The sequence below is a fragment of the Enhydra lutris genome, unplaced genomic scaffold, assembly GCF_002288905.1.
Source record: "Enhydra lutris kenyoni isolate GAN:26980312 unplaced genomic scaffold, ASM228890v2 scaffoldscaffold40, whole genome shotgun sequence".
NCBI classification, from domain to species: domain Eukaryota; kingdom Metazoa; phylum Chordata; class Mammalia; order Carnivora; family Mustelidae; genus Enhydra; species Enhydra lutris.
This window is the reverse complement of record NW_019154124.1, coordinates 18,305,152-18,583,548: the sequence shown is the minus strand read 5'-3', so window position 1 is coordinate 18,583,548 and position 278,397 is coordinate 18,305,152. Positions and strand designations below refer to the sequence as shown.

The 278,397-nt window shown below is 41.3% G+C and overlaps 3 protein-coding genes across 6 annotated transcripts; 1 reads left to right on the top strand and 2 right to left on the bottom strand.

The window, feature by feature from the left end:
• Nucleotides 1–41,740: 41,740 nt before the first annotated feature.
• Nucleotides 41,741–85,178, bottom strand: LOC111155285 (pentatricopeptide repeat domain 2). Of its 3 annotated transcripts, none has more exons than XM_022515419.1 (10): nt 84,899–85,028; nt 83,519–83,611; nt 80,125–80,254; nt 75,831–75,948; nt 73,096–73,174; nt 72,539–72,630; nt 69,753–69,866; nt 63,733–63,807; nt 56,410–56,523; nt 41,741–41,901 (listed from the first exon to the last, which is right to left on the bottom strand). In XM_022515419.1, the coding sequence occupies exons 1-10, from the start codon at nt 85,008–85,010 to the stop codon at nt 41,896–41,898; spliced, it is 933 nt and encodes a 310-aa protein (XP_022371127.1). In that variant the 5' UTR covers nt 85,011–85,028; the 3' UTR covers nt 41,741–41,895. The 3 variants fall into 3 exon arrangements, with proteins under 3 accessions (XP_022371127.1, XP_022371128.1, XP_022371126.1); XM_022515418.1 differs by lacking the exon at nt 41,741–41,901 and adding an exon at nt 51,099–51,916 and having other exon boundaries at nt 84,899–85,178; XM_022515420.1 differs by lacking the exons at nt 41,741–41,901; nt 73,096–73,174; nt 75,831–75,948; nt 80,125–80,254 and adding an exon at nt 51,076–51,916.
• Nucleotides 85,138–172,693, top strand: LOC111155284 (mitochondrial ribosomal protein S27). 2 transcript variants are annotated; one of them, XM_022515417.1, is made up of 13 exons: nt 85,138–85,201; nt 93,189–93,266; nt 104,693–104,763; nt 106,713–106,771; nt 130,960–130,973; nt 144,464–144,491; nt 154,027–154,141; nt 158,434–158,512; nt 161,759–161,874; nt 165,662–165,764; nt 168,026–168,168; nt 168,888–169,058; nt 171,449–172,693. In XM_022515417.1, the coding sequence occupies exons 3-13, from the start codon at nt 104,710–104,712 to the stop codon at nt 171,686–171,688; spliced, it is 1,122 nt and encodes a 373-aa protein (XP_022371125.1). In that variant the 5' UTR covers nt 85,138–85,201; nt 93,189–93,266; nt 104,693–104,709; the 3' UTR covers nt 171,689–172,693. The 2 variants fall into 2 exon arrangements, with proteins under 2 accessions (XP_022371125.1, XP_022371124.1); XM_022515416.1 differs by lacking the exons at nt 130,960–130,973; nt 144,464–144,491 and having other exon boundaries at nt 85,139–85,201.
• Nucleotides 172,694–181,326: 8,633 nt separating this feature from the next.
• On the bottom strand, nt 181,327–273,270 carry LOC111155314 (microtubule associated protein 1B). The gene is given in 8 exon segments (XM_022515458.1): nt 181,327–182,985; nt 184,211–184,402; nt 184,404–184,450; nt 187,691–194,201; nt 200,187–200,327; nt 202,712–202,794; nt 264,335–264,436; nt 272,826–273,270. Coding segments are annotated over 8 exon segments (7,416 nt in total). The 5' UTR covers nt 273,010–273,270; the 3' UTR covers nt 181,327–182,829.
• Nucleotides 273,271–278,397: the final 5,127 nt, after the last annotated feature.

Here is a 278,397-nt window from a genome sequence, read left to right as displayed (position 1 = left end):
CAGCTTCTGTCCCATCTCCTGTTTCCACTGATAGCAAGTCTTTGCCCATTTTTTCTGCATCACTCTCTCTCTTTTCTCTTGAGTTGCCTCCCTACACTCCACCAAGGCCACCACTGTCAGTGTCACCTGTCACATCCACACTGCTCCTTCCTCTGGCCTCCTCCAGCTCCTTCTCACTTGTCTCCAGCAGACCCCTCCCTCTCCTCTCTTGTCCCCTTCATTGACAGCTCCTCCTCCCTGTCCCCTGCTGAGACCTCCTCATCTCCCTGACCTCAGATACCCACATTAGTATCTCCCCTAAATCCCTGACCTTTAGAGTTAGCTGCTTTTTCTACTTGAATATCTAAAAGGTATCTCACACGAAAACACCTAAAACTCTGGATTTCCTTCCACTGCTTCCAAGCTATTCATCCTCTACCCTCATATCTATTAGCACATCTTGAAAGCTCTGCCTTCACAATATCTCACGGATCTGACCATGTCTCAACCATGTCTACCCCCACTGCCTCAATCCAAGCCACAACATCAATTTCTGGGTAGATGTCTGGCAAAAGTCTCCAGTGTTCAGCATGTCCCAGGCACCCTGACCTTCTTGTTGCTTCTTGAATAAGCCACCATCACTCTGAACTCCCACCTTTGGATTTGCTATTGCCTCTGCCTAGGATGTTCTTTCTCCATACATCCCCTGGCTCTTTTTCCCACTTTCTTTTGGTTTCTGCTCAAATGTCCTTTATCAGAGAGGTCTTTCCTGGCTGCCCTATTTAAAATAGCACAGCTCCATCCCACCTCCATCTCCTTGTGTCTTGCCTCATTCTGCCCTCCTTGGTCCACAGTTCTTAATGGTCTCTCCCCGCAGATCATAAGCCCCATGAGTGCAGGGATGTGTCTGGTTTGCTGCTGCACTACCAGCACCAAGATGAACAAAACCCGAGCCAGGATAAGTACTCAATAAATATTTGTAGAAAGAATGACATGCCTGAACTAAGACTTTTTTTTTTCCTTTGTAAAAAGGACCACTTCTACATTCTCAGAAATGTTCAATGTCTTTGGGGTGAATGGATGAAGCGGTGATCGAGCAAGGCAGAACAAGGGGAAGGAGTTGTAGGCCCTTCTTCTGGGAGTCTCAGCCAACTGCAGAGAGGCTAGAGTGACAGGAGGAGGAGCACAAAGCAATGGAAACTGCTAGAAATGTTCCAGAACTTCTAGTCTGTGTGGGGACTTTTTGGCCTTGGCCTTGATCCCTGATGTTTCCCGTTGAACATCTCAGCTTAAAAATGGAAGGAAGGATTACTTTTGAGCAGCAGCTAGATCATAAAAGAAAATGAGCTCACTGCCATGAAAACTCCAGACAAGAAGAGCCAAGGATGTCTCGTCCTCTTTCCTCTCCTCCTCTTCGGGGGCACCTACGCTTCTGCAACCACTGTGTCCTGATTCTAGTTCCCTTTGTCCAACCTTGTTCACCTGAATCCCCTACACAGTACCTGGTTTAACCCTAACAAAAGAAAGCACCCTTCCTCCTCCTTCCTTGGTAGCTCACAACCTTGTCTGACACGACACTCAGACTTTGGCAGACTTTGTCTGTCTCTTTTGGAAAACAAATGTCTGGAAATTATTTCAAGGGCTCAACAAAGTTGCAAAATGCCTCATATCCCTTACAGGGCCCGTGGGGGCTTTCTGTCATCACTTCAGTAATGTGGGGAAATAAAATACAAAGCAGAGTCCAGTGACGGGGACTTAAAGGCAGGCTCTGCCTTTGATTTGCCTGAGTCTCTAATATTGTGAGTGGAGGGCCAGGGGCCAGGGACACAGTGCTGTCTCTGCCTCAGTTATCTGTAAATGAACGTGAACGAATGGCTTCCTCTCTTTCCGCAGATCCTGCAGGCTTTTATTTACTCAAGGCAGCATTGTCTTTTGGTCTGAGTCTTGGATGTGTTCATATAATGCTTTCTTTGATAATCTGTTTGGGCACAGACCTAGGGAAGAAGCTGCCCTACCTGAGGAATAGTAAACTCTAGCGCTTCGGGCATATTCCAGAGCCTGAGAGGAGCCTCCTCCATTTCTGAGAATACTGCCGGGGTGGTGACTGTATTATGCTATTCTGTGAGAATATGACTCCCTGTCTTACTTTTGAGTATATGTAACGCTGACGGTGCTGATGTGGTTAATTTCCAAGAGAGTACTCATGTACTCTTCTGTTACCGGTAAATACACACACACACACACACACACACACACACACACACACAGAACACCTACTACAAGCCTCACACTGGGCTGGATTTGGGGATACAAAGCTGACAAGAAAAGGCCTGATGAATGATTGCCATCCAGTGAGAGATCAACTATTAAACTGGGGGACCAGAAGGCAGAATCGGTGGGATTTCTGGCTGGATTTTTTAGTTGCATAATGCTGGGCTGCAAGTTCAAGAATTCAGGAGAACAAATGTTCAGAAAAATGCTTCCCACAGCAGCAAGCCAGGAACACCAAGGATTACTGGCCACCACTGGAAGCTACAGGAGGCGAAGAAGGATTCTTTCCCAGAGCCTTGAGAGGGCGCATGTGCCTGCCAACACAAGCATTTGGGACTTGGGGCTTCAGAATAGTGAGAGAATACATTTCTGTCATTTTAAGCTACCCAGTTTGTGGTAATTTGTTTAGTATTCCAAGAATAAATGTTTAAGAAGAGCTAAGTGCCATAAATATATAACATAAAACAATATACATACATATATGTATACACACACACACAAATAATATAAGTAACAAAAAAATCGCAAAAAATTTGATGAGGGAACTTATTGAAAATGCACATTTCTGGGTCCTAGATAGTCTGATGCAGTAAGTCTGGCTTAGCAGCCAGTAATATGTTCCAGAAACCTTAGCCATCATCAGCTGATGGGCTGCTCAGCAACTCCTGACTGGAGTCAATCGTAGTTGGTCCTTAATTTTGTTCCCTGAGATATAATTCGAATTTTTGAGAGACAGAGAGAGTCCACTTTTCTTGGTTTCCACTCTTAAGTAGTCTCAAACTTCAGTGGAGCCTGAATTTCTAGCTAATTAACCTGTCAGTCTTACTTAGAAGAAGTTAGTTTCCTTTGATCAGAATTGGGAAGATGTCATTGAAGCCTAGAGAGGTGTTTGCCAGCTTTCTGGAAGTCTTAGATTAGGCCCTTCTGATCCCAAATTATAGAAATCAAGCCTAGCCAACCCAAACATCAGTAAGTAAGTAACAAACAAATAAGGAAATCCCAGGAAGAGCTGAACAACCAGCCTGCAGGACCCAAGGCAGATCCAGTCATTAGCATTAGCGGCAGTTCCCAACCAGTCCCCTCACTCAACACCAGGAACTCCTGGTACCTGCACTTCTCAGTTCAAACTTCCAAATCCTTCAGAGAGAAATCTTTTTGGCTCCATTTTGCTTAGAGGTCCCCTGTACTGATCAACTTTGCCTAACAAAGAATAGGGTCATGCAGCTCAAACACAGGGGTTGGGAGCCCAACAACATGATAGAGGCCAGTTCCCTGAGAAGGGAGACAAGAGAGTAAAAACTGCCCCCAAGAAGCTGATACTCTCCTGACTCCCTTTTCCAGCTCCTACCCTGAGTTCCTCTGTGAGAACAGATCTCAAACCTTCTCCTAGGATAGACCATTTCTATCTTCCTTGCTTAATCACACTCCATTCCAAACCAACCTATCTCTGAAATGTCTCTCAGGTCCTCTTTTTCACAGTCCTCATCCATGTTAAATTTGGATTCTTGTTCATCTTGCACACTTAGGCCCCTCTCTGGAGATTTCTATAGGATCAATGAGATGATATTGCTCTTCAGATAAATGACACCAGGAAATCAGAGCCTGTAGATCTTGGTTTGGGATATTTTTCTAGTGGCAGTGATGGGTTGTGCTGAGTCATCTACACTCGTCCCCCATGTGACCACTCTCACACACTGGAGAGCAAACCAGCTGACTAACGACAAAATGGTTTCTCCCAGTGGAAAGGCTGGATGGCAGGGAGTGAAAAGTTAATCTAAGCACAATAGCACCTAAATGAGATCAGTTATCAGTTTTAAAAATGACATATCTAAACAAAGTTAACTCTCTTCTGCCCAGTATTGCGTTCAAGGATGAGCCAACCACACTGTTAAAGATCAAAGCAGCTTCCTTGTGTACTTCATACTCTGTTCTTTCCCTGTGGACAATACCCTAGTTATCACATACTGAAACAGTAGCTGTAACAATCAGCTCCTCAGACTCATGTTTGGTAAAGCATCTGACTCTTGCTTTCAGCTCTGGTCATGAGGTCGGGGTCATGGGAACGAGTCCCACATAGCATCAGACTCCATGCTCCATGGGGAGTCTGCTTGGGATTCTCTCTCCTGCTCCCTCTGCTCCTTCCCCCGCTCATGTTCTCTTCCTCTCTAAAATAAATAAGTTAGGGGTGCCTACGTGTTTCAGTCCATTAAGTGTCGGCTTTTTGCTCAGGTCATGATCCCAGGGTCCTGGGATCAAGCCCCACGTCAGGCTATCTGCTCAGCGGGAGCCTTCTCCCTCTCCCTCTGCCCATGCCTGCTTGTGCTTGCTCTCTCGCTCTTGCTCTCTTTGTCTCTCTCAAATAAATGAATAAATAAAATCTTTTAAAAAGTTTAATTAACTAATTTTTTTTAAAACATGTCAAGGTCTCACAAAACAGAATTTTTAGAAAAAACATAATGGAAATGCTTAGCTTACACTGACTGTGGGCCTTTGGGGGCAGTTATATAACCTCTCTGTGACTGTTTTCTTATCAGTGAGATGGTATAATAATAGTCCCTCCCTCAGGGTATTGTTGAGATGATTAAATAAGTATAAAAAAAATTACAGCAGTTCCTGGCATGTGGTAAGTGCTCAATAAATGTTAGCCATTATAACCATTTCCTGACATCCTCAGGTAAAGTTTTATATGCCTAGTCTCTCTGAAAGCATCCTGCACAGTAAATATTAGCTTGTATCTTTCTTCACCCATCGATGAGAACATCAGGTGGGAGCCCCTTCATGCTTGCATGTCTAGCACCCAAGGAACCAATGATGTTGGGTGGATGTGTGAATGGCTGCTGGAGAACCAGGGTGAGATCATCAGGACTGGGATGCAATAAGAAGAATTGTGACCCCCAAGTTTCTTCAGCCTACAAGAAGAGTGAATGTATTCATTGGATGGTTTATCCAAAGGTCATAAAAAGAGAGTGGAGAGGACTAGATGGAGTTTTGTGTGATCTTGGGCATGTTGTGTAACCAAGCTCAGGCTCAGTTTCTGATCCAGAAGTGTGGAATGGGGCCCAAGCATTCACATTTCTAACAAGTTCACAGGATGATGCTAAAGATATTGTTCTGGAAGTCACACTTTGAGGACCTGTTATTTGTATCTTTCCTCTTCTAAAATCCTAGGAGAAAGGATCCGTATCTATTAGTGATCTATCTAGATCGATCAATCTATCTATCTATCTATCTATCTATCTATCTATTAGTGAATTAATTTTGCCACAGTGGGACGAGCCTGGGCTTTGGAGGCAGGCCCACAAACCCTGCCCTTTGAGGCTGAACCAGAATCTTCCCTTCTCTCAGCCTCCATTCCTCATCTGTAAAAGGGGAATCATAATCCCCATCTCATATAATTAAATAATGTGGGTAATAGGCCTAGACCATATTGGATATTCAATGGATATCAATTTCTTTAACTCCATTCCCTTTCCTGATATGTAATAGGCTGATTACCATTCAAAGTGTTAACCATTCCAGGAATGCCCAGGATGACAAGAACAATTGCTAACTCTTATACAAGTCTTTACATTTATAAAAATAAGTAAATGAACATTATCTTCTGAAGGAAGACCAAAATCTACATTTTTAACCAAAACACAAGATAACTTCCTTATGCACCAAAATTTGACAATAGCTAATATCTCATTTAATCTTCACAGCCTAAAAGACAGCATTATTAATCCAATTGCATAGATGAGAAATGGGATCCAAGAGGTTAAGTGACTTGCCACAATAACCCAAAGACACAATCCCAAACTTCTGGCTTATAAACCCAGTTCTTTAATACAGCAATAAAAATCTTTACTGGTGGTATTTTAGGCATCAGGGACTGGAAAGTGGGGCAGATGTTTTTGCCCAGAAAAAGTATTTTTGGCCTCACCTGATGCCTGATGTGTGATTTGCAGTGAGATTTGGGAGGCTGCTTGGTCAGTTCATGTTTGATATTGTCCCAAGTATGTGGCAACTGTACCCTTAAGATAAGGAAGGAAACACCTGATCCAGGTGTTCTGTGGCCTTTCAACTCTGAATGGCTGAGCAAGTGCCAGTTGGCTTTCTGGAATGAAATATTTAGTGACCTTGTTAACAGAGAAGCTTCCTCCTTTTCCATTCCTCCTTTGATTGCTCAAGCCTTCAGAAGGGAAGAATGCAATTGCTCCTAAATGTGGAAAAAATCTTAAAAAATCTGGAAAAATCTCAACCCAGGAAAGAACAAATCTTGGCTTGGAGCTTCATGAACGGGTATGGCCATCAGCCAACACACCACCAGTTGGGTTATTTATACAGCAGAAGGAAATCATTTACTTATAAGCTACCTCCTTCAGCTTTTCCTAATCCAAAATGTCCCAGAAACCAAAAAGTGGAGTTGAAATTAATGAAACAAAATATTTAGTAGACATCTACATGGCTCCATAAAAGCAAAATTCCTTGCACTTACCCCTATTAGAGTCTTACTGTTTAAGTGGCTATTTTTAATTGAGACTGACCTGCTTCTCTCTTTGACCTTCCCATCCCAGAACATCACTTGCTTCTTGGAAACTCCTCTTATGCTTATCTGTAAGGAATGTCCCTCAGGCTACTATGGAGATTTTTTTTGGGTACTTACTTATATTGAGTAAATGATGCTTGAGAGTGAAACCTAACTATGGACAAGGGCACTGAAACTAGCTGTGACAGAAATTAATACTCAAGCACAGAATTTGAAACAGTTTCTTATACTTAAGAACATTCTGACCTCCGTGGTTGTGGCAACAAAATCAAGTAAGCCAAAAATTTCCCCATGAGCTTTGGGAGGGAAATCCCACTTTCTCATTTAAAAAAAAAATGCAGTTTATCTCTTTTTGCTTCTAATTAGAAACAGAACAGGATTCTTCTTGATGTTGAAATCCCAAGAATTCACAATAAGCCCTACTGGGACTATGACACCTGTAAGTCAGCAGTACAATCTGCTGCTTACAGAAAAGAGCTTGAATAGTGTTATTTATACTAGGCTGTGAAATACTTTAGGGTTCAAATTAACTTTATACCCTCTTTTTACAGGTGAGTATGAGCCTTGATTATGGGCAGTAACAACTCTCAGGGCAGCCAGGAACTGTAAAAATAAAACTGTAATTTTTGCATTAAAGACAAAGCTAATGTGTAGTGTTCACAGACTATGCTGCAGTCAAATCAGAAGTATTAAAACCGATTTCTACAATCTAGCGAAAGAAGCAAAACAAGAGTTTTTATAAGCCTGGTGAGAAAATGAACACAGAGGTGCCTCCAGGGAATAATCTTAAAATCACAAAAATACAAATCACAAACCATTATTTTCTTTACACACCATGAATTTCTCTGGTTGGGAATGGAAGTTTCGAGAGGAGTACCAACCAGTTCAGTCATTTGATATCCAAAGTAAACCTTGGCTTCTGGAAGTGGATAAAGCCACTGGTCTTGAGCCATCTCCCTACATGTGTCCTCTTTCTTTGCCAGCTGGAATTCTGAGTCAGGGAATCCAAGAGGTGAGTAGGTGTCTTTCTCTATTGGTTTCAGCACAATTTTACGTAGTGCTAGACCTGTCCTGAATTGCACTGTAAAATTACTGGGCTTGAACCCCAAACACAAGTAAATCTGATGCATGCCATGATGAGGAAGACAACAGTGGGAAGACCAGGTGCTGGGAGAATACAAACAATTGATGTATAATCCTGAAGTGTGAGCAACAGATTCATTTATCCACCCATTCATCTATTCAAGGAGTACTTACTGAGCTTCTGGTCAGAGGGGCACTGCATAACCCCAGGGCATGCCATTCACAGAGGTTTCCAGAGGGTAAAGCTCTAGGGGAACAAAGGACAGTCTCTGCCTTCAAGGAGTTCTCAGTGCAGTGGAAGAAAGGCAAAGTGGGCAGGGAAATATAATACAGAGTGGAAAGCCATAAGACAGAACAGTTAGCATGGGTGGACCTGGAAGGTGGGCCATTTACCCAGCCTCAGGGGATCGAAGGCAGCTGCTTGGAGAAGGCTGCACCTGAGAACACTCTGAAGAGGCAGACAGGATCCAACCAAGCTACGAAGAGAAGGGACAACTGTCCAGGGTGAAGACGCAGCACATGCAAAAGTGAAGGGTTGAGGGAAAGAAGGTGGGCTATCCAGAAGAAGTAATTTTGGGTCAGCTGAGTAGATAGAGGAAAGAATAAAGCTGCCAAGAAAAGAAGAGGAGAGAAGGGGAAGGGAAAGGGGGGAAAGAAGGAGGAGGGAAAGGATGAGGAGAACAGGAAAGGAGAGGGGAGAACATAGCCAGTGTCCAAAGCTGACTTGGTTCTCACCTTTCCCATGGCCGGCTGATCAGCTTCCCTGGATCTCAGCATGTGGAATTTTTTTTTTTTTTTTTCCCATTAGCACATGACCACATTGTGCCTTACAATCAAAGGAATTCTACCCATATCCGGGGTTCTTGATATTCAACTTACTTAAATGCAATTAGGATTTTCTTTCTTTTTAAAAATCATGTGGCTAAGTATGTGATTTCTAAGGGGGTAAATCAGTGACTGCCATTTTGAGGCTCTGGGTTTGGACAGCTACTCAGGACTGGAGGTAGAAACAGTTAGTGTTACTCCTTTATTCACTGCCACGCTATTAAACACTCCCTCTGCTACTCACTGGCTGGGGTCTGCTCCGTTGAAGAAATGCTTGCTCTATAGTCCTCCGTTCTGGTCTTGAGGCTCAACAGTTAGGCATCCGTCTACTCAATAATTAGGGGAAATTGGGTTGCAAAGCCAGATTTCAACCTAATGATCAACATACTCTAGTGGGAAAAGTGCTACAAAGGCGGTTTTAAAAAATAAGTAACGAGGCAAGCCTTATGTCTTCCTGGACAACAACTCTCTTATCTTAATAACTCCTATACCTAAAAAAAAAACCTAGCTCAATGAATAATAAGTGTTTAATAATAATAATAATAACATAGTTTAACCCTACGTTGGAGAATTCATTCATTTCCCTCCACTTTATAACTTCCTGTTCAATCACTGTCTATTAATTTTTTTTTATACCACACTCAGAAACCGATAACTCACAGTTACCAAGCATAAACATCTCTAGCCTACCTCTTTCTTGCAGTTTTGTTCCTCATTTTTCTTCCCACTTCCCCTTAGGGAGGATTTTTCTCTCTTTCCTAAATGGGCTCAAGCCCACAATTAGCCCTCTGAAAGCTTGTGCGGGATCTTATTTTCAAATGTTTTCTCACGCAAAATGCCCTTAGGGGTCTAATCTCAACACAGTGATCTCCAAAAACATGGTGACTATTTTGGGGAGAAAAAAGAAATTCTAAGTCTGGTTATGAATCAGCAGCGGGCTCTATAAGCAGTCATAGCCATAAACAAAAAACAGAAAGATTTTCACTTGTACCCTACTTGGTACTAAATATCACTCTTTAGTTTCTTAGCCACACTTCCTAATTATAAATCTTCTGTTAAAAATGTCAATATACCACTGGGGCTGTTAATGTCAGACTGTTGTCTGCTTAATATTTTCTTATTACCAGCCCTGTTTTGTCCATTCCATCATCCCTTTGCCTCTATGCCAAATGGGTTGTGCCCAAGGCCTTAAAACTGAGTGTCTAGCAATCAGATGTTGTCTCCTCTGTTCATCTTACTGAAAGACCTGAGGGACCCTGTCATGCTTCGGCTGGAGCCCTCCACATTCCCTTGAGTGAGCTGTTTCCCATGATCTGTGAACCACACTCTATCTCTACTTCTCCCTGGAAGTTTCAATTCTTAAAACTTGGTAAAACTGAATCTCTTCTTCATTTCCCTCCAACAAACTGAATTCCTGTCTAGGGGTACACTTTTCTCCCAGAATGTTGTGGGGTTTTGTTTTGTTTTGTTTTTTTTAGCCTTGTCTCTTAGTCTTTTTGCTTCCCCCTTTGTAGGCTTTGTTCTCACCTTGAGCCTATTTTGTGTATGGACAAGATACAAGCTAATTCTCTTTCTCTGACTTTTTTTTTCATATCTTAAAAACATCTTAAGATAATGTGTTCTGCTTATTCAGGCATTTTCAAAATATGTTTAAGCAATGGTCATCCCTGAGTATGGAATGGAGGTGGTTTGGGGGTAAGGATTGGGAGGGGAATGGGACACATTTACATTTTTATTTGTTTTTGCTTAAGGTGTTCATAGTGATGTATTATTTTTTAAAAAGATTTTATTTATTTGACACACAGAGAGTGAGAGAGCATAAAGAGGGGGAAGGGCAAAGGGAGAGGGAGAAGCAGGCTCCCCGCTGAGCACGAAGCCTGACGCATGTGGGACTTGATCCCAGAAGGCAGATGATTAACTGACTGAGCCACCCAGGTGTCCCAGTGATGTACTATTTTTGAAATTAAAAAATATTTCTTTTACTCAAAAATACCTTTACATTGTTCAGAAGGAAAAAATACCATAAGATTATGGTTAGCAAGGTTGCCATAATTAAGTGGTTATTCATTGAAAAGAGGAGAATAGCGATAATGAGAGAGGGTGTATCTCAGGGAGACAGTATTGTTCAAAGTCAGCATTCCCTTCACTTGTGTTTCAGCTTTGAGCATAAGACTAAGTTCTGTGAGTACCACAGTATAAAGGTTGAGAATAGAGACAGTGTAGAAAATTATGAAATAAAACTACATAGGTTATTTGGATGTACTTTTAGGAACTTCTGATTTAAAAGGAAAAGATGCCTCTCAATTTTTCCTCTACATAGTTTGATATATACAGAAATTTTTCAAAATCAGCATATGTTGCTATTGTAGTTAAACACATACACACATGCACACACGCACACTCACCCACACAAAATCCCCATTCTCCTGAGGTTGATAAACTTAATCAGGTTTCTTCCCCAACACCCAGCACTGGGGTATGGTATTTGCCAGGGTCCCCGCAGGGACCTAGGAGGCAAAGGGCCCTGTGACGCAGTCCAAACAAAGAGCAGAGCGGTGAAGAGTGAAGAAAAGACACAGAGGGAAGAATGAGAACTCTTCAGCACAGGTGTGAGGACTAGGTTATTTTAGTAGTTATATTTTTATAGAACATCATATTTAAGTGTTGAAGCATATATTTTAAAACTCTGTCACAGCCATTATATATGACACAAATAAATCTGCCTGGTGGGTCTAAGTGGCTGGGTGCTGGCAACCAGATTTGCCCACCTAGAGAATTAGGGGCAAATTGCCAGTCTCTGGAAATACTCTTTTCAATGTCGATCTATTTAATTGTGACATATGTGGGCCACGATATTCCTTCAAGCCCAGGTGCAGGTCTAGGCCCTTTAAATGAGCTGTCTCTCAATTGTCTTCCTGATTCACATAAGCCATTTGCAAATCTCCAGGCCTTTCCAAATTTAATTGCTATGTCTAACATTGCAATCTGAAAGTTACCCATCCCCAGAGTCACATTCCAAAATATCAACTTTTCCTAAATTTTTATACAAAAAAGATTCTACATATGGAATTATATTTGGCCTCAGTGTTTTCTATATAGTAATTTTTAAATGTTGGCATGTGTCTTAAGGTAGAAATTCTTTATTTCTGCTTTCTTGTTTTACTCAGAATCCATTCCCTCTTTAGGGAAATTTTTGGGCAACTCTATCTTATCAATCACCTTAAAATCTCTCTGGAAACTCTCCTGCTGGTAAGTACAGTCTTGCTTCTCTGCAAAGCTTTTCATCATGATAGAATCATAAACAAGAAATAGTCTCAGAGGTTAGCTACACCAACCCCTTCATTTAACTGATGAGAAAATTTCTTCCTGCTTTTTTTCTTTTTCAATGACAGTGCTTTGATTTCAACTAATCTCTTCCCCTCCCATTTGTTCTCCAGTATCATTTATCTTTCAATTAGAGTCTAAGATCTGCTATACCTCTAATAACTTGAGATAAAAACAACAAAAACTATAGGGTTTCTTTCTCCCAGAGAGCCTTTTCTATATTCCGCTCCTCGAATCAGATTACTGAAGGCACCGGAATTCTTGCTCTTAGTGTCTCAGTACACTGATAGCAGGAGTGCAGACTTTTGCCTCAAAGAGTTGTTTTATTCTCTGACCTTCCAGGACCTAATGCCAGCACACTTCCCACACCAAAGTATACTTTGCCCCAGAACTTCTCTGGGTCCTTGTGGTAGAGTCTACTGGGGTCCTACTATGCTGCAGGCACATTCAGAAGCACTCCCCCACCCCCAACACACATCCTTGATCCTCACACCCCTCTGTGATGTGGAATTATTGTTCCCATTTTACAGGGGAAGAAACTAACACTCTGAGATCAAGTATCTGGCCTGACGTGACTTAGTTAGCTGAGGGCAAAGCCAGGATACAAGACTGAGTTTTCCAACTCCAACATTTCCACGTCATTATTTTCTATGTATGTTACTGGCTGAGTGCACTGTTCTCTCTCCTCTCTTTGACACTCTCCTAACTCATTCAATCTACATCACCAGAAGAGAGATAAGAGAATGATGGAGAGGAAGCCATCACCAGCCCCTCCCATGGTCCACCTTGAGTCAAGTTCCCCCCAGAGGCCTCTGCTTTTCCTTTTATAATCGCCGGAAAGAATCAATAGTGTTAAATGGTAGCCACTTGTTCCCTCCTGTTTTCCACCCTATTGTGAATATTAATTTAATGTTGGGTTTACTGCACCATTTGTCTAATTGTAACTTCCATGCTGTGTTTTAGGTTCTATTCCCACTTCATCTCATGCAGGCTCATTTTTCTCCATTCTTTATACAATCTTTTAGAGATTGTAACAATCTGAAAACTTTTCTCTATCGTTATTTTCCTACAGTAGACTACTCCTGCACAACTTTAGGGATATAGCAAAGGGAACTGAGGAGAATATATGTTCCCATGAAGCAGTTTATAGTAGAATGCCCCCCACTCCAAAGAAAGAAAGAAAAGGAAGAAAAAGCCAATCACACCAAAAGATGATCCACAAAATAAAACTACTGGTACATTGGACTTTATCAAAATTAAAAACTTTTGTTCTTCAAAAGACCCTACCAAGAAAACAAAAAACAAGTCACAGACTAGGAGAAAATAATTGCAAATCATATCTATAAAAAAAGACTTATATCCAAAATATATTAAGAACTCTCACAACTCAATAATAAGACAAATAACCCAATAAAATATAAACAAAATATTTAAATGAATATTTCACCAAAGAAAATATAGCAACATTTAAAAACATATGAAAAGGTGTTCATGTCATTACTCATTAGAGAAATGCAAATTAAAAGAACAATGACTTACCTCTTCATGCTCACCAGAATGGCTAAAATCAAGACAGACAATAAGAAGTGTTGGAGGGGACATGGAGAAATAACCTTCATACTTTGCTCATGGGCATGTAAAGTGGCAAAGCCACTTTGGAAAATGGTTTGGTAGCTTCTTAAAAAGTTAAACATAACCTTACCACATAATTAGCAATCCTACTCTGAAGCATCTACCCAAGAGATAGAAAAATCAAATATCTACAGAGATTTGTACAGAATGTTCATCACAGTGTTGTTCCTAACAGCCAAACATCAGGCTGACTGAAAGAAGCCAAATGTACAAAAGAGTACATATTGTATTCCATTTATACGAAATCTATAAAGACAGAAATTAGGTTGGTGTCTTAGCCTGAGGCTAGAGTGAAGATTTACTGCAAATTGGCATAAGAGAACTTTCTGAGGCAATAGAAAAATTCCAAAACTGGGTATGATAATGGTTGTACAACTGCCATTTGGTGAAAAATAATTGAACACTCCCAATGGGTGAATTTTATGGTATGTAAATTAGAGAATTGTTCTTTATTTCCACTTTGCTAAGTTTCTATCTTTAGCTTTATTGACTTTTAAACCTATAAACCCACCCTACTTTGCTATGCATTTGTTCATTTCTGGTAAAATTCTAGAATCACATAGGAGAGGGGGTCCAAACACATTACATTGTCCCTTGCTCGGCAACTGAGCAGTCTAAACCACAATTAGACTTTAAAGAGTGTGTTGATTTCCTTTAGGGGGTATACCAAATTTTGATAATGTAGTCAACATCTTCAAAAATCTAACATTAAACAAACAGACTTCTCTGAAATGCTGACTCTTATGCCTGAAAGAATGGTTTCATTTTGTTTAGTCAATTACACGATTTACAGACAAGTGGTGAAAAGAGGGCACATTTTTTGCTTTTATCAGGGTCAACTTTTCTCATCAAAATCTGGATTCTCTGTGACCCATCAGATTTGGTTTCTTCCTGCAAAGAAGACATTAACCTACTCTGGTTTCACATTGGTAGAAGGTCAGGAATGTTTGCCACAGGTCCTCACCCCATCAAAACATCATGTGGCCTGCTTGCTTTGGAGCTGTTCTATTTTAGTAATGAGAATTATCCTGCTTGGGAAAAGGGCCAGAGTGGCTGAAGAAGCCGACAAGGGGTAGCTAATGGATATACTCTCCTTGATCTGGCTTTCAGTACCTGGGAAGAAAGTACATTTCCTTGTCAGACTATTTACACAATTGTTATTTCCACCTCGATTATAGCTGGTCTCTGTGCTGAACACCTGAGGCAGTTTACCTATCATATGCCAAATGCTTGAATACATTAAAGTAAGAAGTTGTAAGACTGCTTGGCAAACATTTTCAGCAACAAAACAGTCATGAACAGTAGAGGAAATTAGATTGTGATTCATTAAACAACTCCAGCTTAAATGCCATGATCTGCATGGATTCCTAGAGGGCTCACAAGCTTGAGTTCTCCCTCTGTTTATGTAGACCTTTGGTACGTTTGAAAATGGAAAAGCAGTTTCCAGAAGTACAGCAAGCTAGCTGCCAAGAGATTCACAATAAAGTATTTATCTTGATAATTTACTAGTATGTGGGTATCAGATTTAAAACTAGAAATTTTATCAATCTATTGCTTGACCAGTTGATTGATATTTGGTAGACACCGAGAAAAAACTCCTCCTGCAGGGACAGACTCACATTAACCAAACTCACTGGGACTGATATACACAAACCAGAATGACAATCCATGAATTTACCATGAATTATCAAGTCATCCAGAAGACTCAAAAACTTGTGTTAGCAAGTCGGTACATCCTGCTCTTGGACCCAGCCATGGGAAGCCCAAGTATAATCAGAATTACCAGTGTGTCTACTGTGTACATTTTTAATGAGAAATACAACTGTAAGGCTGAAATAATCTTAGGCTTCCCCCACTGTACCATCTCTCTTCCTCCTTACCCCAACACTCCCCTCAACCCCTAGCATTTTCTCTCTCTCTCAACTTGTTACATCGTGAGCTGATTTACCCAAAGATGATGATGGAATCACAATTGTAATTAATCAACCCTAAGGAGCATCTCTCTATTTAGAAAGATGGATGCCCTCTCACCCACTAAAGGGACTGTTTGCTATGGAAATGGAAACATTTCAGGCAGTTAGGCCAACAGTCCCATCCCTTGTGCTGGACTTGGATAGGTTTCAACACCTCAGCCTGCTCTCCTACTCTCTTTGTCTTTGTTTCCATGGTGAGCTGATCCAGCTCTGACTGGTACACTCGGCCAGGTACAGTCCTTTCTAAGAGGCCTGTAGTCATTCTGTCTCCTTAAGGATATGTAGGTTATCTTGACTATGAACCCTTATGTATTGGTTTCTGAGGCTAATTTATAATCAATATGTTGAACAAGAACTATTCTTCGGATGGACTCATCAAACAGCTTTTTTTTCTGTCCCAACTGTCTCCTTAAATTCAGTCTTCAGGCTATTTCTTCTCTAGTCCCTAGAAAAAAACCTGAAACAACCCCATGATGTTTCTGTTCACTCTGGGAATATGTAACAAGTTGTGGTTTCAGTTAAACAAGCAAAAAGCCCAGCTCTATATAATTACTGAAATTCCAAACTCATTTTAAAGTTGAGAGTGTTCCTCTAGCTTGTAGGTTACAATTAGATGGAGAAAGGGCTTGGTTGGCTGCTCACTGTGTTAGTGTGTTCAGGCTACCCCCAACAAAACACTGTTGATTAGATAGTTTCTAGAACAGAAATCTATTTCTCACAGTTCTGGAGGTGAAGAAGTCCAAGATCAAAGAACTGGCCATTTCAGTTCCTTGTGAGGACTGACTTCCTGGCTTGCAGACAATTGCCTTCTAGCTGTGTCCTAATGAGGTGGACAGAGAGATCTCTCTGGTGTCTCTTCTGATAAGGGCACTAATCCTATTGGATCAGGGCTTCATTTAACCTCAGTTACTTCCTTAATGGCCCTGTCTTAAATTCAACTACACTGGGGGTTAGGGCTTCGGCCTTCAACATTGGAATTGAAGACGAGGAGATGCAATTCAGTCCATTTCTCCACTTTCACCACCTTGCGGTTCCTCCTCCTCCCTTTCCCGTACTTGGTTTCTGACCCATGAATATAGGGAGAGAGGAGATTCAAGGCAGCAGGACCATTTGTACTTGTCTGAAGCTGATTTGAGCCTTCAACACACCCAGCAGGGCTGGCAGAGTATAAAACCCGGTTCCTTTCCTTAGGGCGAAAGTCTGTCATTTCTTGGGAGTCCTTCTTAATAGGGTTGTTCCAATCTCCTCCTGCTCCATGCTTACAGCTCTTTGCTTAACTCCTAAGAATTCAGAGCCCATCTCCACTCTCTTCCTGCTACACAGCCTCTCCTCCACTTCAGACAACGACTTGCACAGACTGGAGTCATTCCACACCACCTCTTTCTTGAGTGGAGGCCATTATATGTCCATTGGAAATCTTCGTGCTTCCTTTTACTTTCTTCCTTTCGAATCCCCAGCTCTGAGAGAAGAGGCCAGTCACAATGTAGCTCCAAATCACCTCAGCCTCTGCAGTCAGAGCACCTGTCAATCTTAGGTTCCCCAGGCGGGGGTCAGAATCCCTCCCATCCCCCGCTCCTAAACTGCAAAATGTGGAGGACACATTGCTAGCTCTCCAAGTGGTGTCTCTGAAGCTCATCTCCCTGGACCTGAAGAAATGGGAGTCACGCCCCTGATGCCACTCCCACCCTAGTCCTCCCTTCTATAGCAGATATGGTGAACTGGTCCCTAGCATCGACTCCAATTTCTTGTCTTCTCTACTTTTCTACACTGCAAAATTGAAAATCATCACATTCAGATTCTCCTGCAGTTAGGGTTCTGAATACAAATCGGGTTCTGTCAACTGAAGGCACTTGAACAAGACTCAGAAGGCAGAATGGAGCAGGCAGGTGGGGCAAGGGACCTTCTCCCTGCCAACAAGGCCACAGAGATAGACATAGTACTTTTCGGCATCCATGATCCAGCGTCCACTCATTAGCTTCATGGACACTAAGAAGCAGCTGTATCAGTCCATGGCAGATGTCTTCTTCTCTCTGGATCACAGCTCCAGTGGTATGAGCCTGACGTCATGGTTCCAAGTTCTAGGTTTAGCTTCCTGACTCCGCATCTCTGGAGAGTGGCCAGAGTGACAGCTTGCCTGGGGCACATTCAGTGGGTCTGCCCCAAATGTCAGCCTCTGTAGGCCAAGCCCAAAGTCTGCTCCTCCAGCCCTTCTAAAACTTTCAAACCACCAAATCCCTTGAAATGAACCTCATTTTGATTAAAATATCTAGAGTAGTTTCTGTTTCCTACAAACAGTCTCTGGTTAATCTGCCTCCTCCCCTTAAGAAAGGCAGTAAGGAATGAAATTCCCTGGAACATCAACCACTAGGTTAAAACTTCCACTTTAACATCCTCTTATGAACTCCCTGAGGGCAACCCTTGTATTCAGCCCGTGCAGAACTCTTCACCAGAGCCCTGTCCTTATCAGGCTTGAGCCTAGGAAAAGGGCCCAGTGTATTTAAAATAGCACATTTCACTCACAATGAAGATATCTTCATTCATATATCTTAACATACTTGAGAATCTACCCAATATTTTATTTATTTGACCAATGATAGCGTAGTTTCTCCTTATCCTAAAAGCATCAGCTGAATCCCTGGACTGTCATTTCACCTTGTCTTGGGAGCAGACGGAGAGGTAGACAAACATCAGGAGGCTGTGAGGACCAACTTCTCTTCCAGAATACTCCACCAACTAACATGCACCCCAAATAGATGGACTCTTTGGGTTAAGTCTTGTTCCCTGACTCATGCGATAGGCCCAGTCGTTGCAGCAGCTGAGCTTACAATCCAGAAGTGCCTTATCTGAGCTCATCCCCACTGGTCCTCAGAGCAGATTTTGAAAAGGAGGAAGCAGAGAGAACATGAGGACCATGGCCAACAGTACAAAGGATTAGTGTGTGGCCTGGGCAGGATTTCACTTTCTCCAATCCCCCAAAACACCTCCTATAAAGTAAGAGAAATATTGTTTGAGATGACCAATTAACTTGCTCTTCATATAATGTAGACCATGGATAAACACATCTTTTGGAAACTTTGCTATTTGTCTTGCTTTATAGCATTCTTAAATCGCTGCCGCTAAGCTCGCCCCCACACTATAGAAATTGGGGAGCTGCCACAGTGACTCAGGGCACCAGAAGGGGGAGGATGCCATCCAAGGTGGGAGAAAGTTGAGGATGAGGGAGTGGGGACCCAGACAGGGTTGGCAGCTCCACTGCAATTTTGCCTAGAGGCAACATACGTCGTTTTTATGACCTTCATCACTGGTATGCATGAGCCCCAAAATAACTGCATGAAAACCATTCCCCTCCTCAAGCTTGCATCATGCTTTTTATTCCAATCTGAGTCACAGCAATGTTCTTTGAGTCATCTGCCAGGACTTAATCAAAATTTCACAATGTCCTTCCTATGTGAATGCTTTCTGGCTTCTCCCTTAAATTTTATTTTGGCAACAGAATATCCTTTGAAAAAAATGGCTCCAAGGATCTCCACACAGTTCCTTAGTCCCTCCTGTGGTCTCTCTTTTCTCTTTGAGGGCGGCTGGCAAGGTCACCGACTCCCTTTGTCCTTCCTCCTTCCCTTGCCCGTTGTGTCACTTTCCTGCCTCCTTTCCTTGTATTATTTTCTCTGCGGAAAGCTTATTCCCCCTCTCGGTGCCCTTCCAGTCCCCCAGGGGACAGTGGCTTCACTGGCTCAAAAAGAAAGACCCCAGGCTGAGAAGAAGGCAGACCGCTCAGTGCCCTCCAACCTTGGATGAGTTCCGTAAAGCCTCAGGGCCTGTTTTCAGTAAATTCAAATGGTTCTCAGTTCATATCCATAGGTGGTTTATAAGCATTTAGATAAAAATCATCCCACAGCATAGGTACATTCCATCCTCACACAGAAAGAATCTTACCATTACACAGAAAACTTCTTAACTGAAAGTAACTTTCTAAATGTTTGCCAATTGGAGACTGGCAAAATAATAAGCATCCATTAAAAAGCATGACGCAGCTCTTTAAGTACAGTGTCTAGCGAGTAAAAAGGCAATTTACAGAATAGTATGTGTAGTAGAATCCCTGCTTGAAAAAAATATGCGCTTCCTGCTTTGTGTTAGTACTATGTTACCTATTACACATAAATTTGTGTGTGCTTGGAAACAATCTGAAAGGACGTGGACCCCATGTAACAGTGGTTGCTTTGAGAGGAGGGGCTGTAAGAAGGGAGAAAAGAAATTTTGATTTTTTTCCATGCTTCTGAAATTGTGAAACTTTTACCAGCGTTTCCTCAACAATTAACACCAATTTTGAATAATTTTGGTGGAGGGGGGAGCGTCTTCTATATCCTGGACTAGAGCCTTATTGATATGTTTAAAATCTCGCAAAACAAATTACCTTACAGTTCAGTCATTAATATATAAATATATATAAACTATAGTTTATGTATTACTTATTTTCCCTTCATTCCCCTCTCACAAAACTTCATGTGTTTGTTAGTAAGTAAACAAACACATTGACTGCTTTGCCCTGTGGAAAAATGAGAGCTGAGCTGAGCTGACCCCAGATTTTTGTTCTGGTCTCAGGTAGCACTCCCCCTTGCCCTCCTCCGCCAACATTTCAACCAGCCAAGCAAGCCCCAGCGTGTAGCCTTTGGAGAGGATATGGGATTAAAGCCTGAGGTGAAGCAGAGTACTGGGTCTCCCTTTCCCTTATGAGGTTCATATCAAAGAATGCTGTATTATGTGATAAATTCATCACCCAGAGTACAGGCCCAGATTCTGCCTTATAGACTATAGCTTCTGTAGAGTGAGTTTACCAAGTTATTTATGTCAAACCTGTCTTATTGGCTGCCAGGCAATGTAGATGCATATAAAGTTTGCTATGACAGAGGGAGGTACTTATGTCACCACATGAAACCATTTCACTCAAAACTTTTTCACTGATGGAATTTCTGTGGGCTTGTTTTGTTTGTAGTTAGCTATGGTGATGTATGGGTTATTAAAGTCGTGAGATACACACATGTACACACAGAATCCATTCACTACAGCCTCCCAGGATAAGCTGACACATCTTTGATAATAGATCCCCATGCACCCAATGTCCCCAAAAGGAAATTAGTAAGAACAACTTGGGAATATGATTTCCACCTTTCCCCTCCTTCTACCGTCCAGCCTATTTTAAGACAACTGTATATAAACAGGCTTGTTGCCTGCGTGACTCAGCCTCTGCTAATCACAGAGAACAGGAGTTTGCTTGGCAGAAGAATCAGTCACTGTTTCAAAGCTCCTACAGTTATGGCTGGTGTAGGTGTTCTCTTCTGCCTAGGCATGAGAATTCAATAAAAAAATACATAAAAATTATGTGTCAGTTCTATGCATTTATGTGGAAATTGGGCATTATTTTTTCCATAACATTAGTGCCTTTCTTAGGGGCAACATCAACATTAAAATGCTCAATTCTTGGGGCACCTGGGTGGTTCAGTTTGTTAGGCAACTGCCTTCAGCTCAGGTCATGATCCCGGAGTCCCAGGATAGAGCCCTGCATCAGGCTCCCTGCTCAGTAAAGAATCTGTTTCTCCTGAGGCCCCTCAACCAGCTCATGCTCTCTCTCTCTCTTGTTCTCTTTCTCAAATAAATAAAAAAAATCTTTAAAAAAAATAAAGAAAATCCTCAATTCTCATTATTTTTTAAAAAAAACATGTATTTAACTCTGAGATATATTAATTTGTCCATTTTCAGGGCCCAATGGCCAATCAACCTTACAGAAGCCCCATGATCTCTCACTCACTGTTACAATGCCTCCAACTGGTCTCATTCCTTCTGTTCTGGACCCACGACAACTGGTTCTCCTCACATAATGCAAAGCAATCACTTTAAAATGCAATGAAATGAGTCAGTCAGAGAAGGACAAATACCATATGATTTCACTCATATGTGGCATTTAAGAAGCAAAACAAAGGAGCAAAGGGGGAAAAAAAAAACTAGAGGAAGAGAGGCAAACCAAGGAACGGACGCTTAACTCTAGAGAACACTCTGATGGTTACCGGAGGGAAGGTGAGCAGGGGAGCGGGGGAAAGAGGTGATGGAGGTGGTGTGCCCTGGTCATGATGAGCACTGGGTGATGTACGGACGGGATTGCTGAATCGCTATATTGCACACCCGAAACTCATATTACATTGTATGTTAACTAACTGGAAATTGAATAAAAACTTTTTTTTAAAGATTTTATTTATTTATTTAATAGACAGAGATACAAGTAGGCAGAGAGGCAGGCAGAGAGAGAGGAGGAAGCAGGTTCCCCACTGAGCAGGGAGCCTGATGCGGGGCTCGATCCCAGGACCCTGAGATCATGACCCAAGCCGAAGGCAGAGGCTTTAACCCACTGAGCCACCCAGGTGCCCCTGAATAAAAACTTTAAAAAAAACTAAAAAATTAAAACCAAGAATGAAAAAAAAAAAAAGAATGATAGAATCTGCCTATTAACCCATCTGATCCTAGCGGTTTTTTTTTTTTAGTTTTTTTTTTTTTTTTTTTTTTTTTGATGAGGGACATCTTATAACCTCTATTTATATGGGAAGATAAATAAATAAAATGCAAATCAGGTCCAATCCCAACCTGGTCCAATTCCCACAAGCCCTTCACTGGTTTACCAGTGTATGTTGAACAAAACATGGTCAGGCCTGGCTCCCTCTCCACCTTAGCATTCGGCATTGTCTCTACTGCACACGAGGGACACAGGCTCTCTGTTGCTCCAGAAACGACACCAGGCTCATCCTGCCTCAATGCCAAAGCAGTGCCCACACCTCTCTCTTCTGCCTGGGGACTCATCCCTCTGCTTGTTCCCTGGACCAGCACCTTCTCTTTCTTCTACTCAAAGCCTCCTCAAAATGCCTCCCCTGATGGATTTACCAAAGGGGTCCTGTCTTATTTTCCTTCACAGTTTCCTATTTGTGCCCTTTTAAAACTTATTATATTCTTTAATTCCTTGTTTACTGTCTCCCTGTTCAGGTGACTGAAAACCCCATGTGGGGATGGGCCATTAGAGCTTGCAATGTGAATGCTTCATTCAGGGACCCATCAGAGCCCCTAGAGGCTGGGGAACTGACAAAGACTCTTTTTTCACCAAACTTGGGTCAGGTTGCTTATCCTTATTCTAGAACCATCTGAGCACATCCTTGCAAAATCCAGCCTTAACAAGAACCCTGCCTAGTCAGTTTAATCAGAACCTCCCACCTTCAATATCTGATGGTCCTTGGCCATCCCCCAGGCAAATGTCCCATCACCCTAGCCTATCTTCAGTAAGAACGCTGTTAGGTTAATTTAACCAAACACCCCAATTCCAGATGTTTCCTCTAAGTAATCTTCCCTGCATTGATTCCCACCTTATTCTTTAGCTATAAATTCCTATGTGCCCATGCTGCATTCAAAGTTGAATCCAATCTCTCTCCCCACCCACATCAGAATTCCATCAAAGTAGTCCCCAAATCTATCATGGTGGTCCTAAATAAAATCTGCCTTACCATATTTAACAACTGTCATTGGATTTTTTTTAATGGATCCAGTTTATGAATTCCTACCATATCATCAGTGTGAGTCATCATTAGCAAAAATTGCATTAACGTTCTTGTTAACGTTGTCAACTTTATTTCATTGGACAATTTGTCAATAGTAGTCTAAATCTATTAACTCTTTTACTGTCAAAATCTGTAAACAAAGATTTCAGGTCAACATCAAGGGAGCAGAATATAGGAAATGGCCAGTTTTGAGACAGAGGTGTTGTTTAGGTTCCCTTTCCAACAGTTTGAGGGGTGCAATTGCCAATTTTTCTAATGGGTAAAGACCAGGGAGCAGTTTGATAGGACAGGATACAGAAGTATGACTCAGCTCTCCCAAACCAAATCTTTTCACAATGACCTCACTTTATTTGAAACAATGGGAATTCCAGGATCATTGGCACATCTGTACTTAAAAATAATAAGGAAAATATTTTAACCTTCTCTTAAAAGTTTCTGTATCACTGTCTCCTTCCATTCATGTTTATAACCAGTATGATTTTTGTATGTATTCATACAAATTAAAGTATAAGACAATTTCTTTAGTTTTCAACAATAAAATTATTTGCATATTTGTAAAGATTTAATCATAGTCACACATAGGAATCACTGTTATTTTATGAGAACCTAGATTCAAAATATAGAAAATTAAGCATAGGGCGCCTGGGTGGCTCAGTTGGTTAAGCGACTGCCTTCAGCTCAGGTCATGATCCTGGAGTCCCGGGATCGAGTCCTGCATTGGGCTCCCAGCTCCACGGGGAGTCTGCTTCTCCCTCTGACCTTCTCCTCGCTCATGCTCTCTCTCACTGTCTCTCTCTTCTCTCAAATAAATAAATAAAATGTTTAAAAAAAAAAAGAAAGAAAATTAAGCATAAAGCTATTGCAAGTCATACTTTATATTAGCTACATAATTCCATAGTTTTGAAACAAAATAGTCATGATTGTTGCTACTGGCAAAAGGCTAATTATGATAAGGATCTATTGTATCATGTAACTAATCAGTTGAAATGACAGACATTTAGTGAGCTTCTACTATGCCCTTAGGAAGAAGAGTCATGGTCCCTCCCTTCAAGAAGGTTAAGTTTAGGGGAGAAAAGGTAGCACATAGGTTATTGTATTTTACATATCTTACATTATTGAGTGCCTATTTACATGTATTAAGTGCTCACTACTTCTAAGCTCTCTATTCACTTATTTTGCTCATATTTATATTTATATTTATATTCATATTCATATTTTATTTAACCCTCTCCACAACCCTTCAGGTACTTTAACTACATAACAATTTAACATTTAAGACCACTGAGGCTCAGAGCAGTTAATTGGTTTGTCTACCAACACACAAAGCTAGGGCTCCAGATCTTTTTGATTCAAAGGCTCAGAGCTTTTCCATCATAAAAAAATGTGCTGTGGTCAGATACTATTCAGGGTCTTCCCAGGAATGCAAAATAAGACCTGATAATAAGATTAGAATGCAAATTTCATGAAGGATGGACTATGTCCATTCTGTTCCCCATTTTACCCTCAAAACTCAGGATAGTGACTGGCACATAGTCTTGATAATTTTTTAAGTTTATTAATTAAGCTTTGAAAGCAACAGATTCTAGCTCAGAGCAGGACATACAGAGGGAGATTGAGAAGATGACTCTTGGGTGGCTACAGAAGCCTCCTGATAGCTTACAAAGATCTGATGTACATGTAGTTTTCTGGACAGGGAGAACACAGCCTTCATCAGACTTTCAAGGGATGATGACCTAAAGATATTTATAAACCACTGATATAATCTCTCCCCTCAATTTAAAATATGGGAAGATTATTATATTGTTTCACTTACCTGTGGAACATAAGGAATAACATGGAGGACATTAGGGGAAGGAAAGGAAAAGTGAGGTAAATTGGAGGGGGAGACGAACCATGAGAATCTATAGACTCTGAGAAACAAACCGAGGGTTTTGGAAGGGAGGAGGGTGGGGTGTTGGGTGAGCCTGGTGGTGGGTATTAAGGAGGGCACGTATTGCGTGGAGCACTGGGTGTGGTGCATAAACAATGAATCTTGGAACACTGAAAAGAAATAAAATAAAATAAAATGAATATGTTATAAAAAGCCATAAACAAAAAAATAATAAAATAAAATAAAATAAAATATGGGAAGAAGAGGCTCAGGAAGCCAAGCGATTGGTCCAGGGTTATGCAGCTACACAGGCCTGGGTCTGAATGTAGAACACAGATACACACAGATACATTATGCAATCTTTGAACTTCCAAAATGCCACCCATGAAAAGACAGTGTGGTGGTGTAGGCATCAGCCACACGCAAATCAGGCTTTCCTCTGAAATGGACAGTCAGCTCTCCGAAGGATGATAGAGGACTATTTAATTAGTATAGACTCACTGCTGAAACAAACAAACACTTAACACAACTAAAGATTTATTTATTGCTCCCATCACATCTGATACAGATTGTGAGGCTTTCCTTCAAGCGACAATTCAGGCATCCTGGTTTCTTTCATGGAATGGCCCCATCTTGGAGTCTTTTACTTTCAGGCACACAGGTAAGAAGGAAAGAGAGCATGGAGGGTCATGGAAACTATGACGGGGTCTTGCTGACACCCACATTCCATGGTTTCAACTACCTTTAGAAGAGACTGAGAAACCCAATCTTCCTGAGTGCCCAGTAGGGTAAGCCATCACGCCGGTTTGCCTGGGACTGTCCCAGTTTTACCTCTTGAAGTTCCATATCCCAGGCCAACTAGGAGAGTTGATCAGTCTAGTGCTACAAGAAGTGGTAGTGGCTTTAATGAACATCTAACAGCCACAGGATGTTTGATATGGCCTAATAAACAGCATTATGTATGCCCTGCTCAACTTCTGAAACAACTGAGAAATAAAAAAAGAAAGCTAGATGGGTCAACATAGTCACATTTTTCGATGAGAAACCTAGATCAGGGAATAAGGCTTTTATCAATGGGAGAGGTTACCTATTTCTAAGCCTCAGAATGAGGTAGATTTCCCACCTCGAGTAGTGGAGGACCTCTCACATAGGAGGCATGATGGGTAGAGAACAGGAGAAGTCCCATTCTCTGTGAGCAGGTCAACTGCCAAAACGAAAGGAGCGGACCTTGCACACTCATTTTCCCCCCAAATTTACCAACTAGAGAAGCCACTCCATCTTCTTGAGGGATGAGGAGGGGGAGGGTGTAAGTGAAGGGGTGGGGGGATTAAAAGGACGTCCAGGCCATTACAATAAACTATCTTCCCTCAGAAAAAAGGAAACATGAGCCAAGGGAAAAAAGGCATTCCCATGTAGTGAGGAGTAGACCCTGGAGTCTAACTGTGTGACTTGAGTCTGAGGGCACCCAGGACTTCCGCCTGGGAGAACTCAAGGTGGCAGGACTGGAATGTTACTGTACTTTAGTTGGAGAAAGATGCATGGAGAGGATAGACTAGAAAATAGAAAGTGCAATCTAGGGGGCGCCTGGGTGGCTCAGTTGGTTGGGGATCCGCGTTCAGCTCATGTCATGATCTCAAGGTCCTGGGGTGGAGCCCCACCTCGGGCTCTCTGCTCAGCGGAGAATCTGCTTCTCCCTCTTCCTTTGTGTTCTCTCTCTTGCTCTCTCTTAACTAACTAAAACCAATAAATCTAGCAAGAAAGAAAGAAAGAAAGAGAGAGAGGGAAGAGAAAGAAAGAAAGAAAGGAATCTAGAACATGAAAAACTGGATGTGGCCACCTTAGCACACTCTAGCTGTGAGATAGGGTGGGAGGAAGTTTTTGGGCCTCCTAAAAATTGACACTGTGGAGCCAATCTCTCTTGTTTTATACCTCTAATAAATGGTTCCTCCTCTTCCTCCTCCACCACCCCCACTACCACCACCACCACTGGAATATTTTTACTGTAAGTTCAAGAATCAGCATTCTGGTTTGTATGTTTCTATCTCTGTGACTTCAGTTAACACAGAGTCCCAGAGAAGAAGACCCTCCATCAGTATAGGACAAATCAGGTTCTGTATCTGGAAGGCTGAAGATGAGGGCTTGAGCCCTCATGAATTCCCATGGGATAAATGCCACTTTGAAATTGCCCTTGAGGTGCCTCTGTGGGTCAGTCACTTAAGCATCCAATTCTTGATTCTGGCTCATGTCATGATCTCAGGGTCATGAGATTGAGCCCATTTCAGGCTTCGTGATGGGTATGGACCCTGCTTAAGGCTCTCTCTCTCTCCCTCTTCTTCTGCCCCTCTCCCCCTCCCAGCCCCACTTGTGCATGCTCTCACTAAAAAAAGAAAAAAGAAAAAAGAAAAGCCCCTTGACAGTCACCCAACAGCTCTCTGAGAAGATACCCCACTGGACCACGCAGGGACTAAGTGTTTCCTTTGAACTGACATTATCACAGAGTATATAACTGTAAGAAAATGAATTCCAGTTCTGGACCAAAACTAACTCAACCAAATTAACATTCACTGGGCACCTGACTTGTTTTGCCAAGTCCTACATACTTATTTTAAATGAAAAGAATAACCAGATATCAGGTGTGGGGATGTTAAGTAAATCGACCAGACTCATATAACTAGTAGCCCTGAAAGATGGTATTCAACCCCAGGCCCATTCAGTTTGAAGAGTAATAATAACAATAAAAGGAGATACTCAGTATAAGTATAGGTAAAAAGTGCTCTTGTAATAAGACTTAGAAATTAGAATGCATAGTTACCTAAGAAAGACTCTCTCTTCAAGTTCTTTTTCAAACATTCAGTAGATACACGCTGTTTGGAATCATTTTTCAATCCTGCATGTAGGCAAAGAGATAATGAGCTCAGTGAGAAACTCTGGGATAAAGGGAGTCTATGGAGCATACTTCCTTATCCTGTCTGTGAACCACCGTGCATAGGAACAAGCGCTGTGAGAAGTGAGAGAGATTCATTATTTACATGACTTCGTCTTGCCTTTGCTTGCTCTTGGATTTTGAAAACAGATTAAATTCTACATTAAAATGGCCACACTTCTGCTTAATATTCACTTTTTATAAACTGACGACAGGAAAGATTCTATATTTGCATTGCTTTTTTGAAAGAGCCCTTCGATGGAGCCTGTGACCAGAATCTTTTTCCGGGGCCAGAGGATGAAATGAAAAGAGTCTGTGTGTGTGTGTGTGTGTGTGTGTGTGTGTGTGTGTGTGTACAGATACTGAGAGCAGTGGCTTAACTGGGCTAGGGAGCCACCTTGGTTAATGCCAAATTCCAGGTTGCACCCTGACTTTCTGTCCTCTGACTTTCTGTCACCCGTGTTTCCCTTCAGTTTCTTGGAGTCAATTGGGCGCCTTTCAATTTTTATTAAAATTGCAGGGCATATAATTTCTTTTATAACTAGCTATATTTGTTTCTGATCTTTTTCTTTTGACCTGTACCTTCTTGGTCCCAAAATTCTTAATCTCTACCAATTTAATCTTTGAAAGAAGAAATTTTAAAAGGCCTCATGGAATGCTTTGGGCTCAACACTTTCATTTGCTATTTATGGATTTAAGATTTTCTGGGAAGGAGACACATCTCTCCTTTTGAAGATGGTCTGTCTTCCTATTTAGATTTCACAGTTCTCAATCAGCAACCAGGAGAATTTGTGCCACTAGAAATCCAAATTAGTTCACATGTCTGTTCCAATGAGCTTTGGACTGAAAAACACCAGATTTCCCCCCAACCTTCTTTATACTTAGTCTGTAGCTGGACCAACTGAAATAGTAAGTGTTCCTAAGAATTTTATCCCAGGCTGCTTTCTGGATCATCAGGGATAAGGAACAAAAACAAGGTAAGGAATTTTAAATACAAATGTAAGGGGGCATTGAAGTCACAGATTTGAGATGTTTAGAGATCACAGAATCATGGGATTTGGAGCGAAAATGCCCTTTTGATAATGCACAGACCAGCTCCTTTGATGGAAGGGTCATGTGTGCTGCCTGAGCTTGCCCAGCAAAGGAGTAACGGAACAGAGCTCCAGGTTTCCTGACTCCTGGTCCAGAATCTTTCTTTTTCTTCTAGGCTGTCTCTTTTACTTATCTAACTGGAGGAAGAATTTTACTTAGAAGATTCACATACTGGGGCGCCTGGGTGGATCAGTTGGTTAAGCATCTGCCTTCAGCTCAGGTCATGATCTTGGAGTCCCAGGATCGAGCCCCACATCGGGATCCCTGCTCAGTGGGGAGTCTGCTTCCCCCTCTCCCCCTCCTCCTGCTCCTTCTCTCTCTGTTTCTCTCTCAAATAAATAAAATCTTTTTTTTAAGATTTTATTTATTTATTTGACAGACAGAGATCACAAGTAGGCAGAGAGGCAGACAGAGAGAGAGAGAGGGAAGCAGGCTCCCTGCTGAGCAGAGAGTCCGATGTGGGGCTCGATCCCAGGACTCTGAGATCATGACCTGAGCCGAAGGCAGAGGCTTAACCCACTGAGCCACCCAGGCGTCCCAATAAATAAAATCTTAAAAGAAAAAAGATTCATATATTATTAATTCCAGAAGTCACTTTAGTGATCATATGTCACAAGGGAAGGAAACTGAGACAGAGATGAAGTGACTTGCTCAGGGTCACTAATCACATGGCACAGATGACAGGCTTTGTCATTGCCAAAGATGGCTCTCTCTTCCAAATCACCCCGGCATCCTGAACCAGGGATGGTCCTAGTCCTCAGCAGGTGGGGACGTTTTTCAGTGTCAGATTGTGGTGGTTTCTCTCAGAAGTGAAGTGATAAGAGACTGCTTGCTGCCAGTGCTCTGAGAAGATGTTACTCTCTGCCCCTTAAGGTAATGTAACCCTCCACCTTGTCTTATTGAAAATAAATCATCCTCACCGGTCCTACTGGTCCTTTTTCCTTATGGAATAGTGTGAATATTCAGAGTAGGTGTATTTATTTTCTTCAAGTAGTAAAATATTTCACTGCTTTCTTACTGTTTAAGCTAGGTTCTTTTGTTTGTAAGGAATATTGGTGTAAGCTAGCTTGAGGTGGGGGTTTTATTGTAGGAACTGAGACAACCCCAAAGACTGCAATAGCCTGAGGAACTGGTCAGCTCCAGGGACCCATGGCTCTCTCCAACCCTTTCTTATGGCTTCTTGCTTCTTCTTGTGCTTGTGCTCAGTTCTCCTCTCTCTCTGCTAAATTGGCTGATTCTGCTTATCAGAGTTTCTGAACTTTCTTAACTCTGGCTCGCTCGTGGCTTTTGCTTACCATGTCCCTGACTTGCTTCCAGGACATCCTCACCATTTCTTCTCTTGTTGACATAGTCCCATTCCCCCTGTTTCCTAGTTCCAGTTCCTGAAAGATATGGGATCTGAGTGGCTTAGCTCATCTTGTTGCACTAGAACATAAATTGTATACCCTCCAGATTATGGGATTGGCTGCCCATTGGTCAGGTTGCCCATCCCAGTGCCAATGGATTGTGGATAAAGAAAGGTGCCATCCATGGCATTGCCTGTCAAATTTAGGGTCTGTTAGTGGGTCAATTTCTTTCAAAGGGGCTGAGGAATCTAATGCCTCTGCTTTTTTCTTCTTTTTAGTGAAGATTCATGTATCGTGGAAGTGAATGTTAATTGATGTTTTTTGTCAGTTTGGGGGGAATTATAAAAATGTGTTATTCAGAAATTCTTTCAGCTACCTAACAGTGAGTTCTGTCAATACTTATAATTCCCCAACTATGGTCTGGTTGGCTCTTTTCCAAGTACTTGTATTGGGTTCCACTCCCTTGGAACTGAAATTTCCATGTGTCTTTGCCAGAAAATGAACCCATGCACCTTGGCTTCTGAGCTTTGTCCTGAGAGTGTCTTGGGATTTTTACATTCCTGACCTGGCCCATTCTTAAATAAATTAACTGTACCCAAACCTTATTCTCATATATCAACCATATTTTATGGCTCACTTGATAGGAATTAAGACCTTGGGAGGGTGCCTGGAGGTGGGTAGATATGCAGAAAAAAGGAATTAGTCTTCACTGAATTTCTACCATGAACCTGGTAGGAACATTCTCATTTTGTAGTTGAAGAAGCAGAGATTCAGAGAGGATCAGACACTTGCCCAACGACACACAGCAAGCAGGTAATAGGGCTAGAATTTAGCCCAAATCTACTTAATTCTAAGTCTTTGGAATCTCTTTGTTAAAGATTTTATTTATTTATTTATTTAACAGAGAGAGAGAAATCACAGACAAGCAGAGAGGCAGGCAGATAGAGAGGGGGAAGCAGGCTCCCCGCTGAGCATAAAGCCCGATTCGGGGCTCAATCCCAAGACCCCGAGATCATGACCTGAGCCGAAGGCAGAGGTTTTATCCCACTGAGCCACCCAGGCACCCCTGGAATCTCTTTGTAATAGACCTTGAAGCTGGGTGTTTAGAAGGGGCAGGAAAAAGAGGCTATTCTAGGTGAAGAGAATAGAGACCATCACAAGTTAAGGTATAGAGGCAGGCAAATAGGAAGTGATGCAGAGACTCTCACCAGGAGTGGCAGATTCCTGTAGGAGAGAGATGGAGATTAAATGTCAGAGGCAGCCAGATTCTTGCACAATATAAAGGCTAGCCTAGGGTGTAACTGATATTTTTGGAGGCCTTGGGGAGTCACTAACGGTGAAGCATGACGTGACCAAGACAGCTGTTTAGATTAGAAGGATTAGTCTGGAGACTGGTGTCAGAAGGATTGGAATAGGAAAAGACTCGAGGTGATTTAGGCATGCATAGCTACGGTGGGCCCCTGTAATCTTAGGCCATGACTCACAGCTGGCCTCATCGTCTCAAGCAGGGTCCCCTTTCAAGTCCTCTACCTCCTCCTCTTCTCTGTGACAATCACAAGCTTGCAAATGTTAGTCCTCTGGGAACTGAGATCTCCTATAAAGCATCACCTTTGATGGGGAGAAATGCTGTTCATCTCTCATAATATATCTAATCAGAAGCTTCCAAGTGTTGCATTTTTTAAATTATTATTTTTAAAAACAGAACTACTCCAAAGGGTAGTGAGCACTGGGAAGCTGAGGCTGTGGTCTAAATTTCCCCTGAAAGTCTTAACCACTGGTGAGATTTTGTATATGTATCAATCATACCATTTCCATCCTTGTTCTCTGTTCCTGTCACTCCAAGTGTGAGAAGAGATGGACGACTAAGACAAAGGAGAAGTTCCTAGGACTTTACCTTCTATTTCTCCTTTTTCTTTTCTATAGTAAAATTACCATGAAATTATTTACAAGAAGTTGCAGGCAATCTGGCTAAGCTACTCGTGGATTTGTCTTGGGAAGAGTGAAAATCAGTACATTTTATTTTCTTCCCCGCCTTTTACAGCTATCGAGGCTATTTATAAAGTTGGGGCATGCCAACAACACAATGTTGGCAATGAAATGAGTCTTTCTGTCCCTAGATATTAAGCAATAAGTTTGGAGGTGAGTTTGTTTGTCAGTTTTCCCGCTGAGAAGACTGAAGGAGAGGGAGTTTAACCCCTAGACCCCAAGGGGTCCTGTAATAATATAGGTGGAAGCCCAGTGGATAAAAATGGTGACAGGTTGACCTGCCTTTTCCTTTGTCCCAGGCTAGGCTTGGAGCCTCTCTTCCCTGAAATAGCTCAAGTCATAAAACAAACTTAAAACCTTAACAAAACAGAGGAAGAAGTCCTCTGTGCAAAAGTTAAACTGGTGATTCCTCCCACTCAATGAAATATTAGTGAAACCAAATCAAAAACCTTAACTGGCCACCCTCGATGCGTAAAGCACTATGCTAGAAGCCAACACCGAATACTTTTTCCTAAAGTTTAGGGACTGAGAATTTTTATCCTGTCATAGTAGCAGTCAGTATTAAAGCAGAGGTGAGTTGTTAAAATTTTAAGTTCTATTTAACAACTCCAAGGACACACTCTTCACCCAGTGGTTTCTCTGCCAAGTGCTGAAGTCAACTCATGCCTTCTCTGGTGCTTAAAGCATAGGCCATTTGATGTTTCAGACAATACAAAACCCGTGGATTACTTAAAAAAGCTGCATTTTCAGGAGACTCTCTGGATGTGAAAGCAGGCGCTGGCCATCCAGTCATAGGGCTTTGCTGTCAGACATGGAAGAAGGCCAGATGCTGGGTGATCCTTAAACCAACTCTTTAGGGTGGTCTGGAGGCTAGCATCACCATTTTCTCCTCTTGATCCCATCACAGATAGATTGGGTAGATGGAAGGGTTAAAAGAGTTTTAGGTAGGATCTGTAAAAAATAGGATCTATTCAACATAATGAGTTAGTCCAGATAAGCTTTGTGCACAGTTCTGTTGGTATCTGGTTCTAATCCAGGGGAGTTGTGATGGTCGTATCTATGATTCGTATCTTTAGGAATTCCAGGATCCAGGGCAGACTGGCCACAGTAGGTTGGTTGATGATAGGTGTTTAAACTCCCTGAGAAACAGTGGGAATTTGGGGATTCTTGAACAAAGAGAGGAGATTGTGTCTGTGCCAAACTCTTGGCAAGAAGAGGAACTCCAAGAAGGCAAAAAATTCTCTGAGGTGAAGGAGGGCCATAGCTCATATTCCCCATCTTGAGACATGCATTCTTCATACTCAAGGAATGCTTTTGAGTACAACAGAGAGCTGTGTCTTCCTGTCCAGGAACCTAGTAAATTCCTGCACAGTGATGGCCTCAGAGGGCCTTCGAGTCTATGGTCACTCAAGGGTCACACAATTCAAAATTATCTGGAAAAGTTTTGTTTGTTGTTTTTTGTTTTTGCTTGGGGTAGGGATTAGGATACAAACCTCTAGTTTCAGGAGTAACTGAGCAGTCAGGGACTACAGGAGAATTGGGGACAGCAGTAAAGAATGAAAGCATTTACTGAGAAATGGAACAGTGTAATAGCAATGGCAAATCCTCGAGGAAGATACTGGAGATAACTAGGGAAGGGAGGCACTTGAAGTTTAGAGTTACGGTAACTCAACCATATGAAAGCTCAGAGCCAAATATCTTTATGACCATCAACCAAGCTTTAAGTATTGACAAGGCCTGTGTAGACTGAAAAAATGAGTGTTTCTCAATATTCAGTGAAATGTTGCTCCTTTAAAGTCATCGCCATTTTCATCAAAGTTTTGTGGTATAAAAGACTGGGGAAGGAAAACACAAGAAAGGGACAAGTCTGGGTGGTATGCTACAGGGTTGGGGTGGAGGAGAGAAAACAGAGTTTAAGATTAGCTCTTGGGGTCAGCATTGTCCCACTATTTAGAGAGATGATCTACATGCCTGTCACAATTAAATAACATTAGAATATCTGATTCAGTATCTAGTGATATTCTCCAGATGTTTGTTTAATGTGGCAAATAGCACCAAGAGGACCTTCATACTTGCCTCAGGTGAGTTGCTGAGAATGTCTATCTTGGTTACCTTTTCAGTATGGGGTAAGGACAAGGCCTAATTTGGTTAAAACCAGCCTTCCTTACCCATTAGCTCTTGTGACCTCAGGCTGATCGAGAACCAGAATTGACTGTGTGGCACTTCTCTCTTTATTGATACTCATACAGCAATTTACAATGATAGTATATTATTTACTTATTGCTCTGTAACAAACTAGCCCAAAACTTACCAGCTTAAAAAAACAATGAGCATTTATTTCACACAATTTCTGTAGGTCAGGATCCAGGAGCTGCTTAATCAGGGGGTTCTGGCTCAAGGTCTCTCTTGAGGTTGCAGTCAAGATGTTGGCCAGGGCTACATCATCCGAAGGCTTGACTGGAGCTGAAGGATCAGTGTCCAAGATGGCATGTTCATATGGATGGTGACTTGATGCTGGCTGTTGGTAGGAAGCCTAATTCTTCATCACATGTATTTCTCCATAGGGCTGCTTAAAGTGTCCTCATGATATGATGTCTTGCTCCCCCCAGGGCAGGTGATCCAAGAGAGAACAAGGTGGAAGTCTCAATAATTTTTGTGACCCAGACTCATAAGCCACTCTGTCAATCCTCTGATGTCCTACTGGTCACATAGTCAGCCCTATTTACTGTGAGAAGGAATTAGGACACTAGGATACTAGGAGGTGAAAGTCACTGGGGGCCATCTTGGAGGCTGGCTACCACAAAGAGCTACCATGTACCGAGAGCTTGCTGTGAAACAGGCTCCCTGCCAAGCGTTTTATAAACAACAATTCTTGAGGGTTATTGTTTTCTTATTATCCTCATTTTACGGATGAAGAAACTGAGGTTTTGAGAGGGTAAATGACTTTTGCAAGGTTTTTTTCGGGCGCAGCTTGCCCTTTATCTGCACTTCTAAAGAAGAAAGTCCATGCCATGCCTTTCTTTTAGCATATAAGCATTGCATGCCTCCTATGAAACGGGCCCTGTAGTAGGCTCTAGGAATCCAAGAACAGCAAGACCAGGCCCCAAGGCACATGAAAGTTACATGCCAAAGATAGCACTGTATTTAAGGTATGGCAGGACTCAACCAAGGAAGGAATAGGTAGGGTGGGAATACCCTACTGTGGGTAGGAATGCCCTTCTTGTAGGCTTGATGCTTGAGATGCATCTTGAAAGGAATCAGGCACTTTCTCAACTGTGGATGCATTACTACCTTCAGGTGGGGGGGAGGATGGGGGTGAGGACTTCCACTGATTCCTACAGAGGGTAACCATCTTTAACTCCTGCTTTTGGTCTATGTTTGGTAAAGCTGGATGACATTTTACAATATGGTCTACCAAATGGAGCCCTGGGGTCCAGAATCAGGAGACAGGTTTTACACCTTATTTTTCCACTAATCCCCCTATGCAACCCCGGGGAAATTCTTTTTTTTTTTTTTTTAATTTAAGATTTTATTTATTTATTTGACAGAGACGCAGTGAGAGAGGGAACACAGGCAGGGGAGTGGGAGAGGGAGAAGCAGGCTTCCTGCTGAGCAGGGAGCCTGATGTGGGGCTCCATCCCAGGACCCAGGGATCATGACCTGAGCCGAAGGCAGATGCCCTTACAACTGAGCTATCCAGGCGCCCCCCTCTGGGGAATTCTTAATGGACATATGCCTTTGTTCTAGTTTCTGTTAAATGGGCATAAAGTAATACTTCCTTACATCATGAGGGAGGGAGAGTAATGGTGATGATCAAATAAGTTAAAAGATATAAAATAAAAAAAGTTCAAAGCTCTGCTTTTAAGAAGACTGAAGTCATGAGCCAGTTCTTCCGCAATGTATTTCTTACCTGTGTCACTGTCCTATCCTCACCCTACACACACAGAACAGCTGTCATTTTTTACTTCATCTTCACAGTTATATTTAGCCAAGGGGAAAAAGAGGATGTTTGGTGTACAAGTCTACCTCTGAAACCATTTAGAGACACTGCAATTGTCCCTCTGAAGTCATGTTGCTGCAAATGGATGATGATGGGCAAAGAGAAAGAAGTATAATATTTGTGACTGTGACATCATCTGTGCTTTGTGTCACTTTCAGGATGAATATCAGGCAGATGACCCTCTCCGATTCTCACTGTTGCCATGCATTTCATTCTCTGAGAAGTCAAGCACATTCATTTCTGATGTGATAGTCCTGTGGTCTACTATTACGATTACATAAGCACATGTGCAACATTTTCTTGTGAACAGTCCTTTCATATGTAGGTAAACCACAGCCCGCAGTCCCCCTGAAAGAGAGGCATGCTGAATATCCTTACCCCAACCTGGATGCTCATGGGGCAGATTCTAGATTAGGGTCACTACTATCTTCCCATATATACCCTGGGCCCCATCATCATAGATGAACAGACTCCATATTTCAGGTGAGTACAGAATTCTTCAGAAATGATGATTATTTCATGTACACATGAGTCTTGTGTCATTATTCATATGAATAATAAAACAGGATATTGATCTCTTTGAGAATCAAGTCACTTTCATTTCATTATGTTCTCTGTTCCTTCTCTCACCTGGAGCCTTGGAAAGCGAACCCCATACTCTCTTGGGCTCTCTTTTATCACTACACAATACTGTCATGTTGCTACAATATTATACACCTCAAAGGACGCTGGTAAGCCTGTTCTCATATACATCACGTTTTGAAGTATTTTCTCTCTTCTGCCTAGGGAGGCTCAAGCAATTCTAGGGTGAAATTTGGCAACTCTGGATTGGGAAGTGAAGATCACCTTGTTCTATGGAAAGTGAAAGAGGAATTGAAGCAAGGAAGCTAAAGCTCATCGTTTGGTTCCAGATTATCTGCTTGCCCTTCTCCCCTGGAACGCTCCCATTACTGGTGGTCAAGGCCGTGTTGCCCGATATTTAAATGGTTTATGGCTTTAAAATATGGCTTTGAAGGCTTCATTGTGGTTAGAAGAAGACATGTATTAAGTATTAAAAGCCTGTCATTCTTCAGCCACTACTCTTTCATTTTTTTTCATTAACATACACTAAAAAAACTCTCATGTTGTCCCTTTGTGGTCACACACTCTCCCCACCCCAACCTCTGGTAACCACTAATCTGTGCTCCTGATAGTTTTGCCTTTTCCAGAAAGTCTTATCTATGAAATCAGAAAGTACATAAGCTTTGGAGGCTGTCTCCTTTCCCTCAGTGCCAGGCCTTTGAGGCTCATCCGTGTCGCTGCATTTACCAAAGCTCATTCCTTTTTACTGCTGAGTAGGGTTCTATTGTTCTCCCACCCAAGTACTAACTGGGCCTGACCCTGCTCAGCTTCCGAGGTCAGACAAATCGGGTGCATTCAGAGTGGCATGGGCGTAGGTGGGTTCTATTGTCCAACTGCATATTTAACTTGGCCTGTTTCAGCATAGCCCAGACCCCACGACTCCGTAGACAATATGGCACGAGGGTAACCAAGTGAAGAAGTAGCTAGTGTTTATCTTTCTAATTCTATAGTTACTTGTCATGACCATGTTGGGTGATCATCTGGAGACAAAAAAGAACAGGCAGTTTTTATTCCAGAGGCTCGAGTGCCTTGGGCTTTAAAAATCCCCCTGCATCCAGTATTTATAATTTACACAAATTTACAAAAATTAACACATTTTATCTTTAGGTTGTCCAGTGTGTGTGACTGGCACTATCTAATGCAGTGGTTACCAAGAGGGTGATATTGCCCCCCTCTCCCCTCAGGGGACATTTAGTGATCTCTGGGGACAGTTTTGATTATCACACTGTGAGAGTACTACTGATATCTAGTGTGTAGAGGTCAGGGATGACATGAAATGTCCTACATGCACAGGACACCTCCACAACAACACAGTTATTGGTCCAAATGTCAATAGTGGCAAGGTGAGCTATCTTGATATAACGTATCTGAGACATCTCTTCAAAAAACACATTTTACATGTTTTGGGTTGGGCCAAAAACATCTGCAGGAAAATGGTAGCCTTTTTGAAGAGAATCATTATGTTCCCCCAAATTTTAAATGGCAACCAAGGGAATAAGAGTCAGGAAGAGGAAGAGAATGATTATTCACACCCATAAAGAAATTGTTCAAACCCCCTTCAAACAACTGTCATATACCCCACAAACTATTGATCCCTCAGACTACTACTACTATCATTTAAATGCCTGTTGCTGGACCATTACATTTCTAACCTTTGTATGCAATGTCTTTCACACTTCTCTTAGCTTGGAGAACTCGTTTTATGGGATCACTGTCTTTAGATGCCTTGGCCAGTTATCTTTCTTTATGGCTCCTGTAATAACTGTTGTGAAGAATGTGCCATTCCTCCTAGCACCATTTAATTTACTGGTCTCTCATCTAGTATCCTCTGCATGGAGTCCAATACCTGGCACAAGTTGGTGCTCAATAATTGCTGAATTAAGAACATCATTTTCCAGATATATTTGGATACTCATTCATCCATATGCCTAATCATTTAATAAAATTTATCAGGTACCTACTGAGTGCCAAGCAATATGAATGTTGGAGAGACAGGAGTGAACAAAAGACATCAATCCCCTGTCCTCATAGGGTTTACATTCTAAAGTGAGGGTTGGCAAGATAATAAATATTTTTGGCTTTGTGGACTATGCAGTCTCCATTGTAACCACACAACTCTACAGCTGTAGTGTGAAAATAGTCAAAGACAATATGTAAATGAATGAGAGTAGCTATATACCAATAAAACTTTACTTAAAAAAATATGTAGCAAGTATGATTTGGCCTTCAGACTAGTTTTTCAACCTCTGTTTTGGAGAGAAGTCAAATAATAAATAAATAAATATATAATTCAAATAGTAAGTGCTTAAAAAAAAAAAAAGAAGGAAAAGGAATAGAGAGGAAAGAAGGTGGAAAGTTAGTCAGGGAAGGACTGTCTGAGAAGATGACTTGACAGACATCTGAATGAAGTGAGGGAGCAAGGCAGAGGACCAGCCAGTGCAAAGGCTCTGAGGTACGAATGTGCTGGGGTCTCCTGGGCCAGTAAGAAGGCCTGTATGGCATGAAAGAGGCAAGCAAGGGAAGTAAGAGAGCTGAGGTTGCAGAGGTAAAAGGGACCAGACTGTGTTACCATGTGGACCTGGAGTTGATTCTGTGTGATGAGAAGCTTGTAGAGGTTTTGAGAGAGGGAGTAACCAATAAGGGGTCAGGGTGACTTGACATCCACCCCTCACTTGTCCAATGGTGGATTTGGGTGAATTACGAAAAGGTGCTTCCTATAGGATGAAGCAGCCTTAGATTTTAGTCTCCAGTCAGTCCCTCTGTCAGGCATCTGTGGTTGGGATAAAGTTTGGACTTCACGGTCCATGGTCTTAAGTGCTGCTTAAGTTACCTAAGAAACTCCAAACCAAATGTTATCAAATGGTATTCTTGAGCCCTTCTAGGACTTTGACATCTTTGGTATACAAAGTATTGTCATTAAGACAATGGTTTCTGGGGCTCCAGCTCAGTGTTTTGGGGCAAATGCGAGGGTACTGAATCTTAGGGGTATTCCTTCCTTTTCCCCAGGGGTCAGAGTCAATTCCCAAGACCTTTCACCCCTCAAACAAGCACTTCCTTTTCTTCATGTTGAGGTAAGGTAGAGGAGTACAGATGAAGGAAACAGGGCAGAGAGTAAGCAGCAAGGTGCCTCTCTAAGTTATGAAAACTTGTGTAAAAGAAACCTTGTGGTGATAATGACAGTTTCACTTCCTGTTCTTTGTTGAACTACAGGTTGTCAGGAAAGCCCTGTCACACATTTACATGCAGGTTAAATTTCTCAAAATCTGAGCCACAACAGCCTAGTAACTGTGGGGAATATGATACAAATGCTGCTGTGCTATTGTCATTGTCAGTGGGTAAATCTCTTTAGCAACTTGATGTGGTTGGTTTTTTTGGATCTGATGGGAACAAATCCAGCTACGGGCTCCCTCTTTGTTAGCTGGTCTTCCTTCCTTTTTACTGATTGTTTTGGACAGGGATTCTGATAGACAAGATGAAGAAATGAAATGCATTTTCATTTTCATTAAATACTGCAGGGCTTTCCAAAACAACCCTCGACAAACTTATCATAGGCCAGCATTTTTTACTTTTCTATGTGCTTTTGGAGGTTTTGATACCAGGGATGAAAATGTGCTTTCCAAACAGTATGGACTTTACCTAAAAGTGTTGTCAACTGAGTCATAATGAGCATCGTGGTTCATTCTTTTCCCATTGTTGTCTTCATTAGGTGTACGATTTCCCCTAATCTCATGCACAGACAGTCTGACTTTCTACCCACAGGTCTGATTGAGCATCTTCTATTCATTTATCACTTTCTAAGAATGAGCAAATCAGACCAACTCCTAGTTGCCATGGATGAATGCAATTTGAGTACCTCAGCTTAAACAATAAAGATGAAAGTGATGGAATAATATTAATTTTGTGCTAATAAGCATCTTCCAAGCTGTAACAGAGGATGGAGGATGTAGTCCCAGAGTTGGACTTTACACTTGGATCTGAATTTCAGAGTTGTTAGTAGGTATCTGAATATCAGGTTTGGAAATGTTGAACTGGCACACACATTGTGTTACTTCTAATCCATCCTGTTTTCCAGGAAAATGGACACTTGCCAAATATTCTCTGTTGAACAAACTGAGAAAGTTGTAATGTACCTTGGGTTAAAGAAAATTTTAGCTGGTGAATCTTGCCGATGCCCTACTTTGAGGGACTTAACTCACGTTGAAGGCTGCATAAGACTCCAGGCATGGGAGTTGTATTTGGGGAGCAAATGGGCAGCTTCGGATGGTTTTGTTGCCTTTCTACAGAATATAGCCCAGGAGGAGTTGGTGAAGAGCATGAGTTTTTAGGCTTGTTGCTTGCTTTTCTCAATATGGCCCATTCAGAACTTCTCCCTTGAAATTAGAACTTTATGTTAGGGAGAAAGCAGGACTGAAAATGAACCTGAGGTTTCTCCTAAGTTCCAGTAAAGCAGCCTCCACTCTGAGTCAGTGAGTGAAAGAGTGAGGACACAGGAAGCTAGACTCTGTCACCAAAGAGCCCAAAAAAAGGGATCTAAAATATTTTTTTCAAAGGAGAAGCATGAATTAAATGATGGGGAAGACACAAAATAGAAGAACAGAGAAAGAAGAAAGAGGAAGTAGAATTCAGGAGGAAAAAAAAAAATCATAAGGCATTAGTCCATTGAAATGTGAGAAAGGCAAAATCACACCCAACCTGCTCTAGCTGGGTTTACCTATCAAAACTTTAACTCAGAGACATGGGGACTCCTCTTACCTGTTTATCTCAGAATCTTCAATACGGAGTCAGGAGATATGCTAGTTAAAGTAGCAATGGTGTGCTGGTTATCTTTGTTTCCTCCTATCTTTCCAGATGTTTTACACCTGAAAGTATGAAATAATAACTTAAAAGTATGAAATAATCAATAACTTATAAGCCATGCCCACAAATGGAAAGTGAAATGTAAAACTGAGATGGTTTGGAGGAGAAAAAAGGATTTTAAAAATAAACCCAAATGATCCACATGAATAAAAGATTTATACTTTTGGTCCAGATCCATGGTCCACTGAGGTTAGGATTTTGACTCAAAGGGGATAATAAAGGTTATGGAAGGTCAGGGATATAGAAGTCCAGAGCTGCCACTCATACCAGTTGGTTCACTGGTTAACTGCTTAGCTCTCAACCTTGTCAAAAACAGATCTTGCCTGAGTGAGCTTCATACTACCAATTCTTTTTTTTAAAAAGATTTTATTTATTTATTTGATAGAGATCACAAGTAGGCAGAGAGGCAGGCAGAGAGAGAGGAGGAAGCAGGATCCTCACTGAGCAGAGAGCCTGATGCGGGCTCGATCCCAGGACCCTGAGACCATGACGTGAGCCGAAAGCAGAGGCTTTAACCCACTGAGCCACCCAGGTGCCCCCATACTACCGATTCTTTATCAGCAGTGCAGGCCTTATGTCACGGTGAGATCACCTCCACCCTGGGCAATGTAGTGGGACACTACCTTCATATGGTCTTCCCTCTGCCTGCAACACCTGATGGGATCAAAGCCTGCTAACACAGAGTGTAAATACTTATTCCTGGCCACGTCCACTCCAGACTCCTAGAGGACAAAATGCCCATCCAGCAGGTGCTTCAGGAGTGTTTCATTTCATAAGTGAGAAAAATCAAAGACAGTATGTGTGGGATAGCACAGACTATAGGATTCTTACCCATGCCTTTTATTTTTCAGTACCTATGTCCCTGAGCTGTTGTGCCCAAGCCATGCCAACTCCATGGGCCACATTCAGAATCATTCAAACTTTCTTTGTTTTATCCTCATCAGTTGTTATAGGATGTTCAGTTGCACAGAAGCTCCTCTAGATACTTTTTTTTTAAAGATTTTATTTATTTATTTGTCAGAGAGAGACACACACAGCGAGAGAGGGAACACAGCAGAGGAAGTAGGAGAGGGAGAAGCAGGTTCCCCGTGGAGCAGGGAGCCCGATGCGGGGCTTGATCCCAGGACTCTGGGATCATGATCTGAGCTGAAGACAGACTCTTAACGACTGAGCCAGCCAGGCGACCCTCCTCTAGGTACTTTTGGTGGTAACCTGAGAGTTATCTATTGTATACTCATGAACAAGTCATCTTGAGCAAGAACATCTGCACTCCCCTCCTCCCAGGCTTGGGTGTCTGTCAGGGACATCCTTCACCAGAATTCCCTATCCCACCGTAATAATTAGTATTCTGTGAATTCCCAATGCATATTAAAGGTTTGTGATAATGAAAAGGTGATCTTTGACCTATTCCTAGAAATGGGCAGTGATAAATACACCAGGATACTGAAGTTTCCCTTATTTTCAAGGAGAAAGCTCCAAGACTTAGTAACTCCATGATGATGGCTGGAGGAGATCGGTTGCTGTGATTTGATGGATTTGAGTAGGGTAGAAAGACAGAACAAATAATTTAAACAATTTAGAGCCTAATTCCTTTTCACTTCTCTCACAGATCAGTATGATTTTAGTAATTAATAGCGAACAATTCATTCTGGGTTCTTTATTCTTAATTTAGGAGGAAACTTTCGCAGGTGAGACAAAGGCTCATTCTTTTTCTTTCATAAGGAGCTGAGGATATTTTTTCCATGAAACATCTAGCATATGCTCCCCACCCCCACACACACATGCATCAGAATGCTATCTACAGAGGGTCATCCTGTTTTCTCTCTTCTAAAAACACCCTTTCAACACGGTAATTCTCCAGTTTGAGTGAAGGCAGCATTCTATATCTTCCCTTAAGTCTATCTACCTTTCCCACCTTGACTGCACCGTGGACCTCTGTTCTCTCTGAATTCCAGAAATGGAAGATGCTTTCAAAAACTAACACTTTTTTTAAAAATAGTGACTCTGGGCGCCCTCTGCTGTCTACTTAAGTTCTTCAGCTGCATACCAGTGATAAGAGCAAGGCATGAAGGCAGGCGGGGCGGGGCGGGGGGGGATTACTGAAAAAATCCAAACATACACCATACACAAACATTAAGTATGTATATGTGTTTCTTTGTACTTGTAACATATGCATATTATATGTATGTCTGTGTGCATGCATATATACCTTAACTGTTTTTACTGCGCGGCCCCTTCAAGGTTCTGCTGAATCAACAGCACAAACTTTCCTGAAAAGTGCACCTATGAGCATGTACACGCACACACACACACACACAGAGCCACCATCTGGGCACAACAATACACAGACAGAGTTAACAATGTGAGCTTTGGCATCAGACCATCTGTGGGTGCCTACTCCTTGCTATTACATCTATGGCCAAGAACTTAACCTCTCAGAGTTTGTTTCCTCATCTGTGAAATGGGGTTTTCCTGAGGGTTAAATGAGATACTGTATACAAAGTGCTTTGTATAGAGCCTGACAATAGTTAAGTCTCATCAAGTGTTAGCAGGGTTTTTGCCTTTATCTTTTAAACCCTACCATACCGAGCCCTGTTGTTGTTAAATTCCTTGTTACTTCAGCATCAGTGTGTCAAAGAAACGCTGTGCTCATCTAAATTGGAGATGACATTTCCTCTGCTCTCCACAGTTTTACACAGGGAGATAAACCCTGTGGCCCAAAAGCCTCATGTGGAGTTGCTTCATCTGTCCTGGCTTCTCAGTGAGCAGCATTCATGTTGAATTATCTTCGGACGTGCATGTGGCCATCCTGCCACCAGCGACAGAACATACTCTTTAAACTGGTATTAATTCAGTAATTTCCAGCCATGAAAGTGAAGGCCTCCTTAATCCTCTTGAACTTAATGGTGATACAATGTGTCCCCGTAGAGTGCCGTGGGACATACCAGGAGGTTCTGCTGGGTTGCCAGATGTGTGACTTGGATTCGTGAATTCAAAATCGATTCGAGTTGTAAGACAGTCACTTTGCGAGGGTTACGCCTTCTTTTGTGATGTACTTCAACAAGATGATCCTGCTGCCTGGAAATGAGGGAGATCTGGGGAATTAAGTGACATGGGGATGCTGGGCTCTTTTGGGTGAGGAGCTTGGCCTGAGTAAGGGCAAGGAAAAGGAATCAGGAAAGATGAGGGATACTAATTGAGCAATGAATGGGGGCTCCAGGTGCCTTTTCCTCTCAGGGCCTAATTAAATGAGGCCTTTGTCTATCCTAAGCACCCAGCTTTGGAGTATTTCAGCTGCAGGACAGTGATTACCAGCCAGATGTGGGGTTTTCTTCCCTCCGGGCCTTTTTTCCCAGATGTTGCCTTTAATCACTGTGGTCAAGTTGCCCCTGATGCTCTTGGAGGCCGCAGTCCTTGGAAGATCAACTCAGTAGGGCAGGCAAGTGGGTAGGTGTGCTGTTTTGCAGTGTTCTGGTCTTGTTCCACCAGTAGCTGGGAAGTTTCATGTAAAATCGTATGTTCTCCCCCTACTCTCCCTCCTTTCCAAATCAATTCTGTCTCAGATTAACCAAGAGCCTAGAAACACTGGGGGAAAACCCCATGGAGAAAAACTAAGAAAGAGAGCTCTGGCCAGGGTGTTAATGTACTCATCACCTACACGCCCTTCTCTGCCATCTTGCTTCTTAAGGGCTTGGCTCTGGCTCATGTAAAACTAAGATAGAAAGAGCAGCCGGTTTATGAGAAAGTTGTGAAATATTGAAAGCAGAGCATACCAGGCTATACATATTAACTAAAACTTGCCATTAATTAATTCACCCTTTCAAAAAATATTAAGGCCACATTTTAGTATTGTGGTATAGTATTATACTACATAGGAACTTTGGGGTCATGTAAAACAGAGGTAGGATAGTTTGTCCTTCAGAAGACACTAGATATACTTGGAAAAAGTTCTTTAACAACACAAGGCAATGTACTTTACATGTCAAAATGAATGACAGACTATTGGGTGCTATCGAAGATCAGAAAAGCACATGTGTGTGTGCACATGCGAACAGGCACATGCCACTTACTATCTATGGGATGATAGAAGTATTACGCCAGATTTACCCCAATCATTAACAATGTGGCCATTTCCACAGATGCTCATTTAATGTCTGTTCCTCTTGCAGAATGCAAGCTCATGGTAACAGAGGGCATTTTTTTAATCCCGTTTTGACTCCATGCATGTTAACAAAAATATTTTAATCAGGATTACTCCAATTTTTGCTCAAGGTACTTTTGAGGTAATGCCATTTAAACCAATGTAATTCCTTAATTCATTTTTTTAATCTTGTCAAGTTGAAAGTATACATTCTCTTTTTAAAATTTTTATTAACATATAATTATCATTTGCCCCAGGGATACAGTTCTGTGAATCATCAGGCTTACACATTTCACAGCACTCACCATAGCACATACCCTCCCCAATATCCGTAAGTAGTATAAACCATATCCCTTAAAAAAATCTTTTTTATCAAAACAAGATGGGATCAGGAGGGAGACAAACCATAAGAGACTCTTAATCCCACAAAACAAACTGAGGGTTGTTGGAGGTTGGGCGGTAGGGAGAGGGTGGTTGGGTTATGGACATTGGGGAGGGTATGTGATTATGGTGAGTGCTGTGAAGTGTGTAAGCCCGTACCCCCTGGGGCACATAATACGTTATATGTTAATAAAAATAATTTTAAAAAATCTTTTTTACTTTTCTGAAATATTTCCACCAGGGGATTAATTCACAATGATTTGGTTCACCCCCATTTTTTTACACATAATGTATGTCAAATTTGTAAACAGAAATATTATTAAGTAAATTTGAATCTTGAGTTATTTTTGTCAAGCTCCGTTCTATTCTGCTGTGTTGCCTTAGTTTACATGGATATGTATGCACATGTGTATATATGTATACATGTGTCTCTGTGTGTGTATATATATATGATTTGAAAACACTAAAGAGATACACTTTTTACTAATCTTAAATCATAATGACCTGGGACTCCTGAATCATTGATTCCAGGGGAGAGGGTTTGGGATAGAGGTGGGTCATCAGAGTGAGGATCCTCAGGAGTAGAGGCAAAAGGCACACATACACACCTCATCGGGTACTTGCTCAGGAGTCCAGGCACAAGGCCATTCTTACCTGCTCTTCCCTCTTTGTGACAGCAAAGACCAGAGGATCCAGAGATAGTATCTGAAATCCTGTGCACATAAAACAAATATAAGCTTCCTCACAAAATAGTGGTTTATAATGTAGTCCCCAGAATAGCAACATCAGCACCTGAGAATTTATTAGGAAGTCACATTTTTTGGACCCTGCTCCAGATCAGTGGAATCAGAAACTCTAGAGATAGGGCCTAGCACTCTGGGTTTGAACAAGCTCTCTAGATAACTCTGATGCTTGCTAAAGTTTGAGGACCACTGCCTTATACTCAGCTGTCATCATGGCTATGAAAACAAGAGGTAAAAGGAACATATCCAGAAAGACCAAAGATTTGCCTAAAAAAACAAAACAAAACAAAACAAAAAAAAAATCAAAGCTTAAAATATCCTTTAAGCAAGATCAAGTTGCCCAAGAATTTCTCTCTGAGGTTCTCAACAGGAGTAGAGAGTGCCTAGTAAGTTTTTATTTGCTTGCAAAGAAATAGAGAAAGCTGTAATTTTGCCTGCTTGAATTGTAGCAGATAAATCCTTACCTCTCCATTACATTTTCTCAGTAATAGTCATTAGGAATTAGTTCAATTTTGTATTAATTCCTTGGATCACTGTCAACAAAAATGTCAGCCCAAATTGGCCAGGATCTGTCTATTTCACCACTGAGTCTATTCTTCAGGAGGATTTTGATCACTCTGTAAGGAGTACTATCTATAGAAGCAAAGAGCAAATGACTAGGCCAAAGTTCTTTAAGTTCAACACGGCAGGCTAAAAGTGTTCTGCTTTAGGAAAGGGAGGTCTTCTCCCTGTGGCATCTTGAGAGCCTTTCATAGTGCCCTGTCCTTTGTAGCTGCTTAATACTGATTTGGTGAAGGAGTGGAGAAACCATAGGAGTTCTACAGCTTGAAATGCCAAGAGGTGACACATGATTTAGATCTTGAAAAATGGGCAGAAAAGGATGGATAAAGAGGGAGGGCATTTTATTTTATTTTATTTTTTTAAAAGATTTTATTTACTTATTTGACAGACAGAGATCACAAGTAGGCAGAGAGGCAGGCAGAGAGAGAGGGGGAAGCAGGCTCCCCGCTGAGCAGAGAGCCCGTGCGGGGATCGATCCCAGGACCCCGGGACCATGACCCGAGCTGAAGGCAAAGGTTTTAACCCACTCAGCCACCCAGGCGCCCCAAGGGAGGGCATTTTAGGTGGGAGGAGAAAAGGATACATAACAAGCTGAGCAAAAGCTTGGAATCAAGTCTAAATGTTTGGGACTGAGTGGAAGACATCGGAAAGAAAACACTCTTCACAGGGGGCTTATGATGACACCAACAGCTAACAAAATGAATTAGTGAGTTAAATGAGTACTCATCCTCTCCTATGATCCCTACCGGGCTAGGTACGGGGCTGACAGTGGAGAACAAGACAGACACGACACCTAAATCTAGTGAAGAACAGAGAGTGGTAGGAGGATGGTCAGTGTGTGGATACGTGAAGTACAAGAGCATGTAAGTAGCTCACCTAACCCGAAGGTAAGCAAGCAGGTGGTTCAAGAAAGCCTTTTCAGATGACAAGATGCCTCAGTTATGACCTGAGGAGGGAAGAAGTGTGGAGTAGCAAGGGATGGGGTGGGCTAGGCAAACCTGGGCCAGGTTATGAAGAACCTTCTAAACTACGTTAAAGAGACAGTTTTATCCAGAGGGGTGTGAAGAGCCCTCAGGAGGTTTTAAACAGAAAAGGACAAGTTTGTTTTGGAAATCTCACCGGTTGTAGTAAAGACAGCTGAAAGGACTGAGGATAGTGGCTTTAATTAGAGAAGTAGCAATGGGAAAGAAGTTCAGAGAGCTTGCTGGAAAAAAGTCTCTGATAGTTTAAAGCATGTCAGTATTTCCTTGACATTTCCACCAATGGAAGCCGGAATGAATGCTCCCTCCCTTTGAATCTGGACAGGCCTGTGATTTGAGTGGAAGTGCTGCCATGGAACCTCTGAAACCAGGTCATAAAAGGTGACAACAGCTTCTGCCTGGTCCTCTTGAGACACTCCCTAGTACTGAGCCACTGTGCTGTCAGGGAGCGACACGTAAATGTTCTGGCCCCAGTCTCAGCTGAGGGCCCAGCATCAGCTGCCATAAATATTAAGTGAGGAAGCCTCTGCGGTGACTCTAATCCCAGCCATCAAGTGACTAAGAACCACCTGAGACACTGAGTAAGCACTGCCTGGCCGAGCCAGTCAATTCTAACCATAATGAAAAAACGATTGGTGTTTTAACTGGCATGTTTCAGACATAACAAGAGAGAACTAGAACACTCTCCTGGTAACACCTAACAAAGGAGGTATCTTTTTGTCTCCTTCTCATACTGGGCTGGACTCAATCAGGGTGACTTTTGGACCTGAAGCAGCAGACATTTTTATAATAAATGAAACAATCTACAAAGGCATGTAATAGAGTTGGGGAATAAGATGTTCTGTCCAAATATTCTCATTAACAGAATAAGTACATGCTTTAGGCAAATTATCGATTGCAAAAAAACACCATTTTTCAAAGAAATTATGAAATTTTGAAGAATGAAATGCTCACTATAGACTAAGCAAACTTTTTCTTTGATGGTTCTTTAGCCTTCAGAATCATCTATTAATTTTTGGAGTAAACATGAGGCTCATTAGCTCCTTCTGTACTCTTGCCCTTCAGCGTAACTTGTGGGAAGAGGTCTAAGAGCCCAGCTTTTACCAGCAGCAGAGCCACCATAGTCGCTGGCTGTTCAGAGAAGCAGGGCTTTGGAAGCTCATGACTGCTATTTATTGTTCACATTTTTTTTTTTTTTTAAACTAATGAATGGTTGTTAGCTAACAACCAGGGCCACAGTCATACAGGGCATAACAGCCATTCGACTGCTCTTTGCGAACATCAGAGAAGATAAAAGATAAGTTGGAGGACAGGAAGCACACCCTATTATTCCCTAAGACTTTGAAGGTAGAGAAATCCAAATGCCTTTTTCTGCAAACACCGGACACACAAAAAAAATACAATTAAGATTCTCTAAAGACACAGAATGTTCCTTAGAAGGGGCTAAGTCTTCACAGAGCATAAGCAGAAGGAAGAACGCATTTATTATATGATTCTTCAACTAGGTACTCACATTCTGAATGCTACCGACAATAATAACAATAGTTAGCATTTAGTAGCACTTACTCTGTGCCACCCATGGTTCTGCTTGCTTTACATTTATTATCTCATTCCCTTCTCCAGCAGGTCTATGAGGTGGGTCTGATTACCCCATTCAACAAATGAGGAGAGTGAATGAAGTGAGCCGGTGGCCACACACTAAGCCACCCAATAAGTGGGAGCCCTTTCCTAGTATTTTCTTTCTGAAGAGACAGAACATGCTCTCTTGGGAAGGGTACTGGACTAGGAAGCTGGATTTTCATCTCAGCTTCACCTCTAACTAGTTCTACCAATTTGCACCAGTCATTTCCTTCACCTGAAAGATGATGGAATTCAATGAGGAGATTCAGACCATTCCTCCTACTCTAAAATTGCTGATTCTGTGAACAATTCTTGACTCCAAAAAACAATCAAGTTAAAAGAAAACCTTAGTTTTTGAAACAGCACTGAAGAAAGAGTGTACAGAACACTAGGATGACAGATGGGAGGGTTGGACATCAGGTGGGCCTTTAGAAACAAAAGGCACAATTCACCAGTGCTGTGTTTCAAACCATCATTTGACAGACCAAGATGAGGAAGCTTTAACCTGCTGTCACAACACAGTTTCTTTTTACAAACAAAATAAAGTATCCCAAGAGAAAAGAGAAGATCATTAACATGACAATTGTAGAACCAAACATTTATGATCCACATAAAAAACAAAACAATACAGACAGCATTATGGGGTTTTTATTGGCACTTATTTTGAAAAGCACATGACCTGTCCATAACCACAGTGGTAACCATCTAAATTTTAGTTTACCTATCAGTTCTCGGTTAGTTTGTGCTGCAGAGAAAACAAAACAACCTCAAGATGTTTTCTCAAGAACATTTTATTTCTCTCGTTTTTGAGAAAATTTGACATTACTGAACCTTAAGTGAAAATTTCAAGTCCATAAAAGTATCTTATTTTAGTTCACAGATAAAGGATGACAGAAGCCATGAGAAAATCCTGGGTTATTGCCCAGCATAGCATGATAGGTTTTAGACCTCCTGAACTCATCAAGGGTATAATCTGCAAGTAATTACTCCCCTGAAAATTCACTGAAGCTGACCACCTAGGGTGAATTCCTTCCCACTGAGGCTTACTGGGTTCTACTCTGGTACCAGAGCTGGATTGCAGACCACAGCCATGTTCCTTCACAGATCCTCAGAGGTTTACACAGGGGAAGTGTCCTTCCTGAAGGAACAGAGCTTTCCGCTTGATAGTATTCAGATCTTCACAGCAACACAACATTAACTTCTTTAGTCAGTATGCCAGTCCTCAACACACTCGGAAATTTAAGAAGACCAAGTGTTTGTTAATATGCCATCCACTGGAGTACAATGCCTGATTTCTTAGGAAGCCATTGACTCACTAAAAGCAGGCCCCTTCCAGCTCAGACCCATGGGAGGTTTGAACCAAGGGTTACTCTGCCCACAGGGACTGATTGAGCGGCTGGAAGGTCCGATGGCCGACTGTCCTCTTGTTTAACAGCATCATGTGGGATTTCCTGTCCCCAGGGGTGTGGCAGAGCAGAGTATCCAATGTGTAAGTGGTGACCTGGCCATTTATGTGCAGTTTCCCATAGATCTCATCAAATCTGGCTAGAAGGGCAGGCACATCCTTCACTTTTTCCCTCGCTTTGGCCAGCTGGGAAAAAGAAAAGCAGATCATTATATGTCTGCAAGGTTTCTTCTTTGTTCTTCTTATCCTCCAAGAAGCAGAGATACAAATGCATAAAAATGTACGGTGTATACCTATATGATGAAAACCAGGGTACCAGGGCACACAGAAGTATGAACGGATTCCACAAGCTATACACAAAATTCAGAATTAGTACCTGAAAATCATTCCTAATATCTCATAAAAAGGGTGTTCAAATGGTACATAATATACAATGAAACATAACAGGATAAAGAGTCAAATAGCAGTGGAAACAAAGTTTGCCCAATTTAACAATCAGAGAGGGAGGTGGGGCCAAATTATGTGAAGGTTTATAGCACATGGTATAACTTTTCTGGAATTCATTCTAGAAGCCACCAGAAGGTCCAAATTGGGACATGATCTGACTTAGGTTTAAACGGCTGTGTAGTGACATGGAGGGTGAAGGCTAATTGGGAGGCCAGTATCATATCCAGATGAGAGAGGATGACAGTCTAGACTGGAAAATGTATACATAAGACGGAGAAATAGATATATAACAAGTATATTTGGGAGGTTCAACTGAAAGGATTTATTGTTGAAGATGTCAGGAAAAGGGAACAATCAAAGATATCTTCCCAATTTGGCTTTAACAACTTGGTGATGGGTGAGGTCATTAATGAAGACAGGGAAGATGGGAGGACCAGATTTGGAGGGGGAACAAATCAAGAGTTCTGTTTTGGACATGGGTGAGATGCCTGTGAAAGGTCTAAATAGGTAAGTCAAGGGACTGTTAGATATATACCAATATAATGCAAGGAGGAGACCAAAAGTATAAAAAGTATAAATATTTAGACCAAAAGTATAAATATCAGAGTCACAAGTGTATAAATGCTATTTAATTCTATAAAAATAGGTGAGGTCTAAATTATAATGCAGAGCTACTTTGTAAACAAAATCAACATTTACTTAGTTCAATCCTTATTAATGATACAACCCATGGTACCTGGGTGGCTCAGTTGGTTAAGCATCCTACTCTTGATTTTGGCTCAGGTCATCATCTCTGGGAAGTGAGATGGAGCCCTGCATCAGGCTCCCTACTCAGGGTGAGTCAGCTCTCTCTCTCTCTCTCTCTCCCTCTCTGCTTTTGTCCCTCCCCCAACTTGTGCACATGCACACACATTCTCTCCCTCTAAAAAATAAATAAATCTAAAAAACAAAAAAACCAAAAAACTTCCCTTTAAAAAGAAATGATAAAACCTAACATTTCTTTGTTTCTTTCCTTCTTTTTTTTTTTTTTTTTTTTTTAAGATTTATTTATTTGACAGAGAGAGCGAGACAGCAAGAAGGGAAACATAAGCAGGAGGAGTGGGAGAGGGAGAAGCAGGCTTCCCAGTGAGCAGGGAGCCCAATGTGAGGCTCAATCTCAGGACCCTGGGATCATGACCTGAGCCAAAGGCAGACGCTTAACGAGTAAGTCACCCAGGCGCCCCCAAGTAAACATTTTCTGATGAAATTTACTTGTATTCCAGGTCCCTAAGAAATCCTCTGGTCATCTTCTAAATATATCATAACCTTATTTGCTGCTGGCATACCTTTCTTTCAAACAAGGGCTCCCCATTGAACCTTTAGGTAAGAAGTTCTATAGCACTTTATTATGTTCTTAAAAAGAATAGCTTCTTTACTCCCTACCTCATATCGTAGGTAAAATGACTTGAGGTGAAGCATATGGTTTCCCAAAGCAGCCAAGCAAATATACCAAGCTGGAGATAACTTTGCTCTAAATGCATAGACCACATCAGTTTTCTCTCACAAATATCAAATGGTGTCATTAGAACCATTCTATGGTTTAAGCAGAAAAGAGCTTGTACTCCATTGTTAATTTAGTTTCAAAAAAGAAATCAATGAAGCAACAGTTGATGTTTGGAGTGGTTTTAGTCATAGTAATTAAGAATATCAATAACTTTCCAAATTCCTCTGGTGGTATACCAGCACCTGATCTCCACACACGAGACATCTCTAACAACTGCTGGTATCAACACCCCATAGCGCATCTGTACGACACAAGTGTTACAGGGGACCCTCTGCACCTACTGTCTGGCAGGCATACTCTGAGCTGGCTCAAAGGCTGCTGGAGTCAGAGCAGTCCCTTATTTCTCGATAGCAGTTCCCTGCACGGCCCCACAACAGCCAGCAAACACACGCAATGACAGGCAGAGCTTTTGAAGTAGATCAGTCTTATAGACTTTGGGGGAAAAAATACCAGATAAAAACCCATATTTTTCAATATGGAGTTTGGATGCTTAAGTCATGTAATTGGGACAACATATGGCTGGACCAGGTCTAAGTAGAGTGACTCACATCAGTGCTATTGAGAAAAACTGAGGTTGTGTCAGTAATGGATGTACACAATTGTGCACTTTAAAACCTGTTTATTTTTTTATTTTTTTAAAGATTTTATTTATTTATTTGACTGAGAGATCACAAGTAGGCAGAGAGGCAGGCAGAGAGAGAGGGGGAAGCAGGCTCCCCACTGAGCAGAGCCCGATGTGGGGCTCGATCCCAGGACCCTGGGATCATGACCTGAGCTGAAGGCAGAGGCTTTCACCCACTGAGCCACCCAGGTGCCCCTAAAACCTGTTTATATTTCCAGTTCCCCTATCTTTTTAAAACATACTCCAAAAGGGCTTGGGTGGACCACCACCTACAGAAAGCTAAGATTTATAATAGAAAGGAGCTTTAAATTAACTGAACCCTGTCAGTTTCCTGACAAGCAACCTTTGCCAGCAGGAAGAAGTGTTTGGGTGGAAGTGTGGAAACGGAAAGAGGCTGGGAGGGCAACAGTGTGGCAGAGGGGGAGAAAGGAGCCAGCTGCGCTCTACCACCAACCCTGCTATCTCAGACTCGAGCCGGGACCTGTACTATCAAAAGCCAAGGGAGGGAGGAAGAAGCTAGCAACAGGCCCCTTCATAAGTCAAAATGACAACACCAATATCATTACTAACAAACTGATTGCTGCCAGTAATTTATGATTTCTTTACAGTTTTTTCCCTTTAGCTATAGATGTACAAATTACTAAATTTCAAATGACTTACAGTAACTCTTCTTTGTGTCCCCCCTTTTTAAAAAAGATTTATCAGAGAGGAGAGTGAACGAACGCACAAGCAGGGGGAGCAGCAGGCAGAGGAAGAGGGAGAAGTGGACTCCTTGCTCAGGAGCCCCAATGTGGGGCTTGATCCCAGGACTCTGGGATCATGACCTGAGCTGAAGGCAGACGCTTAACCCACTGAGTCACCCAGGCATCCCGTCCTCTTTGTGTGCTTAAGCCATCAGTGTGAGACATGGGTTCATTCACTTCCCTTTGCTTTCAATTTTTAGAAATTGCTTACCATTTTTATTTAATTTTATTTTACAGTTTTGCAGAAACATTTATACAGTTCCATTAGCTTGCCTATTTAGTACCTAAAACCACAGTTCTAATTATACAAACTTTAATATGGTTTTATATCTGGCAGGTCTAGTACCTCTTCCTGCTCTTCTTTCACAGGGTTTTCCCAGCTATTCTTGTTAGTTTGTTCTTTCTAGTAAACCTTAACTAGAGAAAAAAACCTAATGGCACTTTTATTAGGAGGTTACATAATCACTTGGGAAGAACTGATTTGATGGGGTTGAGTCTTCCTATCTCAACACACAGCATGTCTTGTCATTTGTTTAAATAGGGAAGACTTTTTTGTTAATGACTTTTTTATTTGAGAGAGAGCGAGTGAGAGAGCACAAACAGTGGGAGGGGCAGAGGCCAAGGGAGAAGCAGGCTCCCTGAGGAGTGAGGAGCCCAACGATCTGAGCCAAAGGCAGACATTTAACCGACTGAGCAGCCCAGGCCCCCAAGACCTTTTTTTTTAGGATGAGAAATACTGTAGCTGATTGTTTGCTGATAAGAAAGATCCACAGGGAAGGGGATATTAATGATGCTCAAAAGAGAGTAAGACATCTTTTGAACTGATGCCCTGCAGTGGTTCAGAGGGATGGGCTCCAGGGCTCAATGGGGAGGCCTGCTCTAGAGAGGTGTGGATGGTCACCATGGGCTCAGCAGGATGGGAAGAGGTTGTCTCTGCAGCAGCATTCTCTGTGGATTGCTTCCATTTCCTCCATGAAACAGGAAGCAGGGGTAGGGGAGTGGGGAGAAGGCACCAGAGGCTTGAGGAGAAAGGAAAGCAAAAAGGGGAGCAGGATCCAAGAAAACAGTGTGTGGGGGGGGGAGTGGGGAGCAGGATGGTGAGAAAAAAGTAAAAGGACAAAGTTTTCCTAGAATTTCAGAGGGTATTTTCTGTTGCAAGAAAAAGATTGTTGCACCCAAACTCAGAAGTCTTATAACAGGAAGAGAGGTGTTGCCATATTTGACACTCTTTAAGGTGGCAGCCTGGAGAATGAAGACAGTAAGTGCACATTTTAATGAGAGCCCTTTCACCTTTAAATGATTTCTGTAGCAATCACATACTCACCACTTCTTCTGAGAACTCTTGTCTTCTCACAAATTTTGATAAACTTCCTTCTGTTGCATCCTTTAGTATCTCTATGAGGGTTTTCAACATATTTGCCTGGATATGAATCAAAATCTGAATACAAAAAACAAAACCAAGACTGAGCCAGGGCTCAACAATGAGGTAAGTACTCTGCTACACCAGCCTACATTTATAGGCATCTACCTGCTTTCATGCTATTTCCTAATTCATTCTCTTGCGTAAGTTGAAAAATACCTCAAATATATGTCTACCAGCCAAAACTTATTTTCCAATAGTTAATCAAAACATCTCAACTTCAAAGCTTGCTTAAAGGTAGAAATGCAGAAAATAGGGATTGTGGAGTCTGGTACATTTGGGCTTGAATCCTGGCATGAATAGTCATATATTTAATCTCTTACAACTTCTGTATTTGTAAAATGAGGAAAATAGGTTTATATCTCACATTTGAGTTACTGTGAACGTCAAATAAAATGCCAGCACACAGGAGGTACTCAAACATTATTAACAGTTTCTTCCTCCCTAGTCCTTCTAGATTCAGAGGAGAAGACAATCACACAATATTTTAAGACTGACTCTGGGGCAAAAGAAACCTTTACCTTTGTTTATTTATTTACATTAGGAAGTTGTAGGCAAATCAGTTGCTGGAGGTATAAAGTGGAAGCTGGTTCAAGGCTTAATGAGGTACTCCTATTTACACTGCAGCCATTAAGAAACTTTCAAAACTGGGTACTGTACTTGGCTTTTAAAATGATACCACTAACTACCTTCCATCAGATAGACACAATTAAGAAAAGAAAAATTTCCCAGGCGCCTGGGTGGCCCAGATGGTTAAGTGTCTGCCTTCAGCTCAGGTCATGATCCTGGAGTCTCAGGATAGAGTCCCACATCAGGCTCCCTGCTCAAGAGGGGGTCTGTTTCTCCCTCTGACCCTCACCCACCTCGTGCTTTCTCTAATGTTCTCTCTCTCTCTAAAATAAGTGAATAAAATCTTAAAAAAAAACAAAACATATTTCCCCTTTTCTTTACCAACGTTCTCTAGTACAATTTGAAAAATACAGAAAGGGTTAAAGAAAACAAGAATAAGCCAGAATTCCCCAACTAATGTTATCTGCTGTTTAATATATTTGGACATGAAATTATAATTTCATGTTTAATATATTTGGACATGAAATTATAATTTTCCTCTGATCTGATGCTGCTTCTTGTCAATTGTTATACAATTATTATTTTCTCATTAGCAAATTATAGAATACCTCATTTTTAATAATGAATGCATAGCAATCCATCATATACATACAATGATTCATTAAGCAATACCATTCTTCAATATATTGATAAATGTGCATATATTAAAAAAAAATCTTGTTAACTTCTAAGACTTGATTTTCCCAGAAGTGAAATTACAAAGTCAAAGGATGTAACCATTTTAAAGGCTCTTGATCCTTTGGAAAAGTAGTGTTTTGGAAGAGCTATTCCTTTTTTTTATAGCAAACCAGCTAAGTTCTTTCTATAGTCCATTTTATAACAATTTAAGTTTGATTATCTTTGGTCCCAAGGAACAGAATGAAAAGATTCCAAGTAGACTAAATCCAAAGAACCCAATGTAAGCCCAGTGTTCTAAAGCAAAGGCAAAATCATGAGCACACCTTTCATAAGGAGGCAACACTCCACAGATTTCTCACATTCAAGCAGAAGCTTTTGTTCCAGACTATTTTTTCCAATACTGCCTTTGTTCCAGGCTATTTTTTCAAGGATATGCATACAACCAACACCTTGGAAAGACATACACGGTGCCACATGCAGACAAAAGGGCAGGCATGCTTACTGCCCATTTTGAGAGATCTGAGTTCTCCAAATTCAAGACTCCTCTCTTAAACTATAACCTCCTGTACGTATAAAAGGAATACAGACCTCATGTCACCCTATGGGAATTGGACTTAAGAAACTAATGCAAAATGCAAATGTTGTAGCTACTACCACTGCTCTAATTAATAAACTGCACTTCACCTCTCCATGACTTGTGAACTCTACTGTATCACAAACTATGGAAGATTAACTCATTAGCTTAAAAGTAGGGTAAAATCTCTTACTAATAGTACTTCAAAGTCTTGTTAATAAAAACCAGATGACTGGGTTGGCAACTATCCTATTGAGGGCAAGGAGAAGTTGACCTTGTTACATCTTATGTCTCTAGTGCCTGGCACCAAGTAGACCCTCAACAATAATGAATGAGAAGAGCTGAGGTCCCCCAGCAATTTACACAGACAAGTCTCCTAGAGCTCCATGCTAGAAACTATTAATGATGTGCTCCTGGAAGATTTCAACATCTCTTCTTAAGTTTTCCCAATTTCTCTCCCTCCCTCCAGCAACTATCTCTGCTTCTGAAGGGATTTCAAGAGTCAAGTTCAATTCCTCGAAATATACTGATGAAGGGCAATAGAGATGAGGCAGTTACTGATAAAAAACCAAGCAACAATGCAAAGCTAGAGAGCTTGTCTCAAATGAAACCTTTGGTTATGGTTAAGGTAAACTAGATCAAGGTACAGCACACTGCTTTAATCTTACAAATTCCAAACAAAAGGCTGGGAAAATTAGCAAGGAATAGGGGGGAATTTAGTTAGGAAAAACTATTCAAACAACTATGGAAGGACACTTCCTGCCCCTCTGATTTTCTGAAACCCTAAGAAATGTTCATAAATCATTGGATGTCTTTGACCAAAAAAAGGAAGAGAGGCCCTGACCATGCAGTAATTTGCATTTCATCTTTTCCTTTTCAAGTTTGCTATATTTGAAGTAGAATACCATAGTGGAGTAGGGATTGCTAGTTTTCTAAATAATATCCATCCCCCCTCCTTTTTTTGATTAACAGAACTCCCTAACTTCAGCTGATGCTGCCATGTACCAAACTCAAAGACTGTATTTCTCAGGTTTCTTTGCTACTAGGTATGGTCACAGGATTATGTTCTTGCCAATAACATGTAAGTACAAGTGTCTGGGTGAGACATCCATTGTCTCCACGGATGACATGGAGACATGAATGGAAAAGACATCCATCCATTCATGGAGACATCCATTCTTCCTACTTCTTGCTGGAATAGGTGTCATGGATGGAAATCATATGCTCAGGACGATGCTGTGAAAATACAGAAAGAGGCTGGGTTCCTGATGTTACCCTAAAATGTCACACCAAACCCAAAATGACCATCTCTGGTTTTCTACATGGAAGAAAAACAAAGCTGTTCATTTGTATAGACTCTTATTTTTCTCAAGTCTACACTGCTCTCAACTAAAATGCAATTCTTAACTTCCAGGCGAGAAGCTGCCACAAAGGGATTTATGAGAAATGAGTTCTGTCTCCTTGCCTACCCCATGCAGCCTAGGAGACTTCCTAGCATGTGCTCTCACTTTAGGGTGACCTTAGTGACTGGAGAAAGGGGCATTAAAACATTTATCTGTGTTGACAAATAATGATAAAAGCAGCAAAACTAACCAACTGCCTATTCCTCTGCAAGGTAATTCAATTCCAAAACGGGTGTCCATTTGGAGACATGCCTTATTTCTAGAGACATGATTAGAATTCAAATAGCACTAGTGGAAAGCTACCCCATGTTGTCTTGGCTACTTTCAAACATATTTAGAAGTGAAAATTAATCCTTTGATATTGATCAACACTGCTAAAGAGGGGACTATAGTTATTTTGAGATTGATGGGTTTACATTCAGACAGCAGAGCCAAAATGCATGTGCCTCAATGAGATCATCTGCTAAATCAATTCAGTGTGTAGCAAGTATTAGCTGGGAAAATGGAAAATCAGGCCCTCTGGGTCATATTGGCAGCAGAAGCAATTTTGATGAAAAGAAAATTAAGTTGAGGGGGGAAAAATGAGGTGAGTTCAAATTCCAAATGGCAGCAGGAAAAAATTTTAGTATAAGACATTAATTTTTAAAGTAGATCAGAAAAAAAACTTCATTTATTTCTGTTACTACTGACAGACTTTCTACTCAGCCTATTTGTCAGGTTTCTGTTTCTTAATAATTAACAAAGTGCCCTTAAGGATTCCAAGTAGATGACTCAGCCTTAGAGAAGCGAGGGCCCATTAAATCAGTTTTTTAAAACCTGCTCTAATAACAGAGATCTGAATCTGAAAGATTATTAAGCCTTAGAATGGCAGCCACCTCTTTTTCAATATCCCTAAGGAAGCCAAAACAGATTTACACTGAAATATGACCAACTTAGACTGGACATTTGGAAAAAGTTCCTGAGTGAGCATTTTTAAACAATAAAATGGTCTTTAATTAAGTTTCTGAACAACATATACTTCTGTGACCCAATTCATGGAGGGGATGATTCATATTCAAGATCAGTTCAAGGTTCCTTACATAGCGCTTGCCCAAAACATGCTCATTCCACCAAGTTTAACTGGCTACATTTCCTTTCTAGCTCTCAGAGAACAGGAGCTACTCCTGCTGCTTGGGCTCATTAGCATATTCCCACCATGCTCTGGATTTCTCCTCCTATACGAACAGATAGCTTCACTCTCAGCAGCCTATGTTTTATTTCCAACAAAGCACTCTCTCATATGAAAAAAAATTATTACTAGATTCTCATAACCACTGTGACATAGCCAAGGATTGCAAGAGTTGAAGCATCTAAACTGAGGGACAAGGAGTGCGTGTCGTACCGGCAAGTTGGCTTTTTGACATCCACTCCTATATCCTTTTCATCATTCAGGAGGTGCAGCTAATCCCAGTCCTGGATTAGAAAAAGACACACCCTTGTCTCTGTAGGTCTCGAGTGATGGGGAAACCCTTGACTTTGTAGTCAAACATTTTTGTGTTAAAACTCTGACTCTGCTACATAATTAGCTTCAAGAACTTAGGTGATTAATTACTCTTTGAATCTCCATTTTCCACATGTATGATATGGCCAAATATTGTTTTTACAGTATCATATAAAACAAACCAATGAATACTAAGTAGCTAAATTAAAATAAAACTGCTGATCTGTAGCTCTTCAATTTCTCACCACCAACCCTTTTTGATCCCTCCAAGCTCACTTCAACTCTAAGAAAAGCTACCAGTGACCCATACAACACTCCTCTCACCACACTCCCGTGTACGTCTTTCCCGCAGGATGCTATGAACCACCTAAAATGCTAACAATTCTACTTCTGTCCCAATCACGAAATGAGTTCATTTGCAGGCCTCTCTCTTTCTCTGAAGCAATGATACACTTGGATACCCAGAGCTGTCCAAATCCAGTAGGAAGCAGAGAAGAAGGTACAACACATATGGCACCTGCTGTGAGGCCAGGCTTTCTAACGTGTTTGGCTTACTGATATAGTTGGCTTGAATGACGTGAACTTCTGGACTTTGGACCTTTACCACTTTGACTTCCCAAATCTGCTCATGCCTGTGAGCTTTTCAGGCTGACCCATCTGTTCTGACCTGCAGTTTCTCCAGAGACATGCAGTCTTGGGATAGGGGCTGTCTGCAGCAGGCTCTGACAGGGAGGGCTGTCAGCTCTCTTAGATTTCTATACACTGGTGCTATTTCTTCCCTGTCTTTTTCTGATGATTCCTCTGCCTCACCACTGATGTCTTACTAACTCATTTTGGGGTCTTCTTACCTTTTTTTGTGGCACTTGTCAGTTCCTATCAGACCCACTGCTAGTTTTATATAGATGAGCTCTTAACTGACAGCTCTGACATTCATCCCCCCCTTGAGGCTCATGTACTTTAAAAACTGCAAGATCTCTTTTTGGATACTTTTCTAGTATTTAGTCTCTTCCCTTTCAAAACCATCCTTTTTTCAGGGTCTCCACTATCACTGTGTCCACCTTTCTGGTTGCCCAGGCTCATCCTTCGCACACATGAAAGGAGTTTGAAAAGTCAACTTGAGATCAAATATAAAGTAGTCTTATCTCAGACATCTTGGCAACCTTATTGTCCAAAGTTTACTATAAAGGCTCAACTAGTCTTTCTCTTGAAAGTCATCTAGGCACTGTTCTGGGGGTGACATCTGAGGATAATCACTGTAGAAGAAATGAAAACCATGGAACCTTGGAGTTATGCTGAATTCCTATTCACTAGGTTATAGGATTTGTTACATATAAATATTCTTTTTTATGTAACACACTTCATTTCAAACAAATAAAACTGGTATCACCAAGCATTCACTGAACACTGATTATATGCCAGGTACTATGTTAACTACTTTAAATGCATTATTCTTTCAATTTTCTTAAGGAAAAGACAGTAATGTATTCATTACTACTGCTATTTCAGATAAAAGGAAAATGGGGATCATAGAGTTTAAGTAAGTTGCTTAAGGATGAGCTCAAGGCTAGTAAGAAGTGGTTATGATTAAAAGTTCACAAACTTTTAAATGGAACCCTCAGCAAAACTCATCTCCCAACACAGAATGCCCTTTCACCCTCATCCCTCTAATCCCATGGCCCTGTCCTCCCTCAGACTGCTCAGCAATTCCTCCCTGAGATATGCTCAGTCTGTTCCCACTGGTAAGCCCTTCACTCCCCATGCTGCAACACTGCACTGGCTGTGAGCCCTTATCCTAGTTTATACTAGGACAGTTTATACTAGAACACATTTCTGTTCTTTTGACAATGTTTTCCTCACCTTGACCACTTAACATTTTGAGACTAAGTTCTTGAAAGTTAGGGGCTTTTTTTCAATGCCCCATAACAGAAGTATACTCAGCATAAACAGGGCCTCAGTAGGGGGTGGCTGAGTGAGGTCAGTGGTCATTGATGTCTCTAATGACCAAAGAGGCTCCCAGTCTTTTTCATTGCTCCAGGAAGGTGTGGATAACTCACTGCTTACTGGGGCAGATGGGCTGTGGCAGGCTGGCAACATTGAATGAAAATAGCTACCATATACCAAGTGTTTACCATGCCAAGCACTATTTTAATGCACCATAGGTATACTAAATCCCTATGTTTGGTAAAATGAATCAGATGCAATTAGCACAAAGATTTTTCTCAAGTCTTAGTCAAGAGAAAATAGAGTCCTTCCTCTCTGTATCTACAGCCTTCTGTAGTCATGTGTTAAACCTGCAGCATTTAGCTACATCTTATATCTGAGCATATCTACATTTTCCACTGATTCATAAATGCCTGTATTAACTCCTATTACAGGGCCGATACTGTGACACAGAACTCAATAAATCACTCAACTGAATCAAGATCTTAGGAGATCAAAATTCAACATACATATATAAAAAAATCACGATATCATTTTACCACCTTCCAAGCTTTACTTTAAACAATAAAGAAGTCACTTACATTTAAATTAGTGCACAGTATGTTTTCTTGCTTCATGATTTGGGAAAAAATGGATATCGCTTTCGTCACCTGGTTCTAGAAGAAAGAAAAACAAGTTATACTCCAAGTCATATGAACATTCCACTGCTATCATAAAGATTGTTTATTTTTTTTAAGACTTTATTTATTTATTTGACAAAGAGAGCATGCACAAGCGGGGTAGCGGCAGGCAGAGGGAGAAGTAGGCCCCCCCCATTGAGCAGGGAGCCCAATGCAGGACTTGATCCTAGGATCCCAGGATCATGACCTGAGCTAAAGGCAGACATTTAACCGACCGAGCCACCCAGGTGTCCCACATAAAGACTGTTTAAAGATAGCAGGATATTCCACAGGGCGCCTGGGTGGCTCAGTCTATTAAGCGTCTGCCTTCGGTTCAGGTTATGATTCCAACGTCCTTGGATCGAGCCCCAAATTGGGCTCCCTGCTTAGAAGGGAGTCTGCTTTTCCCTTTCCCTCTGCCCCTCTCCTGCTTGTGCATGTGGTCTCTATCAAATAAATAAAATTTTTAAAAATTAAAAAAAAAATGATAGTAGGATATTCCTGTTCATGGTGCCCCAGGGGTTTTCAAGTCCACAAAGAAAAGGTTTTTCTGGTAATCGAAAATGAACTTTCTTATATCAAATGTTTCTTACAGTTGCATCTTACTGAATTTTTTTTTAAAGATTTTATTTATTTATTTGACACAGAGAGAGAGATCACAAGTAGGCAGAGAGGCAGGCAGAGAGAGAGGGAGGAAGCAGGCTTCCCTGCTGAGCAGAGAGCCCCATGTGGGGCTTGATCCCAGGACCCTGAGATCATTACCTGAGCTGAAGGCAGAGGCTTTAACCCACTGAGTCACCCAGGTACCCTGCTGAACTTTAAAAATGCCTCCAAAACATAATTTTTATTGAAGTAGAGTTGACACACAATGTTGTAATAGTTTCAAGTGTACAACATAGTGATTCAACAACTCTATACATCATGCTATGTTCACAAGGGTAGCTGCCACCTGTCACCATACAGCGCTAGCACAATGCCATCAACTATATTCCCAAGGCTCTGCCTTTCATCCCGTGACCTATGCATTCCAAAGCTGAAGATTACTGAATGTTTTAATAATCTGCCTGCATTCCAGTTTTTAAGATGGAGGCATAAAGTTGGCATTTCTCCATATCTCAATGGAAGATTTAAAAAAAGAGAGAGAGAAGGAAAACAAGATGGAGAAGCAGAAATGCAAACTCCAGCTATGAAAATGCAAACTCCAACTATGACATCACGAGAAGAGAGCAGAAAGTTCAAACCACAGAAGAAATGGACGCACTGCCAACAACACAGGAGACAGAGCACAGGGGTAAGTTCTGGACAAAGTGGTACACTTTTGTCTTAGCAAGAGCCCACCAAGTGGTTCTCAAAGGTGAGGGGCATTCCCTGAAGGACGAAACCTGAATCTCATTTATAGTGATGGTAATGGAATTTAGGACTAGTAATGAGAAGTCCTTTGGACGCTTCTTGTGGCAAAGGTGAGGCTAACCAAAAATTTAAACAAATGAGCTGTATTTGCAGGAAACAATCTGTTGCCACGGTAGTGTCAGAGAATGAGATTTTTTCATTGAAAACTGCCTCCGTGCCTATTCCCATTAGCCAGGGAGAAATAAAGCCTATGCATTACATAAAAATTCCTACTAGTCTAGAGCATGGCAACATGGCTCTGGTCTCTTTCTGACATGAATCTTCTGTAAGTGGTTGGTCCAAGAAACTTGTTTCTAATGACGAGTACTCAAAAATGCACCAGCACAGGATCTATATAAAGACACTAGGAGGAACAAAAGAGTGAGAAAAGGGATATAAAAATGAGAAAGAAACAAAATCAGAAAATAACTGGCAGATGAAGAAACCCCAATAGAGCAATGTTTCCATGGATACAGAGGACAGTAATGAGAAAAACAAACAAGATCAAGTGACTCAAAAGCAGGGAAACAAAACCAGGCATGCCTCAGATTTCTCCACAGCAATATTCTCTACTAGAAGATAGAAGAGCAATGCACAGAAAAACCTCAAGAATACCAAGTGTCACCTCAAAATTTTATATCTGGTCAAAATGTAGTTCAAGACAAAAAAAAAAAAACCAGGCAAATAATTTTAAATACCAAGAACTTGGGGAGCACTCTCCCTCTGAAGAAGGAAGACACTTTACTAGAAGACACATTTCAATCAACAAAGGGATGACTGGAAAACCAATAGTAAATGAATATTTTTCAATATATGAATATATTTAAATATATGTAAGAATATATATTTAAATATATATAAGACTACAACAAATGTGGGGAATATGGTTACAGAATGGAGCACAAGTGTTATAGTCTTGGATAATGAAGACAAAGGGAGAAAATGTAAGAGAAAGTATGCCTACTGCCTTGTCTTTATTAGATGGGGTCAGAAAAATAGCATTTAAAGCTGACAAATCAAGCACATTTAAGAGAAAAATGAGTACCATGAAAGGTAATGTATCAACCAGAATTGGATAGTGGAGAAGAAGGAAAATGAGAGAAAAAAGGAAATACACTAGATTCAGCATTACTTACAGTAGGGCATTAACAGGTGAAGTGAAGGTAATCGGAGGACTAAGTATATTAAATCAAGTTATGGTTTTAAAGTAACCATTAAAGCAAAAATACAAACCAAAACAAAGAAAACCACTACATGCTGTAAGTAATTTTAAATGTTATAAAAACAAAGCATAACTGAAACCTAAGATGAAATACGTTCTGTCTACCTAGATAGGTTAAGTTAAAAGAAAGATTAGCAGTTTATCATGAAACAAAGTTCACATCTATGCAGTGTACCAGAGATACACAAAAACAAACCAATTCAGAAAGACTGCAAATAAAAGGATAGGAAAATGTGTACAGGAGGTAAATACAAACCTAAATACACCAAAGAGGCAAACAAAAACCGGGGGCGGGGGGAGATATTAACATTAGGCAAGGGAAATTCAGAGTTGAAGCCTGAAACAAGACCATGAGAGTCACTTTATAATGCTACAGTGACAGATTCACAAGGATAAATGCATCAGTGTTATATCATAACTGTACATATCAATGCACCAAATGGCGTAACTTAAACACATGTAAAGGAAAAAACTACAGGAGCTACAAAAGAAACAAGCATTCTTTTTTTTTTTTTTTTTTTTAAAGATTTTATGTATTTATTTGACAGAGATCACAAGTAGGCAGAGAGAGAGAGAGGAGGAAGCAGGCTCCCTGCTGAGCAGAGAGCCTGATGCGGGGCTCGATCCCAGGACCCTGAGATCATGACCTGAGCCAAAGGCAGAGGCTTTAACCACTGAGCCACCCAGGTGCCCCAGAAACAAGCATTCTTAAAAAGAGACTTTAATTCATCTCCTTCAGCTCATGACAAATTCAGACAAAGCAATACCCCTGGCCAGACAGGCCAGGGAAGCCAGGAAGCCAGGGAAGCTTAGAAAGTTGGAGCAGTAGAAACTAGCAACTGTGCTTCCTCTTCAGTCTTTGTCCTTCAATGACTTCCCCAGCAGTAGATGCAAATAGATTGCCCTGATATTTTATTTCTAATTAATGATAAACAAGGGTTCTCCAGCCATACTTTAACAGCTGGATAAATAAACTGTCTTGGTTATTTTTGCTGTCCTAAAATCTCCTTTACCACATAAGAAACGTTTAATTTCACATTTTTTAAGCCTTGGAATAGGACCTCTTGGGAAGGGCATTTTAAGGAGTGGTGGAGTATTCCAGAGTTCCAGCTTGAACTGTCCTTTACTGCTTGGGACAGCAGGCAGGTCCTCTCTTCTCTCTGATCCCTGCTGCCTCCATTTATTTGTCCAGAGACGGGTGAGGTAAAAGATCACTGGAACCTCTTCCAAAGGAGAGTATTTGGGTTGAACTAAGAAATGTTAAGATGACCCCACTTAAACAATGAGCTGACTCAGGGAGGATTCCTCATTTATGTGAGGTAAATTTCACTGTGAAGAGCATGAAGTTAAACTGTTCTGAAAACATTACATAGTAAATCGATCATTTGAAATTTTCATGTGCATTATTTGAGAAATTTCTCTCAGAGTAGAGCTTCCCTCACTAAGTCTCCACAGAATCCTGGCCAGCACCTTCTAAGTAGCAATGCATGGTAGGTCCTCAACTGTAAACAAAAACATCCTTTGGAGGCACAGGTACGCATGCAGGTTGCCATGGCCCCAAAGGCACTGGTCTTTTTTTTTTTTTTTAATTTTTTATTTCTTTTATTTTTTATTTCTATTTATTTCTATTTCTTTTATTTTTTATTTCTTTTTTCTATTTTCTTTTTTAAATTTTTATTTCTTAAATATTTTCTCTTTTTAATTTTTTAATTTATTTCTTTAATTTTAATTAAAAATTAATTTTAATTTTTTATTTCTTTATTTTTATTAAGTATTCATTGTTTTTGCACCACACCCAGTGCTTCATGCAATCCGTGCCCTCCCTAATACCCACCACCTGGTTCTCCCAACCTCCCACCCTCCGCCCCTTCAAAACCCTCAGATTGTTTTTCAGAGTCCATAGTCTCTCATCGTTCACCTCCCCTTCCAATTTCCCTCAACTCCCTTCTCCTCTCCATCTCCCCTTGTCCTCTATGTTATTTGTTATGCTCCACAAATAACTGAAGCCATATGATAATTGACTCTCTCCGCTTGACTTATTTCACTCAGCATAATCTCTTCCAGTCCCATCCATGTTGCTACAAAAGTTGGGTATTCATCCTTTCTGATGGAGGCATAATACTCCATAGTGTATATGGACCACAACTTCCTTATCCATTCATCCGTTGAAGGGCATCTTGGTTCTTTCCACAGTTTGGTGACCGTGGCCATTGCTGCTATAAACATTGGGGTACAGATGGCCCTTCTTTTCACTACATCTGTATCTTTCGGGTAAATACCCAGTAGTGCAATGGCAGGGTCATAGGGAAGTTCTATTTTTAATTTCTTGAGGAATCTCCACACTGTTCTCCAAAGTGGCTGCACCAACTTGCTTTCCTGCCAACAGTGTAAGAGGGTTCCCCTTTCTCCACATCCTCTCCAACACATGTTGTTTCCTGTCTTGCTAATCACGTTACCTGATTTCAAGCTTTACTACAAAGCTGTGATCACCAAGACAGCATGGTACTGGCATAAAAACAGACACATAGACCGGTGGAACAGAGTAGAGACCCCAGATATGGACCCTCAACTCTATGGTCAATTAATCTTCGACAAAACAGGAAAAAATATACAGTGGAAAAAAGACAGTCTCTTCAATTAACGGTGCTGGGAAAACTGGACAGCTATATGTAGAAGAATGAAACTCGACCATTCTCTTACACCGTACACAAAGATAAACTCAAAATGGATAAAAGACCTCAACATGAGACAGGAATCCATCAGAATCCTAGAGGAGAACAAAGGCAGCAAACCTCTTCGATAACAGCCACAGCAACTTCTTTCAAGATATGTCTCCAAAGGCAAAGGAAACAAAAGCGAAGATGAACTTTTGGGACTTCATCAAGATCAAAAGCTTCTGCACAGCAAAGGAAACAGTCAACAAAACAAAGAGGCAACCCACGGAATGGGAGAAGATATTTGCAAATGACAGTACAGACAAAAGGTTGATATCCAGGATCTATAAAGAACTCCTCAAACTCAACACACACAAAACAGACAATCATATAAAAAAATGGGCAGAAGATACGAATAGACACTTCTCCAATGAAGACCTACAAATGGCTATCAGACACATGAAAAAATGTTCATCATCACTAGCCATCAGGGAGAGTCAAATTAAAACCACATTGAGATACCACCTTACACCAGTTAGAATGGCGTTGGTCTTTTTACGGAACCTTTTCCTTTAGGATACAGTCAGAAGGAAAAATAAATAAATAAAAACAAGAACAAATGAAAGCAGTCAAGTCTCTCCACTCTCTATTCACTAATGTGCTCCCCAAAGCCTTACCTGATTAAGAGCTAATGCCACAGCAAAACAGGATGCTCTCCTGGAGAGGACTTCTCCTTTGATCAGGGCTTCTTCTCTTAATGTAGTACAGATTTTTAAAGATTCAGGGCTGTTCTGGCAGGAGACAGGATTGCTCAGTAAATAATGTCATGTACCTTTAAATTTAATAAAATGATTAATAGTGCTCAGCATTTGGATTTCCTTTTGTAAGAATTTCCTATCTCAAGCCACTTAACAGGTGAAGCCCCATATAGAGACTACTTGCAGACAGACCTAATTATCTACACATTAGCACTTCAAATCTACATTAACTTCATTTGTAAAGCTCTTTGTCAATTTTCCGAACTAGGGCCTTTTACCACCAAGTGTGTAGGTCTCTTTGTATCCGGGCAGACTGGTTTCTAGACATAAGTAATGTAATGTAATAATATGTAAAGGTGTAAATAATAATGTAAAGGTGTAAAAATCTCACTTTGTTACTATATTAAGTAATAGTATAAAGCTCAGCAACACTAAAATGTTTTCCTGAGGGGATTTCCAGTCTGAAAATATCCATGTAAGCCAAATTCTTGAAAACGTGAACACTTATGTGAATGTAAGTCATGAGAGAATCCCATGAAAATAGAAACCTTAAAAACAAATCCAAGAACATGAACGACACACAAACCAGCAGAGAGCAATGGTAAAACTGAATCTTCTTCCTCTGTACATGCTAGAGGTGGATTAGGTTTATGAGAACAGTATTAGCTTTGCATCTATGTCGATCTGTTATGACATGATTCACAACTCAAAGCCTAAAGTAAAAACTGAATCTGATGAGCGAAGGCAGTTCCCAGAATTGACCTGGAATTTGTAATGGCTGACTAGTTCAATTTTTCAACTCTCCTCTCCACTGAGTAAAACAAGTTATTTTTAGATACAATATAGAGGAGAAATGTCATCTGGCCTTCCTAAATAGCAGAATTAAATTCTCTCCACTTTATTATACACTCAAGGAGGCATCTCTAAAAATGTCAGAAAGCTCAGTATTACAGTGCTGAATAAGCTGATGCTTAAGTGTTGTGTATTCGGTTGTCCTTCTGTTTCACAGACAAAGAAAATGGTATGACTAGAAAGGATAACACAAGGGTACCCCGGTGGCTCAGTCAGTTAAGTGTCTGACTTTTGGTTTCGGCTCAGGTCATGATCTCAGGGTCATGAGATCGAGCCCTGTGTCCAGTTCTGCACTCAGAGTGGAGTTTGCTTGTCCCTCTCCCTCCCCTTCTGCTTCCCGTCCCAGCTCTGGCTCACGTGTGCACATGCACACACATACACACACTCTCTCTCTCAAATAAATAAATAAAATCTTTAAAAAATAGAGAAAGGATTACTTAATAATCTAGCAATGAGCAAACTAAGACTCTCAGGCCAAGTCTAGCCTATTGCTAAAAATGGTTTTCACATTTTTAAAGGTTTGTAAAAACAAAAGCAAATTACAATATATGAGAGAGACCATATGTGGTAGAGGCCATACATGGCCTCTAAAAGCATTTACTAACTGGCCTTTTATAGTAAAAGCTTGCGGCTCTTGAATTCAACCCTTTTATTTCACAAATAAATTAAGTGACCACTTCAAAGCCAGTTAATGCTAAAGCTGAGACTAGACTCTAAGTTTCTCAATTTCCAGGATGGTTTTCTTTCCACTATAACCCCACTGCCTCTCTTTTTTTGGAAAATTGGTATTGCTACACTTTTCAGGGAAGTGTTTTATTTTATTTTATTTATTTATTTATTTTTATTAACGTATAATGTATTATTTGCCCCAGGGGTACAGGTCTGTGAATCATCAGTCTTACACAATTCATAGCACTCACCACAGCACATACCCTCCCCAGTGTCCATCAGGGAAGTGTTTTAATGGCCCATCTTCATTCACCTTGCCTGGTGTTCCTTCACTTTTGCCATAATAAGCTTTTGTTAAGTTTCCAAAGTTTAAATGACATGAGTGTCTACAGTAATGCACAGAACCTTGGCCGCTGCACTCTTTCAGTTATTCTTTATTTACTGATTCATTCCATCAGTGAGGGAGAAATAGTTTCTAAGTACAAAAAACAATCCTGATACAGTAATGACATATTGACTTGTAAGTCATGTTTTCCGTCATCAAAGAGTTCACTTCAATGTCACATACATTTATTAAAGATCAATCGTATACCGGGGCTGTTCGGTGCTGGCATACAAAAATGCCTCAAGCCTTACCTCTAGAGGGGAGGATGAAACATTCACCTACTCAGAATAATATCAGGCAGTGCTAAGTGTCACATAAGTGATACTAACAGAACACAGTTAGAGAATGTTGGGTGACAGACATTACTTCCAACTTCGAACCACTAAAAATTTTACAGATAACAATAAAGTAGCCCTTGAGTTCACTGATTAAGGATGGTCAGATTTCCATGGGCGAGAACTACAGAAAAGACTTGTCTAGTGGAGTCCAGCTTGAGCTGAATAACAAGAGGACTGGCTCTACAGCAGAGCTTGAATCCAGCATACCTCTTGCTCTCCCTATCTACACAACTGCCAGAGAAGGGTGAAAGATGGTAAAATTGCTTTTCCCGTGATAAAACTGTATGATGTGGCTAACTTGAATCTTCTAAAAAAGAACATATTTAAAATGGAAATATCTGTACCAGATGGAAAAAAGACTTCAGAGGAACTAAATTTTTCTTTGTAGAGAAAAAAAAATCATAAATTCTCTCTCAAACACTACCCACAGTGCTCTAAAAGTTAAGGGAAGACAGGCTTACCAGTTTGTAGCAAATTGCAAAAGCAAGGACATAGGTATCTTTGTTGAACTTCACATCTTGGTTTTTCATCTCTATCAGTACTTCCAATGCACCTACGAAAAGTGACAAGTGGGTGGGCAGTGTTAAATGTATCGGAAGGAGTTCAGAGTTCTTGGCTATTGATCCCCAGAGTTCTAATCCGTTCAGCACCACCCACTGAAAATTGTATTCCAGAACCACAATAAAAGCTATCTGTCAAAGTCATTTAGCAATTAACTAAATTAAAAAAAAAAAAATATATATATATATATATATATATATATGAAGTCATACAGCAAGAACTAATATTTTAAAACCTATTATATTTTCAAGGTAAGTAAACTCTGTGTGTTTAGCTTAAGGCAAGACATAAGATGTAATAAAGTTGTTTTTCAGACCTCAAAGAATGAAATCTCCATAATTTTGCCACTCATCAGGAATATAAACATCATTTTTGCATGGTCCATTGTTTTTCCCAACTGCTATACTTATACCAGCAAAGACAGAATTTTTCAGGCAACATAAACTCCAATACTTACTTGAATATTTGCCTTTGATAAATAACATATCCATCAAAATATTAAATGATGTGGAGTCTGAGAAGAAACCTCGTAAATGCTAATGAAAAAAAAAAAAAACAACACCAGTTTGGTTAAAAGCTGTAACTATTTAGTGAATATTTACTCTTATACTCCATCTTCTCTATCTAGGACTTATTTTTGTGTATACTTTATCCATTTGGTCCCCTGAATTCTCTAATAAATTTCTGATATATCAGGATTTATTCTTCAAAAAAATTCAGATGCTGCCCACTCTTTTGGCTGTCATGTCTTTGGCAATGGACACACCAAACAAGAGACAGGAGGTATGGCAAGAGTTCTCAGAGTTTCGAAAATACACTGAAGAACATGTTCATTAAACATGGCTCACCTGCTTAGGGGAAAAGAAACAAGCCAATTAACCCTGATGGGGTGGTCCTGCAACGTGGGTGGCAGCATATTAATATGAAATGGTAGGTGTCAGTATGCTTGAAAACTGTGCAAGGACAGTCTTACACAGCTATGATTCTCTTTTGGCAAATGAATAATAAACAGTAATTCACTTTTTGCAATAATTCACTAAAATTGGTTCTTGACATTTTTTTTCTCAACATTTTTACTCATGATAACGCAACACATGTTACTGAAATATGTCATTAAATGCCCCACTCAAGTTTGTTCTTATTTTGAGAATCTACTAGCAAACCCTATTCTAAGGATTGAAAATAAAGAAATGATGAACAAGACACATAACCCTGCCCTAACTCTAGTGGGGCTTATGGTCTAGTAGAGCTTAAATTCTGGCATGGGAAAAAATGAAAATGGGAGTAAAACCTATAAAAAAAAAAGTTAAAATGTAATTTCAAGTTATCAGTAAGGGCTATAAAGAACAATGAAGCCGGAAAAAGGGACAGAGAAGATGGTAGGAGGTTGTCAGAAAAGGCTTTCTGGGAAAAGACCTCAGTAAAGTAAAGGAGAGCCTCAATAATGAGAATGTAGACCACTTTGGTCTGAGGACATGGGTATGGCATGTCTTAAAAAGCATAAGAAGGTCCAGAGTGGAATGGGCAAGAGGGATGGCAGGCAATGAGATACTACAAGGTGCTTCTAAGTCATGATCAGGGATCTGAGTTTGACTCTAAGCAAGATGGAGAGTCCCCAGAGCAGCCCTGTCCACAGTGTACGCCATCTATGTGGTTCTATATTTTCAGGTAGCTTCATTAAGAAAATTAAAAATACATGCAATCAGTTTTAATAATGTTACCTAGACCTCTAAACCCAAAATATAATTTCAACATGTAATCAATAAAAAAATGAATAAAGTACTTCATTTCTTCTTTTTTATACCAAGATTTGAAATGCATCATGCATTCCCTTATAGCACATGTGATTTGAACGAGCCACAGTCCAGGGGCTCCAGAGATATACATAGCTAGTGGCTACCGCACTGGCGGCACCACAGGATTCTGGGTAGGGGACACACTAAATTGAGAGTGGTGTTACACAGGATTAGGCTTTAGGTCACTGGACTCAAATTCAGTTTATTTTGCTACTCCAGGAAACTTGGTTGTATATGAGTATTTCAGGCATGAGTCTAAGTTTAAAAAAAAAAAAAGGAAAGTTGCATTTTCTTTTTGTTTTTATCATTACACTCATGGCTATCATTACAGTAAAATTTTCATTTCCCTCTAATTACAACACATGATTACTAAATAGTCAAACAATACAAAAAGGTATAGAGTAAAAAGTAAGAATTTCCTGTACCCCTAAAGATAAGCAGTAGGGGTTTCATTAGATTCTTACAGAATTTTAATATATACTAAAATGTAAATGTGTATATTTGTCTTTTAGGGGAAAATCCTAATCCACACCGTTGCAAATCCACTTTTTCTTTGGTTACTAATATATTATAGTAATTTTTCTAAGCCATGGGTGTCCTTAAAAGGGGCAAGCCAAGAGTTAACAGTTCCACCATACACAGAACACTTTAGATGAAGAGTACAAGACAGAAAGAAAACTTAGGAGGGTTCTAAAAAATACAAAAGTATCCCAGGTGGCCAGCCCTGGCTCCAAAATAAATGTTTCTGACCATGCATGAGTTTATCATGTCTCTAAGACCCAGTTTCCTCATCTATACAATGGATAGGTTAACAGTATCTACCTCAGCAGAGTCCGTGGGAAACAAATCAAACAGATAAAATGCTTAAGCACAGTAGTGAGGACATAGCAAATATTCCATAAATAATTACAAAAATAATTGTTATCTTTGTTTTAGGAAAAGAAAATCAGAAGATGTGAAAGGATTCTGAAAACAGAAAAGCACTTTATAATGTGGCCATCAACCAGAAGTAAAAAATATAACCATACAGGAGAAGCACATGAGAAGGTTAGGAAAGGCAATCTTAAGATGGCAGCCAGCCTTAAACTATCACCCACGAAAAACTTCTCAGAGAGGAGGTCAGTACCAGGTCACACCCAAAGCAATATGTACATACAGCTTTTCTGTACCTGTCCTATACCTCTGTATAAAAAGACTTCAGCCTTTTCATAACAAGAACTCCAGGACACCTTAAAATGCAGATAAACAGTGATTCCTTCAGCCCAGCAGCCTTACTCTGAAAATCTCACCCAGGAATAATGTGTGTAAGAGAGATGCCTTTGCTAACATCACTAAAAACACCCCAAGATCAGCACAAGGAAATCACGAACAGGGAAAGCAATCAGAAAACAATAACCTGGTCTTTGATGAGTTCCACTGCAGATTCCTCAAGATCCAACTCATAGCACACTCTCATAAAAAGTGGTCCAAATTTATACGCTCCGAAAGTCACATTTCTGTTCTCTGCATGGTACCTGGTAATCAAAATGATTCAATGAGCCAAACAGTGGGATGCAGGGAAAAGAAAAGAAAGATTGTGGAATATACTCTGCTAAACACTGGAAACACAATAAAGCCTGAAGTACTCTCAGTCTGAAGGGCGAAAAGTACAGAAATGAGGATAAACACCGGAATTCTGGAGTGCAGAAGTGTGCCAGGCATTTAAATAACAGGGTTTTTTAGAGGCCCACATACATAATCATGTGAAATAAAATAATGGAAAAATGTACATTGTAATTGTCTTCTCAATCTGTTAACAACCCACTAGGACTAACTATTAGCATACATAGGGAATAATAGGAACCTTGCATCAGCCAGCCCATGACAATGGCACTGTTTCTGTGTGGACCTCATCTAGAGAAAGCAGTGAAGTGATGCCACGTTCCATTCCTCAAATCTGACTTCTCCATATAGGATGGCAGACAACCTACAGATGTACTTTATGACTTAGACCCATCTCTCTTTATCTCTGCTTAGGCAAAGGCATTATGTGAGCTACCATCAATTAACAATTAAACAAATAAAACACCATTCTGAAGTTTCATTTTAGGAAAAGGCTAATTTCAAAGACAGCGACATCTTATATGTGGCTTGAGATTTCTATAAGCAGTCAGTCAACCAGTGGGAACTGCAGAACTGAAAACTGCCAGCATAAATTGACTTTCAATAACCAACTCTTTCTGTTTTAGACACCAAGACAATCTGGTGACAAAATAAGTATCTCATGATTACATGTAAACCAGATTTTAGTAAGACTCATTATGTACATAAATCACCCACACCACAGGGAGATGCTGACTTTAAAGACAGAATACTTTTGACCATTCTGTTGAAATCACAGAGGAAAGTCACAGTAACATTATGGATCGTGTATCCTAAACATATATACTGCCAAACAGAATAACAGTATATACTGTTATTTATTTTTTCTTAAAGATTTTATTTATTTGACAGAGAAAGAGATCACAAGTAGGCAGAGAGGCAGGCAGAGAGAGAGGGAGGAAGCAGGCTCCCTGCTGAGCAGAGAGCCCAATGTGGGGCTCGATCCCAGGACCTTGAGACCATGACCTCAGCCAAAGGCAGAGGCTTAACCCACTGAGCCACCCAGGTGCCCCCTCTTTTCTTTTTTTTTTTGTTGAAGATTTTATTTATTTATTTGAGAGAGAGCAAGAGAGAGACCACAAGCGAGAGAGTGAGAGAACAATCAGGGGGAGGCTGGGGGGTGGGGAGAGGACAGAGGCAGAGAGAGAAGCAGACACCCTGCTGAGCAGGGAGCTCAACACGGGGCTGGATCCCAGGACCATGGGATCATGACCTAAGCTGAAGGCAGATGCTTAACTGACTGAGCCACCCAGGCGCCTCAAGAATATATACTTTTATTTTTTTTATTTTTATTTTTTTTTAAAGATTTAATTTATTTATTTAACAAAGAGAGAGAGAGATTACAAGTAGGCAGAGCAGCAGGCAGAGAGGGGAGGAAGCAGGCTCCCTGCTGAGCAGAGAGCCCAATGCGGGGCTCGATCCCTGGACCCTGAGATCATGACCTGAGCCGAAGGCAGAGGCCTAACCCACTGAGCCACCCAGGCGCCCCCTCTTTTTTTGTTGTTGTTGAAGATTTTATTTATTTATTTGAGAGAGAAAGAGCAAGAGAGAGACCACAAGCGAGAGAGTGAGAGAACAATCAGGGGGAGGCTGGGGGGTGGGGAGAGGACAGAGGCAGAGAGAGAAGCAGACACCCTGCTGAGCAGGATGCCCAACACAGGGCTGGATCCCAGGACCATGGGATCACGACCTAAGCTGAAGGCAGATGCTTAACTGACTGAGCCACCCAGGCACCTCAAGAATATGTACTTTTAAAGATACATTTCATAAACGAATTGTAGAAGAAACAAAATATATTCATTGCTTCATTACAAGTTATGAATTAAATTATATCAAAACTTCAGTTGTATACCTTAAATACACATGACTTTTAGTTATCAATTATACCTCAATAATACTGGAGGGAAAAAAGAATTAAGTTATTAAAAGGCAACACAGTACAGTGATTAAGGATTTTTAGACTCTGATTCCAAACTGACAATTGAAATCCCAGCTCTTTTACTAACTGTATAATGAGGAGCAAATTAATTAACCACCCTATGCCTCAATTTCTTCACCTATAAATGAAGATAAAAGTTCAATTCAAAGAGTTTTTGTGAGGATTAAGTGAGATGGCATGCCTAGCACACAGAAAACCTTCCATATATGTTAGCTCTTAAGAAATGTAAGGAATGCCATGGAAAATACCTTTAAAAATCAAAATATTCTGGGGCACCTGTGTGGCTCAGTGGGTTAAAGCCTCTGCCTTCGGCTCAGGTCATGATCCCAGGGTCCTGGAATCAAGCCCCTGCATCATCATCGGGCTCTCTGCTCAGCAGGGAGCCTGCCTCCTCCTCTCTCTCTGCCTGCCTCTCTGCCTACTTGTGATCTCTGTCTGTCAAATAAATAAATAAAATCTTAAAAAAAAAAAAACCACACGATCTTTGCACATAAAAAAATCGGTGAGAAAATGTATAAAAATATCAACAGTGGTTGATCCATTCAGAGGTGGAACTCTTGCTTCTCCCCCTCCATGTGGGGTGGCCAGCTAACTTGCCTTGAACAAGAGGATGTGACAGAAGTGAAGCTGTGCCAGTTCTGGGCAGCTTTACAAGGCCTGCAGCTTCTGCTTGTGTTGAGTGCAAGTGCAGCCCAGCTAGACTCATGAATGGTGAGACATTCCAAGGCGAAAGAAGGGCCACATGGACTCAGGCATCAGAAATACAAGTGAAGTTTCCTGGACCTTCTAGCTCAGCCTAGCCAGCAGCTGACTATGGATCAGCAAGTGACTTTAGCTGACACCAATAAAGAACTGCCCAGCTAACCAGCTTCAATTCCTGACCCACGGTAATGATAGAGAAAAGACAGTAATAGATGACAGAGAAATAATAAACAGTTGTCTTGTTAAGCCATTAAGTTCTGGTGTGCAAAAAGAGACAACTGAAATACCAGAATTTATGACACATTTCTTCTACTTTTTTGGAGTTTTCAAACTTTCAATGAATTTAGTGTAATATTGTGTTTTTTTCCTTTTTAAAAATAACATTAATTTTTTCACATTATAAAACTGATAATGCCCATAACAGACAAGTTTGAGAAATCAAAAAAGTACATATTTAGACCAAAAAAAATGTGTAATTGCCAGAGAACTACAGTTAACTTTTGGTACATATCCTTCCAGTATTCTATATATGAACACCTAGTAGTTCTCTCTACAGGTGTACAATATAAACGCAGGTCCATGTATAGCAATATCTTTCAAGAATGGTTAAGAAAAAAGGGGGGGGGTGACGGAGTTGCTAAATGATGGACAATGGGGGGCACTGGGTGTTATGCAAAACTGATGAACCACAGACCTGTACCCTTGAAATAAATAATACCTTATAAGTTGATTAAAAAAAAAAGCATGAACTTGATTTCAGAAATGAAGCCTGTTGATTTTGGGTCATACACTTCCTGAGAAAGCAAAACCTTTGCTGGTTTTCCCAACCGCAGGCTATTACCCCTGAGTTCCCCTGACATGGGAAACTGACAATGAAACATAACAAGCATAGGCCAGGAGGAGGGAGCTGAGCCAGAAGTCTCCTGAAGTGATCCAAGTGAGATAAAATGAGGCCTGAACTAAGGCACTGGTAATGAGGACAGAGAGAGGAAGGATAGAGATGAGAAATACCAGGGAAGTGGAAGCAGTGGAATTTGTTATCTTGTCAGGGAGGAGAGCAAATGAGATTAGGGGAAAGAGGTTCCCTGGTGTCTCCTGAGTGGCAATTTGTAAAAGTTGAATGTGAAGACCTAGGGGACACAGAAGCAGAGTTCATCAGGCTGGTGATTTCTTGAGGCATGAATTCTGGTTTTCTATCCTCAGTACCTGGCATATAGAAGGAATCCAGTAAGCGTCTGATAAATGGATATAAAGGTCTGGAGCTCAGTGCAGGCATGTGGACAAGAGATCTGAAAGTCATCAATGCACAAGTGATAGCTGAAACCTGGTTAAATGGATGAGATTGTTCAGGCAAAAGAACAGAGTGAGAAGAGACCACAGCTGGCAGAATTCTAAGGAAATGCCTCACCTGTAAATAACATTTTTAACCAGTTCCATATCATCCCTGGAATCGCACAAATGAAGCAAGGTTTTCAACTCCTCCTTCAAGATGAGCTTGTTCTGAGTCAATTTCTCTTCCATGTTTCTCAGATAGGTTGCTGGAAGAAAGCATGGTTTAATGTCATCATTCAGGCTGACTGGGACTATCAGGAATCTGACCTCAAGAAGAAGGGGAAGCTGGATCCTGGTACACTGCAAAGGGGCACTTAGAGGGGCTTATGGCCATGTTGCTCCCATCACTGGCTAGTCTTCTCAAGAACAGTGTCACAGAAGGTCTGTGAAGCAAATTCTCTGTGCTATAGGCTGAAAGCTCACTCAGAACTTTGTAACATACAATTTCTGGGAGTACGAACACAAGAATATGCAATTTTGACTACCTTGGTGATTCACACATTAAAGTTTAAAAACTCATGTCCCAGAGACTTACCTCAAAGAACTGCCCCTATAGGTGACCCATTAGGAGACTTAAAAAAAAAAAAAAAAAAAAGTAATCAAGATATCCAAACTATCAACTGGTAGGGTACCTAGCAGGAGGAGTGAAAGGAAAATATGCAATGAAGGTGGGTTTGCCCCAGTGGTTGACCCACACCATTCAGGAATATTTCACGTCTCTTTCATTTGGTTCAACTCTACTGCTCATTTCTCTTGGTCTCCCTACTCAGTTGTCAGAAAGCATGCCACAGTACTACAGAATGCACAGGGGGTTAAAAACAAAACAAAACAAAACAAAACAAAACTACCCTCTAAACAGCCGCAAACACTCTCTGTAACAGAATCAGATCAAGGTGATTATACTCAATCTCTGTTCCCTGCCTTGTATTTAGTTGACTATGGAAACAAATACCAAAAGGAAACACTGCTTCTTGGCATTAGGAAAGGACCAGATTCTCAGCAAAATGCGGGGTGAGATATGGCAGCACCAAAGAAGCATGTGAGCTGCCAAGAGAAGTCTACAGGGTTTGCTCCAAGACGCAGAGCTTTGAAGGAAGGCTGCTTAAAGGAATGGCACAATACACATTAAAACACAAGGAAGCTGAGGCAGACACTGTTCTCAGTTTACAAGAAAGGAAGGCCCACCTGGTTTAGGTTAATGCTATGGACTCTCCAACCTTTATTTGCAGAACAATATCACAGTTAAAGGTTTCCATACAGATGGAAGGACCTGGGCTCTCTGCCCCTGATATGCTATGGGGAGATGCTTGCTTGTGAGACTTGATTTCTCATGAGTAAAGTGAGGATCATGAAAGCTACCTCATGGGATATCCTGAGATAATATATGTTAAGCATTTAGCACAGGACCTAGCATATAGTAACTGCCAGTAAATCATACACACTGTTCGCATTTTCATTCTGTCCCCTGTCAGATTTAAGTGAATTTATTCTATTAACTGTTTCTAAACAGTTTCTAGTACAAAAAATTTTAATGAGATGACTTTATATCTTATACTTTTTAATAACCCTTAAGAATCCAAAATTTCAATAGATGTTAATTCACATTTTAAAACAAATAATCAAGATTTAAGTGCTTGTAACACAGAGAAAGCTTAGTTATGGTTCCTGCCCTGAAAGAACTTAGTCTTTTTGAGAAAATAAGATACATTTATACAAAGCTATCTGAAAATGATGGGGTAGTGACAAGTGACCAACTATATACATGATACAGAAAAAATGAAATTAGGGTGGCAGAAACAGACCAGATCTGAGTGGAGAAGTACCAGAGAGAAAGGAAGGGGCTGGACAGGACTCGGAGAAACTCATAAGAGGGGAGCATTCTTGGTATGACAATCAGCATAAATAATATCACAGAATGGGGGTGAGGGGTGATGAGGGGAGAACTGTGACTAGATTAACAGGAAATCATACTGGACTCCAGAAAGGGTAAGGTCCACTATGGAGGAGCAAGGAAGCCAGGGAGTTGTGTACACAATGTGATGTATGACAGAGGACGATTGTGGGTTCTCATAATGAAGAAATGTTGACAGGATTTTATAAATATCAATCTGACCATGGAGTAAATTGGCACTCATTATATTAATTGCCTTTCAGAACATATGCACAACTGTCACAGCCTTAGAATGACTATGACAATTGGATTTAACTAGAAAATGACACGAACCCCTAATTCTGCCAACTTCACAAAGCTCCAAAAGGTAAAGAGGTAAAAAGAAGAGTGAGGTAAAATACAGACTGAGTCTCCCACACTGAAGATGAACATATTCTCCCTCACTTTTAAAGCTTATGTTCTCATTCCACACGTGGTATAATGTAACAATACGATTAGTGGAGAGGTGAGGAAAGACTGATTTCTGGAGGGCTAGAAGCAATAAGTATTAAGTGCTCATAAACATCTGAAAGGGAGAATAAGGAGATTTGAAGAAGTCAGCAGGGACAAACTAAACTGTTACTGAAAGAGACGAGAATATCCAGAATATCGTTACGTTTTAAAGGAATTTAAAGTACTGGAAAAAATGTGCAGGAGAGAGGGAATAAATTCAACAAGATTTCCCAGATGCTGAAAGGAGTAAGACCTAGTGTGGTGGTGTGTTTTCAGCTTTTTGTAAAAAATATTCAAACATAGCCCAAAACAGGGATAGAACGTTATGCTCTCCTGTGTCCATCACCCAGGCTCAATAATGACTAATATTTTGATAATTAAAAAAAAAAAAATCTTTGTTTTAGTCCATTGAATTTTTTAGCTGAGGAGCAAAATATGAAAATGCATCACAGGGGGCACGTGGGTGGCTCAGTCTGCTGAGCTTCCAACTCTTAATTTCAGCTAAGGTCATGATCTCAGGGTCACTGGATCAAGTGTGCTCCCCCCTACCCCTCACTCTCTCTCAAATAAATATTAAAAAAAAAAAGAAAGAAAGAAAGTGCATCACACATGGGACGGTTTTGTTTCACTGTATTTCACTTGTGTTTGAAGATGCATGTGTATACTGGAGATACTATGTAAAATGTACTTTTTACTCAGAGGTGCATCAAAAATGTGAAAGCAAATCATCTTGAGCAGTTCTCTGACTTTACTGTGCATATTAACAGTCTGGGGCTTCAAGTTTCATATTTCTATGAAACTCCCAGATGCTGCTGACCCTTGATCCTTAGTCTGGGTCCTCTAGAGAGGACTGGTTCCAACACTAATTTTAGCATTTCTCTGCGATCCTGGGAAAAGTGACAAGAGGAGATGGTAGACTATAGGAGTAGAAAATGAGATGAAAAGTACATTTAGGGATAGACTAGGAAATTAAAGAATCCATGTCAATTTTTTCTCAAAGATCACTGAAGGAGACTGAACAGCGATAAAGACAGAAAAAACCTGAATGACACATCACTGAAAGAATTAACAAAATAGATTCAATTACCTTTGGTGCCAGGAAGATGATATGCAATAGCCACCTTCTTGTGCTGAAATTCTTCCAATTTCACAATACTATCTGTAAGTAGGTATCTTTTAGCTAAAAAACAATGAAAAAAGTAAAATGATTTTCACTACCTTGTACTAAGCAAAAACATGCATAGAACTTGATTGCCTCTAATAACTGATCTTCACTTAATATAAATAATCTATCTGGACAGCTACAAGTAAGTCACTCTGGTGGAAAAGTAAACATCTCTAAACTATCAGAGAATTCAAATTCTCAGCAAGTTTCGTTTTTGTGTGTGAAAGGAGCTAGTGATTAACTGTATGGACATGGGTTGAGAGGAATCTGGGACATGAAAGACAAATATACATTCCCCATCTAGTTATGGGATTACAAGCGAATAAAAAAACAAAAGCACAAAACTAAAGGTTACTGTCTAAACGTCAGACTAGTAGGTCTAGTTTTGGTTTAACTAGGTGGAAACTCATAGTGTAGTGCAAACAGCTAGAGTGTGACCATTGTAATTCCCGGTTCTGCCATTTGTGAAATCAGGAGTTAAGGCCTCTCAGAACTGGACTGTCGGTATCCTCATGATGTAACAGAAATCACTGACCACTGCTTAGTAGAAATGTTTGGGAAACGTTTTTTTCTTTCGGATGCGTGCCTGTGCATGGAGTGGAGCTTGGTCAAAGAATCATGCACTGAAGACCTCTCTATACCGCAATAACAGGTTACCAGTAAAAAGTGTTGTCTGTTTATGGAAGAGAGCCCAGAGAACTGTTAGGGCAGGGCTGTCCTATTGTGCTGCCTGAGTGCAAATCCCACCTTGGGCTAATGACTTGGCCTTGCTGTCTCCACTTCCTTAGAAAAAAGAACGGAACCTCCCTCACTGGGGGTTGTGAGCAGAAAAGGAATTAAAATACGTAAAATGCATAGAGTAACACCTGACACCAAGTGTTAAGTATTTTATTATCACTCACCAGTATATTCAAAGTTCATTTCCGTAAACTTATTAAGGGACAATTTTACAGATGAAAAAACCTGCACAAGGTCTTTCGGGTTATTAGCGGCAGAGCTGGGGCGCGAAACTCGGAGAGGCAGAGCTCTGCTACCAAACTGCAGGACAGTCCACCCAAGAGAGAGAGGGATTTCCAGACAACAGCGTCACCTCTTCCGAGGGACTACTACAGCGCCAAGGTCGAGACCTCAGCCTAGCTGGGCTGCACAGGCACGCAACCAGAGGACGAGAGAGCAAGCCGCGGGGCTCCAGGTCAGTGAGTGACTGAGGCGCTATTATTTTCCCCAAGTGATGCCTGCTGAGGTGTCAATCTCCCTTCTTTCCCATTCCTCCCCTCCTTCACGACCAGAGGCCGCAGATACCTCCAAGAGGGCAGCGGCAGCACGTGGAGCCTGAGCCTTTCACCCCAGGATACACCGAACTCCGCAGCGCCTGCAGAAGGTCGTGCTTCGGCAGGCGAATTGTGGCAGCCATGCTGTCCCGGGCCACACCAACCACGGGACCTGGGGAGGGGGGCGGAGCGTCGGCCTATGACCCCACCCCTTCCTCTGCCCGCAATCCCTGGACGTTCGTCCTCTTGGTATGTTCCAAGATGGCAGCTCCCATAGTGAGGCGCTGGTTTCTTGTGGCGCGGAAAGTGCCTCTGCCTCCGCTCTTCTTGGCAGGTTGGTGGCTGTTCTGCTTCTGTGGGGCTACTTCTTTAGTCACCTGAGAGCTCTTCCTTAAGTGAAGGGAACCGTGGGCTCTCAAGAGGACAGCAAATACTTCTGGGATCTAGTTGCTAGAGAAACCATTTGGAGCGTTAGGTAGCGCGGAAAGGGGAAGTGTGGCCTCGGATCCGTCTTCTTTTTTTTTTTTTTTTTTTATTTTTTTTTTTTATTTGACAGACAGAGATCACAAGTAGGCAGAGAGGCAGGCAGAGAGAGAGAGGAAGGGAAGCAGGCTCCCTGCTGAGCAGAGAGCCTGATGCGGGGCTCGATTCCAGGATTCTGGGATCATGACCTGAGCCGAAGGCAGCGGCTTTAACCCACTGAGCCACCCAGGCGACCCTCGGATCCGTCTTCTTACCCAAAATACTGCCTGCCCGTCCAGAGGTGTGCAGAGTAGATGAAGTTAAGGCATGAGGTCTTTTGCGTAAAATTTGCAAGGTTTGTGTGTTAGGGTGGTCGTTTCTTTGCTGACCATGAAGAGCCCAAATGTTCCCACTTCAGAGCTAGGAAGTTTTCCTCTCTGCTTAAGTGTCTTTGAAGGGGCATCCTAAACCTGTTTCTCAACACTTCACAATTGAAGACTTTTGGTCTCCACTTGGGATAAGAATTTCAGTACTGGGGCGCCTGGGTGGCTCAGTGGGTTAAAGCCTCTGCCTTAGGCTCGGGTCATGATCCCAGGGTCCTGGGATCAAGCCCCATATCGGGCTTTCTGCTCAGTGGGAAGCCTGCCTCCTCCTCTCTCTCTCTCTCTGCCTGCTTGTGATCTTTGTCTGTCAAATAAATAAATAAAATCTTAAAAAAAAAAAAAAAGAATTTCAGTACTAATTTCTCATCCGACGACCTGGGGCACAACTTTTTGAGTGACCTTTCTATGCCACAGTTTTCCACGTGTAGAGGCAATAGCTACTTCCCGAGTATAGTTGACCCGAGAACAGCTCAGGGGTTAGGGGCACGATGCCAGGCAGTTGGAAAATCGTGGGTAAGTTTTGACTCCCCCCGCACTTAAGCCTACTGTTGACCTTACCCATAACAGTACATTAACACTTATTTTTTATGTTTCTTGTAATTGTATAGTGTGTTCTTAAAGTGAGCTACGGAAAATGTTACTAAAATCTTAAGGAAACTAAGCTTTAGAGAACTATACTGTATGTACTGAAAAAAAAAAAAAGCAAAGCTGTGTTAAGTGGACCCGTGCAGTTCAGAGTGGTATTCAAGGGTCAACTGTACTTGGGTATTTGAGTAAATGGCATCTCACTCAAAACGTTTTTAATGGATCTGCGCAAAGGCATTAGGAAAAGTTGATATTTATACAAGCTAAATCCTGATAGGTGTATGCTTATATGACTAAAATGCAATAATCACAGTTGATGTTTCCAGTGCCTTTTATCTTCTCTTTCCAACATACTTCTAGCTCCTATTAAAAACCAACACTTACGCTGTTGTTCACAGTTCTTTAGGAACAGCTATTAAATATCAATTGAAAACGTCATTGTTGGCCTCCAGGTTTTCTGAGGATTAACTGGTTGACCTAGCAGGTGAAAATGTTTAGTGCCACACATTAGGTAAAGTGGTATGTACAGTACCTGGTGTCTCTTTGAGAACTAGCTGCTGTACCTGTTTGCTAGCATGCTTAATTTTATGGTTCTTAATAAATGCTTTTCAATTTACACAGGATCTTGAATTGTGTATCAGGGAGACTATCATGGTTGCATAGTGTTTGAGGCAATCATCTAATATTAGATAAGGGTGAACTGAGAGAATTTCCAGTTAACATTTTGTTCTTAAACTGGTGAACTTATAGTGGGATATACCTGTGTTGTTACATTGTAGTAACTACTAGCTACATGTGGCTATTGAAATTAGTCAAACAAATAAAATAAGAAATTCGGGTTTTTTTTAGTCATTAACCACATTTTAAGTGTTTAGTAGAGACGTGTAGTTAGTGGCCACAGTTGCACAGCTCAGAATTGAACATTTTCATCATTAGGTTCTATTGAATAAGCACTAAGTTAGATCATAGAAGCAAGGAGTCCTGAAAATCAGGATCTGGGAAGTTATAAGGCAAGTGGTAGAAGTATGACAGATAGTGCATTAGGGACCATCCCAGATTTGAGAATGCAGATAAGATGATTGACTTTTAAGTCAGCATAACATCTTGAGCCATTAAAGAATAAGGGGTGTGGGGTGTACTTGGTATAAACTAGAAAAGTGATTTAAATTTATGAAAAGAGTACAGATAGCAAATTTATTGGGACCTATTATGTAGTGAACATTCGAGTAGGCACTTAACATGCCCTCATTTCAACTGTTTAACAAGGCAATCTATTTTACATATGAAAGAGGCTCAGAGACTGTGCAGCTTTCCCACGTTTCATACCATTTATTAACCAGGCAAGGATTCCAGCTTAAGACTTTGTGACTAAGGTGTATCTGTGTTAACAATCACACTGGTTTTCTTTGGATGGAAAACATTTGGAGACATTGGTCTGAAGGCCAAAATAACTGTAAAATGCGTAAGTATACAGAACCAATCACTTTTCACTAAACTTTGAAATTCTGGTCTTCAGAGGTATCTTTTCTAGAATTGAATAGAGAAAATATTTCTTTTGATGGTGGAGAGTTCTATCTTAGAGAATATGGTTGCCTTCAAAGCTAACTGGCTGAAGGATAACCAAGTTCAAGAAAGGTTTATATATACTATTGGGTGGCATTTGCAGAGTGGGATTAATCAGACAGACCTAAACCTGGGAGGCTATTAACGTTTTATCCACTTACTACTTCAGTCTTGTCTGAGGATTAATACTCTATCACGTGGAAAGTTGTTAGAAATAGAGTCTTTGTCGCTACTGAAGACCACTGAATTAGAACCTTAATTTTTATCAAGGTTCACATACACATTAAAGTTTAAGAAACTGATTTAGATTTTTCCACTTTACCATTGTTCACGCAGTTTAACATTCTGACTTCAAGGAAATCTTTGATTCTAATGTTAATATGCAGACCTTGCAATTACTATACAGAAATGCAAAGATTTTTTAAATGACATCATTTGTAAGGTATCAGAAAGATAAACATTTTGCTTTAAAAGGCTTACAAAAATGGAATGTTTATCTTAAGGTGTAGTAATTTACTACTGCTGTTGTAACAAATTACCACAAATTAGGTGGTTTAAAACCATACAGGTATTATTGTACAGTTCTGTAGGTCGGAAGTCCGACATAGGGTCTTTCTGTGCTAAATTCAAGATGTTGAAAAAGATGGGTTTTCTTCAGCAGTCTCTAGGGGAAAATCTGTTTCCATGTCTTTTCCTTCTTTGGGAGACCCCTTACATGCCTTGGCTAATGCTCCCCTTTTTCAAACATCTTGAACATGAGCAAGTCAAGGCTTTATATCACTCCGTCCTTCACACATCATAGTGTTGCAGGATTTTTTTTCTCTGTTGGAGCCTGCAGTTCTTGGTCATGCCATTTCAAAGAATGAAGAGTTAGACCAGACAGAGTGGTGGGCATCAAAGCAGGGTTTATTGAGCAATAACAAAGTCATAGTACAAGTTCCCAAAGGGGCTGCCACAGGAGTTTTTTATGGGCTTGTTGGTGGGCTGGTTCAATCTGATTAATTCTCCCTGTACCTGTCATCCAAGCAGATTTTTATGTCACGTATCTATCTTACGGGAAAGGGTGGAGGCCTCCTTCCAGAGTGATGTAAAATCCTTTTAAGTCTGGTTTCCTCTTGGGGGGCAGGGGTTTGTCCCTGCCTGACTGCCTTCCAATAATCCTTCATCAGTAGTACCTGCCTTCTCCCCTTTTCACTTATAAAGACCTTGTGATTACATTGGGCTCACCTGGATAACCCAGTACAGTCGCCTCATTTTAACACTGATTGATTTGGTGATCTTAACCTCAATACCCTTGAGCTGTGTATCCTAACATTCACAGGCTGTGGAGATTAAGACGTGGACATCTTGGGCCTCCTGGGTGGCTCAGTGGGTTAAAGCCTCTGCCTTCGGCTTGCAGCATGATCCCAGCGTCCTGGGATCAAGCCCCATGTTGGGATCTCTGCTCAACGGGGAGCCTGCTTACCCCTCTCTCTCTGAGTGCCTCTCTGCCTACCTGTGATCTCTGTCAAATAAATAAAATCTTAAAAAAAAAAAAGACATGGACATCTTTTGGAGGGTCATTATTCTGCCTACTAGACTTGGCCATTCATTCCTACATTTATCATCAGTTTCTTTTGGTCTAGGAAAATTTTCCATTTGCCAGATATAATTTCTTCATCCTTGAATCCATATCCTTTTGTTCTATACTCAGTGGAAATGGAAAATGATTATTGGTTACTTTCTTATAAAGCAAACATTTAAAGGTTCATGTATATAAGAGTTGCTGGGTTTGCCTTTTATAGATTTACTGGTCCTCATTTGTTTGTTTTCAGTTCATGTGACCTTCTTGAACAACTGTACACAAAGTGCATTCTTGGACTCCTGTCTTTCCCCACCTTTACCTTCCCTGCTTTTTTGTCTTCCCATTAGAAACTCTTTGAACATTTACATTCATCGTTGTCTTTTTTGACTCCAGAATATGAAAGGGTGATTTCTTATGCTAGAAGCATATGCTAGAAGAAGAAACAGAGAATAAGTAAGAAATTATAATAATAATAGAGAATAAGTCACTGGTATCCTGAAGTTTATATAGCTTAATAGTCCTTAGCTCGAGCTCACATACAGAAGAGCTGCTTTTGTTTCCACAGAAAGGAGACAGCTTCCTGGTTTTAGAAATTGAAATTCAGTTTGTAAAGAAATGCTGCTATAAATTATGAATGGGTTAGCTGAATTTATTCTTTTGCTTCTGTGTAAGAACATGCAGAGGGACCTTAACAGTCACCAAGGTCAGCTCCTTCGTTTGTAACTGCAAGATCTCTAGTTTTCTACCAGCTGGTAAAATTCAGACCAAATCTCAGGTCTCCCACTCCTGACTTGTGCAGCTACACAGCTAATGCCATTGGATTTTATTCATCCTTCTTGGCAAATCTAGGAGTGTAACTAACAATTTATAACATCATTTCTATGAAAAATGTGTGCTTGGAAAAAATATGAAAAATGTTTCTATGAAAATGTACTATGCCAAGCATCTAATTTTTTTTTAATAATCCACTTGAAGTGTAGGCACTTTTTAATAGTTATTATTTCTTTAAAAATATCTTAGTTCCTCTTTGAGACAGTCTTTGGAAGCTTTTTCATATTACTGCATCATTGCTTAAGCTCTAGACCTCAAATTTAGCATGTTATTCTAGTAAAGTTTTGACCTGTAATTACGGTAACGGAGGGTAACTCCCTTTAATTAAGGTAATAAGGTAACTCCCACAGTTACCTTATTAAAGTCGCGTTATGACTTCATAAAGTTGCGTTATGAACTTTGTGTGACCTTGAGATACTTACCTGCAATTCCTTCCTTCCTTTTTTTCCCCTTGTAAATAGCTTTATTGAGATACAACTCACATATCATTACAATTCACCCCTTTCAATAATTCAATGCCATGGTTCTTTTTTTTTTTTTTAATATATATACACACAGTGTTGTACAATCATCACTTAGCACATTTTTATCACTTCAGAAAACCCCTTGTAGTCATTAGTAGTCACTCCCTGTTTTCCTACAAGCTTTCCTGACTATCTCCTCTCCAGTTCTAGGCAACCATTAATCTGCTGTTTCTACGGATTTACCTGTTATCTGCATTTCATATAAGTGGAGTTATGTAATACGTGGCCTTTTGTGACTGGCTTCTTTTTCAGTTAACAAAGTTTTCAAGGTCCATCCATTTGTAGCCTGTATCAGTACTTCATTTCTTTTTATTGCCAAATACTATTCTGTTTAAGAATTTATCACATTTTGGGGGCGCTTGGGTGGCTCAGTGGGTTAAGCCTCTGCCTTGGGCTTGGGTCATGATCTCAGGGTCCTGGGATCGAGCCCCACATCAGGCTCTCTGCTCAGTGGGGAGCCTGCTTCCTCCTCTCTCTCTCTGCTTGCTTCTGATCTCTGTCTGTCAAACAAATAAATAAAATCTTTAAAAAAAAAGAATTTATCACATTTTGTTTATCTTTTTATTAGTTGTTGGATATTTGCATTATTTTCACTTTGGGGCTATTATAAATATTGCTATACAAATTTTTGTTTGCATACATGATTTTATTTTTCCTGGATATATACCTAGGAGTGAGATTGTTGGGTTGCATGGTAACTGCATGTTAATGATGTAGGAAAGACGTTAGGGTTCCAAGTCGAAGGCCAAAACCAAATTCTTGAGACGTCTTGGGTGCAGAAATGTGGTTGTATTAAAGTACGAGGACTAGAGGGCAGAAAGAGCTGCACGGGGGTCATGAGGAGTGGCCCATTATGTACTTTCAAGTTGGGCAAGCCAGGATCCTGAGGGGGTTAGCTGTTGTTAGGAAAGGTCATTTATTACTGTGTAGTAAAAACTCAGTTTGTGAGATCCTTCAGATGTATATCAATGGTTCATATACTTGGGGGATAATTGCCAACATGTATCCTGAGGGGTAGAGATAAAGGAAGTTTCCAAAGGAATTTTTTATATGTGAAAGTAGACTACAGGGGCTTGGGGGTTGGGCTAAGATTGCCTGTTGCCCTTAGCAAAGTATCAACGTAAAGGCAGTTGAGTCCTTAGGAAAATGTGACTCTGTTTCAAGGACTTGTCAGTGGGCTATATGTAGAAAGGAAATTTAATAATTTTTCTTTTGTCTTTGTTTCCCATATCATTAACATTTTGAGGAGCTGCCAAACTTTTCCAAAGTGGCTGCACCATTTTACATTGTCACCTACAATATATGAGGGTTCCAGTTTCTCTACATCCTTATCAATAGCTGTTATTTTCTTTTTAATTATAGTCACCAAACTTTTCCAAAGTGGCTGCACCATTTTACATTGTCACCTACAATATATGAGGGTTCCAGTTTCTCTACATCCTTATCAATAGCTGTTATTTTCTTTTTAATTATAGTCATTCTAGTGAGTATCAAGTTGTATTTCAGTGTATTTCCATAATGGCAAATCATATTAAACATCTGCCCATGCACTTGTTGGGAATTTATATGCGCTTTTTTGTTTGTTTTTAAGAAATGTCTATTCACACCCTTTGCCCAGTTTTCAGTGGGTTGTCTTTTTTTAAATTTTGATTTGTAAGAGCCATTTACATATTCTGGGTATAAGTCCCTTATCAGGTAAGTAATTTGCAAATATTTCCTCCATTCTGTGAGTTGTCCTTTCACTTTCTTAATGGTGTCCTTTGAAACACAAAAGGTTGTAGTTTTGGTTAATTAAGTTGCTGCTCATTCTTTTTCATTCGTTTCTTGAGCTCATGTTTGTCAAGCCTTGCCATATACCAGTCCTTGTGCTGGGTGCTGGGAATACAGTTATGCCATCTAATGAGTTACCTTAATTCTGGCTTGCTTGGTTTCTCTTATATACCACAAGTGTAAGATACCCTTGTTTTATGTGAAGTAAGGATAAATATGCTGATCCAAGTCAGATGGAAATATTTTTAGGAATAACTAATGATTATAAAGCATTTGATTAATGAGTTAATCAACAGTTCAGCAAGTATTTGGGTTCTACGAAGGAGTTCTAGGGCTCACTTAGGCTATAATTTAGGGACAACAAATGGCTTCTAGTCCTAAAGTTATAGGAACAAATTACCAGCATTCTTAACCATAACATCATTGTAGAAATTTCCAGTTTTTCTGTATTTTCTGCTTGTTAGAAGTGGAATGCATGTTGCCATGAACTGATGTATGAACTCTGAGATATTGGTTATAGTATCATACTAGAATCTTTATATAACCTAGTACATTGAAAATATGACAAACTATGGTTAATAAGATATAAACTGAACCTGTTGTGGAGCCGCACCTGTTAATTACTGACTTTTTCCTCAGGGGAAAGAGGCTTGCTTTCTGCAGCTTATGTGGACAGTCACAAGTGGGAAGCAAGAGAAAAAGAACATTGTCACCTCGGTAGGTACCTATTGGGCTGTTAGATATGTCATGTAAGTCACTCTATGTTTACCATTATGTTCGTATGCTATATTTATGAAGTGATGCTTTTATGATGACCCCATTCAGATAAGCACATTTTGAGTCTTAAAAAGAATTAGACTGTTATTTTGCATGTGGCAAAATCATTTTTGCTGTCCTGCAAATTTCTATTTCATTTTTGCCTTGATTAGTCTGCCTAAATTAGGTGAACATTTCTCTTCTTTCTTGTTTTTTGTCCATTTTAGTCATATAGTTAATTACCATGCAGGCTGTCTCTGTTTTATATTATCGGCAGAGAAAGATACATTTTACATTTTCATCCTTTTTTATTGTCATTTCTTAACTTGTGGTCTTTATTTTATTTTCTATTTTATTACCAGTGTTATAATCTCTTTTCTGTTTTATTACCAGTGTTACAATCTCATATAAACCATTTAGGGAAAATAGTTGGTGAACATCTTCTCAGGCAGTAGGCTCCTAATTATATTTCCCTTTCCTTGTTCTCTAGGTCATATTACACAGCAGCCTTTCTTTTCTATAGTAACAAGGCCTACGGGCACCTGTGTGGCTCAGTCAGTGAAGTGTTGACTTTAACTCTTGGTTTCAGTTAAGGTCATGATCTCAGGGTTGTGAGATCAATCCCCACATCTGGCTCCACACTCAGCTTGGAGTCTGCTTTAGATTCTCTTTCCCTTTCCCTACCCCTCATATCCTCTCTCTAAATAAATGAAATCTCTAAAAGAAGTCACTGACACTATGAGCACTTTGTAAATATGTAATATACATTATATGTAACATTATGAGGACATAGATAAAGTCAGATGATTGGCGATGGTTTTATGGGACTGATGTAATTTTTTGATCAATTCCAGTGCTGATCTAATATTCTCCCCCAGATTTCTTTCTCTGCTTTTTTGGGGGCTTATATTAAAGAATAAAGTATCCCCGTGTTTATGGATTCTTCTAATAAGTGGTGGGGAGGGAGGAGAGAGACATTCCTTTGTAGCTGTCTATAATGGCTAGCTTGGGCTGGGGAGGGGTTTCAAAGAACTTATCATTTTCTCCCCTGATGATGTTATTGCAAGAACAAAATTGGTTTGTACGTCCTGGAATGGCTATGTAGGCAGGGGCTAATAAGCAAAGCAGAGCTGTGGAGAATCTGAAGGTAAGTAACTACGTACTTGCACTGAAATGTAGAATCACTGAGTAGATAGAAATGCGGATGGCTACAGATGTGGTATGCTGGTAAAGTCCAATATCAGGAGTGACATTATCGTGTGGGACACAATTTTATTCACAAAATGGCGAACACTCTCAGTAAAGTTTTGAACATATCTAATTACCCTCTTCAGTTTACATGGTAGTTGCATCTATGGAAGATTCAGTTTATTTTCATATTTCGCCCAAAAAAGTACTTTGCCTTTGTTTATATGTAGAATGGAATCAGTTCTGTCCATTATCAACAGGTTGATTTTTGTGTGTGTGTGTGTTAATGCCTGCCCTGTTGTAGATGCCATGGTATGTGGGGCAGATATTTTAACTTTTTATTTGTAAATAGTTTTAAACTTACAAAAACTTGTAAGAGTAATACAAAGAGCATCTATATACTCTTTGCCCAGATTCACCAGTTGTCATTATTTTGACCCTTTTGTTTTTGCTTTCTCATTCTCTACACACACATTTTATTTTTTTTAACCATTTGAGAGTTTGTTACATATCTTATAGCCCAATAAGCTGAGTGCTTTGGTGTACATTACCTGATATTTTTTAAGAAGCCAGTCTCTTTTTTTAATAGAATATTCCTCTTTGGGGATTTGTCTTGTATTTCTTCTTAATTAGATTCAAGAAACGGTCCTCTGGCCAAAATATTGTCAGTAATGTTGTGTCCTTCTCAGGATGTCTTCTCATCTAGAGACACCTGATGTCCATCTGCCCTCACTGGTAAGGTTAACTTTGATCACCCAGTCAAGTGTGTGTGATTTTTTACCCTGGAGGGTTACTGTTTTTCTCCATTGTGACTAATAGGCAATCTGTGGGGAGATACTTTAATATCATGCCAGTGTCCTGCTGCTTATCAAAAGTTTCCCCCTAAGTTTAGTATCCATTTAGCTTCTTGCCTGAATCAATCCTTACTATGGTGGTTGCAAAATGGTGGTTTTCCAGTTCGTTAATACCTCCACATTTAGTAACTAGTACTCAGTATTATAATGTAAATAAGAGCGTTCCATTCCCTCCCATTTCTTTCTGTGTTTACTATTAGTATGGTCTTGGGTATTGTGAATTCCTCTTTTTCTTTTAATGATTTATTACCATCCTTGTTATTTATATAACAAATTTATATAACAATTTATAAATTTTTCCAGTGTTGGGTGGTAGAATCCTTTCAACCAGACTCATCTTGTACCTTTCCTGCTCCAGCCCTGGAATTAACTATTTCTCCAAGGAGTCCTGGTTCCTTTTCATAAGGAATGGTATTAGAAACCAAGATCTGTGCACTAGTTGTCCTCTTGCTACCGTGCAGTTTTTGCTTCTTGGCCTATTCAGTGACTAGAACTAGCAAAAATATATATACATAGCCACATAAACATATATGCACATTTACGCACATAAGCTTATGTGAACATATTTTACAAATAATGAGTTCATGCTGTGAACATATTTTACAAATGAGTTCATCCCTACAGAGTTCTTCCTTGCCTTCCCTAGGCCATAGTTGTATCAGCTTTCTATACTAAAAGTCTGGCTCCCAACAGGGACAATGTTTGATGTGTTGGACAGTCTCTGCGTTGCAGGTTATCTAATTTTCCTATCTTCTGCTCATGCAGTACTCCCAGCAGTCATTGTGATAGTCAGAAAACACCCCCATATTTTAATTACCCTCAGGGGTTCTTTTTAGGAACCACCGGTCCAATGATGAAACCAACAACAGCTTGTTCTGATATGCCATTCACGACTGTAAGAGTAGTGCTGTGGAAGTGCAGAGAAGAAAATGAAGAATTTTGGGAAAGCAATTGTTAACACTTTCCTAGGCATGAAGGGAAGATTAAAAAAGACTGTTGTATTTGGTGCCTTGGTATAGGATATAGTCAGCTCTTTGTTATTAGGGGACAAATTTATGGGAACTTTTACATAGATTCCTGAATAAGCAGAAGCTGTTTGCCAAAGAATGAGTATAGTATGTATGCAATAAATAAATATCAAATGTAGATAACTAGACAGTTATTAAGATTGGTATACTTGGTATACTTGGAAAAGCAGTAACAACTACCATTTACTGAAGACTACTGTCCTTGAATACCCTCTGTACATCTTGAATCTCTATCCAGGCAGAATTGGCTTTTTTCTTCACCCTGTATTTTCACAGCACTTGATACCATCGTTGCACCATTTGATGTGAAAAGTCGGCCCTTGGGGGGCAGACATCGATGTGAGTCCTAGCTCAGCCAGCTTTCAGAGCTATGTCATTTAACCTTGTTCCTGTAGCCATAAATTAGGGATGACGATAATGCCTGCTTCAGTTAATACCCTACCATATAACAGGTGCTCCAGAAATGTGGAATGAACGAATTTCTAGGCCTCTTGATTCTACCCCTTTATAAAACATTAGGGTATGAGTAAGGTTTTGAAACTCAAACTGCTTGGGGAAAAAAAGAGGCTCTTTGAAACAGTTTTTTTTTTCTGCTGTGTAACAAAATGTAATTAAAACTTTCGCGCCTGTGTGATATTACTGCATGTACTTCCTAACCCTTGAGTGGGTTGAGATGTGTGTCCCGAGAATTCAGTCACTGAGCCTGGGGCTGCATCCCGTTGATCGTGCAGTAGGTGGCAGCGCCGCCTCTGCCGGGACCGCTGCGCAGCCTTTGGAACCTGGCGTTTGGGTGCGGACCTTTCCGGAAGCCGCCCCCGTACGCGCTTGCGCGGGGTGCTGCCTTTAGCATGTGGAGCGCTGTGATTGGGCGCTGCGACCTGGTGCGAGCTCGCCGATTGGAAAGAGGAGGAGCGGCGATATGGAGCTTTTACTCCGCGCGTCTCCATTGGAGGGCGTGGGGTGGAGTGGAGCGGGGCTGGAGAGGGAAGATGCCTGGGTGTGGTTGTGGGGCTTAGGCTTCCATCTGCTTAACTGATTTCGCCTCCGCGTGGAGTACTTGCCCCGGAGGTTGGGGGCGGGGGAGAGGCGATATTCGGTATTTTCTTTGATGGGTGTGAGGCTCTGGTGCCTCTGTGTTCAGTCTCAATAATGGTTTTCTATTAAGAGCCTTGGGGGCGGGCTCCAATACTGTCCAGCTCCCAGTATGAGAGTAATTTATTGCTACGGAGCTCTTTAATTAAAACCTGGAGTGCTGTTTAGTACCTACACTGCGTTTTAGGGATCAGGCAGGCCATGAATGCAGGGCAGGTCCTCTGACATAAGAATCAAAGGCAACCTTCATTCCTTGCTAGTTCTTTTGTGAGCACTTACTAGGTGCCATCCCATTTAATGCTCACAGCAGCAAGCTAATGCAGCTGCTGCTATTTCCCCTTAAGGATGAGGAAACTGAGGCTGTTTTCTGACACTTAGGGCCATTGCCTTTATGCTGAAAAACAGCTTTCTCAGTGATTGGTGTAGAACCTTCATTCCTACCATAGTGTCTTCCCTTGGACTGAACAGTGGATTTCTTGCTTTTTAAGATACACATTTTGGGGAGGGTATGTGCTATGATGAGTGCTGTGAAATGTGTAAACCTGGCGATTCACAGACCTGTACCTCTGGGGATAAAAATACATTATATGTTTATTAAAAAAATAAATAAATTTAATTTAAAAATATATACATTTTGGTTGCAGAATAATATATACAGAAACGTGCATAAACCATAATGTATAAATCAATGAACCAAGCAAACTAGTGTAAGAAATGTAAGAAACAGAAGATTCTTCCCACTCAAGAAGCCCTATTGTGGCTCCCATTTCCTCCTTAAAGGTAGGAATTATTATTTGGACTTCTAACATGATGGGTAAAATTTTTTTCTAAATTTTTTTTTTTTTTTTTTTGGTCAGAGAGAGTGAGCACAGGCAGAGGCAGAGGGAGAAACAGGCTTCCTGCTGAGCAAGGAGCCCGATGTGGGACTCCATCCCAGGATGCTGGGATCATGACCTGAGCCGAAGGCAGCCGCTTAACCAACTGAGCCACCCAGGCGTCCCTTAAAAATGTTTTATAATGGAAAATGCAAACATACAAAAGTAGAGTGATTGAAATGTGGAATTCCCCATACCCATCATCTGGCTTCAAGAGTTACCAGTTAGCATCTACGACAGGGCTAATCTTTACTTCATCTCTAATTCTACTCCCCATCAGGACCCTCTGGTTTATTTTGAGGCAAATCCCAGATAGTATGTAATTTCACATATAAATATTTTAACATATATGTCTCAAAGGCAAGGGTATTTTTAATACCATTATCATACCTAAAATTTTAGTAATTATTTATATATGAAAGATACAGTATTCAAATTACCTGGATACTCTTCTAAATCTTTTTGATGGTTTGGTTGAATCAGGATGCATATAAGGTCCATACAGTGCAATTCATTTATTGTCCCCTTCTCTTACCTCTGTTGAAATCTTTCTTATAGAAACATACAAAAGTAGAGAGAATAGTATAATGAATCCTCCTGGGTACTGTCACCTGGCTCCAGCAATTACCACTTCCTTGCTAGTTTTATTTCATCAATCCTCTTTCCCATCACCTGACATCTTTGTTAGCAGATCATTTTATGTGTATTTTTACATTACCTCTAAAATATAGGCTTTTTAAAAAAACACAATACCATTCTTATTTTTAAAAATTAGTCATTCCTTAACATCATTAAATATGCCATCAATGTTTAAATTTCCCCAGTTGTCTTATAAGTTGTTTGTTTTTAATTTAGTTTCTTGAAATGGGACCTAGATAAGTCATACATTGTAAGGTGTTGAGATGTCTCTTAATTATTTTTTAATCTATAAGTTTCTCTTTCTCTTTTCTTGCAGTTTATTTGTTGAGGAAAACAGTTCTTTTGTCTGAGAGTTTCCTGCATCCTAGATTTGCTATTTTCATCCTTATGGTGGTGTTTACTTGTTCTTCTATCTTCCATATGCCCTCTAAAGCTGGCAGTTAGAGTAGGAGACTTGATCAGATTCACCGTTTCTTTTTTTGTTTTTCTTTTGGCATGAATACTTCATAGGAAGTATTGTTTACTTTTATTAGGAGGTACACAGCATTTAGTTATCCCTCTGTAATATTAAAGGCCATTCATGATCATTGCTTATATACTTGTTATTTCATTAGGAGCTGCAAAATGTTACTATTTTAATTCTATAATTTCTTACTGAAAAATTTTTTATAAGAATTTTTTTCATCAGCAATTATCCTAAGATACAGTTTTTATGAAGCGGCAGCTTGCAAGATAATCCTACCATCCTTCCATCCTCCTACCATCCTCCAAAAATGATCAAAGAGGATATATTTTTTTTAAATAACGTTATGAACTCCTGGAGTTAAGCACTGTACACATTTTAATCCATTACAGTTGATGTTTTTATTGAAATGGCCTTAGTTCTCCAACTGGACTTTTTATAGATCCCTAGGATTCTTGGGCTTTCCAACTCAAGTCAGAAGATTGCTGTTTTATACTGTTTCTGTACTGGGTTTCCCTTTGGTTAAAATAAACAGTGAATTAAAGCATTGTGTCCAAATTCCTCCACTAACCATGCACATCTGTTGAGAAGGTATAGGGTGCAAGTTAACAGCATTAGCCAATTAGCAGCTTTTTAATTACAGAGTAGGGCCCACAGTAAAGAGGGCTCAGGAGAAAACCATTTTGGGGAACTGAGTAGAGTGTCAGTAGGAGGGCAGGCCTGATGAGGAAGCTGCCTGCATTCCATCAGAGGAAGTTCTCCGCTTGTTGGGTCATCTTGCTAGGGGTAAGGGCCCTGGTGATGAGCTGAATTGGATTTCTGAGCCGTACTGAATTGAATATTTTCTTTCTAATATTTCATATTATAGGTAATTATAAAGTCAAGGACACCTTTTGGTTTTAGTTTTTGTTTTAAGAACTCCCTTTCCAAATTCAAAGAAAATTACACCATTGACACATTTGAATTCAGGCTGAAACTAAGCTCTGTGGTCATCTCTTACAGGCACTTCTCCCATTAGCTGAGGTTTAGTTTTGCTGTGTCATTTCAGCTGGGAGGTCTTTGGCTTGTTGCAGTGATTTTTCAAATTTTGCTTTTGAAGCCCAACAATTTTCTGAAACCTGCCTTTCTAACTTTGTCAGTTCCATATTTGCATCTATATCTGACATCTATTTATTTATTAGGCTTCACATTTATCATCTGCTGGCAGTTCTAGAGATGGGTCTGAGGTGTGCACATCATCCTCCTTTAGTCTCATTTTCTTAGTGTATATGTATGTAAAGCTTGGCTTCAGATTTTTCCTTTATTGGAACTATTTGTTTTAAAGCTTCTGGTGACAAATAGATACATGGAAACCTAAATATCTATATTCAGAATGGTTCCTAGATTAGTTTGTCCTACTTCCTTCTGTTGCTTCTATACATAGGTTATGTGTGCTTATAGTTTTTCTTAAATGTGGGAAACAAAAACATAGCTTTGGCCTGTTTTCTGATCACTTCTAGAGGGTACAAAATAACTTGTATCTAATTCTTTATTACATAAATTAGATAAGGTGCACAAATATTCTTAAGCCCAGAAAGGTTAGTGTTGATTGGGTAACAGCAATACACATTTATATCAAAATCATGAAAAACCAAAACCATCTAATAATTTCTCACCTAAAGCACAGTCATATACTTGAATTTTTTAAAAATATTTTATTTAGGTGTTTTATTTTCCACCTTATTCTGGAAATGGAATTCAGTTTAATATCCTCTTCGAACTTACGAGCAACCTCCAAGACTTCTTTTGTGTTGACTCCATAGTAGTTCTCAGACATAATTCATTCTAGTTCCTGCAAGGGTGCATCGCGGTCTCTTAGGGCTTTTGTTTAAAAGTTTTTATTTCCCGGTCTCACCTGAAGCCTGCAGAATTAGAGTTGCTCTCTGCATGTGTGAAACTTAGGAATCTGAAGTTTTCAAGTCTTGCAAGTGATTCAGATCCTTAGCCAGGTTTGTGAATGGTTACACTCCTATACTTGGAATAGTGTATAGGGTCCTTAATAAAATCTTCTATGATCTTAGATCATCAGTGGTATTGTTTTCTTCAGACAAGAAGAACATTTTATACTAGTATACATTTCATTTTCTGGACATACTTGAGATTGTCTGTCCAGCTTTAAGTTTTGTTAGATGAAGACCTATTTTCCCATATAGCTTTTGTTGACCTCAGCCATCCTCTGCAGTGTATATTCCTGAGGAGCTGAATGACAGGCAAGAAGGCATCTTCTTCGGCACATTTCTTTGAAGAAAACCTGGGCATCTGTAGGCCCCTCACTGAAATGTAAAGTGTGATTTTGACTGTTAAAGCTCATGGTCCAGAAGCCTGGGGTGCTGGCCCTCTGTAGGCCACAGCTGCCCGAGCTTTCCTGGCCATCCCTGCTCTGTGCAGTTTTTCTGCCTCATTCATCACACCGACACTGTCGCATAAGGTGATTGGTCACATGTAATACCTAGCAGCAGATCCCTCTCTGACTTCTAATATGCAAATGTTATTCCTCTGATACTGGCTCTGCAGCTGTTGCCTTTTTGAAGCTCCCAACCAATTTCACTTGACTGATGATGTCTTGGTGTGAAGGATTAAAAGGGAATCTTGAGTTACCACAGTACAGAAGCCAACTCAATCGAGTGTTTATCATAAAGATTTGGTATCATGAGACCTGTTTAATATCATTCTGTTTGCAATATTAATTTACCTTAATATGAATAGGTTTTGGGGACTTCTTTTTGTGGTGTGTGTGTGTGTGTGTGTGTATTCTTTAATTACCTGGTGTAGTTTCTTTAAGATAATCATAAGAAACGTAATCACTTTTACATCATATCAGGTTTTCAGGATTTAGTGTTGCTTTCTCACAGTAGCTACTGAGTCATTGAGAGCTTTGCCCCAGGAAAAGGAAAGAAGGAAAAAATGGTTAAATGCACAGCAAAAAGTCTTCAACAGATACTTGCAGATTGACTACCTTTGTCCTCTTTTTACTTGACACAAATTTCTTCTACCAGGGAGTAAAAATCTTGGAAATTCAATTACTTCTTTCTCCTTCCTTCTTCTCGCCCTTCCCTCCCTCTCTCTTTCCCTTCCTTTCTTCCTTTTATTAATTTATAATTTATTTTTTAATTTTTTAAAATTTAATAATTTTTTTATTTTTTAATAAACATATAATGTATTATTAGCCCCAGGGATACAGGTCTGTGCCTTTTATTAATTTTTTAAAGATGTTTATTGAGTTCCATTTATAAAAACTGTTCTAGGGACTGAGAATACATCAGTGAATTAAGCCCTTGCCTTCATGGATTTTACTTCTAAGTATAAAAGACAGAAACACACACACACACACACACACACACACACACAGACTAACTTATGTAGGCATTTGTAGATCATAGAAAATATTTTGGATTTTATTCCATGTATGATAGCAAGCTGTTAGCTGCTTGAGAAAAGTAAATGGCAGGATCCGATTTATCTTTTAAAAGGCTTACTCAAACTGCTCTTTGAAGGTTAGATCGTAAGGGTGGGGGCAGTAGTTAGTAGTAGTTAATTAGTAGTTAAGATGACTAGTTAGGAGGTGAGAGGTTAGTAGTGCTAATGGTGAAAAATATGTATTTCATCTAGATCCCATAGGATTTGCTGACAGTTGGTTATAGAATGAAAAAGAATGGGGTTTAGGATAATGCCTAGATTTTTTTACCTGAATAAGCCAGCAAATGTAGTGGCCATTTACTGAGAGTGGAAATGCTTGGGGGAAAGCAGGTTTGAGGTTGGAGAATTAAGAGGACATGCCATGTTTAGATACGTATTAGACTTCCAGAGGGAGATGTCCCCTCTGAAGTTGGAAACACAAGTCTGAACTTACAGGCAGAAGTCAGGGTAAGCATGTATGTGAGGAGCAAATAATCCGTAGATGATGATTAAAGCTGTGGGAGAGTGAGAGCTCATGAGATCACCCAGGGACTGAGCAGATGTATCAAGGAGGACTGTTTTAAGAACTCTTGCTGCTGAGGGGAACAGAACAGAGGAGAAGCTGGAAGTCAAGGGAGATTTTTATCATTTTGATTTTTTGTTTGTTTAATAAAGTTCATCCTTTGTTAAAAAATAGAAGGCAGAGTCTATGTGCACAGATCCTGATAGCCTGGAAACCTGATAGTAGGAGGATGAAATTCTCTTGATTGCTTATATTTTATACTCGGGAAAATAAGACACAAAGTCATGAGCTGAGAGGAGGGAAGAGGGGGAAAGAGCATATTGTAAGTTTGAGAAGCAATGGGAAGGTGTGAAATAATCCTTTTGGAGAGTATGTTGTTTAGTATTTCAGACTTTTAGACTCTGAGATAGTGTAATCTCAGGAATGCCACATATTTCTGTGAATATTTTGCTTAAAGGAACCAGTAGGAATAGTTCAGTCCAAAAGTCATTAAATGTAGACAGAGTGCTTCTCTGATTTGTTCAGAAAATGTGTAAAAGTCATTTGATAAATTCCAGCCTTTAAATTTTTGAATCACTTATATAGCTCCCTGGTTCAAAATGCAAAAGGAATAAACATGTAAGCAATGAACTGTCTTCTTTCCTTGGGTCCCTACTGTCTAATTCCTTTCCCTAGAGTCTGTCAATGATAACACTTCCCTGTGCTTCCTTCCAAAGATACTTTATTGATCAATTTTTTTTAAGATTTTATTTATTTATTTGACAGAGATCACAAGTAGACAGAGGCAGGCGGGAGTAGGGGTGGGGGAAGAAGCAGGCTTCCCGCTGAGCAGAGAGCGTGATGCGGGGCTCCATCCCAGGACCCTGGCTGAAGCAGAGGCTTTAACCCACTGAGCCACCCAGGTGCTCCTATTGATAGATATTTTATTTTTATTTTTTTTAAGTAAGCTCCACACCCAGCTTGGAGCCCAACTCAGGGGTTGAACTTATGACCCTGAGATTGAGACCTGAGCCGAGATACTGATCTATTTTTTAAAAGCTAAAAACATGGTGAGGATTTTTAAAATATTCCTTATTCCAATTAAATAAATCATTTTTTAAAATATTATTAATGGTCCTTTATCCTCTTTAATTTATATAAAAATGATTTCTAAAAAGAGCAAGGAAGAGCATCTGTTTTAATAGTAACTTTACAGTATTGGCAGCCATCTGGCAGGAGTTGTATCTGTTAGATTTTTCTTAAGAAATATATATATTTAACAAGGTTCTTTTTCCTTCTTTGTCTTCACAGCTGATCTAGCATCTTTAATGGATAAAACATATGAGAGAAAGTTGCCTGTTAGTTCTCTAACAATATCACGGGTAAGAAAACTTAAACATGTATATTTTCAAAGAGGGAGGACGAGAGGCTCTTTATATAGATGAGGCTGTGTAGATAAAGACTTCATAGGAAATATTTCTCCAGAGTATGGTATGTTTTTGTGGTTACTAAAAGTGTTTTGTGGTAAAGTAGAAAATTTCTATAACCGAAATAAAAGGTAATAAATTTACCAGACTCTGATATCACTAATCATTTTTATGTATCTGATTTATTTTTATTTTTCCAGAATATATTCTGTTTTGTGATATCATGATTTTTTTTAAGTTGGTACACCCTTCAAAGTAATAGTATTCATTTGTTAATATTGGAAGTGATTTTGATACTTGAAGTCTGTAAAAGAAAGGATATTGTTAATGTTAAATTATCTGCAGTACAGTGGAGGGGAGAATAATATTAGGCTGGGAATCGGGAATAGCCGTTGATAGTAACCATTACTGAACACCTATGCCAGCCAATTTACTCGTTTCTTAACATACATTATCTCTGTTCATTCTTATAGCGGCTATTTGAGATAAGCACTGTAAACTGCATTTTACATGTAAGACTCAGACTGGTTGGTAACTTTCTCAAGTTCACACAGTTCATAAGTAAAAAAGTGAGCTTCAAACCCAGATCTCTGTGACATCCAACTGCTTTTCAGTTGCCTTCCTCAAAGAGATCCTTTCTTTATCATGAATTTACTTTGTGACATTATCTACTGGGCTCCTCTCAATCTCCTCATTTCCAGTGTAGGATCAGTAGTATCACCCTACAGGCCTAATGTGATGCCAAAATGAAATCTTAGTTGTGAAAATTCTTTGTTGAAATTAATGGCACCATAAAATTCAAGATGTTGTTAAGTCTAAATGAGGAGAAGTAAAGAAACTCTTACCCTTTTTGGTCTGGATCCTTTCTTTCCCTTTTGTTATTTTCCTTTTAGTAGGGAAATAGTTTTAACTAGGACATAACCTAAGTTGTGTAGACTCCTCATTTTCAGAGGGGGACTGAAAAGCCATTGCTCATCTCTTACATGATGGATATAATTTCTGTATGCCATAATGCCTGATATTTGTGTAAGCAGCACTTTAGAGCTTAACAGGCTTTCATGTGCATTTTCTCACTGGGGCCTTACACTCTTCAATGCAGGTGCCTTTATTCTAGTTATGCAGATGGAGCAGCTAAGTTCCAGAACGACTGTGCCATCTGTCTCTGCCACACAGCAAGCAATCAGGAGAGCTAGTTCTCAACTTTCAGTCCTGTGCTTGAAGCGTATTTTCTCTGCTCCTTAATGAGATTTCTAAATAAAATCCGTAAGTCCTAGGCATTTTTAGAAAGTCTTCTCCTTTTTACTCTCTCTTCCTCTTTATGAGGCTTTAATTATATTCACAACATGCATTTTCTCCTACTCCATCCTTTTTGCCTGTGTGTCTGTGTCAGGGTAGAATCCATTCTTGGAATAATTCTCTTCTGTTTCTTTACTTTAGAGTTAAGGAGCACACACAGGGATTTTGTGGTTCAAAGGAAGACTTTGTTGGTGCAAGGATCACAGGTTGACTCTGAAGCAGAGTACAAAACCAGAGTAGGAAATCAGAGTGGGAAAATGGTGTTCTCACGTTTGGAACTTGGAACATAGAGAAAATATCAGGGTTTAAAGATAAAGGGAGATACTGATAGCTAATTATACACATAGTAAGAGGAGCTCTCTCTTGTTCTGAGCAAGTTTCATGTTTGGTTTTCAGTTTATCTAACCAGGATTGATCTGCACATAGGAAGAGAGAAGCCAGTGTATATTCTTTGCCTTAGTATAAAACGGTTTCAAGGATGAAGTCATACCATGCGAACAGTGGTCCAACAAAATGGGTGTCTTGCCTTTTTTAAGGTCAGTTTGTGAATTAGATCCAGTGTATGGCATAATCTGTATTTAACCAAAGTTTATTTTTCTATCTTTTAGTTTGTGGACAACATTTCCTCTAGAGAAGAGGTAGACCATGCAGAGTATTACCTTTATAAGTAAGTTTTCTATTCTGTTTGGTTTGTATATTCTCTTACAAAAGGTGGTAGGTATTATATGTTTAGCACCTTGCTTTTTAAGTTCTCATTTTGGAGATATTTCCATATCAGTATATAGATAGCTTCCTCATTTCTTTTGACAGAGATCACAAGTAGGCAGAGAGGCTTCCTCATTTCTTATAACTGCATCATATTCCATATTATGAATATACTATTTAAATCAGTTCCCCGTTGTAGATAGAAGCTTGAGGTTGTTTGCTCTCTCTCTTTGTATTAGGTGCAATGGAGTAATTAACAACCTTGTACACTTGTAATTTTGCACATAATTCTCTTAAGTATATATATTTGTAATTACAATAGCTCTTGCCAAATTGCTTTCCACTGAGATTTCACCAACTAACATACCTGCCGGCAATCTGAGAAAGGCCTGTTTTTACAACTTGGTCAACAGGAATTTTTATATTTCTGGATTTTTTGTCAGTCTGATAGGTGAAAAATTTTATGTATCTACTTCTTCTCTCCCTTACTTATTTGGTTGGAAATACAGTCTGTTTGCACTATTCATCTATTTTTAATTAACACTACATTTTAAAACTTTTTGTACATTACCACATTTACTTCATTCTTTCTCATAGCTGTGAACAATTCCACTGTGAACTACAGATACACACCCATGTGTACAAAGAAAAAGAAGCATGTTCAGTACAGTACCATCTATAGTAGCAAAAGACATGAATAACCTAAAGCTTATTAAATAAGGGGATGTCAAATAAATTATGATTTACTCTGATATTTGGTTTTTCATTAATCAGATATGTAAAAAATGATACCCTATAACTACTCTTTACTTTGATTCTTTATTGTGTTTTAAAAATCTGATTTATGATTCGTTCCAATTGCTACGTTTCAAAAATAGACTCCAGTTGAAACTTAAAATGTTTTCTAATAAGCATTACATTAAAATTTGCCATTTGATCTTACTTTGCTTTAAGAGAGTATTTTATTTTTTCCATCTGGGTTCAGTTTTTAAAGTTTTCTTTATATCGGTGAAAATTTATTCAATTTTTTTTCACATGATTTTACTACATAGTAATGAGCCCCTTTTTCTTTCTGAATTGGGTAAATTCTACCACCTTTTTTGTGTTTTCTGTTGAAATGTACATCTTAAGCAGATTAGATTTCACACTTTTTAAATCTTATTTGCCTTTAAAGATGTCATAAGTTTAAATTCTTGGGGCACCTGGGTTTCTCAGTGGGTTAAGTATCTGCCTTTGACTCAGGTCGTGATCCTAGGGTCCTGGGCTTGAGCCCCACATTGGGCTCCCTGCTCAGAGGGGAGTTGTCTTCTCCCTCTGCTGCTACCCCACTTGTGCTCTCTCTTTCTTTCTCTCAAATGAATAAATAAGATCTTTAAAAAAAAAAAATAAGTTTAAATTCTGAGTCCTAAAATCATAATTGCAAGTGCCCTCTACTCCATTAAGATAAATATAAAGGGATTCCTTGATGAGAGTAAGCCCTGTCTTTCTTGAGTGGTTCTTTGGCACTGTGAGGCTCCTTTGACAGTTATTTTCGCCTGTAGTGGAAGGTGTATTGGGCTAGCATCTGCCCACTTCTCATTCTTTTGCTTTGTCAATGGCAAAATGCAGAAATAGTTAAAATGTCTAAAGAGAAATTATTCCTTAGAATACCATCCTGTGGGACACAGTGCCATAGCCTTGGAAGAAATACATCCCAAATTTACAGGTACCTCTGTAGCATGTAATTGATTTCAGTGACTCAGCGTTGAGCAAGTATTTACCGAGCACCTACTGCATGTCCAGGCTGTGTCAAATGCTGGTGTATAGTGAACAGTAAGTTAAACACTGTCCCATTCCTTGTACATTAAAGTTTAACTGAGAAATTTAAGTCCTGCCTTTAAGACCATCCATAATTCTTCACATGATGTTTGGCCTGGAGTCTTACTGAAAGTTTCCTAAAATCTCTCTCCTGTTTTCATACAGAACATATACAAGACTCTTACCCATCTTAAATCTGAGCCACTGTTTAATTTGACGTCCCATCCTTTGCTTAATCAAAACTGATGTTCTAATATGATACTGAATTTCAACAATACTTCAGTAAGAAAACAAAACTAATGTTCTAACTATGACTTACCACTTTTTTTGATTTCTGTTCTCCCTCCCATTGCCAAGAAGATTGGCTTTTTCTTAGCTTTTTTTTTTAAGAAGTAAACATTTTTGTGACTTCATGAGATTACTGTTATATGTATATGGGACTAGGTATAACCCCAAAAAACTACATCAAGATATAGATAATGGAGGTTGGCTAGATTCACCCATTAGCTAAATGTCTCACTCTTGCTTTCCACCCTTAGAGAATATATAAAACAGTTGTGCCTCAGCAAAATTAGAAGTTACATGTTATGAACTCTTGGGGGTTCTCTGCATTAATTGATAGCAAGAATGTTAATCCTGAAGACACCAGGGGCCCATGGTGTTTCCACTGGCTAGGCCTTCTGCATGCATTCTAGATGGGATGACTTTAGGCATCTTAGAGGAAAGGTCAATCACAAGTCTAGGGTGAGGAAATGTTGAAGGGATTTCTTTTAATTTTTTTTTTAATTTTATTTTTTATAAACATATAATATATTTTTATCCCCAGGGGTACAGGTCTGTGAATCGCCAGGTTAACACACTTCACAGCACTCACCATAGCACATACCCTCCCCAATGTCCATAACCCCACCCCCCCAACTCCCCTCCCCCCATCAAACCTCAGTTTGTTTTGTGAGATTAAGAGTCACTTATGGTTTGTCTCTCTCCCAATCCCATCTTGTTTCATTTACTCTTCTCCTACCCCCTTAACCCCCCATGTTGCATCTCCTCTCGCTCATACCAGGGAGATCATATGATAGTTGTCTTTCTCCGATTGACTTATTTCGCTAAGCATGATACCCTCTAGTTCCATCCACGACGTCGCAAATGGCAAGATTTCATTTCTTTTGATGGCTGCATAGTATTCCATTGTGTATATATACCACATCTTCTTTATCCATTCGTCTGTTGATGGACATCTAGGTTCTTTCCATAGTTTGGCTATTATAGACATTGCTGCTATAAACATTCGGGTGCACGTGCCCCTTCGGAACACTACGTTTGTATCTTTAGGGTAAATACCCAGCAGTGCAATTGCTGGGTCATAGGGTAGTTCTATTTTCAACATTTTGAGGAACCTCCATGCTGTTTTCCAGAGTGGTTGCACCAGCTTGAATTCCCACCAACAGTGTAGAAGGGTTCCCCTTTCTCCGCATCCTCGCCAGCATCTGTCATTTCCTGACTTGTTAATTTTAGCCATTCTGACTGGTGTGAGGTGATATCTCATTGTGGTTTTGATTTGTATTTCTGTTGAAGGGATTTCTTAATCCCATACAACTGACAGCTTCTTGCTCAACAGCCCTAAGGATTTCTCATTCCCCAGGCAGTACTGTCTTTGAGAATAAGGCCCACAACAGAACTTTGGGTGTCTGCCTCTGTCATTAGCTCAGCTCTTTCACTGCCTTAGCCAGTGCAGACCACGCTCAACAAGTGGAGCATAGCTGCCACATCCCCTCCTATTCTAGTGATCAGATCCTCCACAGTGATTATCATAAGAGTATTAGGGCCAAAGAAGTTTTGACCCTACAGTGATCAGTGGCAAGCTAATGAGCATCTGCCATCCCATCAGGTGCACAATTAAGTAGTTCCAAGTTCCAGCAGTTCAGGGTGCTGCCGACAAACATACCTGCTGGTTATCATCCTGTCGTCCCAGGAGAGAATTTTAGCTTTTGAATCTCCTGAAGAACACAGGTTTAAAAGTTTAGGGGCTTCAAGATTAAGAGTCCCAGGGATCTTTTAAGGAGAGTTAGAAAGGCTGCTGTTGAGAGAGCAGGAGGGAGAATTTCCAAATCTTCCTCTTTGGGTCGTGATCTGTTCACTGGGGGTCTACAACCCGATGATCAACTTTCCCCCCACCGTTCACTTAAAAAAACAAAACAAAACAAGGAAAGGGAAATGATGCATTAACAAAGAAATAGTGTGAGCTAGAGATGAAGTACAGTAAACAAAACCCAATAGCTAAGAAATGAGAAAATAAGGCATGCTAAAAGCTGTTGGGCTATACAAAACAAAGGGTTAAAACAGGAGAATAAAAGAGTGAAAAAGAATAAAACGAGGTAAGAAGGACCCGATCCTCTATATACTGTATTCACCAAATATGTACAGATATGCCCAGGGGAGTGGGAAATAGGCACAGGCCTGCTATCACAGAAATACTCTCAGCAAGTATTTGTGGAATAGTAGCCCTCTTTCTGTGTGGTTTTCAAGCAGTCTTCCCAGAAGCCCTGAAGCTGGCTTTTCACTGGGGTTTGAGGGTATGGGTGCGGGAGGAAGAGGCAGTGAGGAAGAAGCCAAGAGCTGTTGCCACCAGCCTTCTCCTTCTGTTTAAGCTGGTGAAGCTGTGTCTCCAGCTGCTTTATCGATCAGGTCTGCAGAGAGAATTCAGAGAGGTCTGTGAACTCAGAATAAACCTGTTATTTTTCACTAACCTCTCAGTAATATTTAGCATTTCCTTTCATTTTGAATACAGGCAACAGATCACAGTATTATAAGCAGCATCTGTGTCTTTCTCACTAATAAATGTAGGTTTTTCAAATAGCATTATGTTTGTAGCAGCTATCTTAAATTATGCTCATCAGTGCTTAGAAATTAAATTGGAATTAAACTACTGCTAGAGAAGGATATGTTCCCACATCGTAAGCATTTTTTAATATTTTGATAATTGGTATTTCACTATAATTGGTTTCCTTTGTGATCCTGTGTGCTCTTATTTTATGCATGTAAAACATTGTTCGGGGAAGGGGCTTAGGAGCTTGCAGAGTTCCAGAGAGTTCTTTGCCACAAAGAAATGTCAAGAACCCTGCTATGAGATCGTGTTTGGAAAAAAGGTCCTTTGCTTGGATTGTCCTGCTGCTTCCCCCGGGCCTTTTGAAGTTTTCTAGGTCTTTGTTTTTTCCTTCCTACAAAGAAGGCTTTATTTTCTTATTTTAGTTTAGACTTTATAGAGTAAGACAAACATATGGCTGATAGGTGTGCTGTTTTCCAAATGAAAGCTTAAATACAGCCTGCCTCCTGAGCTTCCCCACTGAGCCGGAAGAAGGTGAAGGGAAGGTGAGAAGAGGACAGGTGCCTAGATGCTGTTGGCAGGAGACCAGTGCAGGGGTGGCATGGGGCAGGAACAGGAACACTTCTGCTGGATTTTGGTATCACTAGCCCTTCTGGCTTGATGAGGGAGAAGCCGCGAGACTGCCCACCTGTAGCAGCAGAGGTTTTGAGGCACTGAGGAGAAAGGTAACCCCACAACTGATGGCTGCTGAGAGGAAAGGGCCACTCAGTGGGCATCTGACTGCTGGGCATAAGAAGCTGACTGCTGAGTCATGCTCGATGTTTATTAAAAAGAGTTTTATGGGAAGCCTGGGTGGCTCAGTTGGGTAAGCGGCTGCCTTTGGCTCAGGTCATGATCCCAGGGTCCTGGGATTGAGCCCCACATCGAGTTCCCTGCTCAGCGGGGAGCCTGTTTCTCCCTCTCCCTCTGCCTGCCTCTCTGCCTACTTGTGTTCTGTTAAATAAATAAATAAAATCTTTAAAAAAAAATGGGGGGGGGTGGTTTATATGTCCCATGTTAGTGTTAAAAAGAGTTGAGCAAAACAGTTTTTCCTTTGGGCATAGGATTAATTTCTGCTTCCTATTCCTCCTATGCCCTCTCCTTTGGCTTTTGAAGGAAAAAGTCTTCCTACCTTTGCTGTACTAAATTTATAATACTGTAGATTTAGAGCATTCCTAAGAATTAGATTTGCATCTTTATTTTACTGATGCAGAGACGAAGGTGTAGCGATTCACTGAGAACAGTCAATGTAGATGATGTGCATGTAAGCCACTGCCTGTCCCACACAGAGAAAGGGAGCCACAAGGATGGAATGTGAACAGAGACCAATACTATAAAAATACAGCATTTTCCCAGTGCAAGATATTATCAATAAGGATCCCAGAGGGAGCTATCGTTTTTTTTCAAGGAAGCAGAGATTGAAGGGATTCCATGGAGATCAGAGTATAGAGCATGGTAGAGCATGAGAAAATGAAAATTAAGAGATAGAAGGAAATTCCTTATATTTCTTATAATCTGTGGGTCCTTGGTGGTACTTCTAAAAGTGGTTTCTAAAAACTAAGATCTTAGCTTTTTTTTCACAAGAGATACCCTTTTAGGATCTTTGAACTTGAGGTGAGTATTATAGCAAGTTACCTAAAGTTTTCCTTTATCATTTTGTGGAGAGCATCTCTTGGGCCACCTAATCAATAGTTCTGAGCTCAGGACCCCCCAAATTTATGTGTGTTGCCTATGTGCATACGGATGATCCCTGAGGCAGGCTCTGTGTCTCCACCTTCAGGAGATAAAACTGTCATCGGTAAAATTGTGGCACCAGTAAAAGCTATTGTTTTCATGGTTCTAACAACCTTTAACAATTCCCATATCGGTATTTGATTATTACATTAATTGAATGCAACCTCAAGCCATAAAAATTGCCTTCTTTCCGTGTGGTATCCTCTTCTTTACCAAGGATGTTTGCACATTACATCTTTAAAGTCTTACTCAGACTTTCAAGTACTTTTGGGATCACGGCAATGTCTACATGAAATGAGACTTGTTCCTTTTTTTATCAGAGTGTCAGTAATCAGAACTGATAATTTGATCTGCAACATAATGGTCATTCCTGAAGGCAAAGTGATAGAAATTTCTAATGTGTATAATATATTCTCTCTATTTTTAAAATATAACAGTTTTTTAAAGTAGCCTTTTAGGGGTGCCTGGGTTATTCACTTAGTTAAGCGTCTGACTCTTGATTTTGGCTCAGGTCATCTTCTCAGGATTTTTTTTTCTTTTTATTTTTTTAAGATTTTATTTATTTATTTGACAGACAGAGATAACAAGTAGACAGAGAGGCAGGCACAGAGAGGTGGAGGGGAAGCAGGTTCCCTGCTGAGCAGAGAACCCTATGCGGAATTCGATCCCAGGACCCCAAGACCGTGACCTGAGCCAAACGCAGAGGCTTAACCCACTGAGCCACCCAGGCACCCCATCTTCTCCGGATCTTGGCCCAAGTTGGCTCTTTGCTCAGCAGGAAATCTGCTGGAGGATTCTTTCTCCCTTTCCTCCTTCCCTCCCCCAACTCATGCGCTCTTGAGCTCTGGCTCTAAAGTAAATAAATACATTTTAAAAAATAAAGTAGCCTTTTGGTTTTAAACAAAAATATGGGGAATGCTGAATTAATTGTCATTCAATAAGAAGAGGCAGTTGCAGAGCTTCATGAGGTGGTCTGTTTTTCTCAGAATACAGCTCTGTGTTGTCATGAAAATGGCATGCCACCCATTAATGAGACAAAGTCAAGGTTGTGTGGCAGGATGTATGCTACCAACACATCCATCCACACTGTACCTTGGCTTCAAGCATCTTTCGTGAGTTTCTTAACTGACCTGGCAGATACCAGGCGTCCCTGGTTGGAGACGGATGGTAGGTCAGGAACAGCTGGGGTGAGGCAGATGGCAGCCTGCATGTCTCCAGGTCCCAGGTTGGCAGCCAGTCTAAAAAAGGATGGACCAAAATAGCTTCATTTTTCACTAAACAAAAATACCCTAGTGTTTCCTTGGAAGGTGAGTGCATTATCCTAGGCCTATGTTGTAAGAATCTGTCTGCCTGTTGAAAGAGGGAAAGGTGGGAGCTTATTCGGACTTTAAGCAATAGTAATTTTCCTTTGAGGGCATAAAGATTGTATATTTCAGCAGTAAAATGAAATTAGAGATTTTTCTGCTAGTGTATTACCAGATGTCATTAATATTTGAACATTGTTAAGAAAAGAGTAAAAGGCCAGGGGAGGTAAATGACTCTTGGAGCTTTTATTTTTTAAAAAAACACATCCATACTTTAATATTACTGAGTGTTTTATTTAGTTCTTATTTGTGGATCCTTACCACAGGGCTGGGAGAGTTTCTTACTGTTAATGGCTGCGCATTAGAGAATAGCCAATTTACAGTAGAATATAGGGCATTAGAAAGAGTGAAAACTTTATTCATATTTCTGATGGGACAAATTATAAAGTGCATTCAATGAAAAAAAAAAGATATAGAACTTTTTGTTATATTACCGCCATGGATTCTATGTATGCAATATGTTTATGTGCTTTTATATATATGTGGATATATATGTGTATGTGCATAGACTGTCTCTGGAATGATATGTATTTACACATAAAAACTGGTAATAGTGATTTCTTTGGGAGAGGAGACCTGGGTGACTTTTTTTTTTTTAAAGACCTGGGTGACTATTGACTGAATTCTGTCTTGTACCTTCTGAATTTCGTGTCATAGATATATGTTACTTGTTACTTTTTACTATGTTATTTTTAAAAAATAACTCAATGTTGTTATTGATAGTGTCTTGAGAAGTGTGTATCATAATAAAGGTATATCAGGAGTATTAGTAACAGGAAGTTTTGGATTGAAAACGGAAAATGTTGGGGGAAGTTAATTGTCTGCATAAGGTGATAAAGGCTTGATCCGTGGTAGTTGACTGTGGAAATGAAGAGAGAAATGTTTTGCACATAGGAGGGAAAAAAATCAATAGGATTAATGATGGGTTGAATGTAAAGATAGAAAACAAGGAGGGTCAAAAATGAGCTGAAAATTGAACCTCAGTTAATGAGAGAATGGCTAGTCCATTGATGGAAGTTTTGAACTGGAAGCAAATTTAGAAGACAGCAAGGTGGTGGGTTTTTCTTTTGCCTTTTCATCGTGTACCTACAGATTTCTAAGTTTGCCGTGTTACCTCTTACACCTACTGACCACATGCAAGCTATTTGAGAGGAACTGGTCACAGACCTTTGGGGGAAGAACAGCTACCGAAAGATGCCTACATTAGGGTCTCCCTGATGTCCTGGTGCTAGCTGGGAAATTTTAGAGTAGGTGTCTCTGAAGAGTTACTAACCTTCCGGATATGTGAAATTGGGACTTGGGAAGACTAAGCAGTTTCTTTAGAGCCATGTGTCAAATCCAAGCCCTAGCTGCAGATTAAGGCCTCGATTCCAATAGAGAGGCTCATCAGTTCAACTAGTCTTTCTCATTGTGCTGGTTCTTTGTCCTAAGGCAGTCTAGGTAATAAAGCAGAAGATAAAGACTCAGTGGATACTCCAGTACCTCATTATGGAGTGACATAAAATTAATTAAACCCAGAAAAAACCTAGCATATACAGGGATACAACTGTAAAAAATGCATAATCATGAAAAAGAAGTGCTGAAATGACACTGAAGGAATCAGGCTGGCAGGAAATAGTCAGATGACATGGATATTTAGGACCAATTTAGTTTCCACTTTGAACTGTAACTTAGAAGCCAGTTAATGAACTAACTCTGGATATCAGCTTCCAAGATGAGCAAATGACCTTGGATGCTTCCCAAGGCGTGATACATAGCTAAAATTCTGTTTCTCAATCTCACTGATCTAGAAGTTAGACTTTATCACTAGAAACCTGGCTTTGAAAGCCTGACATTCTGGTATTTGTTTATTTTCTTACTCAGAACTTTATTTACATAAACACTGAAGTTGAAGTTTCAGCCACATTAACTATGAATATACACAAGAAAAACTAATGAATGTGAATAACAGAAAGTGTAAGGAGATTCCTTAATCTCATCTAGATTTGGGTGACAGGCTTCATTTACTATCTCATTTATAAATACTTTTAGTAAATTTTTTGGTATGAGAAGTTGGGTATTCACTCTTGTTTTCCTGGGAGCTAGGCTTTTTAATGCATATTTGATATTTTCCTAGTATCTTTTTCTGTAGAGCCCACAAAGTACCTTTTTTGATGCCTTGCATATATGTGGGATTTAAAGGAGAGAACTAAAATAGATCTATTCTGATAGCTGATGAACCCTCTGAATTAAACCTAAAAATTTTCTACAGCTTCATATAAAAAGATACATCCCAAGTTGGTTTTTTCCACAGTATAAAGTCCTTTGATCCAAAAAAAAAAAAAAAAAAAAAAAAAAATCAGTTTCTTGGCTGTTTTCATAACTGCGAAGTCATTATCAAGGTAGCAGAAATTATAGCTGTAGGGCCAAGAGAATGGCCTGACTGTAACATATTAATGTTTGTTAAATAGAGTGTCTTCACAATTTTGTATGTAAGGTGTTTGATTTAAAGATACAATTAAGAAATCTTTTCAGGAGCTGATACAGTATTTAAGGGAGAGATGAGTAGATAAACAGAAGCTTCAAGAAGACCTTTGTGAAAACTGAAGTTTTAGCTGATTTCATGACGAGTTTTGAGGCCAGTAGCAAGTGAATTCCTTAGAATTTTTGGATGCCATGTGTCTAGGCAAAAGGACACTTGAGGAACTAGAAGTATTTGTTGTGAATTCTCTTTAGTGTCCATGCTGCAGTCATTTTCATGATGGATTTCCAGTTATGTTTTTTATATTTCGAGATCTATTCTCTTCTACTTTTTAGTAATATTAATGATTTTAAGACCAGTGGTACCACATTTCATCCCAAGGCTGGGATGTAAAACCAGGCCTTCCAGCTCTAGGCCAGTACAGCATCTAAACAGTATATTTATGACACACTGGCTGTTAACGTGGCTCAGTGATGGATGCTACCGAGAGCTGAAATTCACATTGGCCATATGTCTTCATTCATGAAAGCCAGGCAGAATTTTGATAGTTCTGAAGAACACTGAAATTATTTGTTAAAATAAGAAATTTGTGGGTCTCATATATAAAACTGAAGATAGTCCTTCATTTGCTAAGATAATAACAAGGACTGTCAGTTAACACAGATAACACACTTTCACAGAGCTTTTAGACTCCAGCCAGAAGGGACTGCTCTTCTCTCAGTGTGCCCAGTGTTTTCTTATCTTTGCCCTCCCCGCCCCCATTTCCTTCTGATAAAATGCAACCTGTGTTTTAAGAGCTGTGCCAAATTCTGTTTATCCATAAACTTGCCCTGATTTTCACCATTTGAATGTGATGTCTCTGACCCTCGGCTACAGCATTTTCTTTTTATCTACTCAGCCATGCCTATGTGGCTTTTTTTTTTTTTCTTTTGACTAGTCAGAAGTATGTATTTCTTATTTTTTCTCTACTTGAGAAGCAGGTTAGTATAGTGGATAAGAGCATGGCCTCTGGAGCCACTCTGTCTAGATTTGAATCCCAGAGGGGCTGTCTTACATTCTCTATCCCTCAGTTTCTTCATCATTAAAATGGGGATTAATATAGTGCTTGTGCTTTAGGATAGTTATGAGACTTGAAGAAATTAATATATAAAATCCTTAGAACAGTCTTGGCACAAAGTAGGTTGGTACTCAGTAAATTTTAGCTTTAATGTTGTCTGCCCTACATTGTAATGTCTTGAAGACCAAGGATGATTCCTTTACCCATACTTCTTTCCTTAGGGAAAGTGTGTTTTGAACTCTAATTTCGGTTACAAAGACTAATAGTCCCCCACCATTGTCACCACCCCCACCTGGGGCATCAAAGTACAGAGAGTATCAGGACTCAGGGATAGGGAGAGATAGATGCTTATGAACACTCATAGTGTAGCGTGCAGATGGAAAGGCTATCACGTGGTGGGGAGACGCTGCCTAACCCTAAAGGATAACTCATTGAAGGTATAATGTTGCTAAGCTTACCGTGGCCAAAAACCAGAAGGGGGCAGCAGAAAGTCATCTGCATCCCAGCTGTGGAGAAGGGAGAAGCCCAAAGAAGGTGATTGCCAGTTAAGAACAACCTGCACCAGAACTGGTCTCTGATAAGATATTAGTGAATCATTTATCAAAATTTAGATTAGAACTGAAAGGATAGGTGTGTTCTGAGCGCTGGGAGCATGACAGAAAAACATTTAAACAGTTGAAATAGAAATTAAGGGACTGCCTCCAGTGAGTTTAGCAATGATATTTGGAGTACACAGAGCCGCCCAGAATGTCTAAAGATAAAATTTAACGCTGTCAGCATTCCCCACTATTTATTTCATTTTACTGTGTTTTTTCCCCAGATGTAGAACTCAATAAGAGTTCCTATTTGTGTGGCCTATTTTATGGGAAACTGAGCTGCAATTTATTTTTTAAAAATCACTTTCTTATTAGTGTGTTACCTGCTGGGCTTTCAGCTACATCTTTTCATTTAATTTGTTTTGAACTAGTTGACACTAACTCAGATTTCTTCTATAAAGTCAATGCAAGTCCAACCAAAATCTTGGCAGAATTTTTTTGTGGAACCAGAGAAGATGATTCTGAAATGCAAATGAAAGTGTAAAGGACCAAGAATAACTGAGACATTTTTAAAAAGACTAAGATGAAATGATTGGTCTAGCGGATACATAACATGACTTAGAAAGCGACGGTAAGTAAAATGAGATGCTGTCTTAGACTAGTGGAACCAAATGGAGGGAGCCCAGAAATGAACATGTACACATGTGGAAGCTAGAGTTGCTTTACACATCAAAGGAGAAAGATTAGTTAATAAATGGTACTTGAACAGTTCATTGTATGGAAAAAAAATTAGTTCCTACCTCAAAACACACATACACATACATTTTGTTCAGGTGGATTAAAAACTTCAGTTGACAAAAACATAAAACTTTTAGGAAAATAATATTTGTATGATATTGTGGAGGAGTTTTTTAAACAAGAAACAAACAACTAGTAAAAGATTGATAAATTTTAATGCATTAAAAAGTTATATGCCATAAATTAACAAATAAACCATTAACAAATTAAATTAGTACCATTAAATTAAAAGACAAGCCAAAGGCCAGAATTCCAGACAACAGTTAGAAAGAATGAATTATAGCCATACATCTCAGCTTGGTCATCTCAAAAGCGTAATGAGTGAAAAAAAGGAGGAATCATACATATAATGTAATGTTTATATAGTTTGAAAACATGCAAAGCAATGCGGTAGCTTATATGTCTATGGGGATATGTGTATAAAGTGTAAGAATATAAAAACATGCTTAACAATGAAAAATGAAATTCAGGAAATTATTTACATGTGAAGAAGGATGGGGGAGGTGTAGGAATAGGTTCCGGAGATGTATACTGGGGGCCTTTAGCTTCACTTAATCTCTTCTCCCAAAACACACACAAAAAAGTCTGTTTTCACATTTGTTAAAAAATTTATTTGAACAAAATTGGAGGCTAATTTCTTACCACTTCCTCCTTAAAAAAGTCTTGAGGTAGAACTGGCCAGCTTGAATCAGAGTCTACTTTGGCAAAAAAGACAGAGTGATATGTTTGGGCCAGATAACTCCCCTCTTTTAGGGATAACAATCTTGGGCCTCATATGGCTCTTTTCTATATAGAGTCCTTTAAAAACACAAGAACTCTTTTTAGATCAAAAGCTGTACAGAAACAGGCTGTAGGCCGGATGTAGTCCATAGGCCTTGGTCTGCCAATCTTTGATCAGTACCCTCACTTATTTTCTCCTGTCCTTAAAATTTGCAGAGAAAAATCAGGGTGTCATTTCATCTACCCTTACTTACTCTTTTGTTTTGTTGGGAAAAAAGTAAAGACTAACACATAAACTTATTCCTGAGCTCTCTGATTTTGTACCTTGGAGCTTGAGGAGGAACAGTCCATTGGATGGCTCTTCTTCAAACCATGCCAAATATAGATATGAATTTCATCAGCCCTATCCAGTAGCAAATACTGGATAACAGCAAATGGCTGGCATGTGCTCCTTTTTACAGGGGTCCAGAAGAAGAAAGATGACCTTGTTAACTGGTAGACACCCAACTTACACAGATACTGTTTATTAATACTGATAAGTTGACCTTTTATTTAGGCATTTCTCCTACATAACTACTTGCAGTGATTAAAATCAGAACATTTAACAGTACTACAGTAGTATAATCTAGTAGTAGTCGGTATTCAAATTTTGTCAGTTGCGTTATGAATGTTCTTTATGGCTGTTACTTTTTTTTTCTAGCCCAGGATCCTAGTAAGGATCATACATTATATTTAGTTGTTATATCTCTTTAGTCTCCTTTAATTTGAAACAGTTTCTCAGCTTGTGTGTGCGTGCGTGTGTGTGTGTGTGTGTGTGTGTGTGTGTGTGAGAATGTGTGTTTCTTGACCTTGACGTTTTTTTAAAAGTACAGGCTAATTATACTGTAGATTGTTACCCAGTTAGGATTCCTTGATAGTTCCTAGGAAGGAAGGAGTTTGTGGCCAGGAGTACCACAGAACTGATGCTGCATTCTCAATGTGTCATTATCAGGAAATGCATAATGGTGATTCATTCCGATATTGGTAATGTTAATTTTCCTCACCTTATTAAGGTGGTATCTACCAGACTGGGCCACTATAAATTCATCTGTCTCTCTCTGTAATTAGTAAATAACGTGTAAGGAGACACTTTGAGATTATGAAATATCCTGTTCCTCATCAGATTTTCACCTACTAATATTAGCATCCTTTTATGATTTTCTTTTCTTTTTTTTTTAAGATTTTATTTATTTATTTGACAGAGAAAGATCACAAAGGCAGAGAGGCAGGCAGAGAAAGAGAGAAAGGGGAAGGAGGCTCCCTGCTGAGCAGAGAGCCCGATGCGGGACTTGATCCCAGGACCCTGAGATCATGACCTGAGCTGAAGGCAGAGGCTTAACCCACTGAGCCACCCAGGCGCCCCTCCTTTGATGATTTTCTAATTGTACCATTCCTTCTGTATTTTAGTTAGCATTCCACTTGTAAAAAAAGAACTCGTCCTTCCTCATTTATTTATTCATTGATTTTTATCATAAGGACTTACGACTTAATTTTATTCAGTAAGTTCCAGCACATTACTTAGTTTGATGCTCAAAATGTTCTCTATTTGGTGAGTAGGAAACCCTGTTTCTTACATTGTTTTGGTATGTCCTATCCTTCTTTAAGCATTTTCTTATATTCTAGACAAAAAGATTTTTCAGTGTCATCTTCCACTTTACCTGCCCCCCCACCCTTGAATGAGCCATTTTTCCAAAGAGCCTCAGTTTTTTTTTTGAGGAGAATGGCATTCAGAAGTCAGTCTGCTTAGAGGGTATGGTCTGTTGAGGGGGTATTATTTTTCCCAGACTTTCTCAGTGGACAGAGCTAGCAAATCAATCGATCCATTCACGTGGATTATATTTTTATATATGTTTATTTTATATATAAAAATATTTATTTTAAGCCATCTCCTTGCTAATGCCTCCAGTTCCACTCTTAACATTTCTCTTTTCCTTTTAGACTTGCCCCTTCCCTAATTTTGTAATTCTCTTCTGGCAGTGAGAAATCTAATTCTCAGTATTTTTTGTTGTGTATGTGTTTTGCAGATACTTTCTCCTAATATAAGGCTTTGCTATTTAGTTTCTTAATGGGTTGTTTTGATGAGTAGAAGTTTTTAATTTTGATGAAATAAAATCTATCTTTAATTTTATGGTTACTGTTTTCTGTGTCCTAAGTAGTTATTGCCTACCCCTCAGTCGTAGATATTCTTCTGTTTTCTTCTTTAAAATGTCATCATTTTAGATTCTATGTCTCAGTTTAATTTTATATCTCAAACCAATTCTTGCATATGATTTAAGGGTTGAAGTACTTTTTTCCCCTTACGGATGTTCCTGCTTTCTGTGTTATTTTCCATTCATCATGCTATACTCTTACTGCTGTAGCTTTTGAAGCCAGATAGTGTTAAGTCCTTCACCTTTGTTCTTTTTTAATATTATTCTGTTACTCTAGGTCCTTTACATTCCCATACACATTTTGGAATGAGATTGTCGGTTTTCCTTAAACAGGCCTACTGGGATTCTGATTGGGATATTATTAAATCTGTTAAGAAGAATTGGCATCTTAATTGGGACCTTATATGATGTCATAAAATATTGAGTCTTCCAACCCGTGAAGATGGGTTTGACTCTTTTATTTTTTTATTTGTTTATTTATTTGGGCCTCTTTCTCTCAGCAATGCTTTATAAATTTCATTGTAGGGATCTTGCACGTCTTTTGCTAAATTTATTGCTAAATATTTTAGGGGTTTTTATGTTACTGTGAGTGAAGTTATTTTTCTAAATTTTATTTTCCGGGGCACCTGAGTGGCTCAGTTGGTTCTTGATTTCAGCTCAAGTCATGATCTCAGGGTCATGAGACTGATCCCTGAGTTGGGCTCCATGCTAGGTGTGGAGCCTGCCTGACATTATCTCTCTTCCTGTACCCCTCCACCTGCTTTTATGTGCACACACACACACTCTTAAAAAAAAAAAAATATTTATTTATTTTATTTTCCAAGTTTATTAGAAATACAGTTGATTTTTATTTCATGACCTTGTATCCTGAGACTGTGATAAATTCACTGACTAATTCTAGTAGTTGTTTGTAGATTGTTTAATGTTTTCTACATATCCAGTCATATTGTCTGTGAGTAGAAATGCAGTTTATATCCTTCCAAATTTTAGGCCTTTTAATTTATTTTTCTTGCTTTATTGCACTAGCTAGGACTTCCAATACAATGTTCAATAAAAGGACAGGGGCACGTATCCTTGCTTTGTTCCCAGTCTTGGCAGAAAGTAATTTACGGTTTCACCTTTAGGAATGATGTTAGTTTTTTTGTTTGTTTGTTTGTTTTTTTCATAGATGCTCTTTATCAGGTTGAGGAAGTTCGCTTTTATTCCTAGTTTCCTGACAGTTTTTATCATGATTGGATCTAAGTTCTATTAAATATTATTTCTACTAAAGTAAAGGTGGTCATATGTTGTCATCTGTAAATTATTGTTATAATAGTGAATTATAATAGAACCAGCCATTTTTCTCCATTCTGTTGCAAAAATTCTTGAAAGTAAACTTGTTAATATTTGTCAAAGATATTTGTGTCTGTGTTATTCATCATACTGGTCTCTAAATTTTTTTGGTTATAACATCCTTGTGTGGTTTTGGCATCAGAATTATGTGATGTCATAAAATGTTTTAGGAAATGTTCTATTTTTCTGAAATTTTGTATAAGATTTTATTTCTTTAATATTTGATAGCATTCATCATTGAAGTCATCTGGGTGGGCCTGGAGTTTTCTTCTTAAAAAGATTTTAATTAGAGATTCATATTTTTGAACAGATGTATGTATATCTTCTCAGTATAATTTTATATTTTTCTTTTTTGGTGATGTTGACATGTTCTAACATGCTTAACAGTCATTCATATTTCTTTGAACTTTCTTTTATCTTCTCCTTCTACTGCTTTGTTGGTCTTTTTCTTAATTTGTAGGACCTCTCAATGGTTAGGGAATAGCTTTGGATGATGAATATTCTTATTTTTCTCATTTCTTTCTGTTTTTGTAAATTATTTTGCTTTATGGTAGTTTTTGTTGTGTAGACTTTTTTTTTTTAAGGTACTTGAATTTATCAATCTTTTCCTTTATGGCTTTTCCATTTATCTAAGGATGACAATTCTCCATCACAGAAACTTCCCCATATTATCCTTCAATGAATGTATACTTTCATTTTTAACATGTAAATATACAGTTCATCTGGAGTTTATTTTGGTTTAATTATGTGATGTACAGATCCATACATACACATACCCACATTAAAAAAAAAAAAAGGCTAACCAGTTATCCTAATGCCATTTAAAAAAAAATATCTCTTGCCTACTGCTAATTTATGCCACTTTATCATATACTAATTTCTTGTTTGAGTTTGGGTCTGTCTCTGAATTTTCGGTGCTATTCCACTGATTTGGTTTTTCATCTAATAGTATCACATTTGTTTTGATCATCTTAGCTTCTGAATATGTTTTAATTATCTGAGTAAAAGTTCATAATTCTGTCCATCCCTTCACTCAGCCTCTACTGTTTCCCTTTCTCCTATACTTAGCAACCTTGTTAATTGTTAGAAATATTTTCCAAATACCTTATTTGGGTATACTTTTTTCCCTCCCTTTCTGTAGTGGGGAGGCTCAAGTGATGGCTGAAAGTCCTAGATAGGTGACCAGGGCCTCAGAAAGCCTTTAGGGCATGTTTATGTGAACAAGAAAAAAAATTGCCTCTTCTAAGCAGATAAATTAGGGGAAAAGGTACCTTTCCTGAAAGATGCATCCTTGTACCCAGTTACACAGTTGCTGTAAATTTGAACCCATTTAGTAGCTTTTGTCCCTATTTGTACCTTTGGGCAGCGCTCAAAATGAACCACTTTACAATCATAACAATCTCAAATTATACTGTATCATATTAATAATGTAGTCAGTGAAAGAATTACCAGGAAAGCCAGATGCATACTCCTTCCCTTGCCTCCTCCTCCCCATCTGAGCTGTTAGCCCCAGAGCTGGCTAATTACATCATTCAATAATGTGCTTCCTTAAGTGGGAGTACAAGTGGCTGGTCACACTCAATAACTCCCTGCCTTTAGGAATGCCCAGATTGGGATGAGAGTAAATAAACCTCTTGAAAGTCCAGTTGGCCACGCATCAATTGGACTGACACGGTGGGTCATCATGGTGAAGGTCAAATAATAATAATTACTTGTGTCTCTCCAAAAGTATATCATCATTTCGTTGTTTATTATCCTCTTGAAAAAGCCTGCAAAACTGAAAGGGCAGGTATTGTTCTTGCACTTATTTTGTGGGTGAAGGAAGTCGGCCAGAGGAGAAACTTTTCCAAAGTCGAAAGAACTAGGCTAGTGAGTGACAGCTCACTTGATCTAGATCTTTTGGAACTTGAGTTTCTTCCTCTAAGGCTGAAAGCACACTTACTTCCCACATCATACCATTTCATAAAAACATTATTTGTTAACTCCACAAACATTTAGGTAGATTAAATGTATATCATCATTAAATTGTGATGATGTATTTTATCCTTCTGAAAGTACACTCTCATATTTCTGGCGTATTCATATCACTTTCCCTAGTGTTCCAAAATACTTCCTATTCAGAGATACTCAATGGTACAAAGAGAATAATAATATCTTTTTAAGGAAAAGGCAAAAGTTGCCTAATACTTGTTTTTGATTTGTTAGTAGAGGTCTGTAAGCCTCTGGGCTTTTTAGAAGATTGAAAGAGAAGGATTTTGAGAATAAGGTTACATTGTGGTTATAGACCTATGATAAATTAAATTTGTCCTGTTTGTAATTCTGTAATTTTACCATACTTCAAGGAGTTGGCTTTTCAGTTTCTTTCTTTCTTTCTTTCTTTTTTTTTTAATTTTTGCTATTTCTAGTGTGCTCTTTGTCTGCCATAGAAGCAAAGTTTACTCTCAAGTCTCTGGATACAATATAGATTTGAAACCAAGTAGGAAAACTGTTGAAGCTGCTTTTGAAGTTGGGAGTCACTGCAAAAGTAGTTTTTAAAGCCTCTAGATCTCTCTCTCTCTTGCCCTTTCTCCATTTGTAAATACTACCTTTCTTTTTAGATAATAATCGTTTGGCCTCTACTGTGAAATCATTTTGGCCAACTATTTTATAGTGATTGATATAGTTCACCTGGATATTTACTTGGAAAGCAGTCTCTGAATGCGCATTGTTTTAAAAAATCTTGATATCTTATTACTGCAACATAGGACAGATTCTTTTTAATTTGTTTTGATATCTGCCTATTTGGCAGCAGTAAATTTGATTTTGACGGCAGGCACTTTGGACTTCAGACAAAATGCATTTCTGGAGAACTGGCAATCCAAGGTGAATTTTTGGAGATAATGATTATATCTTATTTGATTTTGTATTCCCAGTACTTATCTGTGCCTGGAACATTGCTGACCCTTAATAAAGATTTGTTGAATGAATGATGGAACAAAGTCTATAGCAAATTAATGCCACTTAAAATCCTGACTGTGTACACGTTGTCTTCTTTTGTTTATACATTATTTGAACCCATTTAATAAACGAGTAAGGATACGTTTTTAGGCAGTTTCAAATAAATTTCATTGTTAAATAGAATAGGAAAGTAGTGTGGTTGGTAGTAAGCCTTAGACTAGAAGCGGATGTTCCCTGTGGTTCTCCCAAAATGATGATAGTCTGATCCTGGTCAGGTCACTTAGCCTTGGTGACCTCAATTTTCTCATCTTTAAAATAAAGATAGAAAGTTGTATAGAAATCACTTAGCTCATACATGTAGAAATGTTCTACAAAGGTTAAAAGCATTGTAAAGGTACAAAGGGGAAATGCTTCCTTGATGGCTTTCCCTAGAGCTCTGAGCCACAGTTTGGGAAGGTTTGGGGTCCCTTTTGCTATAAAATTCAGCGTGTTTTTTGCTATGAAGAAAGTTTCATGAACCTAGTGGTAACACATAGCACATTTCTGGTTCCTTCTGTATGGCTGCCTCTTCTGTAGTTCAAGAACATTTCCTTTCTATTCATTTCTGTGCCTATAACTATGTTATAGTCAACAGCAGATATATAGAACATGAAATAGCACATGGTACCACTTTGGGGACCTCCACCTCCATTTAAATCCAGGCCTTGGGAAAGGTGCTATTCAACTCCTTTACTAGAATTAGGATTTGGGGCAATTGTGTGTATACTATATCTACTGGTCCTTGAGGGAAGCTGATAGGGATACCCACGTCCTTGACACATTAAGATCAGGTCAGACAAGAAAGGTGTGGGTCTTAGAAATAGGAGGAAGTAATATATATATATCTGATTTACCAGATCCAATGTCTTTTCAGTTCTCTGACAATAAAAGAGCTGCCATATAGGTAATTATACGTGCTCCCTCAAATTCTCACTCCTTTCTTTTGTTCTTCATGATTTACTTGTAATATCCTGACATCATTCGTTTATTTTTTAATTCATTCCAGCAAGGCCTGTTGTTTCTCCCTCTACATTCTTGTGTCTTCCCCTTCTGTGTCCTATAAAATATAATCCTGCGTCAAGCTGTAACCTGTTCTCTATTCTATTTTTTTGTTTCTGGTGTCCATATTCAAATTTTATTTATATTAATCTTCAAAGTAGAAGAAATACCATTAATGGATTTCAAATCAGAATCCTGGTTTCATTTCAAAATTCTAATCAGTGGTTTAAAATAAGGTATTTGACCTTAAAGTTAAATTCATTAATGTCATAGATCTATAGTGAAGTCATATTCTTGGTTTTCCTAACAACCAAACTCCTTTTTAAATTAAGACACTAGATATTGCTTGTATTTTACAAGTTAATATGTGTGGCTTCTTGGATTAACAATTCCCTATGGTAGAATAAAAATGTGGCTGTTATCATACACTTATTTTATAACTCTATGAGACATCTGTCCAAATAAACTTTCTTTATTGAGGTGATAAAGCTGCATGACTCATGTGTTCTGACTTTCATCGCAGGTCCACTATCATTTACTAGATTAGACATTAGAGGAGGAATAAAATGGTTTTCCAGCCTTTCCACCCCTTATGGCTCAGTCCTGTTCTTGATGCTACATATTTCAAGGGTAGACCAGACTGTTTATATAATTTGGTTCCAACCTATTTTCTAGGCTGATACCACTAATCCCTAACAAAAACCCTACATTATGGAATTATTGTTCCTGGCTCATTCAGTTTGTTTAACAAGTATTAATTATATTTCCTCTGTAAACAGGGCCCTGCTCTTTACCCTGGGAATTCATTGCTTTCCCTTTAAAAATCTGCCAAATATTAAGTGTCCAGACTCCATGATCCCATTTCAGATCACTTTAGCCAGTGATAATCCTCTGACTTGCACTCTAGTAGCACTGAGTTTGTATTTCAGGTTACGTTACGTTGGTCACATGTGGCCTAGCTTTGTGATAATATCAAATTGTGAGGTTATCTGCGTTTTGAGTAAACCTTGTCTAATAAAATGATAATTAGCAAAGAGCATTAAAAAGTACCCTACAGGCAATACGTGTTCAATAATTGTTAAATAAATAAATGAGTATCTGCAACTCTTCTGTTGCTGTCTTAAGCACTTTTTCCCCCAGTTCTCCCCATAGAGATACTCTAAATTTCCTGTCTGGACTCTTCAAAATCTAGTTGCTTTCCCGGCTTTATCCTTGTTTCTGTCTCTAAGCCTATTAGCTACTTGTCTTGTGCATTGTGTGTTAGTTTCACAGGGCTGCTATAACAAACTGCCACAAACTAGGTAGCCTCAAATGACAGAAATTTATTCTCTAACAGTTCTGACTGGAGGTCTGAGATGAATGTGTCAGTAGGAGCCATGCTCTCTCTAGAGATTCTGAGGGAGACTCTGTTCCATACGTTTCTCTTAGTTTCTAGTATTTTTGTTAATCGTTGGAGTTGGCTTTTAGATATATTACTGCAATCTCTGCTGCTGTGATCACATACCTTTCTGTATTTGTCTGTCTTCTGTCTTCTTTTAGGGACATCAGTTGTATTAGACTAGGACTCCCTTAATGACCTCATCCTAAATTGATTACAGTTGCATGGGCCCTATTTCCAAATAAGGTCACATTCACAGGTACTTGAGATTAGGATTTCATTGTGTTTGCAGGGGGGAGGTGAGGGGAGAAAGCACCATTCAACTCATCACACACTCTGTATTTTTTAATATGATATTTACATAACAAAAATTAACCATTTTTTTTCCAAAATTAAGCAAAGTGAACAATTCAGTGACATTGAGTATATTCACAATTTTGTGCAATAACCACCTCTATCTAGTTCCAAAACATTTTCATCACTCCGAAAGGAAACCCTGTATCCATGAAACAATTGTTCTTCATGACCCTCTCTCTCCAACCCTGGGCAACTGTACTCTACTTCTCGTGTCTGTGGACTTACCTTTTCTCTCTATTTCATATAAATAGAATCATACAGTATGTGACCTTTTGTAATTGACTTCTTTCACTTAGAATAATGTTTTCACATTTCATCCATATTATAGCATATATCAATACTTCAGTCCTTTTTTTGTAGCTAAACAATATTCCTTTGTAAGAATATGCTACAGTTGTTTGTCCATTCATCTGTTGGTGGAGGTTATGTTTCCACCTTTTAGCTGCTGTGAATAGTGCCATTACAAATATGTGTGTACCTTTATTTGAGTATCTGTTTTCGGTTCTTTTGGGTATGTACCTAGAATTGCTGGATTGTGTGGTAATCGTTTAGCTTTTTTTAAAGATTCATTGATTTGAGAGAGAACACATGAGTGAGCAGGAAGAGGGGCAGAGGGAGAGGGAGAGAATCCTTAGGCAGACTCCCTGTCAAGTGCGGAGCCTGCCCCAGGGCTCAATCCCAGGACCCTGAGATCATGACCAGAGCTGAAATCAAGAGATGGATGCTCAACTGAGCCACCCAGGCTTCTCTCTGTTTGCTTTTGGAGGAACTGCCAAACTGCCAGATTTTCCACAGGGGATAAACCTTTTTCCTTTCCTACCAGCAATGTACAGGGTTCCATTTTTTCCACAAACTCACCAGCTTTCCATTTTTCTATTATTGTTCTCCTAGTAGGTATGAGTGTTATTGTGATTTTGATTTGCATTTCCTTAATGACTGATGATGTTAAGCATCTTTTCATGTGTTTGTTGGTCATTTGTATATCTTCTTTAGAGAAATGTTTATTGAACTGCTCTGCAGTTTTTTTAACTAGGTTCTTTGTTGTTGAATTGTAAGAGTTCTTTATATATTCTTACTAAACTCTTACCAATATATGATTTGTAAATATTTTCTCCCACTCTGAATGTTGTCTTTTTGCCTTTCTGGTAATGCCCTTTAATGCACAGAAGTTTGATTTTGATGATTTCCAATCATCTGGGTTTTTTCTTTTGTTATTCATACTTTTAATTCTGTGTAAGAATCCATTGCTGAATCCAGTGTCATGAAGATTTACCCCATGTTTTCTTCTAAGAGTTTAATGGTTTTCAGTTTTATATTTAGATCACTGATCCATTTTGAGTTTATGTTCCTGTTACGCACAAACTGGATACTGTCACAAATACTGACGAGTGCCTACCCTCAAAGACCTTAACGGTCTAATGTTCTTTAGTTCACTGTGTTACTGATAGAGAAAAGCCCTAGGAGATGATCAAGGAGAAATGCCTTTTTTTTTTTTTTAAAGAGGTGTTACAAACCAGAGTGCCTTTCATATCATGAAACTTGGTACCTTGTAGCCAAAGGGCAGAAACCTAACTTTTGGGTTTTTACAGGGGTGGGCAATGCGGTGAACCCAGTCATGAAAATGATTGAACCAAATAGGGGTTTCAGTCAGTACTTACAGATTCTGTTAGTCTGAGTTCTCCAGAGATAGGAGATACACACACATACACACAGATGTTTTCAAGGTTCATCCATATTATAGTGTGTGTATGTATGTGTGTGTGTGTGTGTGTATCTCCTGTTGGTTCTGTTGAATAAAATGCCCTATTACATTATTTATATCCTATCATAAATATATGTGTGTATTGAGAGAGGGTGAGAGATTGAGAGATTGTTTTATTGTATGAAGTTGGCTCATGTGATTATGGAGGCTGGGAAGTGACAACCTTGCTGGCAGGGTTGGGCCAGCAAGCTGAAAACCCAGGAGAGCCAATGGTTTAGTTCCAGTCTGAGTTCAAAGGCGAGAGAAAACTGCTGTTCCCAGCTCAAAGACAGTTAGGCAAGCAGAGAATCTTCTCTCACTCAGCCTTTTTTGTTCTAGTCAGGATTTTAACAGATTGGATAAGACCCACCCACACTGAGGAGGGCAATCTGTTTTTTTCAGTCTGCTGATTCAAATGTTAATCTCATCCAGGAACACCTGCACAGACATACCAAAATAAGGTTAACCAAATATCTGAATACCCTGTGGCCCAATCAAGTTGATGTAAAATTCACTGTCACACAAGTTATGAGAAGCAGGCGTGAAGGCCTGCCACTTTGTTCCTGGGAGAATTCCTGTGAAGTATACGTTCTCTCTCCCATTAGTGGGTTGGAGCTCTCTTCTTTTCTTCTGTCTACTTGCTTTCATTACTCTTGTTCCTTATGGAGAATTTGTTCATTAATGTTGACTAGAGTGTAGATTTTCGTATAACACTTGGTTTTCTTCTAATGGAGTATGCAGCAGCAGCACAGCAGTGGCTTTGTCGTATTTGTCTTTGTGTCTCTAGCATTCATCTGAGCCTAGTATCTAGTTAGTATTTATTGTTTGCTGCATTGTTATTACTGAGCTTTGGAATGCTTTTTCTGAGTTTGTGTATAGGTGTGGGTTTTTCGTTTTTTATGGTTTTTTTTGTTTTGTTTTTCTGATGGGGAAAGGGAAGAGGATTCTACAAGATAATGGGCCCCATGAAAATGACACTATTATTAGTAGAGGTGATAATAGCCCTCATTGCTGACACATGATCGTATGTTACTGGTTGAGTTGCCGTAAAACCTTTAAAGTGGAACTTTTATTTTCCTCATTTTGTAGATAAGGACATCAAGAATCAGAAAAAATTAAGTGACTTGCCTGAAATCCTATACAGCTGGTAGGTAGGAAGTAGCTGGCCATGGAGTCAAAGCTAGGCCAGAGAGTTAAAACCCAATTTTTTTAACCATTATGCCATACCATTTTTCCCAAATAGAACTTAGTGAGTATAGTGTGCATGGGTGTATGTGTTTGAACTTGCTGAATGGAAGGATTTCAGGAGCAGAGGAGAGTGGTATTTTATAGGTATGGCAGATAACTTATATTTGTGCTTATTACTCTTTGATCATGGGCGTATTTCAGCTGTTGCGACATGGCCTTAGACTCCTCAGTACAGCAATACACTGACCACTGCCAACAGACTGGAATTGGCCTACAGATGTAGGTAGGACATTTATCTTAACATTATGTAACATATCTTATGTTACATATATCATAAGATATATGTAACATTTATCTTAAGGCCATGATGGAGTGCAGGGAGTGGGCAATGGACAAGAAAGAAATTGTGGATAATTATGACCAATCCTTGTTTTGCTTCATGTTAGGGATATTAGCAGTTCTCTTATAATACTCATAAATACTGCATGAGTATCAGGGCTATTGCTGCTGAAAAGTGAGGGGTGTTTTGTTTTTGTTTTTTCAGTTCTTCTACTGTTACTGTTCTCTCATAATCTAGTACAGAAGTGCAGTACAGCATCCAGAATGCACTAAGTTTTTTACTTTTGTTTTCTTTTTCCCATGAGTGATTAGCATGAAGATACATATTTTAAATTATAGTTTCCTGATCACATTTTAATCACACCAGTGTAGCAGTCTTTAGAAGCATGGGGAAGGTGCCACTTAAATGTAAAAGATTTAGTTAATTATTGTAGAAAGTACTCTGAAACTTGGTGTTTTGTTGCCCTGGAAACACCTGCTCAGTATTTCATGTATATTTTAAACCATCTAATTACTTGTAATAACATTTTGACTACTTGACTGCTTCACTGTTAGATGAAGATTCTTTTATATCAGATACATATTTTATGATGTAGTGATTTTACACATTCTCTCAATGGCCAGCCATTTTATCTCTGTACTGTTTTTAGCACAAGAAGATAAATAGATTTTTTTTTTAAGTTTGTAGGATAAGAAGCGGGAGATTCCCTCTTTCCTTTCTGATTATATTGTGGTAAACTGTTCTCTCTATGATATATTTTGTAAGTGGAGCTTTGTTTCACTCAGAACACAGTAAAAAACGTATGTGTGATTATCTTAAAATTAGGAATCAGTAGATAGAAAGGAGAAAGAAAACAAGGTAATACAGTCATCAATGCCTGGAAGACTGGATGTATAATTTACGAAAGATGTAATGTGAAGATACTCATTACGCTTTCCTGTTTCCTCATACCAGAATAGATTCCAAGTGACTAAAGATTTAAATTTAAAAACTGAAACCTTCTTACTATGTAAAAATAAAATATATAAATGCTTTTGTAATCTTTTATACATAGAGACCTTTCTGGACTTGACATAAATGTCAATAATCGTACAGTAAAAGACAACAGATTTGTCCATAAGAACATCTAAAAAGTAAAATACAGAGTTCCTTAATCTAAGTAATATGATGCAAAAAAATAAAAAAGAGTAATTAAAACATTAATTCTTGGGGCGCCTGGGTGGCTCAGTGGGTTAAAGCCTCTGCCTTCGGCTCAGGTCATGATCTCAGGGTCCTGGGATCGAGCCCCGCATCAGGCTCTCTGTGCAGCAGGGAGCCTGCTTCCCCTTCTCTCTCTCTGCCTGCCTCTCTGCCTACTTGTGATCTCTGTCTATCAAATAAATAAATAAAATCTTAAAAAACAAAACAAAAAATTGATTCTTTATTAATAAACTTAATAATTCTAAACTATAAGTAATAGAAAGATACACATACGATAGGAAAGAAGTACAAAGGCAGTTCCAGAAACAAGGAAGGCAAATACCCAGTAAGCATATATGAAAAGAGGTTCAGCCTTAGCGTTAAGTCGAATATGCAAATAGCATAATGAAGTACTTTTTGCCTGTCATATTGAAGATGGTTAAAAGTTGACCAGTATTCATTCTGATGGCAACAGACATTCTCAACAAACTCTGGGAGTAACTTAAATTGGTACTTTTTGGAAAGAATTTATTGTAGGGAAAAAATCTATATATGGGTCAAGAAAATTAGCTATAGTTTTGTTTTTAGTAATGAAATATGCCCAATATTAGGAGATTAGTTAGATGACTAGAGGATTGATTAAATAGTGGAAAACTGGCTCTTGGTTGTGAGGATTCAGGTGATTTTTACTTCTCTGTACTTATATACTGACTGAATTTACAAGAAAATCACTACATTTATATCAGAAAAGATAGTTTCTTGCCATTAAAAAAAAAAGGGGGGGGGGCGCCTGGGTGGCTCAGTGGGTTAAGCCGCTGCCTTCGGCTCAGGTCGTGATCCCAGGGTCCTGGGATCGAGCCCCGCATCGGGCTCTCTGCTCAGCGGGGAGCCTGCTTCCTCCTCTCTCTCTACCTGCCTCTCTGCCTACTTATGATCTCTCTCTGTCAAATAAAAAAAAAAAAAAAAAAAAAGGAAAGGCTTTCAAATGCGGTCTTTTAAAGAAGCCACTGGAAGAATTAGACTTTTAAACTGGGTAGAATAGAGCTAAGAGATTCAGGAGGTCTCGTAGTAGAATTCAGGTGATGCATTTTGGGTAATTTAAGTAATCTTAGATCATTGAAGATTAAGAAAACAAAGTTTAAATGTAGTTGAGAGAGGGCAATAAAGTAGATATGCTTAGTTCTGAATATGTTGTCTATGAAGAGCCTGTGTGAGATCCAAATGGAGATGTCCAGGAAGCAATTGACTATATGGGTCTGCAGCTGTGGGCCATATTTGGGCTGGAGATACAGATTCAATGGTTTTCTGCATCTAGGTAAGCTATTTTATTACCTACATTTCTATCCAAAGTCTTTCTGGTCATTGAAATCATTGAAATCAATCAAAATGACTCATATTCAGCCTTGATCCTAGAAAGCATAAAATGTGTTGTCCCCCTTTACTTGATAAACTTCTAAAAACAAAAATCAAACATAGTAGGCTTCTTTATATCACACAGTACACACCAGTGCATTTTGAAGCAGCAGATCCATTCACTTAGATTCATGAGCTTTCCCACCAGCTTCTCTGGTCAGGTGTCTTTAATGCCATCCATCTCTGTTTGTCTTAGACTCTTGATCTCTGAAGATATTCTGGTGGCAGGGACTGTAAGTTTTAGTCACTCTCCAAGTCTTTGAACTTCTTGTAGACCAAATCCTTGGGTGAATAAGCAGTGCATTCTGCTACTCTACATAATCACAAAATTCCATCTCAACTGAGACAGCCACTTAAAATCTCTTTTTACCACCACCACTTGAAACCACATTAAATAAATATTAACAAAAGTGAAATACTACTGCATTTGGAGTGTCATAAAAGTGTGATTCTAACTTTCTTCCCACCACAGCCTAGAATATGAAATTTTGGTGTTATGAAACAGACTAACCATTAAACCAATGCACATACCTCTCCATGGGAGCAGTAGAACTACCACCAGGCCAGAGTCAATTAATTCAGTCTTGTGGGTAAGTGTAGTGGGCTTGGTGGTCAGTTTTTCTCTATTGTCCTAGAGTGAGAGAAGAGAAAGACTTATTAGTGGGGAAGTGGGGCGGTTGGGGGAGCCTGTAGTCCTTTTCATGTGGGGAGAAAAAATAATAGAAGTATTTATAGTCTTCCAAAAGCAGGGTTATATTATAGACTCATAATCTATTTGAGCTGTTCAAAATAATGTAATTTACAGAGCTGGAAAGCTTAAGAGAGAAGGAATAAAAGATTTTCCCAGAGTTACAAAGCTATTTGTAATAGGGTACAGCTATATAAAAATTCCACCAAATTATAAATAGCATTTGGTTGGGAGGGTAGGGAATCAAAGCCCAAGTTTCATGTACATGGGATACCTTATGGTGGTTGAGTTTCCTTCCTGTCAGTGGTATGTAAATGACATATAGTTGTACATCTGTTTTACTTATCTCTTATACTTATCTTTGTATTTCTTTAGGAAATCATTTTAGGGACTGCCTTTAAATCCAGAGGTTACCAAGAATGGCATGTCTGGTTGTTCTGTACAGGATATACCACAGCATCTTGTAAGAATAGTATTACCTTCTGATGATCAATGGATGAATGCATTGAACTTAAAGGAATCTCTTAATGTTTTCTTCTTATTCTGGAGCTCTGATACAGAGCATGAGTTAGCATAGAGGTGTGAGTACAAGATTGGTGGGCATTTTATGAGAAAATGCGCATTGTTGTAGACTCATTAAGATTCACTTGGGCAGATGCCTAAAATCAGAGCACATGGAATAATTCCCCTGTCTCAGCGAGGCTTCTTTCTGAACCACTTTCACTCTCCCTCACCCGTGCATTTCTGCAGTCACGCCCACTACAGTGCTAAAATGCCTTGAGTAGCTGGGAGAAAAGCGAGAGGGCAATACATGAAGTTTCAGTTAATATAATTTACATAATGAAACTGTCAAAGAGCTCTTGGCAGGTTTGCCTTATCATTGCGAGCCCACTTTTTAATAATGAAGAAGGTGAAGGGGGTGAATGGACAAGTGGAAGCATCCCTTAAGAGCTCTACAGTATTCTCACAATAGGATGTCTTGCCACTAAGTCAGCCTGGGTCCTTTCTCCTCTTAAATTTTATTTTAAGTCTCTACCCTTTCTCTTAAATTTTATTTTACCTATTTATTTATTAATACCTTTAGGTATTTAAGTTTTTGGAATGGATGTAGCTCTGCTTCTTAAATATAAGGTGCATAGTATTCCATTTGATAGCATTTTCTTATCTATGAGTATATGTATATACATGATAGGAATGAAACATAGAATTCCATTATGCATGGAAAATATCAGATATACCCAGATATCCATGTCTGTGATCTCATTAGATGCATATGGTCATTAAAGAGATGTAATAGCAGCTTTGCGCAGTGGCAGTATCGTAGCCAATGAGGTTTATTTGAGGCGCGATTATTGCTAATTGAAAGAGATGTAATAGCAAATGGTGACATTTGATTGTCGTTAGTGAATAATAGTGGAAATTCTGGGGCTGAGGTAGCTTGCTAAACATCTAGATTTTTGCATTCCAGGACCAGGAGAGAAAGGGCAGTGACTTTCATTCAGTATAATTCAAACCGAATGATTTTATCTCTAATTTCTGAAAATGACAAGTTTTCTAGCCGAAAACTCCTCCTAGAGGGTAATCTTAATTGGAATAGAACCTCCTGCGTCATTGTTGATACCCTGATTGAAACATTATGAAGCCCCAGTCTTTTGGTAGAAAGTTAATAGAAATTTTACCTTAAAATCTACCTGATTAGAGGCGCCTGGCTGGCTCCATTGGTAGAGCATGTGACTCTTGATCCTCAGGGTCCTGAGCCCTAAGATCCTCAAGCCCCACGTTGGGCATAGAGCTTACTTAAAAAAAATAATAAAATGTTGTCACAAATAAAATTTTTAAAAAATAAAATCACCCGATTATAGTATCAAGCGGTATAGCTCAGTGATCAAGAGCTCTGGAGTCAGACTGTCTGGGTTTAAATCCTGGCCTTGTTTCATCCTAATTGCCTGACATTGGGGAAGTCATCTAACCTTTTGATGTTGAGGTTCCTCATCTGTAAAATGGAGATAATAGCATACTTACTTTACATAGAGCTGTTCTGATACATAAATGAAATAATCTTTAGAAAGCGATGAACACAGTGACTGGAAAAATGTCAGAGTTCAAAAACTGTTGAGCAGTCTTTTGTGACTGAACACCTTGTGTCGGTATTGTCATCTGAGTGCCTTGCGAGAGGAGAGCTCTCGAGGCATGGCCCTGGGCAGCGGGAAAGTCCTAGTATTCGTTCATGTTATACCAGAGACAGATGGGTACTGGACTAATATATAGGCTTTAGCCCTTTGTCCACGTCTGCAATCCTTATTTCAGATGTATATGTGTTTAGTGAATGCATATCAATATATGTATTACATTATCAGTGTGAAGGATAAGCTCTTCTTTATAGAGGTACTAAATCTCACATATTTATTTGACTCAGTGATTAAAAATCACCTTCACATTCTTGGCAGCAGGTGCTTCTCTAAAGCAAAGGACAGTTGTAGCCAGAAAGCACAAGATTATTAAACATATGCAACAGTCCTGACTTTCCAAAGACCTGAATTCACTGAAGTATAATTTTTAACTCAAAAACCCTTTGGGTTTTTATTGTCCCTTGAATTGGTGAGAGTAAAATACACCTAGTGACATGGCTTGTGTGTAATGTCACATCCTGTGTGGCATTTGCAAGGAATGAGAAGTTCCGTTGCGTGCACGGGGAAGCAGGTGCTTTCAGGTGCCTTATTGCTGCATTGTGCCAGCATGCCTGTGGGTCTCCACAGTGTGCGAAAGAGGAGACCTTGGTCCTCATTCTCATGCGGGACCGTATTCACTACAGTCCGGCAGTTTCCTACCTCTGTTAGACGGCAGCTCTCCTCCTCACATGTAAAGTAAGGGGTTCCATGTATAGAATTCCAGGAGTGGGGGAAATGGTGTTAACTTTGTTTGAACCCTAAGGATAATAAGTACAGGTGATCTTTTCTCCCTCTCTTCTGATACATAGAGATCTCCATATCGATATGCCAGGAGCCTGGGCTCTGGCATCAGCTATGCTGCCTAATTTATCAGAAAGTTGACACAGAAGTGCCTTGGTGCTTCAGCCTGAGCTAGATCCTTCCTATTGTACTGGTCTCATAGTTTTGTGAGATCTAGTCCCTTAGCTTCTTGACCCTTCATATATAGAGAAATCATTTTTTTAAATCATCAGAGCAGAGAAAGTTCTATGAATATGGCTGAAGTTTCATCTTTTAAGACATTGTTGCAATATTACATAATTTTCTACCTTTTTCTGAATTTTCTACCCTCTTAAAAGAGAATTTGCCAAGCTTGATTAAACTTTGTTTCCTTTTTTGAGTAATCGTGAATAATGTTGTTACATGTGGTTATCCTTTTTATCCCCAGAAAAAAAGAGAGAATATTACAATTTAGGGACCATGTCTTAATATTTTTTAACACTTAACTTACCATCCACATATTAGGGTCTTAATATATGTGCACAGTGTTTTCAATAAAATATTTTAGATTGAACAAATAATTCATGTTATAGCATTATGACTTATTTTGGGCCTTTGTTGAAGGATATTAGAGTTAATGGGGTCATTAAAGGACTGTTCTCTGATCTAGCCTTTTGTTCTGTAATTTATTGAAGTGGAAATCAAGAGAGTTAAGTGTCTTCCTCAAAATGTGTTCTTCTTTAAGCAGAGAATATTACTGCTGAAATAGATTTGAATGTTTGAAGTACATTTTTTTCCATCATTGCTTTCAGGTGATTATATAATCCACTGACTAGTTCACAGAGATCAAATGGCTTATGGAAGTCTTCTGATTAAACGTGATGTTGAACATAAGTTCTTAGCTCCATTCCCTTATAAAACATCCACAAACGTGACAATAAGAGGTTAAAAAAAAATCTACAAAATAAAGAGAACAGGAGTCAACAGGAACGAAATTTTGAAAGTTGTAAAATACATGGACAGGAGGTAACACACTTAGCAGAAAGAGAAAGCTACCACTGAAGCTGGCAGGAGAAAAAATTTGGCTGCAAGAGCATCCATCCTGTAGGACCCTACAAAATCTCATAAAGAAAAAGCAGCAAGGGAAGAGGATTAATGGAAAGTTTTCATAACACGTAGTGAAACACCCAGATTGTTTCTCTCCAACCCTAGCAGAAGACTGATGATTTTCTTTCTGGAGAGACTGAACCAGAAGGACTCTGGATTTGGCGATGCAAGGATTATTATCCCTCTCAGAGAGGAGCCTAGAGGAGTCCTCTCTGGGGAATCTGAACAACTCGAGAAAAGATCTGGGGTGGGTCTTGGTGAGCGGTTACCCAACTTATTAACCCTGTCAGGCTACCCTGGTATAAGAACCTGTTGTCTTCTCCTCTACATTCCTCTCATGATAGGAACACCCTGCTGTGCCAAGTGTGATTCTCGTGTTCAGAGTGACACATTTTTTTGTAAAGCTGGCTGTCTAAATGAAGCTAACTACTGATGCTCAACAGCCACCAGTAGTCTTTTTCAAACACTGTAGTAAAAATAAAAACCACCTGTCTTGGCTTTATTGCAAGCTCTCAGGCTAGATTTTATCCTTTTCAGTTTTCTGTTTCCTACTCTATAAAAACGAAAATGTATATGTAAAGTGCTGAGGATAATGCACATAGGAAATGTTGAGTACCTTTTAATTAGTGATGCTATTATATATTTTGATCCTTCTTATCATTCTTAGTTACATGCACAAACTGATTCAGGAAAAGGAAGCTTCCCTTCAGTATGATTAAAAAAAAAAAAAAAAAAAAGATATTAGGGCACCTGGGTGGCTCAGTCGGTTGAGCGTCTGACTCTTGGTTTTGGCTCAGGTCATGATATTGAGCCCCACATTGGGCTCCATGCTCAGGAGGGAGTCTGCTTGAGATTCTCTATCTCCCTCTGCCCCTCCCCCTTTCATGCTCCCTCTCTTTCTCTCTCTCTCAAATAAAATTTTTTTTCAAAATTTGAAAATTAAATTTAAAAAGATCTAAGTATTCAAAAACATGCTTCTCAGTATGTTGCACCCGTTTATAAGTACTCATTGATTCACTCCTAAAAATATAGTTAGTATAAGTATTACTAATAAAGGAGACTGTTCTAGACTTGCATGGGATTATGGGAAATCCTAAAGAAGTCAAACACTGTGGCCACCATAGCAACAGCTATGTCTTTATCTCACTTTTGAGCCTAGCTTAACATAGGATCCTAAAACACAGTTATTGGTTGTATTCACATTTTTTTTTAACTTGAAAAAAACTATTGTATATTTGTTTTCATAGATATTCCATTAACTCAGTGGCACTTTGCTGTCATGTGGCTGCAGTCAGCTGCTTTGTCCAGGTTGTGAAAAGGGTGATGGCTCCATCTGGGTTGCAGGCAGGAATGGGAGCTTTCAGCCTTAAAGTCTTTTTGGGTTACTCGTAGTGCATAAAAGATGGAAAAGAGGATTCCATCCTCTTGGCGTGGCTTCTGGGGGTGGGCAAATGAGTGGGGAAAGATTAAGGCTGGAATAGCAGCTTGCTCAGCAGCAAATGCATTGCCTCTGTTGCCCTTTTCCTTTACTTCTGAGGCTTGGATGGGTGGCATGCCCCATATAGATCTTCCTCTGAGATTCTGCCCTGAGCGTAGATCAGAGCCATGAGCAGTGCTTGGCAGCTTCTCTTTTGAGTGGTTCGTTTATCTTCAGAAGGCATTTCATACTCCTTAGTTATTGAGTCCAGCCAGACAGACGCTGGTGGGCACTGAACCAATAGAGGACTCAAGGCATAATCTCTGTTGTGTTGTAACTGGCTTGCCAAGATTGTGAAAAACATTCCAAGGGTAGAAGAGCAGTAATAGGTAAATTAACTCCTTATTAGGTCATCTCTTGACTCCCATTTCTCTGCCTAGACCTTCTTCTATCATAAATAAGATCAGAGACCCTACTACCAGCCATCAGACTGATGGGCATACCCCATACTGGTTGGCTTTGATCTCTGTGATTGTGAAAAACCTCTGTTCTCCCCTTTGGTTTGCCTTCCAGCTCCTCCCTTGAGGTTGTCTTTAGGGGAATGAGGTACACGGGACACTTCACCCTCTTACCCTGTCCTTCCTACTCTGTCCCCTCCCAGTTGGCTGATGACAGTCAGGTATTTGCTGCTTATATGTGCCTAGCACTTTGCAAGTCACAGCCCAAGTGGAGGGAATAGTCAGTAGAGTTCACATTTAACTCAGTGTCCTTTTGCATGTGGCTACTGTCAGCTGCTCTGTCCAGCCTGTCAGAAAGGGCTGTGTGCTAGCCATTATATTAAGGAGTTTACATGTCTCATCTCCTCGATGCTCATACCAATCCAGAGTTGTGCCACAGGAGGTGTTAACAACTTTACTCATTTTACAGGTTAGCATCCTCAAGTTTAGAGTCTGTTTCCTGGGAGTTGTAAAGTAGAAATGAAGTCCACCTAATGCCAAATCTTGTATCTTACCTACTTCTGCACTCCCAAAGGCCGTAGACCTTAGTCTTAAGAACAAAACACATTTAAAGCAAATAGTGAGCAGTACTAGACAGAATGCCATCAAGTGCTATATCAAATAGACTCTAACAATAATATTTTATACTTTATTTCTTAAATATATCCAAAGAAAACAAACAGAAAAAGACATACTAAGAAGAGGAGAGGAAAGTTGGATTCACTTCTCTTCTGAGAGCCAATTTTTAAAAATTTAGTACCAGGGCATTATGAAATAATCAGTGTTAAGTAAATGATGATTTTCATTGATAGTAATGAATTAACCTAAGCTTATTTTAGATGCTCACAAAATATTTGTGTTTTGATAATCCCAGTCTAATGTCACGGAAGCCAACGAGTATGTGTGTTTATTATCTCTGTCACTTAGTGCCCAGCGTACTATCTTGGTTCATGGTAGGTTGGTGGATGAGCACATGCAGAAGAGAACAGCTTTGCCAACACCAAATGCTCCATTCTGTTATAATAAGTGGCTCCATGTAGGTCCCCAAGTAAAACTCTTCTCTTTCTAGTTCAACATTCAGCTTTTCCTTAATGTTGCTCTCTTTTTATTAAAAACAAACAAACAAACAACAACAAAAAACTAGCTCTCTTGCTTTTTTGTGTAAAATTAGGGAAGGAAAAATTGTGTCTGTTGACTGAAGGCTGCACGCATTGTAGCAGCCATGTACAGATGGATGGCCTCCAGCTACTGCAGTTGAAATTCCACTTCATGTGCACTCATAAAGGACATGCTCCTGCCCCTTCCAGCTCGCTGTAATCGTCCAGCATATGAGCTAATGATGTTTTTGAAGCTTGGGAAGTGGAGGTATTTCATAGTTCATTTCTCTCTCCTCTCCCACAAAGCACAGCCATGATCTGACACATGATCAATGGGACCAGCCCTTTTTAGGATGCAGAAGATGCTTCCCTGCGTCTGTGGCTCACAATGGCAAACAATAGAGACTCCTACAATGATATTTTGCCTCCCTGGTGTTCAAACTTCTTCAGTTAAGCCTGTCTGGAATCTGGAATCTTTAACTATTATCTATCAAAGCTTTTTTTTTTTTTTTTTTTTTTTTTTAATAAAATAAAAGGGACAGGAGGGTGGAACCAAAGAGGAAAGACTGTATCTTTGCCAAGATGCTCTCTCCTCTCCCTATGACTCATAGTTAGAGAAGCAGAGGGACTTTGGAGAGCTGCCTGCAGTCACATTGAGACAGCTCTCCCAGCTTTCAGACATTTTAAAAAAATTTTCTCAGGGAATAAAGATGTTTTTCAAATTGTTCATTCCCTCCTTTTGGGCCAGCCTGAGAGCTTTTGTTTAGCTGTAGCATGGTGGTTTTATGGAAGATTTGCCAGCCGTAACAGTTGAACCCAGATCATTGTATTTAGTGTATTACTAAAGAATTAGCTCTTTGCTGTTGAAAATTTGTAATCGTTCTTTCTTAGGATTATCATATTAAAAGGAGTTGTCTCAGACCCATAGCATTCCTATGGAATGAAGTTTGTATTTGGATATTCTTAGGCATTTTCTTAGTATATTATGTTGTTTGTAGAATTTAAAATACTCAGGTTTTGGTTTTTGGTTTTTGGTTTTTAAGTTGGTTTTAATATGGCAGGGCTCCCCAAGCTATATAAGGGACCTGCTTAATAAATGTAGTCATCCTGATTTTAACCATTTGACAGCACAAGAAAAAGGAAAGGTCACCTTAATTTTTCTACCTTCATATGTAAATAAGGGTGGTTTTTTTTTTAAAATAAGCGTTAAATTTAGGCTTCCTGAAAACCAGTTGCACTGACAAGTCTAAATCTCAGTTTTTCAAATTTCTTTTCTTTTCAGCTATAAAAATTGATTGTGTCCTTTTATGGTTCCAGAAACTGGCAAACAACTTAGTATCCCTATCATCATCCCCTTTTCACTCCCCCTTTTTTAAAGGGTTCCACTGTTTCTGCCATAGAAATAACTAGATCATAGGGGTTTGATACCAAAACTAGTTATGAATGAATTGATTGGGTAGTTATGACTGCTTAGCAGGAATTTATTTAAGGAGTAGGAGAAAGTAGCAACATACAAAACAATTCTGTGTTGTATAGGAAAGTTGCTTTGGACAGCTGACTCTAGATATAAACTGAACATAAGTATTCATTAGAGTAGAAAATACTAGTGGAGGAGTTAATTGCTGAAAATTTTATTTCCTGCAGGACTTGATCTCTAGCTAAAATCTACTTTCGGGACCTTAAGTTCAACTTTAGTGGTTTTATCATTTCATCTTGTAATTTTAGAGGCCATTTTGCAAGGTGTACTGCTCCCATAATAATTTATATTGACTGCCCAAACTGGATAAAATGATGTTTAGCTGGTAGGGGAGTGGAGGATAGTGGAAAAGAGCTGAATCAGCTGTGGGCTGAATAATTGCTTGTTTTTCCTTGTTTTTCACTTATTTGTATCACTGCCATTTTTCTGGTGTATTAGAAACGTGTAAATGACTGACGTTTTAATGAGTGGATTAAGTGTATTATTCCACAGAGTCATTACGCTTGAGAGCCAGAAGGAGTTTCAGGAGGTCTGGGTCCAGTCCACAGTTCTAGTATATCTTGTTTGGCTCATATTTTATGTTTGTAAAAATAGTAGCTACTTTGCTTGATCGTTATGAGCAGCTTTGCATCTATTTTCTCACATTGTTCTTCGTGCATTTCTGTTAACTGAACGGCCCCTGTGGCCATGTGAGTTCATGATCCAGATAATCCTACCTCTTCATTTTACAGTTACAGGAATTTAAATCCTGAAGGATCAAGTGACTTTCCAAAGTCAAACAGCTAGTTCAGGGCAGTTCCAAAACTGTTTTACAGTTCGAGTATTTTTCTCTGAATTCTGCTTCTAAATTTAGAAAAGATGTTATTTGGGGAGTTGGGTGTCTCAGTCAGTTGAGTGTCTGACTCTTAATTTCAGCTAAGGTCATGATCTCAGGGTCATGAGATCAAGCCCTGTGTCGGGCTCCACACTCAGCTGGGAGTCTGCTTGAAATTCTCTCTCTCCCCTTGTCCCTCTGTCCACGCCCCTGTCCCTACTTTTGCATGCATGTGCTCACATGCTCTGTCTCAAATAAATAACATCTTTTCTTAAAAGATGTTATTTATTTTTTCAGTATGTTAGAGACCTTTGTCAAACTGTAGGAATGCCTTTTTATTTCCTTTTTTTTTTTTTAAACATTTATTTGAGGGACACCTGGGTGGCTCAGTTGGTTAATTGTCTGCCTTCGGCTCAGGTCGTGATCCCAGGACTCTGGCATTGAGTCCCACATCAGTCTCCTTGCTCAGCAGGGAGCCTGCTTCTTCCTCTGTCGGCTGCTTCCCCTCTCTCTTTCTCTCTTTCTGACAAATAAATAAATAAAATATTGAAAAAATACCTTAAAAATAAAGATTTTATTTATTTGAGAGAGAGATGATGAGAAGGGGGAGGGACGAGGGAGAGGGAGAAGCAGACACTGAGCACCAAGCCTGAGACGGGACTTGATCCCAGGAACCTGAGATCATGACCTGAGCCAAAATGAAGAGTCGGTTGCTTAACTGACTGAGCCACCCAGGTGCCCCCGGAGATGCTTTGAAAAGATGTCCTACAAATAAAATAATTGAGAAGCATTGGTGGAATAATAAGAGTGAAGAGTCTAGTTTAGGTCCTATTACAGACCAAATCTTTTCATCTCAATAGACACCAAGATTTTTCATCGATAGAGGAATTGTACCAGACAATCTCATATCACTCAGTACAGGGCTTGGTAAAAATAGTAACTTCTCAATAAATAGTTCAGAGAACAGAGTGGCTTTTGAAGGTCTCTACCAGCACTAAATTATAGATTCTGTAATTGTATATCAGCTTTCTTCCTTCCCCTATCCCCAGTTTACTTAGCCTAGATGGTTTTCAGAGTCTCCTTAAGACACTTGAGGTGTCTTTTTAAGTTTCTTGGTTTAGAACTTGTTAGGGGAGTTCTTTGAACCCGTGTATTCTGACTTCTGTCCTCATATTTGTGGTTTCCCTCTCCCTTCAGGTTATCTTTTCCTGAACTTACTATACTGCAAAAAGATCCTTGGATCTTTTTGATGGGAAGGAAACAGGAGGCAGAGGAAGTAAGGAGTAGGTAGCTTTTCAGAATGACCACATTATTCCACATTTCTCCCATCTCTAGTCTCCTCCAGCTTTCTACAAAAAGAGGTAACGTTTTCTCCTGGTCTCATCTGTTTATAGGCAAGATGAATTTCAAAACTGGAAATGGATTACTGTTTCATTATAAATAATACTTATGTTTTCAATGTACATTATTGGGATTTATACATTCTGAGCAGGCCTAGCCACTGTTGCCAAATCATCAGACACCTACTGTTATAGGACATGAAGGGATAGAAAAGTTCTCTCCTACCTTATAAGAGATTAAAAGCATTAGCGGGAAGTCAGCGGAGTTACAGAAATAGAAACTAGCTGTGAACTTGGGTTTATAACTGCAGTAAATCCAACATTACCTTTTGATATAAACAGAGAATCTTATGGAATTTAACTTTTCCATATATTAGAGAATCAGAATGTTTAAAACACGGATGTGCTTTTTTTCTTCATTAAAAAGAAAATCTGGTTCTTAAGAAACTCAGATTAGTGCTGAGCTTCTCTTCCCTCAGAAATATCCCTGAAGAAATCCATCACCTCACACAAAAACACATATAAATCTGCTCAACATCAGCTTCATTCTTCTCTGCTTTTCTGCTGGTGTGCTTCATCCCCTGGGCCAGGGGCCTTTGCCTGCTCATTTCTTTTGTGGCAGACTTAATCCTGACAACTTTACTAAGCCAAGAATACTCTAGAAATTCTAATTTCTATGCCTTTGTTTTTCTCCATTTTGTTTTTCACCTTCCACTTCCTCAGAACTATTCATATGTACACCCTGCCAGTGACTAATAAATATATGTGATTTTCCTGTCTTAGTCATTGTATTATTCATGATTTTGCAGAAGTTTTTCTGAAGTTCCTAGCCAAACTATAGAAGACATCAGGCAATGTTTGCATCTTTTTAAAACTGGCTCATTTATTGCTCATAGATTTCCTCCCGAAAACCAAAAATATTTCCCTTATCTCTGCCTAAACCAAGCCAGTTCCCACAACTTTATATGCTTTTATGAATAGGACTGGTCCCAAGATCCAGTTTTTCTCAACTTCCTGTTCCTTGCTAAAAGAACTTCTTCTTCCTCCCCTTAGCCTCACCTTGCCCACCAGTGATGGTGTCTCAGGAGTGAAGCTAACCTGTGTGTCCAGCTTTAAAGTAGCTTGAGGAGCCCCACCAGGTGCTTCTGGGTGCAGTTTCACTGGCAGGTGAATTGTTGGTCACAAAGACAGCCATTTTCTGCTTGTAGGACCATCGCAAGCAAGGAAGCACCCAGCAATCACTGTAAATATATTTTCTTGTCCTATTCTCCCACAAATAATCCTCCTGTCATCCATACGCATCACCTTTTGGAGGCTAATAAAAATGGCATTCCAGGTTTCAGACAAAGAACATTTGGTGTTGGCTCCTTACCTTTAAATACCTTAAGAGAAAGAACAGCAGAGCATAGTCAGTCTGTAAGTGTTCTTTCTGCATCAGAAAGAGGGAGATGTCATTTTTAAGATTGGAGTTCAAGGAAATTGAGTTAGACCAATAGGATAAGAATATAGATCACGTGGCACAGGGTAGCTATTTGGAATGTACGTCATGAATAAAAAATGTGTTTCCTAGATTGAGAAAGGCCGATCTGGCAAAACAATAACCAGGTCAGAGAGAAGGGAAAGAGATAAGAATTGGGGGCCATAATTATCTTGTCGTTGCTTTCTTCCTATTCCATGAGAGGACATGGAAAATGGAGTACTTCTCCTACTTTCTGATATGTCATACCACTGTGTTTCCAGGTGAAATGCTAATGACCTCATTTTTAAGCCCTGAGTCTGACAAATTTAGACTTTGACTTTGATATCTAACGAGTCCCTCTGTTATCCATCTTCACTTCAAAAAATGTGTTATTATACTGCATTTATTTAGCACTTCACATTTGCAAAATTCTATGCCTGTGTTATTCTCTACCAAAAATCCACTTACTTATCACCCTTTTTAGAATGGCAAACAAGGATACCAGAAGGTCTTATGCATACTGGGTTTTAATTTTTTCAAATTCTTTTTGGAAATTGGCAGGATATGAATTATAAACTAACTGATAGAAATTGTAGTTTTATTACCATATTTGCTTTCCTCTCATAAATTAATCACTGTGGGGTTAGAAAAAGACTTGAGGAGATTGTCTATATAAAATTGGCTGAAATTGACCAGCAAACTGTGGAGAGGTTAACAACAAAGGAGACATTAGGGAGTTTGTAGGGGTAACAGAACTGTTCTTCCATCTTGATTGTGGTGGTAATTGCACAACTGGACATGTTTGTCAAAACTTACAAACCCATACATTGAAAAGTATGAGTTTTACTGTTTGTACATCCTGTTCCTGTAAGCCTGTCCTTCACAAAAGTGAAGTATTAGAACTTTAAAAAAAATCTTTTTTTATCTGCTTGGTGAGGGAGATAATGAATTCTGTGGCAGTGGTTGAGCCCAAACTGGTTGGCCACTTGAGGGAGGATCATTTCAGACCAGATTATTTTTCCTGATGCTTCTCTTAGTGTACACTTGGAACATGTTTGCTGAAAGTTAAAATTAACTGAAGGTTCCTTTGTAAAGAATAAGACTCTGGGATCTCAAGCAGGGAAGAGATTTAAAGTCTACAGTACTGTGTCTTTATTATCAGTTCCTATATTAGACCCTACTCCCTTTTTAAACAGTTGGCAAAAATATAATAGTCATTAGAAAATTATCAAAACTTGATTTTCTTTATGGGTTTGGGGGTGCAATTAATAATTGATGAAAGCAGAATTTCCAGAAGTTTGCAAAAGAAACTAATTATCCTTTTAGAATGAGAAAGTCAGTAGCAGTGATTGAATCAGATTCTGGCTTAAATAGTCACAGGGCACCCTTTTACCCTTTGGTTCTAGTTCAGGGAAGTGCTCAGACCTTTTAATAATTACACACTTTGCTTCACTGATAAGAGTCCCAGTCCACACGACAGGCTTTGGAGCCAGATGTATTTTCTTCTTGGCACTCTTTCTTTCCTCTCTTCACCCTGGCCCCTCACTCGCCTCCATGTGTGCCCGCCCAGCCCAGAAGCTGAGGTTTCCATCTGGAAAGCCTGTTGCCACAGGATACGCAATTCACTAGGGAGGAGAGGAAACTACATGTGTGTGTTTAAGGCTGGTGGCTCTCATAATCAGATAAACGTTGTGGAAAGCTTGCTCATTCATATGGAAGAGCCAGTGCTGCAGTGAAATGGTGGAGCCGCAGAGCTCCAGGCTCTGGCATCTGTGCATCAGCCCTGCCCAGCCAGAAGCACATTTACTTGCTGTACTGAAGAGCTGATGAACATCCTCGCTTTTGCCTTCAGCAGTAACCTTTAGATGAACCCTGTGGAGAAAAGGCTGTTTCCCCCCTTTATTTTATTTTTTTTTTCAATGAAATGATGAAATTGATTACAGATAGGATATACCATGTGACTTTTTCACACAGTAAAGTACCTTTTGTGTAATCACAGTAAGTCTGGTGTTTTGCTTTTCACTCTTGACTTCTTTAATATAACCTCTCCTCCCCTATAAACAAAAATCTCTGGGGTATCAAAGACTTCTGCCTCCAGTCAGTTTTGCAGCCTGTGATTCTCTGCTTCCTTCCTGGTGACATTAATCTTGAGTGAGCCATGGTGCTGGCGAATGCCCTGAGCAGTCCTGAATATAGCCTGATTTTGAGGAGAGGAAGCTTCCCAATTCCTGCCATGTGATTGTCCATGATTTGGCTTCTTAGGCCAGTTATGTCTTCACCTGGAATGCCACTTAGCACGGTGGACAGAGTGTCCTTGGCCTTGGGATATCAACTTTGAGAACTAGAGGTAGAGGTTGAGAATGCACGTCTTCATTCTGTCCTTTTTCCCAGGAAATACTCATGTCCTTACTCCAGAAAATACTCATGTCCTTAGAATTGTTGTAAGTTTACTTATGTTTTTTAAGCTGGAAACTCTGAATATCCGTGGCCTCCATGAGCACGGGCATTGTTGGGGAGATCTGAGTTGCATTTGTTTATCTTTTCCACACTCACACGGTTTGTCTAGCTTGGCAGCCTGCTGGCCTGGATAATAATAAAGCTTCTGTCGAGGTGAGCAAACAGCTGATGGCACAGGGCACAGAGGGGACTCCCGACAGTGGCCGCCTGTAATCTGCCAGGCTGGTGGTCAGAGCAGGCGAGAACAAAAGCCAGTCTGTTTGCAGGCAAATTGGAAAATCAATGTGTTAGTTGTGTTCTCGTGTCTTTGCCTTTCTCCTGGCTAAACGGGAGAATGCTCCTCCAGCAGTGCATAGAATCGTTCCAGACAAGTACCCTTTCCAGAGACTTACCTGCCTATCATATTACCACTGGCAGTTCTGAGCAGGGCCCACGTTTATCTGTTTGAACTGCTTAAAAGTCATTGATAGACAAGTCCTCAAATACACCATCCAGAGTGGGGTGGACCCTACTGTCTCAATGGCTTGAGTTGTTTATGTTCTAGACAGCTAGATAACACACATATGTTTGTGTCCTAATTTCTTTTTTAACACCGATAAGGACTTAGAAAAGAGTTCGTATGCTGCCTGCTTGGGAAGTGCAGGAGCTGCAGTTTAGGGAGCATATTTCATAAAATCGGTGTAAGTGATTCCCTCGTATTCCCAAGTTGATTTAATTTGTTCACATAGTTGAACATGTCCTAGACATGTTTGTGTCTCTGGATTCCTAGGTCTTAGAGAGCAGAGATCATACCAAGTAGCTCTGTTCCAGGATGAGGGAGACAGTGGACATAACTAAAGACCCCTGAGGGTCAGTTGACAAATCTCTCAAAGGCCGCTGTTCTGAGATCCTTGTGTAAAGTCTTGAGTTAACTTTCTCTCTAGGCTTCTAAGAAATCCGAGTGTGAGAAGACAAGATCTTTGAGAAGATAAAATTGTTCTGTTCTTTCACATATGAACGTTAGCCTCAGACAGTTAACAACGACTTTAAACAAATTTTAATTTGAACTTTGAAGGTCTAAACCTAGGTCCTATTAATCTTTGTTTTCTTTAAAGCCTAAATAAAGAGGCTGTTTGGTTGGATTTGGTCATGGTGCTCTTGTTTAAAGTCTATCAGAAAGAAATGTCACAAGTTCTGTAGTCACTGGAGACATCCTAAGGCAGAAGATTAGATTTTAAAATGAGGTTTAGGTTTAAAATAATCTTGGGTAGAGAAAGTAATTGGCATTTCTAATTCTGTTTGTTTTTAAAGAAAAAAATGGATGGAACCTAACCGTCACTGCTACCCAGTACATTTCCCAGCAGCTAACAATGCCCTGTGTCTCCTTAACACTTACTGTGTTCTACCTCGTAGTGTTGTGAACTATGTCTGTGTACTTCGTGTTTGTAATGAAATTAGAAATGCCCCAAACAGGGAATTTACAGTTCTTTGTATATGTCTTAGATATGAGCAAAAGGATCAGCACGTAATAGCATTTTATACATTTGTTGACCAAAGCTCTTTTTTTATTTGCTGAAAACCTGTGGGCCACCAACTGTGTCAGGCACTGAGGAGTCAGTGCTGGACCAGCAGCATGGCCCTCCTTGCCCAGCAAGGGCTTAGAAGCCAGCAAGCAGCATCACCCTCATTTAGGCAGTACACCTGGTAATTCTCTTGAATTCTCTCTTTAAAAATTAAAATTTTAAAAATTAAAATAATTGACCATTATACTTTAAATCTCAGATGTTTCAGATTAATAAGGAGAGGAACTCAAATAGCTCAACTGTTGACTTTAAAATGTGAGGGAAAGCACGAACTACTAACATATATTTTGTTTCATTTCTATGCAGAAGATCTCCTTAGATCTAGTATCTTGGGCACCTATACAGTGACTTACTCTGGCTAGGTCATTTTCACCCAGAACATAATTTGACATATTTCTCTCTTTCTGTCCTTTTTATAAAAAGTTGCATCGCTTTTTAAATTTTTTTCAGTAGGCTCTACCCCCAACATGGAGCTCAAATACATGACCCCAAGATCAAGAGTCACATGCTCCACTGACTGAGCCAGCCAGGTGTCCCATCTCTCTTTCTGCTTTTTAAGGGTTAATTCTGTAAAGAAAGAGTGAGAAATAATTTCCAGTAAGATTTAAGATATTCAGAAGTCAAAAGAGGGTTACATGACTCTGTATCCATAAAACATCTTCAGATCTTGTTTTTGCCAAATTTCTCACCAAAGCACTAATAAATATCCTAAATTAAATACTACTTCACACTTCCTCTCTTTTTCTCAGCTTTTACTTTGGCAGAGAACCTGTTCAGCAGGAGACTATCCCCATAGCAGATGGCAGGAAATAGCAGGTGGCAGATTGAATAACCAGCTTCTAAAAAACACTGGTATTAGCCGTATCCTCAACTCAAATATGGCACAAAATCCTTTTGCTCCAAGTTTTTGTCTTACCTTTTTTATTTAAGAAAACAGTTTGATTTTTATAGAGTCTGGAGATTGATGTGCTTCCTGAACAATTAAAGAAAAGATGGGGACCTCCCCTGACATGATACGACATTTGATGATGTGTCTGAATCACAACAGATAAACAGAAAAAGGAAGACAAAGCTCTTTAACCACCCCCCTCACAGCAGCATCTCGTCTCTCCCTTAGTCTGTGGCAGGGATGGCAGGGACCTGCAGGCAAAAGGAGTCGCCCCAGCCCCAGGTACCACCAGTGTGTGCACACCTGAGGCAAGAGCAGTGCTCAGAATACCTTTCTAGTTCATTCCTTTGCGGGTACCATTGCCACACACACCTCAGCTTGGGCTACTTCGGCTTTTTAAAGCCATGTGGGCAGCTACAGGAAACAAAAGGAGACGGGCAAACTGATGGGCTAGAATGGAGCTTCGAAGAGGGCGGTGGGAGGGTGTGGATCCTGGATGACCTGGATGCTTAATTGTGCTTCGTTTTTATTTTTTTCTGCTTTTTTTTTTTGTTTTTCTTTTGGTTCAGTTAAGAGTGTCCCGATCTCTCTGAAGTGCCATTAGAAATATCAGTATAACTCAAAGCTGATAACCCTCTAGAGTTGCTGTGGTATTCCTTTCTCCATTTGTGCTTCATCTGTTTCAAACTTCAAAAGTGTCAGCTTCAGCCTCACATCTCTCTTCTAATGAAATGCGTATTTGTGTAGTGCCATGGTTCGTGTTTTCCCCAGATCATTTTTTATAAATCTTGTATTTTAAAACAAGATGTTGCATCAAGAAGCGTTAAGTAAGGAATACAGCATTTAGGGTGTTTTGTTATTTATTATTCTGCCTCCTCTTTCCCATTTCATACTTTATAGTTAAGAGGTTTTATTGACTGTTTTTATTGACTGTTGACCTTTATGATTTTTGGTAACATTGACTGCACATTGGTAAATATCTACGAGAAGGACCTGATTGAGGATGCATTTTGGCATTGACATTTCAGAGTTAACCCCAGTTTTCTCTCTTATGCTTTATTTAGATTTCGACACAGCCCCAACTGCTGGTACCTGAGAGATTGGACTATCCACACCTGGATTAGACAGTGTCTAAAATACGGTGCACAAGACAAAGCCTTATATACCCTTGTAAATAAGGTGAGTGGTTTCCTGGTAATTGCAGCTTGTTTTCCTGAGTTTAGATGTTAATACCTATTATAGTATAGCAAAGACTAGGACAATAAATAACTTCGGATATCTGTTTGCTCCCAGATATCCTTTTTTGAATGGAATTGACTATAAGTTAATCAATGGTCAAATATAAAAATTCCCTAGCTGCTGTTTTTCCACACCTAGTGACTGGAAAATGACAAAGCAAAAGGAAGTTCAGTCACAAGAATTTTGCACTGGTGGTTCATTCTTGATCCCTAAAGTATGGATTTCTTGCCCGGTTCCCTTTGTTGATGTTTAGGGACAAAGACATGACCATTTTGCTGGAATGTGATCTCCAGTGTATTCAGACTATCTTACACAGTTTTTAAAGACAAATATTTCCTAGGTTACTCAAAACATATCTGCTGAATTCCTTGATTGCTTTCCTCGAGCCCCTGAGTCCCCTATGATTAGGGTTTTTCTGAATGTTACATTCCACCGAGGGTTGAGTCTTCATTATCTTTATAGTATGAACTAAAGTACAAAATAAGCAAAAATTGTGAATGTTATTTTTGTAAGTCTCAAGCTATAACCCTGTTTGACTCAAAAAGGTTTTAACAATATTTCTGTGCAAACATATTATCTTCGTAGTGTCACTGAACATTGTATGTTAGAACTCAAAAGGATACCATAATTTATTTTTTTCCGTGACTTGGGCCCAATTCAGCTTAACATACATTGCAGACAGTTTGTGTGTGTGTGTGTGTGTGTGTGTGTGTGTGTGTGTGTGTGTGTGAGAGAAATTGCATTGGGTGTAGCAATGTCTATAAAAATGAATAATATCCTTTCCTTGCCCTCAGGACGCTTATAATTGAATAATGCAGTTAAATATGTTTACTGAGAAATTTAATATTAAGCCCCAGAGGAAAGAATGGATCAAATCCTGTTCTCATTAGTTCAGAGTTTAATGACACAGATTATATTCACAGAATATTTCTTTGAAAACAAAACAGAAAGTGTCTAGAAAGGCATAAAAGTTTATCTGGTTTTCTGCTGTTCCTAGTCTTTTGGTGGAAAGAACACTGGACAAGGAATCAGAAGACCCAGGCTATAATCTCATAAGTTCCACCAGATGCCCATAATTTCAAGCAAATAATTTTACCCATCTAGGTCTTAGTTTTTTCAACTGTAAGTCAAGTGAGTTGTACTAATCAGTGATTTCCAACCCTGGCTCTGCATTAGAATCACACAGGACTCTTTAAAATTTTAGAGTTGCTTTTCTCTACTCCCAAGATTCTCATTTAATTAACCTTTATAGAGCATAGGCTTTTGGCATTTTTTTAATGGATTAAAAACAAAAAAAAATTTTTTTTAATCTGCTGGAAATTCTTTATTTTTCTTTTCTTTTCAAGATTTTATTTACTTATTTGAGAGAGAGAGAGACACAGCAAGAGAGGGAACACAAGCAGGGGGAGTCAGAGAGGGAGAAGCAGACTTCCCTCTTAGCAGAGAGCTCAATGTGGGGCTCTGATCTCAGGACCCCCGGGATCATGACCTGAGCCAAAGGCGGACGCCCAACAACTGAGCCACCCAGGTGCCCCAGAACAAAAAAATTTTTAAATAAACTTTATTTTTTTTTAGAGCAGTTTTAGGTTCACAACAAAATTGAGCTGAAGATACAGAAATTTCCTGTATGCTCCTGCCCCACACATATGCAGTCTCCCCCATTATCAACTCTGCCCCCCAACCAGAGTGATCTGTTACAATTGATGAAGCTATATTGTCACATCACCCAAATCCATAGTTTACATTAGGGCTCATTCTTGGTGGTGTACATTCTGCGGGCCTGGACAAATGTGAAATGTCATGTATATATTATTGTATCATACAGTTATTTCACTGCCTCTAAAATCCTTTGTGCTCTGCCTTCTTCATCCCTTACCATATCTTTTTAAAAGCTCTCCCGCTGATTCTCATTTGCAACCAGGGTTGAGAATCACTGAGTGGTTGATTTTTAAGGCTCCTTCCAGCTTTAATGTTTTATCATTCTAAAATATTTTGTTTTTGCCCTGCCCCTGGGGATTAGTGCCTATTTGGATGACTGCTTTGAGAAATACAGAAACTGCCCATGAGCCACAACCTTTAAAACAATGGCTTCTAAACCCTTTTTCCATTTCAGCACATCTAAGGCATCCCATACCGCCTAATGTAATAGGAACTCAATTCAACAGTGATTCGTAACTGGGGTGTTAGGGCTGTCAGACTCTCCCCGAGGGTGTGTATCAACTGAAAAAATTCCTCAGGTGTTTCTGGTGGCTGGTGGAGGAAGAATGGGGCAGGGTGGGGGATGGTAGTTAATCCTACTCAAGTAAGAATTTAAAACAAAAATATAATCACAGTCTAGGTAGATCATTACTAGTCAAACATGATTGTGCATGAAAATGACATAGAAAGGTCACTAAAATTTCAGGTTTATGTGCTGTTCCCAGAGATTCTGATTCTATAAGTCTGAGGTTTAACAATCTGCATTTTTTTCCTTTTTTTAAAAGAGTTTATTTTAAATGAGAGAGAGGGAGAGAGCGAACAGAAGGACAGAGGAGGAGGGAGAGAGAAAGGGAGAGAATTCCAAGCAGATTCCATACTGAGCATGGAACCTAACTTGGGGCACAATCTCACATCCCTGAGATCCTGACCTCAGCCAAAACTAAGAGTTAAACGCTTAAACATCTGAGCCACCCAGGTGCCCCAGAAATCTACTTTTTTAAAAACACTCCTAGAGAATTCTGAGGCAGATGCTAAAGGGTCCACATTTTGGGAAATGTGGATTCTCAAATATTTAGCTGCTCATGAACAGGAACTCAGTAATATTTTGTTGGAATATTTCTAAGTTCTTTAAAAACCAGTCTAAGGGGCAAGAAAAAACAAATGCTGGTGTGATTGTGGCAAAAAGAGAAGCCTTGGACGCCTGGGTGGCTCAGTGGGTTAAACCCTCTGCCTTTGGCTCAGGTCATGATCCCAGGGTCCTGGGATCGAGCCCCACATTGGGCTCTCTGCTCAGCATGGAGCCTGCTTCTCCCTGTCTCTCTGCCTGCCTCTCTGCCTATCTGTCAAATAAATAAATAAATAAATAATCAATCTTAAAAAAAAAAAAAAAAGAGAGAAGCCTTGTGCAGTGTTGATGGAAATGCACATTGGTGCAGCCACTATGGAAAACACTATGGAGATTCCTCAGTAAATAAAAAGAACTTCCATATGATCCAGAAATCCCACTTCTGGTATATATCCAAAGGAAATGAAAATAGGATATCAAAGAGATATATGCACCCCTGTGTTCACTGCAGAATTATTCACAATAACCAACCCTGGAAGCAACCCAAGTGTCCATTGATAGATGATGGATAAAGAAAATGTGGTATATATGTATGCAGTGGAATATTATTCAGCCATTTAAATGAAGATCTTGTCATTTGTGACAACATGAGTGAACTTTAAGGTCATTATGCTAAGTGACATAAATTAGAAAAATACCTATACCCTATGATCTCACTTACATGTGGAATCAAAAAAAGCCAAACTCAGGTTGCCTGGGTGGCTCAGTCAGTTAAGTGTCTGTCTTCAGCTCAGGTCATGATCTCAGGGTCCTGGGGTCGAGCCCCGCATCAGGTCCTGCTCCCAGGGAGATTGTGTTTCCCTCTCCTCCCTGCTCGTGCTCTTTCTCACTATCTCTCTTTCTCAGATAAAAAAATAAAATCATCATGTTGCACCCCTTAAACTTACATGACGTTGTTTGTCAATTTATAATCAATAAAGTTGGAGAAAAAATAAAGACCAGAACATAATGTGATAATGTGTACTTTCTCATGAGAGTCCATTTTTGCATTGACATACTTACCTTATAAAAAGAATTGCTAAATCAGTGGAGTATCAGGAGTGGGGGAGCCTATTATTTTTTGTTTTTATTTTTTATTTATTTATTTTTTTAATTTTCAGGGTTTTTTTGTTTTGTTTTGTTTTTTTAGCCTTGATAAGATACTACAGTTGAGCTTTATTTTTCACATATCGGTTGTCTTGTGTCATACACCCACTCACAACTTTCTTACCCTGACCAAGTTCCAATTACCAAACCTCACGAGTCACATCTTCTATTTTACTGTCACAGATGCTGTAAAATGATAGGCAAATATCTTAAAGCTAATGGTGGCAAGTTTTGTCATGAATAATGCATAGGCATATATTATGAACTGAGTGAAAGTGGATATTTTTCTCTTATTTTCCTTTTATTTTCATTACCATTCCAGGTCCAGTATGGAATTTTTCCAGATAACTTTACATTCAATTTACTGATGGATTATTTCATAAAGAAAGAAAATTACAAAGGTAAGAAACCAAACCTGGGTCCTTTTATAGTGGGGCTTCATCTCCTAAAGGGAAGTAAATATAGGCAATTTCGCTTATTTTGTTTCATAATGACGTCTCTTTGGATCACTCTTTCTGTTAGAAATAGATGCATAGTTGATTTACCATACCATTTGGCCAGATAGGACAATGTATCCAGGTTTTTTTCCACTCAGTTTCTCAAGTTTTTTTGTTCCTGCCTCCTTGTGCAAAGGACAGTGAATTTAGTTAAGCAATAAACCTGCTTGAGCAGCCATGGCTGGTTAAGGTTGTAGTAATGCGATTGTTAGCTTGACTCTTTTTAAAAAAATACCATTTGCTAACTTTGTTTAGTTTAAGACACAGTTGTTATTCTGTGTGAAATATAAGACTGGAAAATCACTTGATTTTTCTGGGAAGAGCAGTACCCTTGCTATGAAGAAAAGTCCTTTTCCCTCCCCAGTCTTTTGTTTCCTCATCTATAAAATAAGTGGGTGGGTAATCTCTGAGGTCTCTTTACCCCTCAAATTTCTTGAGCCTATGCAGTTAATTTGAAGTGACTCTTCACTTCGACTACAATAAGGGAGTCCAAGGAAAGATGGAGATTGAAGTAGACTGTACAGAGGAGTCAGGGGGCCCGATGTCCAGCCAGTGTCCATGGGTTAGGGAATCATATGACAGCATGCTTCTACTTGGGGCTGTGCTGATAGTGAGGAGGGAAAGAGGAGTCTTGCTATTGTGTAAAGACACACCTGGCTTTCCCTTTCCCCTATATCATCCTCAGGCTTGGTACTGAGGAGCCACAATGGAACTCTTTTATTAGCTATGTTAGTACTATGTTACCCACAGGGGAGCTATGTTAGTAGTCAGTACCTCAGGAAGGTGGATATAGACTGGTGGGCATTTATGCATTTATAACATCTGAGATTCCTGCCATCGGGTTCCATCCCCTCGTCCCTGCACACCAGCACCAGTGGCCTTTCCCACTGCGTCCATACTTAGGCTAGGGACAGGGCATTCCTTCCATGAGTGTGGCCACCTCTCCCCTTTGTCTCCTCTGAATATCTGCTTTATCGTCTCTCTCAAAAGACTTGCAGTTGTTGACTGCCAAAGAGTATGTGCTGTATATTATCTTTTGAAATGTCAGTTATCCCTTCTTGTCTATTTCTTATTCAGTCTTAAACCTACATTTCCTGAATTCAAGTGAAAGAGGATTAGCTTTTCTGTGTTACCAAATCTATGCTCCAGGAACATCAGATTTAATAGTGTATCATTGGAGAATTACTCGAAGTAGTTTTCTCCCGGCCCTCTCTCTTTAAAGTGCATGCTAGAAAGGTCGAAGGACTTTTTTTCCCCTAAATGCAGAGTAAATATTTAATATTGAGGATTTCTAAAAATAAAGTTTTAATGAAGATTATTATCATTTATGGCAAAAATTTAGAAAGTATACTTTTTATTGTTAATAGGGTAGGAAATATCAAAGTACATAAGTGAATATGGAGGAAAAGATAATTGATTGTACAGGGTAATCTAATTTCACTTCCCAAGCTGAATGAAATGCAGAATATAAATAAAAGATAGTAAGTTGATATATTTTTCATGTGTAATTTTGGATTCTGTAATGAACAATTGAAAAACCAGATTTTTTTTTAACTGGATTTTTAGGTTTAAATTGTGTTCTTTTAAAATACTGGTTTGTTTGGGGTTGTTGTTTTAAATCTCTTCCAGGTCCTTATTTGCTGCTGATTTAGTAGATGACTTTCTGGTGTGTCTCAGTTTCCCCATTTCCAAAAAGAATATAGAAGTGCTTGCCTATGGCCTCATTTAAAACCATGACAACATGCACAAAGCCAGCTGGCTAGGAACAGCTGCAAGTCAGTGCTAACTCTTATAATTATGATTATATGCAAAAATTGGTTAACACAGCAGCTTAGTTAGTCAAAAACATTTGTTGTGCCTGTTTTATGTTCTGGCACCATATTTTAAACCAATATTAACATTCTCTAATTTAACAACAAATATTAAGGGAAAGAAATTGTCTGAACTTGATTTTCTTGGCTTCCATCTATGTTGTGGAATCTTAAGGGAAAATAAAAATTGCTCAAGGTCTGATCTGCTATGATCAGCATTCATGTGGCAACAAATATCTTACATTGTATTTTATAGTCAGGGGCTTATAATTTATGAATGTGCATTTTCCTTTCCAGTCTTTCAAGTCTTTTTCAACTGGGCCTAATTAGCCTTTTTATAGTTCTCAGTTTTCTGTCTCCATAATGATATCTGGGATTTAGGATCATTGCTAGCATTTGTCTTCATTTTCCCCAACACAGAGAACGTTCCAGAACCCAGAATGGGGCAGTCAGCTGACCTTCTATTCTGCTTGTCAGGGTGACCTGGAAAATATATTTGCCTCCTTTCTGTATGCCTTAGTTCTTCTAGCTGGCAGACATGATGTGTTAAATTTGCTTCACAATTTATGAGGCATTTTTGTATGTACTCTTTTTTTAAAAGATTTTATTTAAGAGAGAGAGTGAGCAAATGAGCATGAACTGGAGGAGAGGGAGAGGCAGATTCCTTGCTGAGCAGGGAGTCCAGTGCAGGGCTTGAATCTAGGACCCTAAGACCATGACCTGACTCGAAGACAGATGCTTAACCACCTGAACCACCCAGGCACCCCTTATTTTGTTTTGTTTCTTTAATTTTATTTTTTATAAGATTTATTTATTTGACAGAGAGCACAAGCAGGGGGAACAGCAGAGGGAGAGAGAAGCAGGCTCTCTACTTAGCAGGGAGCCTGATGCGGGGCTCAATCCTAGGACCCTGAGATTATGACCTGAGCCAAAGGTAGACACTTAACCGACTCAGACACCCAGGTGCCTTTCTGCCATAGTCTATTGAAGTAGGTGGGACAGATGGGTTTTTTTTGTTTTGTTTTTTGTTTTGTTTTTTTTTTAATCATTAAGAGGATGATACTGGGAGAAGTTAAGAGAAATTAAGTAGATTATTCCGTGTCCTTGAGAACATTGGTACAAAAGCACCTGACTTAGTATATAATAGTATAGTAGAAGCTAAATATTTGGGAAAAATCTGGTTTGTGGAAGATCTGGGATCAGAGCTCACATTTTTTTGCTTCTTAATTCTGTTTGTTTTTCTGTCATGCCCCACTTTTTAAGTTTATAGTTAAGTACAGATTTGGTGATGTTACCTAAAACTAATACCCTCTCATTTTTACTTTGATCTTTTTGCCAGATGCTTTAACCGTAGTTTTTGAGATCATGATGCAAGAAGCCTTTGAAGTACCTTCCACCCAGCTTCTGTCCCTCCATGTTTTATACCATTGCCTGGCCAAGAAGACAGATTGCAGTGTAAGTGGTGGGTTGTCCAGAGGTACTCAGAGCCCAAGAAGCCCGCCGTGCCTCTTGAGCAAGGAGGAGGTGGGGAGAGGAGACTCCTGCCCTCAGAATCTGACATGCAACTCTGTGGCCCCCGAACAGCCAGGAATGAGTGCTCCTTCTGTACATTTTAGTTTCTGGTTTCTGACAGAGTGGTGCTGCTTGGAAGTTCCTCCACTTGAAAGAATCTCAAGTGAAAGTCCTTATACACATTTTGAAACTTGAACTAGGCTGAATGCCCCTCAGGTGTTCAGAAACGGGCAACTGACTGTCCATGACGTTGGCCTTGAGCATCAAAGAAGCAGTGAGGCATCTAACTGGCCACGACCTCAGGCAGTCAATGCCGATTGTTCAGCTGGCATCAGTATTTTCCTGAGGCTGCTCTGGTCAGTCCAGAATACCAAGTTTTGGTTTCCTCTCTTTGGGTTCAGCTGTTTAATCATTGTTTACTGTTACCCTAAGAATACCAACAGTAATAACAGTAATAACTCATATTTAAATAGTACCTGCTTTACACCAGGCTACGTTCTTAGTGTCTTCATTTATTAATGCATTTAATCCTCATAATTCTATGCGGATGAGAAGACTAGAGCACAGAGATGTTATATAATAGCGGCTCTTAGGTGACAAGCCACCTGGGGACGCCAGGCAGCCTGAGCCTGCAGTCTACCCTCAACTTCAGATGCAGCATCAAAATATACTAGTTCGGGTAGAAACTGAAAAGGACATCTAATCCAGCTCATATTCAGAAGAAGTTATAGTGTGTGTTGCTTTCCTAAGATGAGGGTCATAGCCTGTGGCATACCTCACATGCATTAGTTCATTAAATTTTTGTTGGGCAGTGACTGCCTTCCATACATTGCCAAGTACTGGTTATACAATAGTAAACCAACACTCCCTGCTCCCAGCCAAAGAACAATACAGGCATTCAAAGCAAAACAAAACAAATACATGAATATAAAACTTGTAACAAAAAGAGCACTACAAAGACCTCTCATATAACAAGCATATATTTTGGGAGTTCTTGTCTGTTTGTATTCTAAACTTAGGTTAGGAATGCCTTACTTAAGGAAATATTTCTTGTGTTAGTATTTGAAAGATGAATAGGAATTAACTGGCTGAAGAGAGGAAGAACAATCCAAAAAGAGAAACTAACACATGCAAAAGCCCAGTGGCAAAAATTATGGTGAGCAGAAAGGGGCTGGAAGAAGATTGGAAGACAGTGTAGATGCAGCAGAGAGAATGGTTGGAAGGGCAAAGGGTGAAGTAAGGTTAGAGAATGTAGGTCATGCTAAGCTGTATTTGTATATCCTAAAAATAGTGAGAAACCATTGAGAACTTTTAAGTAGAAGGGGTAATATGGTCTGGTTTGTGTTTTGAAAAGATGCATCTGGCTGTAATGTGGGTAGGAGATTGAATTGGGTCCATGGTGGCTTATGGTCAGAGCACTTGGGAGACTGCATGGTTGTCTGAGCAAGAGGTAATGAAACCTGGGGACCAGAATGTCTGTGGAGTTAGCAGTAGCCAGTGAACATGCTTCGGAGGCAGATAACATGATGGGGAACTGTATGTGGAGGCAGGGACATACAGGTGAAATCTTAACCTCCTCAGTTTTTGACTCTTGTATCTGGATGGAAAGGTTGCTGTGTGCTTGCAAAGGGAACTCTGGAAAAAGACTGGGTTTTATGAGGAAAATCAGTAATTTGGCTTTGAACATGTTGCATTTTGAGATGCCTTTCAGACAACTCAGAGATTTTTATGAGAGAAATTGGGATCTTCCTGGAAAAATCTGGACTGGAGATATAGTTTATAATACATCTAGATGTAAATTTCTGCAGATGAGCCACAGAGCAAAAAGGGAAATCAGGAACGCTTTGGGTCCCCAAAACCACAGAAGGGAAGTGGTTTACAGTTTAGAATGCTTCTGAAAGGGTAGGTAAGATGAGGACTTTCAAAAAGTTCATTGAATTTAGTGGCCCGAAGGCACTAAATTGTAACCTGTGTTTCCATAGAATAATAGAGGATGAAAGGAAATAGGAATGGATTGTGGGGTGATTTAAAGATGCAGAGAGGAGATAGCTGGTGTAGAGGAGTGCTTTGGGTTATCTAGCAGTGAAGGGGAGTGGAGAAGGGAGTGGGAGAGTGAGGTTTGCTTTGTATTAATGGGAAAGGCACAGGCACAAATGGACAGAACCTTGACCCTGGAGCAGTAGTACCTGATTTTGTTCATAATAGTATGTACAATAGAAGCTACAGGTTTGGGAGAGACCTGATCTCTTACGTTAACACACAAATAACTTTTCATATAAGCAGCGGTATTTGTATTATTCTCAGAGAATTCTCAAAAAAATCTGTAAGACATTCATTTGTTTGTTGTCATTCATCTTTTTAAAAGTCTTTTCGGAAGTATCTCTGTGCCAGCCAACCATCACTACACCGGCTCAGTTCCTAGAGTAGCAAGGACACCACCCTTTGGCTCTTTGCCCTGTTGCATTTTGATCCTATAGGTCATGTTTTTCCCTAAAGAAAAGAAAAAAGTTTAAGGCTCCTTATTTATTATTCACCGGGTCCCTTCTCATGCAGTTTATGTGGGGGGAAATCAAACCTTAGGGCAATTTGCTTTTGAAAGTGAAATGCCCTGTCCTCTATTACCAGCTCTTTCACTTACTGTACTACACAAGTGCCTGGGGAGGCTTTGTTTTTCTCCCAAGATCTTTGCTTTTTTCAAAGGTTTAGGAAACCCTAAGAAATTACTCTTGTACCACACAAAGGCCACTGCCAGTAAAGAGGTTTGGGTGCCCATTAACACCTGGGTGCCTCCCTTACACCTGGCTACAATTGCAGCCTGTATGCCTCATTCATTCTCTGCTTCCTCCCTGACCTCTGACTGCAGACACCAGTGCAGGGCATCCTGATCTTTGTGTTCTTTATTTTTAAGCCCAAGCAAGGGTTCTGACCGATACGTACTCATACAGCACCAAGAAGATCACAGCTCTCATTGTCTGGGGCGTTGCCAAGGCTGTCCTTTGAGACCGGCGTTTATAGCAAGCTCCCATCCCTGCTATTACTACTCTACAGCAGGCTTAGCAATGCTTGCATTTTTGCCCCTTTTTTCCTGACTCTCAGAATCTGACGCCAGTTTTCCTGAAGTGTAATTTTGGCAGCCTGGGCTGAAAGAAATGATCACTAAGTGTTTCTGATTGTCCAATTTATTTTTAAGAGGCACGGATTTATCTAAAAGCAACCTAATAGTTGTATTTATTTTTACACTGTGAAGTGGGAGTCTTATCGTTGCCGACTTGTTTAAAATTCAAAAGCTTGCCCCAGCATGTCGTAGCAATGTGAGTGAATATTGGGCTGACAGCATCTGTGATCTTTATTGATTGTCTCAAGGCAGTGTTGGTCCAGAGTGTGCTCTTTATTTTTGTTTTGTTTTGCTTTTCTGATTGCAAAAGGAACCCTTATTCATTGCCAGAAATGTGGAAAATAATGAAAAGTATAAAGAAAAAAACCAAAATGGCTCATAATTTCCAGAAATCCATTAACAGAAGGTATTTCTTTCCTGTATTAGTCATTAGATATAACTATCTTTTCTTTATAAAATTAAGATTATAATGTGCCTATAGCTTTGTTATTTTGCCTTTTTTTTTAATTTAGTGCTACAACTTGTTTTCCACCTATTAAAAATCATTAAAAATCAAATTTTTGCATAAAGTATTCTTTGTTTGGCTGGACCATGATCTCTTTTATTCTGTTGCAGTGGGAAGAGGAGAGGAACTTTGGTGCATCCCTATTACTCCCAGGCTTAAAGCAAAAGAACTCGGTGGGGTTGAGTTCCCAGTTGTATGGCTATGCACTTCTTGGTAAGCTAAGTGATCCTTACAAATATTGTCCTTTTGGATAGAACTGATGCATTTTTCTACATTGTAATGATTTTTTTATTTGATTTCAGTGTACCAGTGAAATTCCAATACAGCTTTCATTTTTAGACATAAAAATAGACCTTGATAGCCTTAACAGCTATGGGACAAAACCTTAAGAGACAGTAAAGAGGGTGCTAAAAATCTGTTACCGCTGCAAGGTGAAAACTAGTTCTGGTGGCTTTGAGTTATATTTTGTGGTAATCAGTGTGAGGAGGGGATAAAGAAAGGAAAGTTCTGGCCCTCTTTTGGGAGAACCAGCCAATAAAAATTTTCCCAGTACTAACAAAGATCTTTGTGTCTCTTTTAGACCTAAAGTCCAGGAGGTAAGATATTAAGAGTTAGGGTTGAACTCATATCCTTGGTATTGTTTTCAGGTGAAGGAAGGGATACTCAGTGCATCTAAATAGCACTTTGGGAAAGCACAGAGACTCTTGATACAATGTGACTGTTCCATGCTGGGAGATGGTTGCTTTACTTTGATGCCCTGATGGCATTGAAAGTCATGTCAGGAGGATGAAGCCTCGGAACTTGGGTTGTGTGGAAGTGGGGCAAATAGCATCCAACCTAAGTGTGCATAAAATGTGCCCTGATTTACAGAGGTCTATTAAATGCATATTATTTCATTATTCTTCCATTTTCTCTCTCAAGTAGGCAGGCATTTCAGAAGGCACCTTCTCTTAACCATACACTGCTTTGACTTACCTTCGTTTTATGAAAATCATCAAAGTTTCAGCAGTTTTGAAATTGATCCTCACTAACAAATGTGGTGTGGCCTTCTTGGATGCTGATTCTGTTGTAGACTGACAGAGGGAGAGGAATTTTAGAGTTCATCAGCTGGCTATCAGACTAGCAAAAGAATTGACCACTCTTTTTTTTTTTTTTTTTAAGATTTTATTTATTTATTTGACAGAGTGAGAGAGCATAAGCAGGGAGAGCAGCAGAGGGAGAGGGAGAAGCAGGCTCCCCGCTGAGCAGGGAGCCCCATTCGGGGCCGAATCCAAGGACCCCGGGGTTATGACCCTATCAGAAGGCAGATGCTTAACCACCTGAGCCACCCAGGTGCCCCTTGACCACTCCTTTTAAAAATTGTTTTCTCCTAATATGCCATCTACTTTCTTGCTTTTGACTTACACGTGTTTTACCTTTGCCTTCAGTGAGTATTCAGGACTGTGTGAATTATTGAGGGAGTTTTAAGAGTCAAGAAAAAGTACATTGTAGCTGCTGTTTCTGTGCAGAAGGCCCTGGTGCTTTGGGATGGGAGGCCATCAGATCAAATCTCTGTGTCATGTGCTGTGCATGCAGCCCCACTCAGCCTCATGGCAGCAGCTTCCCAGAGTGGGACTGCAGCGTCTTAAAAATCTAAAATTAGCTGTCACCTGATAAGCTTTGTCTATTTATGTCCTACCACAGCCTTCCCAAATCCTCCTTCCCAGGAAAGATAAGTGAAGGTGGCTTTAAGACCTGGCAGCTCAAGGTGACTTTGGCCGTTAGTGCAGAGAGGGCTTCTGTTCTGCAGGCGCACAGAGACAATCCCTTGGCCCAGCCGAGGACCCTGCCGTCTGGTGTCCACATCTTGAGCTCCAGTTGTGATGGTTTGAGGTACAAAGAATAACATTCATATCTGAAGATCTGAAAAGGACGATGAAGCCCAAATAAAGGAAAGAAGAATAAAATCAGATTTTTTTTTCATAAGGACAGTCGATGGGGGTGTTTTGGAGCATTTTGAAAAATATCAAACATTTGCTGGCAGGGAAAGTTGTCATATGTTGACAAGATTTCCACTGTAGGAGAATTGTGGGATTTCTTTTTCAGAGGAAGATTTTGTTCTTGAAACAAAAATAGTATTCAGTTGTTTGACTCGTATTCTAAGGGTAGTTCCACTTAAAGAGACAGATATCAACCTCTCTAAATTTCCCTCAGCCCTATGATTCATACATCCTCATGATAATTTCCACCAGACCAAATGGAAAAGAAGAAAAGCATATTCGTACAGTTTTGTATTAAAAAACAGCTTCAGTGAATTTCACCATATTCTTCGTCATCCATCTGAAATGGCACCAGCTCACTGGACAGGATGAGGCTCTTGGTACAGATTTGAAATGATTTTCCAGGTTCATATTCACTTGTGCGTTCAAGTCCTCAGTCTCATACATAGTGGGAAGCCATGGCTGAGGCTTCTTTGTTGTTCTTTTTGGGCACAGGGAAGGTGGAGCTTCAGCGAGGGCTGCGGGCTGTGTACCATAACATGCCTTTGCTGTGGAAACCTGGCTACCTTGACCGAGCCCTTCAAGTGATGGAGATGGTGGCCTCGTCCCCGGATGATGGGAAGCTGTGTGCAGAAGCGGTACGTCCCTCAGCTCTGAGTCAGTGTCCTTTAGCCATCTGCTGTTCCTTGTAAGCCAGCCTGTGAATTTGTTTGCATGGTCTTCCCCCTCCCCCTGCTGTCTTCACTCTGTAGAATCGTGTATTCATCCAGTTGAAAAGGAATGAAAATCCACACACATTCTCAGTGCTACTGACAAAAAGTATTAGAGAATAAGATGAATGTTGATGCCATAGCTCACTGTCTGAGAGGAAAACTATCGCTCTCGCCCGGAATTGAAACTGAGCTCCAATCTTTCTGTAAAGGAAGCTTGCCTAGATTCTGAGGTTCTCCTGCACATTCAGAATGACCCTCTGTTGGTTGTGCTCTGTGGTGGGTTTTCTGTCCTTCTCCCAATTCCAAACCGGTTGAGGAAGAGAGCATGGAAGAGGAATACTTGGAGTCCCCATCAAACATAATTTTGGGGTCCTTCCCCTGTTGACTAAAGGTGAAATCAGGTGATGCGGTGCTGATCTGTACACAGGTGATTCTGAGCTTGCATATTCATACCACACGCTTTGTGCTAGGTTGTCCCTGCCATCCAGTGGGGAGTTTCTGACGTAAAATTGGATAACCACGACTCTTGCCAATAATTTTACAAGAGAAAGAGTTCACAAGTTGCAGATCCCAGCTGTTCCTTCCTTTCCCTGGCCCATCTTCTCTTCGCGGTGTGTTTTCAGGCCCCTCTTTCTGCCCCACAGCTGGCTATGCTGGACAGAACACTGAAAGCTCTGACTGCTCCAGCCCCCGCGGCTTCGGAGGAACAGCCCCAAGAAGGGGAAGACAGCCGGGGCTCAGAAGACCTGGTGGAGCAGCTGGACGTGGAGGAGACCGAACAGTCCAAGCTTCCCTGGTATCTGGAACGATTTAAGGTGCGTCATAGCAGAACTGAGCCCCTCTCCACTGTGCTTCTTTGCTGTGGTGTCAGGCAGGCCTTTCGTGCCTCACTGTCACACACACAGGCATGAAAAACTGACATCACCAATGAGGCTTCAAACAGGAAGCAGTCTTAAACAAATGGAATTTTTATACTCCTTTTTGTGCATGAGCTAATCAGTCCCAGTTTTGTTCACTGTAGCAGTGTGTCATTACACACTCATCCCTGATGTGTCTGATGGGAGGGTACTAGCTTGCCGACTCAGAGCAGTCGCCTGACTCCAACCCCAGGTGGAAAGGATCTGGTCATTTCTCTGTATTGCACTCATGTGCTTGATAACCCAAAACCCCAAGTGGGAATTAGAAAGCCACATTCAAGTATGATGGAGATCAGCTACAGGCATCTTCTGTTGTTTGGTTTTGTGTTGTGCCCTCGGGCCCTCCAAATACATTTTTGGACTGCATGGAAGATGGAAACAAGTTTCCACTGTTTCCTTTCCAAGTAGTCTTGAGCACTCAAGCTGTCTTTGGTAGCTTTCAACTGCATGGCCCAGAATACTCTGTTATCAGCATCAGGGAAGAAGAGCCGTGTTACAGGTTAACCCCCTGGCCTCTTCCTTGCTTTGTTTCTTGTCTACAAAGGGCAGAGAGAAAAATGTGCTGCCTGAAGAATTCTTTATATGAAGCAGAAAACCTTCCTATCCATGCCAGTTGACTTCATGTGTCATTTGGGGGCAGAGAGGTGTCATTTTGCCTATTGATGACATGTTCAGTAATGCTGAACATGGGATATCTCTGTCCCAGTGTTACAAGGACTCTTCTCTACTTGCAGCTGCTGTTCCTCCCACTAATTCTATAAAGTCATTGTTCAAGGTCCCTCTTTCAGAATTTGAAAACTGAGAAAGGTTGATCGATATTAGGTACACAGAACTGGCGGTAAAGAACTTACATACCTACCTGTTCCTCTTAACTTTGCAGATTAAGAAAGTCTAAAAAACAAACAAAAAATGCTGCTATAACACACCTAAAAATGACTGCCTCTTCCGCTTGTTTCTTATATATTTAATCTCAAAGAATAGAAATCTGTGCTGCATTAAATTCTCAGTCCTCATTCTTCTACACATGCATTTTTTTGAAAATCGAAAAGAGGAGACAAACATTTATTGGCTGCTGGCTGTGTCACAGGCATCAGTGCGTTTCACCCATCTTCACTGCGGCTCTGCATGGCGGATGCTGCTTTTCCTGTGTTAAATGACGCCAGGCTGAGATGCGCTCTCCCGTAAGTGACTGATCTGGGATTTGAACCAAAGTTTGCTAACTCAGATTTGAGTCCTTATTCTCTTGTCCCAAACTGTCTCCTTGCCTCCAAACCGCACAGAAAGTGATCTCGGAAAGAAATAATTTTCATTATACATTTCTTTTTCTTCCTGTTGCCTTTTATTAGTTTCGGGTAATTTGTGTGGGGTCCATTTTTACAGGACTGACCCAGCACACTAGGCCTCTAGCCACTCCTTGACGTATGGATCCTGCCCACCTTCCAGTCCCGTATTGGAGCAAGCCTCATCACCTATGCCAGTGAATTGTGCTTGTGTTTGGAACATGGGGATTCGTGGCATAAGCTACAGCTGAGCCATGAGTGGCTCTCTTTTGATGGTCTACATCTTGAAGCACTTAAGGAGATTAGTGTTTTTAGTACTTGACTCCTCCAGGAATACAATACCGCCCAAACCAAGATGCCATTTCAGATGGAGCTATGAGCAGTTTGTAAAGGCTGACCTTCGAGGGAGCACAGCAGGTGGAAGCTTATAATAGTGCGAGCACTCATGGGAGCCGTTTAGCATGCCATTAGTAGAAAGTTCTTGAAATGATTTCCATCTGTTGAAAGGAACCCTGGTTAAGCAAACATTTATTTCCATCATTCTGAAAGAAAAGATGTGGACGGGCTTGTGCCCGGTTATCAGCTGCTTCTGCCATTTTGTGTGCATCTTAGAGTGCTTTGCTCTGGGAGTTTGGTGCTTGGTTTGGTGCAAGTCAGAGTGGAAAGGTAGATTTGTTAGGCTTGTGCTGTCTTTGTGGATTAAAACAAGAAATTACCTAGAAAATTACAGCATATGGAGTCCCATTTACTGGTCGTGAGTGAAAGGAGAGAAATCACATGTGGTGCATCTTAGCAAAAGTGCTGGACTAAAAAAAAAAGAAGGGGGCAAGCACTCACAGCATCTGGATGAAAGGCAGCATGACAGGTTCCCAATAAAATGCCTTTTCCTGTAAGCAGAATGTGTGGAGATTTTGCAAGGACTTAATCTCCTTTCTGCTTTGCCTTCTCCCATCTGCATCCTCCTTCCATCCTCCTCCCCACCTCCATCTTTTCCTTGATTTCCAACAGGACTTGCACTCTAAGCTTGAGGCCCTGGGCCGAATTGAGTCAGAAAGCCTTTTGGCTCTGACCACCCAGCTCATCAAGGAACAGCTCCCCACCTGTGAAGCCGAGGACATCGCAGCCTACGAGCAGAAGCTGCAGCAGTGGCATCTGGAGCGGGTACACTTGATTCAGAGGGAAGAGGAACAGAGGGAGAGGGCAAAGCAGGAGTATGAGGCCCGGAGAGCAGCAAAGGCATCTGCCTAACAGGCCCCCAGCGCTCCAGGCCCCAGCACAAGAACTTCACTAGCCCCGTCCCAGGACTCACGGGCAGCCTCAGCCTGAGGGCAGCCTCAGCCTCCTCCATCCGCCCCTCCTTTGCCTAAAGCAGGCCGTTTGCGGTATCAGAGCCACAGTTGTCAATGTATGAAGGCACTGACTTCCCATCACATGCCGTGGAGGGCTGCAGAGCTGTGAGTGGCAAGCAGTCAGACTGAAGCCCCAGCTACATACCTTAAACAAGGTGCACCTGAGGCCTATGGGGGGGGGCAGTTCTGGGGTCCAGGATCAGTTTTGAACAGTGAAAACTCTTGATCCATAGCGGTGGTAGAGGGAGAGACTGGTTGAACAGCATGGCATTGAGCACAGGCTTTTGAATGGTGTCTCGCCAGTGGCAGAGTACACGTCCTAAGCCTCATCCCCCTCCATGGCCTCCCAGCCTGAGCTGGGTGTGGGATGCCCACGTATCTCACCTTCTCCTTCCCCTGTGTCTCTTCTCTGCAGACCTGAACTTGGGGGAAATTGAGGACAGGAGTGAACACCATCATGAGCCCACTGGCTTTCAAATTTCAGGCACCCACGGTGATATTTTTAGAGTGGAAGGACTTCTGAGGGGAACGCTAGCTCTAGCTCCAAAGCCTCCTTGGCTTGGCTTCTCCAACATGTTGGGGTAACTTCTTTCCAAAGCATTCTGAGCTCCTTCCTCAAGGAGGTAAAGTGAGCTCTTTGTGTCCACATGTGCACACACGTACAACTTGTCAATACACATTTCAATTGCAGAAGTAGGAGAAAACGAGAGGCAGGATGGGGCTTGTAGTACTTAGGAGACATGCATAATTGTGCAACTGTCAGGAGGTGGAAATTCCTTCCTGAAGTTTCTCTGTGAAAGTGTTCAGGGGCAGCTCCTGTTTGCTGTGTAATTTTGCCTTTAAGCACTGTTGTTCAAGGTTGTGCTGTTATCAAGAACTTGTGGAAATAAATGTCCTGGGATTCTTTTGTTGTGTTCTTTGTCTTTTAGGGAAGGGAGGAAGAGAGGAAGTCACACAATTAATATGATTAGTCTGATTTTGAGCAACACTTTTTAACCTTTCTTCTCTATCAGACTTTGGCATTTACAACTACCACCACAACCGTTAACATGAATTGAGGATGAAGTGTATGCCAACACCTCAAGCAGCCCTGTGCGGGAGGTAGAGTAACCCCTTTCTTGAATGTGGAAACAAGCTTAAGTGGCTGAGGCAAGGCCAGCCCCGCTCCTCACCTGGTATGCTGACCGCTGGCTATACCTGCCGTGCACATCGGCGCAGGGCCTTGTTGCTGAGCAGAGCTGAGTCTTACTCAGGCAGAAGGTCAAGACTCAAAATCAGTTATGATACTTTGGCTTATCAGGGACAGGGCTTTTTCCACCACTTCCTTATTTTGTCAAGAGGAAGGTTCAAGATGGATCAGAAGGCCCCTTTTGCTCCGTAGATTACTGACCATCACGGCATAAAGGATCACATTATTACTTGGCCTTCTGTTTCCTCCCCATCTGTCCCTACCCCAGTTTTTGCCAGAGTGCGGAGCATGAAAACTGCCGCTGAGCAGCAGTACAATACCTGACTCTCCTCCTCGTGGGACCGTGTTGCCTTGGCACCAAACTTTGCATCGTGTTTTCACACTTCTAGCTGGCCATGGATATCAGATATGTGTGTGGGATTTTTGTTGTTGTAGATTTTCTGTGTATTCACAGGCCTGAAAATTAGTTTATTAAAGTCATTTTTTCACTATGAATGAATTAACATCTCGTTAGTAGAGGCCAGAAATCCTGCTGAACATCTCATGGTGCACAGGGCTCCCGCATGACTAGGAAGTACCTGGTCCAAGATGTCAATTGTGCCAAGGTCAGAAACCTTGGCTGAGAGCAGAGAAGCAAGGCATCTACAGACATTTTTGCAGTGATGTAGATGAGACTCAAGAATAATGTTTGTGCAAATGGCTCATTTACAAATGGCATTTCTCAGGCTAGAAAAATAATTAACATTTAATAATCTTAATATTTAACTAATAAAATAATGCTTTTTATCTAAGTAAACGAGTATAAAATATGCAATAATACAGGGTGGATTATTATTCTTCCTAAACAAAGTCCATTGTGGAAAAGGGTAAATGATGATTTATATGATTTTGCTGTCAAGCGATATGTAACTGGGGCCAGGAGTCTTAAGTTCCCAAATGAAGCTGCTGTGATGTGAGCTCCTATGAGTCAGCAGGCTCTATACCGCTGCACCCAGTGACCTCACTGGGAATGCATGGTAAGAAAACGATGAAGTTTGAAATGGGCTCAGAGAAGCAGAAAATGTGTTATGGTTGTATTTTCATTAAATGATCATTAATAATCTTCAGAGCTGAACTTTCCAATCTCTGACCATGATAAATTTTTTTTAATCTTAACTTTAGAAAATGGCGTAAGACGAGTACTTTGCAATGTCTTTATGTCAGGGAAATTGCCCTTTATTCTAAATAATAGCTCTTAGTTTGAAAATAACCTTTCGGGACGCCTGGGTGGCTCAGTTGGTTGGACAACTGCTTTCGGCCCAGGTCATGATCCCGGAGTCCCAGGATCGAGTCCCGCATTGGGCTCCCTGCTCCACAGGGAGTCTGCTTCTCTCTCTGCCCTTCTCCTCACTCATGCTCTCTCTCACCGTCTCTCTCTCAAATAAATAAATAAAATCTTGAAAATAACCTTTCCTTTCCCCCATTGAGTTGGCCTTTTTGCTGACATTGCATGCTGCTGTGAGGATGCTCTTACCCATATGGGAACAAGGAAGTCAAAAAAGATGGTATCAGTGCCCAAGTAAATGGGAGTTACCCCTGGGAGCTTTGTTTAAAACAGACTTGGGCTGCATGTTTATTATGTATGAATGTTAGGGGTTTCAGATCTGAGCTGGACATGTTCAGAAAACAAAGTTTATTCTTACGGGAAGCATCTGAAAGTTAATTCCATGGTGGGCTTTAAATGCTAGATCAAGGACTGCAGGGAATATTTAAGGATTTCTAAGAGGTACATTATATTCTCATGTACTCAATGGTAGGGGAATTTCACTTGCTTTTTTGGTTTCTACAGTACTTCATCTCAGCAGAGTTTAAAATTTTAATCTTTAAAACCACCCCCCGCCCCAGGTTAAAAGCCTTAAACAGTATGTGGAATAAAACCAGTGCCCATTAAAAGCTTCCTCCAGTGACAGTATGCTGGGCCGCTGTTGGATATCAGTATTTCCCGGGCTCTGGCTTATCACTGGACCCATCTTGATTATGAAACTTACATTTAACAACTCCTCTTTGTGAATGCCCATTTTTACCCAGCTTAATTTCACCCACTTGGAATAGCCCTGCAGGGCAGGGATTATTGCCCTTCAGAGGGGAAAACTGAGGCTTATGTGTCTTGCCCAGGGCCACACAACTAATCAGTGGGGTCACAGTACTTGAACCCAAGTTTGTCCAATTCCAAACCCACTTCCCAACAACCACACTGTATAACCACTGTGACGACCTGAGACAAAGTACATTCAAGCAAATTTTTATTGAATATCTGTTGTGTGTCAGGCACTGTTAAAATAGTCACTGAGGGGGCACCGGGGTGGCTCAGTGGGTTGAAACCTCTGCCTTTGGCTCAGGTCATGGTCCCAGAGTCCTGGGATCAAGCCCCACATCGGGCTCTCTGCTCAGCAGGGAGCCTGCCTCCCCCTCTCTCTGCCTACTTGTGATCTCTTTCAAATAAATAAATAAATAAATAAATAATCTTTGGGAAAAAAAATAGTCACTGAGGATGCAGCAAGGAACAAAAAAGACAAAGATCCCTTCCCTTGTGGCATTTACATTCTATGGAGGGAGATAGTTAATTCATAATATGTCATGTGGTGATAAGTGGTACAGAGATAATGCAAAGAAGAGGAGAAGAGAACGCTGGGTAAGGGCCGAAGGTTGCAACTTAAACTAGCTTGGTTAGGGAAGGCCTTCCTAGAAGGATAACTTTTGACTAAAGACCCATGGGGGTGAGGGTGAGAATCATGGTGTTACCTATGGAAAAGTGTGGTAGACAGAGGAACCAGCACCAAGGGTCCAGAGGGAAGCCTGCTTTGGGTGCCAGAGGACTAACCTGGAGGCCAGTGTGGCTGGAGCAGAAAGTTTAAAGTGGAGAATAGCAGGAGATGAGGCCAGAGAGATAAGGGGTGCAGGAAGGGACAGATGGTGTAAGACTCCCTGGCCCATTAGTAAGGGTCCTGGCCTTCACTCTGAGATGAGAGCCCATCTGAAGGCTCTGACCTAATATTTTCAGAGGGTTCGCTAGTCTAGCTGCTATGGGGTAAATGAACACGGAGGGCAGAGATGGGACGTGGGAATATAGGTTGGTTAGGAGGCTACCGCGATAGTCCCGGAGAGAAACTATGGGCTTAGACAGTCACAGTAAATGTGAGGAGAAGGGGATGGACAGGGTGTTTTTGGAAAGAAGAGCTAGCAAACTTGCTGTTGGGCCAAGATTTTTTACCTGAGTAGCTAGAGTAATGTGTTCACCATTTATGGAGGTAGAAAAGCCTGGGGAGAGAAGTAGTTTGGGGAAATCAGGAATGTTTAGAGGCATATTAAATTTGATTTGGGTTATTTTACAGATCCTTATTGATCATCCAAATGGGGCTCTTAATAGCTGGATATGAATTTGGAGATCAGAGAAGAGGTATGGACTGGAGATAGCAGTTGTAGAAGTCATCAGCTTAAACCCATGAGAGTGCATTACAGTAACCTGCAGTTTTGGTTTGAGCAGAGAGACTCTGATCCATGAATGGATCTGTGCCTATTTTTCATGGCGAGATCACCCCATGAAGCAGTCCTTATTATGTTGCTCCATCATCTGTGAAAACATTGCCAGTGACACCCCCAGAATTACCCAGAAGAACTGCTCGTCTTCAAAGAACTGGGTGTGACCAAGAGTCAATCTGCATGTATGACTCCAGTGAATTTTCAAGATGCACAGTATAAAATCAAAGAGGAAAGGGTGATTTGGGATTATGAAAGAGACCGAGAATTCACGAGTGAGGAGTTTGTCAAAAGATCATTATAGGGACACAGAGAAGCATTTAAAATTAGCAATACAAGTATAAAGAGAGAGAAGGTAGAGTCAGTACTGTAGCAGACCTTTGTTGATATACCTGGAAGACAGGAAAAAAGAAACTGAAGAACGCCACCTCCGGTGTCTAGGAAAGGACCAGCTGGAAGGGCATTAACTCCCTCCCCATCTCTGCTGTGCCTGGGTCTGGAGGGAGTAGGATAGGAACTCATGGAGAGGTTTGGCTAGGGTGAACAACTGGCAGGGCTTCCCCAGGACTGATGACCTCCTGAGAGTCAAAGCCAGGGCCATGCTGGGCGATGCAGATGGGCCCGCACCCTTGGTTCCGGCCAGAAAGATGTGCTGGAACAGAGTAGTGTGACAGTGGAATAAAAGATAACTTACTTTAGTGTGATAGATGTAATTAAAATCTCTTGTGGTGATTTCCCACCCTGAGTATTCACATGCTTAACCCTTTGATTTCTGGAGGCATTTCCAATTCCTTCTGCCAAGCAGCAACTTCTAACAGGACCAGTCCGTGAAGCCCCATGGTTTTGGAGGCACAGATAAGATAAAAGGAGTGTATGTAACAAAGAGACATCCTTATGACTCAGGACAGGCTGCAGTAACCTGAGGCCAAAGGATCATCTCTGGAGACAGACTGGGCCAGGTCCTGGAAGTCTCTGTTGAGCCCTCTGTGGGCATATTGTTGTGGCCGTGTGGAGGGAATCAAGATGCCAGGGCCTTGCACTGTATGCTAGCCATTCTGAGCTGAGTGGGTCCCCCGGGGTAACTGCTCCTGCTCTATTGGTGTGATCTGTTGCCTCTGCCTGGAGTCTGCATTCTGCAAACCTTCCCCCATACACACATACTGCAGGTCTCCGCTTAGACATCACTTCGGGTGCTTTTCCTAGGTCACCAAAGCTCACCCTTGAATTTTGGGAGCCCCTGTCACCTGTCACTTTAGGGCAGCCCTTTGTTTTGTTTGCCTTTATAAATTCCCACAGTATTACCCCCTGCTGGGTATAGAGTGAACGTACAAGAATCACTTAAATGACTAAGAGAAATTCCTTCCTTTTTTCAGATACTCTTTGCTATTTATAACCACTTTTCCTGAACAGCTTTTCGTTCTTGGGTGTCACTCAAAGCCACGGGGTATTATGTTAGTTATATAAGCTTATTTTGTAACTGAGTAAGAAACCAAGTGGGAGATATGCTATTAGATGTAATTCCTGAACATGATGGCTTTGTAGAGCCTCAGATTGGGAGGGATCACCCAGTCTGACCATCTTGTCAAATCCTCTCATTTTACAGGTAAGTAAAGGAACTTCAGATGGATAAAGTGACTGAGGTCAGCCAGCCAGCTGTCTGTGGCACAGCTAGGATTAAAACCTGTTTTTGTTTTCTATAAGAAACCCTCCCAGTATCCTCCTGCATCTACATTGGTCTACTTATTTGTTCTTTTTAAGCAATAATGATAATTATCTGTTTCCTTCACCTCCCAATTTCTGTCCTTAGACCCCAGCATGCTCCCAGGGTGGGTTAGAAAAGATAACGATGTAGCAGTTACCCAAATAGTACAACGCCCTCTTTGCAGTTTGCCAAAAGCCAGGGAGCCACTGAAAAGAACACAGTCAGCCCTCACGAGTGAATGTGTTCCCCCACTATGGGTGGCAAGTCCCAGCTCCCGATGAGCCCAACCCCGCACACAAGACAAACAGCACAGCACACACATGAACTTTTGCCACTTTTGTATTTTATTGTGGAACTGAGTTTTTTTTTTTTCTTTTACATCAAATATCCTCAATGGAAGAGGGGATATTGCACACAAATATCATAAAAGCACTACATATTACTTTCACTGAAAACTAATTTTCTACATTAGATATGACTGGATAGGATAGAAGTGATGCAGGATTATAAGACATAATACCATACACAGCTGCAGACTGACACAAACACCATTCAGAACAAGAGAGAGGAGTGGAGGTGCTTCTCCGCCGGGCTCAAGACCACTTCCTTCCAGGGCCGGAAAGAGAAGGCTGCATGCAGCGCAGGTACGCACGACTCAGGACGGCTGCACGGTGTTCTCAAAGGGGCAGCCCGGTCTTGATGCCTCATCATGATGGCTCCTGTTTGGGGAGCTCCAAACGAGTGCAGAGAAGCTATTTTTTTTCCCTTCCTTTTCAGTTTTTGATGCTGCCTTTTAAATGAGTAAAGTCAGATTTCTTTTTAATAGTCAATAGTTTTAATACCAGGTGAATAACCTAATTGCTTTCAAAGAAATGCTCATCCCTAGGCTGCTTTTGGTGTGTTGTTCAGTTGGTTAGAAGATAAAAGCTTACAGTTCCTTTCAAATGGAAACAAATCTTTTCTTCTAAATCTGACGCACAAAAAAAAAAAAAAAGTTATTAATCTAACTCACAATATCATTACCGAGCAAGAACCTCCTGTGACAGGTGACTAAAGAGAGGCAAGAAAAGCAATTTCAGAATTGTAGAGCAGCTCCTGAGAGCTGAAATTTGGTAATAGAAAATGGAAGGTGGTAGAATTTCATTAGCAAATGACTGAATCTTATTAAATGAGTATTGAAAAGCTCCTAAACTGCATAAGCTATTGGAGACACTTAAAACATTCATATACACTGGGGAAACCATTCACTAGGATATGTAAGGTTTAAAAAAAAAAATTTTTTTTTGAACTCCATGGAAAATGGCGTTGGGGGGGGAAGGGGTCAGTCATTGTATCCAGTCCCACCACAAGACTGAGAAAGCATGCATGGGGGTTGGGTTTTGAGAAAGGGGATAGAATTGGTTAAAATTGAAAGTGGAGGATCATCTCTAACATTTAGTCTCTGTAGAATTTTGCTTAAGAATACTACCAAAAGTTCATGATCATGAGTGCCCTCTCGATGGAGTCTCATCATTTAAACAGAGTGTAAATTCCTTTCACTTGAATATTCAATCTGTACAATTGGATTAAGTAATCAGTATGAATAAAGCTCCTAGAAGTCTGTGTCAATCTTTAGCCCTCACCATGAATGTACATGGTACATTGTGATGGCTGTTACTAAACTAATTGTGTACTTATGGAACTAGCAAAATTAGGTTAGTCACACAGGTAGGAAAGGTGTCTGGAAGGACAGGAGCAACCTGCAATGCTGACTTTCTTGGTATACTCAAGCTCTGTGGTCATCACTGAGAACAATGGATGGAAAAAGGTATAGTTGGTTTCATAGGAAAAAGAGCCAGCTGACCAGTGACAGCTTTTGTATATTTTTCCCATTAAATCCCATAACAAAAAAGAAGAAAAATAAAGGAATAGAATAGAATGGTTACAATTGAAGATTGGCTATAATTTTCCAAAACGTTTGTATTTTTTTAAAAAAAAAAGCAAAATAATGCACATGTTAAATAAACTTAATTTGGAAAACTGGAAAATAATTCCATCTTCTGTCAAAAAAAAAATCAAGCAGAGGTCTGGATTTGGCAAGAAGGCTGGAAATCAGTTTCTCTTCCCATGTATTACGTGGACCTAACCAACTCAACTAATCAGTAAATAATCACCATGAGTATCTTAGGTTGTCTCAAAATAAGTTTGAAGTAGGTAAGTTTATACTCAGTAAAATCCATTTTGTCACAACGAGTTTCCGTTTTGTGTGAATTTTTTGTACCCTTTATCAATGTGTCGTTCTTAAGGACTCTAAAGAAATGGGGTAATAAATAAAAGCTGCATTTCTAGAGAAGCCTAAAAAAAATAGAATATTAATTAAAAAAAAAAACGTTTGAAAAATGTAATTCACAGCATTAAGTAGACTGCATAGGTCCTCTGTGAAGGGACCTGAAGAAGCATTGTTTAAACCCTCATAGTACTTAGCAGTGCAAAACATACACTTATCAGACAAAAATCAACTAAAATGTTAATTGAAATAAATAACTAACATAGAAAATAAAATGAGGTCATTGTTCACTACTCCGTAGATCTTAAGAGTCTGCAGGAAACACAACATGACAGAGCACAGCACAGTTGTCACTGAGAAGTTTGCCACATCTGAACACTGGGTGCATTGATCTGCAACTTGAAACTTGACATCAGTTTAAATCATGATCTGGCTTCCAGGTTCATCATAGTTCAATGACGACAATGATGGAAATAATCTCTGAACTCTACGTGATGAATCGTCGGAGACGGGAATTCGTTTGCTTTCAGTGAATTATTTCTTCTACTTTTTTCCCAGAAAAGAAAATCCCAAAGCAAATTTTTGCCAGGGTTCTTTGAACTTGTCTTGGCTCTTTTACCTTATGGTTAAAGGTCTCGAAAGAAGGATGTAGAATACCACAGGGTGATATACTTGCAAAGGCCTGGAAAAGTAGCCTACCGTGCCATTCTCCCCCACTCTCAAATAACGCGTACTCAGATTTTTATGTTAGGGGAATCAAGGGGTGGGAGGTATCACTATTCCTGGTAGTTATGGGTTTTAATAAATACTATTACTGCACTATCAGACTTCAACCTCACCAGAACTTCAAGAAACATTATTTTATCTTATGAAAGACTTCAAAAAAAAAAAAAAAAGTGTCTCTTGAAATTTTCTTTGCGTTTTCCTGTAAATGAAAACATTTGTTAAAAATTTCATCTATGAAAAGTTCCCACATATCTAGGAAAAAAAAAATTCTGTACACTTGATCCCATAATTATGCTGAAAGTAATGGAAAATTAAAAAAAAAAAAAAGCCAATGTAAGACAAAGGAAGGTAAATACTGTACACTTGCCGAGAACCTCTTCCACCGTTAAGATTCACTGTGTTCCCAGTCCTGATCATAGAAGCCATTTCGATCTTGGAACTTGCAGTAGTTAAAGAAGCTATGAAAGGCTCAACTTGTTTGGCTGAGGGGCCACAGGTGCACTGAGGTGGTATTCAACACACATGACTCAGACTCAAACTGCTGCACCCATCAGATCAGCTTCTAGGACCCCCACACGCGCACACACTTGCTCCTTTAACTGGAGTATCTATAATCCTACATGGATGTTTTATAAACTTGCGGTCTCACATTAAAAAATAAGTGCATCAAGTATCTTTGTACATTCAAGTCACTTTCTAAGGCAAATTGTCTACCGTGTGTACTCCCAACCGCTTTGGTATTTGCTTGTTAACTGGGGTGGACTTGGGTGTTTCCGCATGCAGGTGAAGTGACTCCGAGTGGACTAACTGGGTGGACAAATGCTGGGAGCATGCCTTAGATCAATCTACTCGTGTGTCGGAAGAGTCTGAGAGTTCGGAATGGGGTTCAAACCACTCGCGCATCCAGTCTGTGCTCACTACATCATGTCAGTGGGCAGCCTTCAAACTGAAGGAGCTTAATTAAGGCGTGAAAATCTCACATGCCCTCACAACAAGTTTTGTTCTTTTTGTTTCCTTCCAGCTAACTTGTTTCAGAAAATGAAGACCCTTTTTGATGACTCAGACTGACACAAGTTGAGAACTTTGCCTATGTAGACTATAGAATACAGACTGCCTGCGAAAATGCAGCTCTAAGTGCTGGTTATTTTCTCCTCCTTACCCCACCTTGCTCTGTCTCTTTCTCTCTGGGTATCTCACCAGCACACTCTACCATTACCTCTCCTTCTCTTGCATTCTTTTCCTTTCTCATTCTCTCTCTCCTGTGTTCTCTCTCATTGTGCGCGCGCGCTCTCTCTCTCTCTTTCTCTCTCTCTCTCTCTCTTTCTAAGACAAATGCCTCTACCTAGCAGAAGTCAGTTGGATTTGCTAGTGCATGGTTTCCAAATGTTCAGCAGAGATGAACTGGGGTAGGTAATTTTGCAGTAACTTGAACCCTACTGTGGGAATACTGTTACTTCCCTTAGCAATCAGCAAAAACTAAGAAATATTAGTGACTTGCATCACCGTGACACAGTATAGCATTTGGCAGGTAACAGTTCAGTGACCTATTTAGATGAATTGACTTTTTTAGAAAAGGTGGTTTCAAATTGAAGAATTTCTGGAAACAAAGTTCAAATCCTGTGGTGTGGCTGGCCTTGGTTTTTACAGTTCAATCTTGCATGCAGGGAAGGATTCATCTTGCATAACCACTGTGCTGCTGCTTGCTAAAACCATGATGTTGAGGTCTTGTTGTTTCTCATGGGTCTCTTGGTACCATTCCCTCATCACTTCTGAGTCGTGAGTAGGGATCAGGGTTACCTGCAGGGAGACAGAAAATAGCTGGTTAAGGGCAGAGCTAGAAATCAGACGATAAAAATAGAACAATAATAAGGTACGAATCAGACCATTAAAAGAAGGGGAAAGAGAGGAAAATTTTCTGGTTTTTTTTCTCAAGAAATATAAAGGACTTTTCAACTTACATTTTCCAGGAGTCAAAATGAAGCTGCAAAAAATTAAGTTTTCCTGAGAGAGTTGAAGACTGGAACCAAAAGCGGCTCATGGACCAGTCAATTAGTTCATCTATATTCATCATCGGGTTTTCAAATATTTAGTGTTAATAGAAGAAGGGCTTCGGGTAAGGTGGGATTGCTTGTATTGCCTTTCACACACCTGGGCAATTTTGCATGAAAGATACTGCGTATTTAATTCAAGGAACTTTAGTTATCACTGCTGCTTAATTGTGTGTAACTAATATTTCATCCTGGGAACAAAGATTTGTTATCTTTGTGTGTGTGGCTGGGATGGTAGAGTGAGTGGCTGGCTGACTGGCTGGGTGGGCACTGGTTTGAATGGTAAAAATTCCATCTAATATTCATTAGGAGACCACTGGGTGTTTCTCATGAAATTTAATATGATTAACTAGCAAATAATTCTATTTAATATTATGCAAACATAGTTTATTAAGTGACTCTGCAAAACCACTGGTAAAACTGAGATAAGCAAAGATCACAGCCAAAATAAGAGAGGTGGTTCATAGCCAGTTACGATGTTTGTGAGCTGGAAGGGTCCTGTTGGGGACCATTTTCTGTAGTGCTCCTTCTGTGGGATTTCACCTGGACAGGTGATTTTCCAAATGGCCACATTCCTAGCTTTGGTCTATTTGTGAAACACAAAGGAGTAAAGACAATTTTAGTAGCTCTCACATGGAAATACCATTTTGATTCATACACAAATATTCTTGGTATATTAGGGGGAAGATAAAGTAATCTTGGGCCCGTTTTGTAGACAAGTGAATTATGCATTAGGATGATAAAGTAGCTCTCCTCCCAGACCATGGTTCGCACCACTAGGTGCCAAGAATAATATTCTAGACTATCTTCCATGTGTGAAATCCACTTTGTCCTCCGGAGGTTTCATGTGTGAGACCCCCACAGGGTACCTTGTGCGATCCACAATCATAGTGGTGCCTCTTTAAACACAATTTCTTCCCTCCACCTCTGGGCACAGCTCCAGTGCCAGGCAGACACTGTCCTGGGGCTCTTACCTGCATGTTGCTGCCCCACTGGGCTTTCCCTTCCAACAAGGCATCCAGGACAGCCCGGCTGGGCTCCTCGGCAGCAGGGTCATTCCCACTCACCACGTAGTAAGATGACCTCACTCTCTTGAAAAATTCGACATCCACATTCTTACTATTGCTGTGATTGGGAATGTAGCACAGGTCCAAATACACAGGGGGGGCCTGGAGGCACAGCTGAAGGCTTGGAAGGCTTGGTGGTTCCTGGTCCTTTAGTAAATAAGCAAAGAGAAAAGCCTGGGTCACAGAAATGCGAAGAAACCCACTGGTCCGGTACTCTCTTCCTACTCATCCCCAAGAAAGTCCTGCTGGATATGCAAAGGGGGCATTTGGTTTGGGTGGGTGTTTCTCTCGTAAAGGGCAGCTGGAGAAAGCACAACATGGTTGTTTATCATCTCAACAGGAAAAGCGAAGGATGGGATGGTTTTCCTTTGTGGACAGCCCATTAGAAAGGAAGAAGACTTCTAAGGCCTTCCCAAAGGACGGAACTAGAGAGTAATCCTCCTCCTAAAAGAGCTGCTAATGTGCATCCTAATTTGAAATGTGATCTAAGAAACCCATTTTGAAAGTTAAAAAGAGGCCTCTGCACTTGGCAAACCACAGTTAAGCAGTGTTAGTAATCCACGTTAGGATCTCATGTGACAGAAGCTCTGCTCACAGCTGAAGACTGACTCAGTAAATGTTTCAGATTTTAACATCCTATGATCTCCAGGGCCCCCAGAACTCGGTCTTGTTCATAAACTGATGAAACACTGCATTCTGTCCTCGCACAGTATTCTGAAAAGTGAGACCTCTCTCCCTCAGCAAAGCTGGCTACCAAACTTTGACAGGAAGAAGGTTCAGAGGGGCGCCTGGGTGGCTCAGTGGGTTAAAGCCTCTGCCTTCGGCTGGCTCATGATCTCAGGGTCCTGCGATCGAGTCCCGCATCGGGCTCTCTGCTCGGCAGGGAGCCTACTTCCCCCTCTCTCTCTGCCTGCCTCTCTGCCTACTTGTGATCTCTCTGTCAAATAAATAAATAAAATCTTTAAAAAAAAAAAAAAAGGTTCAGAAACGTGGCTTTCTCTAGCCAGTTGAGACTACCAGACTAGGGAAAGGGGCATCTGGCTACCAGCACTCCCAGTCTAAATTATAAAGCTGACAAGGTCAAGATTCAGATGAACCCAAAACTTCCCTGGCACCTTGTCTGATGAGATGACTTCCTGACTTGTTCTGGCTAGAAGGTGTCAACTTTTTGGAACAGTCACAGAACTGGCATTCTAAGGTCCTTCAGCCTAGCTGTATAACTAGCATCACCTAGTAAGCCTAATACTCAGGGCCAGGCCTTCCATACCTCAGAGTCTGGCTTCACTGGGCCGGGACAGAGCTTGGGCACCACCATGTTTTTTTTGTTCTTGGTGGTGGTTTTTTTGTTTTTTTGTTTTTTTGTTTTTTTTTGGTGCAAAATGGTGATTTATTAAAGCATGGGGACAGGACCTGTGGGCAGGAAGAGCTGCTGCCGTGTTTTAAAAGCATCCCAGATACATGTTAATGCGCAGCTGGATCCTATATACTTAATCCTCTTTCCTTTTTCCATAGGAGAGTTAAAGACTATCACCCCAGAGTCAAACCACCAGTTGTCCGGTTTTACTTTCAGAAGGATGGGGGGAGTGATGAGAATCAGCCAAACTGATATTTGGGGAAACTAACTCATTTTAATGAATAACCAGCCATTTTAATGAATCTGAGCTAAAAGGCCTCATAACGTCCATATTCGGGCCTACCAAAGCATTCTGACTGATAGCGGAAGTTCATGAACTACAATTCTAACAATTAAAAATGTCCTCAGTTTTCCCCTGTGAGCTAAATCACCACCATTAACGCCAAACGAATGTTGCTCACAGAAGCACGAACTGAGAGAACTGACAACAGACGACCAAGGTTTGTTGTAAAAATCAATAAATAACGCAGTTGTGTTGTTGTAGAAATCTACTGGAAAAGCACCTTCAAAGTAAATTCAAATGAACTCCTCTTTATCACTTGGCCTTAAGAATACCTCTTTAAATGACACACAAAAAAATGTTTTTAAAACCCCGTTGTGTGGGCTAGAGTGGCTATATCTGGCAAGTTTGGTAGCCAGTTTCAGTCAGTTTTTAATTTGTCTGGAAGGATTTCATGTTTTCTCCCAAGTGCAGGCCAGTTGCCAACTCTTTCAAACCAAGAGGTTAATTATCTGGTGGTTTTCCACTACTTCTAAGCATGAGCAAATTCAGTCTGTTGGCTGCACGCATGTACAAAGAGGAAACGTGATGAGAACTCGGGCTTGAAATTGACCCTCCCGGCTGCTCAAAGTAAAGCTTTGCAGCTATAAGTGATGCTTCCTAACATGCACGGAATTTAAGCGTCCCAGGGGTCAGCTATCAGGTTTTTCCCTTAATAAATGAGGAAATGTTATTTAAATTATTTTTTGCTTTACACATTTGGGTCAATGTATATTACTTTGTGAACTGGGGTCTGAAATCGCTGAGTAACTCCTTAAAACAAATAAAATGTATTAATGCAAATCCCTATGATTGGTTTGAAGCAAAGAAATGAAGCTGGGCCATCAGAGAGACCTGCTCATCAAAAACCCAGGTCACTGCTGAGAACTTGATGAATAAGGGAATTGGGATCAAAACAGAAATGATCAGAAGTCAGAGATATCTCCTACCAACTGAATTTCAAACTGGTATAGAATCCTGACTCTGTTAGTGAGACCGTGGCCTAAGAGGGGGATAAGAAGAGCTTTGATGTTTTTCTCTCAATTTGTACTGTGTACTGGCAATTGAAATTATGACATTCATTGGCCAGTAAGAAAACAAATAAGAGTACTACCTTTAATGTGCATGTCGCCCTAGACTGGCGATTTTTTTTTAATGTAAAAATTTTCTAATTTTTAATTTTTAAGTGTCATAACTTTACATTTAAAAATGTGATAATTTTACTTTAAAAATTTTCATAAAAAAATTGAATCTAAATCTTGGGCCTACACTGGCCATGCTAGGCTTGGCTTGGCTTGGCACTCCAGGTCTCCCTAAGCCTTTGGGAGCTCCTGGCCTGTGTCACCTTCACTTAATTCTGAGGCCCGTGTGGCTGAAGTCAATGCCAACACAGTCTCCCAGGGGAGCCTGAAACACACATCCCTGGTTCTGAAGATTCAGAACAAGGCTGTGGTTGCTCTGCTGCAGAATGGAACAAAGCCCGGAAATCACACCTGGTGAATCAGAGCCACTCTGGGCAGAGTGCCACACCACCCTCAAACCTATGGCCCCACGGGGCTGAGACCCACACCTTTTGGCAGAAAAGGCTAGTAGAGGGGAAAGGGACTGTTGTACTCTCTCATCTTCCTAGTACCAAGTCGCAGGGAAATTCAAAGGCTCCAGTCCAAGTGCAGCAGTCTTGGCCTGTATCAGGGTGCCGGCACCTTCCACCTACCTGCAGCTGCAGTCTTTACCGACTTGGATGTGGAGGCATTGGCGGCATTCTTGGTGTCCTTGTCTTTCTCTTCCCCACGTGCAGCTTTGACCTCAGGAGCGGTAGTGGTTTTTGTTGCTTTCTCCACAGATTCCTTCTTCTTAGGAGAAGCCACTCTAGACACCTTATCTGAGGATTCCTTCAAGCCCGCCGGTTTGGGTGAAGCTGCAGAGGGCTTCGACTTCCCATCCCCCTTTTTGACAGGGGATGATGACTTGGTCTTTGTGCCTGGCTTTTTGGTTTTGGTCTTCTCTTTCAGGTCTTTCTTCAGAGCTTTGCCCAGGTTCTGCTCGATGGCCAAGGCCTCCGGGTCCATCATGGACACATCAGGGTGGCGTGGAGAAGGGCTGCGGTCCTGCATGGGAGCTGGAGGTGGGTCCATGTGTCTGTATGTGACGGTTTTGTCTGTGGGGATGGTTTCTGATTCATCTTCGGAGTCGATATTTGCATCAGCTGTGATGGAAGGGCACTCTTCGGTCTCCGGAGGAACATCAGAATCCGTCTGGGAGGGAGCAGACTCGCTGACTGAGGTGGGAGGGGTTTCGTCACATTGTCGCCCCTGTGGCTTTCCTCCTGGAGGCGGTGGGGCTCCCCCTGCTTGGGTGAGGGGCTTCTCGGATTCTTCAGTTGGCTCTTCACTGGCAAACCACTCGAGAGGATTGGGATTAATGAAGGAGGGTGAGAGTTCTGTCTTGGGATGCTTGTATTCACAGGAGGACACAAGGCATAAGTCAACATCCTGGCGAGCCTCTGAGGGGGACTTCTTTTCCGCAGTGTAGCACTGGTCCGAAGTCTCATAGGAATATGTAGATGCTTGGGGCGTTCTGGTGATTTTCTCTGCGGTCTCATAACAGTACTTTGAAGCCTCAGGGGTTCGTGTAGCTGTTGTAGATGTCTCATAGGAGAAACTTCCAGACTCAGAGAAACTGGCAATTTTCTCAGTGGTCTCGTAAGAGTAGCTAGAATCCCCAAGTGTATGGCCGCCATCTTCAGGATCATCATAGCCGTTGCTGATGTCATCCAAGAGCCGTCTAGACCTCTCAGTCTTTTCATAGCTGTAACCACTCACTTCAGGGGTCCTCATCGTCTTCTCACTTGTCTCATAGCTGTACTCACCCTCTTCAGGGGTCCGGGTGGTCTTCTCAGCAATGTCATAGGCATAGCCACCATCTTCAGGAGTCTTGGTGGTTTTCTCAATGGTGTCATAGGAGTAGCTGCTGTCAGATGGGGATTTTGTGGTTCTCTCTGTCTTCTCATAGTAATAGCCACTCACATCTGGGGGCCGGGTGGTTTTCTCATAAGACTCATAGTCGTAGCCTTCTCCATCTGGGGACCTGGTTGTTTTCTCGGGCTTTTGATAGGCATAGCTGAAGTCACCAGGCGTCTTCCCTCCACTGTCCTTCTCCACACCAGATGACGCCAAATCTCTGTTCAAGGCTAGCTGGTGTTGCATTGTATCAAATAACATCGAGGCACGGAAGCCATAGGGCTCTGCGGATGCTGCATCCATCGCTGGAGGAGAGGAAGTGTGGCAAACTGCTATGCTCTCTTTGACGGCAGAGGTAGAATCTGAAAAGCTAGGTGAATATAAAGGAGAGGACTCCCGTGGGGTGAGTGGCGAGATATCAGATTTTGGTGAGAGTTTCTCTCCTTCTAGACTTTGCACTTTTTCTGAGGTGAGTGAGGCATATAAGGATATATCTCTGGGAGGAGCAACGTCGGATAGAGTGTCTTCTTGGAGAGGAGATGCTATCTGAGAGGGAGTATGTGCTGAAGAGGTGGATGGAGAGGCCTCAACCTGAGACACTGAGATAAGCTCAGAAAGATCATTATCTTGGGTGTAGGACGGCTCCTCCATTGGTGGTATTTTATGCGATAAACTAGAGTCCTGCATGTCCGAAGGACTGTAATCCACTTCAGTTGGCCCATTTTCAGTGATGTGAAGCATACTCGCACCCACCGTAGGGTGATCTGGAGACTGTCGGCTAAAGTCCATAGCAAGGGAATGCTCAGGGGATTCTTGGCCAAATTCAATAGACATTGAGGACTGTTCTGATCTGTGATCTTGGACTGGTGTCCTGGATTTGGCTGTTTTAGGGGAGAAATCTGGTGGAGAAATTGACATTGGTCTTGGACATTCTTCTTTAGATGGAGACATTTCTGTTTCCTGGAAAGTAGTCGGTGTTTGCACCACAGACACTGAAAGGGAGTCATCCACTTCAGTGGAGTGTGGGGAGCCAACCTCAGCATGCAGAGAAGGAGACACATCATCTGTTGTTGGCTCTGGAAATGAACTTGTAGCCACAGAAGCTGTGGATACTGAGGCCACACCCTCCATATGAGAGTATGTGTCTTCTGCTACACCCTCATCAACAGGAGTAGCCGACTTGTCTGAGACAGTGCCTTCAGAAATGGACATCTTAGTATCTTCCTTAAAAGATCCAAACTGACTGACATCTATTTGGGTAGGAGAAACATCTCCTCCTAACTTCCTTTCATCTAAAGCCAGTCCAGATTGAGAACTCATAGCTTCGACATCATCAGTTTTCTTTTCTTGACCAAAGTCTTCCTTTATTGGTATAAAGTCTGTGCTTTTCCCTTCCTCTTTGTCTTGGAAAAGACCAGTAGAGGTTATGTCAGAAACTGGACTTAATTTGTCTGGAAAGCCTTGTTTTCCATTCTTTCCTTCAAAGGGGCTTTCAGCACCTCTACCAGCAGCCTTGTCGTCAGCACTTAGAAAACCTTCATATGCAGACTCGGATCCAATTAGGGGAGGGCTCCGTAAAGGAGACAAAACTTTTTCAATGGGAGATTCTGAGTCAGGCACAGGTTCATCCATGGGGCTTATGGAAGCCCTTTCATTCTCATCTTTGGCATCACTGAATTCAAAACTCACTGGAACCGCTGGTGGTTTTTCAGTTACTTCTGTGGGGAGCTGACTAGACTTCTCTTCTGTGGGAGACTGGTAGTAAGGCGTGTGGCCCGCGCTGCCAGTTACAGACTGAGAGGGAGACACCACTTCCAGGGTCTTATCCTCAGGACTAGCACAATGTTCTTCAACTACTTCTTGGGTCACCTCAGGAGACACTGGGGCTGCTTCTGCCTCTGCTGAGACTTGAATCTCATTGGGCGTCAAAGAAAAGTTCACACTGCGTTCACCCAGAGGGGTCTTTTCTATGGGTGAAGGAGGAGATGGGCTCAGGGATGGGCTCTTGGGTGGACTCAGTTTTTCATCAGACACTGCTGGGATGGTTTCTTTGATCATCAGTGTGGCACTGGCTCTTAGGTCTTTCTCTTCCGAGCAGTACGCATCACGCAGAGCAGATTTGCTAAATTTGTCTTCCTCCATGGACGACGGTGGTGAGATGGTGGAGGCTGACGCATTGTAGTCCTTCCCATCTGTGGCATCTGTTTTTGAGCCTTCAGATAATCCATTGAGTGTCGTAACAGCAGGTTTACTGTATTCCTGCGCATACAGTGCAGACTCGTATTTGGTGATGTTTACAAATTCTTGAGATGGGGACTCTGTCTCTTCATTGTTGATCTCATCACTCATCACATCACGAGGAGTAGACATCTCATCCATTGGGGTGGGCTCACTGGATATCTCAATGGTAGACTGCGTGTAGCCAGAGGTGGCAGTGAACTCTTCAGGCTGGTCTTCTCGATTCTCCTCATCAGAAGCAGTGGCCTCACTCTCTGAGCCTCCAGGTAAAGTCTCATCATGAATTGAAGACGCAGGTTCTCGGGCAGGAGACTGGGCTCCTGGTTGCTTGATGGCTGTGGTAAGGAATCCATACTGATCCTCGACGCCGCCAGCCTCCGCAGCCTTGTCGACCACGGCCATCACGTAATCTTCAGCTTCCGCTTTTTCGGGCTCATATTCTTCCTCTCTGGCATCCTCGGCTCTGTCCTCTTCATCACCCTCCTCCTCCGATTGTTCAGCTTCTCCTTTCTCCACCACCTCATTCATGTCTTCTTCTGCTCGGTCATCTCCACTGGCCAGAGACTCCCTCTTCTCCTTGATGTGCACATCTGCCTCAGCCTTGGCACTTTCCTCCTCCTCCATGAGGCTGTGCTTGGAGGTGCTCACACACACATTTTCTTCAACGTCCTCTTCCGGCTCCTCGGCCTCCTCAGTTTCTGCCTTCTCTTCATAGTCTCCAGTCTCTGAGGATTCTTCAAAACCAGCTCCTTCGTCTTCATATTTTTCAATGTCGTCCACCCCCTGCTTCTCAACCGGCTCCAGCTCCTCCGGAGTTTGTTCACATTCACCCTCCCCTTCAGTGGTGGTGATTCCCTCATCAGGAGACTCAGCAGGGCCTTTGATGACTTCTGTCTCTTTCTGGATGACATAGGCTTCGACTGGCTCAGTTTCCTTCAGTTTCTCCTCATCTTCAATCAGCTCCAGCTGAGGCTTCATGTCTTTTGCTACATCGACCTCTTCGGCCTTGAGCTCTTCAAAGTCCTTGGTCAGATCCTCAGGGGATGACATAAGGGACCTCTCGGCCTCAAGTTCTTTGGCAGGGCCGGCGCCCGCTACACCAGCTGCTGCCACCACAGCCGCAGCGGCAGCCACAGAGCCAATGGCTGCGGCCGCAGCCTCTGATGTCTTGCCTTCCTTCTTAACGACTTTAATCTTCCCCTTCTCCTTTGGCTTCCCAGCAGCAACAGAATCTTTCTTAACTGCCTCTTCCTTCTTGGGTACTTTTGGTTTTAATGCGGCTGGTTTTTTGGCTTCAGATAGAGGAGTAGATGGTTTCTTTGTGTCTTTAGGAAGTTTCTTAATTTCTTTTTTGGGTTCCTTTTCTTCCTTTTTAATTTCCTTCTTCTCTTCCTTCTTCACCTCCTTCTTGGCTTCCTTCAGTGGGGTTTCTTTCTTAACCTCTTTCTTGGGTTCTTTTTTCTCTTCTTTCTTGATTTCTTTTTTCACTTCCTTTTTTACCTCTTCCTTTTTGGGTTTTTCCTCCTTCTTGATGGGTGTTTTGTCCTCCTTTTTAGCCACTTCTTTCTTAGGCTTTTCCTTCTCCTCTTTCTTTTCTTCAGATTTTGCCTTTGTTTCCTTTTTCACCGTCTTCTCCTTGGCGACTTTGGGTTTGACATCTGTGGTGGGCTTTTCAGTCACCTCAGCTTTCACTGGGGGCAGCTCTTCCTTGCTGGGGACCTCCTTTTCGCTCACTGGAGGTTTGGTCTCTGTTTTTATGGGCTTGTCTTTTTTCACGGTTACCTTTTCTTTGCTTTCAACTTTGGGTGCCTTTTCCACGTGATTAGCTTTTGCGACATCAGGGGTCTCTTCTTTCGACTCCTTTCGGACAGATTTGCTGGGAAGTGGTTTTGCAGCTGGCTTCAGGCTCTCTCGGCTGTCGGCTCTCTGTTTCAGTTTTACTTGTTTCACAGCTGGAGTCACCACCTGGCCAGTTAGGTCCTTCTGGGTGGCCAGTGGCTGTTTCAGAAAGTCTAAGTGTTTGAGCTTTTCCAGTCCTTCCAGGATATTGTACTGGGTGCTATTGCCGGGAAACAGGACCCGAATGATTTTCTCTGCAGGGTTTGCTGGATGCCACACGATCAAAGAGGAGACTGAAGTTAAGTAGGAAATTGGGATATCTATTTCTTGACCATTAGGCAGGATAAGTTCAGCCTTGTCTTTGTTAGTGCCAGTCCACTGTTGCATAAAATACTGCATTTCCTTGCTGCTCTTGACAGGGTTAAGGACGTACATCTCAAGTTTACCAACTCCCATTTTTTGGAAAAGAATGACAGGGTCAATGGTATTGCCTACGCTTCTAAAGAGAGGTTCTGGCTTCATGGACAATTTATTTAGGTACTGGAGAGTGAAGCAAGCTTCTTCTATGCTTCTCTTCATCTTGATGTTTGGCTCTGGATTTTTAAGATTTTCAGGGACATTGAGAAATACAACTCCTAAGTCAGGAGAGATGAGGTTTTTCATCCAGTCACTATTTGTGGTGGAGCCCTGAGACTGTTCTTCCTCGAGCTCCGCAATCTTCCGCTGCAGCATGCTGTTTATTCCAGGCAAATTGTCATCCCCAATGTGGGTGAGTAGGATGGAGTCCACTCGGTCCAAGTGTCGGATGAGCTTCCAGAAGCAGGATTTCCTTTCCGATCCTCCATTGATGAGCATATTGAATCCGTTCACGGCAAACAGTGCAGAGTCGCCCCTCCCTCCTGGAAAAATGTAACAACAAGGCTTGGAGAGCTTTAGGAATCCGCCTGATGTGGGAGGTTCCAGGATATCAAAGGGAGATGGGACTTCCACTGATTCTGAGAGATACTCGGTAAACTCGGAAAGTCCTTCCATTTCTGGCAATATAGAAGCTGAGTTGAGTTTAATATTAATGAAGTCTTGGAGATTGTGTCTGTCGAGATTGGAGTTCTTCCAGTCCCCTTCTTCAGGACAGAACAGTGTTAAGCTGGCTTTGTTGGCAGGATGGGTGGTACTCAGTAATTCCCCAATCTGGGAGTTAAAAAAAATAATAATAATAAAGGAAGAAAGAAAAGGTTTAAGTGACTGTCATCACTCATCCATCATCTCCATCCATTACTACGCATTACAGGATCACCAGGTACACAAAGGGCTGATTTCAGAGGTGCTAGTTGGGTAAACACAGAATTATTGCCATTCTGGTAGGTGAACAGCCTTCATCCTGCACCCGTTCTACTACTCCCTTCTGCCTCAACCACTGCTCCCCACTGCCAGCACCTCCTCTGGGACCCCTCCAGCCTCTTCTTGCCCAGCAGGGGACCTCCAGACCTCTGCTCCGGTTCTAGGACCAGTGACCATTCTGAATGACCAGTGCCTGTGCCGCAGTGGTTATGAAGTACTTTGGGTATCACCCCTGGGTGCCTGCCATGCACAAAATGCCCTTTACACAATCACAGAGGAAGCCTATGAGAGTCATCTCACCACTTACATAAAATGTCTTCCTCGATTCCCCTGGGCTTGGCCAAAAGGCCTGCCTGACACACTAAAGTTTAGATAGAGTGCACTAGTTGTTGACTACTTTTAGAATCTGGTGGATACCAAAGCAAAAAGTTGGATGCGTTTTCTTCCCCTCAGAGACAGAAAGTTCTAGACTACACATCACTACAAAAAGTCACTGGTTCTGGCATCTTTAAAACATGAGTGGCTCATCCAGCAGATTCTCAGCAAATACAAATCCTCTGATTAAAGTCATGATGAAAGCAAATGGATAATTAATTATAGGAGCAAGTAGCCAGACTTGTCCCCCATTGGCTCAGGTTTAAATCCAAGGTGAAACATTCTGCTTTCTCACAACTCTTGCTTTTCTCAGGGCGAGCTGGGTGTGAGTGGCTAGGATCGAATCTGGCTCAAAATTTTTTCAGTGCATAGGACAGGACCATAGGATGGGAATGCAGAAGAGCAAAGCATGAACAAAACAGAGACTGGGGTTTAATCAAAGTGCTTTCTAACTCCATAGTATGGCCATATGTTTCATGGTCTTGGCATAGTAAATACTGAGGGAAAATCATGTCATCAACTCCAGTCTTCTCTCAGGTGTAGCAAAGCTCATAAATCAGCCCAGAGTTTCAAGTGAAACGAGCTCTGTGTCTTCGATGGCTAATGATGAAAAGGAAAGTAAAGACTTCACTTGGCCCAGGCATCCCCCAGCCAGCATGGTATGAACTCTCACTTTCCAATCTTCTAATGGTTTCCTGTCTCACACAACCTCCTGGACACTAACATTCCAAGGCAACTAGTGTGTGTGGTGTAGATGGGTAATTTATAGAATCTGAATTTTCCTACATTAGATTGTAGTGACATTTCCACTTCTGTTTTGTTAGTGTATTTATCCTACATTTTGTGAAGGGTCACAAAATAGCAAAATAGTAAGTCTTTGACTTTGTTGTTTTCCTCAGACTTGACAATTTCCTATAAAAGGGAGACGAGTCCACTGTTTTAGAAGGTAAGAAAACTGAAAAAGCACATCTGGGGTGGCTTTTACTCAAATTATCTGCTGATCAGAGCAAACATTAGCACCAAAGAGGGTCTGTCGTCCGGTAATTAGCATAGACCCTCATCACTGTTATTGTAGCACAATTAGGGTTCTCTCCATCCTCATTTTCACACCAAGTACATACACACTATTCATGCTTTATAATACATTTTAGAGGAGAAATCTAGGAAAACTCAAAATGCTGAGTCTTCAACAGTGAAATTTTAAAATTAAGTTTACTTCATTTCAGTTTTTAAAATTCCACCCTGAGGGGTATGAGCCAGCTGTGTGTAGAAGGTATTGAATCAAGTTTAAGGAAAAGGTAAAAAAAAAAAAAAAAAAAAACCAACTTGAGGAATACCTATTTCCCATCTTTTCACTTCTATCTGGGAAGTTCCTAAGAAATGAAGGAAATATGACCCCAAAACAAAGCAAGTTTGCACAGAATTTTGAGGAAGTCAAGGGTATTGAAAAACAGCCGAGAGTCTAGTGAATAAAAAACTATGTACAAGGCAAAGCAGAGAAGAAAGTCAGCACTGCACAGGTTTCTTTCGGAAAGGGAAAATCGGGTCTCCCTGGAGAAGCTGCAGTGTACTGGGCATGACGAGGAAGGAATGCAGAGAGCAGAGCTAGAGAGAGGCCTTCACGAAGGAGAGAGGGAATAGGAGGCATGACTCCCACAGTCTTAAAGCTACACAGTGGCAGCAAAGCCTCTGTTTCCCCCCCATTGCCCGAGCCAGCTTCCAGACCTGAGCACCAACATGAATGCTGGAGTGAGTGTCTCAGAGCAAAGACTAAGTCTTAAGAACACCCACTCAATCTGTATGCAATGCACAGATGAGAGAAATAAGGAGGAGCCAACAGCCTTAGCAGTGGCAAGGAAACTTGTGAGTACGTCTCAGACTTGGAAAAAGTGTCTTCCTCTTATAGAGTTTGGAAATATCATCATAGTAAATGGTAGTTAGTATAGCCCATTGTAGTAGAAGTTTGTGAATAGGCGGAAACACACCCTCGTGTATCTCTGTATCGTTATGTGTGTTTCCCTAATACATCATCAGCTCCAGAGATGTTCATTAAACTGCACTGAACTTGGCCAATTCAATATGCACTGTCCTCCCAGAGTGGCTGCTTTGGAAGTGACCATGAGCCTGCGAATACTTCTCAAGCACACTGATTGCTGCGCTACCTTTGTTCTTAGGAATACAGACGAGAGACTCAACTGGAAGAAATATTGCTTGGGGCAAAGATAGTCTTTTTGTTAAATATGTTAAAACTATAATTAAATGCAGGCATACTGGAAGAGGAAGGAAGAGATGAGAAATAATTTACTTTACTGCAGATAATGAAATAAGATTTGAATTTCTAAACCACAGCCTACTCTAACTAGATTTCCTTTTTTGATTAGGTTACTTGCTTGACTGACGAGGAAATACGGTGGACAGTGTATCTCCGGGTTTTAGCAAGACGTTTAAGAAGATCTCTGAACAGTGTGATAGCAGAATGAGGCGGATTCGTAGCCACTCATAGAAATCCTGCTGCTTAGTGTCAACCTGGACGGAGGTCTGTGACGGGATGCCTCAGGCCTCATTTATGTCCTGTGGAGCACTGACTTGGATAAAAATGGCAAAGACATGCTTGTCAAACCTGTCAGTGGCATGAAAATGGGAGGCGGAGCAAAATGTGGGATGGCAGAGTTAAAACACTCACGGAAAGCTCTTGACATTGGGATGATGATGGCTAAGTTAACTCTAACAGGCTGGCGTACTAAAGGGATAAATGTAAGGTCCAGTAAACCAGCAGGATAAAGCAAAGGATTGGGAGATGTGGCTTAACAACCATATTCATGGAGAAGACTCAAGGATTTTAGTTGACAGGCAAGTGGATTTATCGTAAAGCTAAAGCAGCTTAAACTTCAAGGCTCCTCGCTGGCATGGTCCCCCCCCAAAGCCCTGTACTTAACTGTGTACTGATAATTTTGTTTTCTTTTTCTTAAAGTGAACCCCTAGTTTATGTAAATTACAGCTCTCTTTAAAGCCTGCATCCCCTCCCCAGTGACATTTAAATTATGGATGTTGATGGTCAAAAGTTACTTTCAGACTTACTTAATAGAAGATTGTATTGAAAACTACAGACGTCAGGTTAGAAGTCCTAACCTGGTCAGGGACCCCTGGAGTATGGTGCCCAGTATGAGTCATGACATTTTAAAGAAACTAGACCAAAACCAAACAGACAAACTGAAGTTGTTGTCTCCTCCTCCTTGACCATAACCTCTAAACCTTGCTCTTCGAATACACTTCTCTCTCTAGATCACTTCATCTGCTTCCACGTGTCTCCAGCCCCACTCTTGGTTCCTCGAGCCCCTGACTCATGTATCTAATTGTCTGGTAACACCAAGGCACTAAAACATGCCCAAGACAACTCCTCACTTTTCCCCAAACCCATCTCATCCCTTTCCTGCAAACAGGTTTAAAGGAAAGTGACCAGACAATGTAATGAACTTTCACTCTCTTCTTTTATGAAGAATGGTGTGAAGAACTGAAAATAATCTGAAGGGAAAAAACAACTGGCAGTGTTGGTGATGGGTGTCTGCAAAACCTCAAGTGGAAAAGGGAGCACATTCCTTCCAAAAATAAGATAGAATGAGATAAAGAAAGAAAAACTCTCTAACAGAATGAAAACTGTCCCAGGAGATGTGATTTCACCTTCTTCAGATTTCAGGGAGGAATGGGTTGCCCAGATAACTCTTCTATCCGTTAAGTTCTGGTTATGTAGTTAACCTCCAATGACTAAGACTCCCACAAACTGAAGCTCAAGATGTATTAGTAATTGTACCTTTCAGTCCATTTATTTTTAATCTATTTTTATTTTTTAAAAATGCATCATTTGTTTTTCCTAAATGGTGTTTCTGGTTTCTATAGAGGGACGAGCATGTATCAAGAACTCAATAAAAGGAACAAACCTCAACACCAGTGACCTTTAAGGTCCCTTTGTTACGGAGTCATTCTGTACTTTTTCTAAGGACACAGGGGGAGTCGTGGCTCTAAATGGCTAGTGACCATTGGTCAATACAATCTTCTATTAAGTAAGTGATTTCCAACTGTGCAGGCTAAACCCTAGTAGCCTTGGAGGTAGGGAGATGACAAACTCTGGAGAGAAAGGGACAAAAGACTTCATTCGTTTTGAAGCAGGTTAGGATGGTACCAGCTGTGAGTGCACCCTGAGGCCCCTTCCTGCTGTGGGAAGCCAGGGCTGTCTGCCTCAGGCCCCAGCTGACATCACACCTTCTGAAAGTGGGGGCTTTAAACGCTAAGTGAAATGTTTCTTTTCCCTGTTTTTTATTCTCCCCAGTGGGTGGGGAGTGAAACACTGTGAAGTCACCCAGCCAAAGTTTTCACAAAGCCTCCGGGTAAGCCAAACAAAGCCACAGCTCTCACCATTGATGACAGGTACAGAGAGGCCTCTCTGTGAAGCCCAGGGCTAAGGAAGCTTAAATGCAGAGAGACAGATGGCCCTTTGCCACTTGGGTGGCTGAGAGGCCACCAACTCAGGAAGTTCTCAGGAAGATGGTTTCAAGTGGACACGGGGACTCCTGTGTACACATCCCTCAGCCCCTCTGTGTAGAAACCTGTGATCCACCATGGGCAGGCCCCAACCCATTACGTTGATGGCCCTAGTAGTTAGAATATCTAACTACTAAACAAACAAAATGAAAGAGGCATGTTGTTTTGGAAAGAGAATTTTCCCAGCCAGGATAAATTCTCAAGCAAAAATAACCAAATTAAGCTCTTTAAAATCTGATTTTACCAAATACCACTAATGTCATATAATATTCAACCCCTCACATGTATCATCAGAGAATAAGATATGTTCATTAGAAATACTAATGACCCAATCCAGCTGCCTTAACCATCTTGTTCTTGGGGGCAAGGATGTGCCGCATTTCCCTACCTGCTTCCCTTTCTTGAGCCTTCTCTTTGTTGGGCTGTTCAAGCAGCCCAAGTTCAAACATTGGGACCAGGCATTAATAGTAAGACCAGTGAGAAATAATTAGACCGGGGAAAGTAAGTAGAGATACTGAAAGACATCAGGGCAGTTGAATCCTACCAAAAGACTAAGAGATCTTTGGAGTACACTTTCAGAAAAAACAGGACACCTGGGTTTTCTTCTGGGCTCTATCATTTCAAGTTTCTCCATTATTTTTGCCATCTCTAAACTACTGACTATTCCAATCCCCCTCCACCTCCATCTCCAGCACATTAAGAATGGTTCCAATTCATTATATATAGATGGGTGTCCTGAATTCTTTTGGTGATGAGTCAGTAGGACTACAGTATGTTGGATCATGCAATTTTGCTTATTTCAAAGGAGGTGTGACATTCCCTCCCCTTCTCCTAGCCCCAGTCCCAGGCTTTCAAAGTGGAGCCTCAGGCTACAACTGTAACCAAGCAACTGGAAAGCTTAGCTATTTGCAGACAGGAGCCCACCTCTTGATCGGTGAAAATCTCTATGAAGTTCTGGAAGGAGAAAGAACCGGACTGGAGAATGAGCTCTCCGGTATTTTCAAAGCACTGCCCGGTCAGCACGAGCAGCTTGTGTCGGGCAGCGTCCGTGATCATCAGGCGCACCTGAAACAAAGCACAGGGAGCTGGACATGAGCCATACGTAACCCCACCCGCCATCCCACTCGCAGGACAGGGCTGGCTCTTGCAGGGCTTGACATCCATCACCAGCCAAACTCATGCATTTCCCCTGGGGCGGTGGACAGAGCCAACAACTGTGATCATCTGGTCAATGGGCCCATGAGTGCCACCTTCCATGTTCGAGACGACCAAACCAGAAGTGGTGATTGACTCTCTCCCCACTAGTTTCCTTGTCTTTCACACAGAAGTCTCCACAGCTGTGTCTGCTAGCAGTGTACCGTCTGTGAGACTTAGGGATGTCTCACAGGCTGAGTCACCAAGTGCAGCCCAGCCCCCCGACTGCTGCCTCAGGAAGCACAGATTTCCAGTGACAGTCCCCAGTGAGCCCCTCCCTTACAGGACCCCTTTCCTTCCAAGCCATCCAGCAAACGCTCAGCTCCAAATGCCCATCTCCAGTAGGATCAGCAAGGTGCCTGACATTGAACAGAAACAAAAGGCTGCTCCAAATGGGAATCTTTTAAATAGAATTGTAAATGGTTTGCACGAAAGAACTCTCTGTTCTTTAAAGTGGCAGGAAGCCAGCCTGTCCTTCAGCAGAAACGCTGCTCCAAGCACCAAGGTATTCGTTCCGAGCACAGTTCAGTTCAGCACAAATTCACTGCCAGGCATCATGCTAGACACCAAGGGAGGGATACAAAAGTAAACAGGACATGACGCGTGGTCCCCAAGAATCCCAAGTTCTAATCAAGGAAACACACAAGACCCACGTAATCGTTCCAGCCCCATCTGCTCCACAAGCAAGCCTGGATTCCTTGGAGAAATTCCTTATTTTTCCTTTTCCATCTCAAATTGCCTTTACTTCCTAATTCTGTTAATCACAGAGAGACTGCTAGCCCACCATTTGCCTCAAACACGTGCCTTCATGGACTGTCAAAGAGGTCCTGCCGATCTGGAGCAGATGGAAGTGGGATCACAACAGACTACATAATGATTACCAAAAAGTGGAAGCCACCCAGTGTCCATCAGCTGATGACTGGATAAACTGAAGGACATCCCCACAATGGAATAGCATTCAATCGTAAAGAAGGAATGAAGTACTGATACATGCTACAACATGGGTGACTCCTGAAAACATTATGCTGAGGGAAATAAGCCAGACGCAAAAGCCACCTAGTATAGGATTCCATTATCCAAAATACTCCAAGAGGCAAATCCACAGAGGCAAAAAGTAGATTACAAGTTGCCAGCAACTGGGAGGAATGGGGAGCGTTGGCTAACCGGCTGGGGGTTTTCAAGGGGTGGTGGACATATTTTGGAACAGACAGCGATGATAGGCACGCAACTTGGTGCATATACTAAAAACCCATGAATTACACACTTTAAAAGATGGATTTTATGATATATGAATTGTATCTCAATTTTCAAAAAGAAGCTCAAAGCATGGGCAGAGAAGATGTTGTAGATAATAAAGTCCCCCCTCCCCCAGCCCCCAGGGACTGTGGCAACCTTAATGTCCAAGCAGCACCCGGTTTCAAAATTGCTAACCTGTCATAAAAGTAGAGGAAAAGGGAGCTGCAGCAATTCCTTCTGCCTGGGGGGTCAGGGACTCTTGGCTTCAGCCAAGCTCTTCTCTAACTATAGTCTCAGAAATACCCAGTTATTCTTTTTTGGCAATAATTTCAAATGACAGTAATAATAACATTAATAAGAAGAACAACCAACATTTATATTTCAATGCTTACACGCCATGCTCTGTGTAAGCATCTAAGGCTTCTAATCACATCATAAGCACTGTTGTGATCTCCATTTCACGGAGGTAGGAACTGAGACAAAAAGACAATAAATAATTTACCCCAGGCCACAAGCTTAAAAGTGGCAGAATCCAGGGATTCTGGTACCCAAGGCCATGCTCCCGATCACCAGGCTATCCTGCCTTTTGGTGGCGATTATAGGGGGGTAAGCAGAATGGCTCTGGAGGGAGCTTGCCTCAAAGATACTATTTTTCTCCAAATCTGTGTCCTAAATGTCCTGTCCTGAGGGCTTGCAGTCTATTTCCCCTGCTACCTCCCAGCCAGACACCACCGAGCACCACACCCTCCATAAACACCCAAGATTTCATATCCCCTTGCCTCTATAAAATACCCCAGTTCCACCACACATCTTCCACTTTGTCTTTCTGGGGAGGGGCAGTCTGGGGTGGTCCTGAGGTAGGGAACCGGCCACTGACTGGAGGTAAGGGAGCGACCCTGGATGCAGAACTTCTCTCTCCGTGTCCGTCTCCTGCCCCGCCCGCCCCTGCCCTTCCAGTCAGGTGGGCTCCGTCCACCGGGTGACACTCCGCCCTAGGCTCCCCGGGGCCACATGCTTACCTCAGTGCTGACGGCTTCATCTGAGGGGTTGATCAGGACCACTGTTTCTAAAACGTCACTTCGGTGATGAAGGATCTTTTGTCCTGTGGACACGAAAACACAGACAAAAAAGGGAGTCCTTTAGCTTTTCCCGGTTAAAACTGCCCAGCGGGCTTCAGGGACAGCAGAGCTACCGCTGCTCCGATGGGCACACAGCACGGGGATTCTCCACACTATCTTGGGCAGCACAATGGGTGTTACTATACGAGAGCGCAGACCCCGCAGGTTCCTCCCAGAGCTGGGTCCAGCTGTCTGGGGCTCCTCATGCTCTCACAGTCCTCAAATTTGCAGGGTTGCTTGCCAGGCTGCCTCTCTGCGCGTTAATGGTGGGTTTTCATCTGAGACAAGGGGTGGATGCCAGGAAAACTCAACGGGGCTCTTGACATTTCCTTTCTCATGGTAATTGGGGATGTTTCCCCGCATCAGCCTTTCTTCTGGTGAGAATGGTGCTGAGATTAATTAGGAGCCTGATTGTGAAATGAATGACATCCAGAAACCCTGGCTAACAATTACCCAACCACCAGAATGGCTGTCTGAGGCGGGCTTACAGTCTGTTGGAGTATCCGTTAATTAATTCACTTGCCCAGAGAAAAGTGGAGAAACTGTGAGCAAATGAAGAGTGGAGAACAACTCTCCCACTGGACAGAGTGGCCAAATTGCTTGTAAAGACAAGCAAAGTCGATGCAGAAAAACAAAGCAAGGTGTTGTAGGGGTGAAGGAGCATGTCTAAGGAGGGCTGCAGTCCTTTGGCTCCACGTCCATGATTTCCCATACCTTCAAGTACAACGTTTTAGGGGAATCTGAGTGGCTGAAATCACCTCCAGACAAAGTAGACCGAAGCCTGTGGATGACTTTCTGCATAAACACCCCTTCCTTGGACAATTAGACAAAGAATGACTGGGTGCGTGAGGGGCCGGAGTGAGCAATATGTGCTCTACTGGTTCATGAGGAAGAGAGGAGGGCTGTGTCCCAGACACACGGAGGGGAGACACGTGGTCAGGGGGGACAAGAACAAGTCTGCTGCTCAGAATATGGGGAAACTTGGATGACGAGACAAAATGGAACAGATTCTGAAGGAGATAAACTCCAAAAGAGAGGAATACCAGAGGGCAGAATGACCTTTCCAGGAAAATAGCTGGCCAATTGTTCAAAAAGCTAAAATAGAACTATTAGATGGCCTAGCAATTCCACTCCTCGGTAGACTGAAAGCAGGGACTTGACCAGATGCTTGTTCGCCAGTGTCCAGCAGCATGATTACAACAGCCGAACGGTGGAGACAACCTGAATGTCCGCCTGTGGATGACTGGATAAACAAAGTAGAATATAGCCATCCAGTGAAATACTCCTCTGGTATAGAAAGGAATGGAGTTCTGATACGTGCAACGACACGCGTGAACCTTGAGCAAAGGAGGCTGAATGAAAGAAGTCTACACAAAAGAACACGTACTGTATGATCCCACTGACATAAAATATCTAGAATAGGCTAATTCATAGAGTCAGAGAGCAGATCAGAGGTTATCAGGGGCCAAGGCAGAGGGGCTGAGGAGTTACTACTTACTGGGCACAGACTTTCTGTTTGGGGTGAAGGAAAAGATACGGAAATAGAGGTCATGTTGCATAACATTATAAATGCAACTAGTGCCAATGACCTGTACATTGAAAAATGGTTAATATGGCAAATTTTGTGTTTATATATATTTTACCAGAATTTAAACAAGATGAACAGTACAGCGTACCCAAAACTGTTGAACAGTACACTCTCAATTGATGAACTGTACGATGTGTGAATTGTATCTCAAGAACCAGTCTAGGGGACACAGGGATTTTCCCCTTTATATCAAGAAGGACCAGAAGTACCTCAGAAACAATATGCTAAAATACCACCACCCCGTCATCAAACCCATTCTCCTCCGTTGTCTGATCTTTCCCAAGAGCTAATATTTCCCCTACATCAGAAATGGAAGAAGCCCACACTAAACCCTAGTGATGTAAGGCACTCTTCTGAGCACCTCACCAGTATGAAGTCATTGAATCACCTAAAGAGCTCTGTGACAGAGGTACTGTGATGTCCCCTCTTATTGTAGAGGACAGTGAAGTCTGCAAAAGGGAATTAACTAGCTCAAGGTCACACAACTAGGGAGTGTTCGAGTCAGGACTCGGACCTTGCACACCTGGCCCCACAGCCCCTAGCTACACTCCTCTGCAGGGCTAGTTTCTGGGACTAGGATTTGGAAAAACGGGCATGGCAGACAATGGATGCCAAGGGACAGCTAGGGAAAAAATCCAAAGGAACAGCAGCAGGGTTGTGCTCAAAGAAGCAAGAAGCCAGAAAGAATTACAACAATATTGGCCAAAAGCAAAAGAAAAGTCAAAGGTGGCAGAAAACTCACACAGAAGAGGGTGAAATTAAGAGAAGGTGTGTGATACTTTGCTCCAAATGCCTGAAAGTGAAGAAACACCAAAACAGAACAATATCCCCCAGTTTGAGCAGACGAAGGATTGAGCTTCCAGAAAAACAATTCAACTAAGCCATGAGAAAGAACGTTTATTTATTAGGAATACCAAAATCTATGCTTTTGTTGGGCATCATTTTTTGGCATGGTTGATTTTGCTTTTGACAACCATATGCATTTAAAGCTAAAGCGAAAGAACATCAAACTGAGTAAGTAAATGATAAAATGACCATCAGAAAACCCAGGAAACCATCCCCTTTCTAGGTCCTTTCGTCAGTGGCCTCCTTGAAATGAAGACTTTGTTTGGGAGGTTCAAGAGCTCTAAGTTGACATGAAATGAAGCAAAAGCTTAAGCCAAGGAGCAATGGTCATTTCCTCGATAGTACTTTGGACATGACTGTTTTCAACACACAAAGCCTCAGGGAGCATACTGGCAAGGTACGACTGTAGTGCCAGCTCTATGCTGTAGGAACCCACAAAAGTAGACTTGAGCAAGGTACGCGCAAGTGGCTCCCTCCCCAAGAGACGGTAAAGGAATCAGAGCCTCTTCCTTCCCTACGTGATCGACACAGCGCCCAACCCTGCTCACCCCAGCTTCCAAATGCACCTCTAACAGCCAGCCCCAGGCAGCCCGAGCTCTGCCACCCCAAGCAGGCCCTTCCCCAGACACATCGTAAGTAAGGACACTGCTGCCCAGGCACTCCCTGTCAGGGGCTTCTTACCATCCACGAGAAGCTCCCTTCCTCTTTGGCTTCATCGCTTGCAGACAAGACAAACGCCATGTGACCGCTGCCATTTACCTCTCCTCCCTCCAAGTCAATTTTCAGACCTGTTCGCTCAGGAATTCAACTAACGAATGTTCTTTTTGTCCATCTTTGGAAACACTGAGAGCAGTGACACAGACGTGCACCGTGATGCCATGGCTGCTTCTTCAACAAAAGCCTTTTTATAGGATTGGATTTAAATGAAGGAGGGGATTTAAAGAGAGAGAGAAGCTTCAAGCTCTTGTCACAGCCGGGCTGCTGTGACAAGATTCTTTTCCTGGACGATGTAACTAGGGGCTGGGTCATCCTGGCATCTGGCAAGCGCGGGGGCTGCCCGAGGGGATGGAGCCCCACGCCCCCACCCTGGCATCCCGGTGGAATGCCAGCTCTCCCTGCGGCAGGCGGCTCTGGGCTCTGGTGGCTAGGACTCTAGCAAAGTTGCATATTTGGGGAATGTTTCACACTGGGAAACAGGCCAGGCATTCTGAAGGGGAGCCACTGCCCTCGCCTGCAAAGGTCTCATTCAGTGCTTCAGAAAAGAAGTTCCCAGGAAAGAAAGACAACCCCGTTGCAGCCTTTCTCTCTCCCATTATAGTCTGCATTCTCCAGAAAGGGCTCACAGCGGAACCATTAGGGAGCCCCAATGAATAGGTAACTCCGCTCAGCATTGGTCAGAGGGAAGCAAAAGCAGGGGCTTGAGATGGAATGATTGTGTCACTCACTGCTTTGATAAGAAGTCTTTTGAAGGCTTCTCCACAAAACTCAGTGTAATTGTGAAGGCTCCATCCTGGGGTGAGTGGGGCAGGGACTTGTTGTGTGACAAAAAAGAAGTCTGTTCCACCTTAAAATCAAAAGAGGATGGTCTGGGGGGACCCCTGAAGCAGCAGGGTCCTTGCAGACAATGAGACCTCTGTCTATGTGCTCCCAAAGGCTATCTTTGAGACCCAAACAAGCCTGTATTTTTCAGTTATTGCTAGGACTTTTTTTTTTTTTTTTTTTCAGTTATTCCAAGTCTGACAGATTATTTCAATCTATGTGTCTTTCAGGATCAGGCTGTCTGAGGGGTTGATGGTCTACTCTAATGCAGGTAACTCTGAAATCTCCGAAAGGAAAATGTTATTTTCTAGGTATAATTGGTCGGATGCTTATGGGGTCTCTTCTCCACAGAGTTGAATATCTTATCTAAACACACACACGTATGTGCACACACAGAGGCTTTTTGCTGCTTTCTGAAGAGGCTGACATGACTGAATTCAATGACACCCGCTACTGAGGCACCGCCATCACCAATCCCCATAAAATTCAGAACCTTGGCCCCGCCCACAGCTGATGCTCCTCTCGAGCACATATCCCACCCATTGGTGCCAGAACACAGTGGCGTAGCAGGTGATACCATCACGGCTGGGGCCAGAGAAAGACCCCCACAGTTTCAACCCAGACAGGCAGCTGCTTAAAGAAATAGCCCAGCCCAAGGGAGAGAATGCCGGAGCCAGAGTGTGAAAAGCACGAAGAGGTGGGGGAAGCCCTTGATGAAAACACTGATGATCGCCCGTAAGAGGGCAGTCACTTGGTATGTCTTGAGAATGAGCACTTCCTTTCCTTTTCCATGGATGATCACGATCCAGAACTTGATTTCCACAACTTCCTTTTCCTGAAAAAAGTGAACACTTTTTCTTCCACCCGCTCCTCCTGCCCCTTCCCCGGGGTAAAAGCCTGAATGGATTCTTTATGGACACAGAATTCAATACTGTGATTCAGCCCCAGAAAAACTTCCAGTGTAAAGAAGCAAAAACTTAGGGTTAAAGAAGACTGTAGAATTAGGGAAAGCTTGGGGTAAAGAACTGGGATGATTTAGCTAAAAGTAAGTGGGGGGGGGGGAGATCAAGAAAAGGCCACAAGGACAAAAGTCTTGATGTTAAACTCTGTTTCTGTTGGAGGGAGAAAAGAAAGAAGAAAGGGGCGGGGGGAAGCAGGGAGGGAGGAAGGAAAGAGAAATAAAAGCCATGAGTTCTTGAATTCTACCTCCTTGGCTAAGTGGATTTTCCGAAAAGGAAACCTCTTGCTTCCAACCTCCACGTCCAAAAAACAACCCCCAGGATAAAGTTTAGCTGAATGGACAAAATCAAGAAATGAAAGGTACTCAGTGCCGGAACTAAAAAATTATTTACCAGCTGGTCTGCCTGCAGCTTTTAATAATGGCTTTTCATTTGGAAGAATATCCAGACCCCCTTTCTGCAGGAATCCACATTATAACACAAAGCAAATATGCTAAGAGATGGGGGAAGTTTTGGAGATAAAGAGCTGGTGTGGAGGGAGAGGAGATGCCTGCATCAGCAAAGTTCTTGTGAATCTTCTTTCCTTCTCTGTCCCTTACAACTAACCCTGGCCCCTACAGGCCTGGTGAGAAGACAGCTCTGGGGCTCTCCCTTCCCAGAGGGAGACGGAGGAAGAGCAAGTCAGGAAGCCTCCAAGCAGCGGAGAGGTCGGTTCCCAGCAGCCTCTCTCGGTTCTCCCTGTGTTCCTTCTATCCCACCTCATCATTTCTAAGCAAGAAGAACAGGAAGAGAGAGACAAAAGGGGGGTTCACATGTGGTCACAGCACTTCTTCAAGGCCACAAGCAGCAATGTCTTTCCCAGATGTCCCAGCATAGAGCTCAAGGGCAGGTGCAGGAGGGCACAGGGCCCGACCTACCAGAAACCTCCCCCTTGTTGCCTGGAATGAGAAAGAAATCCCCTCAGACACGAGGGAGAACATGCCCACGAGGCAGGCTAGACAGCTCAGCTCCCCACTCCTGCCACGGAGGTACCCTCAGAGAAACAGAGGTGCTGGGAGGCTCAGTACCTCCTGATTGCACAATCCCACACTGTCACTACAGAGCCCAGAAAGCCAGCCATCACCAGGAGCCCACCCAGCCTCCCTCCTCAAGGGAAGCCCAACTCCTAGCGCTGGAAGGAGTCTGATTTCCCAGAGGCCCTTACACCTCAAAATCAACTCGCTCGTCTTTCACTTCCGTCAGTTCACGTAGCTCTCAGCCTCATCCACCTTCCCGAACCACTGTATCTAAAAGAAAGGTTTTCCAGTTGTGATGCTAAGCCTCCCCATTGTAAGAGGTGAGCATGCAGCCCGGGTGCCGCTGACTCCCCTGCCCCTGGGCAGGCGCGCCCGCCTCCCACTCATGCCCAGAGACTCACTCCCTCTTTGTCTCTGCAGTACAATTAGAGCCCAGTTCTCTCCAACCTTTCCCTGATTTTCCTGGAAATGGCGTTTCTTTTCTGTTGGGAATAAGCTTGTTTGTTTTCTGCTTTTGTTTCCTCTCTGATGTGTGCTCCCGCATGTCACGTTGCTCTCCAAATGGTCAGTGTGTGTTTTTTTAAGAGAACAAGAACATGAATCCCATTATAAACAAATTCAGTAGACTTCATATATAATTTTTTTAAATTTAAGTAAGTTGATCATTGCTTGGGAATGAGACCGCTTTTTAAAGATTTTACCTTTGACGTCTTTTGTGTAGCACAGAATTTAATTATTACAGAATCTGAGTCTACACCGATTTTTCTCTACATTTCCTGAACTTAACTTTTTTCTTTCTTGTTGACATCTGGTTTAGTTTTTCATGTGTTTGCCAGTCCTTCCACCCCATCCTTCTCTTGGGTTCTGTGCTATCTTCTACTCTACGTTTCCCTGACCGTTAGACAAATAAGCAAATAACTAAAACAGCCGGGACGCCAAGACTTCCTCCTCGTCCAAACTGTGTTCTCTGCATGCAGATGCAGACTGAGCCTTGGCGACAGGCAGGCAGGCTTGCTCCTAGTGGCAGAGGAAGGCTCATCTTGCATTGTACATTCCCTCCTGTTCCAACGGCTGGGGGACTCCTCACATTGGGCACAGATCCGGTTGGGGAATGGGATGCCAGGCAGCAACAGGTCTCGTCCCTTTTGCAGGGTTTTCATCGTACCCTCTTTCTCAATCTTCTCTATGGGGCTGTTCTCCCTAATCCCATTCTCCTCGGGTCTCCTCTTCCTTCCACTCTCTCCCCCTTTTTGAAAGGCCTCAAGGCAGAGGAATGAGAATCCAGGCTACCAAGGGTTAGAAGTGGGAGACTGTGGAAGAAATAGGTTTGTTTCTTTTTTCTTTTTCTCTATTTTAGGCCCCAGCTGAAAGAAGTAGAAAGAAATACCATGGATGGTGTTGATGAAGGTCTGGCTCCCTGGAGAACACCTAAGGAGAAACAGCAACACCAATGTGGGCCCCCATTAGGGGCAAGAAGATAACCTGAAAATTGTTTCTGCGACAAGGTACGGATTTTAGAAGGCTACAGATGGATGGAGAGAAAAGGCATACCTAGCAAAGGGCTACGTATGACCTGTCAGGGGAGCCAACTCCAGCTGCCATCAAAACACAGATCCACATCTGTCTAGTACTTTACCATTTACAGAGCACCTTCCTCTGGGTTTGTGCACTGAAACATTGATGATGATGGTATTCTAAGTCTATGAACAGGGACTTCTGGGCCCCAGCAAGGTAGGAGGTCCCAGTGCCCTGTTCCCTCAACAAAACGTGCTGCAGACAAAGAAAAATACTTATGCTCATCATGCATAAGAAAGACATGGCTTCTGCCTTTAAGATTTGAGGAGTCCAGCAGCCAAGGGGAAACCTCCTACCCACGAGCCTGTGAGAATCTGTCACTCCTGTGGCATAAGAAATCAGAATTTCCTCATCTCACAGAATAGGGAAATCCAAAGGAGCTCTGGTGTCAATTCTAGCCCCCCGCCCCTACTATCTTTAAAGAAGAAAAAGACAGGCCTCAGGGGTGAACAGTGGCCTGTCATAAGTGAGCAACTGTTGTATGTGTATGGCTGCCCAGACCGTTCCTACGCCTGCTGCAGGCAGTTCTACATGGGAACAGGTGCTAAACTATTAACAGCACCACCTTTCATTTGTGATGCACTTCATGGTTTATGAAGTCTTATTACAGATAAGAATAAAGTAAGCTGTTAAACTGGGTTTTTAGTCTAACCCATCTGACTCCTGGTCTTGACTCTTGCCACTGCCCCTCGATGCTTCTCAGATTTTTTTTAGGAGTTTACATGGTCTAAATCCTTACTTTTTAAAAACAAGATTTGCCTGAGGTACATTTTTCTTACTGTATTATAGGGTACTCCCTGCCTTCGGGGTATAGGTTTGGGAATTCTTTCTGCATTGGGGGATACCTGCCATATGCCAGATACTCTACCAACTATTAGGTTAAACCACGAGATTGCCAATCTCGCCTACATGTCAACTCAAAAATGGTACTTTCCTGTGGTTCAACAGTTAGACCTCACCCTCTTGAGATCAGAGTAGGTTTCAGACAATGTTTTTTTAATCTTATTGGTCTTCTCCTGGCCTTTTAAGAGATATTGTATTCCCTGTTCACTAACAAAGTGTGAATTATTTAGAGGACACAGTTTTCTGGAGATTAATTCAGGCAAATTAGTGCTACCTTCATAAACTAGCATTGATATTAAAACATAAATAGGATGCCAGCCTTATCCTGAAGGGAACATAGTTTAATGGGGATGCTTGTGGTTTTGACAGTGTCTCATTTGGAAAGCATAAGTCAGAAGTAGTGTCTGATACACCACAGGAGCTCAATCAATATTTGATAAGGGAATTAATAATAAAGATGACTAAGCTATATTGAATACCTGCCCTGGGTCAACCACTGATCTAAGTTCTTTGTGTAGGATTATTGCATTAAATCTGCACATTAACCCTATGAGGAAGGCCCTATTCCCATTTTAGAGCTGAGGAAAATGAGACATTGGGCAGTTCAACAACAGCCATAGGGAATAAATAGTCAAACTAGGATGGAAACCTCGGTGGCCACAGTCCAGAGTCAGGCTCTTAGCTAATAAGACATTTCATTTCATTTTTTAGAGATCTTATTTTTAAGTAATCTCTACACCTAATGTGGGGCTCAAACTCACACCCCCGAGACCAAGAGTTGCATGTTCCACCAACTGAGCCAGCCAGGTACCCCCCAGAAAAACATTTTTAAAGGGATGAAGGAAGACAGATAACAGTTAGTTTGATGTGGGGTCTGCTGAGTTTGAGGTTCCTATGGGGGATCCAGGTGGTTCTGCCCAACATGCAGGCAGAAAGGTGAATTTGAGGCTCAGGCCACAGGTTGGACCAGATCTGGGAGGCATCAGTGTATTTTTAGGTGATGTTCTTAGAGAATAAAGAGAGCCTTTTGCTGAGAACAGTCTTAGGAAATGCCACCATTTCAAGGGTGGGCCAAAGCAGCAAAAAGTCCCTGGAGGTGATGAGGAAAGAACACCAGAGAAGTGATGGTACCACTGCCTTCTCTGCTCACCTTCACCCCCAGCCCCCGGGGTGTCCTGTACCTGAAGTGCCTTCCTGATTTGCAAACTTAATCCACCTCCACAGAGAGGAGAGTTGAGGCTGAATACTTCAAAAACCTTAAATAATCCAATAATAGGACCCCTGGGAGGCTCAGTGGGGTAAGCCTCTGCCTTCGGCTCAGGTCATGATCTCAGGGTCCTGGGAGCCTGCTTCCCCCTCTCTCTCTGCCTGCCTCTTTGCCTACTTGTGATCTCTCTCTGTCAAATAAATAAATAAAATCTTTAAAAAAATCCAATAATAACTCAGACTTGCTTTTCACATTCAACCTAAAATGTACTACTTGGACCTACATATCCACTGCAATGTTACGTTGCTTAGCCTGTGGGTATGGCTTTGTTTTCTGTCTGGGACCCATCTGCCTGATGGAGAAAGGACTGGAGGCTGACACTTCTCAGAGTGTGAGATGCCCCGTGATCCCCTGAGGACCTCAATAAAAATGCAGATATGCCTGGCCCACTCTCAGTTTGATTCAGAAGGCAGGGGTGAAGTCTGGGGCTCTGCATGTCTGCAACCTTTCAGATAATTCTCGTCATTCTGTGGCCCCTTCTTTGAGAAAGGAGACAACGTAGACAAAGACGACGCTATTGATCAATAACGACATAGTGTAAGCTTATTTAATGTCATCCTCACACTGTTTTTAATGTGTTACTATCCTAATGGCTGAACATACTGCTAGATTTTTTTTCCCTTGGGAGCCAATGTGATCATTAAAAACGTAAACAACTTTTCCCAGTAAGTACTGAGTCTAGGAATCACTTGGCAGTTTTATCTGACATTTAATTTGCCATCAAACTCCTGCCATTGATCAAATCCAGGGAAACTGCCGACCTTTCACTCCCATCTATTACCATTTAGAACCAAATCATCACACCCTTCGCCTTCAAAGCCAGACACCTTAAAAACAGAAATCAAATTAGTCCTTTTGGTACTGGCTATTGAAAAGGAAACAGAAAGGGAAAAATCTAAGTAGCTGACCTAACAAATACCACATCTAGTTTCAGACCCCTTGGACACCCTTAGCTCAAAGCCAAGGAGAAATAGCACGGGCTGCTGACATTTTTTTCCCGGTAAAGTCCCCAGGGGAGAGTGCTATCTGCAGTGACAGCATCAGGCTAGAGCAAAGCAACAGGCTTGGTGATCTGCCAGGAAGGGACCTCTGAAGGTCAAGATCCTGACCTGGAAGTAGGAGGCTCAAGGGACCTGAAGCGGGGCCTCTGCCGCCACCATCTGTAACAGGTAATGGAAAGGTGGATACTCCGGTCTTGTGTTCCAGCTGGGATGAGTAAATCTGGCCATATCTTTTAAAGCATTTGGCCTAAAGCCCCAAACCAACCCAAGGGAAGTGTGACTTTGGTTTTTTTTAGTTTTGTTAATTTATATTCTGCCTCATTCAGAAGGGGGAGGAGGAGATGGCTGAATCAGCACCTGGTATTCCCCCTGAGCACTATGTCTGTGTTACCCAGTCATGGCCCAGGGCTTGGATTGCCCAGAAAAGTACACTCCATTCCTCCTGACAGGGGTCTTCTCTGTCCTGGGGCTGAGGGGGCACTCTTGGCACACCAGGGCCCCAGCCCTGACTCCTCTGTACTTCCTACTCTTTGCCATCAGTTATGTGCCCTATCTGCTGACCCAGAGCAAAGGCTCACTTAGAGCCTGGTCCTCACCTTCCCTCAGTCAGGTGCTCTCCTCAGCTCTCCTCACAGTGGACTGACTCCAGAGCGCACTCTCTCAATGTTAAAGGTCTTTCTTTAAACACATGGCTCCTCACCATTCTTTCATGATCCCTTGCTGTGCTCTGACAAATGACCCTAGAAGAACCAACATCTTTGCTCACATTTTCCTCCTTAGTATGCTCCTTCTCTTATTCTAAGAGGAGAAGAAGGATTTCTCCCCCAGCTACTTTCACATTATTCTTTTCTACTGTCTGTGTGTTGTTCTAACAGGCAGCAGCCTCTGGAGAGAGCCAGTTTTGAGCCCTGGATAAGACATATGAACACAAAGCCTTGGGTAGACATTGTAGCCCCGTTGACTAACGACTGAAGAAGACCATGCAACAAGGCCTTTGCTCTGAGCATGTCTTCAGAGATTTGATCACAGGGGATGGTGAGCCCCTGTGTATGGGGTGGTTCCAGCAACTCTTGGTGAGCATAGAGGCAGGAAAAATTTATCACAAGAACTTTCTCCAACTAAACCCTTCACCCGTCACCTCGTCCTCAACCAAACCCAAACCCTACCCTTTAGCAGTAAAATATCAATTAGAAGAGCAAAAGGGAGCAGTTATGTGAACTAATTCAGTATTTTCTGAAGAACATCATACACAGAGTTTGCCTTCTTACTGCCTTTCACACCATTTCGTACTTTTAGAGGGGAAAAGAGTATGGAATTCCGCTTGCTGCTGACTCAGGTCAAATGTGGTGTCATACGTTGATAAGTAGAATGCAGGACCATGACTTTTAAGTCAGCCACTCGGTTTTTTCATTTCACCTAATACCATTTAATTTCAATGAGTTATGCTGTTAAAAGTTTACATGAAATAAACCAGTAATTTACAATACTGACGTATTCACTGAATTTATACTAAGTAATTAAAATTGTCAGTATATCAGATACTCATGCTAACTGGTCACTGCATTTTTTTTTTAACCCCAGTGGGACAGTTGGCTAAAAGTTTGCTTTAAATGAAGGGGGTTGGGGCATCTGGGTGGCTCAGTGGGTTAAGCCTCTGCCTTCGGCTCAGATCATATCTCAGGGTCCTGGGATCGAGCCCTGCATCGGGCTCTCTGCTTAGTGGGGAGCCTGCTTCCCCCTCTCTCTCTGCCTGCCTCTCTGCCTACTTGTGATCTCTGTCTGTCAAATAAATAAATAAAATCTTTTTAAAAAATGAAATAACTGAAGGGTGTTGTTGGAGGACACCATTTACTACTATGTCTTAAAGTAAGTTCTCGAACCTACTTAAACCTAATCAGTCCCTTACAGATCCACCAGTTCAATTTTTATTACCTCTGGAAATATCTCCTGTCCCCTTCAACTCCCAAAGTTGTCTCTTCCCTCAAAATTCTGATGGTGGTTAATGGTCTCTGTATCATATACCTCAATTAGAGGAAATGTATAAAAATTTATACAAGCCATTGCATCCAACTAAATGAGAATGTCTTAGTTAACAAAATGCTCTCACGTACTTGTGAAAATCATGCACACTACCTCATTTGGACTTCCTGTGAAGTTGGCAATTTCCATGCAAATCTCACAGAACCCAGATCACACATTCCATCTATAGACATTTAGGTATGGATGGTCTTTTGCAAAACAGGACAACCAAAAATATACATGGTTATAGTTGCACATACCACCACCCATGCAATTTCTGAACAGGATTCAACAAAATCACGTGGGTTGAAATTCAGCCTTTGGAAAAATGAGTAAACCAAGTGATGTACCTTTCAGGCCCTAGACGATATACCCCTGAGTCACCATTAGCAGAAAGCTCACTGCCATATAAAAATAAAAAGGAAGCACTGTCTAGTTCTTTTTATGTGATTAAGGCCCCAAAATGTCCCAAAGTGTCGAAAGTTGTTTGTTTTTATTTTTTCACAAGTGCATTGAATTTTGCCTCTGGTCATCAGCCCCTCCTTAGGACTCCTAAGAGAATTAAGATAGGGCATCATTAGGAAGAATTCGTTTTGACTTTATATTCAACTACAGGTCTTCACAAGGTCACTACCATGGGGGTGACACCACATGTCCCCATACCACACTTGACCTTCTCTGGAAGATTGTAGCCGAACAACTATATCTGCAGATCTAGGAAAACTTGATGCAGGAAACAAGGAATCAAGTCAGGGCCACATATTTAGTTAATATTGACTTGACAAGCAGAGATTTGTTTCTGACACAATTCTATTAAATCTAGCTAAGGGACATTTTTAAGGTATTGATAAATGCTTTCTGAACCAAGACATATTTTTCCCGAGGATAAAGTCCCAAAACCTACTGAGCAGAAGTGATTCAGTCAGTTACTCAAGTAAATTCTACCCTCTTCATCATCTTTTAAGAAAGACTAAAATTCCAGTGTAGAATGAGTTCAGGGAGGAAGACAAATAAACTGGGGGCTTTGGAAAAACATGCTTCTCAGAAAATCTCCAGATTTCCGTTTCCATGAGAAATAACAGGTTTTCATAAGAAAATGAGCATGCATAAAATCACTTTCCACATTCCTATCGTGCATGATTCTCTATCGGTGGTTTTTTATGTACTTATACCCTTGGAATATATGCGGTTACCCGTAAGCATGCTAAGTTCTTAGGATGATGACTCTTTGCTCTTTAACAAAGTGTACAATGGGAGTACATTCTGTCCCAGTAAAAATGCTGACGGGCAAGCCAGCTCTAGAGAAGAACGGACTGACACAGGCTCCCCAGTGTGTCCTCTGCCGGAGCTCCAGAGTATAACTGAAAGAAAGAGCATCTGCGTCTGCTCCAGAAAGCAGCACTGAACACTCTCCCATTGATTTTGGAGTGAGGCCGTCATGGGAGAAGCTAGAAAGACGAGAGGGGCACGCAAAGGTTGTAGAGGGCACTACTCACTCAGTTTAAGCCACATATCAGGAAAATTCAAGGATTCAAAACTAAGGGCTGGAAAGGCAGAAGTTGGGCACACCCTCAGACAATGAAGACAGAAAATGGATGAGAGGAGTTTAGTGTATAAAATAGAGGTTCCTCCTACTGGCATTTGACTACCTATTCCATATCTTTTGCACACTGTGGCTAAATATTTAATCTTAAAACAAAAGTTTCATAGGCACGTTAAAACATCTGGAGAAGAAGCTCAAATTTATGTCAGTTTTTCCCTCAGAGGATATAACCGGATGCTCTAATGTGTCTTCTATACTGTTCTGGAAAGTGTCGGCACTGCCTTTCTTTCATATCTAGTAAAACGCATTAGGAAATTCCCTAAATGTCTCATGTCTATAAAATTGCTTTGAAGAATGAATTACATCTTTTTCTTATTATGAAAAAAATTAAGGATTCTTGCAGTAAAGATAAGAATTCCAATGTCCAATACTTAAACCTTTGGAATTTTGATGTCAGACATGAAAAAAAGAATATTTTTCTTCCCCAGCCCATTTTTTTCCAATATAAAATGCCTGTGCACATTGATAAGCTTCATTAAAGAAGCCATTATTTTAATATGATTTTTTAATATGGTTGTTTTTATTTGATTTAAAGTAAAAAATGACAGTCGCCCAGGGCTATCTAATCAGACACTAGATTTACATGGTTTGACAGGTAAGAAAAAATACTTAAAGTCCTTCCTATTAATGGAAAATTAATCTAAGTGGGCTCAATTGTGTGCCCTCTCGAATTTGCATCAATCTTATAATCTACACAGAGAGATGTCTTATCCAGAGAAGTCACAAAGAGAGAACCACCTCATACTTTCTAATTAACATTTCCTGGAAGTTATGATAAGTACTCTGGGATTTCATCTTGCTAATTTTCAATGCTTCCTATAGGTGGAATTTTTGCCATGGTTAAAAAAATCCAATTAACAAACTTCAGCCTATGGAACAGATGCTGCAGAAAACAGCACACAAAGAACATCGTATCTTTCTTTTTGCTTATTTTCTCTAAAACTTGTGTGGAAAAGACAGGTACCTGCTGGGCACCTTGTACATTTGCATCCTCTGTTCTCCTTTGTGCCTTCTCTCTGTTTCTGTAATGTCTACATTTTGGCCTTTCTGCACTGTCTCTTTGGTTTCAGAGCTTTCCCACTGAGCATTTCCCGAGCAAAGAAGAAAGAAAAAAAGAAAAAAGAAAGATAGCAATTAGCATACATTATGTAGCTGTACCAACTAGGCAGCTCACAAACACATCTATGGGAAGGACAAGTGGGCCCTGTTTTGTCTTGTCTCCTGGACTGTCTTGCCTTGCTCACAGCCTGCCCCCCTTTGCCAGCCAGAGACACGCATCCCTTCCCTTCTTCGGCTCGCAGCCTTCCCAGCCCCTGCACAGCCCAGCCAGCTTCACTGGCTTGAAGTATTTAATGAGTTTCTAATTCGGTTTTGGCTCTGGAACCCAGCCAGCGACTGCTGCCCGGGGCTTACGTTTCCCTTTATACATAATCAGAGAAGAGCTGGAAAGACAGGTCCTGTCACTCTTGGACTTCGATGGGGAGGATTCACTCCCCTTCCCGTTACCACATGGCCATGCTGACTGCAGACAAGCCGGGGGCTAAAGCCTGTCCCCTCAGAGAGCAGGGGGAGAAAGAGGGAGATGCACTCCCGGGTGCTTGGAAGCAGCTTCTAGGGAAAGAACACTGTTCTGTGGTCACTGGACCTCAGTCCATCAGGACAGGGAGAAGAACTAGACCACACTGAATAGTTCTGGGGTCAAAATTCCATGCATTTTACATACAGGTGCCTGTCACTTAACAGGATGCTGGAACATTCTCCACCATGATTCCAGCGACCAACTCTCTCCATGGGTTCACATACCACCCTTACTCCCCTGGATGCCCATGTGGGTGATGAAACAGCAGTTGCTCCTCAGAGGAGGGCTCTGTATTATCCATAGATGTTTTTACTCTGGGGGCAATTGTGGAGGAAACATTCTGGGACTTAAAGAGCTGATACGTGACTCATCAGTAATTCTGTTTCTATGTTAGCTCCATGAACCAGAGCCAGGGTGTTTCAATCTATTCTACCTGGCCTTCCTGGGGGTTTGCATATTCTGTTCCCTCTGTCCGGAATACTTGTCCTCTCCCATTTACTTGACTGACTCCAACTGTTCCTTCCGGTCTTGGAGACACAGGACCCCCTCTAGAAAGAACCACCCACCCCCACTGAGTGCCCCATCCCAGACAGCGGACGCTCATGTCCCATGACCCCATCAACACCATATAGAGCTTCTGCACGCAGTAAGCACTGAGTCTCACTGTAATGTGGGAGATCAGATTTGAGATGGAATCTGGTGCTTTCTTACAGAGGGATGCTTGGGCATTTATTTCATATTCAGGAGTGGAGAGGACTGTGTGAAAAAAGTCTCTCTAACTGAAACTGTAGCTTAAGGTGTTTGAAAAGAATACAGTAATATTGATTGAACAATGAATGCAGAAGAGCTGAAAAGAGGCTTTGCAAACAAGGCAGACAGGAACAGAGACTGATTTAGACTAAAAGTCAGAGTGTGCTATTTTTAAATGGCTGCATAAATGCATCCCACACAAGCTATGATTCTACCTCTTCGTAAATACCCAGGAACAAGTTGTTAAAAATAGGTAACTGACTGAATCTAGCCATTAAATAAATGACTATATTTTACTTACAAATATGGGTTTTAAACCCAATCAACTGATAATTTAAAGCAGTTTAGAGTCAAAGCACATTCCCAAAGACTGGCTGAATGGGGCTGGTTATCGTATGAAGTAGAAAGGTGCCCAGTGTGGAGATGGATATGAGCTAAGAGCCAGTGGCTCACCTAGAACTAGCAGTCCTAGAACGCCGGCTCCTGACTCTGCCGACCTTCAGAAGCTCATGGAGTACTTGTTAAAATTACATAGGACTAGGTCCGATCTAGACCCGGCAAATCAAGATCCTTAGAGTAAGGGTTAAAACCAGGAGTTTTACTAGGAGATGATTCTGATTGCCAGACACTTTGAGAGGCTTTAGGAAGGCTTCCAAAGAAGACAGTGTCTGGATGGGACATACAAGATGGTGAGTAAAATGAAGCAAGAAGACGCATAGCAGGGAAACTCCAAGCCCTGGGAAATACATCCTTGGGGATGAGGTGACACGGAGTCCAAATGGAGGGCTTATGGCCAGGAACCCGGGTTTAGAGAAATGCGAATCTGGACACTTCTATTCCAAATCCTTGTTTTGCAGACATAGATATTGAGTTTCAGAAAGGCTAAATGACTTGTGCAGAGTCAGAGAGCAAGATCATGGCGGAGCCAGGAGTCAAGGACAGCTATCCCAACATCCACGCTTTTTCTTTCCAAATGGACCCTGCAGAGGCCAAGGATGCTCCTGCAAGGCTTCTTGACCCCAGAGCTGTGTGATCTGGATGCTTTCCTCCTACACCTGCACTCACACAGCAAACAGAAGCTGTGTTTTATCGTCTATTAAGAAGTATCATCTCAAGGGACATCAAAGGTCTGAGTCTTAATCGAGATATAGCTCAGATTCCTCGTTGGAAGCCAAAGATGGACTGCAAGAGAAGCAACATAAGCTCAGTTCTTGAGTTATTTATTTGGGGCAATGATGGCAGAAATACGGACTTGCATCCACTTGGGCTAAAACTGTTGGTCACCCATCCTCCCTTCTTTTCTAAAAAGAATAGACTGAAAGCCTAACTGTCCTATATACAAAATGCTTTAGAGTGGCGTCAGGAAACTCTAACACAGAATGTCCAGTGAATCTCTTCTCCTTGGCTCCTCTAGGTTTGGCTTTTATGGGCCTCCGAGAACGCTCGTGGCAAACTCTGAAAGATGGATGAAATGAAAATTGTCGCACGCTCTACTGGAAGTCTTCACACCGAGAGAGCTCCATCACCCCAAGCAATGCTCACTCAGCTGTGATTAATATTCCACTGCTGAGCATTCATGAAATGTAAAGGTCTCAAAGGGGCGCGGAGGAAGTGTTCTTTAATGGTAGTGATTTGATATTTACTAAGTCCCTACTGCGTTGGGTCCATCACCATGCATGTCAGTAGCAAAGCCTCTGGGCTCCACTGAGGTGACAGAATCTAAGGTCGGAAACAAAAATCATGTGATCATCCTTATAGTCCTTTAGAAACGTGTCACAGGCATGACCACGCAGTAACACACCTAACTACCAGAGTTAAGGTAGGAAGCTGTTTAGAAAGAGCCACTTCCTCTGTTCTCGATGACCTCCCTTGTTTGAAAAAATGCTTTCTTTTTTCTTAGCACCATTTTATTTTCATCTCTCCTCCAAGGAGTAAGACAAAAAGGGAGAAAAAGAAAATACCGTTCCCATCAGGCCGTGGCCCTCACATCAAAGAGTCCTCAAGTGGGTAACCTTGAGAAGATGTCAGAGGGATCCAAGGGGCTTTTAAGCTGTCTTATTAACAATGATTTGAATGGGGGGGGACCACTTCTGCCTCTATGTTCAGCTCTTGCTTTTCTCCCCAGCTCAGACATTCATCTTGTCAATCACCGCAGTTTCACCAAGTGATGTGCCATATCCTTGATCACAGAATATCAGGCCTGACGCACCACCAAGTCAGCCAAGAGCCTCGGCACCTTGCATGGGGTGAGGTTGCCTACGGCGCTGTCTCAGACTTAAAAAGCCTGTAAGGATGTAAACGGGCTGTCAATTTGGACTTTTTCAACATCTGTTTTTCACCACACCATCGACAGAGCCGAGTGTGAGCGGACAGTATGGAAATCCCAGGGGTCGGAAAGAAGGGCAGAAATTAGGAATGCTACCAACTGCCCTAAGAGCCACCTTCCCTGTCCATGTGTCCGCCGGATTCCTTCCTGGTTGTGAGGGCAGGAGGCCCTTTGGGTTGAAAAGAGACCCAGAAAGAGGTGTTCTCAGTTCACGCTTCCTTTCTGCACAACACCAGGACTAGTACTAGGATCTGTACAAACCAGACAGCCACCATTTACTGACTGCTTAGCATGTGTTCCTTGCCTATTGTAACATTACTTCTAATCGTCAACAAGAGCTATGCGATGAACTTCATTGGACGTGTGGGGAAACTAGGTATGGAGAATTTAAGTACTTGGGCCAAAGCCATGGCTGGTGAGCGGCAAAGCTGTGATTCAAACCCAAAGGCACCTGGAATCAAAGTCCATCTTCCTGGCCCCGTCAGAATCACCAAGTCAAACACCCTGGGAGACTCAAGTCTCTGCTCTTCTCCGTCACCTGACCCAGACCTCAATTCTCATGGGCCGAGATCCCAAAATCCACGGGCGAACCAGTATGTTCTTACCAGAGCCAGCATGTGGCCAAGGTCTGGGAGCACCAGGAACCATTCACATGCTGTAAATGGTGTGCTCTGGAGCTAAATGACCAAGTGGAATGTGTTCTACAGTCTTTCTGGCACATGGAATCTCCAGTTCTCTAGGCCTACAGCTAGACCTCATTTACCCAGGTGATAGTACGAGGCCCAGGACCAATGAGCACTTAATTCTGTGGTCCTTGCAGCTCTTAAAGATTTCCAAGGACAAAGATTCTACAACGGCCTCTACCAAGTCACACAGAGGATGCTGGTCCTCAAGATGGAAAGTGTACAGTTTCTTCCATTTGCCTTGTTTCTACTTGCTGAGAATGACCCGGTGTCTTACAAGTCTGCGGTTGCCGCTATACCTGTCTCAAGGAATACAGACTAGCCCTGTCCCTCTCCAACAGACCTAACAGTTTATTCTTGCATTAAATGATTGCATCATGAGGCTACTGAATTGATAGAAAAGAAGGCGCCGTGAAGCAATTAACCACAGGAACATTTACAAACCCTTCTTAAAGAGACTGAAAAAGAGAGAGGCTTATTTCTAAACAGTGTAGTCAACCAGGCTATTTCCAACCTACACTCAATTCCTAGACAACAGTCATGGTTGCCGAAATAACTCCAGCTATTTCTAGCCAAGCAAAATAAATCCCCGCTGAAAGAAAAGTATAGCTTAGAGTAAAAGATCTAATACTATTGCTCTTGATTCAAGAGGCTATTTGTTTTTCAGAGTCTTCTCCAAAACAGCTGGGAAGTGGCTACCAGAAGGGGGTTTTGAGTTTGGTTTTCAGGGTTTTCTTAAGTTCTCAACATACAACACACAGGACAGCTGCCAACACCACCCATTCTCTCTGTCCCTCATCGACAGTTATCTTTCCTCCTGCTTCCAGATTCTCATGGGAACATGGTAACACAAAGAAGATAAAGCAGGGTGGCACTCCTTCCCTTGTTCTGTCCCAAACCCATTTCTGCCCTCCTCTGCAAAAGCTAAAGTCGTCGTGCATTTTAGCTCCAGAAGATACCAGAGAGAAGCAAGGCAATGATAAGGAGCTAGTCGGGGATCGTTCTACCAGGTCAAAAGTATCTTACCTGTGAACAGAGGCTGCGTGGGCCCCTGTCTCAAGTTCACGCAACCATGAGAAAGGTCTGGACCCCCCCCCAACGCTATCCACGGAAGATTGGTCCCCTTAAAACAGGGCTCAGACTCAGATATGAATTTGGTATGAAACTCTGGCTCCTGTAGGGCCCCTAAGATCCATGTGGAATCTTCACAAATGTTCCTTTCTTGACTTCCGTCATTCCGTGCCTATGAGTCTCCCTCTAAAACCCATCAATGCCAGCTTTTAGTAAACATTAAGAGGTATCTAGAAGGCACTTTGTCCTCTAAGGCATAAGGTAAATCACTGGTATACTGATGTTTCTCAACAATATAAAATAGCAGTTTAAACACATAATTTCATATACAAAGCCATGCTGGAAGATAGCCTATTAATTCCTTGCCAGCCTTTAGGACAGAGCCCTTAGGTAATACTCCTCTTTGGGTTAACATACCCTATTTGCCTTCTCAGGAGCTTCCAGACTGTGGATGTTTTTTGTTCCCTCCAAAGACTGAAGGAGTTGCTGCTGCTATTAAGGATTCCTATAAGCTAAGTCTAAATGCAGGCATAATGGGGTGTAGTATATTGTCTTCACATATTAAGTATATTATATAATATAATAGGTGTGATATTTTAATATGTTACATATTTAAAACATGGAATATAATTATGTTTAACATATTATTAAGTAGGAATATAATGACCGATTCCTAAATATCCTACTTCAAGGAAGGAGCACCTTGTATAGTCACTTACAGCACAGGTTTGGATTTTTGTCAGTCTTGATCACATAGGGCAACTTCTCTCCCAGACGCAATGAAAGAAGCCGGGGAGATGGGCAACTTGAGTTCAAATCCAGACATGGCAGTTTGCTAGCTCTGACCCTGGACAGATGATTTAATCTCTCTGACCCTCAGCTTCTCGTCGGTAAATGGGAGTAACCGCACCCACACTTCGTAGAGCCGAAGTGAGAATTAAATGAGGTCTTTTTCATGGGAGCCTGGCATGTGGGTGCTCAGTAATGGGTGCAGCTTTAATCACTATACTAGTTGAATTGGATATATTACTCAAATCCCAGACTTCCTTCATGGCCCCAGAATTCTTCTTCCTGTCTCAAAGATGGCTGGCTCGGCTCCATTCAGTGTCCTCTACCCACCAGCACTCACTCCAACACCGGTCCACCATGAGAATCCAAGAATCCAACAGTGCAAGTGCCTTGTATTACCTTAACCTTGCCTCGCAACTTCCTTCTTCATTTCCACTGACCACCAGTCTTGCATCTCACTAGGAAATGACCAAAATTCCAAGTTGTCCTTGCTCTACCAGTGGATGCACTGGTGATTCTCTTCAAATGAGTCATCCTGAAATCACAAAGCTGAAACACCACTGAGAACGTCCCCCACTCAGCCACACGACATTTCCTTTGCATACCCGTATCTGCTATGTTTAAGTGAATCCAGTCACATTTTCGGAACACCTCTCTTTCTTCTCTCCAACTGCTTTAGCTGCCTGAACAGCGGTATGAATTAGGACAAGATTTAAGGGCCATTTAGGTTTGCATCATTTTAGAGTTTCTGACTATCCCATACAATCCATCTGATTATAAGGACTGTAATAAAAATCAGAGGACAGAGAGTCATAATAGCTAGCATCTAGTAACTGCTTTCTATGTGCAAAGCACTGTCAAAAGTGTGTTGCCTGTGTTATCTCCTGCCTGTCATTTCCCAGAGTCCAAAAGCAATTACTGGAAGCAATGATCCATTAGGGGAGGGCCATGAATCTTATCAGGCAGGTATGGGCTGTCTAGTTATTTTTCCTACTTTTGGGAACTGAAATCAATCATTCCTTTTAGATTCTGCTGCCTATTTGTCCCCTAGACTTCCCCTCCTCCTCTGTAATCAAAGATGTCCTTCCCAGTCAAGCCCCGGGGAGGGCGTGGGAGCCCATGGTGGACTGTCCCCAGGATTCCCATCTCCATCTCGTCCTTTGGCTCCCACTGTTTGCAACCCACAGCTGCAGCTGCTGACCTATGTTTTGCTGCTATTTGCATTTCAGATAAGTTAATAAAAGCAATGAACTAAATAATAAATTGGAGATTTGTGCTTAAAACAACAATAACAAAGGCCTTTGATTAACCCACAGCACCACAGAAAAGCAACTCAGTAATACCACTGATGGCACTTTGTACACAGAGTCTCTCAGCTGATTATCTTGGGATTTTTGTGAACATTACCCTCTCAATCCAGAGTGAAAAATAACATCTTTAGCGTAGGAAAACTGGGTCAAGACAGTTAGAAAAGAAATGTACTGATTTACATACGGTTACAATTAAAGTCAGTCAATCATTCATACATCTGTTGAACACACACTTACCAACCACTGACTAAGCGCTAGTCACTCAGCCCCCAGCCAGTCAGGGGGGATGTGAGGAGCTCAGAATCCACTGCCCTGTCCAAAGAGACCTATTGCCCTTAGGAGACAGGAAGGCCAAAGGTCTGGTCCACGATATTCTGCTCCTCAGCTGTGACTCAAGTGGTTTTCCCGGGTCTCAGTCTGTCTCCTCAGCTGTGAAGTGGGAGTGGGTGGGGAGAGACTTTGTGCCAGCTGCTTTTGAGAATCTCTTCCTGCTCGGATGCTCACAGGTAACTCAGGTACTTTGTTCTCGCTCTGTGTCCCTGTTTATATCAGAGAAAACACCGGTTCCCAGATTGTGCAAGGAAACTGCATGGCAACAGAATTTGGAACTGGAATAACCATAAAGTCCCTACATCTTACCAGGCCCTGGCTTCCGGGTATACAAAATGGAAATAATGACGATTCGTATCTACAGGGCTGTTCCAAGACTTAAAAGAGGTAATGTAGGAGAAGCGTGTGGGAAAGCACTGTATAAATGTGAGTTATCACAGATGTCCGGAAATTTAACAATTCCCGTCAGGATTAGGAGGCGAGAGCTCGTCTCTCCTCCATGCTGAAGCATCCCTGCCATTCAGTTATGCTTATACTACTCAGTTGGCTCAAGATGGCTTTTATTCCATGGCCATGCCATTCTATTATCATGGTTTTTTGTTTTGTTTTGTTTTGTTTTGTTTTGTTTTGTTTTGAAGAAGATGAGATTCTAACATTTCCTGCCTTCATCTGTTGTCTCCTAGGTCACAAAGTGGCGGGACAGATTTCTGTTTTGTCTTCCAAATAGAACACTTATCCCCACAGCCAGGAGGCTTAACCAACCACTTCCTATCCTCTTTCTATCAGAGGTCCAACGGAAACACTACTCCAAAGTGAGGAGAAAATGGTCAAGAAATGAAGTGATTCAGGAAGTATTTCCTAAAATAGCCAGCATGGATCCTAACACCGCTGCTCTCCCAAATCTGCTGTTGTGGGGGAAACTCAGCGTGGGGACCCTGAATGTGGCTGTGTGGGCCTGGAGATGACAGTCACGTGATCCCCTGATAAAGGACGACGTTACAAACACTCTGCCCTATTTACAGAGAGATCTCATTTAATCCGTCACATATTTTTGTTGTTAGTATAAACTACCAGAAACATCCAAAAACAGGAATACACAAAACCACAACTTCTGTTTTTCAGCCTACACATTCTCACTGAATCATATTCTTAATCATGGCTTTTGTGAAGTCAGTCACCAGCTCAAGAACCATCAGTGGCTCCCAAGGGTCCTCAGGATGGAAGCTGAACTCTTCAGCCCAGAACTGAAGCTCTCTCACAAGCTGGCTCTTTGCTATACTCTGGGGGAGCAAACAAGCTAAACACGGGATTTTCACTCTTAAGGAGTTTAATATGCAAATCAGTGAGACCAGATAGATTTTCGTATAGACAATGTTTAGAAAATAATATATTCTAGTATATAATCAATTGCTAAGACAGTGAAGGGACACAGCATGCAAGGACATGCTTTTATCTCCCATTCGCCAGAATGCCCAGCCTTCCATATCTACTCTGTTCAGAAAAATACCTAATCCACTGTTCAGCCTATAGGCTAGAATAATCTAGGCTTTGGAGTACCTTGATGACATATACACAAATTTGCAGTGCACCTGGATCTGTCAGGGCCAAAGCTGCCCGGCTACAATACTCCCTGCTTAGAAGATGCTCTCCAGATGTCAGAAACCGACAGGAACCGTTCAGGTGCCTGTTCGCAGTGCATGGAGGGACCCACGAACAGGAAGGCCTGAGAAAGCCCAGAACCTGCTGGAACACTCAGAACCAGGTGGTCTGAGGCAAAGAGATCCCAAGAGCAAAAACAGCTTCCAAATCCCCTGAACCTGGTCACAAAAAGCAGTTTAATGGGTAGGCCTGGAGTCCTTCTTCTGCATATCCCTCTCTACCTGGTCAGGGCACCGTGTTTATTTATTTGGGAAAACCCTAGTTGGCAAAGTGCATGAGCTCAGCTGGGCAGGAAGCTGGACACAGCTGGGACAAGAAGCTTCATGGCTCCAGCACTCCCTGTGATCTTGCCTGCCTGCGGCCATCTGCACTGGCCCCATTAACTAAAAGTTGTCAGACCTCCTTTTGTGTTGTATAGACACTAACGCTGTGTCTATCTACAAACAGATAAAGTTGTTAACAGCAAACTGGAATGGGACCAAAAGCATTCAGTTGATCCAAAAATATGTCAGCCTAAATACACTTGGAGGAAAGTCACCCAGTCTGTGTGATATCACACACGGGCCCTGAGCAAGGCTGTCCCAACGCCTTGGCCCTAAATCCTGTGTCCTCTGCTCATGAGGACACTTCCTGTACACACGGTTTCTAGAGAATCTGACACTGTCGTGTGCACTGGGACAGACACACAGGAATGAGCTAGGAATAGTAGATAAGTAATAAAGAAAATATATCCTCCAGTGGAAATAGTAGCAAGGTAATAAAAGTAATAAGAATTCTGGACCAACACCTCTACTTTGGTTTTGCTTTTGTTCAACATGAGAGATCTGCAGGGCATTTTAATAAAGACCTGCTTCCTAACTGTATTTCCAACCTGCCAAATTTTAGTCAGAAATTATGTTTTGAAGGTCATCTTGTCAACCTCGGGAAAGTTGTTGTTGTTGTTGTTTTTAATGGAAATCATAAAAGTGATAGCACAAGGCTTTGGGAAGGGGTCTATGTAGCGGACTGGCCACAAGGTCCCACAGCTGAGAGCTGGAGACGTTCTTGGTGTTTCCATTCTCATGCATTATTCAAAGTTGACCTCTGGTCTCTAAACATAAGGTAAGGGATTCCCCTTTTACTTTTGTCTGATGACCAGCAAAGGGGAACCCAGAGCATTAATAAGGAAGTATAGACCAATTTTGGTATCTTCAAGGGTTTATATTCCCCACAGCCCATGGTATGTATCCCCCATCCTGCCCCACCCCACCACCCGCCAAAGTCACAAACCATCTCACTGCCTGGGTGGTCTCGCTGGGACTCAGTTCCAATCCACAATCCTGTTATAAATCACTACCACACTTTCCCTAGGCCTCAATTCTGCTTGTCTTCACGTTACTTTGGAGCAAGACTTTAAGGGAAGATTGGCACCCACGAAAATGGCAAAACACGATGGCTTCCAACAAATATTTCCAGACTTTAGTCAACTAAAAGACCTCATACCTTCACATGAGGAAGCTCTGGTGAGTGGTTCTTATCAAGTCAAATCTGGAAACTGCACATGAAATCGTTCACGGCAGGGAAGATGATGTGGGCTCAGCTGGTGAACACCTCCTCGCCGCTCCCTCTTCTGAGGACACAGGCAGCTAGCGGCACAGCCCACTGTCATGTAATGGAGCAAAGCTAACTTGGGGTCTCACGTGTGCAAATGGGAAGGGCAGAGACACAAATCGGTGCAGAAGGACTCAGCAAGCACATATCTGAGGCAAATACAAGGCAACTGAGTCAGTATCTTGTCTATCATCTGCTCAGAATCCATAGAGCCAGATGCCAGACACAACCGCGGTGCTGTTTCCTGACTTCCATTTTGTTTTCTTATACTCACTCCTGGGACCTTAGACAGGCTCTCTTCTCAGACTTCAGACAGCCTTGGTTGCCTTTCAGTTCCTCTGGTGGAACCATGATGCTTCTTCTGGTTACAGCCATGGCCGGCCAGAGGCCCAGGATCCACACTGTAGCCACACTGCTTGCAAAGGCCATACTACACGATGTTCTCCCTTGAAATGGGCTCTTTCAACAAAAGCTGTACCTTTCGTTTTTTTTTTTTTTAAAGACTGGCTGATTCATAAGAAACGTTATAAAAAATAGCATGAGATTTTCCAACTACTTTCTTCTTCTACATGTTTCCTTCATGGACCTGCTATTGGTCAACACAATGCTTGGGGTAGGAAGGGGAGAGGACAGGGTTAGAGGCCTGTGTTTTGCAGGAAAAAAAAAAAAAGCCATTCCCATTTTAAGAAGTGAGGAGCTGACTGCTTAACTGCTTCACACCACTCCTAAAGAAAAAAAATGCTTTTTTTAAAAAATGTATATAAAACAAGATAGGATAATCTACATACATGCTCTGCCAGAATGCTGTTGTGATTTGTACCTTTAAAAAGAACCACCTTCTACATGAACTGAGCAATCCCCATACTGGATCCCAGAACAGTAAAAGGACATTAGTGGACAAAATGGGGAAATCCAAGTAAAATCTGTAGTTTATCTAATAGCATCCTACCAATGTTAATTTCTCACTTCTGATTAAAGGGCTGTGGTCATAAAATTTATGAATAATGTAAGAGGAGAAGCTGGGTGAGGGGAGAATGCTCCATACTATCTTTGCTAAATTTAAAATTACTAAAAATTCTGCATATCTAAAATCTAAAAATTTTTCTGTGGAACTAAAATCATTCCAAAATGTCAAAATAGATAAATAAATGCCCCCAAGTGATTTAAAGGTAGGCTCAGTCCGAGAATGCTTATTTCCTAATCTGAACAGCAAGGGAGGGAGTTGTGAGAACCACAGATCCACAGAACCAGGCCCCAGGGTAAGGCTGGCCCAGCACTGCGGGTTCTGGAGCCAACCGATAGGGCGGCAAGACTACACTCCTCTCAGTCTCCAAGAGACGGCCCTTGTACACTCGAACAAATTACAAAGTAAAGGCATGCTGCCTGTGGATAGTTTGGACGCCACAAAACGAAGCTGCAGCCAGCATTCGCCTAAATCTGCTGCCCCGGATACAATCATTCTTGTTCCTCTTTCATCGTATTCCTTTTCACTAGCAGAGATACTTTTTTTTTTAAAGATTTTATTTATTTATTGGACAGAGAGAGAGAGCATAAGCAGGGGGAGCTGCAGGCAGAGGGAGAGGGAGGGGGAGAAGCAGGCTCCCCGCTGAGCACGGAGCCCAATGTGGGACCCAATCCCAGGACCCTGGGACCATGACCTGAGCTGAAGACAGACGCCAAACCGACTGAGCCACCCAGGCACCCCTCACACATACATTTTCGACGGTTGAGGGCACACTGTAAACTCGCGGTGCTGCTTTCTTCACACACTGTTCTATCACAAATGACTTGCCCACATGAACCCAGTGCTCTGCAGACACCAGGTTTCATGGCTGCCCACTAACTCCACTGCATGCCAGCTCCTCAGTTCACTGAACCACACACCGACTGCTGCAGTGAAGGTCCATCGAAGTTACTGCTGTGTGGTGAAGAGGAAACCTCAGTCCTAGACCCAGCTCTCTCGGGCTTTCAATTACTCCTCCCTGGTCAGTCAGACACAACAGGTTGTTCCAGGATGTTGGTGTCCATTTTGACTCTGGAGCCAGTTCATGATGCTTCGAATAAAATGCCAGTCACCACCAGGGAAAATCTTAAGCCATGAGAAAAGAAGATGCACATCAAGTGCCCAGAGTAATACTGGCATAAAACTTAAGTGGAAACAGTAATTAGTGTATAATAAAATAAAAGAATAGCAGACATCAAGACCTGGCAAACTATGGCATTGATGTAAATGAGCTAGTCCGCTTGTGTTGCACATTAAGTCAACACATCCATATTTGTAAAAACTAAATGGGAATAGGGGCACCTAAGTGGCTCAGTGGGTTAAAGCCTCTGCCTTCGGCTCAGGTCATGATCCCAGGGTTCTGGGATCGAGCCCTGCATTGGCTCTTTGCTCAGCGGGGAGCCTGCTTCCTCCTCTCTCTCTGCCTGCTTCTCTGCCTACTTGTGATCTCTGTCAAATAAATAAATAAATACTAAATGGGAATAAATATCTGCCCAGTTTTAAGGAATGGGTGAAAACTTAGGTATGTAAAAGACACAGAAACAGCCCCGCCCTCGCTCCTATTTAGGAAAGTGGGATCCATCCCTCGTGATACACACACAGAGCCAAATTCTAAAATAAACTCAATCCCGCTCAGATTTCCTCCCCCCATGGTGCACTCAAGTGGCTATACCAATATTTAGGAAGGAAAACCAAACTTTCACAGAGAAGCTGGCTTTGAAGAATAAATTTAAATTCCTATTTGAATTTCAGTTGTGTCACTTCATTCTGGCCACAGGGTGTATCTAGAACTGCAAGAGAAAACTTCCTGGGCACCTGGGTGGCTCCGTCAGTTAAGCGTCTGCCTTTGGCTCAGGTCACGATCCCAGGTCCCACATCGGGCTCCTTGCTCAGTGGGGAGTATGTTTCTCCCTCCTTACCCGTTCATGATCTCTCTTTCTCTCCCTCCTTCTCAAATAAACAAGTAAAATCTTGAAAAAAGAGAGAGAGAGAGAAAACTTTGATTTTGCTCCCACCTTTTGCCCCCGCTGCCACCCATTTTCTGTTCCAACCTGTTTGCTGCCATGGTTCTGAATGAAAGTACAGAGGAGGGGCAGAGGCTTCCCCACAGAGCAATCCAGAGGGCATTCTGGGAGAGTTTCAACAATCTGTTTGGAAAATCAAGTTCTCGGATCCTAGGAAGCTGACATAGTCTTACGAAGGACCTAACAATCTTTTCACCAAAGGCAGCAAATCACCAACCCTTCTTGTCAAATGTAGTTATTCATCAGATAGATGTCGAGATGATACAGTGAAACAAATGTCAGTTCTAAAGAAAGGGAAATTGGATTTTGCTTAGCACCCCCTCTAAGCCTCAACAAGCTCTACTATTCCATTTTTTCTCCAAAATGATAAATAACAAATGATAAATCATTTGATTAGAAAGAGGAAATGTCTTCCCAGTTAGTTTGAAGGAAGAGTGTTGCTTACTACCTCAGGGTGGCATATTACATTCTTGACCATGTAGCATTCTGAAGTCTAGAAAGGGCAGAAAACTGTGCTGGAGGAGAACATTCATTAAAATAAATATATATTTTTATATATTAAAAATTGTTCTCTTTGGGTGGCTCGGTTGTGGAGCATCTGTCTTTGGCTCAGGTCATGGTCCCAGAGTCCTGGGATAGAGACCTGCATCAGGCTCCCTGCTCCCTGGGAGGCCTGCTTCTCCCTCTCCTACTCCCCCTGCTTGGGTTCCCTCTCTTCCTGTGTCTCTGTCAAATAAATAAAAAACTCTTTTAAAAAAAATGTTCTTTTTATTTAAGGAAAACTACCATTTCCCTAAATGGGTGATTTTCCCTCCTCTGTACCCAAAAGTTGTTTTGGAAACCATGATCCTGAACTCCACTCTGCATCAGCCCTATTCATTCTCATATTAACTTCTCATCTGGGTTCGGGTAAGAAAGCCTTGTTTTTCAGTCTATAAATCTGTCACTGAAGACACCACACTGGATCCTCCTCAGCCCCACTTTGGAGTTGGCAGGGTTGCCCCGGCAACAGCCTCCAATCCCGGTCCATCGAAGAGCCACCAATTTTCTCCCTTGACATCTCTCCCAAGACCTCCCCTCCCAGCAGGCCACCCCCATCACGCCACCAATCCTCGGTCTGCACCGGAAGGAGAGGATGGGCGGTCCTAGGGGGGCCACGTGAACACCGGCCAATCAATCACTGCGTAGGGGGGCCTCTGTGGGGCTCACCCCGGGCTTCCGGGGACAGAGCCCCTGCATCACAGCCTCGTCCCGTCCCGCGTTCTCTCCCTTCTTTCTTTTTTTAATTCCTACAAAGGAACTGATCAGTAATTCATATAGTCTGGAATATAAATCGTCATGAAGCAAGTGATAAGGCATAGGTATTCTTCAAGATGTTGGCCCAGTGACAAGGACAGGCCTTCCTGACACAGTTCCACTGAGACAAGTGCCAGCACGGCTGATTATAAGCTTTGGTCTTTTTTTTTTTTTTTTTTTTAAGAGGATTTTCATAAAATAGATTCTTCCATCAGCTGTGTATAAGAATATCCTTTAGCACATCCCACTGCCCGTTAGGCTGTTTTTAAAAAAGGTTCTAGGTATCCTGGAAAGAGGCTGATGCTGCATGTCAAAAGCATGTACTTCTTACGCTTGGAATCCATTTGACCGAGACCCACGAGGTCCTCAGAATCTCTACCTGGAGATACTGGAGTCCTTTATCTATAGAACACTTTCCACTGGTATTCAAAGGTATTCGGAAATTGAGTAGCGGGCTCTGGAGCCAGATGGCTAGAGTCTTAGCCCCATCTTCATCATTCACTGGCTGTGTGACCTTGGGCAGGCAGGCTACTTAACCATTCTGTGACCATTTTCTTCATGGCTAAATGGGGATAACAATAATACCTCTCCTCATCAGAGGTTGTGAGGATTACATGAAGTTAATATGTGTAAAGTGCTTAGAACACTGCCTGACAGACGGTGATCATTCAGCAAATGTCAGTTATTATTTTTATTAGCTGTCATCAAGAATGAAGGTCAAGGCAAGCCGGCTTTGTGGAATAAAAGGTAACAAACCCAGACTCCAAAGCCACTACCTCTGTCTAAGAAAGGCAAGGATTCCTGCCTCAAATATGATTCACCGTAGAAATCCCTAGAAAGGTGGCCTGCCTGAAATTATTTTTAGATTTAATGAAAAAAGCAATCTAGTCCAAATTAGATGAGTTGGATGACTGTGAGATCCAGCCCTGAGGCACTCTTTGGGTTTTTGGTTCTGGTGTCATGCCTGGCTGAAATAAATTGATTTAAATGAGTTAATAAAAAATTCAGTCTCCCTCATTGCCACTGGTATTGCAAGGGTTTCTGAAACAGCTCAACTGAACAAACTCCCTCCTTATAAAAGAGGGTGTACATTTAACGTATGTAGCTTTTCTCAAATCACTCTCAGTGAGTCCCTGACTTGGCCTATCTCTTTATACCGTTTCAGCCTTTCCAGTAGGAAAGTGCCCACACTTCTGGGCCTTCCTTTATTCCTGAAAGGCATTTAATGGATTTGGCTGGTGGTTCATCACTAGATCCATGTGAACACTATACCACGCTTCATGCATAATAAATAAATGGCATGTCTAAAACAAGAGGGATGAATATTTCTGCGATCTAGAGCAAGAGCCTCTGAATGCCCAGTGGGCATTATCATAATTAGCTAGTGATTTAGAACAACTCAATTTCCCACCATCACTGCCTTGTGCCTTAAGGAAATCCACCAACACTTCACTGCTTCTTGGAGGAGATGCTTGGAGTCTGAATGGAATATTGTCAGGTGAAATTAGGCCACTTCTGAGTTGTGCAACATTCCCCTTCGAAATCTTGCTGATTACACAAACACTGAATAATTACACTGATTCATGCATTATACTCCATCAGAATGACAAAGCATTCACACGGGCACCCCATTCCACTTTGCTAATGAAAACCAGCAAGCTTTTAAGACCACCATCCATCAAGAGAGAACTCATTCAGAGTAATGACAGGTGTACGACAATGAAGATGGGATTTTTTTTTTAAGTATGTAGGCTGCTGCCAAAGATTAAAATCATTCTGTGTTTAATATCATTCTCTTCCTTTGTGTTCCTCTGAGGTTTAGTATTTTCTTTCAGCTGAGAAGTAAAAAGGTTGATGCAAGAGATCTCAAATTCCCAGGAGGATCTTTCCATAATTTCATATTGTGTTGATGAACCTTTTCCACTGGGGTCAATACCCTTCCCTTGAACAGACCACCGGGTAAATCTGCACAAGGATGGTTCTCAAAAATATTAATAAACTGAGATAAGGAGGGAATTTGTCCCAGACAGAGCCCCCACAGCTGTACAGAATGTGATCTACACCAACAAAGACAGTAATTCATAGGCAGGTCTGGAGACAGGGAGGGATGGGTCCCTTCTCTAAAGTCATGCACAAGTGGCAACAGTCTCCAGCAACTCAGACGGCCAAGAGAAGAGAGGAACGTGTGTTTTAGTTGTAAGAAGGAATATATTCTCGGATTGCCCCAAAGCAGCCTCCTCTCCCACATTTCTGGTTGTGGCCTAGACTACAGCTCAGAAGCATTACTTGGCTCATTTTTTCCCTAGCACCCTGAAAGGCACTCAGAGAGAGCCAAGCATAACAGTTCATGTGTTCCAAAGTTCTTCATCCAGCAGGCTCAACTATAAGACATTTAGCCTAGAATCCAGTCAAAACGGGGTGCGGGGGGGGGAGGTGGAGGGAGGGAAGTCCTAAAATAGATACCGCTAAATCAAAGCACTGAAGTTCAAAGACCTTATTCCAGGGAGATCGCACAAGGTTTATCACACAGATCGAATCTCTCTCTCTCTCTTTTTCTCTCCTTAGGACAGATTTAAGAGTCTCAAATTGCTAGGTTTTGATTCTACTGAAGATTTGAAGGAATAAAATTGAAAGAAGGTACTGGGTGGAACAGTGTCATGTCTACCTGGAACCTCAGAATGTGACCTTATTTGGAAATAGGGTCTTTGCAGACATAATTTGTGATGAAGAGGTCATATCAGAGTAGGGTGGGCCCGAACCCAATGACTCATGTCATTATAAGAAGAGAAAAACAGAGATTGAGACACAGGGAGAACATACCATGTTATGATATAGGCAGATACTGGAGGATATGTTTATAAGCCGAGGGGGCCAAGCATGGCCAGCAACCCCCAGAAGCCAGCAAAGAGACATGGACTAGTTGTCCCTCAGAACCTCCAGAAGCAGCCAGCCTCCCTGACATCTTGGATTTCGGACTTCTGATCTCCAGAAGCATGAAGGAATAAGCTTCTGTTGTTAACACCACGCAGCTTGGGATCCTTTCTACGGCAGCTCTAGGAAATTCATCCAGAAGGGGTACGTAGAAACAACTGAAGGTAATTCAGAAAGAGATGACCTATAGGAAGATACCTAGGGAGATGGCCAAGATGGACAGTATGTTTTCTAAAAGACACATATATTTAAAAACCACAGCTGGGACCGTTCCATATGGTAGCAAACCAACAGGTCCTCTCCCACAGGACACGGAAGCCATCGTCCACAATCCTTCAACACCTCCAACTGGTTTTCAGAAGGCTGCCTTCTGCTTAGAATATTCAAACGAGGCCTCACCACACTACCTCACCCCACAGCGCTAAAAAGAAAGTGTATTTGTTGGCTCCTTGAATTGCACCAAACATGCTCTTTTATATTTAGTATCTCAACATGGCAATGTGTTCTTTCATCACTGGATTCTCAGGACTAATACTTTACATTTTCTTTTCTGGGAATCCTGGTCCAACTCTACAGCTTATCTATGGTATGTGCTAAGATTTTTCTATATTTAGTCAATATGTGTATCTTTCTACAGCAACTGCTCACACACACACACACACACACACACACACACCCCTTAAGAACACAACTGAAACACCCTTTATTAGAACTCTAACCTGGTGACACCTAGGCAATCAAACTTTTCTCTATGGATTTCATATAAGAACCAGAAAATCTTATTTGTGGAAGATGAACTGTGAAGTTGGGCTTAGAATGATTATATCTTGTCTTCAAACCACTTAAAAACTCTGTGCCTCAATTCACCACCACCTACTTAAAAAAATGTTTAAATATAGGCTATAGCCCATATTAAAAAAAAAAAAATGGCCCGTATCAGTTCTGTTTTAATCTCTGATTCTTTGCATGAATACCATAAGCTGAAGTCAGTTTACCCACTTTCTGTTGTTGCTGAGACTTACACTGGGGAATTTCTCTTCCTCCACATGGGGAGCATTTCTTTATTCTGGGAAATTCTTCTTTTTTCTTTTTTTCCAAGTCTCTTTAACTTGAAAAGTCCTAAGTCTCCTCAAATCATCTTTGAAATTGAGATGCACACAACTTGATGTAATTACTTATAAAATGATCTTTTCAAGGTTCGATATTCTATTTGCATGTCACAATTTCTCAATCGGCTCCAAGATCCTGGCCTGGAGACTTTCGGCCAGTTTCCCTGCCTCTTGCCTGGCCATCAAAGGCTGCAGTTCTCACTGCGTTCAACAACACAGACCAGGTTTTGTGGAAAGTCTGCCCCTCCCCTTGCCTAATCAAAGGACGCGGAAGCAGAAAGTCCACAGGTGGGCAGCCTTGGAAGTCGTGGTCCCTGCACCCTAAGCAGCACCACTCCCTTAACCTTGGCTTTAGAGGAGCTCAGATTTTCCCTCTGTCCACAGCCAACCTAGGGAAGGTGGGATGGCTGGAGGTCCCATGGTGGGTACAGGGCAGCCCAGACCCGGGGCCAGTCCCTCACAGCTGTCACTCCTCCCCTCAGGGAGCCAAGGTGACCAGGGTCAGCAAACTGTCGCTTGTTAAAGCTCCACATGTCTCCTTTGCTTCTGCCCTGTCAGCATTTCAGGAGTTAGGGCAGGGGGTTGCGTTCCAGAAATAATAAAAACCACCCATTTGCAGAAACACGTGGCAGGGCTTTATGGCCTGGCAGCCTCCCTCTGCAGCCAAGCTGGAAGACTCCAGGCAGACAGTGTCTCATCAGTGAGGCCTGCCTTGGTCCAAAGCATTCAAGATGCAGAGGAAGGTCAGCCAGCGCCAGTACAAATGATGGATTTGCTGTCACCCCCACCGTAAGGCAGAATTAGGGTGGAAACAATTGGAAGGAGTATTTTCGTCTCCTTTTTTAACCAAGCCTCTTGGTAATATGATATCATTGCCGTTGGCTTTTCTTTCTTTTCTCTCTCTTTTTAAACCATGATCCTCTTACAAACCAAACATCAAATGGTCTCAGAACCTCTCCATATAAGGAGTTTCCAGAGAGGCTGATTCTACTCCTTGTTTCTTGGGCTCAATGGAGAAAGAACTTCTAGGGCACTTGCAAGCTCTCTGAGTCATGCAGTATGGGATAACGGAGAGGGTGGCTCACTCGGGAAAGGGCCTGACCTTTCCAAGTCCCAGGCTGGCCATGAGCGGGAAAGGTCACTCCGGCTACTGGTCTCCCCTCAGCATGTTAATGATGTCAAGAGACCCACTGGGCCTGAAGTCAGGGCTGGTCTGCTGGTGAAATGCTGAATGCAAGGCTCTGAACTCAGGGCTTTTCATCTATTTCTAAAGGGGCATCAGAGGTGATTAAAAGCCTGCTGATGAAATTAAAGGCCTGTGCCTACCAAGTCCTATTCAAAGACCTCCAACCACTTAAATCTTAGAGCACTGAGCAACAACTGTTCAGCCCTCACGGCCAGGCTCAACCAGGCTCTACAGTATGCTGTGGTCACCAGTACCACTGAAAGATCAAGGGCAGAAGAAAGGAGAGGAGAGGAAAAGATGGGAGGAATCCAGGAAAGAAGCTGGAGCGCAAGATTAGAGCAGAGTGAAAAATGGCACATTACAGGAGGGAAGGTCTGGGCGATGCTCAAGAAGACAGATGCTAGAAACAGCACGTGAAGTCATGCCAAACGTGAGGCAGAGGAACAGAGTGGTCCAGAAGGCGGGCAGGAACAGACTGCACAGCGCCCACCCCTGGGGCACTTAGAGCTGGTTTATTCCGTGGACAGCCTTTCCATCACTGAAACTGGGATTGAGACACAGTGGGAAAAGAACACAATGGACTGTAGAAACCAGACAAGGCCCGCTTAGATCCTGGCCCTCTAATCATCCCAAGTTATCTGAAAGTTTGAAGTGATTTTATTCCTTGGTGTGAAAGCGATGTGATTGCTTCCCTAGTACAACTTAACCTCTTTTCAGATATATTCTCGGTGAAAATTATTGGATATGTGTAAATCTCCTCTTAAACATGCTCTGCCTATGCTTTTTGCATTCTTGTTTCTGTCACAAGGAACTTATTATTTCTCTGCAAAGAAATTTGTGATACTTAACAGTTCTCAAGGATATTTAACAGTTTTTGTCTCCATTCTGGGGACCTCCTCTAAAATTTCTATACCAGTGTCCTTCAAAATGAGGCCCACGCTACTCCGGGGTGGCATGAAATCAAGTTATAAGTCGCAACCAGTATTTTTCAAAAGAATCCAATCAAATAGATGAGAAAATGTCACAGTGCATTGCAGATAGTAAGGACAGGTTTTGTGAGACTTTTGCTTCCATTTTACATGTCGGCATGGGTCACCATTGACCTTTCTGTAATGTGATTAAGATAAAAGAAGTTCATAAAATATTCCTATACAATGCATCTCTGATTGAAAGTTTGTCGTGAGGTTAAACAATAAAATCCCCCAAACAGGGCTCTTCTTATGTGCCATATACTAGATACAGATCTGCTGCCCCTTTAGGCTATGTTCTAAACTCCCTCAACCACTGATGAGATCAAAATTAACTTGATAATTACAAACGTGAATTTTTATATAAGAAAAAATACACTGTAAAAGCATTTACCAGCTTTGTTCATATTCTGTGATGTATCTCTCCTTTCATTTCATGGTCTCCTAGAGAGAATTAAACTGCCTTCTTTACCCTGGACTGCAGTCCTTTTCAGTGACTTATGTCATGGTAAGTTATTATTAAAAAAATGACAGGACTGGGATGATGTCAGACACATCTGATCCAAGGGTGTGACCCAAAGAAGTCTCAATCTTCCTCAGCATTTGAGCACACACCACAAGAGACTCACCCCTCACCTTGTATGTGGGGCTCAAAAATGCATCAGAATGCCAAGCTGTAAAAAAGAACACACATCCAGCACTGGAGGAAAGCTCAGAATCCAGAAATCTTGGTGACTTGCCCAAGGTTAAGTACAAAATGATAAGAGCAGCCAGAAAAAGAATCCAGGCTTTTGAGTCCCAGCCCCAGTGTAGCGCACTTTGATACAGATTAAATATGGAAGCACAGAATGACCCTAGAGGTTAACAGAGCTGGAGATGAGAGATGAGTGAATTTTTGTCTCAGCTGGCTGTTGTATGTTTCTGCTCTAACCTCCTTAACTCAAACTGACATCTGTGGCTTTTCTTGCCATGTCATTATTCCACTACATACTAGTTGAGGTTTCTGAGGTTAGTATTCCTAAGAGCTTTCCAACCTCTGACTTGAATCAGCTCTGTTTTCCCCAAACATGTAACTTACTATTGAATCTCATTTCCATGAGAAATACCAAAGCAATCGTGATTCATGTCTCCAAATCTAGACTTAGGATTTTTGAAAATGTTTATATTATATGTTTCCTGAGAGTAAAATAACGACTGTCCACTGTACAAAATGTAAAAAATACAGAAGATAAGGAAGAAAATTAAAATGACTTACTGACCTACTACTCAGGGATCATCCATGTTAAAATATGGATGTATTTTGTCTATCAATATACAAAAATTCTCTTGGAAGACAAGTGTGATTACACTGAAAAATACCTCCTATATCCTGCCTTTTTCACTCAATACACTTTAGTAAAGATTCTTCAAATATATGCTTTATAATGTGGCCAAATATTACATCCTACTGACAAATTATTACCCATTACACATGTCATTATTACTGAAAATGTTGGGTTTTCTTCCACTTTTTCACAGATATAAATAATGTGGCAGTAAGCATCTTTGTTATATAGTTTTTGTGTTTATCTCACTTATTAGTATAGAATAAATTCCTAGTAGGGAATTACTAGGTCAGTGTATGAGCAGTATTAAGTCTTTTGATACAGATTGAAAAAGACCATTTCAGAAAGGTTGTTTATATCCAAACAGCAGAATATGAAGGTACCTATCTTGTTTTCTTTGCCAATAAGAAGTAGTTGTCATCTTTTAAAGGCTTGAAACATATATGTAAAAATTTGTATCTTAATTTACAGTTTAAACATCTTTATGTTTTGGTTTATCAGTCATTTTTATCTCTCGCTCTTTTGCAAACCCCCTGCCTCCTCCAGTGTGTGTGTGTGTGTGCACGTGCACACACATGTACATGTGTGTGTAAATTGAATGTTCGTATCTCTAACCATATCTCCATTAAAATGACAAGGTTTTACTTATTCATTTGTAATAGCTCTTTATATAGTAAGGATAATAAACTTGTGATGGGGTAAATACTTTGGGAATGAATTCTAAATATATAAAACTTAAAGTGACAAGATGCATTAGTTTTTATGCTGCACTAGCATAGCAGTAACTCATGCCACCTGCTGGTAACCAAACAAAACAAAATTGATTAATTCTTCCTATGTCTAAGATGGGATGCAGAGTTAAGAGATTTTCCATGCTGATTATATTAAAGTGTTGGGAACAAAAGATGAATGGTTAACTGGAGTTATCTGTATTTCATACACATTTATCTTATGACTATGAATCCTTTTTCACATTTAAATTTCTTTAAGGTTACCCCACTTAAATGGACAAAAAATCCTATTAGACACTATGAAAAGAAAGCAAAGTTTAGCTCTGAATCATTTCAAAGTCACTTTTGAACCCAGGTTCCTGTGCCTTATTTTAAGGAATTAGAATCTTTGGAAACTCAAATTTAACAATCAGATGAATGGAAAGAGGCAACCTTATAATTTATTTTTACAAAAGGCATTTTTAGAAAGACGCCTCTTAAAACCGGAGTTTCTCCTACACTGTTGTGTAAAGTGCCTGTTAGAACTGATATGTTCTAGCTGGAGATCATTAAAATCAACAAAGACCTGATTTAGGCAGATAGATTAAGGAAGCTGCTTCTACTTAATTTTGGACGCAGAAGCGTCTTACCAGTTTAAACTCAGAAGGTTTACATATAATTCAACCGGAAAATATGGTTTTAAGGTGTGGATTACATAAAGTAACAGTTAGGCAACACATCTGTACCCCATGCCTCTAGTCAACTGATCTAAAACACACAATCCACTCAAAGGTTCAACAGAAACAGGCTGTCAAGATGATCAACCAAGTACAGCGACAAGGCCAACAGGTCATCGATTATAATCATATCCATGGAGGTCAACAGCCAAGCCAAGCTACAGGATCTATCACCAAACGGTCTGACATTCTCAGGAAGAAAACAGAAGAGCTCCTTTGAAAAAAGCCAACCTGATAAATGAACTGAACTGAATTTTGGTACCGGGAATTATTACTCAGCCCTTGAAAGTTCTGATATAAACAGAGACATCGATCACTCCAATAAGCCTGTTGATTTGGTGTGCCATACCCACAGCCTTCAGTAACTGAATGCCCTCAGTCCACTGGGTGAAAAAAGATGCAAAAATCTGAATGTCTCTACAACTTGTAATGACCAAATTAAATGTAAAACACTCAGAACGGAGTTCCTACATTGAAATAAAATAAATTTTATATTGTCCTTGTCCAAAAAAAAAAAAAAAAAGATTCCTATATTATTCATTCATCTCAACAACCTCCAGACAAGATGTTTTTGTGTTGGCTGACTTGGATTTAGTTGATGAAATTTACAAGTTTGTAGTTTATAATCAGGGAGAATGCAAAACAATACAAGAACATACTCTAATTGTAAGGGAAGGGAGTGGTTGGCCAACACTCAAGTAGAGAGAACAAAACATCAGGCCAGGTGTGATTTGGACAGAATGTGACAGAGAGTAGAAACAGAACAATTACGTCCCCCAATGAAAAGCAACCGAGAATATCTCCCTTTTCCTACCATCTAGACTATGAAGTCTTAGGAGGTGGTGGGCATGGAGGGGAGAATAGATTTTAAGTTAAACCCACAAATTAGGACAATCTTGGATGACAGCGCCATACTGAGAGCTTAGAGAGGGCACAACTGAGGCCTTGAGAACATGACCCAATAGCCCCATCCACCATCTGGGAAAGAAGCATCTGGCCATCCACAGACAGCAATTGCAGCTTCCAGGAGCAAATGCTGATTTCCTATTTGTAATGTTTTCTGTGAATTCCATTTACATTCAGGTAACCTGTAGTAAGAGACCTGTCCTATACGTCCAACAATTCAAGGAGCACTTGGAGGTGGGGATGAAGAAAACGCTGGCAACATTCCATAAATTCAGGAGCGAAACTCAGGGGAATCTTGGAGAGAGGGCGTGCACATGACTGTGCGTAGGGCAGTAACAGGCACTTTACACAAGAGGGAAGGGCTCAGCACGAGTCAGTGCCTTCTCCCTTCTCGTTCCACATGAAGGCAAGAGTGCACATGATTCGGATGGTCTTTTCCTTCCCAGAACACTCACACAGAGCCTGGCATATCAAGTTTTCCTTTCAACCAGACAACCCAACACACTGATCTTGAAGAATTGTAACTGAAGACTTTTGGCCAAATCCAGTTGTACTACATCCCAAAACCAAGTGTCATTCAGAATCCTATTTCTGAAATATCATTCTTTTTTTAAATTTTTTCTTTAAATTAAGTTTAATTAACATATAGTGTATTGTTAGTTTCAGAGGCAGAATTTAGAATTTCATCAGTTGCATGTAACACCCAGAGCTCAGTCCATCAAGTGCCCTCCTTAATGCCCATCACCCAGGTACCCCATCCACCCCATCACCTCCCCTCCAGCAACCCTCAGTTTGTTTCGTGGGTGGCTCCGTCAGTTAAGCATCATCTGACTCTTGGTTTCGACTCAGGTCATGATCTCGAAGTCGTGGGATCAAGCCCACATCGGGCTCTGTGCTCAGAGCAGAGTCTGCTTCAGATTCTCTCTCGGTCTCCCTCCCACTCACTCACTCTGTCTCACTCTCTCAAATAAATAAAATCTTAAAAAAAAAAAAAAAAAAGTCTTTTATTGTTTGTCTCCCTCTCTGTTTCCATCTTGTTTTATTTTTCCTTCCCTTCCCCTATGTTCAACAGTTTTGTTTTTTAATGAATTATCATTCTACGGGCACCTGGGTGGCTCAGTCATTGAGCGTCTGCCTTCAGCTCAGGTCATGATCCCAGGGTCCTGGGATGGAGCCCCACACTGGGCTCCCTGCTCAGCGGGAAGCCTGCTTCTCCCTCTCCCACTCCCCCTGCTTGTGTTCACTCTCTCGCTGTCTATCTCTCTCTCTCTGTGTCAAATAAATAAATAAAATCTTTTTTTAAAAAAAGAAATATCATTCTAATAAGCAACAATTGGGTAATCAGACCTGAAAAGTCAGATGAGGAAAGAGAAATAGCTCACCAGCTGCCTTTCAAGGCAAAACAAAAATGAAAATGGAAAGGCCCCAGGGCGATCTAAATGGAAAATTATCACCTGGCAAGAGGGCCTGATTTGGATTGGATTCATCCTTCTTCACAGGACAACTCTGTTCCAAAGAAACTGGATGCTAAGAAAATGCTGGTGTCTAAATATAGAGAAGTGAGAAACATTAGAAGGGTTTGAAAATCTCTCAAGAAAATTGTGCAGGAACTTTTAAAAATTCTTCCAGTGCTTTGGCAGAATTCAAATAGACTAAAATTCCAGAGCCTGTCTAGTCCAAGTACCCTCAATCTCATCAAAGCTCCCAGGTTCACTCCCCAGGGAGGGGATCGAGCCTGGCAAGAGTCTGCAAAACACTGAGAGCAAAGGATTAGGAAAAAAAGGAAAAAAGGAGGTTGCCACCTTTACTCACTGGAGTAAAAAGGTCACTTCAGAACACGATCTGATTTCTTAAAATTTATTTATTTATTCATTATTTACTTATTTACTTTGCATGGTGGGGGGATGAGCAGAGGGCAAAAGAGACTCATAAGCAGGCTCCACACTCAGTACCCAGGCCCATGCAGGGCTTGATCTCACCACCGTGAGAACCTGGACCTGAGCCAAAATCAAGTCAGGCGCTTAACTGACTGAGCCAAACCAGGTGCCCCACTATCCTGTTTTCTGAAAGTACTTCATTTTTTTTTTTTTTAAGATTTTGTTTATTTATTTGACAGACACAAGTAGGCAGAGAGGCAGGCAGAGAGAGAGGAGGAAGCAGGCTCCCTGCCGAGCAGAGAGCCCAATGCAGGGCTCGATCCCGGAACTCTGGGATCATGACCTGAGCCGAGGGCAGAGGCTTTAACCCACTGAGCCACCCAGGCACCCTGAAAGGACTTCATTTTTGGAGATGAAATATACCAAGAGGTACCTGGCACAGCCTATTAGGTGTCCGCACTATTGTTAGTTAACTCCATTGTACAGACGAGCAAACTGAGGATCTGAGCAATTCAGTTGCCCAAAGTCACAGAGCAGAGTAAAAGCCAGAGCCGGTATCTGAACCCAACTTCTCTGACACAGTTAGTTATTGGTAAATGGCTCCAAAGGAGACAGGACTCCTGCTTCTCAAGTCTGACTACGATTTTCTTCCTATGATTATTTGTGTCGAAGGAGTTCATTGATAAATGATTGATAAAAATTATGTTCTTCCGTGGACTGAGCTCCGGGCTCAAAAATCTCTGAAGTCAGGCCTCTCTCCCTGATTTTTATTTTATTTTATTTTTTTGTCACATGGGAAGGAAACAAAGAGCTTTACCCTGGGATGTAAGGATTGAAACTTTAAACCATCCCTGATCAATGCCATCACGGAAACATTTCCGAGGTTGCTGGGACCCGCCACCTGCACAGCCTCTCTACCCAGCCACGGCTAGTCTTCGCTTTCCTTTCGTGGGGACCTTTCTTCAGCAGAGCCCAGGCCATTATGGGCTTTGAGAAGAATGATATTCCGCTTTTGTAAGAAAAGCCTCAGATTTCCCAGGGGGGCTTTGTGTCCCCAGCTCTTTCACTAATTGACAGAGTGGCGCTACAGAGCACATTTCCATTTACACAGTCGGTACATGTCTGCTTCTACATTCTCAAGTTCTTCCTGTCCCTTTTTTCTCCTTCAAAATTTCTCCTATGAAGTAGGACAACAGTTCCAGTTAACAAAATGAGGTAAAACCAAATTCTCCTCGACGAAAATGAAAATGTCAGGAAGACTTCTCTCTCTCCATGCTAATCCCCTGCTTGACATGCATGCGATGACATCATCCCACAGAAGCGGGAGACAAATGCAATGTCTGCTGTAATCACAGGCTTAATATGCAGGATAAGGGAGGTGGCCGTGGGGTACAGGCAAGCCCTCCCCCACTGGGCCCTGTCTGGGACACAATGGGACCCTCTCATGCAGGGGTGGAGTCTTGCTGAGACAATACAACTGAATCAGGAATCAAAGGACTACCTTGGCCATGGATTCTGCCCTGATTTTCTGATGCAAAGTTTATCTCCAAGTGGCCATTCAAATAAAATGGCATTTTTCCTCATTCAACCAAGTAAAACTGTAGTAGCACAAAAGACAATGTGTAAACACATGAAGCTTCTACTCACAAACATGCGGAAACTCAAGGAAAAAACAAAGCTGTGATTCATACGGTTTTCATATGGTGACAAGAACCAACGCGCCACTTCTTTTAGCGGAAGCCACAGGTTGCAGGAAAGGATTTTCTACAATGCCATCAAGAAGGGAGGGATTTGTATAAACTTGAAATATCTAAAGTCCTTATTAGATGAAGAGAAATGGAAAGATTTGGCTTTAGGGAACTTCATGTACAGAGAACTGATAATGTCATAAAGAAACTGTAAGTTCGAGCAAACTACAGTTCAAGAATACTGTAGATTTTATAGGTCATTTGAACATTACATCAAGAGAATCAGCTTTTTCTGCTTGATTTTCATTTCTTATTCATTTCCTTGAACAGCATGTTCAAAGTTTATCATTAACAAAGATTTTCTCCTTTCTTTTTTTTTAAAGCACTTTTATCTACAAATCTGTTTTTAAAAAGACAGCAGATTTACTAAAGCAAACTATTGGTTTATAGTACAAAATATTTAACCATTATTTAGAGTAAATGAGGTATGCTGCTTACCGCGAAACCAATCAAGCGTACCAGCGAATTTGTTTTGTAGAAATGATGTGTAATTCTCTGTTAAAGATACGATTTTGAAGTGAATTCCAGACGCTCGAAGGGTACTACATTCTACAAGCACTACAGACTTTCACAAATGAAGATTACATCATTTACTTATTACTTTGGGGGAGAATTAGGAAGGCTGGTGGGGTTAATACGATGGCAGAATGAGGAGCTAAATATATTCTTACCCAAATCTGTGAATTTTTGAAATATTCATGAAAATAAATCCAACTGGAAAAGCTGGCTCTGGTGGTCTAAAGGAAAGACATAGCCATATGCTGAAAGGTATGGGTTCGGTGGGGGCAGGAAGAGCCACATCGACACAGTTTTGAACTCTCTAGAGAGGACATACATTAACAATAGCTAACGCTTATAGAGCACTTAACATGTTCCAGCCATTCTCCTAATGCCTTCCATGACGTCCACCAAATTTTCACGAACTGTCTATACCTGCAGCCCAGAGAATTTAAACAGGAGGTGGAACCCACATCTGAAGGTAGGCACTGCAGGTCCTGAGCCTCCACTCTTTGCCATTCTGCCAGACTCCGAGAAGGTTAGAAAACTTCTGACTCTCTCTCTTCCTAGTGAGTTTCTTGCTGAAGGATAACTGTTCCCTCCACTCCCCCTGCTCCCCACCTCTCCTGTACCCCCTCACCTTCAGAACACAGCAGAGACTGGCCCTAGAGGAAAACCACCATCCAGCACTACCACCTGAGTTGGAGGGCTTCTCGGGAAACACGCTGGTAAGTACAAGAAGAGATGAAGAGCTCAGAGAGGAGGACAAGCTGGTCTGTGGTCTTTCTCCCATCTTCCTTGTACAAAGAAGTACTGTAGATCCCTCTAATTCTCTAGCAGAGGCAGAAGCTCTGACAAGGAACCATCTCTTCCCAGGTGAGCAGATCAATGCATGTGGGACCACAGACAGGGGCTGGGGCATGTGCACCTAAATCTGACTTACAGGTTCTAAGTATGAAATAGTGAAAGCACCAGGATCCAAGCGGGCAGTGAGAGCAGCTAAGCAGTCCCAACAAGCCTCCCTGTTAGCAAATGCTGAGTCTGGGCAGACCTCTCCCTGTGTTAGAAGGAGAAAATAAATATTAAAAAGTGGAACCTTTTAAAAGATTCTGCAGCACAAGAAAAAAATGAACATTGTCTTAAGGTTTCATGGTAAACCCCATCTCTAAATAAGACTTTTGCTAGGGAACAAAGTAAAATTGTTCGAAGTGATACTTGGTATCTACAAAAGATGGTAGACCTATGAGAGGGCAGAGAACAATGAGAACAGACTGAGCTGAATGCCAGGCAGAGATTTAAGGAGAAGCCCGTGAAATCAACAAAAGGAATCGCAGGAAAGACATAATGCAAGGGCAGAACTGAAGACTGTGTCCAAGGAAGTAAGGAGCAGAATGATCACTGCAGAATACTGATGGCGATGGACAGTGCAAACCTGTGTCCAAAGATAGAAGAGAAAATCTGAGACCAAGGATGAGCATTAAAGACAGTTCTACAATAAGAATTATACATGTTCTTAAGGTTGAACTCAGAAGAACAGGAACAGAAACAATGAAAAGGATAAAGGGAAAAGAACTTCACTACTTGAAAAAGGCTGAAGTCTGCAGACCAAAAGAGTTCGGACCATTTTGGGAAAAGAATAATGAGAAATACTTGTATCTCAACATTTATTTACAACATATACAGAGACAGAAGAGTAGCCAAGGTTTGGGAGGGAGCCACAGACGGAAAGTTAATCTGTCTGCAACGGGATTTTTCACACCTCCATAATAAAACCTGTATAGCACAAGAAAGTCTGTTCTTTATTGGACTTAATGGTGAAGTTGTGTTTTATTTTTTCCAATAAGGGGCACTGGTTTCAGACAATATCTGGGCTATTGGCTTCGGTCATATCCTACAAGTTACAGGAGAAGTATTTTTACAAGCAAAAGTCAAGATGTTCGATAAATCCTCAAGTAGGACCAAGAAATACCAATCGCCACGGAAGAGAAGTAGTTGCTTAAACCAGAAGGCAAACAACAAATGATCAGAGATGTGATGCGAGAAGCTGCTTATGAATGCTCTGAATAAAAGAAACATAGTACGAGATGGTTGGCTAACAGAGCCTTGACAGCCACCAAGGATCCCTGAAGTGGGCACAGGGAAGATGCCAGGAGAAGGTATGGAACCTCTAAGCATCAGGTACCAAAAGTACGCTCCAGAGGGACTCAGGAACCATAATTAGGTCACAGCACAAACCTTCGAATTCTGATCCAGAAATTTTGGCTGCCTCACTTCTCTATCATCGGGACTTTTCCGGGGTAGCATATTTGTAATTAGTCCCATGCTTTTAAGAAGCCAGTGAACATTCAGCTAGTCCTCTTTTACTTTCGTTCTCCCTTCAGAACAAAGTGGTAGAATCTTTACAAGAAGGTTTGTATCTTCAGAGAAATATTTTTAAATCACATCTGTGTAATTGTTCTTCTTCCTAAGAAACACACTACTATAACCTCACATTGATCTCTGTGAAATTCAAGAAATATTGGTACACTCTAGAACCCATAACACTAGGCAGAACTGCATTAAAAGGGAAACATATATACAATGTACAATGTCTTATATATAAAAAAGCATTCATCACAAATCTCAAGTGTGAAGTTCTCTCACTTTTCCCTTACTCGATCAGTTTCCTCTTTTACATCCCTATATAGCACCGTATTCTCTCCCTTGCTACTTAACACAGACTGTGATACGTATCTGTATGACTATTTGATTAATGTCTACCTCCTTACCTTGACTGTGAGCTCAGTGGGAGATGAGGTAGAAACTGTGGATATACTCAGTTTGCTTATTTGATGCTGTACCAGATCCCATGAAACAAGCAATATATACTTGTAGAAAAAAATAGACTGAATGTACATGTTTTCACTCACTATTCAGCCAAGCAAGTTACTGTATCCTAAGAATTCCAAAGAACTTTATACAAATAACACATCTTGGCTTTACACATTAGCTATGTTTATCAACTTGACATACAAGCCATTCTTTTTCACTATAGGTTAATAGTCTATCACAGAATATTAAATATAATATAAAAGACATGTAGAAATAATAAAACTTAAATACATAAATGCTAAGTAATTTGTCCAGAGGAGCCTAAATCCGCTTAGCAGCAGAAGTGGGATTAGAACTTAGATTTTCTACCCCCTACCCCCAACCTTCCAAAGGTTCTGTCCTTTGTCAAGACACCGGCTCTTAACCAGAAATTCTAGTTTGCCCAGACCTTGAAAGTAATTGATAGTCTATAAATAAACATTTTGCCACACCTCAATGTTGAAAGGAAATCCATAATAAAGAAATTGTTTGCTATATAAATAATTGGTGCAAATTTTCAGACGTCTTATGCAGCTTATTTTTCAAACCAAGGAGCTAATTATAGTTTCTCAAACCGCTAACACCTCATCATTCTCTGTCATCCGAGTTCTAAGCCAGTACTATATGCCAGGCAACTTGCTAAATGTGGTAAAGATACCAAGGGGCATTAACCTAAGGCCTCCTTAGTTCCATGGTTAAGAGATACCACTCAATTCCAATTGGAAAAAAGTCATTTCTGGAAAGTAGAGTCCCAAAAGATTAAAAATCTAGTCCTACGGTTACCTGATTCAAGACCTTTGGTCTCCATGTTTCCCATTCTCAGACCTACTCAAAGTAAGTTTTTGTTTGGTTGTTTTTTCTTTTCTTTCCTTTTAAGTTGTAAGTTGGAACTTGGTGAGGGGGGCCAGATAAGTAATGTCATATTTTTAATGAGTCTGCTCACCAAGCATAGAAAATCCATTTGCTGGCTAAAGGATTCCAGCAACAGAAGTTTCTATCTGATGATGGAATCGTAGTTCTAAATAACCTCGGAATGAGTCAATTTGCCAAATTATTTCCTGTATATTTATACGCTGGAATGTTATTTCAAAGGCTCCAAAGAGTCTCTGTTCTATGTATAAAATAATAAAACAAAAATAAAGCACAGAATAATAATATGTGTAACTAATAGATAATGCAATGCTCCTTTTAAAAAGCAGACAACTATCTCCCTCGAGGTTTTATAATAACCCAAACCGCCATTATTTGTAGCAAAGAAGGCTGTAATTGGAGAGTACAGAGCAAAAACTAAGAAAAAGGGGAAGAAGAGGAGAAGAGAAACAGGAGGGAAATAGGTGACATGAAGGGGACGGGGGCATGAGTGATCCAGATGAGAAGGCAACGGAAAGACAGGAGGTGAACCCACGTGAAATGTCCCTTTTTCATCAACAGATACTGACTTGGATGAGCTAAGTCTTCTTTAAAAGGAAATGATGTTTTTGAAATAATATAAAAGCAAAAGCATTCTCTCTCTCACACACACACACACACATACACACACACACACACCCCTAATTACATATGCACATGCAAATATCCACACAACTCTTAGCCACACAGCCTGTCTGTTCCTAGGATCTACAGCTATTCTGGACAATCTGAAAGTGCAGGAAATAAGCTTTTAAAAATCATCTCACTTCATAAACACCTGGGTGGCTCAGTCTGTTGGGCACCTGCCTTGGGCTCAGGTCATGATCCCAGAGTCCTGGGATCGAGCCCTGCATCGGGCTCCCTGTTCAGCTGGAAAGCTGCCTCTATCTCTCCCACTCCCCCTGCTTGTGTTCCCTCTCGCATTGGGTCTCTCTCTGTCAAATAAATAAATAAAATCTTTGAAAAATAATCATTATCATCATCCCACTTCTCATTTCTCTCACCACTTGGTTGGGTTTTTGTGTTTATTGCTCATCAGGAGGGAGAGGGTACAATGGAGAAGACAATGATCTCTTTTAAAAAATAAGTTTACACATACAAGAGATACAGGCAGTAGGAAGGCGAAATGGTTGGGACTTAGAAGTGGGGGACAGCGGTTGTGCATAAAACAGGACAATGTAAACACAGCAGGCACATTGCAAACTGAGATTCTTCTTAAAGCTACCTAGAGAATTGCCGCAGTCTGTTTCTCTACAGCAGTTCGAGGTCCTTTTACGATATCTAGAACCAATGACTCTTTTTCTAAAGCAGTGTGACGGTCAGGGCTATCTGGTGTTCTCTATAGAAATGAAGTCATACCTATATGGATATGACCCTCCGGCCAACTCAGTATAAATGGTTTGCTCATTAATGTTTCAGTAATAAGAACTCACTTCTAAACAGCAAAGCCCCCACTTGGGCGGTGTAGTCACCACTAGCAGTCACGATGAGGACCTGAGGCCCAGAGGACTTTCTTCCTGAATCCTCCAAGAAAGGCTCAGTTAGATCATTCTACAGCTGGGTTCCACGGAAGGGAAGAGAGTGGGTCTCTCTTGACTGTGCTCCCATACAAAGCCAATATCTGCCCAATGAGTGCAATGACTTTTTTTTAAAAGCTACCTTTGAAACTACCACTTACTTTGCAGGAAAAATGAGTAACTGATCTCTAGGGGATGATCTCTAGTTTAAGCACATCCTGGGCTCTCATATAAATTTGGTTTAGAAATTCTAAGTACATTCTAAGTAAATTTGAGGTGTTCCTAGAACAGAAAGGACTGTATTACTGGATTCTGGATTCCAACACTTAAAAAGATAATAATCACACAAGGAATTCTTGGCAACCCTCTCTTAACAAGAATATTTGATGAAGCAAACCACCATTCTTCTCATTCATAAAGAGAGTATCATGAATGTTGTTCTACATATTTTAGCTCATTCAGGTTTTAGAACACTCTGTAAAGGTTGCTGTAAAAATATTAGTAGGTTGTAGTGAGTGAATTCAACTTTCTTTGCCAACATGACCATATTAGATAGAAGACAAACTGAAAATGTTACCTTAAAGGTACTAGATACCAACAGTCAATCATATGATGCATTACCATAAAAATCACTTTTCCTTCTGTATAATCATGGCTTTCTGATAATGATTACCTGCACACAAGTTGTACACTGTCAGTAATGACTTGGTTTGAGCTTCACTTCCCATGGGCATTCATATCTACATGCACTGACTTGTTAGATTACATTGTGCTAATTGGTGGTTTGCATGACAAGATGTGCATAGCTGATCATGCTTATTAAAATGCAGGCCATTCTCAATTGTCTGTAACAAATGGTGTCCCTGACACTTTTAACACACTCTACCGACAGATGAACTCATGAGGTTCAATCTTCAGCCTCTTTCCAAAGATCTGTGAATAAGTAGCTAATCTAAGGCTTAATATGGAAATTCTAATTTCAATGGAAAAAAAAATGTAGCTGTTTCCTATTTGGCATTATGCAGCTAAAACACTCGTGAATTTGACTTTTGAAATACTTTCCATGCAGGTGTTTGGCATTGTGCAAAAACAATTTAAGTTTTGTCTTATTTGGTTTATCTGCAAGGTAAAGACAGATGGGAAAAGCCAAGGGCCAAGAATTCCCACTGGGAAATCAATCTAAGTGTCACAAAGCTGTGTATGTCCCCCTAAAATTAATCCTAGCAGATGGGACACACAGATTTTCTAAACCAAATTCTTCTCATTGATATTTTAAAAGCTGGATTAAAAACCATTTTAAGCTAAACAGGGAAGAGGACAAATTCTCCTCTACATGTCAGTGTCGAGGCAATTTAGGAAAAATTCAAGGAAACATGGAATATAAAAAACTGGAAGGGACTCAGAGATCACTCAGTCCATACTCTCCCAAACTGTGTTCTATAGAAATCTAGATCCCTGGGAAAGTGATGGTCAAAGTGACTAGTCAAATAGCATAAGGAAACGTATGGTTATACAAAATTAAACAAATTATTTACATACTTTATGGCTATCCAAAAATAAGACCTCATGTGCCATAGTTCCCAGACTTACTTCACCGTGGACTTCTTCTCCACTGACCATCTATTGTTTTACAAAACCATCGGCTGGCAGAACAAAGTTCCAGATATGCTCATCTAGTCTTTTCCAGATACCTTCATCTAGCGACTTTTCAGGGGGCTACATGGGCCACAATACTCTCGGGCGCCCCACAGGCGCAGCATGAGGTCAGGCTTCGAGGACTCTCTGTACAGGGGAGAGGCCTGGGAAACAGCTTACAACAGACATCCCCTCACTGCTTCTCTGGATATGGGGACAACTGAGTCAGGTGCTTTCCATCTCCAAAGGGCCCATTTTAGCCTCGGAGCACTGATCATTTACTGCAGATTTATTTTCATAAAATCTTTCCCTTTCACAATCTCTCCCAAGTATCTTCCAAGTCTACCAATGGACAATTTTTCAGTGTTCAGAGAAAACAAGTTTTGAGTTCAGCAGCTTTTTTCTCATGTGCTTTCAGAGGGGGTGAATCCTTAAAAAGGCAAGGCAGTCTTTTCATAATTAAACTAAAGGGCTAACTCTGGTAAGTATGGAGGTTCCTCAAAAAGTTGAAAATAGAGCTACCCTATGACCCAGCAATTGCACTACTGGGTATTTATCCCAAAGATACAAATGCACCTGCACCCCAATGTTTATAGCAGCAATGTCCACAATAGCCAAACAATGCAAAGAGTCTAGATGTCCATTAACAGATGAATGGATAAAGAAGATGTGGTGTGTGTATTATATATATATATATATAATACACACACACAATGGAATACTATGCAGCCATCAAAAAGCGAAATCTTGCTATTTGCAACAACATGGATGGAATTAGAGAGTATTATGCTAAGCGAAATAAGTCAATCAGAGAAAGACAATTATCATATGATCTCTCTGATATGAGGAATTTGAGAAACAAGACAGAGGATCATAGGGGAAGGGAGGGAAAAATGAAACAACACAAAACCAGAGAGGGAGACAAACCATAAGAGACTTAATCTCAGGAAACAAACTAAAGGTTGCTGGAGGGTGGATGGGAGGAATAGGGCGGCCAGGTAATGGACATTGGGGAGGGTATGTGCTATGATGAGGACTGTGAATTGTGTAAGACTGATGATTCACAGACCTGTACCCCCGAAACAAATAATACATTATATGTTAATACAAAATGAATAAATAAATAACAAAAACAACAAAAAAATAAATTAAAGGGCTTAACTTAACATGTAGCTCCACACTAGGGAAAAGTTAATTCAGTTTGGATCCAAAATTCCTGGTCACAAGGAGAATCCAGTACCTTAGGTCTCAATGTGCACAGGTTAGTACAATTTTGGTGCACATTTTTATGCATGTGTACCTTTTAAAAATAGCCTGAACTAACGGAATTTACAGAGGGATCCTCTCCCAAAATTCCCATTTGGCACATACTATACACTCACTTCTGTTAGTTATCTTATTTCCACATTCAGTTGTAAATAACTCTCAGGCCAGGATTACTTACACATCTTCTGATGGCCTCCAGAGTCGGGAACTCAAACAATGTTTTGCTGCAGAACTACTTACATAGATATGTAATGACGGATTGGCTCAGAATAAGGCACCTTCTAAAAAGACATACCGTATACTATGAAAAGGTCATCTTCTCTCCAATAAATCAGTTTATGATAAGAAATCCCTCCCCACCTCCTTCCCTTCCCTCATGCTTGGTCACAAACATTAAAAAGGGAGGCATTCCAGCAAGCAATTTGCACAAGTCTCCCTGGTCTTTTATAGACATCAAACCCCAGGAGAGTCTAGAAGGCCAAACACAATGCTCCCGATGGCTGAGAAGCTTAGAATGAATGTTGTTGGCTCAGGCTACAAAATTCATTCCATCTTCAGCTTCACTGCCCTCAAGTTAACCACCCCAGATGTGCCATTTCCACTGACTGCCATTTCACGAACCAACAAGCACCATGTATATGGAGCCGTGTGCTTGGGGCTAGGTACACTAGAAAAGGGGGTCCCTCTGGGGAGCAGCAGTTCCTTCCCTAGACTTTCCATGGGAGATGCAAACAAAGAATCCGAGAATTGGGTCCAAAATGCTCAATTATGGCTCATCTACTGACAGTCTCCAATGCCAACCTGTTCGATTAAGAAAGGGCTGGTAAAGGACAGGTTCGGAGAACTTTGGGTAGTCTTTCATCTGAGCCCGTCAGGAAATTAACCCCGCAGGGCAATTTTTAGAGGCAACCTCAGTGGGAGTCTTTAAAATGGGGTGCGGTACAACTGCAGAGAGTAGAACACTGCCTGCCCTAGGCTTGCAGTGTTTATTTTTAATTAGGTAATTTTATGTTTAAATCCTGTGTAGTCTCTTGGCACATTTTCCGTAAGCCGACCTCTCGGCGGTCCTCACTGTAAGCAGGTCTTTAACACACATCGGAATACATTATAAAAAGACCATGATTTTTGTCTTGTGTTCATGTTAATTTCTGCAGTGCCTCTGGGCCATTTTTAATTGTGCTCCCCAGGGGTGCTTCTCACTTTCTCACATTTCTCTAGGACCAAGGAAATCTGACTTCACATGCAACAGAAATTACCCTTAGACCACAGAGAGAAAACAAAAGGCGTAAGCCCGGGAGTATGATGTTTGAGGATACTTGATGGTTGCCTAGGTAGTATTTAATTAGCCCTGGGTTGTGGCTGGGGGCGGGCAGTGCTGGTACCTGGGTAACCTTTGTCATTATGACTAACACTGCTGTTGAACAATCCAAATGCAACGCTTGTTATGATCTCCAGTCTCACCCCTTGTCTTCTGTAAGGATTTGAGTAAATCTGCTTCTTTCTCCTTCCCTCGCTCTTTCGCTGTCTGTCTCACACATGCACTTTGTAAATTAAGAAAACACTCTGTTAGTGTTTTTTAAAGTCGTGAATGATACATTTTTCCCAAGCCACTATCCACAGTGGAATACCTCATTCTTCCCTACATCCCTGGACAATTCCCTGCCTCATAATAAGCACTAAAAAATACTCCTTGCCATTTATTTAAAGCAATCTGTTAGTTCACGCTTTATTCCTCTACTTTCACCCTTATTTCCAGCAAGCAAGACAAGAAAAAGCAAAGGGACTTGCTGGACTTGCTGGATGGTTTGTGGGCGCTGTGCTTTAAAAAAAAAAAAAAATAGAAAATAAAAAATAATAAAACTAAAAAATTTTAAAAATAGAAAAACAAACAAAACAACAATAAATCTCTACTGCCAAAAAAGAAAAAAAGTGGGCTTTCTCTGCTCTCTGGAAGTGAAGACAAAAGCGCTAACGTTCAGCAGGAGAGGCCGTCCTTGGTTGGCGATGTTAACAGCTGTTCTGAAATCCACTTAGCTGGATTGAATGGCAGGGTTATTGACATTCCCCAAAATGGCTACTGGGCCCAGGGAGCCACTTTGCTCCAACCTTCCTGCCGGGTGTATCTATGCTGAGTGGTTTCACAGGGCCCATTAGGAACCACCTCAGAACCATTACAGCCAGCAGAGTAAAACATTCTTTTTACTCTAGAAAAAAAAAAAAAAAAAAAAAAGTGAGATGAATAGGTATTTCCAGGGTGGTCTGAAGGAGCCGTCATTAACAGCCCTGAGGAGTGAAGGCACAGGAACACGGCAATGAAACACCGTGGTATTCCTCTCCGTTGGCCACACCTACACCAGAAAAAAAATCACCCTAGTGTGTGAGCAAAATATAAACCTTGCAGGAGGGATGCCTTGTGTTGCACACACTACAAAATTCCGGTTCTTCACCACACAAAGCTCGGCCCTTCCACTGTTTCAGCTAAATGCAGGTGGGGGTGACCAGGCCATTCCGAGCTCCACACTCAGGCTGCACCAGTGTGAATGGGAGCAGTGGAGCGGGAGCTGGGGCAGCAGGGCCTGCCGGTTCTCCACCAGCCAACCACAACCCGGTGTGAAGGCTGAGGGCAGGGGGCAAGTGGGAGAAAGGCCAGTGGTTTGCATGAAAATGGGAGCTCCCTTCCCAGGCACACACATTGACTTCAGTGGATGTTAAACACAGGTCTGGTTGCTTCCACAAAATAAGACTCTGTGTTTGTGGTTTTCTTCTCCTACCAGGGTTCCTCCCATAATCTTGGAGGATGGTGCAGTGAGAGAAGATGAACCCTGTGGGCCTGTGGGTGAGCGTCTGTATCTATGCATGTGCCACGTGAGTGAGAAAGAGAGAGAGAGAGAGAGAGAAGATGAAGTATTTGCTTTCCGTCTGAAATCACAGGTTCCCTGAGGGTTAAGTCAACCTCCTGAACACAACTAAACGTGTATTTGTGTGCTTTATTGTTTGAAGGTTGGGAATGGGGCTGAAAACACATTCATTACTCACTGTCATAGAGCAGTTGACGCATTCTAGGCACATACAATTAAGCTATAATTCTGTACGACAGACTAAACATACAAGTCTAGACTGACAGAGAAGGCAACTAAAAATATTCTTAGGCCTCTTCTAAGAGCACTTCAGCATTTTCTTATCATTCTACTGGTAAATATTGTAAAACCTTGCCTCATTAATGTCAAAGGGAGTAGAGGATTCACACGACTTAAATTAGAAAGGCTTGGTTTTAATGCTCTGTCAAAAACCAATCTAGAGGCCAGATATTTTTAGCAGTCACACCACACAAATCTAAGGAACCTCAGCTGAGTGGTTTGTGTACCTTCCAAAGAAAGGGCATGGGTTTTTAAGCAGAATCACCCACAGACACACTACAAAACCAGTCACATTTTACGAAGATCTTTGTGAGTGTGATAGTTCCTAAATTATAAAACTATTGACAAAATGTAAATATGCCAAGTCTTACTACTGATTCCATTGACTAAGAAAACAAACCACCAGAAATCTCAGCTTCTTAAAATTGGCAAGGTCTATGGCCATTTGTTGATTGGAGAGAGAACCAAGTACTTGAATGGAGGGAAAGAAGTTACCCAGGGATGGATTACCACAGCGAGAAAGCACTCTAGCACGCTCCCTGACATCAGCAATCTTGGCGTGGGCACCATAGGACCATTTTACAAATGGTCTCCAACACTGTGCAAAGGTTCTACTATGTCAGCATCTTAACACATTGTCTCCTTTTTGCTCTCACGCTCAAAGGACCTTCCTAAACACAGTCGTACAATGTTGCTGCCCTCAGCTACTTGTTTTCTGATAATACTGGGGCAATTGTTTCTCTGAAAAACATCTTCGATTATAAAAATTTTATAATCAAATTTATATTTATAAATATATAATTTATAAATAAACAAATTTTATAAATATATAAATATATTAATTAAATTTATATAAATATAAATAAAATTTATAAATACATCAACTTATATAATTTAGAAAACAAATTTTAATATTGTTACAAAAAGGAAGCCAGCCAATATCTAAAGCCAGTATTTCCCACAGATAATAATAATCAGCAAACACCCAACTCAAATCCATTTTCAACAAAACGGGCATTTTGAACACTAACTTATATTTACTTTTTTTTACTACGTGACAAAGCACTATTTCAAGATCTTTACATGCCCATTAACTCATTTGACCCTCATGAAGTTTCTGTGAGGTAGGAGTGACTGTCCCTATTTTAAAGACACTAACACTGAGGCATAGAATGATTAAGTAACTTACCCAAGATTTTACAGCAAATAAACGTCAGCTAGGATCAAAACTTTGGTAGCTTAGCTCCAGAATATCCACTTTTTTTTTTTTTTTTTTTTCAGAATATCCACTCTTAATCATCATGCTATGTTGGTGGGGAGGATTTGGGTTATCAAATTTGTAAAATTACTTTAATAGGCAGAGAGAAGTGGCAAATGATGGAAAAAAGAAAATTGAAATTAATTTTCACTCTGCTGTCCCTTGCTCTGGGATTGATTCGTACTTGTTTGTTTTGAAATGATGCCTAACACAAATAATCTTAGGGTACTTCTTAGAAACCCTAGGAGATATCCTTCTTTATTGTTATAATAATAGATCTAAAGTTACATTAGGAAGAAAAGAAAATTAGGAATAGAGAATTCAATAAATGCTATACGGCATGGTAAGCCTAGCTCTACTCTTGTGGTGAGACTTACAAAGTGATTCTCAGCCAACGAGATTAAGGTAGAAAACACATTATATAATATATAAAGACTTCTGAATTCATAAATGTGAGGAAACAAGATGATGGCTCTATTTTGAAAAGACTCTATTATTGGACATTCCTGGAGTAAAAGACTGGAGAGGATTCATGATGGAGTACCTAACCTTTTCTCGCAAGACAACTAGTCTTGCTAGACCCCAGCTTACATGTGGCCACGTTTGCCTTTACAACAGGGCAAAGCAGCAGACCAGCCCTGGGCACAAAGCAGGTATTTGTTGAGTGACCTATAGGCAAGACGATGCTGCAACAGGTTCCAGAGAGTAAAAGATGGCCCGGATGATTGATGAGCTCCAAACTAATAGTATGCCAGAGTTGGGAGGCATAGCGATCCCAGGACTCCATTCTGGGAAACCCCGGGTTAACCACTGCCTCACCATTCATATGATCCGACCCCCACCTCAAACAGAGAAAGCACTCCTATCCCAGATTCCTGTTCCAAGGATATTTTTGTTCAAGCTGAATAAATCTTCCAGAGTGGGCTTGCATGAGACCTGCAATCCTGAAGAAAGAGGCCAGCTGAATCTCAAAATCATGTTTAAAAATGAGTACAAGAGGTAAACTAGTATCAGACAACACAAGAGCTGGAGCCACCTGCATGATCTGTCGGCCGCCTTGGAGGCTACCGCCAGTGTTTGATACGTGATCTCCAATGCTTCCAAACAGCAACAAAGGAATAACAACATAAGCAAAAAAACAGATAAAAGAGCAGCACCCCTAGGGGCGCCTGGGTGGCTCAGTCGGTTAAGCAGCTGCCTTCAGCTCAGGTCATGATCCTGGGGTCCTGGGTCGAGCCCCACATCGGGCTCCCTGCTCTGTGGGGAGCCTGCTTCTCCCTCTCCCTCTGCCTGGCACTCCCCTTGCTTGTGCTCTCTGTCAAATAAATAAACCTTTAAAAAAAAAAAAAAGAAAGAAAGGAAAGAAAGGAAAGAAGGAAGCGAGCAACCCTAGCTCCTAATCTCTCTGTGTCGGGGAAGACCATGAATATTTGACTGTAACTCACTGGCCTAAAAAACCCAACCAAACACAAACTGTTTGGACAGGATGCCAAGCACAGGAGTGTCTGCCAGTCCTCATGTGAGTGCCGGATGCCCCCCCCACCACCATCTCCCAAGCAGACAGTGACTATGTGGGATTTGTCCATCACTGTGTGTTCGCCCACCCTCCCGCATAGTGCCTGGCACAGTGTGGGTGCTTATTTAATTATTTCCTAACTGACTGACTGAACGGCTTTATGTGTTTAATGAATCCATCCTTCACCTTCACCTAGAATCTTGAAACTCTAAACATAGAGGTTCAGCTAACTCCCGTTAGGGAGCCTGAGGTGCAGACATGAGTTCCTCCAAAATTTCAGGGAATGGGGAGGAGACCCACTTATACTTGGACCCACTTGGACCCATCAGACTTGGATCCACTTAATAAAAACAGACTTCAAATTTCCCCTAAAACCTAGACCTGTTTGTTCAGGAAAAGCTAAAGGTTTCTTTGGGTCTAATCCAGTGAGCCTGCCATGTCCACTCACCCCCATTCTGCACCCATGTCTGCCAACAGGATATCCCTTTCCTCTAAAACACACTTACTTACCTGAAACGGAATCTGACATGTGCTTCCCTCATCAATTATAGTCTTGGTTAGAAACCTGCATGTCACTCTGAACACTCCCCACACAGGGGCAATACTCCTGGTGGCTCTGTTCTGGATGTTCAGTCCTCATGGGGAGGCCCAACCCTGCACAGTGCACACTTAGGCTTAAAAGGGAAGGTCCTAGGGGCACCTGGGTGGCTCAGTGGGTTAAGCCTCTGCCTTCGGCTCAGGTCATGATCTCAGGGTCCTGGGATCGAGCCCTGCATCGGGCTCTCCACTCAGCAGGAAGTCTGCTTCCCTCTTTCTCTCTGCCTGCCTCTGCCTACTTGTGATCTCTGTCTGTCAAATAAATAAATAAAATTAAAAAAAAAAAAAAAAAGGGAAGGTCCTCACACCCACCCTTCTCAGAGTCAGCAAGAATGGGAGGACAGATGTCATGTCCAAAGGCCCACCTCTAGACATAGCCTCTAGCACAGCACTGCTATCCAGCTAGGAAGGTAACAGGAAAGAGTAGGAAAAGGAGGGCAAACAAAGGACCCTGGGCCAAAGTGATGGTTTGGAGGACCTGCCTTTCCTAGTCCACAAGAGTAATCTTAGGGCCTTTGGTCCAAACATGGTAAATTCTCCATCAGTTCTTGCAGCCTTTCATTTTGCCATATACAGCTGTCATTCCACCAAGTCAATCCAAGGATGAATGAACATAATGGGAACCACATGATTTGTTTACCCCAAAAAAAAAAAAAAAAAAAAAGGTAGCTTTACAAACATTCTTAGTAAGAAAGCCAGAACAATCCACAGAGAAAGGATGAAAACTTGCCTTTTACATTTTGAAACATGTTGGGAAAGGGTACCTCTTTTGTTTTTATTTTTGTGAGATGTTTTTAAAAGTTATGGAGATGTGCAAGACATAAAAACACAACACGATAGCGCCCGAAGCAACCGTATACTGTACCTTTACTTCAGCCAGTCAAGTGCTATCTGATAGTCTCTGGATCATTCTCTCTCTCTCTTTTTTTTCCCCCAAAGCAAAGTTACTTAAAAGCTGATTTTTCACGTGGCATTGCAGCGAGTTAACCTTGAACGAACCAGCTCCCCGCTACATTTTTCTGAGCACATTTACTCAGTTCCATGCTTGAAAGCAACACTCACTTGGACAACGGAAATGTATGGGATTGCATTCTAATATCAAACTCAAAGAGAAGATCTGCGACGGTCTCATGGGCAGATTGCTGCGGCCAAGTGTGATTCACAAAGCCATGACATTGGAGAAGTGGTTTCAAATCCCGGTATGTAGAAGGCTAATGGAGTATGATGTAATCAATCCGAAACAGGCGGAACCCCATCCTGGCTTTATACCAATGCCAATAAAATTAGAATCATACAACAGAATCATGTAGACAGAAATGAGTTTTCTCTACTCTACATGAAAATTTAAGTGGTATCCAAGAAATAAAATGCAATACAGTTGTCTGTGATAGATCAATGGGAGAGATTTTGAGAAACACAGGTTGGGAGACTTTCTGCGCCAGAACCTCTGATCATAATCTTCAAAGGTGACCAAGATGGAGAACTACGGGTCACTGCTCACAAGAGGGAGATAAGGTGGGCCAGTCTCACCACAGCCCCAGGCCTAGAGGCAGAGGTCGGCATACATCCCTACTGAGATGGCAGGCTACTGGTAGCATTTCCACATATAACCAGTGTTTGAGTCCTTACCTTGACTCTGCAGTATTCTTTTCCATCTCTGAAAAAAAGGCTATTTTAATAGCAGTTTGGAATTTCCGACTCTTTTACCCACGCCAAGAAAAGTGGGTGACAATGCAATGATGAAATGATGAGCTGTATTTCATTTTGAAATGGAGAGGTTTCCTTTTTCTAAGGAGGGAAGGAGGCTGTAGCATTCTGGGGGTGAAAGGCCATCCAATTTATATTCATAGCTTTATTTGAATAAAATTAATGTGTAAATAGTCTGCAATCCCTTGAAGTCAAACAGTACAGTGAGATATGAAAAAAAAAATGTACCCCAGAACTTTAAAACTTTTCACTAAGAAACCATAAAATAAATAACCCCACACAGTGATAACTTGGAATTGACTTTCTGAAAATGTTGCTTCTGGCTAACCTAGTTGATAATAACAAATACAGAGAAACATTTAGCAATAAGAGGAAAGTCTTTTTGATACCCCAGGCAAAGCTTTCCAGTCACGGGCCTGTTCCCCGGTCCTTTCAAAGTCTAGGGTGACTAACACCGAACCAGAGCCTCACCTGGGACTTCAGGAGAGAATCTTGCAGAGTGTCGAGACACAAAAAGTTTCAGTTCTTGGTCCAGGTTGCATTCAATCAGGTTTGTGTCCCATGATCGGATTCCTAAGGAGGGAGAGGAAGAGAATTGACAGAGTTCCAGTTAGTCATTTCAGAGTGGCTTGGAAAACATCACTGTGACATTTCTCAGGCTTTACGGGAGGATGTGGAAACTTCTTTTCTGAAGAGCCTGGTGGCTAGCAGTAGATGCCCACAAAATGGGAGGGCTGGGGAGGTCTCCCTACCAGGCCACAAGAGAGGGATAACTAGCAGTATGGACTGAACTTCTGCCCCTCATAAAATGTAAATGCAGCTTTTCTGGGAGAGTAAAGAAAACAGTTATTAGGAAAATGACAGCCTTTACTCCAAGGAGGCAATAGAAAGGACAGGAGGGTGGTTAAGTTCCATAGGAGTGAGGAGGCTTCCAGATCATCTCTAGCCTTCCCAGGGTCCACTCGTAGGTGGCAAGGAAATGGAGAGTAAGCGTGGAAAGCTGGCATTCAAATCCAGCCCTTTGTTTTCAAAATGGCAGTGTTTGTGGTGTGCGTATGCATTCTGTGCACATGTATGATTTCTTTTCTAGACCCGTCCTATTTTTGACCTGGGTTTTTCAAATCCTAGATATTAATCCAAAATGTGTATGATCTTTGATGAGAAGACTGTATCTCGGGGCACCTGGGTGGCCCAGTGGGTTAAGCCTCTGCCTTCAGCTCAGGTCATGATCTCAGGGTCCTGGGATCAAGCCCTGCATCGGGCTCTCTGCTCAGCAGGGAGCCTGCTTCCCCCTCTCTCTCTGCCTGCCTCTCTGCCTACTTGTGATCTCTGTCTGTCAAATAAATAAATAAAATCTTTAAAAACAAAAAAGAAGAAGAAGACTGCATCTCAACCTGGAAGACTTGCCCTCTGTCCTCCCCTGCATTTATTTTACCTGACTAGCTTGGCAAGGAATTCTTTCATTCACAATTGTTAGTTGTACTCAATTTTCTTCTCCAGAGGCAAAAAAATGTGGCAACATTTTATACTTTAAAGAAATTCTCCAGAGCTGGGGCTGTGAACGGTCTCTTCCCACACCAATTCTGGCTTCCTTCCATTCACTAGGCTGGAAGCTGGGGTCAAAGGAACTCAGATACCCTACCTCCCTTACCTCCTCCTCCCCCTGTCCTTCTTAAGGAGATGGCCAGAGGGAACCCAGAGAGCATGGAAGAAGGGAGAACTGGGGAGCAAGCCAGGGACAACTGGGAAACCACAAAACTCTGGAACATGTTTGGTTTGGTTTTTTGGTTTTTTTTTTAATGTATCTTTATACTTTCCCAAATAGGTAGCTCATACTAGAGCCATTACATTTTATCCATGATTTTACCCTTACAGGGACCATCGTCAATTGCCAAGAACACATTTCTGCAACAACGGTCATTTATTGCATACCTGCTAAGAGCAGGGGCTTGACCCTCTTGGTAAAATACAGCAGACAAACTACCTCTAAATAAACACCGGTTCATTTAATCATTTTTGCTGGTCATTAGTCATTCAAACAGACTTGGAAGGATAAATAGCAGTGCATTATTTAAACACACCCATAAATCCTTAATGTCTGTCTGTATTTGCCCACATTTATATCTTGTTTAGTCTTCTTATCTTGTGAAGAAACAAGGTAAGGGTGTGTGTGTGTGTGTGTGTGTGTGTGTATGCATATTGTATCTTGTATAGAAATAAGGTGTGTGTGTGTGTGTGTGTGTATGCCTATTGTGTCTTGTATAGAAACAAGGAGTGTGTGTGTGTGTGTGTATGCATGTTGTGTCTTGTATAGAAATAAGGGGTGTGTGTGTGTGTGTGTATGCATATGTGGGTCTTGTATATGTATAAATGTACTACACAAAGATTGTGGAAACTCAGTTGACTGCACATCTAGACTATCTTTGGATTCTACACCAAACACCTTTCGACTATGAGGAATATTTTCAAATAGAGGCAGAAATTGATCACACGACCCATGGGAAGACTTCAGGTGTGGAAGTTAACATTCCTAAAGAGAGGCTAAATTATACAGGGGAATTTTATGGGTCTCCCTGGAAACATCAAGAGCCTCAGCTTGCATTCGCGCTAATGGATTATTTAAATTTTAACAAGAAAGGCACAGTGAGATTTTGCAGATCTTTTTAGTGCAGAAATGATAAATGGGTTCTTTTTGTTCCACAGGAAGCTTGACAGGTTGAGAGGTCTGAATTCATTAGAATATTTTACTTCAACATATACGCTATATACTGGGCTAGTGTGAAAAACCGTCAGGCTCCTGTCTGAGCTGCTTAATTGGTAATTGTTAACTGGGTTCTCTGGGTGCCAGGTCTGAGCTCCACTATTGTCTCCTGGCTCGTCAAGTTGGGTCACTAAGTCAATAATGAGACATATGTATTTAAATTAAATTCATATGATTTTTCTGCCTTTGTTCTATGTTATGTCCAAATTGCTCCATCATTTGAATGACTTCATTTAGGGTTATAGGTGGACTTGCTCTTACATTGTTGTTTGCCATTTTCCCCTTGGCTTCAATCAACTTGTCATGACACATGCAATTAAAGGTTTGCTTTATATTTCATAACCTCCTGGTTGGAGGCTTTGTAATTTAGCAGGGGGAAAAGCACAAAACAGAAAAATCCATCTAGAGATTAATTTTTCAATTACACTAGTAAAAGGACAATAAAAATAATATTTCACAGATTTTATACTGCCAATGAAACAAAAATTTAAGGTTCTCTTTTCAAGGGACTAATTTCCAGCCAAATTATGCCTTAACAATGCATAATGCACACTACCACTTATAAAATAAAGGTTACAAAGGACTTACTGGTTATTTTAGTTGGAAAGGAAATTTTTGGAACGAGGCCACTTTCTATACCAATTTTAGAAATAATATACTTTGTGCCTTCTACTGGATGATACTAGTAAAGAGAAATACTATTTCTCACTGAAGGCTCCTATTGCATTTAGTAGATTTATGTATCTTCCCTCTGTGCCTAACAGGAAGCCAACAGTGGGGCCTCTAAATCTTATAGTACAGAAAATATCTTCTTTGGCTCTGGCCACATTCTCTTTCCTGAGCCTTTGCTTCTCCAGCACTACATGAAGACTGTGCCCCTTAGTGGCTTACCTACATTGGGGCAGAACAGAACAACTCCATCAATGGAAGGTCAACCTCATTGATTAAATTTCTAGGCCCAGACGACATCTGTCACCCCTGGGAAGTTGACCTACGTCTAGGCATCCTTGAGAACTCTCCCACCTAATCTGGGGCTGGTGCTCCGCTGTGAAACCACCACTGTCTGAAGCCCAGTCCTTCAGCCAAGGTAACTGAAGATAACAAAGATCTTTTTTATCTCAGTACTCCGAATCCAAGAGAAAGCAAGGCACAAAAGGGAGGCTAAAGTGCACACGAAGTTCACAGAGGGAAAAGGGAAAAATGAAAAGGTTGTATTTGCCAGGGGGGAATGGGGTGTGCCCATTACAGGACAAGTCAGGGTAAACAATAAGGAGCCACTTTCCCTTACTTTATACAGGTTATATCTCACCAAACCTATCAATCACACAAGCATTTTGCAGGATTATTTAATAAAACCAACTATTTTTTAAAAGCACCTCCCATTTAAAGGCTAAAACCTAGGATGCCTGGGTGGCTCAGTTGGTTGGACGACTGCCTTCGGCTCAGATCATGATCCAGGAGTCCAGGGATTGAGTCCCGCATCGGGCTCCCAGCTCCACGGGGAGTCTGCTTCTCTCTCTGACCTTCTCCTCACTCATGCTCTCTCTCACTGTCTCTCTCTCAAATAAATAAATAAAATCTTAAAAAAAAAATAAAGGCTAAAACCTATATTCCTAAAAGAGACAATAAACTGGAAAAACCAACAAAATGATCATTCATTACATGTCAAAATGGCACATGGGTTCCACCTGATAGTTAACTGGGCCTTTAAAAATTGACTCCTTTTTCCCCTATGAACTTTTTAATTGATCCTTCTGATCCATAGGCTTTTTTATATTTTTTGCTAGTACCTAAATGGTTAACCTATAAACTGTAAGTTTGATCTGTAAAACTATGCTATGTTATATGTAAAACTATGCTAAAAAAAAGTGATCGGGAGGCAGATTAGAATCATCAACTAAAGAAACAGAATTAAAAAAAGAGCTAAATTCAAGGTCTATTTCTCAAAGAAGTTTTCCTATCTTTTCTCTTGACCAAACTTTCAATTGGCTTTTTTCTTTTTCCTAAGCCAAGAACTTGATGTTCCTAACATATAAGTTATGGGCAATGCAGGCAATGTCTTACATAGAGTCCATCCTTTCAAAGCATGGATGATAAATAATTTAGGTCTTTTGATAGCTTCCCACATTGGAAACAAACAAAAGAAGTGATTTATAATTTTACTGGTCTAAAAGTTAGAAGTTATTTAAATAGTAAGCCTTTAGAGGAGATTAAGGATGAATCATCGATTTAATGACCTTACATTTGGGGACTGGCTTGGATTTCAGCATGGATCACAGAACCCTTACCAAATAATACCAATTAAGCAGTACAAGCAGAAATCCATCTGCCTTTTGACTTTGAAAAATATAAAGATGAACATAATATGTATAACACTCTCCAACATTTCTTCGAACCTCTGCCTTGTACTGGTTTGTTCCTGTTAAAATAAAATGAGAACTAAACCCAAAACTTTCCCTGGGTTCTTGATTCTCTTGGCCATCCTGAAACTGAAGACAATCAATAAAGTAACATCAGAAGGTTACAATGTAATCAGCTAAACTTATACTTCAAAATCTGGGGCAGTACATGTTAAACACATCTATCTTTTTATAAACAAATCTTGCTGATTCCCAGTGTGACCCAGAGAAAAAGTTACACTCTTTAGCTGCAATTGAAAGCATCAAACTGACACTTGGTATTCTTTTTATGTCTTAATTCCTAAAAGTAATAAAATAAAGCAATGAAAACTTTCATAAGGCTCTAGAATTCAGTCTGCAAGCCAAGGATATATGCAGTCGATGTCCTAAAATAAACAGGAGGAGTGGAGGCTCTCCTGAAAATGGGAATGATTCTTACGTTTAAGGTGGGAACTAATTAGGAAGAGGGCGAAAGAGGTACCAAGGAGTGGCATTTGGTGGGAACGACATTGGTTTGGCATAAAGTGCTGAATAACTAACAAAATAAGACTACACCAGTCCAAGGGAAGACTACTGCTTTCAAACTTGAGAAGATATGAAGTGACATTACAGTCCACATTTTGAATACAGTGAGAAAATAAGGAACCATCTCTCTTCCGTGGTTTCAAAAAGCTTCACTGAGCATCCACACTGGGATGTTTCAGGCCTGTCGATATATTGCATTACCACCGTCTTCCTACAGGTTTCTTTCTAAGCTTCCCAAAGAACCCTCAGTAATCATGGCAAAATTCCAAGTCACCAGGGTCTCCAAATCCACAGAACATCCGTTAACATGGGAAGGGAAATAGGAAGCAAGGCTAACAAATGATGCACCGAATTCCCAGCCTGTATCACTCAATGGGAGCAGAACGCCCCTGGAGCATCTCTATCTCGCTGCACAGGACGCAGCCCACAGGCACCAGCAACAATAGCAGGGGAAGCAGAGTGACCTCTGGAGGAGACCCAGCCAGGACCTGCAGGCACCGGGAAACAGAACCACCCTGCCCTGTTGCTAAGTCATCTCAGCCTGTCTGAAGTGCTAGGGGAGCAATTTCGCTTAGTCCTGGAAGGCCCTGCCTGGTAGCTTGAGCTGCATCTGAGACCCCAGGACCCAGGAGAGCAATCTCCAGGGAAAAAGCAGCATCTGTTCCTGGGAGTGAGGAAATGGCTCTGCTCACTCACTTGATTGATTGTTAATGGGATCAATACAGCAATTTTGGTGTTTGGTGCAAAAACCTGACCAAATTAGGGAATTAAAAATCAAGAAGGCATGGTGATTGAAAAGGGAACAGGAGGGGGCTTCTGGGATTCTAGCCCTCCCTGTTCCTCCGTCTGGGTAACACAGGTGTGTTCGTTTTGTGGAAATGCACTGAACTCCTCATCTGTGAGTGGTGCCTTTTCCTCTCTCTATATTACTTCAATAAATTTTTAAAAAAATTTTAACGTCAAAAAGACCAATCTGAACTTTATTCCCGCATGCTAATCATATGAAAAGGTGTAAAGGCAGGGCACATCATAGCGCTACCTGGATGCGTCTATTTTTTTCCTCCGACGGAATTGGTACCCCAGGAATGGGGTACTGAAAGGATGGTCGGGACAGTAACAAAGCAGGAAGGTAATTATGGCAGGAAGGTGAGCGCTGAGCCAGCTCACTGCACCGGCGCTGCCCACAAGTGGAGGTCTATACAAAGCCGAGCTCTGAAAACCGCCGTTTGATCTTCCTCTGATGTTTGCCTGCCCTGCTCTGACATCATGACGGAGCCAGAAAACCGGTGCCGGTGCAGTGCCGGCACATCTGTCACTTCGGAGTGACGTGACCTTGAGAGGGTCCCCTTATCCTTCCTGCCTCTCTGGGCCCCCATCTCTAAAATGGGGCTGGTGGTCCCTCTCCAGGACCCACATCGGGTGGTTCGGAAAATCTCATAGAGAGCAAAGCACCTCCTAGTGCATTATTATTCCTGGCAACGGTGCTGACAATAATTGTTTTTAATCCAAAATCATTGATTCAGATAGCAGCCACGCCCAAAGTCAGTACGGGTGACATTTTCCAAGGGGAAAACGTGCAAACAGACTAAGGAGGGATCACATCAAAGGCCTATAGTTCGAAAAGGAAGCATTTTTGAGATGCTCAAGTAAGGCATTTCACTATTGAGATCTCTTATTCTTGAATTTGTTTTTCCAGTGAAAATACACGACTCCATTCTGCTTTTTTTTTTTTTTTTTTTTTTTAACCTGAAAGGGAAAATCAGTGCTTTAAAGTTAAACAAAAGAACCAGGTCTGCAACTCCAGTCCCCACCCTGCAGCCTTTTGTTCTGGGGACAAGTGTCCGTTTCCAAATGCGGAGTCAGAAAACAGGCTTTAATTTTTTTCATCGAAAATAAGGTTTTCCTTTCGTGTTTTATGGGGGTGGGGGGACGCCGGGAGCGGGGAACGAGGGCTGCGTGAACGCCCTTTGTCCGCCTCGGGCTGCCGTAGAGACCGCAGTGCGGACTGCACCACGCCCACCAGCCGGTGTCTCCAGGCAGAAACGCTTCAGCACCACCCCAAGAGAATAGAGCGCGGCCTGGGGCTGCGGAGGGACCAGGCGACTGAGGTCAGGGGCGAGGGGAGGTCTGGGACGCCGGGGGGAAGGCAAAGGCAAAGATCAGAGCTGCCCCCTCAGGAGGCTTCGAATGCAACAAAGCCGGGCCCGAGGGAGAGGTGGGGGAAACGCAGCGCCATGCCCGAGGCCCCGGCGGAGCGCACGACCGACCGACCACGCCCGATGGGGGCGCCGCAGTGCGGGGGGCAGGTGCGGCGAGCGGATGGGAGCACTGCGGCAGCCCGGGTGGGGCTGGGGGGGGCGGGTCGGTCCGCGCGCGAGAGGCTGCGCCCGTCGGGCCCTCACGGCCCCGCCCAGGGCTCCAGGCGAACCGCTATTCGGCCTCTGCAGAGCGCGCTCCTAGTGCGCGCACCGGGTGAGGCGCTGGCCCTACCCGCCGACCCCCCCTTCCCCCTAAGCCATCACTATCGAGGCTGAGACTTTTGAAAGAAGAAGCCCCACCCCGCAACTTGGGGTCCCATTGTCCTTTCTGAAAGCTGCAAACAGGGTCCCAGGGGCGGTAGCGAGGCGGGCGCGGTCTGGGAAGCAAGCGCAGGCGGTTCTCCATCCCTGCGTCCCGGGTGGAGGTGGCGGGGGGGCGGAGCGGGTGTGGCCCCAGGACTAGCCTAGTCATTGCGAGGAAAGAACAAATCGGGAGGTTTTAAGCCAGAAAAGGCATTTCTCGGGGGGCTACGGTGGCCGGGGTGAGGATGATTCCCACGCGGGCCCTGGCACATGGTGCTTCAGCCTTGGGTCTGCCGGCGAGGGGGAGAGGGGAGTCCCAGCATTTTGTGGGGGACAGAAGAGGACTAAAAGCAATGTTTGCATCAAGGCCCCCCGCCCCTTCTGCTCCCTGAGGTTTGGGCTTTATTGTGGCCTCCGCTTCTCTGACACCTGCATTTCATTTAGCGGGAGAGGCGGTGGCCAGCTCGGATCTGCAGACCCAGCTGATGATAGATCCCTCAACGTTAGGAGACACTCTCCCGCTGGGTCTCAAATCTAATAATTAGCATTATTCTCCGAAATTAGCCCAAAAAAGACTCCAGACTGAGTGCAGGAGGTGGCGGGGGGAGGTGCGGGTGCGGGGCGCGCCTGAGAAAGAGGATGGCCGTCGCGCCCTGGGTGGGGTCGCGTTTGCCGGTCTCCTCGAGCGCGTCCCCTGGGGACGCAGGGCCTCTTACCGAGTTCGATGTTGCCGATGGCGCGCCGTAGGTGCTCTTCGGTCACGATTTCGCCGACGACCACCAGCAGGTAGAACTTGCTGTCGAGGAAGCGATGCGACAGGCTAGGCGAGGTGGACGCCGCCGGGTTGGCGATGCTGCCGGACGGCTCCGGCTCGGCGGCTTCCACCACCACGGTCGCCATCCTGCCGGCCCGCTATGCCTGGGCGAAGTGTCCCACTCCCGCCGCTCCTCTCCTCTGCCGCAGGAGAAAGGATTATCTCCGAAGGTGCTGTCTCCGCTCCTCCCCTTGCGTCCCCCCTCCTCCTGGCGCTGTGCGCCGCCTCCCCCTCCGCCCTCTCCTAGAGCGCGCGGCGGAGAGGAGCGGGGAGTGAGAGAGGGCGGGGAGGCGGCGCCGCTTTTATATGGAGACTAGGCTGGGAGCCGGGAGGAGGAGGAAGAGGAGGAGGAAAGGACCACCCGGCACATCCTCACGCGGTGGCTGCCTCCGCTCTTCCAGCCGTTGGCCCAGAGCTGATGTCATCTGCAGCAAATCATCTCGCCCGCGGCCCGGAAGCTGAAGGGAAGAGGTGTGCGGACAATGGTCAGAGCAGGGCCGGGAGTCAAGGGCCTGGGGGACCCTAAGGGCCCCCCGCTGTAGCCGCGAAGGGCTTTAACACTACCCACCTACACCCCACACACACCCACTACCGGCTGCGTACACTCACCCGGTTTGTGCAGGAACACGGGATGGGTTTCCATTTTTGCAGTGGAGATACTTACCTTGTATGAGGTGCACAAGTCAGGCCTTTACCTCGTGTCTGTGATGAAACTAGATTCTCAGGTGCTGAGATAGATAGCACAGCGGGTGTAGAGCTGGAGGTACCCCGCCCAGGAAGATGCAACCTGTCTTTTCTTTGACCTTGTGGACTTAGGAAGGCATATTTTCCACCTTCACTTAATACATCAAAAATGCAAAACCTAATCCTAATATTGTCCAGGCTTTGGATCCTAATCTGCAAGGCCCAATGGTTTAAAAAAGAGAAAAAGAAAGGAAGAAAGAAAAAGTACTGGGTTTGCCGTTCTCATGGGAAATAAGAGGAATACAAATGCATTTTCTAGATACAGATTTCTTAATAATATGCTGAATAGATAGTATCAGACATAACAAAGAATAAAGAGAAGATACTGTCTCTCTCCCAGCAGGATTACAATGACTATAATGTACTTTTCAGTTCCCTAGGGGACACAGAAGCAAAATTATTTCATGTGACAATGATATCTTTAAAAATATATGTAGCATTGGGAGTTTTTATTGCCTTTGTGTTTCGAACACATAAAAATGTTTAAAGGCAGCCCATCTACCACCATTTCTCACAGATCTTCTAAATATAACTTCTGTCCCAGGAAGGGGTTGTGATGGTGAGGAAGGAACAAAATGTGCAAACATGGTACTATCATAAAAGACTGCAGGATTAGAAGCTTAAAAAAGAGGACTGGATGGAAATTAGACTAGTCAATATAGTTCTAATACTAGAATGCATATTAGTAAAAAAAAAAAAAATCACCGCCATAGGCTAAGATTTCCAAATTAGTCCATTGTCTTGCCTATTAACTACCATAATTTATGGGTGATACACACTTTGCTCTTAGCTCTTTCCTGAAATCCTGGCATGGGAGACACAGTGTGCAGCTAAAGGCAATGATTCCTTCCTACATGCCAGTCTGATCAGTGGGGAATAAGATACCATCTGGCCCACAGCAGTTGAGGTCTGCAGCAAGCTCACTAGTGAGCCACAATGACCAGTGAATAGTGACAGTTCCCAAGTGAGATGGTAACAGATCACTTCTTGGTCAAGAAAAGGCCTTCAATTTCTATTAGAGAGGCAAGGCCAGCAGCAATGCTTGTAACTGGGGGAGGAGATTTGGTAAGGAGCATTGTTTTCCAGAGGTCAGCCCTTGAACCCTAATGTCATGTACTGATTGTCCGTCCTCCCTTTTCTCTGAACCACCATTACTTTTATTTACATAATAATTTTCTTTAGCTCTGTTTCTTTTACTCAGATTTATTTTTAGTGAAATTCTTTACTGCTGTACAAATGGAAACACTAATATCACTTAAAAATAGAAGGTATCCCTAAGAGAAACATAATGAAAAAAGATAATGCAATTAAACTCCTGCTCTATGCTGTTACTTGCTCGAGACTCTGACCCTCAGGGGTAGGCTCTCTAGATGAAAACAGAGATTAGCAAGTGTTCGGTGTTAAGACACACCACCTCCTAACCAAGTTGTTCTCCATGTCAGAACAGAAAGTTGGATGAAAATAACACAGGAGCTTTCTTACCATGTGAGTCGGTACAAGTAAATGCCATGACCACGAGCCCCCTAAGTCGGCACCCAGACTTTGAAAAACAAGAGACATAATGACAGAAAACAGACCAGAGGTGCTGACTGCTACTGTACGGCTTTGTAACTTTGGGCAAGGGACTTACTCTTCTTGATCTTCGGTCTCTTCATTAGTATACTGGAGAGAATAATATCTTTATAAATGTGTGAGTAACTTTAAACGATAGAGAACATAAGTACCTAATACAGTGATTGGAATAAGCACTCATGGTGTGGTTGATGAACACACCTGTTTTATCCCAGTTTGTTGGACAATGGAGTAAAAGCATTCTTACAAAATGTGCAGGTGACATCAAGTTGGGCATGACTACCAAGATCTGTGAAACAATAGAATATTAAGTGACACTACAGACTAGAAAAGTAGTCCCCACCCATCCCCATTTAAAAAAAAAAAAGGGCTAAGGAGGTAGAAGGGAAAACCAACAGAAGATCATCATTGGTGAGTGCTGCCACCTGACGTCACCTGGATGTCCCAAAGAGACCTAAGACTCAACATGCTCCAAACCAAAATCCTATGATGCAAGCGGGAAACCTCAAAGGCCCCTTAAACTCTTCCCTGACACCTAGCCCCATGGACGACTGAGCATGAATTCTGGTCAGTTTTATCTAAGTATCTCTTCAGTCCACCCACTTCTCTCTACCATCAGCACTGTAACCCAACCTACTATCATCATGAGACATAGGAGTGTGCAGGTTAGAAATTGGTTTCTGAAGTCATTCCTACATAATACTCTCAGAATAACAATAAAAATGTTAAAAGCACTTTTGGATTTTTTTTTTCAGTTTTCTTTGTTATTAGATAGATCCCAAAGGGCTGCAGTTTTATATTACTTCAATTAATTCATTTTTTTCATTTCATTTTTCATTTCATTATGCCACTAACTCTTACATTATTTGATTCATCTGTTGCATTTTGGTTTTGGTTTTTATGAATTGATTTTTTATACTTAATTTTGCTTTATAACTATGCAAAATATTTGGTCCCAAAGTCAAATCTACAAAACAATTTGTATTCAGAGAACTTTAGCCTCCCTTTCTCCTCCTCCTTCCCTCTCTAACTCTTTTGCCCAGGTTTAGCCTTCTATTTTAAAAATGCAATATATTATATATATATATATATATATATATATATAGAGAGAGAGAGAGAGAGAGAGATAGGGGATATATATATTGATATGGATAGGGTATATACAGGATATATAGGATATATATATCATATATACCTCTTTTAAATAAACAGCATTTTTTTGGTAAATTTACTTTTGACTTTTATTTTCTTTTATCTTGTTAATTTTTTTAACTTTATTTTATTTTTTCAGTGTTCCAAGTTTCATTGTCTATGCATCACACCCAGTGCTCCATGCAATACGTGCCCTCCTCATTACCCACCACCAGGCTCACCTAACCCCCCCCCCCCTCCCCTCCAAAACCCTCAGTTTGTTTCTCAGAGTCCAGTCTCTCATGGTTTGTCTCCCCCTCCGATTTCCCCCAACTCACTTCTCCTCTCCATCTCCCCATGTCCTCCATGTTATTCTTTGTGCTCCACAAGTAATGAAACCATATGATAACTGACTCTCTCTGCTTGACTTGTTTCACTCAGCATAATCTCCTCCAGTCCCGTTCATGTTGATACAAAAGTTGGGTATTCATCCTTTCTGATGGAGGCATAATATTCCATTGTGTATATGGACCATATCTTCTTTATCCATTCATCTGTTGAAGGGCATTTTGGCTCTTTCCACAGTTTGGCGACTGTGGCCATTGCTGCTATGAACATTGGGGTACAGATGGCCCTTCTTTTCACTACATCTGTATCTTTGGAGTAAATACCCAGTAGTGCAATTGCAGGGTCATAGGGTAGCTCTATTTTTAATTTCTTAAGGAATCTCCACACTGTTTTCCAAAGTGGCTGCACAAACTTGCATTCCCACCAACAGTGTAAGAGGGTTCACCTTTCTCCACAACTTCTCCAACACTTGTTGTTTACTGTGTTGTTAATTGTGGCCATTCTAACTGGTGTAAGTCGGTATCTCAATGTGGTTTTGATTTGAATCTCCCCAATGGATAACGATGATGAACACTTTTTTCATGTGTCTGTTAGTCATTTATATGTCTTCTTTGGAGAAGTTTCTTTTCATGTCTCCTGCCCATTTTTTGACGTGATTATCTGTTTAGTGTGTGTTGAGTTTGAGAAGTTCTTTATAGATCTTGGATATCAGCCCTTTGTATTGTCATTTGCGAGTATCTTCTCCCATTCCGTGGGTTGCCTCTTCTTTTGTTGACTGTTTCCTTTGCTGTGCAGAAGCTTTTGATCTTGATGAAGTCCCAAAAGTTCATTTTCGCTTTTGTTTCCTTTGCCTTTGGGGACATGTCTTGAAGAGGTTGCTGTGGCCGATGTTGAAGAGGTTACTGCCTATGTTCTCCTCTAGGATTTTGATAGATTCTTGCCTCACATTGAGGTCTCTTATCCATTTTGAGTTTATCTTTGTGTACGGTGTAAGAGAATGATCAAACTTCATTCTTCTATACATAGCTGTCCAATTTTCCCAGCACCATTTATTGAAGAGACCTTTTTCTACTGGATACTTTTTCCTGCTTTGTCGAAGATTATTTGACCATAGAGTTGCATGTTCATATCTGGGCTCTCTACTCTGTTCCCCATTTATACGCACAGTTTTTCCATTCCATTTTGCTTTTTTCACTTAACAATGCAATGGAGGTAACTCCATAACAGCGTACATTAATATTTCTCATTCCCTTTACAGCTGCATGCTAACCCATTGTCTTTATTTACTATCATTTATTTAACCAGTCCATTATTGATTGTCATGATTATTTCCAATTTAATTTACATTATAAACCATAGTTATATTGTTTTGTCCTGCCCAGCAGCAATAGTCACCTGACTGGCATCAGTAGGTCCAATGGGACCCTCATCCAGTCCATGCTTCACACTATTTGTAGGGTGACCTTTTCTGATCTGGTCATGTTACGCACGCAGACCTGAAACTCAAATGGCTCCATATTGTTTTTAGTATAAAGATCAAACTCCTTAGCATGGCCTACAAGGCCCCACAAAATCGGACCCCCATTTATCTCTCTGCTATATCTAGCCACCCCCTCATCCTTACTTTCCAGTTTCAGCCACACTGATGTCACATCGGAGCATGCTTCTTCCCAACGCCA

Excerpts from the sequence above, each read along its gene's own strand:
- LOC111155285 (XM_022515418.1), bottom strand. The coding sequence starts at position 85,010 with ATGGCTGCCACAATTCGCCTGCCGAAGCACGACCTTCTGCAGGCGCTG. Across the intron at positions 69,867-72,538 it reads TTGCAATTTGCTACAAACTG|AACAGCCCTGAATCTTTAAA; the intron begins GTAAGCCTGTCT and ends GTCTCCTGCCAG. Across the intron at positions 51,917-56,409 it reads AAGAGTTCTCAGAAGAAGTG|CTGGCCAAAGCGAGGGAAAA; the intron begins GTGAGTATGTGA and ends TCTTTTTCCCAG.
- LOC111155284 (XM_022515417.1), top strand. The coding sequence starts at position 104,710 with ATGGATAAAACATATGAGAGAAAGTTGCCTGTTAGTTCTCTAACAATA. Across the intron at positions 144,492-154,026 it reads AACATACAAAACAATTCTGT|ATTTCGACACAGCCCCAACT; the intron begins GTTGTATAGGAA and ends TGCTTTATTTAG. Across the intron at positions 161,875-165,661 it reads CCAAGAAGACAGATTGCAGT|TGGGAAGAGGAGAGGAACTT; the intron begins GTAAGTGGTGGG and ends ATTCTGTTGCAG.